This window comes from Lichenostomus cassidix, chromosome 4, assembly GCF_008360975.1.
Source record: "Lichenostomus cassidix isolate B80296 chromosome 4, HeHo_3.0, whole genome shotgun sequence".
Classification (NCBI taxonomy): Eukaryota; Metazoa; Chordata; class Aves; order Passeriformes; family Meliphagidae; genus Lichenostomus; species Lichenostomus cassidix.
The window spans coordinates 30096337-30384694 of record NC_139484.1 but is presented as its reverse complement, the minus strand read 5'-3'; the positions used below and the strand labels follow the sequence as shown (position 1 = coordinate 30384694).

Genomic DNA, 288358 nt, shown 5'->3' with positions numbered 1-288358 from the left:
TTAAATGAGAAAGAGAAGCTATGATACAGTCTTTCCAAGACATAAAAGGTTCTCAGAAGAAGCATTAGAGGGAGAAAATACCTTCTAGGTGTAAAAAGAAGTAATCCTTAGACATAACTATATATAATGGACCACATATAATAGTGTATCAACTATGTATAATACAGTATACTACTTAGGTTGTGATATAGTCTGAACAAGGTATTTTGTAAATTACTGTTTTTATTTTAAATAACCAGGATAGAAAACTATACAGGATCATCCAGATAGAATTATCTTGCCTTTGAGCAAAGGGAGGGATTATAGGATTTGTATGTTCACTTTCTGCCTGGCACATACGCGGTCCTCAATACAAGCCTGTCACTACCAAATGATTCATAATAATCACAAAAATATCACCAAGACAAATGAACTCATTACATTTCCTTATAGAATACTGCTAACTGCTGTCACTGAAGAACAGAGAATAGCAAACCTGATCAACAATGTCGTTGACTTTATCGCGTTCACAGTCCAAAATCACTCGCCTTTCCTTTTTTACCTCTAGATCTTGAAACAGTGAACGGTAAGTTTCATCTTTTCTCTCATTGTTAATATTTCCTACATTGATAGCAGTCACTTGCCATTTCTTTTCAGCAGCAGAATCCAGCACAGCTTGCAATGTTGACAAGCCTAGTGAAGCACAGGAGAAAACAGAAGATATGACTGACAAAGCCTCCAGCATTAACAAGTTTCTACAATGCGATTTGTGAGATTACTTACTTAAGATGTCCTGTAACTTGTTCTACCTGTCACACGTAGGTCAAAGTCAGAAACTAAGATCTATGTGGGCCCGATCAATTACTATTGCATGAAATTTCCATTTACATCACTGCAAGGCATCAAGGTAAAGCTTTGTAAGCACAACCTTTGTGTTTGGCTCAACCTTATTCAGAACTGGATTTTGCCAGTGTCACTGATCCACTGCTGGAATTCCACAAAATGGAAAAGAGATCTTCTAGGAGAAAAGTGATCCAATTAGAGCAAAAGGATCAGGTGCTTATTAAAAAATGCTATTGAACAGCTTTTGTTCCCAGGGCTTGAGCAGTACTGTATTGAAACCCGGACCTCACTGAAGTCTGTGGCAGAATTCCTATGTTCTGCAGTGATGGTAATGCATTTATTATTTCTATTGCCTACAGTCATATCCCTGATTATGAAAGATGTGCTGAGATATATTTTTCCATACAGATAAGCAGGCTCAATGCCAACACCTACAAGTAGTGTAGAGAAGTTTGCTTCCATCTTACACTTTTGGCATGTTCCTGATAGGAAGCTGTAATGTTTGTACAGATGCAACTGCCTATGATATACTGTAAAATCAGTGATGACTTAACTTGACAGATTTTACTTTTTAGGAATTAAATAATGTAGTATAGAAATATGAAAATTACAGCTGGAAAATAATTCCTGCTATACAAAAAGTACAATTTTAATGATTTCCAGCAGTGCAAGAATGAGACTTGTCATGTTTCAATTCCTACCAGAGAATTCTAAATGATTCTAGAAAGGATACCAGATACTACTAAAGGAAAAAAAAAAAAAAAACCAGACCTTCTTATGCTCAAATTGACATTTTTGCACATTCTTCTCTCCTGAAACCACCAAATATCAGGAGTCATTTCTTTGAGACAAATTCTAACTTGGTATGTAAAGGGAGCTTCAGGTATAACTCTTATGAGAAATAATAGTGGTTATGCCGATAAACATAGAAGGAAAACACTAAGAATTAATTTGTCTCACAGTTTGTATGTATAATATTAAGATTGGTGATTGGTCAGTGTTTAGCAATTCAGCATCATCAGTAAAAACAGTAATGAATTAGAGCACTATACAAGACTAGTCATCAGCAAAGGTAGAAAATGGCAGGCTTCCAAAAGCATAAATTGAATTATTATCTCATATAATTCTGGTTTTCCAAGTCTCTTTAGGGAAGACTGATATTAAGTTTTGTATGTCATGTCATGAATATTTATTTTAAAATCACAGATAACTACAGTCCACCAGTACCTTTAAACTATTTCAAATGCTAAAGATAAATGTGGAGAACTTGTGTTAAAAGGGAAAGATAAGTAATGCAAGCAAACTAAGAGATGGAGGGAACATCTTAAAACTTTAAAAAGCATCAAAGTATGTTTATACCTCAAAATACTGTGTGAAATGATAAATTAAAATTAAAGAAGAAAAATCAGCCAAAGTGAAAAACATTTAATCTGAATCATTGTTTCAAATATCATTTGGCAGATTTCAGGTTGTCCCAACCTGTCTATATTTCCTCTGAGTTAAACAACCTCAACTAGGCACAAATTAATAAGGACTATTAGTGCTAATACTATCCATTGCAAAGGGTTTCTATATTTTACTCTGATCTTCTGTCTTTCCTAGGGTTTCTCTTTTCTTACATCTCTGTAGAGATGTCAAATGGCTGCCTGGATTGCTTCCTTTTTTGTGGGTGGCAGATTTGTAATCCCCATACATCTTAGTTTATTCTGATAGCACATTGCAAAATAACAAAAAAACCCCAAAAAACAACAAAGCCCCCCAAAAAAACAAACCAAAAAACCAACCAACCAAAAACAAACACACAGAAAGCATTCACAGCAATACTTCTGTGAAAGTGAAATTATCTGGAGATTTGTAACAAAAGTGGGAGGCTCTGAAGAGGAGGAAACTCCAGCAACTTCAGTGGCTTTTTTTTTAAGCTGCAGGAACATTTCTGCTTGTAAACCTCATGTGCCTGAACTCCTTTTGGTTATCATGAGACAAGCTATTAAATCAATGAGCTCTGAAAAGGAAGACTGAACAGAGGCTGAATAACTTAGCAATTCTTTTACTGACAGAATCTTACAATAATGTTACTACATTTCCAAAACTCACTGTTAGTAATGGCAGCACAGAGGAGGTAAGGATGGTGAAGGACACGAATCCACATTACATGAGAATAACTACTGCATTAGGACAGTAATAGCTTTGGCACACATACACTGAATGGCCTCACTCCTTATAATCAGGAAATTGCCCTATGCTTCAGCCAGTCAGTCCCTAACCACAGAGGTGCTCTAACACTAGCAATAAATGATTCTTTAGGAATAAGTCATCAAACTAATTCCTATTAGCCTTCATAGTTTCCACAGAGAGTTAAGTCTCTCTGCCTTTTTTATCTCACTCCTGAAGGTGGAAACATCTTCAATTATATATCATTCCTTAAATATACATCACTGTAACTACATTAACAGGCAAAAGTGCTTAAAGGATCTGTGGACTTGTGTATTCAGGGTTTGATGTCAATGCTGCTGGCTACAAACTGCTCAACTCTGCAGGTTAACCTCATGCAATCTGTGGGGAGCACTGAGGAGCAACGATTTACTCCACATAGGGCAGGAGCTTCATGCCTTGGAGCTTGTTATCACTGGGGTGCCTTGCCACAATTAAAAGGAACAGGTAAGAAAAAAAGGAAGAACCAAAGAGTGACTGGAAAGAACAGTCTCATGCTGTTATTCCTGGCCAGATCCATACAGTGCAGCTCACAAGAACTAAGTGTTTTTCAGTATCTCCTAAATATAAATCACATGCAGGTCACATTCTGCCCACTGCTAGGTGATTGACAGAGTACTGGCTAAGAAAGTAGCTTTACATCTGTCCTTTTTAAAAAGACAGTGAATGTTTCTGATTCTAACGTGAATTTGAAAAGGAACTGCCAGAGAAACGAGCTTAGGATTTATTGTTCCATGTGACATTACCTTTGGATGCTACACACCAGGATTAGCTCTTCTACCTTTAGTGCTAACAAAAATGACAGAGAACTCTCTTGAGGAGATCCCTCCAGCTGCTGAACATCATGTATAAAATGGCATCATAATGCAGAGAATTTAATGTCACCCCATTACTCAACAAACCATGGAGTGGTATAATCAAACTTTGTATCTATTAGCATTTTATAATTTAAAATGTACTTAATATTGAACTCTGATCAATGAACATGCAGGCAAGCAAAAAAATAGCGTTTTTAAAGGGAACAAGAGCAGGTAAGAATAGGAGAAATTTAGCAAGGATTACTAGATGAGGAGAACCTGAAAATGGAATGTTAATCATGGAATTCCACAAGAAGCAGTCAAAAAACGAACCCTTTCTGGATAAAGCTGCCTCTTCTCAGAAAACTAACAGATATACCACAGTTTGACACTGATTTTATCAAGTTCATAAACCATTATATGACTACTACTACAGCCATAAAAGGGCATAGGACTTGAGAAGGCTGTATGGTGGAGTTAATTGATCCCAAGCAATGGGTTTGTGTTCATCAACATGAACAAGAAAATCTGAGCTCAACAGAGGAGAGGAACTTGATATCAAAAGCAGTCTCCAAAGAAGCAGGGACTGACTGCATCCAACATTCTTGCTTGCTTGGGGCCCAGCTACTCATTTTGCATGTGTGAAGTGAACCTGTGGTGGCACGTAGTCCTTCATGCTCAGATTTTCTTTCTCCTAATATGTTTCTTTAACAAAAAGGAAAAAACTTTACATAGAAACTGTTTTACAGCATATGACTAATCTTGCATTGCTTAATAGCTGCAATTATTCTAATGCATACTGTAATATTTTCATTCTCATGTAAGCATTCTTGTTTCTGTCCCTAAAGCTCATTTCTAAATTCAACACTTGATTCAATTACACTTACACCTGTTGGAGGTAAATGTTTCTTCCATTATGACTTATCTAATATGAATTCCAGATTTCAATGAGATACATCTGACAAACGGTGCAGGTAGAAATACCACACCTTACCTCTGTCACTGTCATACAAATACGCAAACTTGGTCCACTGATAGTATTCGATCAAGCTAAGAAGAGCTCCCTTGAGGTCAGGTCTCATCTGAATGACAAAGGGATGTGTTCCATCTGTTGGGAAGCTGGGAGTTATGAAGGAGACATGAAGAGTCCCACAGAATGATGTTATGGTATTTACAGACTTCTTGTCATAGAATCCAAAAATAGCAAAGACTCCTCTTGAAAACTGGGAGCAGACTAGGAAGAAGAAAGACAGACAATTAGAAGGAGACTTTATTTTTAAAAATTATTGAAAACTCTATAATGTATATATTTATGAGGAATGTACGTCCCAAAAGTTTCTGATCACATAAATAACAGGCAAAAAAGTAATACTCTGCTATGGAGATAATTAGTTAGCGTTATTAATCAGTAAGAGAAAATTTACACTAGAAAAACAACAAAAAGAAAATATTAGATATGTGGTTCACACTCCCACACAATAAATTCAGAAATAAAATTCACCAACTTATTCTTATATTCAATTTATGTTGTAAAGAACAGTGGTGCAGACATCAATGGCAATTGCAATTCACAAAATGAGACATTATGACCACACACAGCATTATAGAAATAGCTGAAGTTTTGTAATGTTAAAAATAAACTGCCTCCGAGGTCAAGACGCACTGAGCTTTTTGCAAAATACTTAAGTATCTTTCCATTTTTGAAATATAAAGCCAAAAATAAACCCAAATCTATCAAGAGCAGTAAGAAGTCCATTTGCTTTAGAACCCTCCTGTATCAAAGCATTATTTTAATTCCTGCTTTGTAAGGACTCAGCAAAAGCTGGTCCTTCTGGATGACACTTGCGGTCATGTTGCAGGAAGAATAACCTCATAGGTGTAAATAACATGCTGATCATTCACTTTTTATCAGTGGAGACAATGCAAGCCAGCTGATGAATGCGACTGACCACTGCAGCTTGTGCAAAAGAGCTGGTTCTTCTGGGGTATTCTTTTCTTTGAGGTTGCAGGGTATACTCGTGCCTAAGTTCTACACCCAGGGTACAGTAAGGAAATATTCATCTCTGATTAATTCACACTTATCACTTATGCATTCGTTGGTTTGCAGAGTCACCTTGAACTAGACACATCCTTCTAGAGACACCTGACCTGCTTATAGATAGAAATCACAGTGTAATTGATGCTAATTTTGCCCAGCCATTTAGTGCACTAATCCTTGAATATAATTCATGTAAGTGCAAAAATAAGTTGATTTATTATAAGAATTTCTTAGATTTGAGTTAATACAATATTTTTATCTTTCAAAGTTACTGTATCTTTGTTTTCAAAATTATGTTTCTTTTTAAAATGAAAAAATTACCCCTTTATGTCTGTTACTGCTCATTGCTATTTCCTTTTCATGGCTTTGCCTATGTATCTTTGCTACCAGTCATCTCTCATGCCCTAATTATTCCTATACTCCAATTAAAAGCACCTAAACAGTATGAGTGAAATTCTGAGTCTGCCAGTTTTAAGTTTTCACCTATTAACTTTAATTAGGTCAGAATTTCGCCTCAGGTGAGAAAATACAAGTGATTGAAAAACTTGATGAGTAACACCTCTTTATAAAAGGATGCTGCAGGTTTTCCAGGGCTAAGGTACAAGATGGTCAAACCCTTTCCATTCCAACTGCAAATCATTACAGAATCATATAATTGTTTTGAGTGGAAAAGACCTCTAAGATCAGAGTCCAACCACTAACCCAGCACTGCTAAGTTCACCACTAAACCATGTCCTCAAGTGCCACATCTCAACATCTTTTAAAGACATCCAGTGATAGTTACTCAACAGCTTCCCTGGGACAACTGTTCCAATGCCTCCCAACCCCTCCCACGAAGAAATTTTTCCTAATATCCAGTCTAAATGTCCCCTATCCCAACCTGAGACAATTTCCTCTTCTATTGCTTGTTATCTAGGAGCAGAGACCAACTTTCATATTGCTACACCCTCCTTCCAGACAGTTGTAGAGAGCAATAAGTTCTCTCCTGAGCCTCCTTTTCTCCAGGCTAAACATACCCAGCTCTCACGGACGTTCCTCATAGGACTTGTTCTCCAGACTCTTCACCAGCTCCGCTGTCCTTCTTTGGACTCTCTCCAGCACCTCAATGTCATTCTTGTAGTGACGGGCCCAAAACTGGGCACAGGACTCAAGGCGTGGCCTCAGCAGTGCCAAGTACAGTGGGACAATCCCTGCCCTGGTCCTGCTGGCCATATTATTGCTGATAATGGCCAGGATGCCATTGGCCATCTTGGCCACCTGGGCACGCACTGGCTTGTGTTCAGTTGGGTGTTGACCAGCACCCCCAGGACCTTTTCCACTGGGCAGCTTTCCACCTGCTCTTCCTCCAGCCTGCAGCATGTTACATGCAGCATGTAGTTACATGGGGTTGCTGTGACCCAAGTGCAGGCCCAGTATTTGGCCTTGTTGAACTTTACACAGTTGGCCTTGGTCCATTGATCCAGCCTGTCCAGGTCTTTCTGTGGAGTCTTCCAACCCCCCAGCAGATCAACACTCCCACCCAACTTGGTGTCCCTTGCAAACTGACTGATCCCCTTGCCCAAATCCTTGATAAATACATCAAACAGGGCTGACCCCACCACTGAGCCATGGGGAACACCACTTGTGACTGGCTGCCAGCTGGATGGAACTCCATTCATCTCTGCTCTCTGGGCCTGACAATCTAGCCAGTTTTTCCCTCCTCCAAGCCATAAGCAGCCAACTTCTCCAGGAGAGTGCTGGGGAAAATGGCACCAAAGGCTTTAATAAGGTCCAGGTAAACAAGTTTCACAGCATTTCACTCATCCACCAAGCAGGTCATCTTACTATAGAAGATCAGGCTGAACAAGGACCTGCCTTTTACAAATCTGTGCTGGCTGGGACTGATCACCTGTTTGATCTGAATGTGCCCTGTAACAGCACCCAAGATGACCTGCTCCACGACCTTCCCTGGCACTGAGATTTGACTGACAGACCAGGTCATCCTTCTGACCCTTGTAGAAGAATGAATGTCACATTTGCTAATTTCCAGACAACTGGAAGTCCTAGCAGACTTGGTGTCAAATCAACTGACCCATGGAAAAAAAAAAAAAAAAAAAAATTCTACTGATGACACCAGGCTCAGAGCCAGGTACTGATCTGCTGGCTTGCTAGTTCTGTTTCTTCCCTGATCTCCTCTGCACCTGGAGGGATAGATAAAACTGCCACTTGTGCCCCTGATCCTTCAACCAATTGTCCCAAGTCGCTGAAGTCTCTTGGTTGCTCTCAGACTTCTTGTTGCAACTTCATTGCTGCCTATATGAAATAAATCAATCAAGGATAATAATCAAAGGCAGTATTCAGGGCGAGAAGCTCTCTCGTCATGTCTTAAACCCAAGCCCCAGGGAGGCAGCACACTTCCCTAAGAAGTGGGTCTGGTTGGCATAAGGTGCCTTCTGTTCCCTTCAGAGGGGAGTCTCCTTTGAAAATGACCCATCTTTTTTTCTTTATGGAAGCAGTTTTGATGCACAGAGTAAGCCAACCTCAGCAACACCTCCATGCTGGATGAATCATCATCCTTGTTATAGCTCAGTTTCACCTGCAGACCCTCATACCTGTTATGGGAGAGCCCTGGGAAGGTGTGACAGTCACAGAGGAGACACACCAGGTATCACACACACCAGGCAGGAACCCATCACCATTGCCCCCTATCCCTTAAGTCTCTGTGTGCACCAGGCAGAGAGAGGAAAAGGAATCCTCTGTATCATGTACCCAGTGTGCCTGTCCAGCCTGTCTCAGAGAAAGGGTACAATACCATCAGTCTCTCCCTCATGCTCTCACTGCCACTCCTGCACCCACTCACCTCTCAGAACTCTGTTCCTGAGCAGAGGAGTTCCCCTACCCAGGCACACCTCCCACAGGAGTGCTCACTGCTGCTGGTCAGCACTGGTAAGGGCAGGCTCCACCCTAGAAACCTGACACCTGTGTGTCACCATGTTCCCATCGGAGCCCTGCCCGGGCAGCTGTGCCATGTTGAGCAAAGATTTCTGCAAAAGGCTGTGAATTTTCTGAATAGCTTTACTGTTTAAGTTACTGGAACTCCTTGTTCTATTCCACATCATTATGCTCTCACTGAGGCAAGACCAACTCACTACCTCCCCACACACTCATGAATAATTGTTTCCCATGTGCAGTGAAGGCTAAATACTGTCTGAATTTGCTACAGCGAAGTCATTAATGCCTCATAACTCACCTTCAAAAATACACATTAAAATAAACCATCAGTTTACTTCTGGATTCCTGGATAAGAATCTTGCAGAAGACTGTTACTACATTACTGTGACCTTCTGTATTAAACCATTTTAATGTTGTGTATAAGGTGAGAGGCAATAGCAGCCTCATCAAAGGACCATTGAAAAAGAAAAATGTTTTATGTCACTACTGCCAACAGCTAGGATGCTACCACATCTCTTGTCACACCTACTGCTTTTCTTCCATCACCAGTCAGTGATCTTAGGCATAGATGGAATGTTCTCTACAGCAGCCAACAACCAGAAAATTTGAAAACCACAGGTGATGCTTTTTCAGAATCACCACCCATCCTTTCCTCACCTTCCTGACACTGGAGACCTTTACCTTGACCCGTGAGTTTTCTCACCTTTGATTTTCCTATTTTCTCCCCTGTATACTGGGGACAGAGGGGAGAGTGAGTGGCTCTGTGAGTGCTTTGCAGCCAGTAGAGTTAACCCAGGACAGGGTAAAAGCTGTTATTCCACCTTCTATCCAAAGGACAGATCTAGCTGTCTTATTCAGCTTATTTTAAGCTGAACATCCTCCCTGACAAGGCACAAGCTCATAGCACCTCTCAACACAACTTACTTAAATACAGCACTCTTGGATTAACACAGTGAACAACTCTCCATTTATTAATCTTTACACCTGATAAATCACCAGTCCTTACACACCTGTGTCTTCTTCTGGGAAAGCCTGGTAAAACTGGTATTTTGATCTCATGTCCTGCACAAAGTGAAAGACAAGTGAAAAGCACCATCTCTAGCTGGAAAAGTCAAGTCACTGCATTTCTAAGTACCTACAGGAGCTAGCTTCAGATTAAAAGCTGAATTACACACACGTGCAAACAAATAATATGGTAAAAGCAAAAAAAAAAAAAAATTAAAATTATTATGAAACCTGCAAAACAGATATAATATCCTATTTAATTCAACCAGGGCTCCCTTAATGTGAAACAAAAATCTCTCTAACACAAATCTTTAAGCAAGGACATAACTCACATCTGGGTCAGCCAGAAAAATCAGGATCAACTATAATCCAGGTAAAAATAAATTTTCATCACCAGTGATCAGTGACACAGTTGCACAATGAAGAACCTCACTGTTATGCTTTTCTGCATGAAATTGCACCAAAGGTAAGTGGGCAGGCACCTATGCCATGTAATAAAAAGTGCTACAATTAAGCATTTAGAGTTTGTCTAAGACAAATTCTTGCAATTTTTCTGGGTTTTTTTTTGTCTTCTAGAAGCAGAAGGGGAAAGAAGGGACACTATTTCAAAATATAATGGTGATCCAGTGGATAATGCAGAAACTGCAATTGTTTTTGGCAGGATTCCCACCTAAGACTACAGCCATGTTGCTATTGCTGGAAGACATTAGTTTTATAACGGTGAATCACAAGCTGCTCACAATTATTAGAGTAAAAAAAAAGTCATGATGATTAGGACTCATAAGCCATTGAAACATGAAAGATCTATTCCATTAATGACATTAGAACAAACTGCCAGGATTAATTTCTTTCAAGCTCTCCTATATGAATTGGGGTTTTTTGGTTTATGGGGTACTTTCTAGAAATAGTCTGTAGCTTATTTAGCAACAAGAGGGGAAGAATACAGTAAGCTCATTTTGTGATCACTTTTCTAGAGAGATTCTCCTAGAATGACAAAAAACTGTGAATTCCAAGAAACAGGGTAAATAAAAATTCCTGAGAAAGAGCAATCACCAGAAGGTTTTGTTATAGTTAAGATTTAAGTATTTTATGTTTGACTTCTTGTTCTTCCACAAACATAGCCAGGGACAAACCCAGTTTGTCTTTGTTTTCCAGAGCACTGAAAATGTGCCCTAGACTTTTATTCCAAAAGCTAGGGGCCAGATTTGTTCAACAACAAAATTAAGCTAAGCCTGCAATAAGAAATAGGTGCCCTGTCAGAGGGCAGCCAAAACTGCTTTCTCCATTATTAACTCTTCCACTGTTAACTATATCTGCTTTTTCTTAGAACTCCTTTTAACCACAACACGTTCATACTTTCTTGCTTTCCCACTTTCTCTCCATTTCACTATTCTGTTCTGTCAATTAACTCTATAAGCAGGATAACCTGATATTTTCCACTGTTGTCATAACTGGTTCTTCAGAAACAAATACAGCAATACATACTCTTTGCCTCTCATCATATACAGCATATTTCTGTGATGCATTTCATCCTAAAACCAAAGCTCAGGAAGTGCCAACTGAAGAGTACCCATGCAAATTCCAAATACAAAAATATTACAAACACACTAAGCTTTACACAATGAAGTGACACCAGTTAAGGAATGATAGTTTGTTTGCATGATTGACGAACTGAATCATTAAATCACATAGAAATAGTTGGATCTGAATACATATGCTTAGAACCTCTTCCTGATTAAATCTTCCTAAGCCAAGATTTTCTTCCTTCAGTACTCTCCAAAGGGAAACTAATGTACCTAATAATTGTTTACATTCAGGGACAATTAAATGGAAAAAAGAAAATTAGCAAAATGCTAATTACTTACTGAAACAAATGTCTACTAGTACCAGCTTACAGGTAAATTTCCCAACACTGGTATCATAACTCTTGACATACTTCTGAATTTTTGAGAATTTTGATACCTGGTTTCTGTCCAAAGATGAAAATTTAAAATGAAAAAGTATTTGCCATTCAGTGCTTAGATTTCAAATGCTGTCCAGTATTCATGTGACTTTATATGTTATTTTATTATAATACCTTGGTTTACTATAGTACTAACAAAACTGTTTTAGCATTAGCATAAGGAAGTAAGCATTTAGTGCAATTATTTAATCACACACAATGGAATAATCATTCTCTTTCTTCTATGAGAAGGAAATTATAGCATAAACGTAAAGAAAATCTCAAGCACTGTCTCTCAAAAAGAGACCAAAACACAAAGGAAACACTCATTGGTTTGAAAGTTGATAGATGAGTCGGAAGGAGCCAGGAACAAGATGTGGAAACTGAATGCCCAACTTACACAATCATTTCAGCTTCTGAAAGACGACATTATGAATAAGCAGACAGTGGAAAGGAACAATAGAGGGAGCAAAAAATAAGCAGGAACCACAGAGAAAAGAAAGAATTCACATGTGATTGAAACTGTATCAGAAAATCGCTGTGAAAACATAAAACATTGTGGATTGCTTCCAAGGCCATTACAAAACCTGCAGCACAGCAGACAGCACATTTCATACACATTCCTAGACTAAATAGGTTTTTTTCAGCTAATATTATACATATAGTCTGCATGGTCTATTTTACCCATTCAGATTATACTATTACATCCCAGACATAAGCTTCCCCTCAGGAAGATTGAAAAAGGCAAAAGGAATCACCAAAGTCCATCCAGAGTGAACCACAAAAAAGTATGTTTTAAGCAGAACAACCTGAGATGGAAATACTTCTTTTTAAAGCCCACAGTAGGCTAACTGAAATTGGGAAAAGAACAGTTCCCCAAGGCTCAAAAAAGAGCATAATAACTGAAAGATAAGAGACCAAAGCTTCATGGTAGTATTCAATAAAACATGGACAGAGAAACCAAATAAAAGCTGGCATTTTTAAATTCCAAGATACACTTTACCAAAGCTGAGAGGCAATCAATGCCAATTAAAAAATCAATGGCAATCAGAATTAAAAATATGCTACACTTCTGGATAATAGCACACCGAATTACAATTAAAAAACCTTCCCTTTTATCTCTGCAAATTATAATTCCAGCACCGATAAATGTGGAGTCCTATCTTATTTTAAGCATTTAAGAAAATCTGGCCAAAATTATAGCCATTCAATACTGATCTAAACTATGTATTTTCCTCTTTGCAGATTGTGCATACACATATCTTATGGCTAAAACCCCCCCAGAACAAACCAGACCTCATTGGGAAAGGTAATCACTGAATATTGAGCTCACACACAAAGACCAATGTGGAGCTCCTAAGTACCTCAGCAATGAGCTCCTCACCTGTACACGCAGCATCAATGCACAAAACGTGACTTACAGCAACAGACAGAGCTCATGAGCCATCAGTCTGTATCAGAAAGGGGGGGCTCAGCTTTGCACAGACTAGGGAAATTCTCACAGCCTCAGAGACTGAAAAATGAAGAATTTAAATCTTGAGGCTTGAATGTCTGTACAGGACAATTATGGTGGAGCAGATACATAGGATTTTTTATTTTCACCTTTTCTGGCAGAAATGCCATCTTCAGTTATTGCTACAATCCGAAATGTTTGCTCAGAGATTATGCAACTGAATGGAACTTTCCACACCTTGTTATTAGCAAAAGCAGCTTTGATCATTTTGTAAAATTAGACTCAAAACCTGGTTTGCTGCAGTACAAAACAAGCTCAAAAGCCAGAGGAGAGGCAGATTAATCTATTGCAACCGGTCAATCATACTTCACACTGAGGAAAGAAACTTTGTGCCAATATGGGATATTTTAAGCAAGCACAAAAAGCCTTCAAGAAGTTAGTAGCCATCTGTTAGGAAAATACATGATGATAGGCACAGCTTCTCTATATGCTAATGCTGCAATAATGAAGGTGGTAAATAAACATCATGTTCACAATGAAACAACAGGTCAGAAAAACAGTCTGTTTCAATGACAGTTGCATTCAATTACATATTGTTTGGCTGTGCACTGTAAAGCATTTGAAAATCTTTTTCATTGCTAGAACAATTACCATGATGCAAAAAAATCATTGCAAACACCATTGGAAAGAATCATTTTAAAACCATTATGCTTTTTATGAATCAAATAAGATTCCTCTAATAAAATTAAAATGCAAGTCTCCTCATGAAAGAAAAAAAAAATGCACATTCCACAAAATTCTTACACAGTTCTTCACTGTTAGGATCCTAATGTATTTGTCTAAATCTCCATTTTCTCCAGCTGAAGGAAATACAATGTTTCCTGAACCCCATATATAGTCACCTGGGAACTCTATTAAATAACAGAAATATAAATTTATCTTGTCTCCAAAATCCAATATTCTTCAGGAAGCTTCTCTCCCCTGCCTCACTTCTTTCTCTCCTTCCACATCCCAAATAAAAACCATGCTGTTTCCATTTGACTACACAAACTTTAACTCATCAATTTCCTTCAAATCTAAGAACTCACCTTGCAAATATGCCTGGCTGGCTTTCTGACTGTGTTTCTACCTTTCCCAACGACTACAACCTTGCCGTAACACAAAATTTTGAGTGTCCAACAAAGTATTACTCCTTGATGTAGAGGCATGTAATCAAACCTAAGAAGAGGCTACTGGCTTTTTGGAGCTACACTGAAAGTCATGGAGAAGTCATCTGTTTCAGGGCCAGGCTTGCTTTGTTCAATCAGCATAACTCTACTGAATTTAACAGAGCCAATATAATTTATCCAAACTAAAAATGTAATTCTCCATTTTTAGCATAACCATTTTTACACATATTTTCAAACCAGAAATATTATATACGACAGAAAACTCATCATCTCCTCTTCCCTTTAATCAGCATTGCTGGAAGCATCCCATTTCTACATTTCATTAAGCTAATCATATTCCAGTTCCCAAGAAAATGTCATTGTGTAAAACTTTGAAAATCTGTAAAAGGATTTGGAAAGAGATAAAATAAACTTGGTAGGTAAAACTACTTGTTGTTAAAATGGTGACAGATTGGGATTCAGTTTATGAACTTGTTTTACTTTAATTGAGCTACAAGGACGAATCATCACTCCTGAACAGACTGTCTAACACCATCTAAAAGGAAACGTGGTTTCAGCACAGAATTTCCCTGTTAGAAGGATGAGAATAGCTACTACAAAAGACTCTGAGGTTACCTCATAAAAATAAAAAAGTAGTAAATCTGGAACAAATCTTAAGGAAACTGCTGTAAGGAATAAAGATGATTTAATGAGGCAGAGAAAGTACAGCAGAAGATACGAAAGTGATCTGTTACTTTTGAAGAAGGCTTCAAACGACATTTTTAAAGGAACAAGCCGTGATTTTCCAACTGGTCACTGGTGAGCTCCCATACATCTGAGAAAGTCAGATGCTTAGTCCTATTTATTGCTTACATATCTCTGTCCGAAATGCTGCAGCTGGGAGTGTACTTCATACACCCTGCACAGGCCAGCCTTGTCACTCCAGCACGGCCAGCACTGCAGCACCCAGCTGTGCTACAAACCTGTCCTACCCAGCCGAAGGTCCTCTCCCTCCACACAGCTGAACCTCATTTTCAACTACGTTTCCTAACAAAAAATTTTTGGCATAAACATAACTCTGCTGTGAGGAATATCTCAGACAAATTCATGATTAAATGTTAACAATAAGAAAGACAAAATACCTCAATTTCCTATGCTGTAACAGGTCCAACAGCTTCTACTCCTCATAGGAATAATGATGGATCTCTTCCACCTGTAACAATTTCCACCCAGCACTGCTCAAGCCTATACCACTGGCCTACAGAAAAGGATGGTTTCATGTGGTTCTTTTGGAGAATTTTTTGCAGTACTTCCAGCCACCATCTAACTTCCTGCAACATCTTTCAGATTTATGACATTCATTGGGATAATGAGATGTTAACCTAATTGTCAGGCTTTATTTGGATTTACAAATGGTCCAGTATTCGCATCACACACCTTCCTATCTGCATGCTCAATTTTTCCTATGTCTGTAGAAGTTAGAGAAACATAATTTATTTGGGAAGTATTCAAATACCATTCAATAAACATTATTAGTAATACAAATCAGAAAAGCAGTAAGATCCCCTTAATTAGGTCACTCTAGTGAACAGCTGTTTGTCCTGATTATATGACTTATTTAATTAAGAGATGAACATATTCAAAAATAAAACAGCACGGAGAGCTTTAAAATGGTAAAATAAAATGAGCACGCATTGTAAACATAGTAAGAAAATTTATATTCCTTGCCTCTCCTTTTTCAATTGCTTTAATCTTCAATAACTTGATACACTTCAAAATGCATTGAAAGTTTCAAACGTTTTTGGTTTTATTTAGGAAAATTCAGTATAGGGTTAGCTGATTAACTCGTTAATGAAACTTGCAAAGATGTGATACAGCACATCATTACCAGTTACTTTAACAAAGCAATGATTCACCCTTTTGCTTCACTGTGACTAAAATTACACTTCCAGATTTTTCCTCCTGTGTTGAGATCTCACAGAAGTGGAGCTAATTGGTTTAATGAAGTTTTACACTGTTTAACCTCTATGTTTTGCCTACATTACCTGAGTTAATTTGAGCACCTACGTTGTACTGCATGCTATGTATAGAGGTGCACATACACTACATCAAACTAAAAAGAAAATCATTTACAGAGGAAACTTATGCAACATCTAAAACAGCATGAAAAAACATTTCCACTCAGCACTGAAATAGTGTCAGAGTCACATTTTCTGGGCCTTTAAATTCTCTATAGCAAATCTCCTGCTATATTATGCATGTTCTCTGTATCTTTATGTATTGATTATGTATGTTTTAAATATATGTTTTGCAGAAGCTTACAGGATTACTAGATTTGGCTTTATAAAAACATCCCGTTCACCCACCCTCATTGCTGTTTGAGGGGTGAGCCTGTCACCACAATAAAAAACCCCCAAAACACCAACAACAAAACCCCCAAACAAAAACTTACAAACAAACAATCTCCCCCCCAAAGCAAAAGACATTTGGTGGCCTTACAGTTTCAAACCATACCTCCTTTAGCAGAGCAAAGCAGATCTTAATGTCAGGGAATGGTCTGATGTGCATATAAATAAGATCAGCAACTTATTTTTGGAAAATGAGCTTTTCACCACATGTTCTTATGCTTTAAAACTTTACTGTAATTTGCCTGAGACAAATAATAATTGAAATATTTACCAACCCTATCTGTATTTCCTCTAGCAAAGGAAACAAACTTTTCACTTTTCCTTGCACATAGTTACTTCAAATTGACCTTGTTTATTAAGAGCTTCTAAGCACATATTAAGTCAAAATAATGATCTTTGCCAGGCACATTGACATCACAGAAATTAAAATCCACTTCTCCTCAGATCAAATATTAGAAAAAAGTATTCAGTAGAGAGTTCTTCTAGAAAATGTTGGTTCAAGGAGACACATCAAGTTTAAGCAGCTGACAATAAGCCCTCTAGTAGCAGATTACTGACACTAGAAAAAAGATATTACCACCAGCACAGCACATCAAAAGGCCAGACTAAAGATCTAGGCTGAATGCTCCACCTACTTGAAGACCTACTCGCAGCATATACTGCACCCAGTTCATTCATACTGGCCTTTAACTATGAGTTCAGTAGCAATCAGTGCACTGTCCTCAGAGCACATGTGCAGAATGGCAAGTTGCTATTGAAGATGGAATATATTGGCTTCAGGGGTTTTACCTTGGGCTGACTTTAGGTTATTCCTGTGGACTAAATGCCCACTAGCAATTTGATTGCATTGGTGGAATTCCAGAAGCACATCCTCCAGTTCAGTTAATTCAAAAAGAATGTGTTCCTCATGCACCTAAACCACTCCAGAATAAGAAACAAGCAGCAGAGTCATGGCTGAAAAATTCTTGAAATAATCTACCCTTAAATCAAACTGAATTATGCAGGTGGAGACACCCATGTATTCCCAGCAGGTATAAAAAACATACTTCCATTTGAACATAAGTAAAATTTGATATGATGGGATAGCACTAGAACTGGTTACACTGGGCTGCATCAATTTAGTTTCCTTTGAGTACGTCAGGTTTTCACTGACAATTTGCTAAAAAGGAGCTTACACCAAGAACAAAAGTATCAAGCTTCAAGTCTTAACTTCCTGATCTTAACAGGTGCTTGATTCTTCACAATCACGTATGTTCAGGCTGCATCATCTCTCACCAAAACAAAAAAAGAAATTAAAAAAACCAAAACTCATTTACCCATGTTGATGTCTTGCACAGCCCTATCATTAGCGTCTGGCTTGGTGTTTTGTTTGATGTCCTAATTCATTGAGATAATGTTAAATGTGTCCCTTGCCAAAGAAATATTACTTCCCTTCTCTCCTGTTATTTTTAAAAATGCATGAATTTCAAACAAGTGTCATGATTTGGATGTCTGTTTCATGAAGTAAACACCAGGCATCGGCAAAATACCGTAAATCATGCTGTAGATCTTGCAGACTGATTTGTTATACTTTTAAGTGGCTACTTAAAATTTCTAGCACTAGCCAGCTGGAGTGGTTGCTGTGCACTGCACAGAGAGTAGTCCAGTCCTGAATAATTAGACTTCAGAAGTTATAAAACACAATTGAGCTCCTACAGTAAAAAAAAAAAATCTGTGGCAGCTCTAACACCCTCCATTACTTGTGGAAAATCAGACCACAATTTTCGTAGCTAAGAAACAACAGCTGGATCAGTTGCTGAAGTTCAAGTGAAACAGCTAAGATTTTTTGCTCTATCCTAATACTGAAGCAAAGAATATGCTTTTTAGTGTTTCCCCTACTTGACAATCAGTAGGTATTTTGAATTTTGGATAATCTGGTCGGGAGGCTGTATGCTTGGTTGGTTTAGCATTTTTCCATAGTTTGACCAAGAAATAACGTTTAGGTTGCTCTAAATTTATGGGTTTTAAAAATGTTATTTATCTTTCTAAGTCACACTTCCTGCATTTAACTGAAATATTACCTCTATTATGGTAACTTTGTCCAGGGTAATCTAGTACCTCACACTGTTTTGCCTGGAATAATTAGTTTTTGCACATATAGCATTCTAATGCTTCATGCTTTTAAAATAGCTTCTATAAATATACCTGATCAGCATTGTAATGCAACAAAATACAGCATTTTGCAGCATATGGCATGCGAAGCAGTGAAGGGCAAGCCTAGATCTCAGCTGTGGCATGCCACCTAGTTTGTTCCATAACACTTATTTAACCATATGGCTCGTCCTAGGTGGCAAGCCACCACTAAAACACAGGTGTGTATCCTTTCACTTGAATTCATGACCCATACAACAAAGCTGAACTCAGCTCTTCTAATCCCATATTCAGTGCCACTTCTGCTGTATAAATTTACATAGGGTTTACTACAAGAAACAAACAGAAGTTGTGCATGACACCTGCGCATGACAAAATACTTAATTACATGGACAACTGTTTAAAAACATTTCCCTCTGGAGAACAAAGCCTAATCTAATGTTCATTGAGAGTTATATAAACCACAGAAAAAGGATGCATTTAAAAGAAAAAATGTATAGTGTCTGACCAACTGCAAATGGGTTCCCCGACTTCCTCTGAAACAAAGCCATCAGCATGGAATCAAAATCTCATTTATTCTGGATCAATTGCCAGTGAGGCAAATCTGAAAATTTTAGCATGCTGGTTCTTCCAAGTCTTGGCTCTTCCAAGGTTCTTATTTCAGAACTGCTCTGCCTCTGATCCTCACCATTAATGTAGTCTTTTTCCCTTGCTTTCCACCTGACTATAAGAAATCTCTTTCAAGAAGTCCTCTGAGCATATTAGGGTTCATCCCCTAAAGGACCACAAATTGACAGAAAGGCTTCTGCATTCAAACACTGCCAGTGTGGTACCCTTTAATACTTCAAAAATCAGAAAAGGCTGAAACCTATAAAGACTTTTTTGCTGCTCTCTACATTAAGTCACACTGAAAACATTGTTGATCATCTGGCTGAATGTATTACATAAACCAGCCCTGGGATTTTTCCCCTTTCACCCCAGTCTTTTCACCATTTCATTGAGCATCCTTTTTTGGGGATACTGTGAAATGCCTCGCCTGGAAAACTAGAAGTGCCTCAGTTCACCCTCTAAGAAACATGGAAAACAGCTCAAGTCAATTCTAGAATTTCCCTGAGCAGAGCTGGTGCTTCAGTACCTGAAATTACCATTGAAAATATTTGCAAGAACCACCATTTTATTATGCAAACATGTGAAATACAGTAGCAGCTTAATCTTATTCTCATTGGGGTCATTGGAAGTTTTGCTATTTACTGAAAAAGGAAACAGATCAAACACAAGAAGCTTAATAATCCGAGCTCACTCACCATTGTGCAAATAGCACTTGATTAATTCAAGGTACCATCGGAACATACAGAATGGCTCTGCGCAGGGAAAGGTGAAGTCTCACTCTTCGCAACGGGAGAAAACCACTATACCACAGAAACTCTGGGAGTAATCCAGCATGCCTCAGGGTGCCACTGGTGGCCAAAGAGCTACACGATGGCTCTGTGTGTCCATAATACTCTCAGGGCTCAAGGCCCCCCATAACTCCCCACCTTACAGACACACAAGTAAATCCCATTGAAAATGCAGTTCTCCAGACAGCTCACTGAAACCAGCTATGAGTTCACAGCATCAGGCAGGGCAATTCTGTCCACAGATATATTTGGTTTTAATGAATCCAGAACAAAGTTGCATTTTTATAGTCTTTGGCTCTACTAACATATTTTATGTAACAGCAAGAAGAAATTTGTTTAGACAGTGATAAATACAGAGGGGATAATGTATATGTTGCTGCTATCTTCTGTCAAATAAATGCTAGTCAGACATATCAACTCTTACTGTGAAGACAGACTGCCTGACTGGTAGAGAAGTTTTGAACCTTTACAAGACACTTAAACCATGTGTCTTGATCAATTCATATGCAGATCCTTTTCTTCAGCAGAACTTTTTTGCATTGTTAGCCCACGTTGCTGAACTTAACCTACTATAAAAGTAGTGAATATAGGAACTGCTCTGTTCCCTTTTAATTTGAATGGTGATAAAAATGCAAATCAAACAAAAACATTTTATAACAGCATAAAGATTTTATATGTAGCTAGCAAATCATAAAAAGATGCATATTTACAGAGGTTTTAAAAATTTTACAAGAATTCCAGACAAAAAAAACAGTTAAGTAAACTGCAAATATAAATCACACAGTATCTTGAAAGGTTACATGAGAAAGAACAAGAGGAAGTAAAAAAAGAAAGGAAAACCAAAGGAAGTCAGAAATAAGGCACAACCTCTCCTCCTTTTCCGCTTAATACAGTATCTTAAAAGTACCTTATAGTGTCTTAAAAGTCATGTAAGTAGAAAACTATGCCAAGAAAAATTGTGGAAAACTATGGAAAACTGTGCTATCTGAACACAAAAATCGTATTTGTTTTCATGACTATTAGATCTGCATGCAATGCATAAGATAAAGTATGTTCTCCATATTCAAAAAACAATTTAAAAATATGTTCAGATTGAAGGGACTATTTTTGTTTTCAATTACTTGGCTAAATATGGAGTACATTAAAATACTGCAGACATATCATTCATTATATAGTTGCCAATTGCAAAAGCATTTTGTGTGCTTAAAATGTAAAATATCTTGGAGTGCTTTACTAACCAGTTTAAAAGGTTAGAATATGCGTAAAATATGCTAGCTAGGGACTTAAAATTAATGAATTACTTGCTGTAAGTAGGCCAAATTACATGAGCTTTCAAAAAGAAAAAGTATTTTATTCTACATGACAATTCTGAAGTAGATTAATGACTTAAGCACAATATGGAACAGGGATACAACATAAAAGGTTAAGCAGCACTGTTGATGGCAAAAGGCTTAACCTGCTTCACACAAATATGGGAGATCAATTACTATTTTTATATAAACATAGGTATTCAGAGCTTTCCTTGAAAAGTCCAAATGAAAATCATGAAAGTAAAATTCTGAGCAAGCATGCACTAAGTACCGTAAGCAAAGGGTATCTCAAGCATTACTTATATTTTATGTAAAAAATGTGACTTGGCCTGTGTTTATCACACCTACTCCATTAAAAAGCTTACTCTGTCTCAGATTCCTTTTCAGGGATACCAACTCAGGCTGTGAAACTGCATTAAAATATTAATTTAAAGAATGATCTATTTGAAGAATGGTATAATGGTTAATTTTCCTTTACTTTCAACTTCTTTGTTTGCCCTTTTAAATTTTTTGAGTCCTTTCTATTATTACCATGTAACACTCTAGCAAGTGTTGAGCTCCAAGCTGTCCATATTGCCAACTTCTTGAAGACATTCAAAAAAGTTCCCACCAGTTTCATACAAAAATCACAAGCAGAAGAGATGACTAAGACTGCAAAAATATTCCCATCTAAGTCACTCTCCTTCTAGAGCAGGACCATGTCTTTGACCCACTCCTAACTAGACAACTTTCATCAATCATGAGGGATATTCACGAGCTAAGCCACGACTGCTGTAAATGACAAAAAGTACACTGAAATTCTCTTTGGACTCTAGCATACAGAAATGAAGGATGTTTAATTCACCTTGTTGGGAGGTTTTAAAATGCACATTAACTTTATGACTTTAGCTAGGCCATCCTAACCTTTGTTGGGTATGTCTGTGTAGACAGTGTCACAGTTTCCATCACTTCAGAAGGAATGTCATTTAACCCACGTTATCTTCGCTGGATGCTAAGCTGCACTTACTGCACAGTATCAGCAACACACTTTACAGGGTGGGCTTTTGTGTTTAAACCCTCAGTAACATTTCAGAGAGAGGTATTCTGTGGGGGAAGAAACCCAGCTCTTAAATATTTTAAATAATGGTTATATTTAAAATTAAAAAAAAATCTAAAAACTTTTATTTCTAAACATATTACAAGCACAAACTGTACACGGAAAAATGACACTTGATTATGACAGCATAACTCTGCCATGGATGCTCCTGTTCTGGAATATTCCTTAAGAAATGAAGCCTGCACTAAAAATTAAAAAAAAAAAAAAAAAGCTGAAATAGTATACTTGATTTCAAAGACTATGTACTAAAGGCCAAACAGTTATAATATTAATTAGTGGACTAAAAGTTAAATCAATGCAGCACAACACAGATCAAAGACGATTTGTGCCCTAACGTTCTCACAGCAGACTGTACAAAACTCTATTTTTAGGGGGTTTTTTTCTACAGCCTTAGATGTACCTTATACTTATCTCATCCCCACAGCATGAGAATGTTTATGAGAAAATAGAATGACCTCACACAACTTTCTATAAGTAAAGAAGGAGAAGCTAGAAAAGAAAGGTAAAATTCTTAATTGTAGATGGAAAGTTGGAGGCAGATGAAACAAAAAAATAATTATGAAAAACCCATTATTTTCTGTGAAAAGTAAAGGCAAAGAGAAGAAAGAACAACTGCAAAATCATCACTGGAAAAGTGTGATTTATCCAGCTAAAGTATTTTATAGTACATTCCTTGCTGTTTGCTCATGCCAAACAGCTTAACCATTGAAGGTGTCCCTTTTCTCTTTCTGTACTACAGCTAGAAAGAATGCTGTGTCATTGCTGACAAACTGCTATTCTCAGAGGTGCCTAACTGAAAGTCCCACATAAACTGATTTTCTGTCTCACTTTAATATGGCATGACCTCAACCACTCTCAGTTTCAGCACCTGAAGTTGCCCAGCCACAAAACCCTTTGGCCTTTGAATGGTTACGCTCCTTGGCAACTGGCGTTTGTAAGTACCTGAAACTGTGCACTATTAGATGATAGCAAGTGAGTCACAGTGGCAGATTAATTAGGGCTCCCAAACCAGAGAGGGGGCAATGAGAGGACAAGAAGAGTCTGCCATTTTAGGTGCTTAAGCAGCAGTGAAATCAGCAACAGGGCTAATGCCTTAGAAACCATTACAATTAAGAGAAGTCCTCCTAGGGGTAATTCTTGCAAATGACAAAGACTTTCTTTTGTGTTCAAAGGCCTGGAATATTTATCTTTGGAAAATCAACTCATTTACAAATGTAACTGCAGTAGTGAGCCACCATTATTATAATTAACCTTTAGTGGGGATCCATCCTCATGATGCACATTTCAGTCTCATTTTATAAGAATGGAGGCATTGTTGAGTGGCTTTAGTGAAAAAACATCCTAAACATACTCGGAATAGAATCAGGATCCAAAAGAGCAAGTACTTTAGGAAAGCCTGAGATACTGTCTGTGATGAAATCCCTTCTAGCAGGTTCACTCAAGGTACTAAATGCTCAATCCAAACACTGGCAGATCAGTCAGAGGAGAAAAGCAATCTTTTTTAATGGTCCTTTGGGAAGACAGGGCTTGCAGTGAATTTAGTACTTTCTGGTGTATTGTCTACATTCCAAGAAAGAGTATTAAATACTGAAAGGACCTATGGAAGATGAAGTCATTGTGAATTATAGTCTAGTGCATGGCACTCTAAGAGAGGAACCCATCAAAGCCTTTTAAATTCCAACACACAAATTGTGAGTTGGCAGTGTATGCCAGTTTTTACCAAATCACAGCAAAATGCAGATCATAAAAAAAGAGGCCATTAGGTCAGATACAAGCATTATGAAAAAGCAAAGCAGCTAAGAGCATCAACCATGTTAAGTGGTGTAAGAAATGTCAATATTCTTATTTACATTAGCAGAAATTTGCAATGAGTCTATGAAAATTACAAAGTAGGCAAAAGAAAAGGGGAGTGATGGCTACTCTGGAATAGTGTTTTCTAACTGGGATTTTCAAAGTATAAAGATTGTATCATCCTTTAATGCAAAGAAAAGTATTAAAATGACAGTAAGGAAACAGCATCAAATGATAGAAAGACTTAGGGCAGCATACTTATAGACAGAAATGCCATTGATACATGGAGAAAACTGACACCAATGCAGCAACATTATACTAAAACCCAGAAATATCCACTGCTTCACTGTCTGGCATTCCATTAATATGCATATAACAGCACTGCAACACTTCTACTGATCATCTTCTTGGCAAACCACTAGCTTCTTCAGTGCCAAGATTTTAGGTCGATGATCTCAGAGATACAAATATATGCCCTTAAAGTGAAATATATTCTGGAGAGAAATTCCTGTCTGAGACGTTCAGTCATTCCATTTGCAAGACAGACGAAATAAAAAGAAAAGCAAGCTATAGAGATGTATGCATGCTATTACAAAATACCTGCTGGCATCTGAAAATAAACTGGCAGAAAATCAGGATAAATGAGATTTGAAGCAAACAACCCTTTGAAGATAATAATGATGCGATAAATAAAAACAACACATTTCCAGGCTATCGAGGTACTTCAAATGTAAGAAAAGGACTGAGAGCAGAGGCTGAACTAATGGGGGAAGATTAAAAGAATCCCAAGGAAAACATGACCAAGTACTTTGAAAGACATGGGCAACTAACCTTTTTAAACCTAGAGGAAATCAATGACCAGTGATTTTGATAGATGATTAAAGTGATTTACAGGTGCACCTTCTGCTCCTTTTTCACATGTCAACATCACAGGGTGAATTGTGACCACTGAGTCAAGATTATTTGGATTATATTTTTAGCTTTAGGAGAGAAGTACAGCAGCTGAAGTACCTATTACTGATGTGATACCCAGGAACACAGATTTGACACATTTAATTCAAGCCCCATTACAAATACTAATACTAAGAAGACAGGACTGTCTTTTTCATTACACCCTCCTTGTTTTACAGCCTGCTCTGATACTTGTGAAACTTTTTAATTAGCTTCTTTCCAAAAAGGAGGAAGCAAAATTAAATTTCCCTAAAATTGTTATTGGTGGAGGTATAACATCTGGTTTGTCAAGTCTAAAAATGGAACTTGAACTAACAGGATTTACTGTATTTTAAGTTTCTGGTCCTTTAAGGCCATCTCAGTTTGATAAAAGTCTACATGCTACAGACTAAAGAATATTCTGTTTCCCCCAAGACCAGATGCATGCAATTTAATCAAACTTTAATAAACACCAGTAACACAAAATAGTAATAAATAGCAGGAAGAATTATTTTGCCATTTAGGGAACTAACCTTCTCACCCTCCGCTGGAGTGAGCATAATCTGGTAGCTGAAGTAATAAACTTGAGAACATAAATCTACTACTCAGAAGTTGCTGACACAGGAATCAGCTAAGCTCTGTGACTTTCTCCTTTACATTCATTACACAAGGTTAGTAGCATAAAATTTACTCGGTCAATCAAAGACTAATGCTAACCTAGTCAGAGGTCCATGGAAGAAGACTATGAAAATTCCAAAAACAATCTGAGCTCTTCTTAGGCAATAAGAAATAGAACCAGAACTACCAATCTGGTTACTTGCAACATATCCCTAAAACTTATTCCTTTATATTCACAATTGATGTATAACCACCAGTACAACCTGGAAAACATGAAAGTTACTGATGTCAGCAAGAGAAGAACTATAAAGAACTACTCCCATTAATCCAAAATAGGCAGTTATTCTATCATTGAAATGTAAGCCCTTTTAGTATCATCACCTGGAAATTTAGAATTAAATGGCAATTACAAATATTCTTAGAATACATATATATATGAATTTACACCTGCTTTAAAACATATATGCCTGAAAAAAAAGTTTTCCATTTTGTGTGCGTCTTAGTGAGACTCCTCTCCAACAGTGAGAACACATAAGTGTTTCATTTTCATTCTGCACTTATGCACCTTCTGGAATATAATTATTCTTGTCTGAAAGCAGTGTAATGCAGTAATGAACAGAACTAAGATGACCTAAGATTCTAGAGTGGAGATAGTCAGAAACATTTTGGGAAAATATCCGTTTTCTGTCATCTGAAACTTTTTGTCGAAATCTATCTCTTCCCCATTTCTCTTTCCCTCTCATGAAAAAAAAATTAAAAGATATCTAAGTTCTAAAATAGAGTTCTGGGTCACAAGCATAAAGAAAAGACAAGTGTTCTCTAATTGGAACTTATTTAAAACAATACATCAGTTCAAGGACCTAAATCATGCAGAGAAAAAATTACTTTGATCTTTCCCCCTTTCATAAAAATGCTCTGACATGCTTCTCTCTCTTTTTCCTGCCTATTTTATCTTCTTATGTTTCTCCCAATGTTCAACTTTGCCTTTTTTCCTTACCCATAAGAAATTTCTGATCAATTGTTTTCCCTCACTCATTATGAAAGAAACGAATGTCAAAACAATGAATTTTTCTGTCAAGCAGAATCCTTACTTTCTCACCAGCCCTTAGGAAATCTGGACTCATTTCCAGCTCTGCTGTAGACATCACTGTGACCTTGAGTAAACAATTTAATCTCTCTCCAACCCTCTTTCACACTGCTTATGAAAAGAGCAAGAAAGTTCTTCAGTCTCCCTTGTATATCTCAGTTCTAGGCTTTCTGGGCCAAGAATTGGCACTTACTACAAAGCTGTGCAATGCCTAATACAATAAACCTGCAATACATTCAGGGACATGCAGACACCAAGGTAATGCAAATAAATGCAGATGATGCTCTGCAGTACAAGCTAGTTTTTAGTTAGCTGCTGAGGGGCTCTATCACAGCAGTTACCAAATGTACAGCAATCACTTTCAATAACTGCTTGCAGGCTTTCGGAGCACTCAACAAAGTAACCAAAGATTAGCAATCTCATATGATAGCATCTGATGCAAAAAATAATCGATAAAAAGGTTATTCAGTTCAAATCCCCCAAAACTACTGACAGATACACATCAGCCTAAATGCAGTATTACTAGTACTGTTCCTCTCTATCACCATCTTCAACACTCCCCTTGTCACAAGTGTATGATACCCTTGAGGAAAATTAAATAATCTGAAATGAATAGCAGGACTTGAGAAAAAGCACTGATTCACAATAAGATTGCAATTCTTCTGTACACTGACTTACAATGGTACGAGTTATAATGGTGGGATTTATATGAGATGATTATACACAACTTATATCTGATGATAATAGCTTGTATTCGAAGTCAGGCTCTTCACCTTTGTAATTGACTGTTTCATGCTATGCTACAAATTAACTGGCAGAGGCATTTCCTTTTCCATTGTCTTCCGTAAGGAGTAATATTTAAACCATTTATTCCAGAGCATATGTACTCTGTTCAATTTGAGCATAATGTGAACTAAATATTTCAGAAAATAACTTAAAAGGAACAATTTAATGAAAAAAAAATCCCCAAAAACACACAAACAAAACAAAACCACAAAATAATCCATCCAGAATCACTGAGACCTGAAGACAAGTCCATTTCAAATATCAGTTCGCTTTTAAAGCCTAGTGGAACACTTGCCTACAGTCTGAAAATAGGGTCAGTCTTCAAAGAATTGCAAGGCCTTTTGAAACCTACCAAATGCTATTGTAAATGAAGGTCTGATACTAGAAAGCCCTCAAACTGTAGCTTGGTAGCAAAAAGCCACTCTTCAGTCCAATTTATGTTCCTTCTTGAGGGAAATATCAAATCCCAGACTAGAATTACACACCATTGTGACAGTTAAAACAGAAGTCCAGAATAATGCAAACATTGCTGTTCACATTCAGGACTAAATTAGACCCAGTAAAACAATCAATTTCTTATATCAAACATTTCACTTCTGTTAATGCTTCATGAGGTAAAAAACACAGTGAAGCAAACAAGAGTGCTCTTAAAATAGCAATGTATTTTTCTCCCAGAAAAACTATCATGTCTATAACTTACACATGGATTGAACTTGGCAGCATGAGCATCTGAAATAGGCTCTGGGGTTTGTAATGCCACTCTAATGCATTGCCAGAAGTTAATATTAATAAGAATTCCAGAAAAGCATAGGAAAAACTGCACCCAGTTTCCCTGAAGGATAAATCACAAGGCATTTGGAATCTTTTGTCAGAGAAGTGCATGGAATTTTCTTGATAGCACAGCAACTGGATTTTTTTTTTCTTCTTCATTTTAGTCAATTTTTTAAAAAAATTTTTAGCAAATCTGAGAATTAATGTAACATGAAACCACAGATCACTGCAAACAGAAAAAGAAAATAGTATTTTACTAGGAAAGCAATGTTACACTTTTCTCTGGAGATTTCCTTTTATTAAGCTAAATGTAAACCAAGTCAGTAGCATTTTGCTTTGTGTTTTGTATATTCTTTTGCATAAGAGTAATCTTTTTCATTACCAAAAACATGCATGTAGAAGCATATTGGGTCCTATTATCAAATATTCCAGTGCAAAGGCTAAGTTATACAAGGAGAATGGTAAAAAAGACAGTTCTGACAGCTCAGAAAGTTTATTTAAAGCTGAAATAACTCATGCTAAGCAGATAATCCTACATTATTATTCACTAAAACTTTATACCATATCAAGTAATATTTTAATCTCCATGACATATTCTTTAGTAACAAATATTCTTTTATATGCCATTGAAAAATGGCTTCACAAAGTCTCAAGTTGAATTGTTTGTTTATTCTTACACTTTTTAAAGCAACTTTTATTTTGAAAGACTCCAAAAACACAACATCAATAGTTACAATAAATATCCTCAACCCCCCACAATATACATCACATTTATTCATTTTTTTAAACTGACACATCTCCCTACTTTTACCTCAACTGTTTGCAACTTCTGCCTACAAGAAGCAAGTCTAAGGTCATGATAGCAAGAAAAAGAGCTCTCTTCTCCAATGCCACAATCTAGTTTTCAGTCACAAAATGACTATAGGTCAAGCTTCTGCTAAATTACTATCTTCCCAAGTTTCAAAACATGAAATTAGAAATTAAAGAAAAAACAAACCACTACATTATGAGCTTCAATTGTCATTAAAAATAGAAAAAAATCCTTCTTGTGTACTTTTTTCTAGACCGTGCACAAAAGGTGAACAAAAAAGCCACTGTTCTCTATGTGCTTCATGAATCTTAAAATGTGGTAGACTAGCACCACCCCAGGATGGTATACATCAGCATATTTTCTGGAGAGAGACATTTTGCCTTGATTTGTTTCACTCACTGTTAAACAGTTTGTGAATATTATTTAACAGATTGAAAGAAATACCATCAAGGTTTTATTTTAGAGGAATTGCTAACTGCTACCTGCCATTTTATCAGAAAACTCAGCCACAATGCTGATGATTTAATTGAAATTATTACTTTTAAAAATTTAATTACATCTTACTATGAATTAGAACTAGATGTGATTAAAATTAACCATTTCTCAAAAAAAGAGAAATTCCATGACATTCACTGTGAGGGAAGATATATGGCTGAAGATTCAAAGATAATGAACCTCAGAAGGAATAATTTTAGGGACAGGGAGGGGTGCATACGCAGACCTTCACTCTATAGACTGTTCTGTTCAACAAGATTTCTCTTATACCATGTTTTCAAATAACCTGCAGAAGAATACTTACGTTGAAGAACAAGCAGTGGTTCAAGAGAATTTCCATTTTGAAAATTGTCAGAATTCCTAGATTTTTTTACTATTTATAGTTTCTCAAGGCCTAACATTTGATGCATTCCAAATTAATCGTTGAGAGCTGCTAGCACTGCTACCTGTTTTTGGATACCTATGTTCAGTAGACCCAGGAACCCTGGAGAGCTCCTCCAGTCTGGACAAGAGTTCTTGTTGACATTTGGGAGGGTGACAGAGCACTGACTGTCCATTCAAAAACAGCATTCTGTGTGGAAAGGAAATCCAGACACACAGAAGACAAAATGGTTGCGTGCACTGGCATCCAGTTGAGATCACCACAGATTTAGAACTACAGCCTCTATCGGATATCAGCTGTAGTTATTTAGTAACAGAACAGTTATTTAGTAACTATTTAATTCAGCCATGTGTGAACTCTGTATAATGTTTATTCTTAATTTAAAATACCAAATATTTTCCATGTGTTTTGTTTTTCATACTTACTTGGGTGAGCTACAAATGAGATCAACTATAGTCAGATGCACGGGGAAGGCCAGCACAAGTCCTGTGAATTGCAGTGCTGCTGACCTTTTGCAATTCTAGATAACTACTGCTGGCAGGTTCAGGTACACTGGACCTTTCAGGATTCAGCTCTATAGTAGCTGTCAGAGAAAATTACAACAGTGAAACAGAGATTTTGAAGAAAAATCTAGTAAACTTCTTCCTGAGGGCTACATAATATTTTGTGATCCCTGTTATTTCATTGCCTGTAAAAAGGTACAGGAGAACAAGGCTGTTCTGTTCATTTATCTTTTGATGCCCTCATTTGCTATTCAACAGCATATCAGTACAGTTATTCATGCTATTATTCGGACTTGCAGGTTTAAATCACTCACTTTTCATCCTATGTATGAATAATCCAGATCTTGACAAGACTGTTTTATTTGTTTGTAAGCATATTTTACTTGAAATGTTCCTTCCTGTTTCTACAGGAAATGAAAAATCAGCATAATATAGAACACATATTATGTGCCTCTAAGGGGTGATAGGAACATATTTGTCTTACGCACTTTACCCTAAACTGAACTTCCATTATTTGTGCTCAGTAATCCAGAAAAGGGGAGGAAAAAAAAATCTGAATGCTTCATTGCTATCTTCTATTTTCTCTATCAAAATGGACTGTGATATGAATTAATCATTCCCTGCTTGAAGATGACACAGAAAAAAGGCAAGGTAATCTTATTTCACCTGATGACTGAAAGGAAAATAAAATTCCTAAAAATAATTCCTTTTCTCATTTTCCAGCAAGCTCCATCAGCAAATACTTGGATGAAACAGACTGACTGACAGATCATGGAAAGCATATCGAAAGTTCAGCAAACATCATAGAAAATATCCTGTCAACAGGTTTCTAGTCTTTAAATCTAGTGCCTGTTAGCTTAAGTGTCCATAAATGTAGCTGTCCTAAAGCTAAACAAGAAGAAATCCTTATCCACATAGCCAGAACTAAACATGCAGACCTGTAGAGATTAAACTCCCTACCCTGAATGTAATCTAGAAACAATGGAGTGACTAGATCCACAGGAATAGCAAGAACCATGTTGAACATAGCCAGTGCAACTTAAAACCCAAACAGCCTTAACAACTACCCAAAATATCCCTCAGATCTTACCAACTGTATTGCAATTCCTCCTAAAAGAGGAAAAAAACCATATTTTCTGCTAAAATATCAGGTTCAAAACCACATGTCTACTAGTATAAATTAAGATTAAGCACTTCAACCAAATGAAAAACCCTAAGGTTAGTACACCCCAGAGAAAAGGAGACCTGACTGTGTAACTGCTCCTCTTTTCATGAGTTAAAAAAAAACCCTTTTCACCCTGGCCCAAACTTGCTCCAAAGGCAAAAAGCCAACTCCTCCTCTCTCCCATGCTCTGAGTTCCCAGACTCTCTCACTTGTTTCTATACCACTGGACTTCAACTGAAAGGTGGCAGATCAGCACAGCATCCAAAGCACCATTATAACCAGACTGCTCTAACTCATTATAGCTCAGAAAGTAGCTTCTGGCCAGTAATCCCACTTCCTTTGCCTCAGAGCTGTGGTTGGTCACCCAAGAAGGGAGAGCAGCAGTTTTAGTTTGACTGTTTCAGTTGGAAGCTTCTAAATAGCAGCTTTCTGTCACTTAGGCTAACTTGACGGCTGTTCCATTAGGTGCTGTTGCCAATTTCATTGTGAGGCACCTCATTCTCCCCCCTGACTCTGGGTAATGCAGGTGCTTCCATCTTTGACCCATACCCGGTCTCTTGAATGTTCCCAGTTTGACATGTGTAACATGGCAGTGTGACACACCACAGTTTCCAAACCGTGGGGAACTGGTCAGTACTGTATGGAAGAGAACTGGAAATTCTCCACAGCTAGTAAGGACTCATAAAAAGTACGTAAAGCCACCAAGGACTACAGAATGAGAAATTCCCAGAAACACCAGAACCAACATAAATTGAAATGTGCACATCTGGACCATCTTAAAAGTTTGGAAGGATGTGTAGGACAAATCTCAACTGTATGAGATTTTTTTCGTCAAAACTCTCATCCAGCACATCAACAGTGAGGAACACCTCTTCCTGGCTTCTCAAGTTACAGTCTCTTCTTTGGTCTGTCATACAATTAGGAAACTGCTTTGTAACAAGATGAGATGTCTCCAGTTCCAGTACTTGAAGCATTCAGAAAACCAACCAAACAAGCAAACAAAACTCCCACTTTACATCTATTACCCGAATAGATTTGTATCCTAAGTAGGATCAGTCACTGTGCAAGGAGTTCTTAAAATCAAATCTCAAAATCAGAAGACAAACCTAATGAGATGTACTAGGGTTCCTGAAACAGCTACTTTTGGTACATTTAGCTGTCTGGCAAAAATGAAAAGAGGGGGAAAAAAGCCCTACAGAAAAATACCAGAATTTTTCTTGAAGAGGAAAAAAATTTAGATCAAAAGCAAACACAATTCAATTGCAGTGCAAAAAAGTTGCTAAGCAATCTGTAGTGATATGACTAGATTAACCATGTGAACATTGCTAGCTTCCTCAGGAGGTTTCAAAGGATGATTAGTAAGTAAGACAATTTTAAAGGCAAAAATTTCTTGCTATGAAACCAGCAATGCGTCACAGTTAAATAATTAGCACAATTATTTTCATAGGCTTTTTAATAATCCAGTAGAAGCAACATTAGTTTTGGAGAATTGTTTTAAACACTATGAGGACAGAAGAAGGAAAAAGCCCACCAAGCCAACCACAGAAGAAATAAAGAAACTTCAGAATTAAATCTACATTGTTGAATTCATCACCAATATGAAGAGAGGAACAAGCCAAGTGAACATTTCTCCCAACAGGTTTGGTTTTTAAGGCATTTGATATTTAGTTTATAAAATGGCTTCTATGTATCACAACAAATACATCTCAAGATGTCATGTAACAAGGAAATTGTTACATGCAAAAATTGAACATTGCAAGTTCCTGGAATGCAAGACAAACACACACACTGGTACAGGAAATCAGCGTTCTGCGTCCCAGAAAATGGAAAGTAATGCTAGGAGACACAACACTGACAGAACCATTGTATTCATGGGTTCAAAAGGAAGCCAGAAACACTTCCATACAGAAAGGCAAACAAAAGTCTTGGAGTAACTTTTTTCATCCCCAGAAGAACAAAATGTAGATGTAATAATGCTGGAGGTTCTTCAATGTGTTGGAACAGGCATATACTAGCCTTGAACCTGTATTTATTCGGCGTGTCTAAGTCATGACTTAATATGATGCATGTTTTCCACTACAAAAACCGACTGCAACAGTACTTACAAAAATGTCAGAATTGCTGAAAGTCATTTGAGTGTTTATAGGCTTACTCTTTTTTCATTAAACTCAGGAAATTATTGAAGTTACAAAGTACATGTTCCAAGCACCATTTCAGAAAACCTGAAGGACCTTCACAGGCTGCCAGATGTGACACAGAACTTAAAGGACACTCACATTTTCTGGAGCTGCCCCTGCAGGGGACAAAAAGTAGGGTGAATATCCCAAACTGTGTCTTTGCAGACCTTGAAGAATATACTCTGGCTTTATCACATTGAATTAGAAGAAATAAGCTCAAAGAAACATTCAGTGCTCCACTTGCTAATAAAATCAGTATTTGCAGCCCACAGATCCTTGCTCACTTCTATAGTGGAAGTATGCTACTCAGTTTTATAAAATTAAGCTAAAACACATTTTACTACAAGTAAAAAAAAAAAAAAGAGTTATGAGAAAACTAAAATTTCAAGTTTCTGCAAAGATTTCATCAAATAATGACATCCAAGATCAAATGCAAAGAAAGGAGAGGAGTAAGCATTACATTTTTTCCCTTCACCTACACAAGCATAAGCCAGACTCTTCCATTCTTAGCTAGCAGTTATATTTCCATGTTTATACTGAGTTGAAATGGTGTAGTAATTTTTCTAGAACTTCCATACTGAAATCTGACAAAGAACTTAAGAAAAGTGAAAAATACGTAAGAAACCCCAAACAAACATGGGATCATACTTGAGCATGTACCAGAAAGTTTGGAAATATAACATTGGTCAGACAGGTGCTCAAACATCACTGCCCTTTTTAGGAATTGCATGATCCCTGCCTCTGTCCATATACCAAAAAAACCCCAAACCCATTTTCCACATTTATACAAAAAAAGTAACTAATATAATTTTTGGATCTGGTTGTGCTCCTACTACTATCAACAGCAGCTTGACCACTTATTTGGTTGAGTGAAAACCTCCTGGTCTTATTGGTCTGGACTCCACAACAGAGGATCAGGCTACTGAGTATATCAACAAATCTGATTAGTTGGTAAAAGGACTGAATGACTTTTCATTCACAACTTTTAAGAATTTCAGCATGTTCCACTCTCACCAAATGAAAGCACCTTCAGATGGAGCAGATATAAGGCTGTGAGTAAAATTAAAACCACATTTATAATGCAATAGATAATATATAGTGACTCATATTTTCATCTTCCTAATTTCTCAAATCCATCTAGTCTTTCAATACAATAAAATTTTGTATTTTCAACTGTTCAGTTAAAATGGCTTCAAAAGTTCAAAGCTGTGTATAAATCTGGCCCATTACTATTAGTTGGTTGAGCAATTCATTACTATTAGTTGGTTGAGCAATTGGTTAAAGTCAGAGAACTGAATTTTCCTATCAGGTTTTTTTTTTTTCTCTATGCTTTACCTTAACAACAAAGGGCAAGAAATTGTCTTCCTGCTTCCAAAATCTCAAAGTTACTTTCCTCCTTCATCATCAGAAAAAATGGAGGAGTACTGAGGTTTTTTAACCAAAAATTAATTGAGGCAGGAGAAATGAAGAAGAGTAATAGATAGAGAGGTATTCTGTCATCAGAAGAAAAGCGGCTCAGCACTAAGGGCATTTAAATTGAAAATGAAAGACAAAGGGTTAAAATTCATGTCTTCTGCCTGAAATGGACAAGACAAATCAAAAAACTAAGTTACATCCTATATGATTCTCCTAACCACTCACTGTGATTCCAGTGTGGATCAATTCTGCTTTTGCTGAAAGTAGGATTGGTGTAGTTATTTAAGTATATGCCTGGTATGCACTAGCCATGCAAATTATTTACCCTGCTTTACAAATATTACACCTGGAATAAACTCTCAAGTACCAGTAGGCCTCTGTCCAAGGTACAGTCATGCAGGAACATTTTGCTGCTTGCCAGAATTCACATTTGTACAAAGAACCCCCTCTGAGACTGTAATAGTACAGTGTAATGGAATTTGCTACATTCATAGGGAGGGAAAAATATAAATCAGCATTTCGGCTTGGACGACATTTTGTCAAAAACAACTCATAACTAGCAACAGGAAGAAACATTTTAGCAAGCTAACCCTCAACAACCTCAATTTCAAAGATTTATAAGATTATTGAACAAATTAATCTGACTTGTTCAGAGCTGTACAGTCTATTTCGTCAGCATACACTTGCAGACATTCTGAGATAGTTTACTCATATACAAGGAAATAAAACACATTCAAATAATTTAGATCCACATTACATGGGATAGCAACCCATATTAGCATTTTAATTTTATGGATCTAAACCAGAGTCCTACAACTTCCAAATACATTCATAAAAGGCAGAAAACCAAAGAAAATAAATCCTTTCTCCATGTTGCAAAGCAGTTGCAAAGCTGTTCTGCTGAGCTCTCTCACCCTGTTGCTAACACGAGCCCTGAAAGCAGTCTTCCCCATACAGATGATGAGAAAAATCTCTGCATTACCTAGCAGATTGCTATTTAAATTTTCTATCATACCATGTGCTTAGAAACAACCTGTTGTTTTTAATCTTTAAAGTGTGTGAAAGAAAATCAGTTCACACCATTTGTAATAAACAGAAGCATCTTTTCCAGCCCAAGTCGTGTTTGTAAACTTCTAAACACATTTATACTAAGAAATTAGAATAGTATGACAGCCTTAACCACAGCAGCCTGAAAAATTGAGGCATCAAGTCAATTACATTCTTTTCCCAATATTAACTACCTGAAATTGACATTAAGCTGAATAGGTGATATAGCATAGTAAGCCCATGTTCATACACCTATTTTGAACATTTTATAGAATTAGTCCCTGTTCCTTATTGAGCTATGAAACTCTTCTAGCCATTGTATGACTACGCATTTATGAGTCAGGGCATTCAAACATATTACAGAATTTTGTACTACTCTTGTTCATTGGAAGAATCCTTGGGGAAAACATGCCCATTTTAAAACACAAATGGCAAACTACTCTTCTTTTTTGTTAACAGGGAAATGCAAACACACTTATCTTCTGTAGTTAAGTAATGAAGATGCCATTTCCACATGCAATAAAGCCCAGTAAGTCATTCATGGACTAGCTGAAGTGACTGGCAATTCAATTACAGAGCCAGCATCCTAAATATACAACACCACCACACTGATTTAAGATAATGAATATAGACCTGAATATTTTTCCTCTGATATGAAATAAAACAGTAGGATGTTCTATTTTTCTCTGATATGAAATAAAACAATAAATTTAAACAATAAATTAGAGTTGAAATAAGACATTTCTTCAGCTTGAGTCTGTCACCTTTAGGTGAACTGCATGTAACATTTCAAGCCTCTAAAAATCCCATTAATTTCTCTGAGTCAGGTTTGGGAGCAGATGGTGGGAGATAGTAATAGCTGGAGCTGAACCACACCTTGCTTTAGAATCACCGTGAATATCTCTGTCTTGCAAAGTCCTTTTTACACTTTCATAAAGTGATTAGACATCAGAAAATGCATTAGATATCTGCACATTAAATCAGATTCAGGAGAGGCATGTTAACTCTCCATATTCATTTCCAAAATGGGGACTTTGGGGGGAGGTGGGGAAAGGCAAACTCCCCATAAGCTGAGTGATTTGAAAACCTTTCTTAAAGCAATAAAAAAAAGGAAAAAAAAAAATCAAAGATTTGTGGTGAAGTAATTGTTTAACAAGGGGGCGCAGCACTGCTGCATTAGAAAGTAAAAATTGTTCTGTGGTGGTCCTATATACAGATGGACAAAGAAAATAAAACCGTATTTCAAATGACATCTATACCACCCTGTCAGTGCACTCAAAAAAATACAATAGCTGTATTTTAAGGACAGTTGTCGATTTTAGAAGGTTCAGTATGAATTTGTTCAACATGCAGTTAGTTATTTAAAACCTGCTTGCACCCCTTACTGTTGAGCTCGTTCATAGTATGCCTGCACTATGTTTTTCTGATGATTTTACTCACTCCTTATTGCTTATCCATACAGAATTCATTATTGAAATTATTTACTAATTTAAATAAAAAGCTCTTTCTCAGTTTTAAAAAGGTTACACTAAATGCACACTTGTAGTCAATGCAAATACTTTTTATGAACTTACCAAAGGAAAACATTAAGGTTTCAAGACAAAACAATAATGACACTCCACAAACCGATATATTTTGTGTAAAAACATCCAGACTTCTGCCTTATACCTTTTCAGAAACCTATTTGGCAAAAGGAAGTAACCCCTTGTCCACAGTCTTCTAACAGCAGATGCCACTGTATTCATGTTCTGAGAAACGTAATGATCAGTTAAAAAATAATGGGAATATTCTTGTTCATTTCAGAAATAAAAGTTCTAGTTACCGTCAGATAAAAAGCCCATTCACATATACATATAGAGAGTTTGATCCATACAACTAAATTTTTTGCCTACTCGAGTATCTGTCAGTGTTATTTTCAGTCTGACCTGACATTCTTTGGCTTGAATTGCTGTGATGTTGTTTCCAGAATATGGGCATGAGCCTTCAATATAAAAAATTAGTAATTTATGCACCTTGTTCACAGGCATGAGAACACGACTGAGGGAGATAAATTACCTTACTAGTAAGTGCTCTGAGACAATCCTCTTCAGAAAATGGATTGCAGAGTTTAACCAATGACTTGCTTTTTATTTATCTGACATTCAAAATAAACTACAGTTCACTCTATTAAGTACATATGTGTGTACATTTATATATACATGTGTGTATACACATATACATATCTATCTATGTACATATACATATTTATGTTTACTGTGGGTTATCTTCTCTTTTTAGTTTCCTAAAAATTAGTCCTATCTGCATACAGAACTTTAATTTGATTTTAATTAATTGATTTAAAATTATACTTTCCTTATGAAGACGGTTTTTAACTATTTAATCATGTTTTCACAGAAGATGCCTGACAAATTATGCTATCTGAATTTTCAAAGTGATGGTAACAGAACACTCTTTACCTATTTAATATATTTTCAAGCTAATATGTTACCAGCTATTATATACTTTTCTAGTAATTACTGACTGTTCAAAAGGAAATATTTATCTGTTAAATATGCCTTAATCTCATAATTTCTTTAATCTCTTAATTTATCTGTAAAATATGCCTTAATTCTCAAAAATATTTTAATCATAAGAAGCTCTAAAAAAAGAAGAACTAATGAAATCAGCAGTAACAGAATCACTTAGTGCAGTGATGCTTGTTTTGGGTGCATAACACACACTGAATATATAGTAAAGGAAGTCTTATGTGCACAAGGAGTTAAGCGCATCCCCAACTATGTGCAGTCAATCACACCTATCGAAGTCAGTGCAAATTAAACTTTCATTAGCACAAACAAGAAAAAAATTACTGTATTTCCATATATTATATATGAATAAAATCACATATAAACAAATTAACTTATTGAAGAGAATGACTGATAATATTGGTTTATTTACAAGCTTTACTGGTATATTTAAGGCTTGAGTACCATACAACTCACTAGCTACTATTAAACATAACTCACTTTCAGATTTCTAAGAGTAAAATATTCGCACTGTATTCAAAACTGCATGGTAAATTATTTCAGGTATTATGGACAAAATTAATGCAATAATCACATAATAAGAATTTGAAAAGTCAAGTAGGCAAGAGAAAACTGTTGTTTCTGTGTCTGCCCACGTTCTGGATCACGGCTGTGTGAAAATGGTCTGTGAGCCAGGCTCAAAGATGCACAGCAGGGACAGCGCTGTCACACAATAAATTCCCTAGGTTGCTTTATGAATAACTCTCAGGAATAGAAGAATGTGTAAAGTTTGCAACAGAGAAAAATTTTGAGAGAAGAAAAATCACAGGAGTTCCTCTTGTAGGCTACATTCTGGTTTTATTGTATCATTTTACTGCAGAAACCCGTCTGATCCTGACCATTTTAATTACAAGGAGGCACAGAACCTATTTCACATCTGCTCACTGAGCCTGAGAAATGTTTTATAGTGAAAAGGAAATGAGAATGACCAGGAATACAAATGAACTGAAACACAAGCAGCTAATAAATTCCTCCTTTCCTTAAAATCAGTTCCAATAATTTATTGTGAAATACATTTAGGTTTGGTCCACAGTAATTTTAATTCAAATAAACGCATCTAAATCTTTGCCATCCTTCCTCTTAAAGGATTTTTTTTTTGCTTATTCTTTAAGCCTTTTGCCAGCAATTAGGCTCAATGCTATTTCTTTAAGAATGAAAACTATAGCATGATATTCCAAAATGGTTGGGGAAACCTTTGCCATGACTCTCAAGTTGCAACATGCAAGATATTCATAGGTTTTCAAAGCTGCTGGTTGAAGATATAATGAAAGGATCTAAGGTTTATGCATGAATCAGCATCCCCTTGTCACAATGTCATGGTGCAGTGATCCCTGCAGAGCTGTAAGACTTGATTTAAAACAGAAAAGCTCAACACAGGCTCTTGAGCCAGCAGGATTAAACATCCAAGATTGTACATATTTTACCTCTGTGCTGAAACTACGGTACAAAAATCTTGTTACCATTATGGCAGTTTTATAGTACTCCATAGGAAACCTCTCTTTAAGTGACTCCAATATCCTTTCAGGGCTGAAATATGTGAGTACACAATACAACTACCCCTGAAGTTGTTGGGTAGGCAGATTTAAGAGGAAAGGATATGATCTTCATCAGTTTCCTTCTTTTTTGTTTTGACAGAATTAAGAACTTTTTAAAAATCTGTTATCACTGATGGTCAGCACTCCTCCAATTAGACTACATTCAATTACATTGTGCTGAAGGACAATGAAGTCCAGTGGTTTGGATATGTTCCCATTCTGCCCTATGAATTGCCTCCAAAGCTGTACCTTGGCTCCAGCTGTTAAACCAAACAGAACCAAGGAGGTTCTGTTAGAATGAACCAAGAATTCTCACACAGTGCCAAGCCTAGCCCATTTCTCTTGAAGGCTACAACAGCAGTCATGGCAGTGAACACTGTTCTTAATTGTGCCATTACTCTGAAAAAACGTGCACCACCTCTCAATCAAAACCATTAAGCTTCCTAGTGATGCCGACTTACGAAGTGTCAAACTGCAATTAGACTCCAAGAGCTACTCTTGATGACCTGTCAACACAGCTTTGCAGAGTTGCAACAGTCCAACAAACTAAAGGGACTATTTTTTATGGCTACTTTTTGAAAGTAATTTACTATTGTCCCTTTCCCAGGATATGTGAAAGTGGCTCATCCACCTTGGTCAAAATCAGTAGAATATTGGCCCAATTTGCTGTCCTGCAATACATCACGACACAATCTCTTGGTTCAACACCATGTGAAATTCCCACTGAACTGCAAGTCATCACATGAGTTAAGGCCACCTACTCACAGAGTGTGCACTCCACTGCTACAACTATTTTCTGGCCATCTTTAAATGACTGAGTAGTCTTACTGCTGGGAACATTCTTCAGGGGTACATGACCACCATCTCCTCCTTTCTGAAGTTTAGGAACCTTATTTAAAAGTAGTACCAGCAATACTGGTTCATCTAAAAACCATTGGTTCCATCAACAAACTCCGAGCAAGCGCTGATAATTAGTTTGAAGATGCTTACATATTTTTACAGCAGGCTTTTTGTTTGCCTGTTTGTTTTTAAAGCGGGTGGAGTAGTGTGCTGTTTCCCTGAAGCTACCAGGGGTGGGAATGAGGTGGGCTGAGCCCCATGGGCACTGCTGGTTGCCACCTGTGGGTGCCAGGTCGGCACCAGCGGGCAGGGCTGCACCCTGCCTCTGCCACACCAGCTGCAGCTTCTGCAGCCTGAAACACGGCTGGCTCAGGGGTTTAAACCAAGAGCCAAAATATTTTGGTGGTCGATTTGGGGCAGAGAAAGGTCATCACTTCTATTATGGTATAAGCATGCCACTACATTTCTGTGAAGGATAATCACCTTTCTGGAATGAAACACCTGGGTAAACACTGAAGTGTTTTCAGATTCATATTATCCTACATTTCTCTGACCTTTTACACCTGCATCATTTCATAGTGCTGTCTTTGGGCAAAAATTCTTTGTACACTATTCTGGAAATAAAAAACCCCACATGTCGTCATCCCGCTATCCCCCTAAAAAAACCAAAATGAAACAAAAAACAAAACCAAAAACAAACAAACAAAACCATAAACAAACGCCACCAACCAAAAAACCTGACAAAACCAACCTGCAAAATGGTCAGTATTTCAAATGAGAACAAGCATAAAGGGCACAAAAAAAGATGGATCCTTCTTAACAATTTGTGCATGCAGTGCTTTGCAATCAGCTCCTAAATTCTACTTCTTGTACACCAAATATTTGTCTTCAGAACTCCTTGTTCTCTAATCAAATTCTCCTGGGAAGGTAATCAAGGGGATACTGCATATATTTTTAGCATATGCTTTACTAGTTAATTAAATCCAATGCACAAGATAACTTGACTAAACCATCAGTGGTAAATGGGGATGATGAGAAAACAAGTGCATGTTCATGTCATAATTTGGAGCTCTTCAAACTGCTTGAAAATTGAAGCCTTGGACAAGGTTCAGACAAAGGAAAATCCAAAATGTGGACAGTATCTCCCTTTTGCTGGAAGCCTCAAAGTCCACCACTGCAGTCTACAGCCTACATATATCATCTAAGTATTGTAAAAGTTCTCCAAGGAAGACAACAAGGCTAATATGTGCACACAAAACCTGATCAAAAGCACTTGATGGTCTCGGGAGAAAAATACATAACCTTTGCTTTCTCAAAGACAATGTGATTATGCTCATCTCAAGTACTAGTAGGAAAAAAATCTGGTGTTTTGCAAAACCTATTTTCAGGGTTTTGTTAACAGAATTGAAGAACACATTTTTGCAGAATGCCATTTAAACTGCTACACTTACTTCACCAACAGTCCAAGTAACATCATCTGCAAATAATGACTGCCCCATCACATCAGAAAGGAAGAACTATCGAAGCAGTTTGCAAAGATTAACAACGTAGCTTTACTGTGGCTAATAACGTGCTCTGACCTTTTTTGCCTTCAGCTATGTATGCTGTACCCTCCTACCCTCACACATGGCACTGAAAGCTTCTTGCGTTGAGCTCTTGCACCACCTATCCCAGCGTCTGCGCCAAGCCGCCCCTCTTCAGCACCACCGCGCCTACCACAAGTAGCTGAATCGGGGTGGAAAAAAGAGGTCGCCAATGGAGGGGAATTGCTCCCGCCGACAGCTAACCTCCAGATTCAGTGTCCCTGGCGTCTTTTTCCCAGGAAGCACGGGAAAACGCGCGGGGGGAGCGCGGCGCTGGGGAGAGCAGCCGGCAGCCGGGTTCGCCTGAACCGGGCACGTGCGGCGGGGAGGGCAGCGGGGCAAAGACGGCCACCCCCATGGCCCTGGGAACGCCGGCCCGGCCCCCCTCTCTCACCACCGGCACGGGCAGTGCCAGCAGCCCCTCGCTGCGGCCGCACGCCCGGCCGGCCCCGCCGCTGCGGGGGTCGCACGGCACCTGCCGGGCCGCTGGCGGGGGCGGCCGCGGAGCGACGGGAGTCAGAAGCGCACAGCGCTGCGGGACTCGCCGCCCCGCCCGGGGGCTCCGCTCTTCGCGCCGCCACGACCGCGCTGCCCCGCCCCGCCTTCCCCGTCGCCTGCCGCGCAACGCATGTGCTCCGCGCCCCGCGGCACGCGTGCGGCCGGGCCCTGCCGAGCGGCGGGCGGAGCCGGGGCACGGCCCCGCCGGGAGAGCCGCGGGGGCGGTAGGCTGCCGGCGAGGCTAAGGGGGCGGCGAGCGCGGCCGCCCGTGAGCGTGCCAGGCGGGGGGCGAGCGGGCTCCCGGCGAGATGGAGAGATGGAGCCCGCATCACCGCGCGGCGTAAAATGGCTGATCGCCCCCAGCCTGCTCCGCACCCCCTCGGCTGCTGGCGAGAGGAGCCCCGGCCCTGCCCGCGCCAGTAGCGAGGTGGCTCCGCAGCCCGCGGGCAGCCCCGGGGCGGCGGGGGAGCTCTGCGGGCAGCCCCGGGGCCGCGCAGCCTTACGTAACTTGCGGGGGGAGCCGCCGGGAACCATTTTACCCCTCCCGGAGGGGTGGGGGGCGCACGGAGACCTCGCGCCCCGTTCCCTCGGGGCCGGGCGCTCGCACACCTGCTCGGCGGCGGGGCGGCTCCCCCGCACACACGCGTACCCCGCACACAGGCGTACCCCGCACGCACACACCCCGCACTGCTCCGCGCACAACACACACGAACCCCGCACACCCCCGCACACACACACACACACACCCCCGCCGCACCGCTCCAGCCGCCCCGCCCCCGCCGCCACGGCAGGCTGGCAGCGCCCGCTACTCACAGGCGTTGGTGACGGCGAAGCTGTTGGCCACCTCCAGGTTGTCGATGTGGGGAGTCAGCCTGAACTCCGAGGTGGAAAACTGAACCATCCCTACCCGAAACGCGCTGTACTCCTGATCGGCGCCCCTCGGGAACAGCCCCCCTGCAGGGAAACACACACGCGTCAGGCGGGCGGGGGCACCGGCGGAGCGGCGCCGGGCCAGCTCTGTGCCCGCCGCGGGGCCGGGCTGGGCACGGGGGTCGGTGGGCGCCGCTGCCGGAGCGCTCCCGGCCGCGGCTCCGTCCCGCGTCGGGGGCCACGGGAGCCGGGCGGTGTGGCCGGGGAAAAGGCGAGGGGACCTCGCTGGCGCCTGGCGGGCACCGCGGTGGGACCGGGCGCGCGGCGACATGACAGGAATGCCCGAGTGACACCGGCGGGGATGAGGGATCGGGAGATCCGCCAGGAGGAGAGCGGGGTCGCCCCAAATGCGGGCACCTACCGATCTGTATGCTGTTAGAATTGACCCCCCAGATCAGTCCCCACAACACAGGAGCCAGGAAGACAGAAATATGCATAATCTTTTGCATTTCCAGGAAAAGTAGAGCATCCACAAAGCCACGGAAACAGCCCTTTCTTCTTCCTCCTCCTCTTCTCCTCCGCGGAGCGCGCTAGTCAGCAAATTAGATCCCGTGCGCTCCGGGCGAGCGGCCGGCGGGAGCAAGCGAGCCACGGGAGGGAAGGAACGAAAAGAGCCCCGCGGCGGGCGCGGGAGAAGCCGCTGTCCGAGCCGCTGCCGCTGCCGCTGCGGTGCTGCTGGCGGCTCCGGCGCCGAGCGGGATGGGTGCTGGGGGTGCCGGCGGTGCCCGCTGCGCTCCCGCCGCCCGGGCCGGCCCTGCCTTCGCACGCGCTCGCCCGCGCTCCTCGCACTCAACGGGCGGGCGGCGCTCCCGGCGAGGCGGCGGCGGCAGCGCCTGCGCGGAACCGGCCCTGGCGGGAGCGCGCCCGCCGCGCCCCCTGCGCGCCGCGCCCCGCCCCTCCGCGCGCCCGCCAGCCGGCAGCACCGCGGACAGCGGCACCGCTCCGCCGAGATAATTTATTTATTTATTTATTCATTTGCTCGTTTCGCCGGCCTTCCCCGGGATGGAGCCACCTCACAAATGCACCTGAAAAGCAATTTTTTAATTTTTCTGTTGTAGGTGCTGTACCAAACCGTAGAAGGCAATATGCAGGAAGGGTTAAGGCTATTCCGATATTTCATTTTCATGCATAACGGGTATTCCAAGATGGGTTCCAGCTGTATTAGCTAGACATGCTATTTACTGCAAGCTAAATTTAACATTTCTCAGTTTGGCACGAAGTCTGTTGCTGTGCATCACACACACACACACACACACATTTTATGGAAGAAAAGGCAGTGTAGCATTCCTGTGACCGTGAAAACCGTGAAAATGAATTTGCTATTAAGTGATCATTTTCTGAAATATTTTTTATTAATTTATATTTATATAACCATAATATCCACGTAGGAAAGGATACTGATCTTGCATTGCATTTCCTTTTCCCTTTTCCCCCTGCCTTTTATTATTATTATTAAATTGTTTTAATTCTCCTTTCCAGGAGGAGGGTGTCAAAGCTTCAGATATTCAAATGTCAATATGAGTACATATCCTGAACACATAGGAAGTAGGCAATTTGAGGCCCTTTGCTCATCACTAATTCATGATGAGTTTTGTTTCATTTGAGTCATTTCACCAGGAAATTCTGTACTAGCTTCTGTCTGTACTTGTCTCATCTTCTTTCTCTCACCCACAAAATGAGATGAGCCTGAAAAAGAGAGCAAGCTGTAACATCCTGAGCATACAGCCCCTATGGGCTTATCTGGATGGAATGGCAGGGTTGCTACAGCTCTTCTTGCTCTCCCCCTCAGCCTGGTCTCTCCCAGAAGTCACGGTTTGCACTTCATGGTAAAACCTACTGCTGAATGCTGTGAAAGGGGCAGGCAGCGTCACTGTGACAATCAACAGATTAAGCTGTCAGAGGAAAGCTTGTATTCAGGTAGTCCCCAAGGCATCCTGGACAATGAGATGTACAGACATTTAATAAATACTTCCGTGTAATACTGCCAATCTTTAACAGAAGCATAGACAAATTGTATGCTTTTTTTTCACCAAGATCTAAAGCATACCCTTATGTATTATAAAAGAGGTTAAAATGAAGCAAAGATCTCAGTTTGAAGATTGTATTTTAATATGTTATAATAAAACAAAAATCATATTTGGCAATGTACATTATAGCTTCATAATGAACTAAAATATAAAAAGGATTTGGGTGATGTAAGGCATAAAAATGAAATCTAGAAGAATCTGAGTGTTTAAATTAGCTGCATTTACATCTATGGAAAGGATTTAAATCTTAAACTGTTATTTGAGGCTTTGGGGTTTTTATTTGTTGTTTTTGGGCGTTTGGTTTCTTTTGTGTTATAGAGAATAGTGCTAGTCCACATAAGCATCAAGATCTTTGTCAGACACAGTAAAAATAATTCATGGTGATGCACATTTCAGCTGCTTAGACAGCAAAATGGTGTTTTACTGTTTATACTAAAGCATGAATAAATGCTACACTAAGTGTGGATCCCACTGTAGTGGGTGCTACAAAATGAGCAACCTTACCTGAGTCAAACAGTTCATAGATGAAGGTCTGGAGCCCAGTCTCTGTCATGACAGTGCCCTTGCTACGTCTTCCCAGTTAAAGACATGCAGAATATAGCATAGCAGGTAGCTAAAATAAAAGTGATCTAAGAAGTGAATTACCAATTACAGCTGGGGGTTTTGTACAGGTTGTTTGTGGTGAGTTAGTAACAGCTGCCATGGCAATCCCAGCTGAAATCGCCCTGACTGTTGATTTTCTAACGCATATTTTTCCATTTCAGAATTGTGAGCATGCATAGGTATGCATCATGTGCAATGTGTGTATGTGTATGTGCATGTATTACTCCAAATTTGTATCATCAGGTCAGAACATGTAGAAAAAAAAGGTCAAACTATGTAGCTGTATTCCACTCTTGGTGTAGCAGGGAAAAATAAAAGATTTCAACTGATGTGAGTAAATACAAAAGGACAGGCTAGTCAATCAGCAAGGAAACAGTTTAATCAGAATTTAGTAACAGTGAAAAATGTCAATAATTTTAAAAAAGGCCTTCTTCAACTCTATTTTTTATAACAATCCTATGCTAATCGAAAAGATGCAAGCGAGCAAAGGAGAAAAAAGAAATTTATAGGTGATAGTAATTTATGACCATGTACTAAGAATAGACATACTCATTAACACTGTGCATTAGAAAATCAGACTACATTACTGGGAATCACATTCAATACTTTTTGCTCAAGGGAAGAGAGTCTAGCAAGAGGTAAGTAAGGATTGTATTCTTAAAAACAGAAGATTATATTCTTATATGCATTCCTCTAAATCCATGAAAGGAGATCATATAAAAATTCATTAGTTCAGAATGTGAATAAAGCATCAACAGGGAGACTGTTAATAATAAGCATCAATCACTTGTTGAAAGGAACATAGCAGTGCAATAATAATGAAAACAATGGCAGATGACAGAAGACCAGATATCAAATAATAAGATGTCAGACCCCTGAAAAAAGCCTAAGTGCTTAATCCTGATTCCATAGAACTCCAGGAGAGGTTTGCTACTTATCGCAAAAAATCCTGGCTATACTTGATTTGACAAATTAATATTGTCTAATGGACGTTCTGAATGTAAGGTAGAAGTTGGTGAGGAAGTTAAAAGAGCAGATATATGTGCTAATCAGAAGTAAAATTTATCAGGCATACATTTCCTCTGCAATTCATCCTGGCACAATCCTGATTGAGACAGTGGCTGCAGTTCAACTAAATGTTCATGTGTTTCAGCAGTTGAATATGAGATGCAGAAAGAAACTTGGAAAAGACTGAAAAACTGGAAATTTTTGCCTTGTGCTCAGAAATACTTAGCAATCACTCCATATACTTACCAAAAAGATAGTTCAGGAATGGCTTGATGGCATGGAGTACATGCTGCAGGAAAGTAACTTTGACAATATAAAACATTTGAGGAGATGGATGGAGTAAAAAACTCAATTGTTGAATGCTGATATTCATTACATTCACATTAGAAATAAAGTTTATCTTTTGTTTTGCTGTTTTAGTAAAGTGTCATTGACCATGCAGTCAAAGGCTGAGCAGTGTAATGAATTCTTCAGCCTCGCAAAATGCTCTGTTAAAACCAGACTCTTTTCTAAAAATCCTAGTTGAAAAAAGTTAAATTCTGAGAAGGCCCTTGGCAAGAGCTCAGACTAAATGGTTGTAGTGGGCCTTCTGGCCTTTTACCCTATAAGTCTTTGGGTTTTATATTCAGAATTATTTTCATTATCTTCTTCATTATAAAAAAATCTCAAAATGTGCAGATTTAATATGATGCAAAAATGCTGTACCAACGCACAAATCCTTTGATTCCATGGCTGGTCAATAAATACTTCCCTTAAAAAAGATTATTGTCTTTGGATTTTTGAAATCTGCAGAACCTTTTCAAATACCACTAGATGTAAATAAAGAGGAAATACAAACGAAGGTTCCAAGTTCCTCTTCTTCTCTGAAGTGTGTAGTCCCATATGTTCACCCTGGATCTCAAGAGTCTTTTTAAAAATAAAAAGTACGTCCTGATCTTCCATGCTCATTCTGCTTCCTGCTCTGATTAGCAAACACGCACTGTTCCCATTAACAGCACCCAGGGAGGACATGCTCTAAGGAATAACTTAGTTTACCTTCTATTATGTGATTTTGGTGATGGAAAAAGCAACATCATTACCCTTCTGGTATAACTAATGTAAAATAATTAGTAATAATCATACAGCTTTCACTTCCCTTTGCTGTGTAGTAGCTGTGACAGTGCAGTTTGTTATTAGCCTAGATAACTATTTGTGAGAAATTTATAGCAATTTGGGATTTACTATATTTATTTGAGCTACTTGTGTTCTTTCTGTTTGCAAGAAATTTTATTTTTATTTTGCCAATAAAATCACTTAAGTATATGCTGAATTAACTGTGTGTGTGGAAAATCTACTATAGATTACTTCAATTTTTTTCTACTGAGATTATAACAAATTTCATTATTAAGCCTCTGGAAAAATATAAAAGGAACACTTTCAAATTAGACTATGCATGCTAAATCCCTGATTCTTGTCTGGCAATATCTTTCTTTTTTTTCCAGTCACATAAAAAACTTCCATTGCTTTGTCTCAGACCCAAGGGATATATTTCTTATTCCTGTCCTAATTTTTCCCCTGCCTACCTGCTACTTCTCTTCTTCTTTGCTGTCTCCTTTTTTGGCTGATTTCCATCTAGTTTTCCAATGCATTTCCATCAGAATCTCCTTTTTTTCTATGGTTATTTTGATTTTACCCTCATAGTTTACTCCCCAATCCTTCTGTGGAGCACAGCTAATTCAAATGTGTTGGATTGTTGCTGTAGACTATAATAGCCAGCCTGGATCCTCTCTTTTTTCATCTACCACTTCTTCCATCTGTTCCATGAGCAATGCCAGCCTTGACTCCAGAGTTGTTTTTTATTCTCATCATGTTCTCACTCCTTTTTTCATGCCAGCGTCTGTATTTGAAGTAACAACCCTACACCCATTTTTCAGGTCAGTTCTTAATCATTGAGATTTCTCTTTAGGCTTGCACCTTTTCTGTCACCTGTGAGAAATGTATTACTCGTTATGCAGAACAAAAAGCCCTTTGGAGATGATAAAGACATCAGATTTCTCATACTGGTGGACTGTTCCCTGCTGAGGTATGGTACTTGTCAAATCCCCAGTTCTTGTCAAATCACCTCTCCACCTCACTTACCTACATTCATGAACAGCACACTGGAATGGTAAAAGGCAAATAAGAGCTGACAAGAATGTTACAGACTGCTCTCTATTGACATATCTGGGGTACACTTTTAATGTTATTCTCTAATTTCTACTCACTTGTGACTTGGACCTTTTTTCTGTTAAAAGTAGGTGTTTTTTCCCTCAGCAATCACAGCACCATGTGGTACTACCACATCTTCAGAATCCCAGGCAATAATACTGAGAAGCAGCACTGGATCTACAGATTACAGACAGATTGAAACCCAAGGCTAATATGTGCCAGTGATAGTAAAACATCTGTATATGCTTGGTCACATATTTCCCTGCACTTAAATTTATGAGTATTGTAGGAAGTTGATTCTATCATTGTAGTGAGTATGCAGAAGTAGTATTTCAAACAAGAACACTGGACAAATATCAGCCCATGGGAAATGGACTGTGTAATGATCCTTCCCACCATGGAGAAAACACGTTCTCAATTTAATGTTTCATTCATACATAAAAACTATTCATAAAATATAAGCCTACTCCATTTACCTTAGAAACCTGGAGAAATCAGCCGATCTTTTTAATATTTGAACCTGTAGCAAAGCTGATGAGCATCAGAGACTTGACTTCTTTTTGTATCCCAACAGGTAAAATCTCTTATAGAAAATGGAAGTTCTCACAGTGGTTTTCCATGCTAATCAAGACTATAATTTGCTTTATGACTTTGCACAGGATTCGGGACAGTGTTCACATAAGCTTTGCTAAGGTTCTTTCCACTACAGCAGAACTAACAGCTAAACTCCTTAATCTAAGGAACACAGCTTCTCATAACTTTCCACACTGCAGGAGTGAATCTCTCCTTGGCTGGAATACTTTCCGCATGATCTTGTTCACATCCTTTGCACAAGGCTTCAGGGCCAAGAGCTTTGTGAGCAAGCAGGAAAGCTGCAAGGACAACCCCGGTGCTAATCCTGCTTTTGGGCTGGAGACCAAAGCGGCCAGGGCCGGAGCAGGGGGCGAGGGCAGTGTGTCACCTGCTGCCACCGCTTGGAGCTGGGGAGCCCCGTGCCAGGCTGCTGGGGGAGCACAGGCAATTCGGGCAGCTGTCAGTGTGGGGAGATGTGTGAGGGTAACAGGCTGCTCTGCTGCTCCCTCCACAGTGAAGGAGAGCAAAATTCTCTGCAGTCACCAAGGGAATAAAGGAGAGGTGCATTTTCCCTCCGTAGGGGTGTTTCCCTTTTGAATGTTACAGCAGTATCAGAAGGCACGCAGGCATCAAGTTCCATTTCTTGCAGTGCCACTGGTCTCAGACATAGCTGCTTTACACTGAGCTGGCAGTGTCACAGGTTTTAATGTGTCCACGTGTAACTGAGAGGTAGAGTGTTTTTTGGTATTTTTTTTTGTTTGTTTTGTTTGGTTTGGCTTTTTTTTTAGTTTTGCTTTTAATAGTAAAAAAATGCCACAAACCTTATTTTAAAAAGAAAGATGTTCATGATAGGGATTTAGTTTTAAAAATGGTTCTGTTATTGCAGTGCATTTTATTTAGATCATTTTAATAGTTCTATAATTTTGTCAGGGTTTCTGTCATTGGGAAAATAAAGTGAAATTTAAGTTATAGCGAGTAAGAGTTTAAACACCAATCAGTCAAATGGTCGCTATTATGTTTTTTCATAAAAAAATACATCAATTACATAAAAGGCATCGAGCAAATGTTAAAATAATTTATTTTCTGACACAAATAAGTAAGAGACAAATTGTTTCATAAATTGTACTATGGATTTCAAGCACTTAGGAACATTAAAAATAAATTAAGTTGGAGGAATAGATAGTATTGCATGAGATAAGATAATAATTCCCTTCTTCAGGAAATATCCAAAAGATAGAAAGTTTTTATTTTGTCCAATTACCCATTGCAAAAATTTTACACTATACTTTTAAAAAATACATTAAAAATAGCACATAATATTAAAAGGCCTTTCGTGACTTGAAACATCAGCTCTCCTCTCCTTATCATTTTGACCTTTCCACAACAGAAATTTCTTTTGGGTTCACCTTTTACCTGTTTGACATCAATAATTTTTATTTTAAATTCTTTTCCATCAGGAAACAGCTTGCTCAAGTTAGCATGGAAATGTACAGAGTTGTGCTCAACAGAAGTTTATTTTTAGTTCTAAAAAACCGCTTCAGTTGTTCAGTGCCAGAACTAGTTCACAGCACAGATATTTTTACTTTCACCTCTGCATTGGCATATCTTCCCAGAGATTAGTTGTGATAATGCAGTGTTAATTGCAAGCTTTTACAATAGGGAAAAAACCCCAAACAAATCAGAAACGTAAGAAAAAACAAAAAAAACTCTTATGACGCACTTAATTTCATACTTTGGACTGGAAATACATCTACTTCTTTGTCGCTGTTGAGCAGCTAGCAGAGTAATGAATGCATTGGTTCTCAGTGGCAAGAAGGAATGACCTTTATTGTTTTGATTTCATCACATTTATAGAGTTCTCAAAAGTCACCCAGATTGGTCAGTCAGAAGCCTTCCCCCAGGCCTGATTGGCCAGGCCTGCACTGCCCAAGTTCTGGGACACTGTTCCAAAACATCCAAACTTTATCTTTATTTACAAAACACAAGAAAACCTCTCATGGGAAAAACTGTGCTAGCCACACTTCTTAGTAAATATGCAGAAAATAGCATTTTTCTAACTGCACAATTGCTTTAAATATAGGGTTTAATAGATAAGCTTATGGTAGAAAAGTCTCTGCTTGTAGAATTTGTGGCGTTAAAGATGACTTAAATGATGCTTGCTTGCCTTTACTGAAACTTGCAGTGGAAAATTATCTGATACATACTAAGTGCTAGTCATTATTGTGGTCTCTGGAGTTGCCATTTAACCTGAGACTGACATTGCTCCTTGCTAACTGCATTGCTCTTAATAAGGCGTACACATGGAGAGGATGTGCACACGTAGCTGGGCTCTGAACAATCCCAGCTCTCTGGTTTCCTTTCACTATGGGGACACATAAGCAGCACAATGAATGAAGAAAATGAATGAAGGGCTCCAAAAGAGAGACATGAGCTGGTGGGGTCTCAGGGGCAGTTAAAAAATGGTAGTTAACAACAAAAACCTAACCTTGCACTTGGAAATGTTACTGTCATAAGTCTAAACAAGCTACAAAGGAAAACATGGGCAGAGAGATGATTTATGCCACAACTAGGAATATGTGGGCCAATGACAGGGATACATCCTCTCTCCCAAATCCTGGTTGTACCCAACCTGTCAGTACCAGCTGTAGCTACTGTGAAAATACTGTTAATGTCTTGGTGTTAAATTAGGCAGATTTTCTGATATAATGAATTCACTTTCTATAACTAAAACTATAAAAATGCTTTTGCTGATGGCATCTGATGTAAATAAGAGTACTGAAAGGCATTTTCTGCAGGAGAACCCTTACCAATATTTGCCTTTATTCTGCTGGGCTCCCTGTGGTTTTAGTGGTACTAACAAAATTGGACCTTAATTTTAGAGGTTGGTCAGCTGTAGCAAATAAACGTCAAAGGCAATGAAATGCGCTTACACAAAACACACAAGACCTTCTTTAGAAAAAGCTGGGGAAACAAAGAGATCAGAAATTTCTGTCTTCAAACATGTATCCAGAATCATCCAGCTCTTACTGATGTTTTCATACTAGAATAGTAGCAATAGTTCAGATTTTCTTCACAGCAAGAAATGCTCAGTTATTTGAGGCAGTTAAGAAAAATTGCAGATCACACCAGCACTCCAAGCACTACTGCTGAACAAGATAGCAGATTGTAATATTGCTTCTTTGCGTGCTTCTTGCAGCACTGCACATTAAAAAGTCTGTAGAATAAATGTTATGCTTCAGAATGGAATTTTCTCCATTCATCATCTGATTATTTTATAATTTTATTAATTATAGCTCATCTCGATTCAGTGCCTCATTAGATGAACAGAAAATTTGGTGTTATTGACAAACGATTGTGTGATACATATGAACAATCAATTACAGTAATATCCCATGAAATGACAGTGAAGTTAAATGGATTGAAAATACCACCCTTCATGGGCTCCCACAGTCTTCTCCTTTTGAATGTCAACCATGAAAGACAACCCAGCAGTAAGCAATCCATGAGCCAGACAGATGTGTGGCACACATGTTTAACTTCCTGTGTATGAACTAGTTCCCAGGTGATACTATCTACACTGCTTTTGGATTACATCCTTTAAACGACAGAGAGTACTGCCTGACAAGAGCTTCCCATCTCAAGGATTTAGCTAACAAACCCCAAGAAACATATCCATATTTTACTGTATCTCTTCTATTCATGCAATTGCTAGTAATCCACTTAATATACCTATAAATTACTATAGATAATTACTAGCATTCGTGACTTAATAAAATACTGAATACCAACCAATTACCCTTTTTCTTTAAAGAAAAGTATTGTACATTCTAAGTGACAACACTTGTTTTGGATTTGTAATTGAAGGAGCTACTTCACTATGTGACTTCCAGTAAAATCCTGGAAAAGATTATTTTGGGAAGTATTGAAAAACATCTGTAGGACAAGGCAGTCATCGGTCACAGCCAGAACAGCTTCATGATGGGGAAGTCTTGCCTGTCAAACCTGATTTCCTTCTACAACAGGGTAACCCACCTATTTGATGAAAAGAAGCCAGTTGACATAATGTTTTTGGACTTCAACAAAGCTTCCAATGCTGTCTGTCACAGGATCCTTCTGGACAGAATATCCAGTGCACAGCTGGATAAACACATCATGTGTTGTGTGAACAACTGGCTCACAGGTCAGGCACAAAGAGTTACAGTGAATGGGGTGACATCAGGCTGGCAGCCTGTCATTAGTGGGGTTCTGAAGTGCACCACCCTCAGCTCAGTTCTCTGGAACATCCTAATTAACAACTTGAATGCAGGACTCAAAGAAGTGCTAAATAAGTTTGTTGAGGACACTAAACTTGGAGGAGCTGTTTACTCCCTTGTGGACAGAAAGGCCCTGCAAAGAGAACTCAAAAAATTAGAGAGATGGGCAATCACCAACTGTATGAAGATTAACAAAGGCAAGTGCCAGATTCTGCATCTGGGATGGGGCAACCTTGGTTGTGTGTAGACAGTGAAAGATAGAACGAGATGCTGGAAAGCAGCACTGCAGAAAGGGACCTGGGACCTTGGTAGATGGCATGCTGAACATGAGTCAGCAGTGCCCTGGCAGCCAGGAGGAACAATTGTGTCCTGGGGGCATCAGGTACAGCACCACCAGCTGGGCAAGGGAGGGGATTGTCCTGCTTTGCACTGGGGCAGCCTCACCTCGAGTCCTGAGGGGCAGTTTTGGGTGCCGCAATATAAAAAAGACATTATTAGAGAGCGTTCAAAAGAGGGCCATGAGGATGGTGAAGGCTCTGGAGGGGAAGTTGTATGAGGAATGGCTGAGGTCACTCAGTTTGCTGAGCCCGGAAAAGACTGAGGGGAGACCTCATTTCAGTCTCCAACTTCCTTGTGAGGGGAAGAGGAGGGGCAGGCACTGATCTCTTCTCTGTGGCACCCAGTAACAGGAACAGAGGGAATGGTCTGAAGTTGTGTTGGGGGGGTTAAGGTTGGATGCCAAGACAAGTTTTTTCACCCAGAAAGTTGTTGAGCCTGGAGCTGGACTCAATGATCCTGATGGATCCCTTACAACTCAGAATATTCTATGATTCTGTCATTATTTAATGTCCCATAGCCCACATAGCTCACTCTCTGCCATGGGAGGGGATGATTTATTTTACAGAGAACTGGAAAAATACATGGTTTGATATGGATGCACTTTGAAAATACTTGCCAAACAAAATAATATTAATGATGGAAATGGCAAATACAGGTAATATTAAATTCTGACACACCATTTTCAAGAAGGCTTAATCCTAGGAATGCCATTATATTAAACACAGATATTGATGCTTATGCATATTAAATTATAAATGGATAAATATATAATTTTAAAAGCTACAACTTCTTCCTTTGTTTCTCTACAGAGTCCTCTGTGGAATTTGGATCCAAGTAAGGAACTGTGAGGTTATTTTAAGTATCTTTTAGATATCAGAAAGAAGTAATATTAAAAGAAAGAATGCATGCATGCATGCAATGGATTTGATTCTCCTCTGACAATAAATCAGAAAGAACTACAGTGGAAAGCCTATGTAGATGAGGGGGAAGATCAGGCACTTGAAATCAGTCAGAAGACTTCCAGAAGTGTTAAGACTAGGAGAAGACAAATAGAGATATCACTATTTTGTGCCACTGAATCTATGATTAATAATGACTGAAATATTTTTTATTACTACTTGTGTGCATTCCAGCAGTGCCATAAGGCATTGCACAACATATAGTAAGATAATATTTTTTGCCCCAGCCACATTCAATCTAAACAAAAGGCCCTTGGCAGAGCAGAAAGCCACCTTATTGTCCTCTGTAACTTGGTGCAGAGGAATGTAGGAAAATAGAGGAAACAATCTGCCAAGCTTGCACTGGAGACCTGGGGAAGGGACACCTGCCTCTACTTACTGGGTACTGGTTCAGCTACAGAGTGTCACTTACACACAATGTTCAAACTTGGGCTGTGCACAGAGCTGTGTCCCCAGCCAGGCCCTGTGTGCACTCAGCCAACAGTGATCCTCCTACTGCTTGGTTAGAGAAGAAATAACTCCATCGATTGAATTCTTGCTGCATGAACTGGCAGAAAGACCAGATTAAAGAACAGCACAATGGCCCTGTGCAGGTATAAGGTCAATATGGACAAGACTACCTGGTCTTCTTTATAAAGCTTTGGTTTTTATTTTCATCTGAGAAAATGTTGAAAGATTCAATGTTGTCCTGTCTTTTAAGGCTGGAATCTCCTTTCAGACAAAATAATTTATTCCAATTGTCAAAGCTCATCAGACTCTCAGCATGAGTCTTGCATAAATGGGTTTATTCCTGCCTGTTTCATTTGCACACTCCATGAAATTTTTTTCCACCTATTTAATTTCATCAAAACTTTCTTCACAGACACTAGCTAACTTGCTGCAAGAGCACTGTAATGAAAAATACACTATTTCTTCCTTACGTTCCTGTGGGACAAAATAGGGTAAACCACAATATATTTTAATAATTAGAATGCTTAGAAAAGTCCATTTTAAAATGCTGTTCCTGAAATAGGAAGAAAATGGAAGCGTATGACAAATAAAGCAATAAAGCCATGCTTATGGGTAACAGATAATAAAGTGTTGCCAGCTTGGATACACACTTGCTGTTTAAGATCTCCCATGGCAGAATTTGTAACATTCAGCATTCTACAATAGTGATGTAAAATACTCCCATGAATTTGCAGCATCTGGGAATATAACTATGGCATCATTGTTATTTTTCTAAAGAAAATGCCTCTCTGTTGCAAGAAAACTCATCAAATTATGAATGTGATGAACAGGCTAGTGCATTGAATGCAGCTGTACAGGGCAGGTCCTATGCAGGCGGTGGGTCTTGTCCCTGTCCAGCCTTCTGTAGGGCAATCAGCATTACTCCAGCTGCAGCACATCCTCTGAAACCTCCTTGACTTAAAGACCACAGCAGGGTAAGAGCTTTCAGTCCAGAGACAATAAATAAGGCTACTGTGATCCTGTCCTGCCATTACACACATTTGGTTTTGTTCGTGTAAGAATTATGTAGTTAAGAAGTTTTCACCTTGGGGAAACAACCAACTAGAAAATATGAAGAATTACTAAATAAAGAATGAAGTTTAATTCCATGAAGCAGATGATATCTCATGGTGGATGCTGTATATCATTTGTAATTGCTTGAAAAAAGATTGCTTCTGTAATAGCGTGTTCCTGAAGCACATCCAGAAGGGGAATGCAAGCAGGGCTGCCTCAGAGGCTGACACAATCAGACAAATATTTTAAACAGCCTACAAAGATTTTGCGCCCTCCAGTAGGCTGAGGCTAAAAAAGATTTGTCAGAAGTGGGAGCAGGTATCAAGACAGACTTTGCCAAAAGCAGAGGCTGATGCTGGAGTGGTATTGGTCAGAACCATTACTCTTTGCAGTCAGTTCCTGTCAGTATCATTCCTTTGAAATAGCCAGTCTCAAAATTAATGTTTTCCAGCGAGCTGGCCTTTGAGAGTAAAAGAAACAAACAAATTAATCTGGAAGAATGAGCTTGCCTGAGACACTGATAAATCTGTTATGACAATGTAAGGCTTATTAAACACTGAGAAACATTATTTCCCTAGCCTCTGAGTCAAATGCAAGTTTTAAGGTTAGTAGAGAAAAGCAACATTTTAAAAATAGTACATGGACTACTTCTTTTTTTGTATTCTGCTTTTCACAGGAAATTCATATACTTAACTCAAAAATACAATGCGTATAGTGAAATCTTGTCCCAGTATCAGAATACTCTGAATTATTGGGACACAGGTGAAATGGCATAACACACACAATGTTAAAATTAGAGAAACAGGTAGGTCCCAGGTCTTCTCATATATTACCATTCATGTGTTCTTGATCATCAGCACTGGCTTGCCTTCATGAACTCTGGTAGTCACACACACATTCTTTGCTCTGACTGGACGGAGATGAAAGGTAGGATATCTAAAGTGTATTGCCAAGGAAATAACTCAGGCTTGATAAAAGGAGTGCTTTGCAGAGCAGAAACGCTAAACAGTACTATTGATTATCATGATGTATGCTGCAGCAAAAGAAGGTGGAAGCACAGGGGCTGCCTACACACAGACTTTCCTCTCAGAGGCAGCCACAGTTTCAGCAGAGGGTTTTTTTTTTTCAGTTTATACTGCTATAGAAGGTTTCCCTTGAGCTGAAAGGTTTTTGCAGGGGGCAGTGGTACAACAGCTTGACCTGCTATACTCAGGAGGGTTCCTTGGCCCAAAAACCTCTTGAATTCACTTCTTCAAGTATAAAATGACTCCCACTGTGAATATTCATAGAAAGAAAGAGACTGACACAGATATATATGAAAAACCCCACAGTTCCCACTGCCACAGACCAAAGAACTCATCAGGTGGAAAACAGTTATATAATATCTTATTCTTTGTAGTCCACAATCCTCATATTTCTTCCTTTCAAAGCACATTATGTGGCCTAAGTAAATGCCTGATGGGACAGAAATCCTTAGTAACCCACATTGTCTTATTGGTTGATCTCCGTCACAGTAATCCATATTTTCATGCAATAAGAGGAAAAGCCATTAATTTTCTTGTACTAGAAGACATGTGCTTAATGTACCTGCTGCCTCTGTGTGACAGCTAATGGTGCCAGGCAGCTTTAGATTTATCTCAATACTCAAAAGATGAGTTGACTAACAAACTTGAAGGCCTTTCAAATACATCCCCTGCTAGGAGGGAGTTAGTGGATGGTGTCCTCCAGAATCTGACAGGCACTGACGTTGAAAAATCCCATGCTAAAAAGCAGTCAGTGCCCCTCAAAATTGGGGCTGACCTCCACAGACAACCTGGAAGCCAGAAAGACTTTTAGTCTCATTCTTGTTGGTCTCACTAGTTTCTTTAGTATCATTATTCATTCAAAATATTGTGACCTAATATCCACTATTAGAGGCAGGGACTTTAAACAGAATGGCTGATAAGGATAGTCTTATGACCTAGACTCAGGAGGAAGCTTCATTCATGCTCAGGTGGGTGAATCCAGCTCAGTCATTCACATGTGCATTGGCTCAGGAAAACTAACTGGCTTTTTTTTTGTCACTGCCACTGAACGCTCTTGTCAGTGCACAAAATTAAATATGTCAGAAATCCCGTCCGTGATGAAGAGCTGTGGAGAGGATATTTTTCAGTGCCATCTTCCACATCCCCCGTAGGAAGGATCGCTCCGTGCTAGCACACAGTGCGTCACCCAGCACACACCTACAGTTCACAGGCACGGGCTGACGAACGCCCACACCAGCTAACTTTAAACCAACCACTTCAGAGCAACAGCCAAGCCAGCACAAAGCTTTGTGGGGGTGAACACCAAGGATATTTTTTCCTGCCCTAGCCAGCAGGTAGGCTTCCCAGGCACAGCTCACCGTTACCATGGTGATGTTTCCAGCCCTCCCCAAAACAGCGAGTTTAAGGCTAATTTGGATCAGCGCTAGCTGCAGACATTTTAGTGACTGCAGCATAGGCATGCTCATAGCAATGAAGGGCTTTCAGAAAGATTTCAAAATAGCCAGGTAATCTTTATTTTAAATGCCTGCTGACACCATTCCCACAGATGGAAGGAGGACAGGTGCAGGGGGAGTACAGGGGTGGGCAACTTTCTTCAGTAAGACAAAATGCAAGGGAGTGCTGCAAGCAGCCCAGGTTGCTTGTGACTGATTTGATAAAATGGCATAGACAAAACCACAATGAGAAATTTATGTCCTCAAATTTTTCTTTATATTCCACTGTTTACTTGGGTGTAGAGCTTCATATGAAAAAAATTGGTTTCTGTATATTTCGGGCACCACAGATGAGCTTAATTTTCCTGGTTTTTTTTATTAACTTCTTATAGTAATATAAAAAGAAGGTAACTCATTTATATACAGAACAATTAAATTTCTAAACACAAACAAAACCATTATTCAATTTATCTGTATCTGAATTTCTTTTCACATTATCTTCCCTAATCCTGGAATTAGTGTGTGAAAGCATCAAGTAACTGTCATGTCATTCCCTCAGCTGCTACATACCTCATTTGTACTCATTGCAGCACTACGGTATCTCAATAGCCTGAAAAATCACTTGACACTGCATATATTCAGGTTGCACTCCCTTGGAAATAAATAATTCAATGATACCTATTCTATAAATATCCCTATTGCAATCCCCCAGTAACCACAAGGATAAGATGCTTTAATTGAAGCAGAGACTATGGTCTGTATTGTAACTGTATTATAATACATAATATAATAATAAAATACATCTCTTAAGAGATTCCCTTAACAGCTATAAGCGACTGCTTAAGTAAGGTATTGTCTCTCTTCAGAGTAAAATATTTTTAAATAAAGATGACTTGTAAGTGCATTTCCTTTAAATGGTTATACAGCCAGATCAATCACTATGGTCATGCCCACTGACACGAACCCAGAAGGCAGTGTTGCTACTCTCTCTTTAATGGGTAATAGGGTGCTAAAGACATCTTCCTTCACCTTATTATCAAGTCCAAATTAATCTGAAGACTCTGAAGAATGAAAGCTGCTTGGCAGTGTTTCCAAGCGGTCAATCTTCTGTATACTGCACTTACAAAAATAAACTCCTTTCCTCACTCAAAAGACCAATTGCTCACATACACCATCTCAGACAGAATTAAGTGAAGAAAAGAGGAGGTGCCATTACATGCTAAAGAGCTGCTCCTAAAAGTGGCTGTCAAACATGAGCTGTGGACTACAGGGAATTAACACATAGCAGCTGATATACTTTTCAATTTGCATCCTTACTTATTGACTCCCTTAAATTTGTAGATGCAATTGAGTAATGAATTAATCTCCATGGAAATTTCTGATGCAGTGTTTGAATGTGTTCTAAAATCCCGAAAAAATGTAGAAAGATATCTACAGGGTGATGATACTATAAAATAACAGAATTAACTTTTTGAATACTACCCCTTGATGCTTAAGAATCAAGAAAGTACCAAGGCTTATCTTAAGGGTAGAACAAAAATTTGTAACTCCCCAACCAGTTAACAACAGAGCTTAAAGTAAATGTCAGCTGAAACACAGATGGGCTTTCCCTCAAAACCAGATTTTGCTGTCATGTGGTTTGTTCAGACATCATGACTAGTTAATCGAGTTACTAATCTGCACTTCATGAACCTCACCTTTGCTACTACTTCAGTGTCTTCATTTCTATACTTTTAAATTCTAGCAGCATGGCAAATTTCTATATATGTACATTGATTTTTATGCCCCTTTATTTTTAATTTAATAATTTTTTTTCCTTTCATATTATGATCAATTAAGATCCTATATTTCCTATAGAGTTTTATATCTGCACCTTATTCTGGAAGTCAGTCAACAGGATGAATTTTACAACTAGAGGGTGCTGGTGGACCATAATGTGAGATGGTATGCAAAACTCTTGATGACCTTTAGTGGAAAGAAGAAAAATAAAATAAATCAATTATTACTGCTCAGTAGGACAAGCTAATATATTCCAAGGTAATACAAATATGGCAATATTATCTAGTGTAAGTAAAAAGAAAATTAATACTTTATAGCTGATACTGGTTCATTTTAAATTTGGTTTCAAATTTGCTGTTAAACTTTGCTTCTGGCCTTAGTTTTTGTGCTGTAATGAACGAAAAGCCTTTATCTGAACAATATGCATTCCTTTTGCTTCCCTTTGTGTGAGTTGGAAAGCAATTACAGTGTATTATTGATTAAATGTTTTATGATAAAACACAAAAGCCGTCAAGTAAGCAGGAAAGCAAGAAGGAACAAAGATTAATTTAACAATAAAATCTATAATTGAGATTTTACAGATAGAATGTGGACATTAATTACAGATAAATCATTTAATAAGAGTTCTAACAAGAAAATTATCTTCCAAAATTCATATAATTTCCAACACAAGGTAATTATTTTTTTGCCTTCTAGTACTGTAAGAAAAAATACAAGTATGAGAATAAATAATGTCTATAAATATATCATTCTGTATGTATAAAAGTTCCCCCTCCCTTCTTTCCTCTCTTTCACTTATCCTTATTGCTTCTTAGTCTCTGATAATTCTGCAATTACCTCCAACTAACAGAAATATTAAAACTTTGAACTACACCTTAAAGATATCATTTCCCTAAGCCCCCATTCAACACAGCTCAACACCATCTGGGATTTGCCTTCCATTTCTTTGGATCAGAAAGAAATCCAAAGGACACACTGTGGCTGCCTGGAAGAGCAGCTGCCTGAAACCTCCGTGAGAGAGTGGCCAGGAAGCTGGTGGAGTGCAGTGACCATCCTGTGAAGAGCAGATCTCCTCAACCCCAACAGGAATCATCGCAGCCAGACCGTTGATCACAAAGTGGCAGTGGCTCAACAAAGCCCTGGGCATGCAGGTACACCAGAGGTCCAGTGAAGCCAATGTGGCACACCATTTCTCTTCTTATATTCCCATTTTTGAGCAGGATAGCTGTATGTGGGCAACATTCTCGTGGTGGACAACTTCCAAGTGATCCAACAATCCACTTGTGGCCTGCATTGACTTAACACACCCTGGGCATACCAGAAACACAGCACAACAGGGGGACTGTTTGCTTCCACACTATGGAAGGCTTCATGTATTTAAACCTGTCCCTTCCTAGCCTCTGAGGGGCCAATAGTCTAGATTTCCTTTTATGAATTGCAAAGTTAGTGAGAACTGCCTTATTTTTGTATTGAAACTAGCTGTGGTGCCCCAGCTTTACAAGCAGAGCTGTGTTTGTGTATGGCATGTTCTCATGGGCTGAGGCCAAGTCCCTGTTCTCAGGAAACACACTCTATTCAGATGCCAACCTACACGCAGCTCTCTTTTGGCTGCATTTCTTCTCATGACTTGCCCTCATGAAGAGATGTACCCTAGTGTCCACAGGAGACCACAGCTCCTGCCCTATGCACACCAAGGAGCTCATGTTTAGGTAGTCTCCATGCCATAGTGTTTCCTCTGGAAAACGGAAAGAGTCTCCTATCAGAACTGTTTCATGCATAGGACCTTATTCTCCAAAACATAGCAGCCAAATCAATGAGTTGGTGAGGGCAGCCATTAATTAACACATAGGCACACCAGGGCTCATGAGAGTCTCAGCCCCTTGGACCTTCGGACACATTTTCATTCCTACTGGTGGCTACGTGCTAGCTAGCACGCAAACAGAAAAGGTATAATTAGTAGGGAAAATGGGATTTCATCTTGACAACTGGATGGCTTAAAATGAAAGCTTTCAAGAGGATAAACAAAACAAATCAAATAAGAAGTGTCCAATGCAACAACAAAAAAATTGTGACTTACATACTGCAGGCGTGCCAGATGCTATACAAGTTGAGCCAGAGGACAAAGTAATGTAAAAAGGTATAACAAACCTGTTACTGAGCTGCATCTTGTGATGCCTCTTCAAAACTCCTGATAATCTAGAAAGTGGCCGGTTTGTTTTTTATGTACTGTATCTAGTTTGTGTCCAAGAAAACAGAAGTTAAAATTGGGCTCAATGTTTTACTGTCAGCATATTCTAACACACTTAAATATGCCTGATTCATGGACACAATTGTTGGGGCTTTTTTCCTAAATGAGCTGATTTTACAAAATTCGTAGTTCTCTGATCTTTATTTTTCCACATAGACAAGATCTGCTTATTTGATGCTGCCTTCACTCACAAAGTCTAAATAATAATGATTACACCTTAGATTTTCTTCAACAGTGCCAGCTGAAATTATACAAGGACAAGATGTTTGGTGGGTGGTTTTTTTTCCTCTGGAATTCAGCAGAAAAGCTGTTAGATACTACATATACTAGAATACTGATTTTAATAATACTCAACGTGCACATCAGTTTCATTGTCAGAAACACTTTAAATTTCTGTATGTTACTAATAACTGAGGAGCGTTATTCAGCTTTACAATGTAGTAGGCATTGTCCTTCATATATATTCCTAAAGCAGGATGTAAGCTGTACATTTATATACAAAGTTGGTCAGAGCACAGACATTGCAGTGTCATGCTTTCATTCAAATTTCAGATGCCATATGTTCAGTACAATTGCACGGCATCAAGATGCAACATATTGCTTTGCAAATGCAAATAATTTCATACAGTGGCCTTCATGACTGGGAAGGGATAATGAAATGGGCTATATTTTACACATATGAAAAAAATAAATAAAAGATTTATCATAAATATATGGACCAGTATATGACATTGAAGAACAAGAAGCAAAAAGGAAACAGTGCTCTTGCATAAAGATCGATTCTCTTTGCTGCTGACGGAATGACAGGCTTGGGAGGAGGAGGCTTCTTGTTGTTCTTGGCTTGAGATTTCCCGAGCCCATTGTTCACTTCAATGGGCTTCCCATAACAGTCATAGTTTGATAATTCAAAATCTCTTGGCAAGCTTCCAACGATGCTGAAATCATTGGATCTCAGATCAGATTTCGAAGTGCAAACTTTTTTGCATCTGGTCTCACCAACCTATGAAATAAAGAGTGAGGGGAATCATGATCTACTCACCATAACTCATTAGCAAACTTCATGCAGCTGCTAAAGAACACCGCAAACAAACATATAGGAAATTACTTGTTGATAGGGATACATTACATCAGACTAATTTGTGGAATGGTTATGTTATAAAGTACTTAAGGATGATCAGTCAATCACATAAACTAATCCAAACATTCATAATTGTGTAATTTTTCATGCACAAGGTGCCTCATGCTCTGCAATCTGCTATAGTTAGACTCCTTCATTTTAAGATGATAGTAGGGGAGAGAATATTTCTGTAGGGAGTATTTTTGGATATTGGTTCTGTGCTGATGAACCTGCAGGCCACATACTATTTAATACCTGCATTTTTCTGAGCTCTGAAAGCCATATTAAGAATTGACACTAAAATTCAATGTTTGATGCAATTAATTTCAGTCTGTTCTGGTTCTAAAGAGCTGCCAGGTCAGGATCCTATACCTCATCCTAGGGTGACCACCTTGCATTGGGAGCAGCATTTCGTTTGTACCTGCAGAGCTTGGTGCCTCTCTAAATATAAGTAACACAGATGTAACACTGTTCTCAGCACTAGAGAAGTATTTCACTGGGAAATCTAAATCCAACAACAGAATTCCTGTGTTTCCTACAGCTCCTTTAGCGATCTTGGGGAACAAGCAATAGTTTTTTGTGGGGAAAAAGATTCCTATATTTCCTTCCTTGGATTTTATGAAGTTTTTATTTCAGATTCAACAAATCTCTAGGACAACCAACCCCACACTGTTCAGGGAGCTTGGAGTGACTTAGAAACTACTTGCCAGGCACTGTACTTTGTGACTTGGGAGGGTAAACCTCTCCCAAACTTCCACTTCAATTGGACTACTCAGGAAAGCAGGGAAAAAAAAAAGAAAAAAAAAGAACACATACTATGAATTTGTTCACATATATAACCAGAGTGTTAGTTGAAAAAATGCTTGTTCACAAACCAAGCTTTACACATGAGCAACTGATTTAAATGGAAGTTTCACTGAGGCTTCCTGGAGCCACTGGTCCACTAGAACTTGGTTATTCCAAAAGCTGCCTGTCCCTTCTTCCCTTTAGTCTGTCTCTTCTCCACAACGTCTTCAAGTATTTTACCCTCATCTCTTTCCACCTCTGATTTCCTGCAGTCTTGGGGTGATAATTTGGGATATTTGTATGGTCATATTTTGTAACTACTAAAATAATAATAGTTTAAGACAGTACCAGGTTTATGCATGAATTAAAAACATTCTGAAAAATATTATTAGCTTCTCTGTGACAATTGACAAGTTATTGTGCATGGAAAGAACTGAGGCAGTCAGTAAGACACCTCAACTTTGACTGGGGCTTTTACTCCTGTTATTGACAATGTTGATTCTAGTGCAAGGTGGAAGAGAAGAATGTGGCACTATTCCTTCTGCAAACAGTGGATACACCTCCCCAAATCTGCAAGACTTATGTTTCTCATGAAAGCAGTAAATTTTGAAACCAATACACTTAAAAGGAGGTGCAGGTTTGTCCTGGTTCCAGCCAGAACAGGGTTAATTTTTGCAGCAGCTGGGAGGAGGCATGGCCAGGGCACAGAGGTTATTCTATACCACCTCATGCCATTGCCAGGGCTGGGGAAAGGGATTCTCTTCTGGAGCAAAGAGGTTCCTTCTGGTTGACAAAACATGACAGTGGGAGCCATCTGGTGTTATCTACTGTCAGGGAACTTTTCCGTGTGAAACATTTATTCTCTTACACCTTTCATTATTAATATTGTTGGTGTTATCTGTTTATTTTCTTATCTCATTGCTGTTTCCAGTAAATTTTTCTTATCTCAATCCATGGTCTTTTGTTCCTCCACTTGGAGTGAAGAGGTGGAGCAGTGCATGGTTTTACTGGGAGTACTAAACTGAAGAATATCATTCCTCAACCATGACAAAATGAAGGTTCCAGGTCATAAAAAGGAAAAACAAGGTAGCTATTTCCTAATGGTAGGAAAAACTATATATACAAATTTCTTGTAGCAGTCTTCAAAGACCTGACAGATTAGGACAGTGTTCATTAATGGAGAAGCAGGGGCAAACTGTCTGGTAAGGTGGTGACTAAGACACAGATAAACATGATTATGTGTCCCTGGGTGACATGATGCTCTTATTCACTGATCCAAGACATTCCTTCCAATCAGATCATACCCAGTGGCATAGGTAATAAAGATACAAAGCAGACCCTTGTGCAATGAAAAGGGAACTTGCAGGACAGGGGTGCATGTTAGCTGAAGAGTCACAGGAATATTACTTTTTTTCACGATCAAACCTAGTTCAGATTTAGTAAGGCTACTACAAGAAATAGAAACATGTATGAAATTATAAGCCTCCTTTTGGATTTGAAAACTTGTAGTCCATTCCTCATACTACCAGCAATACATTGTAAAATCCAGTGACACTAATTGTAGCCTAAGTTCTCTCATTTACAGCACAGAATATTCCTGCTCCAACTGCAGTATCTAGAGTGCTCCCCCAAAGGCTGTTATAAGTCAGTTCTCATTCCCATTCCCATTCAGGACTGAGAGTGGATTCTAGGTCACCTCTGCCTTATGAGCAGAGAACTGTTCACAGCATATTCACACAGAGCTCTGCTTAGTTTAGTGTCAGCTGGAGTACTGATTTATCAGGGTGACACAATTTTCCTTGTACGAGCAACCTGGCCCAAATTTTTCTTTAATAAGTATATGTTAACTTTGAAAATAATTGCATCCATTCCCTTGGCTCTGACATTCTTCTATTTACTACAGTCAGCTGCTGCCTAAATCTAATTTTAAATTTCATCTCATACAGCTCTTCAACTCTCCAGTGTTTCTGTAGTTTTAATCTAAATTCACTCCAGTTGACCTACACCTTTCCCTAAACAATGTGAGCTAATATAAAGTATGCATAATATGCATAATTATGTGCTTTTTATTAATTTCATTTTGTTTTGTGCTAGAAGTCTAACAATAATCCTAACAATGCCTCTGCTCTTCCTCATTTACCACATTTAGTGCACAAAACACTTACCAAAGGCTACAGGAACCTTTCCTGTAAAAAAGGATTCTGCAGGACTTGATTTTAGAGTACTACACTGAAGATGTGCCAAGAAAAGCAAAATGTTGTTAAACGCTACATCCCTTTGACTTCATCCAGACACAGAAAATATTTGATATCATTTGCCTTATCCTGCCCCAGCATCATGACCTGTGGGCCAGACCCAACCTGCAGGATGCTCCACCTGATTTATGGTTTTTCCTCAGCACAGAGTGGGCAGCAGCTGTTTAGGAAGGGAAGGCTTCTGGGATAGTGTAGGGCCACCCTAGATTCTCAAGGGATCTGGGCAGCCACTCCTTGTCCCTCTGGTACAGAGGTGGGGGGGCCAAGGAGAGCACAGGAGGGTGACTGCTCTTGGGGCTTGGCCCAAAACACAGATGTAGTTCCCTGTTTCTTCCAGGACTGGACCACCTTGTCTAGGTTTGGTATGATGGACAGGACACCTGTCTTTTGATGGACAGCTCAGAAGTACCTAAAAATGACTCCTAGACTCCAGAAGGCCCCTTGTGGTGATTCATTCTCACCTTTTACAAAATTCAGGCTGACTGGTGCTCACTGTCAAGCTCAGCACTTGCTGCTGCTCCAGAGCTGCAGCGTGTGTGCCTCTGCAGGAAGCCTTTGGTTGCAGAGTTAGGGGAATAATGTGAGCAGAAAATGGGGAATGAGAAAAAAGAATAAGTGCTGCCTGTGCATGCAGACTGGCAGGGAGGAGTGATTAACTCCCCATCTCGGCCTCCACTGCTTCTGGTGCTCCTCCTCACTTTCCACATTTACTGCCCAAACTGGTTACACTATATTTTCCTTTAAAAACATCCAGGATGGAGACTATTTTCCATGATCTTGTTCCCCACAAACATATGTACCTTATTTCTAACCTGAATTTATTTGGCTTGAATATTCAGACATGAGGCATGACTGTAGTTAGTCTGATTAACTGCTGGTACTTAGAGATGGTAACAAATCTAACCTTGATTTTGCATCATTCAGATGATGTAACCAGGCTGACATACGAAGCCAAGAAAAATGTTTTTCAGAGTTTCTTACCTTCGCACCACTACCTCTGTCAGCCTAATTGATAATACTTAAAAAAGTTATATTCAGTTTGATTAAATCAATTAACAGACAGATCAACTTTTATTTCACTGACCCATTTATTAGCTAACATGGGGGTGAATTATGAATAATATTAAAGATAATTAATACTTAAAACCAATAATTATTAGTCAGTGCCCTGTAAGCTATGCAATATTCTCCACTGATTGATGTCAGGCTTATAATTATTCATGTTATGCCACTCAGCTTTTAAAAGTACTGGCACGAAGTTAGCTTCTTGCTGCATTTTGGAACCCTCCCAGTTTCAAAGGATTTATTAAAAAATCAACATTAATGTTCTACAGCACTCACGGACCAGCTCTGTGAAAAATCCTAAATGCAACTTCAGCTGAAATCTTGACTTTAAAATGTCTAACTTCAATACATACTGTTTAACATTCTCGTTAGCTACTGTGAATGAGAGCTATTTCATCCTCAGATTGAATATATCTGGCTTTTTCCCAAACACAGAGCAGAATTTTTGTTCAATACTTCCCTTTTCAGCTAATTCTTGATACTTACAGCATCTCTACCTAGTATAGTACCATTACTCTTACTGGGTTTTGTATTCTTGTTGTATATGCAAAGTAACTTCCTATTGCCCACAGTTATGTTAAGTATATATCTCTTTTCTTACCTACACCAATTATCTATGCTATTTTCTTGAAATCAGCTTGTATCAATTGCTCTTGCCTCCCATTTGCCAGTGAGAAGAAAAGAGAAATGCTTGAAGCTGAATTAGTTTTAAATCTTTGGGGTGTTTGTTTTCAATTGTACTGTTTGTTAGGTTTTGGGGTTTTTCTTAAATTAGTATAGCTTCAGTTCTGCTCTGTGGCTGTTTGAATGTTATTAGCTCACCTGCTCCATTCACATTTTTTGTTTAAATTCTTCCATCCAGATTAGACAGTTCTCAAATCTGTGAAATCTGACCTTTCACAGCACCAAAAAATACCAGGACTTGACTCAATTTGTTTTGTGCAAATAGAATAAAGATCCTTCTCAATTGACTGTTCATCCTGTGATCAAGTCCTCTTTATCCATCAGGATGAAGTGTAATATAAAAGCCATCACTTTTGAGAGGAGAAATATATTGTCCATAACGCCTAGCAAGGCTTCAAGCCTGCTATAGCACTGGCAGCCTCTCAAGCTCAGCACGTGTCCCTCAGGCTGGAGAGCTTCCCCACTGTAATGCTGCATTCCCTGCCCTACACAGCGCATCTTCCTTGCCAGAAAACCTTCTCTGCTGTTGTGCACCCAACCTCCTTTTGGCAAGCAGATCTGTCATCAATGCTGCCACTTCTGTAAGGGGCTTCCATACAAGACGAAGGAGGAGTTTTCTAACAAGCTCTGTTATTAATCTTTCTTGAACTTGTTTTGTGCTCTTCTCTTGCTCTTGCCATAATGACAGATGTACATCATCAATTAAGTAATGATTGTTTAGCATTAATCTGTATTCAGACTGAGTATATTTTCTGGTGCAGCTCAGCAGGAATATGCTACCACATTCCAAATACTCCTTGCAAAGTCCAGGACAAAAAATATTAATACATAAAATATCACAGTATCACGGCACAGCTGAGGTTGGCAGAGACCTCTGGAGATCATCTAGTCCAACCCCCTGCTCAAAGCAGACTGCTCAGGGCCTTTTTACAATCGTGCTTTGAATTATCTCCAAGGATGAATATGGGAGTCACTGGAGCAGAAAGTACCTACTCTGTACCTGAAATGCTGTCAGGAACTATTAAAATAGGCTGCAGCCTGTGGTTTTGTGTACAAGGTAAAATGTAAGCTGGGTTTTTGGTGCTTCTACAATAAAAATTGCAGTCTGGAGTGCCACTTGAGGGAAAAAAAACCTAGGAAGACCAGGTAACCACAGGTCACCACCAGTGGTCAAGTATATTACAGCTCATTAGAGATGACCATAACCCCTCTCAGGCTTCAGAGCCTTCAGAGCCTAGGCTCTGAGAAGATAAAGTGAGCAATAGCACCACTTCTTTTTAAAAATAACTGGCATTAGAGCTATTACCACCACTTGCATAGTGCTATTCATCATCTGCCAGAACCATTCTTTTAGCAAATGTTCTCTCCAGTCATTAGCACATTATCTGTGGGGGACAGCTTCTATAAATGGGCTTGATGAAAATGTGACTTTTCAAATTGAGGGGTGTTGTTATAGTTAAAAGTGCAATCTCTCACTGTAATCACGTCAGCAACAAAAGCATAAAGAAACTGATTCATCTTCAAAACATTTCCCTTTTTGCTTGTTTTTCTCACTGTATGATGTTTCATTGCTAGGAAACACATGCAAACTCCTACTGAGGATTCCCAATAAAAAGCCAGTGCAGGCAGTTATCACCAGGTTGCATAATTTTCTCCTCTGCCTGGAACAGCATCTACTTGCAGCCACTACGAGCTAAGGGAGCCAAGCTGTATTTTCTCATGGCTTTATTCCTGTAAGTGCATAACCATTGCTTCTCCTAGAAAAACACATCAGAAGTGCTTATTTTCCTTTTTTCCCTACAGATTCAGGGTGATCTTGACAGACCACTTGACTTTAATCAGACAGTCATATTGATAAACCTCTGGGTTTAAAATGGCAGTGACATTTCAAGGGTTTTTGTTGGAGGGAGCGTGACTCATAAAACATGGACTTGAGGGGTTGGCGTATGCTAGCAACATGCAGCTTTTACATCAGCCAGTTCCCAGGATCTGGTGGAGAAGTAGCTATACATCCATGGAAGCCTTTCTCCATCTTTGGGTGACTGGCAAATTTTGAGTACTCTTTTCACCCTGCCATTTTCACTGTCACTGTTGGTGACTATCAGTCATGATCACTGACTATTGACACAGTGCCAAAAGTGCTTTCTGCTGAAAACTTTCAGTGGACCCTTGCAGGTTTGGTTACAGGGAATCTCTTCTCCTAGCCTGCAATTGTGAATTACATTAAGCTTTTAATGTTTAGGATACACTGAAAAGCTTATCCCTTTACTCCATAAAAATGGAACAATAGCTTCTTGTACTTTTAGGGTTTATCATGTGGTTTTGTAGTGGTAGTTTTTTACTAATATCAAATATGCCAAGTCTCCAAACCAGATGCCATTTTAACTTTCACAAATGGAGCAAACACATGAAAACAAGTTGTTCCATGAAGACTGGAACCAGGGATGCCTGATTGCCTCACTTGCTTCCCTCTGATCCTCCCCACACCAAGGACCTAATCAACCCTACAACTCCCCTGTACCTCACATGCAGGCCCTTTCCCCAAATCTCCTGCAGAGAAATCACTGCTGCAACACTGCAAAAGCAGAAAGAGTGCAACTTGCTGCTCGGGGAACTCAAACTGCCATGGCATCAGGATCAGGCACATTTTAAAGCGACATAAAATAACTTCTCTTTTTTAATTTGATTCCCCTTTTATAGCTTACAGATATGTATCAGCACCATTCAGTTAATGTTTCATAATATGTAAGAGCTTAATTTAAACAGGAGAAACACTTATAAATGGAATTATTCATGCTCTGGTTTTCCCCACTTGGAGTTTTCTGCTTCCATGTCTTTTGGCTTTATCTTTAAGTCCCATCTGGTCTATCCACTCTTTCAAGCCTAGCTATGCTGACATTTCCAGCTACACCCTCAGTCACTTTTGCCTAAGGATCACCTCCTATGTAGAAAAAGAACATCCTTAAACATTTCTACAGGATGTGTACTTATTTCAGAGGTACAGTTATAAGTCGTCCTTTTCTCTTTAAGTTATACACTGGGTCACTTAAGTCTTTCCAGACATTTAGTAAAGTACTGCTCTTGCCTCCTACGCAATCCTACATGACCCTGATGAGAAACAGCTCCTGAAGTTCTGGGACAGCATTCTGGCCTCTTTTTGTTTCGTATTCTTTATGCCTTTCAACATCCAGTTTTTTTCCATTACCTGCTTCTTTAATGTTTCCCTCCCTCGCATATTTTCCATATGACAAACGCATTCTCTACTTGGTCATTACTAGGTCTGCATGGGAGCAATCCAAATTTTGTGGGGCAGGCAAGTTTTGGATTAGGAGTCAGAGCTACCAAAAGATTTACACCTGTTATTATTTAGGACATTAATACAGGCTTTTCCAGGGCTGAGAACTTTCAAAGTGCTCCTACATGGTAGCGGGTTCAGCTAGGCAGATTTATAGCTTTCAAATATATATAATCTAATATCACTGTCCCACCATATCCTGATGTCAAATGATTCATTGGTCTGGGAACTTTTTCTATCTCAGTCTGGTCATCTTCCCAGACAGTACCAGCCCAAGATAGCTTTCCCCTGGCAGGTTGTGCTTCCAAGCAGGTGGATTAATTCAAACTGCATCATTAGCCATGAACCACTCAGCCACATGACCAACTTTTACAGTAATGAATACCTATTTCCACTGTGTCTTGGTAAATAATTTAAAAAAAAATTAAAAAATCTCTGTATAAAGATCATCAGAAGCTACTGGAATATTAAGTCACTCATAACAAACTGGGAAGACCCCGAAAAGTGCAGGTCAAACATGAGAAGCTGAGGCTGACATTTCAAGATTGTGGAGGGTAGACACTATGAGAGGAGGGCAGATTCAAGCCTGATTTCTAAAAACCTTAAGCCTACTGCTAGACACCATTCATGGGGAACCTTGCTGAACTTCTGTGGATAATGATTCCCCTTCTTCTAAGTCTTAAAGCACATTGTATACCAGTGCCTTCCTGAAAAAAAATTAAAGGATGAAAGCACAACATAGGTGATAAAAAATATAATTTTGTTTTCCACGTGGATATGACAATGCCACATACCTTAAAAAGTGTACATACCAAGGAGACTCAGTAATTTAGCAATTGGTTTTGTTCACACCACTGAGAAACTGTAGTTTTTTGTTAAACTTGTCATTGATCAAAATGAACACTTAATACTTTTTAAATATTGGAAATAGGAAAAACGTATTTTATGCTGCTCTGCTGGATTTTTGCAACCATTTTGTCAGAAGAAACAGCTGAATTTGGGACCTGCATATTGCTGAACACAAAATTATCACATTGAATTCAGGGAAAACAACACTGTAGCCAAGCCATTTTCTTTCTACTCAGTTCTCAAGTTGCCTGGGCTTGGGGACTTATTTGTGACACAAGTCAAAGCAGTCAAGGGGCTACTGTAAGCTGAGACTAGTTGCCTGCCAAAACAGTTCCCAAAGATTCTCCTACCAGATGAGAATTATGGTAGTTAAGTGCACAGCTCTGCAATACCTGCAGCTCTCCTGGACTGGGGACAGTCAGTTATAGGACAATCCCAGCTTGATACTAAGACAGGGTTTCAGCTATTCTGGTATAAACTACTCCTTCCTTATAGAAATATTGAAGTCACAGTGTACAAATATCACCACTTAGATCTTGCCTAATAGCTTTACTCTATACAACGGAATTCCTGAGTCATTGAAAAGGACAAGCCAAATTCATATTAGACATGTTGCAGAATAATGTATTTTCTTCTGCAGAATAAATGTCAAATAAATATCACTTAGGACTGAAGGCAGTTGGGCTGGTATGTCGGATAACTCTTAGAGCACAAACGACTTCTAAAATATCAGGATTTCAGCAACAAGATAGAAAACTTCGGCCTGAGTGAGTATGTACATGTCATCTTTATCCATATAAAGAAATCTGACTGATTTACACATAAACTTTATCTGGCAACACAAGAAATGCAGGAGCTGTTTGACACAAGCAGACCTGTCTTTTGTTTACAAATGCCAAGACTTCTGGATTCCTGGCTTCATAGGCATGCAATGCAGTGCAGCTGTGGCCATTCTGGGGAAAGCAATGAGCTGGGTGTTATTTGAGTATGCTCTCAGCAAATACTGTCTGAGAGTTCTGTCCCCTGAATAGTTACAGTTTGACAGCTGCTATTTATTATGAGAAAAATAGCAACTGTAAAGCTGCTTGCTACTTTATTTACCTGAAGCTAAGCAGCAACCATGGTGCTACAACATTAAAAGATAAATTTTTCACTTAGTACTTCTGACCCCAAATCACTAGGGACCAATTGGTCAGATTGCTAGCCATTAGTTACAAGCATGTTTTTAACGTCTTGGCCACTTCCAAGATTAAGCACTATTTAAAAGTACATTCCTGGAACTGGGTTAATAGAGAAGAATGCTGATTTTGCATACAAAGCTTTGCAACTCCTACCTGTAAAGTGCTGATGTGAACAGGAGTCCCTGTGCCATTCACAGTGTTCTTCTTGGCAGCATTTCCACCCTTTCCTTCTGCTTGCTCTGCCTTGGCAATCTTTGCTTTTTCGGCTTCAATTCTCTTTGGATTGTTTAGCATTACCTGAACCACAGCATACTCCACCAGGGATGCAAACCCAAAGAGAAGGCAAACAATCAGCCAGACATCTAAGGCCTTCACATAAGACACTTTGGGAAGTTCAGCGGCAAGAGTGGTACATTCAGATGCCAAGCTGAGCACTGAGAAAATACCTACAAAAAGAAAACAAACAATATCTTGTATAAGAAAACTTCCCTTTAATGACACTGACTATTCTCTTCCTCTGAAACAGACAATAGTGAATGATGTTTTGTAACAGTGAATGGAACTTCAAAATGTGGTCGGTGCAGCAGGTATACAAAGTGCACATGCCTTCAACTAATGAACAAGTTAAACTGTTAAACTGAACATTTAGATAGGATAGTGCAGTCAGTGATGAATTATTAATGAGTACCTTCATTTCATAAACAGAGAAACAAAAAAGTAAGGCTAAACTGGTTGTCATGGTCTTCCTGTCCCATCACTCATCACACAGTGGGGAAAAAGGTTTTTCAAAGACTTATCTTACAATGTGCATCTAATTCTGGGAAGGTGAAAGAGAAATATATTACACTTAAACCAAAAGACTCCAAGTCCTTTAAATTAGTCTGTGATTGCCCCAGAAGTCTAAACTGTGCTATAGCAGGAGCAATTCTCTGAATGAACTGTTCACAAGTATGATATTCAAACCTTAGGTGAAAGGGAAGTTTTTGCTGAAGAGCAAAGCTGTATGAGCAAATCAAAAAGCCTGTGCTCCCAATTTACTGAGAATATGAAAACGTGGAGGTGACTGAGGGACTACAACCATTCCCTATTTGAGCTTCCAGGATCTAGAGGAAGCTTTCTAGATAAAGGGCATTTCATGAAGCCCTTTACAGGAAAAAAACCCACATGTGCAAAGGCTGTTGAAAGGTAATACTCTTTATGGATTTCAACAAGCATTTCTCCTAATAAGGCTTCCAAATGTCACCATCAACACAGGATTCATATCACAGGAGAAAAAATACTAGCCTGACCTCAAAGAAAGATTTCTCACAGGCTCCTGTGAAAACAGTAGCATGAACAGTTATATTTGGAAAAAGCTAATTTCAGAAATGGCTGTCGTGCAGAAAACTTAGTTCAAACTCCAAGTTCAGAATGTCCCACTTTGGTTTGTGAACGTTAATGATGAAAATCTTTGCTTATGAGTGGGCAGCTTAATGAAATAGAATTTATGTCTATAGAAAACATTGCCCAAAAGGAGATATTCAGTTAGTCTCAACTATGTTTCTTATATAGCATGAAAGATTTTGTCATTCATAGAGAGATGATTTCCTTCAGATCAATTTTAAGCAACTGAGGATGAGAAAATGTAAATTAAAATGAAAATATCTGTCTTGGCCTATGAAAATATTCATTTCTATTTGATCATAAATGACACATTCTTTCGCTACTATTCTCACTTGGATTTCAGTAAGATTGATACAATACTTTATTTGGCATTAATCTCAAATGGACAATTTACTAGCTTCTAAAAAACTGAAGCACAAAGAAATGTTTACAGTCATGCAATTATAAAACACAAAATTTTATGATTCTTTTTTAGAAATGAGTCATATTGATGTATCACTGTAAAGATGGATTTTTTTTTTTGTCCATGGGGATAATAAAGAATGACCAGATGTGTTATTTCAGAACAGAATGATATGACAAATACTGAACAGAATCCTCAGTGTAGACTCTGGCTTAGTTTCCATCTACTGTACCTGAAGCATTCACATACAAATACTCCCATAAGGACAAAAAGTGAGCACAGAATGCTTGTCTTTTAAAAAGAAACATTTTCACTTACCAACACCTGCAGACTGAGTATGAACCCTAATTATGGGTCACAAGGAACTGCATTAACAAGTATGAAAAAGGCTGCACTGCCTCTTCACATATACAGGACAACTCTGTCTGTGCCCAGCATGCTGTTCACTCTCCAGCAGCTCATTGCAGCAAGTACCATGCATGGCTATGCTTGACATCTGAAGGGCAGCCTCTTTCCTCCTTCTGAATAACCAAATCAGCCAATGACATGAACTGGCTCAACATCTTGGGTATAATAATTTTTTTCCTACTGACTTTAAGAGTGTTTTCTGTCTTAATATATGATAATTAATACCATGTCTAGTGCCAAAAACATTTGTGCACCCACTTTTTAGACCTTAAAATACTGTACCTTACAATCTTAGATTGAATTCTACAGAACTAACTTACATATTCTACTACCTGAAAACACTGTGGAGCTTTCATTAACATGTTCAGTAGAGCAACTGAGGTCATGATTACCAGCAGCTAATTTCCATTTTGCTGGATTCCTACAATGAAAGGTTCACTCTCAGAGCCTAAGAAACTTCTAGGTTTTCAAGGTAGCAATAAAGAGACACAGAAGCACAGAAGTATTCTGTTCAGCAGCCATTCGCTGCCTCATGAACATTGGCATGGCCTTGGAGACCCTAATACCAGAATTTTAAGTTGCACCTCTGGCAGCAGCTGCACTAGGTGCCTACCTATCACAGTCCAAAGCTTCAGGCTCAAATGGGAGTGAGGAGCACAAACAAAGTAAACAGAAAGATTTGAAGCAGATGCTCATCTAATGAGCTCTGTAACTAGCCACTGGTACACTTTCTTGGGGCTAGGTATCACTTGCTTGACACACAAATGCTAATCTTGTTATATTTCAAGGTCAACAGTCTCAAGGATGTAGCTAGAAGAGTTAGTTTGTTGCTCCCCTGAAACTGGAGAAACATAAATCTTATCCCAGTGACAGTGTTAATAACTGTCATATTAAACACTGACTCAACTAAAGGATGGTCAGATTTAGTTTGATTTTTTTCTTTTCTGGGGATTAAGGAAAAGTCACATAGCCAGGCCAATAGCTAGTATCGTTGAAAATGCACTGTTTCAGAAATGCTAACACATAAAAGAAGCCAATAAACACTTTCAGTGAACAAAATAAATAAAAAATAAGTAAACATGCATATTTATTTGCAAAGAGATCCATGCTACTCAAATCCATGCTAAGACTTATAAATCTAATATATAATTAATAAGTCTGTCTGGTTCACTATTTGAAGCATGGGATTATAAAATTGGCAGTACAGCTTGGTTTTGATTCTATTTGAGTTTACTATGTGAAAAAATTTTACAGTTCCTCTTTCACTCTTTTAAATGTAATGCATGTCACATTTTCCCCACCTTTTTTTGTCTCAAAATGTTCTCTTAATGTTTTGTATTATGTAAAGCAACCTTGTAACTTTTCAAGGTAAAAGATTGTATTTGTTACTTGCCAGGAAACTAATACAGACTGAGACTACTTCCCAAGTAACTGTTTTTAAAGGTAAAAAAAAAAAAAAAGAAAAAAAGGCTGCACAGGAGTCGAATTGTGAGGGTGTGGAGGTTCCAGTGTGGGTAAGAAGTTTCTAAGGCAGGCAGCTGGAGGGATTCTGCAACTGCACCACTGGTATATTGAAAACAGGTGCACTAAACCTCCTGGGACATGGCAAAGATTTGGAAAGTATGGAACTGGAGAGGAGGGAGTGCAAGGGATAATGGGAGCTTTGGGAGGCCAGAACATGGGAAACTGAATCCAAACAGGAGAAGTGTCAGGATGCAAGAGCCTGGCTCTGCATGTCACTGAGCTCTTGGGGTCAGCAGGTTTGGCCACCCCAGAGCTGTGGTCCCATGTACAATTCCATTAGTCAGGATAATATTGTTTCTACTAAGTCTGTGTCCTGGTATTTCACAATAAGTGAAGGGCCTGCCTACTGTGTTGTGCTGAGCAGCATAACTGCATGAGCTTGAAGAATTCTCATGAACTAAGACTCTAATGAAATAAAGCCAGTCAGGTAACAGGAACACTAGTTGTTTTCCAAACATCATTGTCTCTACCAATCTTCAGAAAGACTGCTCCAAGAGATAGCTATTTAGAGCCTTACTTATCATCCTGCTTTCTTACTGATTATTCAGATGTTGAAATTTCTGTAAACTGCACATTGCGACAGTGTTTGCAGCATCACCCGTGCATAGATAGATCGGATTTGTCCAGGTTGAGAGGAGCAGAGACAGTGTGTTTGACACACAAATGCTGGAACTACTATCAAGTGAAGTCTTAATGTCAAGGCGGAGTTTACAGGACTAGGAATGAGCAGATTTCAGTGCAAATGATGAGTGGATAATGGAAGTGAAGTTGCTTTCAGGGTCCAGTGTGATGTAGCCAAAGCAACTGAGAATGGCTCAATGGTGTTACAGCAGATTGTGACAGTACGTGAAAACATGGGTTACCCAGTGGGACTCTTGCAGCACTTGCATCAGGATTGATCCAAAATGACAGCCAGGATAGAACAACAATTAGCAGTGTAGGAGCATAAACACCCATCATGTAAAATCCAACTTGTCTTCTTAAAGTGAAGATTACTTCTACACAAGTGTAATAACCTTTAAAGAAATAAATGCATTAACATTTAATGTGCTTTGCAGATGAACTTCTGATCCATATCTTCCACATCTTTTTCTGTTTAAGAGCAAAAGTTCAATGCTTTGATTTTCTTCATAAAGGTAAAGAGTTTAATTTGAAAGAAAAAATCATCAAAACACAAATCTACTTAAGCACAAAGTGTGATGAGGTGTGGTACTCTGTGCTCTGTAAGGAAACCTACATCTTTTCAAAGCACATCAGTAGTGGGAGGCTGAAGTGACTCCCACCTTGACACTGGCTTCAAGGTGTAGTCCAGATTAAAAAAAATGGAGTCTAGCAGTCCTGCTAGCTTAAGCTCATCTGAAAATCCTACTTAGCATTAATTTGTGCAAAAGATGAATTAAGAAATATTAGTCTAGAAAGTTTAGAATGGAAAGAGGTGATGTGAATGTGACTCTAACCAGAGATTCCCCCAGTACTGAAAGCCGGTACAGGTAACTTCTAAATTTTAAAAAAGACTCTAGAAAAGCTGTACATTTTCCAAACAAGGAATAATGTATGAAATCTTTTAAAATTAAGTATACATACATTTCAGAAGACCTCTATTTAAGATGAATTCAATAAAAATGTTCCAATTACTAGACCTTTTGCTGGAGATAACAAAGGCATCAAGAAGTCAGATAACTAGAAAATAACTTCTGTCCATATTGTCACTCAATTAGCAGAACTGGAATTTTTTATGTTAATAGTAACACAACGGTGTTGTAAAAAGCCTGAAAACTTCAGAAACTATTCTACCACCAAGCAAAGGCATTCCTCTGTTATATTACAATAACTTCAAAATTCAAATCAGACTATATTTATCAATCCAGTAGGTGCAAAACTGATTTAGAAGACAGAATGTATCAAAAAGTTTTCTATTTATCATCCATATTTTATCAGTTAAGTGCTGTACAATGATAAGGCATCGTAAAAGTGCTGTTTGGACATACAAAAACCAAAACAACAAAACAATAAACCATTTAGAAAAAAAAATCCTTGTGTAGAAGACACTAAACTGTATTTTATAGTTCATTCTATCATCTTCAGTGATCTGTTGGCTGAAAAATTTCCCCTCTATAATTTCTGAATGGTTTCCAGATACTTTTAGGTTTTATTTTCACATGAGGGATGACCTTCAAAATCCTTACTTGTTTGTGTTAGGTAGGAAATGCATTCTTTATGCCTTCGTTTGAATAACATTTCATCAGACAGAGTATAGTATCTATTGCCCTCACCATTCAGCTCGCAAGGACCTATTTGATCTGTCATAAAATTGATGAATAATAGGAAATTTGAAAATATAAATATTCAATGTATTGCCACAAAAGCAGCCCAGATTTGCTGAACCTCTTTCAACTTAGGTAGGTATGATAAAACATCAGTTGACAAAAAGAGACAGTAAAGATTAAGTTTCTCTGCAGTTGACAGGAATCTCCTACATAAGCCTTAATTTTGAAAATCTGCTCCTTGATGCAAAACTTCTCTTGATTATGTGACAAAGTCCTTAGCTGAATTAATTTTAGTTTTGTGTTTGAAATCTGCTTTTAAAAAATACCTTCAACGTAAGAATTTTCAAGTAAATTTAAAAACTGGATTATTGAAAACAGCATTTAAAAATACTTCAGAGTACTAAATATTCTACTCACACTACTGAAGTATTAATTCTGGGTTTGATTATGAGATTAAATGGATGTTCTTAACATAAAGGATTTGCAATAAAAGAATTGTGAAAAATTTTAGAAATGGTTCTCTCATTTTCTTTCTTTAATGTTCAAAGTGCACACACACAGATTGTGAACATTTTACCGAGCATTTTGCAGTGTCATTTGTGGTCACAAATTGCTGAAACTTTAGAGAACACCACTGATTTTCTTTGTGTATATTTCTTAGATCTTTTTCTTAAAGGTCCCTAAAAATATCTGAAATATCTAAAGTTTTTTCAGACATTTAATTTCAGATTTAGGGTACACCTCAAAATGATCACAAATACAATAGAAGTTTTACAATTTTCCCATTTTTACAAATTTCATTTGGGAAAATGCAAGATCCATTCCTTTAGTTTTTCACTACTTTATAGACTATTTCTTTTTCAGTAAATTCATTGTTTAATTAAGAACAAAATAGTTTTCTCACTGCTTAGTAGGGTTTATCATATCCTGAATGCAATCACTGCTAGCTGATGGGTATGTTTTCAAAAATCAGAATTTTTCTAAGAGAGCTAATTTCTTATTATTTACAAATTATAAATCACCTGAGATGCTGAATTATGCTCTTAGGTTAAGAACTCACTCACTTTGCACTTAAAAAACAAATCCCACTTTTATTTTCATTATCTTTTCAAATCAAACTCTTAAGTCTGAGATTTGCTAAGGTTCCTTAAGATCTCTCCAGGCTTGGAATCTACCACAGGAGCAACTCAAGTAACAGACCCTCTACTTCAGCTGAAGAGGCAACAAGAAACTTGCAGAGGGTCCTCAGAAGCTGCAGCACCACAGCCTTCCTAGTTGAGTTTTAATAGATTTATTCACATGATGCAAAAGTACTGACTAAAATACACCTATACTTGTAGAAAGTCTTGCAGTTGCCACAGCATGAGTAGTTTGGATATAATCATAGGCAGGAATCAATCAAAGTAAAAAAGATAAATCATTAAAAACCAGAGTACAGAAACCATTGGAAAAAATTGTGCCCACATTAAAAAAACAATCATAGGAATAAATAAATGCAGGGCTGAGATTGCAAGCAGCTTTCAAAAATGACTGAATTTCCAGAACACTTAGAGAAAGGAAGAACCTGCAAGGTGAAGCATTTGGAATTACATTCTAGTACTATCCACTTATGGAACAGAAGATCTAACCAGAAAATCAAAATTTACTCACTTTGCTCCAACTGGCATGATTTTGCATGAACATTCTTTCAATAAAGTTAGACATTTACAAGCAAAAACAGGTATTAGGACTGTAGAAATAAATGGTGATGGTAAGATCACGAGATATGTAAGCAAAACCAAGGCAAACATTTATTCTCTTCTACAATTTGGATGTTTCCATATTTGAATTAGTTTGTAGTGATCACATATTAAACTCACCATTATATGAACCACTCATTAGTTAAAAGTAATCTATTTTATCCTATGAAATGTAAGACATGGGCTGGAATATTAACCGTTAACTATAAACAGTAATCAAAGAAAGCTTACAGTTTTTTACCAAGGAAATAATTTATATTACCTACCTGTGCCTTTGTAATACTTGGTACAGTTACCATATTCAATATCCTCCTTTTTAATATCAAATTGAGGCAGAGCAATTTTCTCCAGCTGTACAGGATCTCCAGACTGCCAGATAAACCGTAAGTCATCAGTTGTGTAACCAACTACAAGAACAAAATAATAATAATAATTGTTCAAAGAACCACCTCAATCACAGTAAACTGCAAGAAAACCTAGCATATACATATTATATATCTTTCAGTAATTTTATTTTTATTTCCTGTTCAAATAAATAAATACAAAAATTAAATAATACACAGATGCGTTTTTATGTAGGCCTAAGTTAGGACTGAGTGGGTGAAACATTACATTATCAGCACTATTAGGATGACTAAGAAGTATTTGTTACAGTGTGTACTTTTCAAACAAAGAAAGCAAAGATCTATTTTCCACAGCTTTCAAGCCTCCATATTCATTCATACTCTACTTCAGCAAAATATGAAAAAGCTGAATTTTAACAGCACTTATGAGTCTGAGTAACTTCAAAAGAATTTAAGAACTCAATTATTGTGATGAATCTTGGGTTTTGTGTAAAACAACTGCTCTGCTTATTTGATCAGACTAAAAGCCCTGATTCATGAAAGCATTGCCATTCAGGAAATACTTGACCAGGAATTAGAGCAGATGTACAGTCCTACAGAAATCAGCTCAGTGCTTTCATGACTTCCTGAGTATGGACAGACCTCAGCAAACCTCTGAGTGCCTAAACCATAATATATACACCACCAAGTGAGAGGCAGTGAAAGTTAGACTCACAATATTCAAGAACAAAGCAATGTTGATTAAATATGCATAATTAGAATCATGATTTCACATGCCATTTTTTCTACCTTCTGTTCATTAAAGATTAACTTAATTCAAACAGAGATAATATGTGTTAGATGGGAACAGAGATGAGGAAACATAAAAAAGATGGAGCTGGAATGCATTGTTTTGCAGTTCAAAGCCTTGAAAAAATGTTTAAAGAGCCATTCTTTTTCTGGAGGCATTAGATTATTTCTTTTAATTTTTGAAAAACAGCTGTAATTAAGTGAAACTGCTCATAAATGATGTCTTTACAATTCACAACAATTTAACAAGAATCACAATGTTTCAAAGCTCCATAATATAATATTAAAAAAATAGTTGTTTTAATGTGTCATTCATAAGATCATTTTCACTCCATTCCAACACAAAGCATACCACAAAACTGCCAAGATCCTTTATGACAACGATTACTAGACAGTGAAAATTGTGTCTATAGAGAATATGTAGAACTGGTAATTATAACTGTGGATATGAGAACATCATAATAACAACTGGGGGCCTTTCTTGATTTTAAAGTCTAGCAAGCAAAAACAAACTATTGATTTTAAAATAACCTAAGAAGAATAAAAAGGCCAGTTGCTAACAGGGAAGGAACTAGAAGGACAGACAGGAAGTCATGGGTACCTTTCTTACTTTTGATAACTAAATTAAAAGGTAGAAGAAAGTTTAGTGCACAGTCTTTCCAAAGAAGTGAATTCATCCTGAATTTGAACAGATCATCTTAGCATGATTTTTTAATGAGTAGCTCATCCTTGTATAACTATACCTTGCAATGCTTGTGAAGCAACCTGGACTGAAAAATCTTGAGCAAACTTCAATTAATATTACTACCTAATTCCAGTTTAACCCCAAATTGATTTGGGTTTACCATAAGAATTTACTTCAGCTAATATACATACATAGTAGTGATGAGCAAAACTACCATGGACATATCAAAATTCTAAAGATAAATTCTGGCAATCAAAAACCAAATTGTTAAACTCTATTATTACTATTACGATTATCATCATCATCATCATCACTTGTCCCCACTGTGATACCCTCCCCAGCTTTCATTAACCTTGCTCTTTCTTCATTTGTGACTTCCTTTCCCTAACCTCACCTTTCCCACCAGACCTGCTGGAGTAAGAGCTGAATGAGCTTTTCTGTTACAGCAGGAGCAGATCGGAACAAGTCCCTTTCCTTCTCTCTGCTTCACACTCATCCTCATTTAGGAAAACAGAAGTACCATGCAAGTGGGATCACCAGGAATCAAAGTGTTGGAAAAAGCTGTAGTTGAGCAGGTACCTGTGTACCTGGGGCACAGGAAGGAAGATGGATTTCAGGAGCATTTTTTCTGCAACTTCCAGTATGGTGTGAAGCCATTCAGGGATGTGACCTGTCTGCCCTGTTGTAAGATTAAATCACCTAGAGACCAGGAATAGATGCCTGACTACATCCACAACACATCCTGAAACCACTTTCAAAAGGTTTCACACGACATGATCTCACTGCTTTTCCTTTAGTACTGTATCAAAGGAGTTCCAAACAATACCAATGCATCATCAGTGCAAGGGGATAAATTGAGGTTGTGGAAGTTAAAACTACCTGGTAAAATAATTCTTTTTTTCAAATTATATGTGTTTCCATTTGTCTAAGTTTATTGTAAATGCTTTTATAAAAGTCCTCAGTTGTCATTTTGGTTGATAGCAAAAGCTAAAACTAAGAGTGCACAGTGCCATAACTGAAAGAAATATCTTTGACAGGGAAATTTTCATTGGTAGGAGCCACTGAGTATCAACTTCATGATTCATTAAAAATGTTAAGATGAAGTGTACAGAATTAATAATTTTTGTTTGATTCTCATGCATGCCTAGAAGAGAATTGTTTTTATGCACAAAGTGATTTACATACAGCTTTCCAATTGCATCTTGCAGCGCTGTGTATCCATGGGAAACAAGGTCAAGTCCAAAGGGCATGACAGCGTAATAGACAATCTGAAAATACAGAAACGGTATTTAAAAACAATGTGAGCTGCCAGGTAAGCAGTAGATGGCCATGAGAAAAAGTCACAGGTATTCAATTTTCATCTTCTAAAAGAGCAGAAAAAGAATTTAAAAGTTGTAACTAGCAGTTTGAAATGGAGATATCTCTAGTATAAAATAAGAGAATAAAATTTTATAGATGGTTTTAAACATGTATTAGTTCACAAAATAGAGAACTACTAATATGAAACAAGATACATATAGGTCATAAGAATAACCAAACCAAATGTCCATAGAGAACACAGTCCTGTCTCCAGCATTGGCCAGTGGCAGACTTCTAAAGATGAATATGACACTACAGCAATATGGAAATGTTATTTTGCCAGATGTCCAGCAGCATCCCAAAAGTTGCACCTCAAGGACTCCCTAAGCCATAAGCGATTCTTCACTATTTAAGTGACCTCAACAGATTTTTTTGGTCTCCAAGAAGTTGTTTTGCTTCCAGCTGCTTTCTAGAATCTAGGTGCCCTGGTTTCAGCTGGGACAGAGTTAATTCTTTTCCTAGTAGGTGGCACAGTGCTGTGTTTTGGATTCAGAATGAGAATAACGTGCATAACACACTGGTTGCTGGTTGTTGTTCAGTAGTGCTTATCCTAAACCAAGGAATTTTCAGTTTCCCATACTCTGCCAGTGAGCAGATGCACAAGGAGATGGGAGGCAGCAGGGAAGGGATGGGCATCGGTCAGCAGGTAGTGAGCAATTTTATTTTGCATCACTTGTTTCTCTAGGGTTTTATGTCTCTCTCCCCCTGTCCTTTTTATTACAATTAGTATTAGCATTATTACTTTTATTTTGTTTTACTTTGATTCAATTGTTAAGCTGCTCTCGACCCACAACTTTTTTGGGCTTTATTTTCCTTCTTCTCCTCCTCATCCCATCAGGGACAGGCGGAAGTGGTGTTTAGCTGCCAGCTGGGTTTAAACCACAACACCATACAAACTTTAACATGCACAGCATCCTGCAGCAAAGAATGCCACAGCTAAGATGCACACACTGTAACCACACCTTTGTATTTATCCTCAGTCTTTCTCATAGTTCTTTTACTGCAAGAGAAGGCAGAAAAATCAATGTCCATCCATTCTTTCTGTGCCATTTGTGATTTAGAGACCTCTATGCCACCACCTCAATTATTTTGTTTTTTCCAGTGTGAAAAGTTCAGCCTTGCTCAGCTGTTCCATACCTTTGATTATCCCTGCCTCCCCTTCTACAGCTGGAAGACCAGAATTGCACTCAAGATGCAAGTATAGCATACATTTATGCAGTGGCATAACATTCTCTTTAATCCCTAATACTTCCAAGAATTCAATTCACTTTCTGAAACTGTACTGAGGTATTAGCTGACATTTTCAGAGAACTAACCATTACTACTTATAGCTAATTTTCTTAGCTAGTAAAAAACCACCTCAAAATCAACCAGGTTTTATGTGAAATTAAAATAATTTTTCCTTCATGCATAATTTCCAGTTGTTTACACTGAATTTCATCCCATACTTTGCTGCCTCATCATTAAATTAATTTGTGGTTCTCACTGTTGTCTTATTTTTACCGTTCTGCATATTTTGGTGTCATCAAAGGCACTTGCAAATTCACAGGTTTTCAGATGATTTATATGGAAAAGCACAGAACACAGAAGAGATTCTATTTGTGGGAGCCTACTATTTACTTCCCCTGAAGTGAGCAGTAGCTGTTTATTCTTGCATTCAGTTTCCTAATTCTTAAATATTTGTGCAGGAGCTTTCTCTCATACACATTTTGTCATTTTGTCTTTCATTTATACTTCATAATATCTTATAAACTAAAACCACAAGACATAGATACTATAAATTTTGAAAATGTCACCAAACCACAGTCTCTCAAAAGATCGTCTTATCTCCATATATATAATGTAAGAACATAGTGTGCTATTAAAATAAATAGAATATTTTTAGAGTATGACAACAATTTCTAACTTCATTGAACCTGGTTTTCTTATTTGCAAGTTTTCAGAGAATAATTTTTCCGCCAGAAACACTTCTATTCGGACTCACTCAAGATTCACTAATCATTAACCTTACCTATTGAGTTCATTTACAAATAGCTGCAATCCAGAAAAAAAATTGAAAAATATTTCAATGTTTCATTTAACATTTGCTCTTTCAAATGGGAAACTCCTTTCATAGCTGAAAGTTATTTTCTATTTTGAAATATTAATTTCTACACACTTCAAAACCTGATACAGAAGCAGCCAAAAGCAAAGCCAAGATCTTCAGAGCAAGCCAAATTAAATGCTTTGATTGCCCAACGTATTTTCTTTTCTGACCACTGCCAGCTGTTGTCTTGAGACTGACTTTTCTCATCCTGTTTTAAAATGGGCAAAAAAAAGAACTCCAATTCCTTCATATTGTTTCTCCTTGTTCTATCCATTTCTACTCCAGGAAGAAATAGTTCATGTGACCCTAGCTTCTGAAGTGGTTGCCTCTTATAGGTAATGTTGCAGAATATTCTGATAATAACTTTTCCATATATCAGGGCTATATGTTACAGCTCATACCAGAAGAAAATTCACTTGCTGTTAGGAAATTGAGCCTAATCTCTACAAACTATAAAATATAAACTCTCCAGATCTGTAGTTCACTATGATCTCCTTTTTAATCAACTAATTTGCTGTTTTCAGTAGATGACTATTTTTGTGGCATCACGCACACTTTTGATAAACCAAGTCAAACCACCAAAAAAGGATATGCCAATTTTAATGAAATTGAACAGCAATTTGAGGTCTTCTGAAAAAAAAATATATCCAGTAAGGCATAGAACTTAATCAGGATTATTTCACAGTACTTTTACAAAACATACACATTCGCTAATCTTGTAATTTCTGCCTTTACATACACTGTTTTACTGAAGGTTTTATTTCAGATGTATTATCTACTCCATTATGCTTCTAGGAACCCAAGCAATTAGCAAAAGGGATTAAATTTAGTTTCCAATAATACTAGTTCAGTTTGTTAGCTTAACATGATATACAAATGTACAAACAGTTCATGCTTCTTGTACCTGCAGTGCTATCAAATGACATGCTTTAAAACACCTTCATCTGATTTCTTTACACATACTTAATTTATTGTAGCCTTGCTTACAAACTGTCATATAAATTTAAATATTAGTTAAAAATTGTATTACATTACTTAGGCTAATACAGCGTATTTTATCATATAAAGTCACTTTAAAAAATAGTGGAAATATATAAATAAAATACCTCATGCTGACTAGGACATCTCCATCTCGAAATATAAAAAGCAGGATATTTTCTTGTGTGACATCATGGAAGTTAGCATTTTTTTCATTTGCAAAGAATAAGTCTGGCTTCCAAAGACACTTAAACATAGTTGGGTCCACTGTCAGTGTATCTGAACCTCTCCAGTCATTGGGCAGTTTGAGTCTGGGGTCATTCCACTTCTGTCTTAGAAAGATGTTGACTCTATAATCCTGATGGGAAGAATAAACAAATATTAAACTAGCCAAAAAGTGTAGCAAAAACCCCACATAGAAATAAAAATATTCTATAAGACTCAGAAGAGAGAAACAGTTTATGCTCTGATTTTTCTATCACAAAGATAGTAACCAGTATTCAAATTACATTACAAAGTGTTACGTTTAACAGACATTACTACAAACAGTTAGATTACATGTCACTCATGTTTTGAATAGAATAACATTCTTTAAACAGAGGACCAAATTGCCACCCCAGAATCATTTTTGCATCCCCTCAGTAGTAGCCCTGTTACCCAGGCATAGAGAAAAGCATGCAGCAGGGCAGGGAGAGGCCATAGCTGGACTACACTAAATGGCTGCAGGCAGCAGGCATGATATCACTTCCATCAGGATATCCTGTGAGTGCCAATTCCAGTTTATTCTCTATTTGGTTAAGTGACACACTGATGGCAAAATATCACACTATAAAGCAACAGACCAGGTAGATAATAGATTTTATAGTACACACCCAGAATACAGCCTCAGACCTTCTAACAGTGATCCAGGACTATTTTGGTAACAGGAAAACTGATGCCAGCTTGCAAGGTAATTACTGAGGTAGCAGGTATGAAAGGAGAAACAGAATCAGTCTTAAAGAGACAAAATCAAGGCTATATAGAGGAAATCTCCTTCTGGATTCCGTAGGACTCTGGCTGAAGGACAGACAGTAGTAGAGCCATGCTCAATGAGAACCTAATTTTGCTTTGGGAACTGGAGTAGCATGTGTCTCAGGGGCAAAATGATACCCTGCACATGTTCTGTCCTTAGTGAAAGCTGTGTGCATCCGAAGGAAAAATCTGACCTAGAATGTCAGCTATGATTTCTCAGTCTCATCTCTTAAGTCTTTCTGTTTTTCACATTTACATTTAAGCCAGTGCCTCTTTTTGATGTATATGTAAACTAGGCAGATCATAGAGAAAAATAATAAAGTTACTGCTAAAATAAAGTTACACAAATCCAAACAAATGAACCAAAATTCTGTACGCAAGATAACTTCCATCTCCAGTCTTCATAGTTGCCTTCTACAGCGTGCTTAGCTTTTCCATTATTGTCTATTAAGTACAAAGCCTCCTGAGATACAGGCTGTGTCTTTCACAGCAGTGAAAACACTGCTACTGCTCTACAATTATAGCAAAATGCTAGAAATCTGGGAGTGAAGGTTCTTGATGTATTTTTGGTTTGTCAATAAATTCTGCATACAAACTAATTTTATGCAGTTTTTTATTCTACGTGTCAATGACTCTTAGATATTTTTGTTGATACAGTGGGAATTACCTTCTGTTGTACTTACTACATTTACAGTCCAAGGCAGGTGCCATGTTGAGACACTCATGCTAACTTCAACCAGAAGGAGTCAACTTGGCTAAGACCTCATGCAGAATAATTTATTCTGTTGATTTGCTCTGTAAATTTAAATACAGTGCCCACTTTCCCATGTCCAGTCCACCTTGTAAGGAAAGGCAAAGCATCAAAACTAAGTACTTGTTACTTGTTGGTAGTCAGAAAAATTTTTGGAAAAAATATACATAATCTGACTCTTATTTATAAAAATACCTATATTGACTTGCCAAAGTAAAGAAGAAGCAAAAAAAAAAAATAGTCACTATGAAGTGAATTTGTATTAGAAGGCTCTCATAGAGAAGCTTCATAACTGGAGGGAATTCAGGTCATTATCTCAGAAAGCATTTTTTCAATTATATGTATATAATTGAAAATTTCCTTTACTTGCTTCTTGCTGAAGTTCCCATTCCATATGCACTTCTTGTCTCAGTGAAAAAAAATTACTGTAAACCATATGAGAGAAATACTGCATACCATTCATGCTCTCAAGCATTACACTATTCATTACACTGAATTCAGTTTCCCCAGAAACAAGTGCATTACCCTAATTTTAAACGAAATAAGATGCCTTCTCAAAGCCACAGGCAAATGATAAGCACTATCCAACACTTGCCTTCAGCTTACCCATTCAGTAGAAGAAGTTGCTTACATCACTGAAAAGCAGAATGCAATGGCAAAATAAGAATTGTAAGTAAGATCAGGTGGATGCTATTTTATTTCCTTCCTTGCTCTATTACAAATGAACTTTAACACCATACAATTGTATGTTTTGCATTTTAAGAACTTGAGTCTGTCCCCATTTAACTCAAAGGAAGAAAAATCCCATTTATCTAAAATGGGGAGGTTGAGGCCTCAACTAGAGACCTTGACAGGGTACTTGGAGAGGAAGGCCACCAAATACTTGAGGCAATATGGAAAATGTAGAAGGAAGCAAAGAGCTGTCACAATAAAAAACTGTGGCTAGCTAGACAACAATGTGCAAAAGGGCTGCTTCTTAGAAGAATAAGCATTATTACAGCATCTGGCAGCAGTAGAGACTATGGTCTGGTATAAATCTATCTAAAAATAAGTCTGTAACCATTCCTTTCAAATTTGCACAATGAATTTTAAGATGCAGTAAATGCACTACAGTTAGGCTGAACAGGGGCTGAGGAAGCAGTCTGCATGGAGTATATGGTCTTCCTACCATACATTTAAGAATATTTTTTGAATATTGCAAAGTGACTGGCATTTTATAGTAAAGAAGAGTCAAAAAGCAACTAAAAAGCCTGAAACTAGGGGAAGAGCTTGGAAGAGATATTCATCAGCATTACAGCTAGGAGGACCTGTCAGGTAAAAGAAACAAAAGTATTCTACAGGGCTTTGATTTCCCAAGGAACTCCAACAGAAGGCAAGCTGTTTTCAGGGAGGCTGGGAGGCATTCTAGGAAATATTTCAAAAGTCTACTAAATAGTAGGCATGTGGCCAGAAAACCACCTCAGGCCAGAAAGCAAGCGTAGCCTATACATCTCTCTGCAAAATGGAGCACATAGAAGATCATGAAACACTTACCACATAAACTGCACTCATACAAAGAAAGGCAACATAATAGTGCTTCCTTTTAATAAAGTAGAAAATGTCATCTTTAAGATTAAAATAAGGAAACTGAATTTTTATTTATATTCATGGATATTAAAAAGACCTTTCTGAAAGGTTTTAAAGGAGAAGGAGGAAGTGGTGTTTTGTCGTTTGAGTCAGTGAAGAAAGGTCACACTGCAAGCAAAACCCTTGATATAGATTCTGTAGACAGAGAGTTAGATCATCATCACAGAAAAAAATATTATAGCCCCATGGGTATTTACACAGGAATCCTTGACTGGTCATCCAGTTTAAAACAGTTTCTAAATGTGACATAATCACCATATTACACCACAAATCTGCAGTCTGAAAAAACGTGCACAAACTCAGAAGCAGAGTTAACATGGGATCCTAGACAAGTGGTCTAACAATTTAGAAGAAAACAAGATACAGGATTCAAGATAAACTGGAAGGTAGCAGCTCTGGCATAAGCTCTTCTTTTTATTTGTACAAATTCTGATTCTCTCTGTAGTTAACTCGTTCTTTTGCTTAGTTTTTTCCAGTAACTTGCTTGATAAGTGTGTGGAAACATTGCAAATCTCTTCAATATTAAACAACACAACATGAACACTATCCTTTCCAGACACAGAGCAAACATTTGCCCTTCTGATCCTTCACAAGGGCTTGATTAAAGAAATACAGGCTTCTGGGCATAGTACCCACAAAATGGGTACTATCTTGCTTTAAAACACTGTAACTTCAAACATGTCAATGCTTTTCTATAAAGCAATTCCTTTCTCTCTTAAATCTTAGTGGACTCTTAACTCAGAGGGAGGTAATCTCTACTCTTTGTTGAAGATGAGCCAACTACATAGCTAAGAATATAAGTATCACAGGACCAGCAGGACAGCAAGCAGGGCCTTTTCTCACTGGCACTCTACACATTTGTTTGCTGGGCCTTCTACCACAACCTCACTCCAAAACATCTGGTACGCATTATTATTTTTCCCCACACTTCCATTACACAAAAGAAGGAATCATTGCTTTAGCATGGCTATAGCAGGATGCTTTTACCCCCCCATAGATTTTGCAAAAGTTTATGAGTTCAACTATTGCAGCCAGAAGTGGGTAGAGAGCAAAGTATCATCACAATAATTCATTGACTGAAATACTTAAAATCATATTATCTCACAAAGTTTGCTATCAGTAATGATATCACTTCAACCAGTTTAGAAGCTCCTGGTAATTTTAGAGACAGTCTATAAATCAATATTCCTCGTGATTCTCACCAGCACTGGAGACAGTAGAGATGTAGCCAACCATGCTCTTCTCCAACACCAAGAAGCCTTTTCAGTAGCTCTGGGACTCCTGCAAACGTCTCCCTTTCTGAACATAAGAGGCCCCTCTAAACCTTTACAGACTTGGTTTCTCATCTCCAGGAACTATTTTTCCTGTGATTCTGGAGGTGCAAGTCTTGTCCTACTAAGGGACCCATTTCTACTGTCTGGTGTATTACGCAGACCATTTGAAGACAAGTACCAACCTAGCCCCAAGAGAGCTGTGGTTCTAGAATGTCCAATGCCCACTGCAGCAGGAAGAGTTTTCCAAGCAATACGTGGGAGAACAGACCGACTGTTTATTTTGTCAGTGCTTCCTGTGCTACATTAAAGCAATCAAGAAGTAATCCAAATTTCATGTAAACATGCATAGCTATTGTGGTGATCAGTTAGACATAGGAATCTAAATAAAAGCATAAAATGAAGTAAGGATGGTGTCTGAAGTTCTGAATTATGGAGGAGAGCATGACTCATCTTACAGCCCATCCCAGCAAATTTGTGAGTGACCGTATGAGGAAGGCACATACAGGCATACATACATGGCTGTAGAAAGCAAACTTTTTTTTTTGAGGGAGTGGTGGGGAAGCACATCCCTCACATTCACATTTTGTTACTATTTGAATCTGGGTGAATTGTAAAAAAGCCTCTTTAAAAGTCACTTTTTAAAGCATGCAGTTAATTTCAGAAACTTGAAAGGGCCATCTGCCTAATATGATTGACATCTTAGGACACTCATCTCACTCCTACTTTCCTGCTCTTCCTCCCTGCCCCTCTTTAAACTTGACTCCTCTTTTTGTTTTCAGAAATAGATCTCCTGGCCATTTGGGCAAACTTACATTTTCTTTTGTTTTGGTATTACTTCCCACTAATGCCATTAGTTGACTTACTATCATTTGCAATCAAACATAAATCTTTATTTACTGCTAGCTAAAGAAACAGAAATTTCTGGCCAAGCTATCCAAAAACTGTTCCAGCCACTGTGTATGTTCAACTTGGAGTGGCTCTGCAGTCCTATTGAAATGTCATTAGGGTAACATGTCAGCTGATTCTGAATTTTAAGTGGTCACTTCCAACAACAAAATGTGTTTTATTGCTTATTAGTGGCATTGTCGTTTATTGCTTCTCTGCCGTTATGAGTCAGAATGCTGCCTTAGTCACAGCATTAAAAAAAGCAGCTTGATTTTGGGAACTGCCTCAATGCTTTAGATGCAGCAGGTCACCAAAGCGATCAGGGAATGCCTCAGAACTCCCACTCAGTGCATGTCGAGGCTGTCGCTTTCCATGTACTGGCACAACACGGTGCACTCCCCTCTTTTTTACACAAAAGGAAAACCTGATCAGGTCAGAACATCTTCAATAACTAAATGAATTTTTAGGCAATATTTTTGATAGTATCTATTGGAAACACCATTGCAAAAAAAGATCTACAAGTCCCAAAATATCAGAAATGGCTTTGCTGAAGCAACTCATATTTTGAAATTGGTTTTATTTCCCAAAGAAACAAAAGAATTCAAAATTGCAATGAGGATTATTTAGTCCTGTTATTGACATACTGAAATCCTCTGGCTGGACTGGAAATCCATTTTCAGAAACTTCACTCCCCAGTTTATCTTTCTCATGAAGTAAAGAAACAGGAGTAAGGCTATGGTCATTGATAGTCTATTCCTTTATTACTCTCCCTGCCTTCCTCTGTGATTTACTTCCATCCTCAGATCCACATAAAACAAAGAACCTATAGGTCTCGTCCTCATGCATGTCCGTTCTTTTTCTCTCATACACAGTCCTAGTACTTCAGGGTTTTTTGAATAACACACCAAGCAACCTACACAATGGCTCGGGAAGATTCTTTAATTCATATGACCAAGTGGGTTCTTCCTATGAATTTAACAATTTATGGAAATTAGTCTATCTCTTGCATCTTGGAAATCAAGGATTTCTTTTCACATAAATCAGATTCTAAAAGCTACAATAGCCTGTGGACACATACAGAATGAAGTAGATTAACAGGTTTAGGTTTATGGCATAAAGCATAGTCAGTCAATCCCTAACCCCATTAACTTAATTCTCAGTGTCTGTAACCCCAACAATTATTTCTATTTTATAGTTCATAATCCTCAGTCTGAAATTTTATTTAATGAGAAAATCTCCATGTGTACTACATGAACTTAATGTCACTCTTACCATAGTTGTCTCTTGAATTGACCCAAAGCTGTTAATGAAGATGTTAACCGCAACGTCGACTGGAATTCCTTTAAAAAAATAATTCTAGTGAGCTGCACAATCCAGTAAAGATGCATTATCCTTCGTTTAATGTTCCTTTATACTAGTATCACAATGTCACAATGTAAAATGCTTTTTTATAGGGTCATACAAGTTTATCTTTTTAAGTTAGTACACACACAGTTTTCAAAGTCAATAGAAATCACTAAATGTTTTTTCAACCTAGTGATAAGAAAACAGAAAAATAAAAATCCTTAGTCCAGAGAGATAATCTTAAAGAAGTCCACTGACCATTTATCTAAATTAATAACTTTTGAATTCCATTATTTTCTGTTATCACAGAATGCACAAGCCAGTATTTCTTTTGCACCCAGTGTAAGAGATAGAGGCAATTGACGTTTCTAGAAGCAGACACTTTTAACTGTCAAGGTCATAATGACAATCTATCATCCCAAATTACCTATTTATGATTTATGATGAGAGATATTTCCTTACATTTTGAGAGGATACCTCTTTGTGCAAGTCAAGCACATAACTGTAAAGTACAAATACAGGCATGTAACAACTATTGCATGCATCTTTCACAGCTATCTAGCCTTGGTATAAAAGAGTTGGAAAGCTGGTCCATTTTAAAATGGTTACCAATTTGCCAAGAAAAATTTCTAGAAGTCAGCAGCTGTGAAGATATTAAGATGGCCTGGAATTTTTTCTCTTTTCCACAGCCAGGATTCCTGTAGTTGAAGAGGGATGGTATGACAGCTGCTACATCTGCCCTCTGTCACCCTGCGGGAATTGATTGGCAGTCATTTAATCTGGTGTTAACAGAGAGTTATCACAGAGCAAGGAGAAGTGGCCTGATAGTTGAGAGAACTAATTATGGACCACTAGTTTTATTTAGTATCTCTATGGTGTGAGTGTCAGTATGCCCACTAGATGCAGGTATCTGATCTCATTTACAGTCTTACAAATACTCAGGGGGATTCTTCCTACTTTCAGCAACAAAAGAGATATAAAAATATTCCAACAGTGTTTTGACAGACTAAGCAAATATAATACAAAGTAATATATGCCTCCTTTAATAGCATGTTTGGCTGCACAAAGTATTTTTATGTACATTTAGTACATAACTTCAAACTAATTTCTCTCACCAGAAATTTAAGAAGATAAAATTTCACTTTTTTTAGTTAAACCAATTTGTTTGGTTTGGTTTTGTTTGGTTTTTTTTTTTTTTTTTTTTTTTTAATGTTGCTGTTGGTTATGCAATAAAAATAATATTTCTCTTAATGCCTGATGCATGTGACAGAGCACCCATCACATCACTATTAGCCAAGAGTGTACTTTCTCTTCCAGATTTGAATAGGAAGTGCCATCCAAGAAAATCACTCATGTGTGAGGAACATTTTAACATGGGCAAACCACTTGTCAGAAAATGTTCTTTATCTTCCACCGCCTCTGAGTTAACATTATATGTCCTCCCTTTCCCTTCCATCTTGATTCTTACCAGACTGCCAGAAGGGTTATCAAAAATATAAAGAAATCTGCAATGTGCTTTGTGATTACAAGTTGATTACGCTGAAGAACAGGTAGAGAAGAGGCTGGACATTTATTCTTTGTGACAAGGCTCAGTGCTGAAAACATATAAATATGGTTCTACAGAGAAAAAGAAGCAGTACACTTGCTGAGAACTGAGTTTAACATGTTTATAAAACAGTTAAATAGAACATCTGAAAATAGCCTCTTCAAAAGCACAATAAAAATTAGATTTCCAAATTTTTCATACTAATGATATTCATGTTAAAATATCTCTTAATGTACATATAATTATATGGGGAGTTTTAAAATGAAACAACTATTTTATGTAAACTCCATTGCCCACATGTATGTAAAACTGTCTATGTCTTTTTTCAGAAGGTAAATAATCTAATTCCTGGAAAGCCTCATTTACAGCTGTGTGAGTTATTAGACATTTTGCACAGAGTATGCATTACAACCTCCTTTGCACATGTAAGGATTCACACTTGCCTACATGGAAGAATCCTGCAACATATGACTACCAGCAGGATGTTGTAAAGGTAGCAAATGTGATTAAATGCATTATCTATTTGAATTCCCAAAGTATGTAATCTTTTTAACTAATTAAGGATTTAATAACTGTAGAGTATCCTAACAGTGATACTGCTGATTCCAACTTTTTATAGTCATCTTAAAGGATGTCTATAGAGAAATTTGGTGTTTTAAAATACTGTAAAGCAGTCTAACTAAAACATAGGGATAAAAAGGTATTTTAAAAACTTATTATATAAACTCTATTTTTACTTTTAAAAGTCTTTTATAAAATAAGCCAAATAGTAATAAGGCATCACATACTATTATGATAATGAAATCCTAACAAAGTATCTCTCAGCTCAAAAGGATAAGTATCTTCTGCAGTTTTACACTACCTAGGAAAGTTTTCATTTTAAAAAACTCTCAACAGAAATATAGCTTGTGACTATTATCTCTACATAAATTTTCTCTGAGTGAAAAGAGCAAAATTTAAAATCTAAAGGCAAAAAAAAAAAAGGCTGAAATATGTGACAAACCTTTGAAATTAGGCCTTATCCTGGGATCATAGCTGAGCAATAGCCTATTCAAGATGTTGCTGGTAGAATTAGCAGGTACTCTTGCAAGGTCTTCAGCTGATTGCTGCCTGAAAAAAAAATCATTACTTACTATCAAGAAATAAACAACTGTGTGCTTAAACTGAATTAATTTTAAAATAATGCCACAAATACCATTTCACAAGCAAAATATGTTCATTATTTTCAGGTGCCATGCTGTATAGTCTTCCTTTCCTTGAGATGTTTCAATATTTTACAAGAACCTGTTTGTGTTATAAACACAAATGCTCTTACATACCCTTAACTGTAAATTTGGAAGCAAATAAATGGCAATTCACTAATTGTTCCCTTCCCTCCTAACACAAATATCCAGAGGGACATGATTTCTTCATGAGTAGAAAGCAGCCACCTGTACTATTTTTAGTGACTGTCAGATTAGGAACCTTAGTAAATTGACAGCCACTTTGTAGGTGCCAAACCATGCAGAGGCTTTTGGCAGTCTCCTGCTCTCGCATGCCAGCGCCAGCTATTCCACCCAGAGCTGGAGGATTGCATAATCTCATTGTCAAGTGCTAATAAAAGCTTTGCTACAGAAAACAAGGCCTTGGACTCTCCTCTGGTTTTGCAGGGGGAATTTAAACATCTTCATTACCTTGTCATTACTGTGCTGGGTGTTAAATGAAAACCACTGCTACAATCAAAAAGAACCTGTGACAGGTAAATGTAACTGCAAGAGTACATGAAATTGAGTGTAATAAAAAGCACTATGGGTGAGTCAGTCCCCTCCCCAGGTACTTTAAACACCAAACAGGCTGATAATGTTATGTAAATGAATTAGTGTGTTGTTTCCATAACCTGTTCAGTGACTGTTTCCTGTTTGAATTCTGTCTCATAACCACTTTTCCATCCCTTTTATGACTACTCTGCTTTGTGTCATTATAATTTATTAACCAGGATGCCATGTAAATAAGTCAAACACCCTACAGAGGTGTAAGTCATAGGCATCAACACTATCACGTCCTACAAAAAATGTATGAATATATTTTCAAACATAATCAAGTTTATTTCCTAAATGTTTTCCATAATCATCATCAGCTGCTGTTGCTTTCTTTGCTCTGTAATTTCTTTTTTTCATTATTCTTTCCCATACCAATGTCAGTTTGATAGACCTACAGATTCTTTGTAATATCTCAGTTCATTGCTTTTTCCTTCTCATCCTTCAGTTTCCTTCATATCCTCTGGGATTTCTACCTTATTCAAACATTTGTTGAAGAACACAGTAACTCTACAGAAGGCTTCTGACCAGTTTAAAAATAAAGAAACAAAAACATTAGACCTCCTGATTTTAAAATGTCTAATTACAGTAGCTCTGGTTCATCATTTTCATTTTTCTTATTGACTACTGGGAAAATAATTAATTAATAACTGTCAGCATTGCATGACATCACTATTTGATTGAAAACTGGAGATGAGCTCATATCCTAGCCCTTGAAGAGCTTTTATGAATAACCTCACCTTTAAAAACAACTGGTTTAACTCAAACCATAAGGCAAACAGGAGGAATCAGATCTGCTGATTTAGTAGAACTCACTATGCCTTCCCAATGAGATTTAATCTCTTCAATTAACATTTAACAGCTAAAATATTTATAAATACAACTATAAAGAAATTTCCTATTATTAAAAACATGTCAACCATTTATGATAACATAACTGCATTTTATTATATCATAGTCTCCTTGATACCCTTTGAGCATTGGATCATTCAGGAAAAAAATAATCAGATTTATGTTTTCTCTGTTATATTCAGGATATTTCTGAAACCTAAAGCTGTGTATCTGCTTAGCTATTTCCTTGTATTTCCTTGTATTTCCTTGATATTATAAATGAGAAAAAATTATGGCAATAATACAGCACTCAATCCTCTTTGAAATTTCGGACTACTCAACAGTAATTAGCAGGATAAGCATGCATTCCAAAGACTACACAGGTATGTACCTACCAAGAAGTATGTACCCAAGAGGATAGCTTAAACTACAGCACACAGGAAATAAAAAATATTGTGGCATAGCATTAAGTGGCTGCTGTATATAATTCCCCATCCATCTCTTGCACTAAACACACTAAAACCTCTGTGATCTGTAATAACCACATAGGTGAAGTAATTGCTCCAGCAGAACTTATCCAGAGATTATTGGTCTTCTAATAAAACAAGGAAGTGTTTACTTTTAGCAACATATGTTAACTTCCTGTTATGTATACAGAACTGCATGTTCTGTATACAATAAGCCTCTGCTAATTTAATATTAGAGAAATAAAAAAGCAATATGTGTTCTAACTCCTTTGAATAATTGAAAAATTCACTTTCAAACAATCCCCCCAGGGCTGACTTTATACATTTTTATATTTGACTTAGAATTGTATTATGATGCAAAAAAATAAACTTATTTCCTCGTCTGGTCAGGCAGATGGACTAGATGTTCATTGTAGGTCCCTTACAGCTGGAATGTTCTATTCTATTCTATTCTATTCTATTCTATTCTATTCCATTTCATCCCATTCCAATTCTGTAATTTTGAGATGTGTTCAGTGATGACCTTTACCAACGAAGAGGTTGCTACAGAAATATCATGAACCAGCTTTGTATGCTTTCTTTGCAGTTACCACTAGTTGGACAAAAGGAAAACATAAGGTTAAGATTATTTTCCATTTTCTAGAAAGAGCAATTCAGAAAAGAATGTTCATGTAGCTATTAAAAGGCAGGCAAACACTCTGTATGCTGCATTTTATCTGATACAGAAAGATTCATGGCACTGCTTCCTTGCAAGTCACACATATTATCACCGAAAACATCTAAATCAGATGACTACAAAAACTACATTTATAAAAGAATCTCCTTAACACCAACAATATTATTTGTTTCTAAATTATGTATGTCCAGTTTAATGGAATATGGAAAAAAAACCCCAAGCAACAACTAATGAACAAACTTAAATACTTTTTTTTTTTAAATTTATTTTTGTCATGGGTTTTACAAAGAAGTTCATTAAATAGTGAAAACAGTAATCTGAACCACACAGGATAACATGGACACATAAATGAAATACAGATGCTCATAAAAAGCAATGAGGAAAAGAGGAAAAACTTAGAGAAATTAAATGAGTGAGCAACAAACAGCAAAAGAAAGCCGATTACAGCTGAAAGGTTTATTCACCTCTTCAGGTAAGAGGAATATATTGGTAGTTCTGTGAGATCTGAGCTGCACTGCAGAAGTATATTAGTACAAATATCTGTTCAGGCTGTTTGATCAAAAGCCATCCAACGATTAGGCAAAGGAGATTTATTGCACTGGGAGGACAGTGATGGGAAGAACAATGTACAGCATAGCCTGCTGGTAAAGAACACCACAATCACATCTTCCACAAGTTGTTGGGTTGTTTTGAACTTATACAAGTGTATAAGTGCATTTGTCCTTGTTTATTTGGGAACTAAGTAAAATATATTGTCATTGACTGTTCTGAGTTGGGAGGAGAAGCACTGAGACACAATAATTGCTACTTTTAAAGGTCACTTTGAATGAAGTGGTTGAAATAGCTACTGAAATAAAAAAAGCTCTGCTGAGTATCAGTCATATTTTCAGTATGGTTCTTTTGCAGCATGCTGTCATTAACTACCATCATTTAATACCACGCAACAAACTTTAATCACGACTGGATTTCCTTCTAAGAGCCTTGCTTACTGAAATGTCTAAATTTCACCTGCAAACCAATACATCAGATGTGTTCCTTCACGTGAGTTAACAACATTTTTAGAGTGACAGATGAGCCAAATGACTTAACGAGACAGTGAGTGGGATGTGTTAGGTGCTTGGATAAAGGGGCTGGGACTATTAAGGTAAGATATTTACCTAGAGTCACAACTACCCCTGCTTAATCGGCCACTATGGAATAAATTAATGAGAGGCATATTTGTATATTACAATAGAGATAAAGGGTTTTAGCTGAGATCTGCCTTCCTAGGAGAATCATTACTTCAATGTGCTGAAGGCTGAGTCCCATATAACAGTAGTCACACCAACTGAGAAGTTACTCACCACTTTTTCTAATTCAACCTACAATTTCCCCACTTGAAAAAGCTGGTAACTTAGATTTCCACCAGTTACAGCACGCATTTCAGTTTTAACGCATTTATTTCAACCTGTGTTGAATGCATGCGGAGCTGATGGAAAGCATTAATAAATGGGAATGCAGCAACAACAGTAGTTGATGAGTTCTAAGCAAGATATGGTGACTACTAAAGGATAAGGCAACAGAAGCCTCACAGTTGCTATAAAGAAAATTTAAAAGCAAGTAATTATAAAGCTAGAACTTACCCTAGCAAAAATTTTACCTAAGTATCAGTTTAAAAAACCCCACACAATCAACATACAAAATACCCAAACCCAAAGTATGATTTTTCTTTCTCTGATAAAATAAAAGGAAAAGCAACCAGTATTCTTGTATACACAAAAGTATTCTCACTTCTACAGACAGCGTCCTCAAAATCCAGACAGAAAACGAAGTACAGTTAGTCTTTTGGTATAATATCTCTGTGTGAAATGTCTGGTCTTTCGGAGGTTACGTCTGGTATCACTGAGGATTCAAAAAATTACTTTACATACTGTATTTCACAGGATATGCAGTACCGTGTCCATCTCCTCTTCCACTGCAGCTCTACACATTTTATCACTGCCCTTGAAGATCATGATCAACATTTTCTATTGATGGCAACAGATAACTAGTTTCATAATTCACTAATCAAAATACAGAAGTTTAGATAAGCAGATGTGCATGACAAAAGGAAGCATGTATTACACTTGGTTTGAAATTTATAGAGCTTCTTCCATTTGTGTTAGGCAAATGTGTCAGAAGACATTATATCTCTATAGGTCATCATGACATTTATTCTCTCAGAGCTCACTGAAGTTACAAGGAGTCCTTACCACATGTAGTGTTACAGGAAGAAAGAATATAAACAATATACTACACAAGCAGGAAGGAAAACTCCTTCATAGTTCTAGATTACTGACAGGTAAAAATATCCATTCTAACTCACACTGTTTAGTTATCTCCAGCAAAATTTCCTATATGGTGCTAAAACAACATATTTCAGGGCAGTTTATTAAATCTACATGATGGAAACTGACATTTTAGTCATATAACATGGCTGTGTTTATCTGAGAAAGGTAAAAATAAGGTTTGGGAAACACAATATCTATTATCTCATCATATATTTAAAGTACAATTTTCATGATATAAACTATCAGTATTCTGATTTGCAGGTATTTGATTTTCTGAATGCAATAACTCTCAGCATAAAAACAGGTTAATACATATCAATGACATTCTATATAACTCTTCTCAGTGATCTCTCTGATCTCTAGTATGTTTAATAGCTGCATTTTCAAACTGTGCAAGGTGATGTCTATTCCTGGGAAGATTAATTACAATTACTCCAATGAAAAGTGGTATCACTTATTACATTAAAGCTGTGGAACTCTGAGTCACCATTTACACGTCTTCATGAAGGCAGTTGACAGCTAAACACCTAAAATTAGATATGTAGCTTCAGTACCTAAATTTGGAGGTAATACAGTGTGGTGAACAAAGACAAAGGTTCCTTCATAGCAAACTTTGAAACAGAAACCCAGATTAGGCACCCTGAATTGTGAACTGTGAGTTGAGGATGTGAAACAGCTTGTCTTTCATCTCATGCTGTAGACAGACCAAAGAGAATAGTCTCCCAATGTGGACACGTAGACAACCTTCCTGCAGTTGGGTAGTGTCAACAGCTGTTAGTGTCACTACTTCAGTCCTTGTCTAGCAGAAACCTCTTAAATCCAGCTTTAGTTTCACATTCAACATTGCCAGGGTTAGACACCTCAAGGAGTGTTTACATGGTAATCTGAAGCGCCTTATAATTCACTAAACCTGAGAAAAGCAAGCTGGTTATCTGCCTGTCACAGAGCCGACAGCCCCCAAACCACCAGAACCAGATTAGCTTGGTATTTCACCCAGCCTGAACTAGTACTGCTCACAGCAACTTTTCTGCTTCTTAAACTTAGCTTGCTTGCTCCTAGCTTAGGCATCTCTGCATCCAACCAAAGTTAGCACCTGTCACCCTTGTCCATAATGGGTGTCCTGTTGTGTTCTGATATAGCACACAGATGTAAAACATGATCAGCAACCAAATGTTTGAGCAAAAGTAGACATTTTAAAAGTAATGCACATCAGTTTCTTGTCCCAGTGGTTTTTTTTTCCAAATGCTGTAAGTATGGAGACAACAGAAGTATCTTGGTAAAATCTAACCACTCGCATGGTGGTATAAGCGGCGATAGAAGAGGAAAATATAAGATGACATACATTCTATATAATTTGTCTTGACAACAGAATTTAGACCTATGGTTTTCCTTCAGTTTAGGTAAAGGTGGTGCAATTTAATCACAAATCCAATTTTTTCCCCAGTCTGGAGGTGGTATATGAAATACAAAGTCTGTAACTTTTCCACACAATTATAGTGTCTCATCACTCCAGTGTTGAGAATGGAGCAAACTCTGCTCACTGAGAGGAAAAGTTACTGAACGAGAACCAGTCTATCACGCTTAATTACTGTTTTACAGGACAGCTTAGGTTTTGCTTATATAGGTTTATCTTTCACTGCCCACCACATTTGACCACCTGAAAAACAAATGCACAAATCTTCTGAAATGTGGCCCTATCTGTCTGGGATCATGGCTTTCCATGAGAGTTATGTGATACAGAATAATAAAAGCATTGATCAACTGCTGTTATTAGAGGGAAGAAGAATTTTTATAGGAACAAGACCTGGGCTCTGCAAAGCACTTATCATTCAAATGACTGTCAGATGTATCTTCCTCCACAACCAAACTCAGGCTTTCCTTTCAACTTCATTCCACTTCCTCCCACAAAGTGTATCAACCCTTCAACCACACCTACAACTGAAAATGTCCACAGACTTTCAGCAGTGTCTTCTAGATGACGGGAATGAAGACAGATGTGATTCTCTTTTCCACCATTTACATTTTGGAGTTGACCACATACTACATATAGAGAAGCAATGTATACCAAAACACTTGTTAAAAAAAGTTCTAGACATGGAGAAGTACAGAGGACCCAAGGTACAAAACGTATTTTGATCTTCTACTTTAGTCTTAATAGGAAGAGCATGTCAGAAGCTTGAAGTTAACCAAGAGACATTTTAGGACAGGCTTTCATACAACTCTACACTTTAAACATATCAAAGGCTTTTTTCCCCAGTTCCACTGTCTTTTGTTGTTGTTTTTTAAAAGAAGCTGTTTATTGAACCTTCGCATCTGTGACCTTTCTAAGCTTCTGCCCTGGCAGATGGCACAAACCATGTTTTCTGGAGGGCTTAGAGGGCCATTTCACAGTTTCTGAAGTAGCTGATACGCTTTATTGAATACAAGCCAAATATTATTTGTACTTCAGCTGCGTGGGTAAAAAAGGTCTCTATAGATATTAAACAGTATTCCGTTAATCATCTATATGGACATAAATCTCCACGTGGACAAATGAATAAAGGTGAAGAGGGATGGTGTAGTAAAAGCACAGTCTTGATACCCAGACAAAATGATGAGATTTAGTGACTGAGGTTATGCTTTTAGCTTTGCTGTGGTATTAGGGACACTGAAAGATCTTCGGAAGTGAACACTGTGCAAGTGAACAGCTGAGTCATCCTAAAAGTATAATTAACAGGGATAGCTGTTATTATGACCACAGTCATAATGTTAGAAGCTATGTGACACTCTTACTTCTCTGTGCCTTCTCTTACACGGTAATAACCAAATTTCCCTTTCTTTATCATTTCATTTGTCTAGCGATCTTGCAAGCAGTTTTGAGTAGAGACCTTCTAGGCTACTAAGGACAGTGGGGATAACAGCAGCAGCTCAAACATCATAAAATAACTGAATTATTTATTATGGTGTAACAAAAAGAAAAACATTTTTCAGCAGGGCTCTAAGTCACTGCTAACTGTCCCACATGTTTAAGAGAAGCAGGTATTATGAGGAATTATGAAGACATTAATAAGAACTAAGCAACAAAGGTCATGCAAATATGGGCAGTCTGTGAGCAGGAAAGAGATCAAGTGACTAAATCCATCTGTAGCTGTATCAAAATCCTTTATATTAAAGTATATGAAATTTCAAAATAAGCTTTGTAAACAGAAGAATGTATAACATAATTTTTTTTTTCTCGAAGGGGTGGGCCCAATTGGTTTTTTAAATGATTTTCCATGGAAACAAAAGGCAAAAGTTTTGTTAGTAAAGTTTTGTATTTCATTGCACTAGGCATCTGTGGAAGCCAGTTTCTCAGATTTATGGTGCAAAACTCTCTATTACAGCATTTTAGGCTCAATATGTCAATTTCTTTGTTAATCAACGAAGATTCAGGAATCAGACGGAAGTATAATTACTCTGTGTGTCATTTGGAAAGCCTGAGGTAAGAAGGAAAATGATCTAAACGTAAGATGTGAAATCTTACATCTGTTCTGAGCAAGCATTAAATCAAAGTAAGAACCAAATGATTAAACATCAGCTTCAAGAAAGCCTTCAATAAAAAAGATGGGGAAAACAGTTTCAGGAATAAATGAAAATAGGATGGCAAATAAGCCACTACCACACAATGAGAAGTACAGCATCATGAATAATCAGAAGCAAAAAGGTTTGCTCTAAGATACAAAATAGAATTTTCCTAATTTAAGGAAGCAAATATCTGTTTATGAGACAATAATGAACTTTTTATGGGGTTTCTAATCAGCTTGTTTTCATCTTATCCTAATAGTATTTAATTTCATGCCAGAGGGGCACATTTGGCAAAAGGCTTGTATTCTGGAGAGCCATAAAAGGAAAAGTTCAAGTACATTTCATTTTTATACAAACAAATTCATGCTGAAGTCCCATACTAGTCTTATAGCCATCCATTTCTTAACATCAAATTAAGGACCTCAGGCAGTAATATCAGATTCAGTATAAATCCTTCCTGGATAATTATTTGCACAGATTTGAATTTCATTATAAAGTTTGCAAGAGAAGACTGTCCTGTACACAACAACTAATGCAGTTGTTTTCTCTTGAAGAGGTAAAATTTAGCTTTTCACATGCTGCAAGGAAATAAGAGGCAATTATTTGCTGCAATTAAGATTTAAATTTTATTGCACGAGAAATCGATGGAAATTAAAGGTTGATTAAGAGTTTAACTTATAAATGTATCTTTTCATTAGGAATTTGTACCACTGAATTTTATAAATTATGCAAAATCCTACTTCTTTTGGTTAAAAAAAATGTATTCTTCTAAAACATTTCTCTTATGCTTTACTTTCATTTAGACACTTGAGCAGTTTTAGTCAGCCCTTATAGTGTCACTTAATTCCCACTCCACTGCATTGTGTTCTGGTTGGTTTCTGAGGAAAGATTTTTTTCTTATTTCACAAAGGAAAAATTATCACTAGCAGGCAGCCTTTTTTATGACACAGAGTGTCACCAAAGCAAGAAGTTTTGTCAAAGATCATTTAAAAAATGCTGATGATTGAAAGTTTGCCAACAGCAGCCTGAGTGAAGAGAGCATTAGGTAATTCCTCTGCCAAACAGACCTGACTTTCACGCTCATTCACATGAGAAGTCGTCTAGACGTCAGCCACAAAACCAGCAACCCCACTATTACAAGTGGTTGTCTCTCAAGATGCGAACTTCAGCCAAGTAAGATAGAGTCATTGTTCAGGAAATCAAACAGGACTCATTGCGATGGCAACTCTAGCTGGCAACTCTGCAAGTGACAATGCTGGATTACACCAGTATTTCTGCAGACAGGTTCAACTGGAAAAGTACCACTTTGAAAATGCTAGCATGTATTCAATGTTTTTTCAAGCATATTGGCGACAAATGACATCATATTTGATGGTACCAAGAAATACAGGGCTTAAAATAAAAACAAACAAGAAAAATCCACTCACTTACTAAGATAAAATGATTTTGCTGGTTTGAATTCTACTAAGACTTAGTCAAAAGCAGGGGGAAATACTGGCTGTTTAAATGAGACCATGGAAGATCTGGATTCAGTTTCCAGCTCCCTTTCCAAGGGCTACTGTTCCCCAGCTGCCTAACTGACTTTTCAAGGGCTTCTGTTCTGCTGCCTGTCCTAGGAACCCTGACATTTCTCTCCTTGCTATAAACCCTCATCATAGCTCAGACAAAAAGCCTCATTCAGAACTCAACTTAACTTTTAAAAGGGAAGGGATAGGTAGGGGTCTTTTCAGATGGGTCATGATCACATTTGACACATATCTTAATGTATCCAATTCTAAGGAAAGACACAATTTTTAAAGTTTGATATTAAAAAAAAGAAGGAAAACATGCATCATTTGTAGAAACATCCTAAAAATTTGGGGTTACAAATGAACATCACTTTCAATATTTGAAAACAGTGGAAACTTTAAAAAGTATTACTTGAACAATGCTTCTCTCTGATTATTCCACTTTTTGTTTTGCTTTGTTTTTTCTTTGGAAAAAGTTGCTTAATGTTAACTAGCCAGTCTAACATTCTGTACCTCTTCTTTTATGGTCAATGAAGAAATATGTTTTAAATTTGTCAAGACAATTTTAGTATTTTAGGCATAGTGCTTTTCTACACTTCTGGCAACTTATCATAGCCCATCAATCTTTTCCTCAGATATTTACAACATAACATTAAAACTTAGTAGGGCTGGCCAAGAAAATGCTAAAAACAGCACTCACAAATAAAACTTTTGAATTGTGCTATGGATCACAACCTAAAGTGTGGTAGGCATTGGAAAGAGAGAACATTTAACATCAAGTAAGTATAGGTGTCCAGAACACATTCTCTACTCAACTGGGCAATCACAGATTTTAATTTCTGTATTTTTACGGGGAGATTATTGCATAAGGGCATACTTTATGTCAACAATCAATCAATCCACTTCCATAAAAGTTGGAGAACTGTAAATAATAGATGAAAGGTGCTGAAGACCCTAGTTCTAGTCAATATGCAGTAAGAATATGCACAGGACAAGCCTTCTCTTACAGAACTAGCTCACCAAAAGCTGAATTTCAGCATGACAATTCTGTATCCTCCTTGCTTTCTTCAATACACCTGCAACATAATGCTAGATATAAAGCAAAGCACTCTTGGACCATGCAACTGTGTCCCCATAAATAGCAAGGCACTGGGCTGAATTCCACCACAAGGAAAGGAATGATTTACTATGGCTTAGATTTTCCCTTTCACTAAAACAGGGCACTTGCTGCAGAAGGAACACATTGATGGAACTTAGCTATGACGCTGGTCAAACCCATTCCCACCACAGACCCCATTCTTTCAAGAGAAAGCATCACCTTCTACTTCAATTGCCACATAATTTCCACTCTTAAAAACAGGGCAGGATCACCATCATACAAAAGCATAAAAGAAAGCAGGAACATACGATGGACATAGATATTGCTTCTTTTTCCCCTTTCCTTTCTTTGAAGACTTCTCTTTGGAATAGACTTCTTCAACCCATAAGGAGAATGAGATGAAAAATAAAATTGCTAGTAAGAACTTCATCTTGAAGATCACGCTTCAGAGAAATCTTCTGTCTGTGGCAAAACAAAAGAAAGATTTATGTTAGTAGGGCTACACATGGCAGAAGGAAACACATACCTACAAAAAGTAAAGAAATGTTTTAGCAGGGTTGGGTTTTTTATTGTTCCTAGTTGCCTTGGGAAACCGAGTCTCTTCAGGTGTATCCCTGACATGGAACTGATTTAGTCAATTTCCAGAGAGTCTAGTAGCTTCCCAAAGTTGAGACTGACAGTGAGGAGCAGATTTAAATGCAAGTCTGCTCCAGAGTGTTTAAGAGATATGATGTCCTTCAAAGAATGCCTAACACAAAATACTCAGAAGCTTGGAAACAGGGTTCTTCACCAAAAATGTCATATATCAACTGTATTAAATACAATGTCAACCAGTCATGAAGCAAGGCAAAGAACTGCAATCCCTCTATGACCTTGCACAGATAAAATAGCAATAATTTCAATGCTGGTTATGAGAAGAGGTTAAAAAATACAATTTTGTGCACAGAATTTAAACACAACTATTTCGCATGAAGCATTTCCACTGCAGAGCCAGCACTGAAATGGCCTTGCAAAGATGACTAAACACAAGCTGCAATACAGTTCTTTATTGCATTGTGCTCAGTTTGATATTTTAACTTCTCTGGGGCAAAAGCACATACCCCACAGGCCAGGAGCTGAGTTCCTGTTTGGGCAGAGCCAGCCCCACCTGCCCCTGGCCACAGCACTGCGGCACCCCAGGCATTTTCCGTTTGTTTGCCATCCCACAGATAATTCCCAAGCATTTCCTTGGGCCAACAGAAATCTCGCGGATGCCTCAGAACCTGCTGCATTTTCCACTTTTATTAATTTGCATTTTCCCCGCTGTTTTTAAGGAGCCGTGCCTCTCTCTCTCTCTCTCTCTCTCCCCCCACCTCCGGAGGCACCGGGATGCTCAGCTCCCCCTCCCCGGGAGCCGCAGCACCGCCACCTCCCGCGGCGCGGCCGGCAAAGGTCGCGGATCTGCCCTGCCGCCGCTCGCCCCTCGCCCGGCCTGCCGGCCCGAGGCCTCCCACCGGGCCAGCACCGGGCAGGAGCGGCCTCCACGCCGCCAGCGCTGCCGGAGCACCGCAGGTAGCGGGAGGACGAGCCGAGCGGGGCTCCCCCGGCAGCACCCCGGGCCGCGCCCCACCGCCGCCCGCCGCGGCCCCGCCGGCGCTGGCCGAGGTGCTGACGCGGCTCGGCGGTGCCGCCCGGCAGAACGGGGCCCTCGGGCCGGACCCCGGATCCCCCGCCCGCCCCACCGGCGGTTCGGGCCCCGCCCGCACACAAACCCCGCCGCCGCCACGGCCCCGCGCTCACCGCCGGACGCTGCGATCCCCCCGCGCTCAGCGGCGGCGGCCCGGGAGCGGGCGGGCCATGCCGCGGCCCGGCCGCAGCGACAGCGCGGCTCCTCCGGCGGCGGAGCGAGCCCTACCTCCGGCGGTGCCTCCGCGGCCAGTGAGCATGTGCGGCGCCGCGGCGCTCCCCAGCCGGCACGTCCCGGAGCCCGCCCACACACGGGCACTGCGCGGCGGGAGGGGGCAGCGGGCCGAGCCCCGGACCCTCCCGCCGCTGGACACCGGGCACCGGCAGGGCGCTGGGAGGTGGGCAAGGGGGTGCCGGGACCAAGCACCCGCTGGTCTCTGGCGGGAGGAGAATGCTTTCGATGGTGGTGTTGAGAGATATCCGATAGAGTTGGCAGGAGAAAGAGAATGTTAGCAGAGAGGGGCTGAGTGGGATGAGAGGATCAGGGAGTGCGATCTTGTATAGATTAGTGGAGTGGTGCATCAATGGGCTAAGATCAGTTGGATGAAGTTCAACAAAGCCAAGTGCTGGGTGCTCCCCCTGGGTCACAACAACCCCATGCAGGGCTACAGGGTGGGGGAGAGTGACTGGAAAGCTGCTAGGTGGAAAAGAGCCTGGGGTGCTGGTCGGCAGCAGCTGAACATCAGCCTGTGTGTGCCCAGGTGGCCAAGAAGGCTTTCACTCTTTTACTGTCCCACAAGCAGCCACAGAGACAACCCTAACATTTCTGATGCTCTCCAGTTCAGATATGGCCATAAGGGTGGAAGTGATTCCTGTCCAGCCTGTGGATGCAGGTGACAGAAGGATGTGGCTGAGTTGCCACGCACTCTGGCCTGGTATGTCACAGGAGGAGCCCATGTGAGAACCTTTACACAACACACACTGAAAGCTAGCAAGGAAAGGACAAGAAGTGCTGCCATCAGCATGTAGTGAGTACTACCCAATTTAAGAGTGACTTTAAAAGTTCAGGATGGTTGGACTCTGACATCTGTATGCCCACTTTGTGCCTGCAGAGCATCACTGCCAGCATTTTCCTACTAGAAGCTCACCCTTCCTGCCCACTTGCCCAGACATCCCCAGACACGTTTTACTCTGGGATGTGGCTGTGGTGACTCAGGCCAGTGATGGATGGTATTTGGGGCGGTGGGAGGAAAGGCCAGGAAGTGCATATGCCACAGAGACAGATGAGGAGAGTGCTGTGAGAGCTGGCAGCTGCATCCCCGGGGAACTAGCCCTGGGACCCAACGCCCTGATCCTGCAACCAGGGTTCCCAGGAAAGGCAAAGAATGCTCCTGATGGCAGCAACTTCCTGCTGCTCTTGGAGAGGAAGAAAACCAAGCTGGCTTTGCTGCAGGGCTAACAGACTGTCAAGAAGACACCTCTGTCTTGTCCTCAGCACCCTTGAGCTGAGCCTGGGTGTATGCAGCCAGCCATGCTTCCCCTGGTCTGGCAAACTACCCCTTGTCCCTGTCTTGATGTGCTTCCCTGCTGCCGTCTCCTGCTTGTTCCAAGATGACAGTGAACATTACTTTGCCAAGATGAGGAAAGAATTGTCACTCAGCCATGTTTAACTGCCCGTGAATGCCATAGGACACCATCACCATCACACTCTCCCAAATATCCAGGGCAAGGCATGTGGAGCTCCTGTCCCAGAGGGATGGGGATTCCTGCCTTCAGAGACCCCTGCAGAAAGGCAGGCAGGCAGATCCCATTTGAGGGTTGATTCTTCACCCCTCCCCCAGGATGGTGATGCAGAGCAGGACCATGGCACAGCCCTGCTTGGGGCTGGCTTATGTTAAAGCCAATAGAGCTTTAAAGCAGGTGGTGGGGGAAGAAAGGCATGATTTGGGCAGAAAAGAGTATCCTGTATGACAGAACTCCAGCACTAACACTTGCTGCATTTGTAGTCCCTGTAGCAGCAAAAAGAGACTGTGAGATTTCTTCAGTGTGGGGAACATCCATAGGGCAGCTGAGGCCAGGAGCTCATGATGAAAAGAGAGAAGGTGAAAACTGAGGGATGCTGGGAAGTGCAGCTGAGACTCTGGAAGCCAGATGGATAATGCAGCACCTGACAAAGCCCAGGAGCAGCCTGGGCCTCCCTCTAACACCATGGCTACATCTTCCTCCCACAGATGGGGAGCAGCTATCGCTTCTCTCTTCAGTCCCCTTCTTGCTTCTCTGCTTATTCCCTCTCCCCACATTCCTGAGCTGTCACAGTGAGATGCAAAGAAGTAGCTGGTTTTGAGCTGTTTCCAATGTGCTCCCTGCCCACAGATGTTCAGCTGAGCAGGCAGGTTGGGCTCCAGCTGTGTGGTGCCAAGGACAGCAGTACCAGGAGGACCAGAAGGGGCTCTGTTGAATATGGGAAGGTTAGACTCTGTCCTGGACTCCTAAGATGCTGCTGCACGTGCTGCTCTGTGAAAGAGAGGGCACCCCCAGCCTGGCAGGTCACTGTGTCCACACTAGTGTGCCTGTAAGTCCGAACAGAGCTGAACTCCTAGGCAAGGTGTCTGTTTTCTAGGTACAAACCCACCAAATAAAATAGCAGAGGCCTGAATGTCTCAGCAATTGCTGCAGATCATCCTCTCCTCTGGAAGTGGTTCCTCTCCAAAACAAAAACTTCCTCAAGGGACAGATAAGGCTCTCTGCCACATTTGCCAGTAACCTTTCTTCCATGACCTTTTTTCAAAGACAGGTAAAAGAAACTGCCCATGCAGAACTCTCCATGCAGAGTTGAGACACCACAAGCCCAGCTCCATATCCATCCCTCACCCATACATCTGAAGAGAGGAACATGGCACCAGGAAGCAGATGACAGCAGAGAAGGCTGATGGTTATATTCAGAACTATTTTCTGTTGGGGAAACTCCACTTTTTTTTCTCCAACTACAGCAAGTCTGGCTGGGGCTTTCCCCATGCACTGGGACCCACAGGAGAAGCTGGCATGTCCCAGAAAGTGCAAAATCTCCCCTGCTGGCAGGGAAGATCCTGGGACCTGTTCCATGGATGTTAGTATCCCAAAGTAATTTGGGAGGTAAAATCCCCCTCAGTTCCCAACATTCCATGTGAGCTTTGGCAAAGGAATTACTCCTCCAACAGTCAACCACAGCACATTCTGGGCTGCACACTTGGTTGTTTTCTAATACCAAAAAACCACATTTGGGAAAAAAAAAAAAGTATATATTGCAGCCCAAACCAGAAGAGTTCCTATTTCAACCCAACCTGACCAAGTCACACAGAGGTTGTTCATCCTGAGATAGGCTCTCCCATGACGAAAGGGGAGTAAAGAGAAGGTCATCCCCATCCTCCCATAGGCATGTTTCCTGGTGGGGGAATGCATGGACAAAATAAATTTTAAAAAGAAAAAAGGAGAGAGTTCTTCTATTCCCCTTGAGCAAAAGAGTTTCGTGCAAGTGTTTTCCACTTTGGCAACAAACAAAGTTAGATATTTTGGCTGGATACCCTCCACTTTCCTCAGCAGTGGCACCAGCTCTTTGTCCTGACTTGCTGTGAGCCTGATTTGCCTCTGCCAGCTGCCCTGTCCTGGCTGCCCTTGCCCTGCCATGATCCCCATCCATTGCCAGCCAGACATGGTGGCACCACGGAGCAGGTCCTGGAGCCTCCACCCCACTGCTAAGGGCAATCTCTTCCCCTCCCAGCCCGCAGGATGCTTTTCAGAAGCTTGGAAAGCCTGACCCTCAGGGCGTTCATCCCTCTGCCTTGCCCTGCCAGCTTTCCACTGCCTCCAGGCACATGGATTTTTTCTTAATTGCTGCCTGCATTTCCTTATAATTCCTTTTACTCCCCACAATTCATTGCTGGGGACACAGAACTGCTTCCATTTGTCTCTACAAACATTTAATTTCACTTTTGACTTGCTCCCTCCCTCCTTGCCACTTCTGTTCATTTACCTTTTAAGCAGATCTCTACCCACACCTGCACTACATCCCTTCTCATGACCTAAATGCTTTACTACTATTTCAATTCTTCTAAAGTTAACGTCCTCCCAATGCTGTCATCTATGAGCACTTGATACAGACTCAGGAAAACCAGGACTGAGGCAAATCCAGGGATTTGGGAGCGAGGAAGAAAGCTTGCTTTGGGCATCAGGATCCATCTCAATCCATCAGGTACAGGCATTGGCAAGTGCTTCCTGATACAGAACAATGCAGTGAAGATTCTGTAGGAAAAGGCATCTTCTTCTGCCCCTCACCCTATAAAAGCTGTCCAAGGTCACAGACAGCTACTTTCCTACCTGGCAGCACCTTCTTGGCAGGCCAGCAGGGACAGAATAATTACTCCATTACCTTACTCCACACTTGCAAGAGGAAGCCAGAGCTGTCACGCATGCAAGGCTCTGGAGGACAGACTGCACACTGTTCAGATGTCTTACTGCAGTGCCAACCGAGCTGGCAATGCCCAGATGGGAAGAAATGGAGGAAACAGCCTCATGGGAAAGCCTTATACCACCAAGCCAGTTGATCATGAGTAATAGTCCAGCTTCTGCTGATTGGTTTTGGTTATATTGGTTTGTATTTCAGAGATCTTTTTGAAGAGAAGTACATAAAATACAAGTTTTACTAGTGTGAATGTATAGGGGCAGACCCACGTCTGTCTCAATATTCATGGTACTTCAGAGTGCAGAGGCAGGCTTAACTATCTTTCCTCTGCTTGCAATTGCTGCCTTGTCCAGAGTTGGGAATATTTTAACCATGATAAATTGTCTAATCCAGGAACAATTCCCATAAATTCCTGATCTTAGACAATATTCACCAGAAAATAGTTGTGTAAACCAAATGCAAAATATACCAAGACATTTCCTAGTGAACAGCCCAGGGACATTAATTGTTTCTTTACTTTCCAGTAGTAGAACATGGACATTTGAAGGTCCAGCTCTGCTGTTCAATCACACAAAAGATATTTTGCAGCTGTATAAGATAGAATTTACTTTGGTTTACTGCTCTTTTTAGTCTCATTAAGGTATTTAATTTTGTGTAATAACACTGTATGTGTGCATATTTCAAACAGCTTGTTTCAAACTTTTGATTTTTTCAAGTGATTGATGCCACATTTCAAATAATAACAATAACATTAAAAAAAAAAAAGGGCAGACAACTCAGGGATTAGTCCTGTATGTTCTGTAAAGGCAGCTGGCTGAAAATGCAGGTTAAGCTAATGTTCCTGCAAAAGGAAGAAAAGTAAGAGAGCAAGCAGACTGGCCTGAGTAGTGAGTAGACATCAGAAAACCACCAAAGAAAAAGTGATTACAAGCTCTTTAGCCACAAACACATATAATTCATAAAGCATCTACTTTACTAGTGGAGGAATTATGACTGAAAAACAGAACTTCTGATGTCAAATAGCTTTACCAAGCCTTTTTCAGGAAAGCAAACATGTATCTTAAAATTTCTTTTAAGAAAAGAAGCCATGCCTTGTCTTTCAGATTAATTCAGTTAAAAAGCCAGGCAGACAGAAGATACAAATCAAATCAAAATCATATTTCATTAGTTTCAATGTTCACCAAACTTGTTTTTCTTAAAAATTGAGTTGATTTAATTCACACAGTTAGAAAACAGTTTTAGAAAGGATTTAATGTTCTGTAACCTTTTTATTATAAATGGTATTTTTACAGTCGCCTGTCACATCTTGATAGCTTTGGTGATCATCCTGAAGGTTTAGAAATTTACAGAGCACCAAAGAAAGGCTGATTCCCAGAGAATCATGAAAGCTCTTTCTTCCTATTTCCTTCTCTGCTATTGTAAAGAGGTATACATCCTCAGGTCATTGTAGGAAATATGGACAAAAAGGGTATTTGGTATAAAAGCTTTCTCCCATCTGGCACAAATGACCAGAACTGTGGAAGTAACCTGATTTTGTTTCTTCAAAATGAAGACTAGTGATTTTCCTTTCATTTTGAAATACAGAAATTTGAAGTAGCAAACCCAGCAGCAAACAAAATAGCAAACAGATGAACCATCAGATGAAGAAAATTATAGTCTGTCCTCCTTAATGTTCCAGTTCCCTCATCTCTCTCTCCTTTACAGAAACTGAGTATGACAGATGATCCTTACAGGGTCGATCTGGCAAATCTGACTGGAAAATTCAGAATACTGCGCCTTGATGGAGGCTCTGAAATTAAGACTTTTGAGGGAGCTGCACACACAATGAAGTGTCTCATTTATTAAAATTAAATGAGAAAATTATTAGAAACCTGTTCCCCTTCAAACATGTTAATGCTGGTAAGTACACATACATACATACATACATACATAAATATATCTATATTAGGCTTTATATATCTAATAAAGAGCTTGCAAAACAGCAATGGCATACATTGATCATAATAGACATGACAATATTAATAATGCCTGTACTTCACAGGAAGCAGCTACATGTCTAATTGCTGTCATGAATTTATAGAAAATTGAGATCATACAAGATGATGAAAACATACGTTCCTTGCAGCCTTATGCATTTTATTGCTTACATTTACCATATAGCTTTTTTACTATGTAGCTGCCTTTGCTGACAGATCTGCACGTGCAAACCACTGTCAGGCTGTTTGTATGACCTCAAGATGTTTTGCACCATGCTGTGATGCACACACTATTCCCCCAGCCCTGGTCACACCATGATCTGAGAAACACTCCCCAGGCTTTGGCCTTGAGGAGGTGCACCTGGAGCTTATCAGAAACACTGTCTGCTCCCAGGAACTAGTACTGTCTAATCACCACCTGGATTTTAACAAACAGCCTTGGAAACTCGTTTTCCTTGTCTGAGCAACAACCCAAGTGAAGTAATATTTTAATTATCAAATTTTCAGAGGCAGTTTCTGACCTGAATTGTGGATAGAATGGAAGATTATTATGATTATAGTCATATAATCACCTCTCTTGTGATTGTAAAAACAGCAGTCCAAATTGAGACCCTCTGAGCTCTCCTGGACCACAGCAGCTGAGACCAGCAACCTCCCTGTGCATGGAACATCTCTCAGAGCCAGTGAACTCTCAAGTTTGCTCTACTGGGAGGATTGTTGAACGATGCTGATGGATCCTGTGCTGGTATCCCAACCCCTCGAGGCTCAACCCTGAGCCGGTGGAGAAGATGGAAAGACATCTGAAGTGAGCACTTCATTGAACTGGGGGGTAATTTTTCACAGGTACCTTGTTCAGACTCCTTATGTCTGCACATGCAAGTGTGAATATGCTATAGCAAATCACTAGGAACGTTGCTTTCCTAGATTCTTAAGTACTTTAGATTTGAAAGTAACTTAGGCCTGTGAGTTACCGCTGTGCTACAGCAAATTCTATATGAATCCTTTGCTAAATTGTTAATCCTAAATTATGGATTAAGTGCTGTTAAATTTAAATGCTGTTAAGATTAAGTGCTGTTGAACTTTCAGGCATAAACAGTTGGTCAAGGTCAGGCTCAGTTTAGCACAGGTCTATTCTGAACCTTGTGACTCAACAGGAGGGTCTTCTGTATTCCTTTTTACCCTTACCCTTTCCTATCCTTTTCCTCCCTGACCTCCTCCCCACCACCACACCTTCTACCCTTCAGTCTCCATGTAGATAGTTTTGTGTTTATTTTGATTTGTTTTGATTGATTCTGGATTTTTGGTTTGTTTTTGCTCTGTGTGCTTTAACTATCTAGTAAGTAGTAGAGTGAATTTTGTCAGCAAACGTTGTCATGCTTTCACTTTTATATTGAACCTGTTTTGCCAATACCTTTGCTAATGATTCCTTAAGCAACCTTAAAGCACTCATTCACTCTGCTATTATTTCTAAATAAAAAATTACTGTAGCAACAACCCCAAAGCTGAGGAAAAAACCACATCAACACAACAGAGTAGATATACTGTAATCCTTGAAAGGATTGATCAATATAGAAAGCAGAGGTATCCATATTAGAAAAAAGATAACCAAATGTTCTATGGAAAAACGAAAGAGGCAAGTGTATGTAAATAGCAGTTGATTCTACATTTCTCTAATGTCATTGCCAAAGAGATTGAAGTTTCATCCCAATTCACCGAAGCCGATAACATTTGCATTGCTGATTTTGGTAGGTGAAAATTACTTTAAGAGGTACTTTAAAAGTACTTTAAGAGGTTTCAACCTCAAAAACAGTCTCCGAAGTTATTAAATTAGTGATTCCTATTGTTATGCAAATCAGCCTAGGATCTAGTATTAATATTTTTGCTATGTGAAGTTCTGCGTGTTCCTAAAAGACAAGTAAGTCAGCCTGAGAAATGCATTAACTGTCAAAAAAGTGTTCTTTGATATGGAACACCTCTCCTTGTGTTGGGATATTTTACTAGTGGTATTGAAGTAATTTTAAACTCTTGTTGCACATTATAACACTCACAGTGTTAGTACCTTAAAAAAAACCTTTGAACACAGTGACATACCTAGAATAGTGTTAAAAAAACAACTAAATGCCTCTTGAAAATTACAGAGGCTCATTTTCTTCCTGTAAGATAATATTTTAGAAAGTTGAGAAAGATTGGCACACCAGTTTTGAGAGAAAAAAATTGTAATTAAATCAAAAGATGCCTATTTGTCTGCATCCACATTTAACCCATATGCTCTCATTTAACCCCGATGTCTCAATAAAACTGTCTGATTAATTGGCTGAACACTTTTAGTGCCATTGTGGATTCTTTTGTGGATTATACTGTCATTGAAGAATTGAGATACAAGTCAGTGTTGAAAAGGATTAGCCTGTCAACTTCAAAGTTCTTAAAGGCAGTGTTTGTTCATGCATAAATGGTAGATGTAAATGACTTGTGAAGAGTTAATGCATGATTAGTAATTGTTATCAACATGCTACAGGCATGAACTGCATGCCTCATGAATAACTGTGCCACAACTATATCTATGCAAATCAATAAACAATATAGCTTCACCTTGAAAAGAACCAGGAAGACAGTAATTGTTGAGATGTCATTCAATAACACATTCTATACTTTCTGCCGTATAAACACTTTCTAAAAGCACTTATTGCATGTAAAGTGCTGTACAGAATTAAGTACCTGTCTTTATTGCCTCTACTTACATAATAAAAAGAAGAGACAGATGCCTTGTTAGACAAGTCAAGGCAATTCCATCTAATAAGAGTTTTAAGTATGATTCAGTATTCCTCCTGGCTGGCTATTTTGGAAGGTATCTAGATGTTCCTGAGGACAAAAGTGAGGACAGCCTGCAATATCACATTCAAATTTCCTTTTTGCCCACCACAGCATATGTGTTCTACCTAAATCACACTGCTGATGTGCTTTACTGTAGTAGATGCTCTTTACTTAAATTCTTCTTGATTTGCACTCAGTCTGAACAGCTGTCAGCTACCTGCTGGACATATGGTGCCATAGTCCTGCAGGGCAAATTTCTTACAACCCACAAGATGCTCAGTTGCAGTCTTTGGAGCACTTTTAGCACACTGGCATGGTGCTATAATGAATTGTGCCTCCAACTCCAAACTAATCCTGATCCCCAAAATTGCTACCTAAAGAAAACAGATCCTTTCTGCCTTTAAGAGAACTATTTCATCAGAATCTCATTCTAAGAGCTTAGTTTGGTTCTTAGTATAAAAAATTGATATTCTCTATATTTGTGCTGATATATCTAAGTCTGAACTTTAGCATTTGTCCCCTCATCCAGATTTAGCAATTCAGAAAATGGACACCACCATAATAAATGAGAGAATGTCTGGATTTTCACACCAGTGTGAAGGATCAATGCATGTTAAAGGATCTGCCTTAGGAGATCCTAAAAGGCACTATTAAATATACCCTGAAATTAAAGCTCTGCTACTTTTCCTTCAGAAAACCAGAAGAACTAGCAATGCCTGACTGCTGATTGTTTGGGTAAGGGTGAAATGAGAACTGTGAAATATAGTAGAACCATTACCTATGGTTACCTATTACAGCACTGAAAGTCCTGGAGAATCAAAGAACTCCAAAAGAATAACAGTTGCCTGAGGCACAAACGCAGGTATGTGACACAGTATTTAAGGAGATATTTTTCAAGAATAGGAACGTTGGACAAAATTAGGGGTCGGAGCAATAACTGTTGTATGAACCCTCTTGACTGAGCATACTTCTCAGAGGCTTGAATACAATTAAGCAAGCAAGAAAGCCCATGTCCTTCTAGTTTGAAAAATGCACTTCAGAGTAATCATAATTATATACTTGGTGCCTAGTCATTACACTACATGGTTTCTCAGAAATTATAATAGCAACTAATAATTTCCAAAATAGAAACCAAAATATGCTACCCAGAAATCCCTGTAGAAAGCCCATTTATCCTAAAATGACAGCTTGTTATGGAAACAAGTATTTTACACATTATGCCTGAAATGTACAGAGTAAATTACATACCTTACATCAACACTAAAAATAAATCTAGCACTGAGACTTCAAGAAGCTGTGGTGAACGTTCTTGTGCTGCTAATTTTTTTTTAATGTCTAACTGTAAACAGAGATGCCAGAGGTTTTAGGATGAGTATTCATTTGATATTAAAGAACATACTGACCTCTTAATGCATCCTTAACGCAATTTTCTTTCCTCTAAGACATTATCCTTCCTGTCTTAAACTAGGAGAGGCTCAAACATGCTAATGGATTTGACATCAGTGTTCCTGGAGAGAGCTATTTTTATGCCAGAAAAAATACATCCTCATTTTGAGATTACATCTGATTATTGCTACATTTTTGCCTTTACAGAGGTTCACTATTATATCAACTCAGGCCAGTCAGCCAAGCCATTACCGTTAGTGTAATTATTTACATCCTTAAGTGTGTGTTGAAATACTTTTTTAAATTAATGATCTGTATTTTATGTTAGCACTTATCTTGAACATAGTAGTTAAAATCATAGATCGTGCAGATCTAAATGCCAAACTCAATGGAAATATTCAGTTTGGAAAACCTAAAAGATTAGGACTGGGGTTTTTCCAGACAGATATATTTTGTCAAAGTACTGTTCACATATTCTGTATGCAGTATGAATTCAGTAGTGTTCATACAAAGACCATGCAGTCATTAAATATTTGATTAAGATTATCAAATGACTTCATAAAAGCAGACACACTGCTTCAGACTACTGGACCCCATAAAACAACATTTTGTCTGCACCAGTGGCCAGGACAGGTGCCTTGGAAAGAGTATGAACAGGACCAGCAGATGTTACTTTTTACCCAAATATCTTTCCAAACTCCAACCATTTTCAGCTCAGGGGATTTCTTAATACCATTGTGAAAGTACACAGACCTTAGTATATTAGAACAAGGGGCACAGCTGCCCTGCCTCTCCAAGATTAGAAAAAGAAGAATATGGGGAAGCTTGGATGCACAGAGAAAAGTCAGGCTGCAGAGAAATAGTCTGAGACTGGCTGTTGCAAACTTCCAGTCTAGCATTATGACTTTGCTCCAAGAAATGAATTCCCATAGGGCAGAAAAGCTGGGTAAATAAGAGCCAGAAACCCCAGGGTCTTTATGACATTGTTTTCTTTTGATTTGCAGTACATATGCCTAAGTATTTGCCCCAGTTTTCTATTTTTCCTTATTTTTCTTTTTTTATAAATCAAACCCATCTCAGACTCACAAATAGAAGTGGTTTTTAATCCTTATTTTGATCCTTCCCTGCTTCTTCCATAATCTGACCAACAAGTTTGTGAAGAAAGATCTTCGGTTAGCATGCCAGCATCTGGATCCAAACATATAGACTTCCAGTGAAGACCAGCCAGACAGTAACTATTCTGCTTTCCAGTCAAGTGACCAGGAGAACGTGACTCTGAATCTGCCCTGAGCACGTCTCAGAGAGGAACCTCCAGAAGCTGTTTTCCATCTCGTTAGAGTCCCTTCCTGCTAGAAGTGCAGCTGACCAGCAAAAGGCCATAGATTCTGCTGAAAACACACTTAAAAAGGACCTGGTCAATCTCTTTATTACTAGCATGAGAACCAAAAGCTGAGACTCAGTCATGGTATCATATACCAACATGATGAACCAGTAAAGATGTCAGCAAACTGGACAGTGACTTTAGGGACAGCCACTATCGTCACTGTATATTGCTGGTAGCAGCAAGGATAGCAGAAGTGTATCTCTAATGGGTTTTACAACACTTGTAAGTCCCATCAACATTCTCTAATATCCAGGGAGGCCTCTTTTCTGGAGGCTCATCTCATCTAGCTCCTTACAGTTAGTGAGAATTTGGAGGCTCTTAATTATTGACATTATTTACTGGTTACTTAATGGCTTAAATGCTAAGCGTGATGTTTTCTGATGGAAAAGTGATAGCATAAATAAAATGCGTCTGAGGCAGATGGTCTCAAAATCACACTAGGAATAAATACTATCAGTGCTGCAGTTACACTCCTCAGCTGTGAAACTCAGGAAAAACAGATAACAAGAGACACTTTGCTGCCATTCAGCCTCCTCTTGGATGTTTTGCCATGCTGCAGTGGCATGCTGTGGTATGGTGTGATGCAAACACAGCAGCTTGCTGTCCAGAGCAGTTTCCACCTTTTCCATCTGCAGATCTCAGGCACACATCCCAAGCTGTCTGACCTCAGGTTGCTTGGACCTTGTCTGTCACACAAGCTGTCCTTGCTTTACTCTCTGCTCCAGTCACTATGATCTCACTAATATTCCTCTCTCAGTTCCTGTTATGGAGTTTCCCAGTCCAGCCTCTCAGCACCCACTCTAATCTAATCTTAATGACTACTGTCAGCCTATCCAATCCCACTCTCTGAGTCTTGCCTGAGGGCCTGAACACTAACACAGAGCATGTGGGAGATATCAGGGCTCTCTCACCCATTGCCAGCATGGGGGACTCCGTTCCAAACTGCCTGGGTGGGCTCATCAGTGAAGCCTCGATTGGAATTAAGGACCTCTAGATAAAACAGTTTTAGACAACTGGCGTAAAGGAGATGAGTTACACTGCTTAAGTTAGATGTTTAGGCTGGCAGTCACAAGCTAGGAAGGTCTCCAGTTGAATGGTGACTGAACAGCACTGGGGATTAGAAACACTGCCTTGGGGAGAGTGAACAAATTGTGGTGTTCTGTTGAGGTAGGATGATGATAAGGAGGCTGAGTTAGCACTAATAAGGTTCGCACTAGCCCACGTTTCCTTGTTTGCTTATGCTGAGACAGACAGTACAGCCCAACCTCACTAAAGTCAAAAGATTTCACTCCTGCTTTATTCACCGACAGTGCAGGCTAGTGTGCTGTCAGTGAATGGTTGCCTCCGTGTGTTTTGACAAGCCCATATTGTATGCTTCTTAGCACCTCATCTTTAAGGTGTATACAATTTCCCTTTCTAGAATTTTACATTCCTCTTTTGCTCTCTTTTCATGCTAGTTGAATAGAATTGAACCAGCATCAGGTTCACAGTTCCAGCAATGTCTTGTTTCCTGTCTTTAAATCTGTGGCTAACTTCACAAATACTAATAATCAGATTAATACTAATTCTCTGAATTTTCAGATCAGTAGCTAGGTTAGCCACTCCAAAAATGAAGTGACTTCCTTTTTTTATGGTCTTATTAAATCCACTTCAATTACTGGACCCTTTGCATAAAATGGATTTAAGGCCATTTAACAATGCATAACTATGCTGTTTATTTTATTAAATAAATCAAAATTGAATACACAATTTCCTTTAATAAGTACCTTGTCTTGGAGCTTTGCAGAGATACAGATCACAGCAAAACATTGAAATCTTGAGATGCTCACTGTGATTTACTAAGAAGGAAAAAGCCATATATAAATGATGCAACTGAAGCAACTCTGTTGTCTATACAGCATATTATCATTATCTCTGAAATGCTCCAGTGAACTTTTTGAACAAACCAAACAAAAAAAGAAACCTGGTGACTTGTTCAAAAGCATGGACAGCCCTTGCTCAGCCACAATTAATTTAAAAAATCCCTTTTAGTGCATGTGAACCAGGATTTTGTGCTCTAATTATGGAATACCTTTGTTGGTGTAGATTAAAGGATTTTTTAAATTGTTTTTCTTGTCTTTCAAAACAACTTTGTTGCCGGTCAGCTACTTACAGCACAAGTTCAGAGCAACAGTTTTGTTATTAAAGCAGTGAAAAATAAACAAAATCAAATATTGAAGTGTAAAGAAATGTAACCAAAAACTTTTATAAGCTTAGCCAGAAAAAAGGCCACATAAAAAATCTTCATTTAAAAAACTTATTCTTTCTGTAAAACTAGCCACTGGTGTATACTGATGATTCAGTCCAAATATGAGTTGAATGTGCAATTTGATTGACGAAACACCCAAGCCTGGCCCACGCCTTGGCCTGCTCTGACCTCATGGCAATTGTGTGGAAGGAGATCCAGCCATCCAAAACAGTCCCAACTCTGTCCACTCAGGCATCTCTCATCCAGATCTGCTGGGAGACAGTGCTACTGGCCACTCATGTTTAGCAAGAGATGATTCCTAGCTCTGAAAGCACTGTTTTCTTCCTCTGTCAAAGGGGAAAGCCACACAAAGCTAAACTGTTTGACTTTGCCTTGGGACAGAGTTGCAATCCTCATATATCCCAGCAGAGATTTCAGCTCAGAAATGAGGTCAGGTTTTGTCATTTCCTGAGTGAACTTGAACCCTGCCTGGGATCTGATTTAGACAGCAAAGAAAAAAGGAAAAAGACCAAACCAAAAAAAAAAAAAGCAACTATGAGGGAGAGGAGGGGTGGGAGAGGGGAGCACATAAAGAGAAAAAACCATAGATAAAAGGGAAAATGGAAACAAAGGGGAAAGGGGCAAAATAAAAAAAAATAGTCTGCCAAAACAAGACCCTGGAATATAAACGGAGCCCCCATACATGCCTTTTGTCCCTTGACTTGATAATTGAGGCTATCCACATCAATGGGGAGAGAGGCTCCCCAGTCTCGTTTGTTTGTTTGTTGGTTTTCTGAGATGAACTAGAAGGGAAGTTCCTATTAGCATTTTCTTTACTAAAATCTCCCCAGGACTTCCATGAGACTCACCTTGTTTTTACTGCCTCAGTGAGCATTAAGTCTTCAAAAGCTATTACAATCAGTATGGCATAAGAACATTGTGCTGCTGGAGAAAAAAAGTTAAAATCTTACCTTTCCCATAATACATCTGTCCATAGATTCTTGCTCTCCTTAAGATACTCGGGCATTTCCTTGATTCTGACAAAGTACAGATCTCCTTTCATGGGCATAAACTAGGCTGTGATTTGGGCTTCACTGTTAGGCTGCTGCAAATTGGAGACATTCTTCAGGCATGTTGTTCCTGTCTGATAGCTGAAGTGAAAATCCTATTTTAAGGGACACTAGGGTAGCATTAACATTACTAAGTGGTGCAGATTTGTTGTATTTCTGTATGGTCCTATGACTGTGTATGTGTCTTTACCAAAAATTATATTTGTGCAAACATCTGACTGTAGGCACACACTGCACATGCATGAAGAGGTAATGTTGCAAGTGAGGTGAGCCAAGGGCACTCTGATAAGTGGCTTCAACCTTGGTTCCACCAGGGGAGAAACCATTTCCCAGCATAGCAGTCACACTCTGGCACATCCTGCAAGACTCAAACTGTAAGTGCAAGGCATATTCAACCCCTCTGGTACTCTAAATAACAAATGTGCAGCTATTCTTCCCCCAGAGCAAAACAGTCATTTCGAGTTAACTTCACATTAGCCATTTAGTGTCAGTAAAAGAAAATACCAGCCCTTTATCTGTTTCTCCCAAGACTGTGGAATAGGTGTAATCTATTAGCATCCAGACAGCATGGGCTTGTGAAAGGCAGGTCTTGCTTGACCAGCCTGATCTCCTTCTCTGACAAAGTGACCCATTTGGTGGATGAGAAAAGGGCTCTGAATGTTATCTACCTGGAATTTAGGAATGTCTTTAATGCTGTTTCCCACAGCATTCTCCTGAATAATCTGGCTGCTTACAGCTTGGAGTGGTGGACTGCTCTCTGGGTAAAAAACTGCTGGATGGCCAGGCCCAGAGAGTGGTGGTGAATGGAGTTCCATCCAGCTGGCACTGATTACCAGTGGTGTCCCCTGGGGCTCAGTGCTGGGCCAGCCCTGTTTGATGTATTTATCAATGGTCTGGACAAGGAGATTGAGTGCATCTTCAAGTCATTTCACAGATGACACCAAGTTGGGTGGGAGTGTTGATCTCCTGGAAGGTGAGAAGGCTCTGCAGAGGGGTCTGGACAAGCTGGATCATGGGTCAAGGCTAATTTTATGACATCCAACAAAGGCCAAGTTGTGTGTCCTGCACTTGGGTCGCAACAACCCCATGCAGTGCTACAGACTGGGAGCAGAGTGGCTGGAAAGCTGCCCAGTGGAAAAGGACTAGGGAGTGGTGGTGAACAGCAGCTGCACATGAGCCAGCATGTGCCCAGATGGCCAAGAAGGCCAATGGCATCCTGGCCTGTATCAGGAATAGTGTGGCCAGCAGGACCAGGGCAGTGATTGTCTCCCTGTACTCAGCACTGGTGATGCCACACCTCGAGTCCTGTGTCCAGTTTTGGGCCCCTCACTGCAGAAAGGACATTGAGGTGCTGGAGCATGTCCAGAGAAGGGCAACAAAGCTGGTGGAGGGTCTGGAGCACAGGTCCTATGAGGAGCAACTTAGGGAGCTGTGATTGTTTAACCTGGAGAAAAAGAGGCTCAGGGTATACCTTATTCCTCCCTACAACCACCTGAAAGGAGTATATTAAGGTGAGGGTCAGGTACTTCTCTCAAAGAACAAGCAACTGGTCAAGAAGAAATGGTCTCAGGTTGGGCCAGGGGAAGTTTAGATTGGAAATTAGGAAGTTTTCTTCACAGGAAGGGTTGTGAAGCTGTGCAGGGAATGGTTGAGTCACCAACCCCAGAGGTATTTAAAAGACGGGTGGATGTTCAGTAGTGAACTTGGAATGCTGAGTTAATGGCTGGCTTCAATAATCTCAAAAGTCCTTTCCAACCTAAATGGTTCTATAAAGTCTAGCACAGCTAATGGTTTTCTCTTTAAAGATACTGCAGCCACACTGCAGTATATGTTGGAAAGATAGTCACAGTCTTTATCAATACTTGTCTTCTTGATAAATAAGCAAGAGACACATTGCACTCCTCAAGCAGTGTTTCTCAGTAAGAAAAAACTAGTTGTGCACAGGCATTAGCTTAATTTTGAATTAATTTTCAAAAAGTTTGTTTGGAATTCATATTAAAGTTATGAAAATATGTTCTTTTAGTCTACAAATGATTACATTCTTTCTGTTTTACACAGAAACTGTCACTATCCTGACACCAAACTCATTTTTCTTAATGGACTCAATCCACTGTCAGCAAAATCAATGAAGTGCATTTTTCATCAGTTTTAATGGGATCTGGAAAAGGGCCCATGTTTCTAAATAAAGCCAAATACTGGGCTGATTCTCTATTCAGTTATACCCATGCAAACTGGAAATCAGCCAGTTGGCAACTTCTTTTTCTTTCCTTCTCTTTTGTGTTTTGCAACAGAAAAAAAAGATCCCACTTTATTAGGGTGAAAAAGGTAGAAGCACAAGATTACAAGGATGAAATTGCAATTCCCTTTTCAAGGGATGTAACACTTGATCTGTATGCCATGGCTCAAAAGGAGATTTGTAAATTATCCAAATTTCAGCATCTTGAATAATTTGCATCAGTGTTAGGGTTGATGTGACTTAAATGTAGCTGCCCACACACTAAAAGAGCCTATTGCTGACTATAGGCTGAGTATAACAACACTAAAACAATATTTCTTATGTGGCACCTATGTATGAGGCAGACAACTGTAAAGTAAAGCTATCACATCTGTTCCATTTACCCCTTACCCTTGGAGAATTTCTTCATTTATTTGCTTTGGCAAAGTAACGAGATTTTTGCACAGTCTCTGGCATCTCCATGTATGTAAAGATATTATAACACAATCCCTGAATCTGACATACAGGTGTACTATGACAATGGCTTAAACAGCAGACAGCTTTAAAAGCAAGAATGACAATCTGCTTAGTTTTCCTATAATGGCAGTTTTCTAAACAATTCCTCACACATAAAAATAGCGGAAAACCCTCTGTGGTTAAGAACATGGTTGCCAATGACTTCACTGCAGCTATGTCAAAAAATACTAAAAGACAGTGCAGTACCTGGTAAAATTTCCTTTCTCCTCTATTCTCTGCCAAAATCACTTCTCATATTTAAGAAATGTTTAGCTCTCATGTTTTAGATCTGGAAAGCTTAATAATAACTTTCCCTGCTTTATAAACTTTATGAGATTAAATCATTCACAGCAGACAGATAAAGTGTAGTTTCAATACCTCTCCTTCATTCTCTGAGTCTCTCTTTGAAAAGGATTGCCATAAAAAACTCTAATGCCTCACAAGAAAATAATGGCACTTATGTACTCTGTTTTGTTAAGTCTCTACCATATATGAAGAAAGAGAGATCTTTTTGCCTGTGTCTTGCATACTGTGCAGCTTATACAAAGAGGAATGGTTAAGAGTTTAAAGAAATCACTATCTACAGGAAGATGATAGAAATCACAGCTGAAATGCAAACTGGTGTGGCAGATGAGCAGACAGAGAAGAGCAGGCCTCCAAGACAGGCAGGCACTGATTAATCTTGCAATCCTTTCTCATGGCAAAGAGCACTAGCAAATATTTCCTTCCATCCTTAAGGACATATGACCACCAATAGATTCTACCTGTATTGTTCTGCATTTATCTGTTAAAGTCTTCTCAAAACAAAATATGATAAGGTCCCATTGTTAAGTAGGCATAAAAGAAAAAAAATAAAAATATGCTCTTAATTCTTCTCTCATAATTATGTTCCCTGCTTTTGAGCCAACAATGTTGATGTCCATGGGAGTTGTATTAGTAGAGCAACCAGAAAGTGTATACACAGAGACCTGTTTTTTAATGCCTTTCACAACTTCAGCCATCCTTTTTGAAGAAGAGATTTTGTTAAAGAAATCCATGCCTGCTCACAATGCTGTTCACCTGACTCCACTGGTGACACCTGGCACTGCCTATGTCCAGTGTGCTGTCCCTGTCTTCTTCACAGGTTCAGTTCAAAACTTCCAGGCTCCAATTGTATAAATTCAAAGACAAACACAGCCATGTTTTAGTGGTTTGTGCAAGAGGCTCTGCTGGAATGCTTGGTAGTGACTTATAGAGTCAGAGCATGTTTGACAAAGTTCCTGGCAATTTTTTTTTTAGTTCTGTTTCAAAGGCAATAATAATGTAATAAGCAAACAAACATCAATATGATCAATATGAAATCAGTTATAGGATTATTTTTCCCCCCTTGGGCATTAATCATTAGTTAGATAAACCTTAAGGAGTACAGAATACATATCTTTCCCAGAAAGAAATTTAGAAAAACTTTGACACGTTTTAGGAATACTTTTCAGAATACTTATCTACAGGACTGCAGGCTCAGGGAGACATTCTCAGGCAGTTGTCATGATGGTGACATGTCATTGACCTCCAAAATGGGAGTTTACCAGTTCAAGTTACCAAATTTTCTGACTTCTATCTTGAATGGAATTCAAGAGAAACTAGACCCCAATTAGAGATAAGTCCTACTTAGGCAGAAAGCACTATTGTTTTGGCTGTCATGCTGGCTGATGGATTTTCTCACATAAAAGAGTTGTGTTTCATCAGTTAGTTTAATTCTTCCAGTGACAATTTAATACATTTAATTTAATACACTTTTTAATAGTGTTGGTTTTTTGTTTGCTTGTTTGTTTGGTTGGTTTTTTTGACTCACTAACTGGATTTCTAACCTATTTGTTTTACTCAAAGTTAGAAACATTTTTCTTGCTTCTAGACCTGAGCTTGGCTGCACATGTTTAATACACAGTAAAGATTTTATCAACATATGCTCCACCTCTTTCGTATTTGGGGCATTACACTTATCCTTTCCTCATAATTAACCCTCCTTACCTCTTGTTTTCCACAGAAAAAAAAGAAAGTGGTGAATGATGCAAGGCCCCACCAGTGACAGAACTTTTTCCTTATGGAAATACTAACCCGTTCCAGTGCTTTCTAAGATATGAGGTAACATTTTAAAAGGCACACAAACAATTTGGCTAGATATTTTTTATTTTTTAAAAGATTGCATTGTGATATATACCTTATGATATGGCATTTTTATTTAACGTGACTTGATTCTTTATTCAAAATCTTAAGGATTCTGAAAAACCGCTTCTATTGATATGCAAATTCAGTGTCTTTTTGTATATATCTTCAAGATTATCTTTAGTTTAGATCACACCCACCCAAAAAAAACCCCACCCCAACAAAACGCAACAAACAACAACAAAAATAAATTAAAAAAAAAACACCCCAAAAACCCCAAACCAACCAAAAAAACAACAAAAAGAACCCCCACAGAAACTATTGAATGCTTAAATTCTATTAGAATTAGTTACTTTTTAAACAAAAAACAAGGTCACTTCTCTCACACACGCAATTTAGAGATCATCCTTGGCGTAATATATGAGTTTAAATTATTTGAAACTGGTAAATAAAAGTACAATCTCAAATTTTTGTTATGTTAGAGGCTGGCTGACTTTGTAAGCTTGATAAATAGCGGTGTCTGTAGAGCAGTCCATTCTAGTATTCATTAGTGGTCTTCATCACAGCATCATAGAATATGCTGAGTTGGAAGGGACCCACAATCATCTCTGAAGTCCAACTCCTGCCCCTCCAAAGGACAGCCTCAAGAATCACACCACGAGCCTGAGCGCATTGTCCAAATGCTTCTTGAACTCTGTCAGTGGTCACCTAGATGCTGTAACGACTTCCCTGGGAAGCCTGATCCAGTGCCCACCTTTGGGTGAACAACTTTTCCTAACATGCATCCTCAACGTCCTCTGATACAACTTCAGGCCATTCCCTTGGGTCCTGTCATTGTCATTGTCTCTACCACAGAGAAGAGATCAGCGCCTTCCCCTCTTCCTCCCCGATGAAGAAGTTGTATTTGCAATGAGGTGTCTCCTCAGTCTCCTCTTCGCCAGGCTGAACAAACCAAGTGACCTCAACTGCTCCTCAGAGGGCTTCTCCTCAAGGCCTTTCACCATCCTCATGGCCCTCCTTCAGATATCCTCTAACAGCTTAGTTATTTTTATACTATGTCACCCAAAACTGCCTCCAGCACTCAAGGTGAGGCTGCCCCAGTGCAGAGCAGAGCAGGATAATCCCCTCCCTTGCCCAGCTGGTGATGCTGTGCCTGATCTTCCCCGGGATATACTTGTCCTTCCTGTCTGCAGGGCACTGCTGACTCATGTTCAACTTGCCATCCACCAGGAGCCCCAGGTCCCTTTCCACAGAGCTGCTCTCCAGCCTCTTGCTCCTTTGGTGTCAAGCACAAGTTTTAATCTGAACCAAAATTCAGAGAAAGTCCCTGAGAGGCTTCAGGGAAGTTTTGCCTGAAGTTCTTTATGAACAAGTCCCAAAGGAACATCATGAAAAGAGAAGGATGTGAGAAAAATGAAAAATACTTTCCAAATTCTCATAACTACTTTCTCAAATTGCATATATTCCTGATATCCATGCACATGAGTGCTCTGCACTTCCCTACTTTCAGTAGTAAACTCCTGCATCATTGTGTTTACAAAAGTAATTAATATTTAATTTCCAGTCCTAAAAGAAGAAAGCATCAAAAATAAATCTCTCAGGCAGGTTTTTCCCTTACACAAGAAGCACCAGCCACATAAAGCCTCATGAAAGGTTACCATAAAAGCTAAAAACAAACAAGGATTTCTTGAAAATGTAATTGCTCAATATACCCAGCACTGCCAGCTGCAGTTTCCTCTTTAGGCTATTGACTTCATAACCTTACCCAACTCTTCAGAAATTTCCTGGTCAACAAGATTTTTCGGAAGTTTTATTGAAAAATAAAACAAAAAAACCCCAGAAACCCAATGGTTTAAATTAATTTCCTGAAGACTGAATTACTTCATAAAAAGTCAGACTAAACAATTTTAAAAGTTACTAAAAGTAAACTAAAAGTTTCTAAAAGTAAATAGAGCAATAAAGGCAAATAAGCAGACAAGATAGCTTATTGGAAACTATCTCTTTAGACTACCACCATGAAAGAATATTCAGATGTCCTCTGAATATTTGTTTTTCTGTATTGAAAGAAAATTTATTGCAATGAATTTTGTTTATTTTTTTTATTTTAAGTACAGGCTTCAGAGAAACTCAAGGGTATAACGTAGGAGTATAATTTCAGACTAAAAGGGTTAATTCTTCATGAAAGTTTGGGTCATGGTTATTCCTTCTCTAACTGAATAATATATTTACAATTGTGAATATTTGAACATGTAAAAGTGATTCTCTGTGTCAAAGCATGAAGTGCATTTTTGGCAAATATATTCAAATCAGAGAGGGAAGATAATTTGTGAGAATACCTTTGCTCTGCATTTACTGCTGTTAGCATATTCCTGTCCTCAGCAGTGACATTGGTGGGGCTACTTACATGAACCAGTTTGGATACACATCAGTATTGGGCTGTTCTGTGAGTCCATAGCCAACTCAGCCCCATCTCATTCCTAGTTATAGTTAGTGATTCAGATTTCAAGGAGGGACAGAAATTAACAAAAAGTGTCCAGAAGATTGTTAAGGATTACATGAGAAAATTGGGCTTCCATCTAAATAAGGATGCTGTTACATTTTTGTTCATATAGAAACTTGGACATGTGGTCTGGCTGCAATCTATTTCACGTGCTTTAAGGCATATGATACAAATCATATGCATAATTTCAGACTAGGTCTTTTGAGGTACAGTGTCTATATGGAACAAGACAGAGAAGTTACCTTTAGCACAAAATATGTAAGTTACTTTTAGAAGTTTCCCCATTCTTTAATGAAAACTGGCAAATCACATGTTCTGCTTTCAAGATTTCAAAACTATAAACACAACCAACTGAAATCTGTCTTCAAAAAAAAGTGTATAAAATAAAATTTGTCATTAGAAATTCTTTTACCCAAAATATCTACAAGAGCATGATTGTCTTTCAGCAGAAGTTCACAGACTTTCAGTCATGGAAGAGGCCTTCACAGTGCTGCATAGGAATGGGATAGGAAATGCACCATCCTCCTGTACTGAAAGTCTAATGAGGGCCAGGTATCTTTTGTTTTGTCTTTTTCTGTTTTAGTAGGCTTTTGGAGGGATTGCAGAAGAGCCAGTAACTCTCTAGTGGGCTTCATGGAAAGATGAGAAAGCATGATGCAGAACTTCCTTCTGCTCCAGAGGCTTATCTGTGAGAATGCTGATGTGAAAAAACATCAATCTGCTCTTGGCTCCCTGCTCAAAGCCACATGTGAGCAAGTGCAGAAATACTCACTTTCAACCAAGTGTTCCCAATTGCTGTTGTGTCTGGGTTTTTTTCCCTTTTTGTTTCACAACTCAAGTTTGCTGCCTCTTATTTTGCTTGAGAGAAAAGTTAGGATGTTTCTAAGGACAGAAAAAATTAATTAAAATAAACATGAGGCAAGACCCTACCAGCAACTTTCAAACCAAACTGAAGGCTAATGTGTGCATTTCTATTAAAGTGCCTGTCCTGTTTGACTCCTACTGGGTTTAACAGTTACAAACTGTTAGGTATTCTTAGAAGACCTTAAAGCAGACTACTTAAGAGAGGCAAGTCCTCCACTCACTTTTTATAAATTTTCATTTAAACAAATATTTGACATTGTTGTTTCAGAATACAAAGCAATTTATTCCTGGTATTTCACAACAGACAGAGCTAGTGGCTCTGACTTCTCATTTCTCTCCTGACAGCAGGGATGGCTGCAGAGTCATCAACCCTGACAGTGCTGAGTGAGCTAGAAAAGGTTCTGCTCCTTAAAACAAACTTTGAAAAAAAATTTTTTTCTTGAAACCTCAAGGTGGTTTTATTTTTGATTCTTCTGCTTTGACAGCCTATTGCAACCTTCCTGTCTACCTGCCAAAGGTATTTGTTTATAGCTTTTCCACCCATCCAAAGCATAATGAAATTCCTGTCCTGAAAGCTGGGAGTTGTGAGATGAAGGAAGAGAACATGTTATTGTTTTCCTGGCTGAAAGTGGCTGTAGCCAAGAAGAACACAAATTCCTCTGGTGCCATGTTTGTCACCAGCAGTCATGTTTCTTCCCAGACCATGATAATTGCCTTGTGTGTTTATTTGGAACTGGGGTGCCCGTGAAAGATTAATGAACTGACAAAGTCAGAGGGGCAGCACTGGCTGCAGGAGGTCATGGAGGGATTTCCAGGTGGACCAAACTGGACATGAATGAACAGGAGCAAGCAGATGTTACACAACCACAATTTTTCTAAAGTAATTTTTAGTAATACAGGAGAACCGTGGCAGTCCTAAGGCATTTAGTCAGTAAACATTTCTATAAGCAAATACATAATTTAATTTTAAATGTCATTTCATTCCAGAGGTCAGTTTCAGGTTGCTGTCACATGGGCCTATTCCTTGGGGAGTTTTGTTCAAGAGTGATCTTTGAATACACAAGAAGAAAAGAGGACAAAAAATTCAGTATATTCGTAAAAAGAACAGTCTTGCTTTGAATAGCAAGCAATGAATGAGGGAAAGACCAGGACTTTCTTTTAACAGTGATGGACTGAGTGGCATGCCTTGTTCTATAACGAGGTAAAACATTCCCCACAGAAGTTTTAATTAGTCAGGAAATTCATTTTCTGTAGTTTTACAGTTTTCCGTTGCAGACTCAAGACCCCTTGAGGATTTGAATTACAAAAACAGAGTACAATAAAACACTGCAAAAAGAATAAAATGATCTTCAAATATAGAAGAACAAATGCCAGTATGGAAGCTGAGGAGTCATAATCCTTCTCTCATATAAAACAAACCTGTTCCTGCTTAGAGAATTTCAGCTCAGGCCTAGTATTAGAAATGCAAGGGTTCAAACTGATACACATTCCTGTCCTTTTTTCTTTCAGTTTGAGGGCGTGAAAAAGACTGAACAGCTTCACTTCCCTTAGCCAGGAATTCATACAATGTATGTTAATATCTTCTGAGTCAAAAACATCCTCCTTTTTCCTTTAATTTCTTTTTGGAATAGAATCTCCTTTTGGGGCAACAAGAAACAGGACACTGGAGCTGAGATCTGATACCAAACCCCTTATGGTCAGCAGGGAGTTTTTTTCTGCGCGTGGACCTGGCTGCAACTGTCCCCAGGTGCATTCATTCTGTGTAGCCTGAATTAGTCTATAATGCAAAGTGACTCTTCACCTGGTAAAGTTGGAAAGCAGGAAACAGATTAAAAATAAAACTAGATAAAGAGACAATGAAAGGCATCATCAAGATCACTTATAAATTTATGTTTAAGTTAAGTGAACTATCTGAAGATTGTCGTATCCCAGCAAAGTTTCTCTTTCCCAGCATGATTGGTTTGCAAGCACAAATAAGACACATCCCAAAGAAAAGCAAGTGCATTTTCAAGTAATTTGAACATCTTGATCCAAGAAAGAAAAAATAAATTACTGCCACCTCTGTTTCTTTTAGTGCTTTGTTTTTATGTTTTGATACCATTTTACATTTTATATATGACCATATTCTTTCACCAAGGGGTCAGCACATAATTGTGGCCATATGTAACAGCTCCCAAGACTTAAAGAGTGTTTAATATTGCTTCATAATCAGTTTTTTTGGCAAAATTAGCAGAGATTCAGACAGGGTTTAAGGACGCTATAATCAGGTTCATAGCTGTGGGTGGAAAAAGGAAGGAAGTCTTAAGATATTTTTAACCCACCATGCTAACTTCAAGTTATTGTTGAGTGCAATACTCTCAATGTAGTTATGTTTGATTTGGAGCAAAGCAGATTAAAAGTCATTTCCCTGGATATTGGTCAATGCAAATAATACCATCAAATAGAAGTTCATGGAGTATTAATTTCTGGGATATTTTGTTCTAGACAATTTTCAGGAGGTTCGAAATTTACATTCAATTTGAAGAAGTGGGTTTGTTTGAAATTTACTTGAATTAGTCAAAGGCCATCAAATTGATGAGGGCTAGAAACCTGTTAAAACCTTTCATTATCTGTCCAGCATTTATGCCACATTTTGCTGCCACAATTAGAGTATGTCTTTCCTAAGGCCTTCCAGGGTTAAAAAATATATTTGTAATCTAAGGATGGAAATGAAAGAAGGTATAAAGAATACATAAAAAAATGGATTTGAAACCAATATAGTACCCTTCCATAATTTCAAAGGGTATTTATAGTCATATAAAGTTGGCACTATCTGGTATAAAGATGTATCACCCAGTGAAATCAGAATTAAAACATACATTTCTTCTCTGTCTGTAGGTTCATCTGGTTAGTAGAACAGACCAATTTGAGAGAGTACACTAGATTTTCCTCTGACACATATTACATGCATAGAACTAGTTTAACAGCATAATCATGTTTACTAACACTTTAAACTGGGAGATATTTCTGCTTCATGCTCTAATGATGATGTCTGAACCAAAAATACCACTCTACTTCAGTCCTTGTAGGATCTTATGAGAGGCTGAACTGGGAAATTCCCATATTAGCAAAGAGTTTGAATGTGAAGCCACTGTCATAGCACTTCAGTGACATATTTTGGAGTCCATTTAGGTGTCCAGCTCTAAGAATCAGAAACATGACAGAGCCATTCCCCTTGAGGGTATTGTCCTATAGTGGACATAGTGTAAACTTCCTGAGCTAGGAATACAAGCTCAGTCTGAAAAGATGCTTTGCTGTCAATACAGGAAGGAACATATAGACATTCAGCAGTGCATTGTTAAAAATAACTTATATTTATCTGTCAAATCTACAGCAAATCTAAGGAAGTAATTCATTCTATATGCAAAGAAAATAATGCTTTTTTTGGTTTTTTTTGGTGTAACTGAGCTAGTGTTTTCTGTCCAAAATAAATTCCTAGGAATTTCTCAGGAAACCTCTGATGGAAAAGAACAAGATAGATTTCTTCTACTTTGAGACAACAGCAAGTTTGCTAAAAAATAAAGTATCAGAATGTCAGATTGGGTATGCTTTTGACATCATGACAGAAAGACATCATGTTAAAAACAACAGCAAAAAAATTTACGTATTTTTAAAATCCAATAATACTTGCTTTATTTTCAGTCTTTCTCCTTTTTTGTTTTTTGATTTGTTGCTTTGTTGTTTTTTTTAGTTTTGAATGAGCATCCACATAAATGTTGCAGATCAGTATGCAATTAAAACTAGATGTTTGTTTCATCTCTAAAGACTGAGCAGCAGAATCCCTTTAAATGTGAGAGGGCCCTTTTCCTAGATGAGCTAAGCCAGAGTCAGTTCATATAAGTTATAAATCCGTTCTGGAAAAAAGTTAAACCATTCATTCTGGACTTCTCTTTCTAGTTCAAGTAATAAAGACAGGTCTGGAAATACAATTATTGTCTCTTGTTTGAAATCTTTTAAAGAACTTAGGAAAGGTCTCAATGAGAGAGAGAGAGAGAGACCAAGAAAACATTTAAAAAGACTTTTACTTAAAAAGTATATGCTTCTAGCCTTATTGTTTAGAGTTCAGAGTTTAAGTGATGTGATTGCCAACATATGTTATGACTGTAAAGTCAACTACTGATTTTTTTTTCTGTCTATAACACCAAAGAAACAATGTATAGGCTTTCTGCATTCTGTTTGAAGCTCTGGTACTAACTTGCATCTCAGTTCAAAATGAAATGATAACGTAGTTATGTTTAATGTGGGGAAATAAAAGGCAAAAAAAACTTTTAAGAGCAGAGAGAGATAAGCATTATTAAACAAATTTAGATTTGGATGTATGTATATATGTATCTTTTGCTTTTTGTCTTTCTGAAATGAGAGTGAAGGTGTGTGATAAGAACAGGTGTAGAAATGCAGATAACATCCTCAAACACATTACCTCACAATGTTGTAAAATAAGCTAGGCTATTTAACTTTTATATTATTTATACATTTTAGCATTAAATTACATATTCTGTGAGGTTATGAGTTGTTTCTCATGTTATCCTAACAAGGCCAAACCAAACCAAAACTCTTTTAGTTAAGAGAAATAAGAAACACTGAAAACATCAAGAGGTGTGTCCAGGAAAGAAGGAATATAGACTAGACTGATCTTACATGAGGCAATGCCATTTCTAGGCTGAGCTTGGTCAAAAAGCACCATGCAGATGCCAATGTGAGGCCCTTACTCTCACTGAACTTAAAGCTTCAGGTCTCTGTGAAGCATTTTTTAATTGAAATTCTTGGGGGTGTGGGGTGGAAAGTTATCTTTTCCTAATAAATACTGCAAAAGAGGTTTCTTTCAAGCTGCAGTTAATTCTGGGATCTGCTTTTGACTCATACTGTGAGTAAAACTGGGAAATTCCAATATTTTGTAACTTTATTATCATTCCAGGGACCTGCAACCAGAAATTCCAGGAAAACTTTCTACTGGAAACTGCATTTGCAGTGTTTGAGTGAACACCACGCATTGCAAGCCAGCTGCTCTCCCTCCATTTTTTGTTCCCTGACTCAGCCCACATGTGGGATTGAGCTTCCAGGATGGCTGCTTACAGGCAGAGATAACAGAGTCTCCTTCTAACGAGTCCACCTCAGTCCCACTCCAGGCAGTCAGGCTGAGCCTCAAAGCTGAGCTGCTTCTGAGGTGCTGCAGATGAAAACTGAAAGCGAAGCCAAGCTGGCACTGGTTTGCAATGTAACCTGCCTGCTTTGGTGAGACACAGCTTTCCAGTTGCCTCTTTGAAGCTAAGATATTCATAGATGTGGTCAGATTTTATGGCTCTGCAGCACATAAACACAGCCTGGCCAGATCTGCTTCAGATCTTTGGGTCATGAAAACCCAAAACCCTTGTGAAAACATCAGGAATAGCTATTGCTGCTGCCAATCTGCCTGCCTGGAAAGCCCTGTAGGAGCTCAATTAACTCTACCTACTTGATCAAAGTTCAGTAAAGTGTGCATAATTTCATCATAAACAAGTCAGGAAAATTGATTTGTTTGGGTGAGAAAATATCAACCCATCTTAAATGAAAGTTAAGTACCTAAATCCTGTTTGCTCCTCTCTTCAAAATACTGGATTAAAACAAAAAAAGTGGTCTCTCAGAACCTTGCCCTCAGCTTATTTCAATTTTCCCTGAAACACCTTTTCAGTAGCATAAGCAGTGAGCTGTTAGTTTGGAAGATGAGTTCATCATTGGCTTGGGTTTTTAAGAATGACTGTATCATGCAGTAGTTATGACACTACTTTCCCAGATTTTTGTCTAACCCAGTTTTGCTTCTTGTTAAAATGATGGAACTTTAGGACCAACAATTTTTTCTTCTTCTGTATTTAGTGTTATAAGTGGGATTTTTACATATTAATAATAATCTGGTATATACTGTTGTGTTTGGGTTTGGTTTTTCCCCAAACAAGAAGCATATAGCAGCATGGAGCTTCTGGAATATTAATTATATGTAGCTTATTTCAAGATTCAAAATATGTTTGCAACCATCCTGATGAAATCTATCTCACAAGTGGAATATATTCTGCTGAGAGGCAAAAGGTTAAAGAGATAATTATTTATTCTGCACTGTCTTAAACTAACTTTGGAGGTGTGTTTCATTTAGATTTTTAATTCGTATTTCCCTTAAGTGATGTTTATGTCCTTAATGACTTTGTGTTAGCAAAATTTTCTGACAGTGAAGCTGAGGGGAATTACAAGGAAAGGGGAGAATAGCTTATTACACATGAGGAATGATTGTGAGGCTTACAAAAATAATGGTGAAATGGAAAATAATATGAATTTAAACTCAGAGAGAAAGATACTAGTAAGAATTTCTGCTATAGCAGAAACTATAAGACTTAGGCCTATTAGGATTTGCAATGCAGAAAAGACTGGAATACATTAGTGACATTGAGGGCTAGTGGCTTACAACTGGATTTAGTGTTTCAAGTAGTGATGGAGAAGTATTAATGCAAGTGGAAATCTCATTTGGAATACTGTAGGCAATATTCCAGGAAAACAATTCTAAAACACAGCCATCAGGTAAGCGAGGTGTCAATGGTGCAGGAAGTCTCTTCTAGGTATTCATTTCTATGCCTCTTGGGAAACTTCACTGCATAATTTCATTATTTAATATTCACTAAAATCCTGACCAGAAAAAGCAGGAAAAATACGTTTGGCCTTCTGATTTCAACTAGGAGCAGAAAAAACTTATATTAAAATAGCTCCTTATTTTCCTTATGCATCATCTTCCCCATCTGAGAAACAATGAAGTTACTTACTTCAGTAAGTTTTATAAATATAGTTAAGCTAATTAAATACTCATCAGCCTGAATGATTAATGAAGCATTTTGCTCTGCCTCTGTCCAATACCACAACTTGTGAGTCTACCTGATACTACAACTAAAGAAAACAAAACCATCTAGCTTTTATGTAGACACTAGCAGCAGCTAAACTTGCTGTTTTCTCCTTTTATGAGCCCCTGAATTTCTTCAGATGCCCAATGCACTGTTTCTGTTCAGAACCACTATGGACTGGGCAGATTTCCAGGCTCCCAGGAGAACAGTCAGGAGATTAAGTGTTTCTTAAGCACAACTGGAAAGGGCAGAGTACACAGAACAGTTTCCTAGAATTCCCAGTCTATACACAAAATATGAGTTCTTTCCAATACAAAAGAACAGAAATATCTAAAGCCTTTCCTGTTGAATGTTACTGTGCAAAGGATGGAAGATTGTAAGAGAGAGAAAAACCCCCAAAAAATAAGGAACATGATTCTATCTACTTGTTACACCACTGAAAAGAGAAAACAGAGTTGGACAATCCTAGTTTGGTGTTTGTAGTTTCCACAAAACTCTAAAAAGAGAAATACAAGTAAGGGTTCAGTATTCCCTTGCCCACATTAGCAATATTAGCTAGACTTAGGGAGCCAATGCTTTCTTCCTGTCATCCAGTGAAACAGGTATTTGCTACTGAACACAAACATCATTTTACCAGGTCGTTTAGAGAACATCTCTTTCCTCATAACCTCTCAGAGGAGTAGGTGTGATTAGGCCACCATCAGGTTGAAAAGATAATTAAACCTAGATTTTCTGTTTCCTAAGTACTCAAGCCACAAAGCCAGAAGTGGAGGGGGTTCCCTATGGGGCAGGCAGGTGCATCCTTTATGTGTGATTCATATGGTAGAAGAACACCTCCTGGTGTATCAGGGAAGGATCTAATATATGAAGACATAGAACTCAAAAGTTGAATAATGCAGTGCGTGTTTCCTTCAGGCCTCAGCTAGAAATATGATAGGATAATCTCATGAATGAATGGTCAATTCATGAATCATATATAGGTCTTTATTTTCCAATTTTCCAGACATCCTTTTGGAAATTTTCCAGTGACTGGAGAGTCTTTTTATCCTCAAATACCACAAAAGATTAAGGTGATTGAGAAATCCTCTCTGCAAAGGGAGAAGCTATTTTTAGAAAAGCCTTCAGATGTCAGCTTTAATAAGTACATGATGTCTGATCTCCATGGTCACATTGTGATGTAACTTAAAATGACCTGCTAATCAAAGAAAGCACTATTTTTAGAAGATTCATAACAGAATTGAGCATTGCAGCACCTTATTTAAATGTTCTGTCCTCTGCTGGTCCTTAAAACTCAGTGTCGTGGTTTAATTCCACTCACCCACTAAGTCCCACACATGCTCTTGGCCACTCTCTCACCAATGGGACTGGGGAGAGAATCAGATGGGGAAAAGGGAGAAAACTCAGGGGTTGACATATAGAGACAGTTTAACAGGAAAGCAAAAGTCGTGCACACAAACAGAGCAAAACTAGGAATTAATTCACGGCTTCCCACAGGCAGGTGTTCAGCTATCTCCAGGAGAGCAGGGCCCCATGACATGTGACAGTGACTTGGGAAGATGAATGTCATCACTCCAAATCTCCCCCTCCTTCATCTTCCCCACCTTTATATACAGAGCATGATGCCATTTTCTTCCTTGCCAAAAAAAGGTGCTTTGGATAGTTGGGTTTAAACCTGTATACTGGACTAAAAGGTTCTAGGTATTCTGAAAAAAAGGACTGGGGCACCCATTTTCTTAATTGTCCACTCACTCTTTGAGTCCATACTGGCAAGATTCACAGCACCACAGTCTGTGTATGATTATAGAGGCAAAGTCAGGTCTGAAGGATTTCTAAGGGTGTAGAGTAACAGAAGAGGTTCATCTAAGTAAACTTTCTATTTACTGGTGAGACAGATGGCCCTTTGGGCACTCTTTCCACGAGTAGACCTTTAGTAGGAAGCCTCACTCTGGGGAATTACATAGAACCAATGCCTTTTAATATTATCCTAATTTGGAGAGATAATGTGATTTCAATTAATTGAAATTTGCCAGCTGGTTGGATGTGAGCCCATGTCAGTGCATGTTCGTATTATGTTCTGCATTGTCCTCATTTCACAGCTGTAAATAAATCAATTAAATTTTTTTCATGGGGCTCCTCACCTATGCTTTCAAGGGTCAGATTTTAAATGGCTTCATGTAGCACTGCTTTTCTGAGTTCTTATGTATCTGCTGAATCATGAAGCTAAGAACTTATTCCAAGATACTCTTCTTGCCTTCAGGCCCTAGGGCTCCAAACAGCTCTTCCTTCCATTCCTTGTTGATTTTACATTCCAATCTTTTAATCAAGATGTTATGTTTTACCACATCATACACTCAAATTTCTATGAGGCATTTTATGTCAATGCTATCGACACTATTGCTTTTAGCAACAAAGAGTGTATTCTCACTTAAAAATAAAAAAGGCATCAAATCCTTTCTTCCATAACCAGTGTTGAATGATTTCAATTAATGGATAAAAATATAATCACCCTTAGTTCTTTGTTAATTTATCAAAGTCAAACTAACTTGTCTTTTCTGACTTGGATCATTCTAATCCTCTTTTTTAAGGAACTGGAGATTTTCAGATAACTTCAGATTTAATTTGCCATGATGTAGCAATGATTGTTATATCCCACTCCCATAAAGGTGGAACTATAACCACTTGCTTTTTCCAGTTTTATGAATCTCCTCCATTAGTCCAGGTTTGCCCAAAATTAACACAAATATTGAAATTCCCTTGAGACAAGTTTCTTGGGTTGGGCACAAGTCAGTAAGACTTAGATGGTTATTTTTAGTAGCTGCTGCTTACCAGTCTCCTCAGTTACTTTGGGAATAGCAAGGATATAGTCTTCACTGGAGATGCTGTACTAACACAGATTCTTCCATACCAGCAGAGGCATTTATTTTTCAGCTGGTGTGAATATCAGGAGAATTTAGTAGGCTGAAATATAAGTATTCTGAAGCAAAACTTTGATGGTGGTAAAGTAAACTTACAACGGAAGGGACAAAATGTATGATTCTAAAATCCCGTTGACGGAGCATCATGTAGGAAGGCCTAAACTAGAGCCAAAAAAAGTGAGTTACACAAATTAACAGGTACATCCTATGAGCAGAATGCTCTCAGTGCAGGAATGGTTTCCATCTCAAGCAAAGTGACGAGTTGGCCCAAACCTATTTCCCCCAGAACTGTAGATAATATCTTAGCATAATGCTTCAAAATCGCGTGTGGATGAAGTTTGTTGCAGATAAGCTGCTACCTGCCCACGCTGTGCTGCCACGTACCTGCAGGGCCTGCAGAGTGCCCCACAGTGGTGGGGCTGTCAAACGGAGCAGCCAGACAAACCTGCCATGGGGAGGAACAAGATCAGGCTGGATTTAAGTTGAGCTGGGCCAGATGAAAAAACTCTAGCTATTTGAGAGAACTGATACCTCCTGAAGGCAGAATGCAGCACTGCAAAAATACACAAGCTGACATTCAAAAAGTAGCATGATCATGCTAGCACAACTTTGCATGCAAATCGGTTAGCCGTTGCTTAATCCCCATAGTGATTTCTCTGTACTGAAATTTTCCATTCTGCTTTCATTTTTTGTAGCTGTTTCAGCAGTTCTTAGTGAATAAATGTCAGATGTCACTTGGTGATTCTTATACTTTACTCCCTTTGCTTTCTGTCCCTGATATACCAGAGATGAGTGATGAGTGACTACAGAAAACGGAATGTGTTGCTGGAAGGTTTTTGGTTTTGGGTTTTTTTTTTCCTTTTTTCCTTCTGGATGTTGCAATCTGCTATACATTAAAGTGAACAAGTTCACATCTGCAAAGGGAGGCACGAATGTTTATTTTATACATTGAATACTTGACAGACTTTTAAACTCATTAATTTCCAAGATATTAAATAGTTTATTATATTGCTTACTTTCCTTGTATGGTGTCCTTACAAGTTAGAACCTGATTTAATAACCTTGAGAACCAAAATGGTATTATTTAGCAGTTGTAAACATTGTTCTATGGGCAGATTTACCTAAAATAACTCATAATATTGCCCTAAGCTAACAATGCACTTGGTCCTGCATGAAAAAATTCACTCAGTATAAGATAAAGAACTACAAATCAAAGCTAACAACCTTGGAAAAAGAAATGGAACAAGTTTGCAAAAAGCATTTAGTTTTCCACTGTCTCAACATGTAGCAGCTATTCTTAATACCATAATATACATATAAGAATTAACTGATATGACAAATCTGACTTCCATCTGATAACTGCCTTAGCAGTTTTGAATTAGTCTGTGCAATGAATGACATTCTTCTCATCTATTCCATTAGTATTATTTTCTCTAAGTTACCTAAAGCCATATATTAGTCTTAACTAAAACTGTAGGTGTTAAAATTACATTTAAAATAACTTAATATTTGGGTATTTGACTGCCCATAGTTCATGGGATGAAGGGGCATGGTGACTGAATTATCATCTTTCAGTTGCCAGAGTAGTCCCAGTTTAATTGAATTATCTTCACAAATAGCTTTCCTGGAAATTGCTGGAAGAATAAATATGGTCCATGACTATAAATTTGGTAGAAGAGGTCTCTAATGCCCTTAACTAGTCTCCACTACAAAACCAGCACTGAATTACCTTTCCATAAGCAGAATTCTTCTGCATTACAACAGAATAAAAAAGGACAGTCTACTGGCAATCATCTGCTGTCTTTGCCAAAGTAAAATTCCTTCTGCTTTCATAAGATATACAACAGGCACAAGAAAGCTATTTCTATAATCACTTGTTAAAACTTACTCCACACAAAACTTTTCTGCTCAAAATATACAACCATAAAAACTAATTTTACATGAAAAAATATTTTTATAGGTAGCAATAAGAACACACGCAATTAATAATAAAATGTGTGGAAAAGAATTGAAATGCCAGAGTTCTGAAAACTGAGGAGGGGAAAAAAAACTGGACAACCAAAAAGGTAGTAACTCAGCTTCTGTGGCTTTACCCGCTCTCAGTGATCATTCTGCTTTAGTATGACTTAGCTGGTCATGACCAGGTGTGGCACTGAAAATAGAGCTTTCTTTATTTCCTGCATCAAAAAAAGATCAAAATCCATTCATCAGGCTGTAAACAGGGCAGCTGAATTGAATGCAGAGAACCCACTATTGAACTATCTTTCTCATTAATTTCCAATTACATGAAGGACTGAGCACTCTTTCTTAGCTTTGTTTTTGATTTTTTAATGAATATAATGGAATTAACATTACTCAGTTCAGTGGTTCACAGGATTGAGCAGAAATGTGTTGAACTACAAAGGATCAAGTCATATTTGCTTTATTCAGGCATGAACAGGCTTACTCTCTCTATGTGTGTGATAGGACTCCTCATGCAGAGGAGGTTTTAGGCTCTCATCCAATAATGTAGTGGACAGGACTAGGAACCTGGTCCTACAAATTCATTTAGATCAGGAGCCCTTGTGCAGGTTAAGAACTATCATCTCAAAACTGGTTTACACTTTCAAAATACGTCCTTGTTATAGCATTCATATTTTGCATTAATTAAGAGCTTCTTCAGGTCCACCCCTATTCACACCATTCATTCTGGGCATTGCAGATATGCTTTCTGAATGGAGGCAAAATCCTGTGAGGTACTGAGTTCCAGCCAAAAAGATGCTGACAACCTCAGCATCTTCAGCTCCTCCATCACCCAAATGTTAAATTTTGGGCTATTGACAGTGACCAAAATGCTGAAGGAGCACTAGGGAATGACAATATTACTAATGATTTATGTCTAATGATTTATGTCTAATGATTTATGTCTGATTTAAATAATGATTTATGTCTACAAATCCATTTTAAATACCTAACTAGACATAGATTATAGTCTAAGGACAAAAGAGTATTTTTTATAAATTTGAACATTAATGGAGTGGTATTATTTTCAAAATGGATTGTGACAGGTCACAGCATACAACAGTATTAGAAACATAATATGAAATAAGGAGTTCAAAGGCCCACTGTCAACCTAAACACATATGGGATGATCTGTGGTCCACATGGCTGTGAAGCTGGAGTTCTTATTTTTTTATGGTGCTGTGGGAATGAGAGACTGATGCCAGTGTTTGATCAATAAAGAAAAATGTTGGCAATACTCTGGAATATTGTGCATTCTTAACTGGATGACATGAACTTCAGTAGTTAGTCGTGGGATAGCTTGAAAAATTACTGGAAAAAGCTTTAAATTTTTTTTCCTTTGTAGTGTATTTCCATTCAGTGAATTGGCAAGGAAATAGCAATGAGAATTTATTGGTATGAATAATGCATCATTCTTGTATTCTTCATACTCTTGTCCAGCTGGCAGTCTAGCTGCTGCAGCATTACCTGGATTTCCACATACAAAAGCTAATGTATGATTTGAAATATTAACACTAAAATAGGCTTTACTCTATGTTCTTTTGCAGTTACCTAAGTAAAAATTTAACTTGTCTTCAGTATCTCAGATTATTCTAATATGCTTATAAAATGCAAAAATTCCACCTATATCTATGTAAGAAGGGGTGGAAAAAATTTGATAGAATTAAGCATCTCAGCCCTTAGTTATAACATTTTTCTTATGGAAAGTACCCTGTAGAATGTAGATTCTACATCTGCTTTAAAAACATCTTCATGAATGAAGGAGTTAAATGAGTTCTTTTTTAAAAAAATACCGAAAATAAAACGACTGTTGCTGCTTACTAAGGTGACCTGATAATTTAAACAACTTTTACTATTTCTGACTTTGGAAAACTACATGGGAGGAAAGCCTCCGTGTTCCATTTTGAAACTTATTTCTGCTAAAATAACTTACAGTTCTGTGAATGAAGCAACTCATGAGAAACTCAATGTTTATGATTTTGTATGTCCCTCATGCCAAAGCTTTTGTAAAAAAATTCTGCTGAGTTAATGTTTTAGGAAGTGATATCAACTACTTTGAACATGTGCCTGATGCCTTTTCTTTTTACATAAATTAATCAGTTTTAAGAAACTTGGAAAATTAAACTTTGCATCTGATCTGTACATTCTTAAATATTAGAGATCAGTTCCTTGGAAGCTCTTCATCTCTTCACTGGAAAAGCTCCAGATGGCCTAAATAAAACTGTGGTGTGCTTCTGTAGATGATGCCAAGCCTAGATTCAGGTGGATTGTAGGAACACGTTCTCTCCAGTTGACTCTATGTAATGTGGAACAGGGAAGCTGATCAGAGGCAGAGATACTCTGCCAATAAGATGCATGTACTGTAGGTTAATTTAAGAGAGATCTGGGAAAAGTGTCATAACAGTTGGGACAGGCAAAATAGCAGGTATGTTTACACTGGAATTTAGGTTTGATAAGAAACACACCTTTTGAAACATATTACCACTGCTTATCATCCCATGGCTATCTTGCAGAATTACAACTCTCTTTTGGAAGCATACTGAAAGATCTCCAACATATCCAGTGTGGGTGCTGGGTCTGCAGCACCAGCTGATTCACTCCACTAGCTTGCGTTGAACAAATCAATGCAATGAAGGCCTGAGTAAAGCTGTGGAAAAGTCATTCTGTCAGATGAAAATGGGGGAAAAATGGTTTGCTGTGGTAAAAAAATCTGGCCTGGAAATAGACAGGAAATAAAACAGGGTGAAGTACAAATAGGAAACAAATCTGAGCACTAGGGAGTATCAGTGGACCAGTTATGAAGGCAAGGAGGCGGATTAGGAAAGCTAGTTCTAAAATCAAGTTGCAGAGATAAGATTAGGAGGACAGACTTTAATTAAATAATGAGTGCAGTAGAAGTAGTAACTAATTAATTGAGAAGGATGAAAGGGAGGAGGTGAAAGAGAGGAAGACTAGGGAAGAAACAGGAAAAGAGCAAATGATAGGAAATGTGGAGTGGTGACTCAGGGTTAGGGAGGACAGAGAATCCATATGTTGTAGAAATTTTGCTCCAGTGCCTCATCATTCCTGGGTGGTGGTTCCTGCTCTTCAGTTCACCATTACTCTACTCATGTTAGATTCCTGATGTTCTCTGATTTGTGAACTTTTTTGCCATATCTTCTTAGATGGATCTCATTAAACAATAAAACTTTAATCTCAGTTCAGCCTTTAAGCAATGTGTTTGGAAGCTGATGTTGTCAATACGATTCCTGTTCTCTTCTGCTGAATTTGTACTTAAATGAAGGCTCATAGCTATCTAATTGTCTCAGCATTACTCCTGCTCTGTGTGGACTGAAGTACCAGAAGACTAAAGCTGATGTGCAACAGCTATATTAAAAATTCTGGTTCAATTAAACATGTTCAAAAACCAAAATTCTTAGTATCAATACCATTCTAAATAACATGAACATAAAATGCCTACAACATAAAGTGAATCAAGACGTTATTTTTCTACTTCAAACTCAATAGATATAAATATTCCATTCAAATTAATGTGACAGATCTTAGTATAACTATTTGATAGACCATCTGCATTCAGGCTGTTAAGTTCTAGACAAATTGCAAATATTGGTAGCAAAATTATGCTGCTGTGCCATAAATACTCTCAGCTAAGTTTCATTTCTCTGAAGAGCAGTTTCAAAGCCATATTCATATACAAATAACTTAGAATTATTTCACAATTAAAAAGAATCTTGTAACGCTATAAGTGGGTTTTAGCAGTATTTAAAATAATCTGTTTATATCTATATATGTTTTGAATAATACAGTTTACCCTTAATTTTACTGAGTCAGGATATAGTGATGCAATTTTATAACTACATGACACATACTATTTTTTCAAACAGAAGTGGTTAGTAATGCTTGGAAATACTAACGAGAATTTATATGCTGATTGCATATCCATATCTTGCAATGCTCAGTGGAAGTAAGACAGGCAGGAAGTCCAATAGTTATCCAGAATTCAATAGTTCTTTAGAGCTGACAGAGACATGCCATCTTCAGTTGTGATCATGACAGGATTTCATGCATGTTGATCGAACCAAAGATGTTAGTGATCAATAAGTGATGCCATCTGATTCAAAAGGAGCCAGAAGTCTTACTTCTGACATAAATAACCGAAGTCATCCCACACATAGTCATAAACAGGTAAACATTCATGAGCACCTGAGTAAGCCTGTCATCTGGGCACTTACTCAAGTCCTTATGCACTTGCTCAAGCATGTGCCTGAGAGCACAGCACAGGTATTTGAATACTGAGTTGCGTCTCAATGGGGGCATAAAATGACAGGAGCACTCTACTCTGAAAGCATACAGAAGCAAGTGAATGCTTTGAGAGAGAGACCTTCACATCCAGAACACTCCTAACCCTATCCCATGGGGAAATGCTGACTTTCAGACTGGCAACTGCTGCCCTTTTAGGCCTTAATGTAGTCCATGCTGAAGTTTGGCAAACACATTACAAGGCATAAGTGACTGCCATGTTTCACATTTTGGATGTGAAATGGATGGCTTTGGAAGCCCATCAAGACCCAAATGAGCAAGCAGGTGCTAGAAGTGGGTAGTGTTCTCTTAAACAGTTTGGGAGACCTCTAGTGGGCCTCCTTCCTTGTCTCCTGGCGTAGCTCCCACAGCCCATGTAAAGCAAAGTTGCATTTTAACTTGGACTATGTATGTGTATGTAATTGACTAAATCATTGGAATTCTTATATATGACTGCTCTAAAACAATGCTTATAAGCAGAAACCACACAAAAGTACAATGACTTTGATCTCAAATGTTTGAGTCATTTTGAAAAATGATTAAGCTATGCCCCATTGAGCAGAACAACAGCGATTTGCTTAGAAGTCTTTTCTCAAATGCTTATTTTTAGGTGTATTTTTAAGACCCATTTTAGGATTTGCAAAATAGAAATGGCACCTTTTATTTAGAGGTGTGATTCAAGTGACCAATGTTGGGAGTTCCCTCTCCATGTCTGAGCAGTCCACACCACACAAGCATCACCATAATTGAAGCTTCCTTGGCCTTCACATTTTCTTCATTATATTTTTGAATGTAGCATTGAAATGAGACAAGTCTTCAATTCATTTGCAAATTCAGTAGGAATGGACAATAAGACTGAAACACTGAAAGTTATTGTTAGCTTATTTACAGGCGTACTTTCTAACACAGCAATGATATTCTATTCAATTCCATACACAGCCTTTTCACCTCACGAGTAAGATTACAAGTCATGTTTACTTATACAAATGTCTCTTTTCCAATTGCTTGGTGATCATGAGAGCAGAATATTTTATTACTGCTTTCCCAGAAGGCAATCAGTGTTGGTAATGACATTTCTGTTTTCATATTTATCATTCATCCAAAAGAAAATATAAAACATAATATTCAATAACTAATTTAATAATTAAAAATAATTCCATAATGTGAACATAAGCATTTGAAGCTCAGCCCTTTTATACCAGCAACTAATTCATGTGTAACTATACAGAAATCAGGAGCACTTTGCACAAAAGCGGACACTTGCCTGTGTGTCTGAATGAGCAGGTATTTATTACTTCCAAATTGTATTCTAAGTGTTGCAAAATTATGTTTTGCCCTTAGTATGACCTTACAAAGATTATACAGGTACATTTGGAATATATGGACATATAAAAGTACATATGTATTAATTCTCTTTTTTCCCCCTATTCTTATTAAGAAGTGAAACAAGCTTTGGAGAGAAAAAGGGAATCAACCTACTTTTCCCAACAGTGGATCATAGTCTTGCAAAGGTAAGTAAATGTCTAGCTCTGACTCTCATGAGATATGAATTTGATAGAAGTAACTGCGTTTGCATAGGTACATATCTCCAGAAGCATTTTCCTTTGGTTGTATGTCATGCCTAAAAATGGGTTTATATCTCAGCCCTTTGCTATTTTCCCCCAAACACTGTATTCCTCACCCAAGTCCTTCTCAGGTGAGAAATGTTTATCTCATTGCAAACCTCATGGAGGGGAAAAAGAGTCTTTCTGAAACATCTTATAGGAAAAGGAGATAGGATGCTTCCTCACAGAACTTGCCTGGGATATTTAGAGCTCCCGGAAATCAGTCCATATCTCTTGGCAACAGCTCAAATCATGAAGGGCAGTCTGTGAATACCTATGTACCTTTCCAGTTCCAGACCACTTCCAGAAGTAATGGGAAATATTTCTTGTTGCAAAATGGTGAAGGGACAAGCCATGGGGCATGTGTGACTGTCCACCTCTGTTTGGCACGGTGATCATATTATTTTGACTTTGGTGTGGGGAATTCTATTACCTGATGTAAGTGAAGGTTTTGAATGTTGTGTGATGAATGTGTATTTTAATGGCAACTCAGTTAATAATAATCACAGAGAAAGCCATTTAATTTCAAGGATATTTATAGCTCAGGAGTACAAAGGTTATACAGCATCGCAGTAAGTCTCTGATATATTAACAGGCCAAATTTCCATTGCTTTCTCTGGTGGCTAAGTCTCAATACAATAAATTCCTGTGGCATAATCCAGATAGTTCAAATTTTATTCAAGTAAAAAAATACTCCTTCCAAAAATAGTTCCGAATGAGGATGATAAAAAACAGAGTCATAAAACAATCTGAAAATTTGTCAAATCTGTTTGCCTGTTCTACAAAGCAAAGTCTGCATCTCAGACTATCTGAGTATCTCAATTTACAGAGAAATGGCTGTTAAAATATTTAAATTGAAAAGTACTTGATACACATTTTATAGACTGCATTAAAAAACCTTTGGGAAAAAAAGTCTTTAAAAGACTGCAGTGCAAACTGAATAATTGTAAGATAAGGTGAGGTGACTAATGAAAAAACAGAAACTGAACAGCAATTCTAGTCATGGAGAAAACTTAGGACAATAAAACTCTATGTAGTTAAAAATATTTATTATGTATGTAGAAAAGAATGATATCCAGAGAAATATGTACTGAGCATTGAGTCACCAGAACTCTTAGCTGCATTGGCATCATGGTCCCCAGTGAAATTCAGTATAGGCAATGCAATATGCACTGGCAGGAATTATCTGAACTACACATACAGTAGTTTGTCATAGTTACCTAGCCATTTAGAATACTTTTTTAATGCAAACACTTCTGTCAGTTATTACATGAGCAGACCATGTAAAAAGTTAAAGGCATTAACAAGAAATACTATATACAATAAAACATTCTATCTTCATTCACTATATAATGTTAGATTAGACTTTCCCTTGAAATGTCATGTTCTGTTTGTCCTACTCCAAATAAAACACAACAAAAATGGATGGCACTTGAGAAGCTTTAGAAGTATAGAGGTGTTCATGTGAAAACCACAGTAAAAATGCCTGTCTGGGAAAGGATGTGATATGGCTGTAACTCAGAAGATGAACAGGGTAAAGATGGCAAATAGAAATGATTTATTTTCATAACCCAAACACATACATATACCTGATGAAACTGGAGAGCAGTAACATTTAAAATAAACATAGATAGCTGGTGATAAATGCTTAGCATGAATTTCAGAGAAGACTGGATGTTTTGAAGGATAGAGATTACCACACATGATATTTTGGGTGGAATTTGCAACAAAAGCATTTTTGAAAGAAGTAAAGCCTTAATGATCAAAAATATACCCTGATCTTTAATTACAGGCGATTTAGAAAGAAAACTTCCTCCCTAGGCAGTGTTATTCCATATTCATCCACTATGTGGGTTCTTGCATTTTCCTTTGAAAAGTCTGAGCCAGGACCCAGAATCATTGAATCATTTAGATTGGAAAAGACTGAGATGACCTAGTACAACCACAAAACCAGCACTGCCAAGTCCACCACTAAACCATGCTCCAACGTGACATATCTACATATCTTTTAAACACCTCCAGGAATCATGAATACCACTTCTTCAGACAGCTTGTTCCAAAACTTCGCAACCCTTCCTGCAAAGAGGTTTTCCCTAATATCCCATCTAAACCTCCCCTGACCTGACTTGATGCTGTTTCATCTTGTCCTGTTGCTTGTTACTTGGGAGAAGAGATCGACCCCTACCTTGCTACACCCTCCTTTCAAGGCAGCTGAAGAGAACAATGGGATCTCTGCCCTGAGCCTTCTTTTCTCCAGGCTAAACAACCCTAGATCTTTCAGCCACTCCTCCCAGGACTTGTGCTCCAGACCCTTCACCAGCCCCACTGCCCTTCTCTGGGAATGCTCCAGGACCTCCAGATGAAACCCTGGTCTGATGCAGCCTAGATTTTTCAATGGATGGTTCATTTCTCATGTCCATAGTGTAAGATATTAGGTCTATGTTTCTCAGAGTGAACTTGCCATCGGTTCTCCAAAATACAAAGAATCCCACAAAATCCTCAGGCAAGGAAGGTTAAGCTACAGTGTAATACTTCATTTATTTGATTAAAAAAACCCCAAAACACTGGTTGTAATCATCAGGGCAGGAGACCTGGAAAGCTGTACATGTTATTTTTATTTCCATTTAAAAATATCAGTGAAGCCAAAAAACTTATAAGGATAACAATAATAAAACTAACTACGTAGTCTGCTTTGTGCAGTACATTTCTGTCTTCATGCTCTGTAAGTGAAGGGTTGCTATTTACAGTATGCTCCAAGTCTGCTTTTCAGAAGACAGCCCAACTTGGCTGGACAGCTTTCAGTTGCTACTGGAAATATGTCACTTATTAGGAACAGAGGGGTTGTTTATCACTGTCTCAAGGGTTACTTTGGCTGAGGCAAAGAAACAGCTCAGTTATATAATGGAAAGAGCTGGGTCAAAGGATAAGAAATTTATGTAGCACGTGCTTGAGACTCTGGCAATGCAGATTCAGTTTCTCTCCTGTGTGTCTTGCACATATGGTTATATAAGTCCCCCCAAATATATATGGCTGTATAGGTCCCCCATCCATCCCCAAAACCACCTTAGAACTATGGGGGCTTAAGTCACAAATTCAAGAAACCCTCCCAAAACTTCTCAGTCAAGATGAAAAGATTTGTCTTAATTGCTTCTTTTGCCCTCCTGGTATCCAGTTAGCATTCTGTCTTGTTACCCAGACACTCCACATAGCCATAGCTCATGTCCTCTAGCAAACTACAAATGCCATCTATATGGGTGCTGAACATCATCAGTCCTTTTAGTCCTCACCAGCATTAATAGGGGAATACTCCTTGCCATAATCTCAGTTCTGGTTTCTGGTGAAATGGCAAAAAGGAACCCAATCCTGTCTGCTTTAGGAATACCACCTCACCAAGTCCTGCATGGCATTGCAACAAGCCAGGGACAGAGCTGAACCTGTGTTTCCATCTGCTTATGTGACTGTTGGATGTCTCAGTTCGGGGTAACTAAAACAACTTCTAGTACAAAAAAACCAAAACAAACAAATCCATACAAGAAAAGAGAAAAAGTATTCAGAGACTTTTTAAAACCCCCTCTCAGTATTTGAGTTCCCACTACCAAGGGCATCCTCCAGTCGCAATATTTAACCAAGCATTAAGTATTCAAGCTCAAACCCAGCTACCATAAAAACAAGCCAGTAAACAAACACTTGTAAGTCAGCACCTCGCCCTAATCACCAACCCACAAACTGACTCCGGACCGCGGTGCCCTGGGTTCCTCCTCGGGGGAAGGGGGACAGTGCACGGAGCCCCTTGGTGCGGCACTCGGGGCTGCAGGAGACACCCCGCTTCGCTTCGCTTCCCTCCCCAGCACCTGTTGCGCCGCCGCTCGGCCGCAGGAGAGGGGGCAGCTAGCGGGGGCCGCTCCGCTCGCCTCCTGCTTCCCACCGACAACTTCCCGGGGCGTAAACGGCCGCGCCAGGTGCCGCCCTCGCCGTGATGGGACGGCGGCCGCGGGAGGGAGGGGGGAGCCGGCAGACAGGCCCCGGGCTGGCAGCGCTGCCGCCGAGTCGCGGGCGAGGGAAGCGCTGAGTGTGAGCGCGGGCTGCCCGCCCCCGCCCGCCCCTGCCGGCTGACAGGTGCGCGCTGCTCCGCGCCGCCACAGCGCCCCGCACCAGCCCGGCTCCTCCGACCCCCGCCCGCCGCGGCCACGGATTGTTTAGTCCTTGAGAAGCTGGTCTGGGTCCAGATTTTCCTTTGATCCTTTTTTTTTTTTTTTTTCCTTTTTTTTTTTTCTTTTTTTCTTTTTAAGAGAGAGAGAGAGGGAAAAAAAATAGCCAAAGGAAAACAAAACCTGGAGACACAGAAAAGGGCTCTAGGAAAAAGTTTTGGATGGGATTATGTGGAAACTACCCTGCAAGTCTCCGCTGCCAGAGCAGGCTCAGTGCTGCCTTCTCCCCAGCGGCGCAGCCCGCGCCGGGCGCTGCTGAGAGACGCCCGGGCCTCGGTGCCGCGCCGCCAGTGCCTGCTGTGCCGGAGCCCCTCGCCCCGCCGGCCCAATGCTCCTCCTCGGGCTGCTCCTGCTGACATCTGCCCTGGCCGGCCGGAGGCACGGGGCCGCCGCCGAGTCGGATCTCAGCAGCAAGTTCGCCTTGTCCGGCGCCAAGGAGCAGAACGGTAAGCAGCCGCAGCGCCCGCCGCTGCGCAAACCGGGGCAGGGCGGGGGCGGGCGCCCGGCCGGCGCGGAGCAGAGCAGAGCTCCTTTTCGTCTCCCTTCGTCTCGTCTCCTCTCGGCTCGTCTGGTCTGGTCTCCTCTCCTCCCGCCCGCGGGGCACCCCGCGCCGCCCCGGGAGCGCTCCGCGGGTGGGGGCAGCGGGTCCGCCGGCGGCTCCGGGCAGCGCTGCGGGGAGAGGGCAGCGGCTCGGCGGCCGGGGGCGGGGGGAGCCCGGCGGCTCCCTGTTCTGCGGTACTTGAGCTGCAGAATGTGTCCCCTTCCCCTCCACCGCCTCGCCCTGCTAAAAAAAAAGAAACAGACAAAAAAACCAACAACCCAAACGCAACAACGACACGCGCACCTTTGTACCCTAAATGCTTCGCTCTCGGGGGGTGGGTTTTTGTGTCTGTGCTTGAATGAGTGGTATTTTGTACGGGCTGGAAACGAGCTAATCCTGCATAGGAAATGAGAATTACTTTCAACTTTCAAGTGTACCTGAAATGTTTAGAAAACTCTCAAATGCAAGTTCCCCTGGGCTGGGGCTGCGCAGAGCTGGAGAAAGACTCCTTTCATACAGCAAGGGCAGCTTCGGGGTGTGTAATTTGCTTAGCCTCTGAACTCCATATGATTTACATTATTCAGATTTTTAAGCGCCTTTGCTCTTGATCTGCTATTATGAAGTCATTTTAAAGAATATTTTACAAACTGTAACGTTATATACTGCATGAAACCACACTTAGTGTAGAATATCTAAAATTAAGACTGTTAGCATACATTCATGGAAACCCTGGTGTTTAATGTACGGGGTGGAGGAGGGGGGTGTGTTTGAAAAATTTAGTACTTAGCATGTCAGCTAGAACAAGCTTTCTCCCTGGGCACAAACCAACACAAAAGGCCAAGCTGGGAGCTCTCTGAACTGTAATGAAATAAAGCAGAAACACAGATTCGAGGCTAATTCAATTCCCTCAACTTTGAACTTGGGACTCCCCAGATAAAAGTATTCTACGTTGTATCTTACAATAGAAAGCAAGTTTCACAGACCTCTGCAAGTGCTCTGTGAATAGGTAGAATATGCAGTGCACTAACAAATTTAAAAGGGGAAGATTAATACTGCTCTGGCCTGTTAATGTGATGATATATGGCACCTGCAGACTGCCGGAGCTGCTGATCAAAGAGCAGCATGGGGATCAATCTCTAATCAGAGCAACTGTGAAGGGCCAGAGGAAAGTGATCAAAAGACTCAGAGACCTGGCTATTCTGACAGGAAACCAATCAGACTTTGTGCACCATACAGGAAATTATCTGCTCTGTGTGAGAAATCACTCACTTTCTACCCCTTCCCATCCTACCTGGTGTTTACAGGCTTTAGGGCACCAGATTGTGACAAAACGGCCTTGCAAATTACATACTAAAGTCTCGTGCTGTTATGCTGCCTTCTCTTAAATTTGCATGGTGTGCATATGGAGCTTATCAACACACAGAGTATTGTCATTGCTTTGCTTTAACTTTGTCAGGACTGGAAAGAAACCTGCTATGCTGTCAGTTTCCTCTGAAAGGTTTGTTCCAGGGTAACGCAGCTGGGCCCTGAAAGGCCTCCAGGGTGCAACAATGGGAGTACAACAGTGTAAAAGGTAGATCATGCAGCACAGAAGCAAAACTAGTGTGAATAGGTGTAAGTATACGTGACAGTACCAACTAGATTCTGTTCACATATATCAGAAATGCAGCTGCCTTAGGTCAGGCTTCAACTGGTTTGCAATGAAATTTGGCATGCTCTAAGACACAGTCACTACATCTTAGAACAAATGCAAAGCTAGGAGAACTTTTATTTGTAAAAAAAAAAAAAAAAAGTGCCCTGAAACTATATTCTATGATAATTTATACTTAGAACAGTCCAGGTTCCTCTTGTAGCTTACTTTAAGTTTGCCTTGTAGCTGCTCAATTGCAAAACTTACTTCAAAAATTAGCACTAGTTTAAGTATAGCTAAGTACCAACCCCTGACTTTTCTTAACTGATTTTAATTATTTGGGGGATCAGTAACACAAGTCAAACCAGTTCTTACTTGATTTAATTAGAGTGATTTTTACACTCTGCTGCAATCTAAAGATTGTATAGCTTTTAGCTAGAGGCAGGTTAAAACTCCCTGGAGTATGAGAATGAGATATTGCTGTTCATGTGCCAAATAATCTCTGGTCAGGAGAGAGGGAGATTTTTTACTCACGCAGTCTACAAATAAAAATTCTGTCCTCAACTTGTAAAACAGCTAAGTGGCCAAGAAGTTTTGCAGTAGAATGGATTACAGTGTTGCTCAGCTGCACACATGGGTGTTGTAGCTGTTGATTCAAGGTGATGCTGAAGATGCCTATGACTAGTTATTAATTCAGTGGGACTACTTATGTTTCAAAGGGTAAGCATGTGCTTAAGGATTAATTTGTTCATAACTGATATTTACTTATTTAATAACTAAATTATTTTTAACCTCAAAGTTACAGTTTGACTCACTTTATTTGCTAATTGTGGGCATAAGAAGCTCTCTTGTTTTTGGTGCATTGTGAATATCATTTTAGGTGGCAGTTTCCTGGTGTAAATATTCTCTGTAATTGTAATTTAAATATTTTGGAACACAGTGTTTTGCTGTTACCTCCTAGAAAGTCAGTGTGTTGGTTGTTGTGGGGCCAATGTAGCTCCATTTGAAATGACTTAAAACTACCTCCATGTTTTTATTTGCCTGCCCTCTGTTATAGTGAGATTTTTCTCTAAGAACAGGTTTTATTTGTATTTCTGCTTGACAGTAAGGGGTTTTATGGATTTCTTTGAAAAAGATTCTATTTATCTTTAATGTTTTTATTTTATTCCACTGAGTAAATAATCATCTGGAGGATCAAAGAAGTTTATGCAACAGTTTTTTGGAAAGTAAAGTGGCAGTAAATGGTGCATGTAGTGATGGCTACCATTAATCTGGGTGGATTTCATTTCTAAAATTCTTTGTCATGTTGAAAAACAGATTATGCTTCGAAGGGTTTTTCATACTTAGGTGGCTTTATCATTTCTCTTATGGCTTTCTGATGTATTTATTGCCATTTTTCCATGTTGAAGCAAAGAGTCAAGAAAAATTGCTCAGTTTCTTTTAAAGAGCAAAACAGAATCTCTTGTATATTGAATTTGATGGCTTGGATGGTTTACTTATTTCTTCTTTCTGTTACAGTTCTTGCTTCATTTCTATGTAGTTTTGGCTGCTGGTTTTGACATATTATCTTCACGCTGTTTCCGTAGTTTCAGAAATGTCTGAGGGAGCTGTTGGTAGGTTGAGTACTGTGAATGACTTAATTCTAGTGGACTTAACCCTGGTGGTCTGAGTGCACCTGCTTACGCGATATTATTAGTTTAATCTGGATTTGATTACAACATGAGATGGCAGGAGAATCTAAGATCTGTTTTCTTGGCTGCCTTAGAACAAAATGCAATAAATGTTTAAAGCGGTTTTGCTAAGTTATCAGCTGTTACGTTTTCTATGAGAAACATGAGAATGTCTCTATAGAATATAAAGTAAAAACTACTATTGGGTGCCATAAGCAATGATGTGTCCAGCTGATGTGGCGTGTACATTTCAAGTGTAGTACTGAATGACTTCAGGAGGCTGAGAACTGGAGGTCAGTTAGAAACTCACCAGGACCAACTAGAAAAACTGATTTTCCTGCAGTCAGTTTCAAGTATGAATGAACTGCAGTAAACTGAGTTGCTGAAGTAAATCTTAGGAAACTGAAGCACTAACGTGATTTCTGTCAATCCTGCAGCACAGGTAATGTGTCAGTCATGACCTGTCTTTTCACAGCTCTCAAAAGGAATTGAGTTGGGTTTTTTCCTTCCTTGACATGAATGTAAACCCCTAATAATAAGTTTCACCAACTGACGACTTCATAATCTATTTATTAAATTTTCTGAAATGGGCAAGCTTTATGTAGCTCAAGAAAATGAAACCCAAATGTGTGCCCTCGAGACTGAGTTGGAAATGTGTACATTTCAGGCCATCCTTGAGAAAAGTTGGTGGATACAACTGGAACTGAGTGAGTAGCTGAAGTGCCAGAGAAGATTCTCTCATCACCTCTATGTCTGTGTGGCCTGACACGCCTACTCTGAACCACACAGACTATTCCCTGATTTGTGTATCTCCAAAGAGAACTTCCAGCTTATTCAGGGAGGGGGACAGCATCAAAGCAAAGAGTTTCTGTTTAAGTTCCTTTAACTTGGGGTGAACATCAGAAAAAGGTGTGACTGTCCGAGCAATGCAGCACATTGAATATTTACAGATGGGAATGTCAGTGGTTTTTTTTGAAGGCAGTCACTTGATTGCAAAATTATCTCTTGTAATTGGACATTCTTTATAGTGGTGTGATGCCAGTCCCACTGGCTCACGTGGAATTGAAGAGTGACAGCTCAGCCTGTTGACTACTGCTGGGTAGCAGAAATTGTCTTAGTTTTGAGAAGATAAGGAAGTATAATACATAAACATGTGCCATCTAAAGGGAAGCTTGATAGTGATGCAATTTTTCTCAAATTAAATCTATTTCTGCTTAGTCCAAGGCTTGTTTTGAAATATTTTAAAGCCATTTTCCTGGAAAGTAATGAATTACAGCACATCCTCTTTTGACTTTAAGCAAAAGATTGTGGCAAATTAGAGAAGCTGTTCAACATTACAATAGATTGCAGAGGAAGAAAGTTTTTAAATCTGGGTCTTTTTGTGTTTGTAGTTGACTTCTGGCATATTGTTTGCCATTTGGCAGATGCTGCTTGGGACTTCTCAGTCCTGTTGCTTCTCTCAATTTCTTCTGTTAGATAAAAACAAGGGTTTTAAAAGCACAGGCCCTTTACTCCTTGTCCCGAATATGTAGTCACTCCAACCTCCCCATTTATTTTTTAAATGTCTTGAATAGAATTTAGTGTAAAGTCTTATTTTTGCATTAACTAGTTCTTACTAGGTTTGCAGATTGGGTTTCAAAGCTTTAGGTCATGTTTGGGGACTTTTAGTTTGTCTGTTAGTTAGATAGAGTTTTATAATGGAGAATAAACAGGAGGTATACCTTGAGACAGTGACAGCTATATTGCCAAAGAGCTTATGTTGAACTTTGTTTTCGCATAAACACAATGTCTTTTATATCTTATAACTTTATCCAAACCCTTTGAGTCTTAATCATTACATAGCCAACATGTAATAGCAAAGTACTGGTTTACATCACACAGCAGTGGTTGTGCATTGTAGCAGAGTGGCTTTCAGGGTTTCTGTCTCTCTTGGGCACCTGCTGCTTTTGGGTTTTGCTATGTCTGGCAGTTCCTGATTACTAGAAAGAGGATGTGCTGAGCAAGCCCGCTTCCCTTACTGGGAAATGAGCCTCTTCAATTGATTTATAGATAGTTCTTGGCTTTACCAGAAAGCCTTGCCTTTACTTTTTAGTCGCAAAGTGCGTGCCATGGAAAATACCCTTTTTGGCATGTAAGCATCTTAAGAATTGGCCTGTATAGATGAGCCCTTTTCGCAGAAAACACTGTGACTTAGAAAAAGTTACTGAACACAGAGTAGAGCCAGCACATAGAAACATAGTTATTTTAGTAGCACTTAAGTATCTCTATGAATGCTTTGTTGTTTTGGAGTTTCTGAGAAATTAATTGCATGTTAAAACTTACTCAGCCCTGTCATTCCCTGTTGGGGAGAACTTTTACAGCTTGAGTTTGAATGAGAAATGCTTTTATTAAAGTAGATAAGTGAAAATTCATCATGTGTTCTTATGAAGCTAAAATATAAATTGGTGTTTTGAAGAGGCTTTCTTAGATTGTAGGATGTTATTTTAAGGTGACAATGCCTGGAAAATTTGTTCCTGGCTCCATCCATAGACATCCTAGCCTTGGGGTTCATCTGTCCTCTGGTCACCTCTTCTTGACATCATTCTACTGGGATTTTGTAAACATATCTCCAGCTTTACATTGGGCTATTTGGGTTTAATTTCATGATCCTACAGCATACTAAGCAGTCTTCTTATGCGTGAAGGTACCTCATCTTTAAAAAGTGTGTGTGCAATAACAACTGTGTGCATTTTCATAACTTGATCAGTTTCCATATCGGCTGGTCAGCTGGGTGACAAAAGGCAGGACTCTGGATGCTCTGGGAGAAAGTCTTACACACAGAGAGCATAAGAACTATTACAAAACTAATGTAAACAAAAGTAGAAAACCCAGCTAATTCCTCAATCTCCTGCAGGCCTTCTGCATTAGGGTTTTCAAGGGCTGTCACTTTTGTTGACTAGACCACCACATGAGCTGGCTGCACCTGAAGTTAAAGGAGCTCCTTGGATGTTTAGCTAAGTCTCTTTGAGCCACTGGATTGTTATTTCACTGTGTGGCTATTCTCATTCTCATGGGCTAATGTAAGACTGTGCAGGTTAACTCTGCAGTGAGGATCTTCACAGTGATTGTTGCTGCTTTTGTTTTTTGAACTTTATTTTCTGACTGCCATTTTCACATGCAGGTGTTTGGAGGTGGGGAGAGAGGATATGAATTAACATTCCTGCAATCCAATTCAATACAGGCAGGAAAAAAATGAAGTAAGAAAAAGTTCAAAGGTTATTTCCTATGAAGTGGCATCCTTTTATATTACTGAGAATGAGAGAGTTGCAAGGGACTAACCAATAACCTTTTTTCCATGGAAATGTGATATCTTTTAGTGAATTAATCTTCATCAATTAATCTTGCAATTTTATGGTAAATTAATTCAAGGTATCATTATAAACATGGATGTTCTAAGGAGATTCTTCTAGGCGGAAGGCTCTGTTCCTATACTCCCTGAAAGCCCAAAACACCGAAATTTCTCCTTGAATTAGTTAAAACTGACTATTAACAGCATTAAAAAAGTATCCAGGCATGGCTCAGTTTGATCACTGTTGTGCTGATTTCTCCACATAGAGTAGAGGGTACCACTGGTCCTGAATAAAGCTTGGTAAAGGCAGGGAGGTCGGGACTTTCCTTTGGTCGTGCACCTTGCCAGCAATGTGGCTGGAATTAAAAATCTTTGGTTTTAATTTTTTAGTGCTTGGTTTTCTCGATGAACAGTGCTGTTGTTTGGGTACCCATCCTGTTATGTTCCCTATAATACTACAGTTCTAATATAGGAAAGCAGGGGAGGTCTTCCTAGTTTTCAACAAATATCTAGCACAGTCAGTGATAATTTTGAGTGCTGGATTTAAACTCTTTTATCACTCTTATGTTGCTTTTCTTGAAATCTTAAGTGTGTCTATCTCAGAAAAAGCAAAGAATGTATTGGGGAAAGGAAACAATGCTGCTTGTGTTTCCTGTACATTTAATTACTTTTTGCATTGCTGCTGCTGTAGTATACTTACTCTGAATTGGCCATAAATCATGCAAGAAGGTGGGGGTGCCAGGGGGTTGGACACTGCAGTTAATTGGGGAATTTGTCCTGTAATCTGATAAATGGGCTTCAAACTAGGTTCAGGCAGTAAAAGGTAAAGGAGTGGTGCCCTTTTTGTAGTTTTGATATTCTACATCTTTAAACCATTATTCAGTTTGGCACGTATCAGCAAAGTTGTAAGTTTCTGTGAACAAAAGGCTGGTGTGTAAAATACCAGTGAGTGTCATGTTTGGAGAGTAGTTTACAGTGGAAAAACAGTTTTGGAGATGCTCTTAGCACATCTTCCTGTCAATCCATATTCTTTATTTCTCAGTGCCTCTTTTAAAGCATCATTTATTTAAAAACACATGAAGTGGGAAAGTGACTTTGCTGGAAGAGGTACTTATTTCTGAACTAATGCATAATATCACTTATTTCAATTTTTATCTTTACTTAGAGTCTTTTCCATAAAATTTAGTTGTCCAGTCTTTTCTTAAACTATTGGATGAGCTGTTGTATGATAGCAGCTAGAATATCTAAGTGTGATTATTATTATTTTCTATTTTATTACTTTTTCTCCCCCTGCATACTTCTCTGTGCAGCCACCCAACTTCATTCACCCTTGTTCCAAACAATCTGAGGCATGAGTCCCAGGGGCTCCAGGTTCCTCCTTGGATTGACAGGAAGCCAGTACTCATTTTATGCAACAGTTAAACATAAAAAAAGACATATAGCACAGGAAATTCTTTTTCTGTGTGTGAAGGTATGGCATTTCCCAACTGAAAGTGTTGTTCTGACCATTTCACCGGTAGTGAGAAGTTATATGAGGCCACTTCCATCTGCAGAGGATCTGTTTCACTTGCTTGTGGTTCTGAGGCTCATTCAAATGCTCTAAAACAAAATAAAAGGAATGGATGTAATAACTTCTTTATGGAAAAGTCATAAAAAGCTACAGGGCCATGTAAACAAATTGGGTCATTTACAAGATATTTAAGTGATGGATATTCAGTCCAAATTCAAAGGTGTAGATTAGGTTTTTACAGTCATCTTGACTGAATTTTGCCCTCAATAAGATATTTTTTTCCCTGCCAGGAATGCCTTTGACACTATAGATGACAAATTTTCAGAAACAGTGTTTTGAAACATTTCAGTGCATTCAGAGTAAAGCCAAGATGCAGGAGAACACTTCAGTACTATGATTTGTTATTTTTCTAGGTGAATGAGGGGCCTTTCTTGATCTGCATGGTTACACTGTGAAGCCATAGTGGAACTTTGTAGTATTCCCAGGGAAAATCAAATAAAAGAGTTTCCCTTCTGGATTCTAACATGCCTGAACTAATTACCAAACAACCGTTTTGGCTCCCTGCTCTGTTAGTATAAATAGGTTTGCACAGAACAGCAGTGACTGTGATCCAGGCTAAACTGTGCTAGTGACAGAAACTTGTGTTGTATCTCATTGAAGTCCTGAGCATTACATCTACAGCGTGTCAACTCACAAGGCCCTCCTGACTCCACCATTTGTCAGAGAGGAGTGAAAAAGTGGAGTGAAAAATACAATAACTTAGACTTCTGCATGTTAAGATGCATTCTGTGGGTCATTCATTTGCTTTGATGTAAATGTAAGCTTAAGCATGAAAATTTTCTCATGTTTGGGGGAGGGACATTGGTGTTAGCTAGTGCAGGGTGCTTCCCTTCTCATGAGATGCGATTGCTCAGCTGTTACTACCAAAACAACTTCAGCTGCCTCTCATAACTCTTCATGTGCTAAAATCTGTGGGTTTTTTCAGAATGAAAATAAGTTTACTAAGCGCAAGTTTGGAGTTAGTTGTAATTACTGGTACATGGCTGAAGCTCCTTATTTGTATGTGCAGTGCTAAATAATGAACTGCTGATGTATGTTTTAGATGCTTGATAATGTGAAACTTATAGTTGTTACCTGGCAAGTGTGTACGTGTGATTATACAGCATTTGAGGAAGTCCTTCAGAAAGGGATGTGAATGAATCATACAGTGTCAGGTGTAAAAGGTTTGTGTGCATATTATTGGTAATTTGTGTTTCAAAAATAAATGTTGGGGAAGTGGTCTATCTTAATAGTTCAAGGCTTCCATGTCTTAGTACTTAGTTGGTCTGTTGTTACACAGGGAGTTTCATACCTACCAAATTTTCTGTTCCTTGTGAAACTAAAGTAGATCTGAAAGGCAGGTAAAACCTCTTAATGGGCAGCTAACAAGTAATGGCTCTAAAACAAATGTTATTTCTATGAAAGGAGATGAAACTGTTGTATATGACCTTGCCTACTGTTTCAAAATCTGGCTAAAGACTCTTCATGGCCTTGCTTTCTTTTCTTTGTGTCATTCAAAAATCCCAGTCCCACTCTATAGGCAGGCTAGAGTCTGAAACTTAAAAAATTTCTACTAAGCACTTCCTGTATTTCTCACGGTACTTGCTGTTATGAGAAGTCACAACGTACTTGCCTGTGATGCTAATGCAGCCTTATAGTTATTCCTTTGGAAATGGAGATTGAATTTGTGACAGTTGAGTCTTTCAGCAATCCTTACCTACCTGCCTAAAATCCTTTATAAAGATTGGCATAAGATGCTGACAACAGCACTTTTTTTTTGGTTTCTTCATTGGGAATCTTTATTTTATACCTGTTCTCAGTACCTGTAAGAACAAGTATATGTGTGTGAGGAAGTGGGTGTCCTAGGCTGAGTCCAAATGGGACTGGCACAGAGTTTGAGTTCAATAATTTTTCATCTGAAGAGAGACCATTGAGATTGTCTTTGATCTTACCTAATACCTCAGAAATGCCACACCTCGGCAGAGTATGCCAGTAAAGAGAGGTCTCTTTCTTAAATATCTACCTGATGTGCAAAATTATATAGCTTGTGGGGAAAAAGATGGTTTCTCGTAGTTGTCAAGTAGAAAGATAAACATGTTTCTAAAGCATGTGCTTGCCTTATCAGCAAGAGTCTTACAAAACTCTGATTGGCCTCATTAGTCAAGATGCATGTGGAGGTAGGGTGTAGTGATAATACCCAGTGAAGTAGCTGTGAAATGTTTCCATATTGTCATTGTTTTTAACATAGTTATATTACCAAAATTTGGACCCAGTTAATCCTTCACATTGGGGAAAGTAAACGATGATGTGCTGGTAGTATATCTGACACTGACCGTTGGTTTTGTGGGATTTCAGCTTCTTTTTTGGTTTAAGTTTGAGGGTCTATCTATTATTAAAAATATGGTTTCCAGATTGGCTTGATGCCCTTGCATAAAGCTGATTTCTCTTGCTCATTATAGAAAATACCCTCAGAACTTGTTAAGGGCTCTGACTCATCTGAAAGAGTTTAAAAGATTTCAGTATAGAAGGGAGGCTTAGTTTTCTCAGGGACAATTTTAACAGCCCAACATTTCTTTCTAGCAGGAGTTGCCCAGTAGATGTTTGTTAATTATTCAAGTTTGTAGTTACATGCACTGGTGTGTGGTTTATTCTGACATTTTTATGTGTGTGGATGCTTAATATATGTTTGTTCTTATTCTGTTTCTTGAGGTTTGTTCTTGTGGTAGATTGACCTGTTCAGATTTTTTCAGTTTTGGGAAGTGCTTGGTAACTTTACATTCAGTATATGCATTTCAGATGAGAATGTGTTCTCTGTAGTTTTTCACAAAGTGGGAATCTCTTGCTTTAAGTTGACTTGGGCAAGCAATGGTGAATATTGAAGCTAAAACTATTTTGACTGAATTCAAAGTGTGCTATCAGTGTGTTAAACAGGTCCAAAAACATTCAATAAATTGTGTAGAGTGTAAATAGTAGTCTCGTATGTATAGGAGGAGATCAACTAATGCCAGGTAATATGACAATATTTACATTTTATTTTCATTTTCTTGAGCTTGGGAAGAATGGAATCTTCCCTGCTCTTTTACATGTCAACTGTTCTTAAAATCATTTAATTCCAGGCAATAGTGGCTGTTGAACATGTGTTTCATCAGCCACATCCAAGCTGCATGTTAAGCTATATGCTCCACACAGGGATAATGTCTCATCTGTGTGGCTGCACAGTGTTCACACCATCTGGATTTGGAATTTGCATGTGCACCCAGATGTAACTACTGAATACAGAATACAGGAGCTATTGGTGTCTGTGTCCCAATACCCCAGCCCTTCTTCAGGACCATCAGTAAGAACTCTGGAATATGTAGGAATTTTTTTGTTTGGCTTCTTTAATTTTCTTTTTTTCCTTTTTTTGTTTTAATTTTTCTTTTAATTTTTTGTGTGAATGGTTTTATAAATAAATATTTACTTATTAATAACTAATTTATTAAAAACAATTTATTATTGTTGCCTCTGCTGCATTCCTTTGGCTGACTTCAGAGACAACTAAAACATAATAATATTGTATGAGGAATTCCACTGAAGTTGAGAAGTGATTTGATCTAGTTAGAATGAAAAAATTACATGATGCACATTTGCAAGATCAAGACATTGTGATTAATTAAAAGCTTGGAAAAGGGAAACATATTGATGACTTCTTTTTTGGATTTTGATTATGTCGATTAAATGTGAGCTAAAGCTCAGCAATTGTGTTCATGTTTCCTGTGGAGGCTGTGCCTGTCCAGCTATAAAAATCACTTACTGCAAGTGAATTATTTCTTATCTGAAAAAAACCCCAACTAATAATGGTTAAAATGTAATAAAGTTTATTTATGTAAAATAGTATTTGAAAGCTAAAAGCTATTAATGCTTTCATATTTTGAGTTTTGTTTCTTTTATAGCTCTCTTCTACTCAGTTAGCTAAGGAATCCAATCTGTATGATGAACAACAGGATTTCTACTCCATTTAAAATACTTTAATGGACACATATCAATATCTCTGCTCTTGATAAAAACTGTAACAAAACCCCCCATACTTCTGCCTCTATGGCAAGGGAGAAATTATTTTTTTTACAGTTTGCAGAATTGTTGAGCAACGTTGAATGCATTTGAGCATAAGGATGTGGTTTATGTTGAGAGGTAAAGACACAAATCTGAAAGAAGTCTGAGTTGAAAGCCAACAATGGGAAAAACCAAGATGCTGTGACAATACTGCATAGAAACTGATTCTCTGTATCTTTTTTCTTTCTGTAGGAGAGGAATGAATAAAGGGGCTCCAACACAGTAACTCTTTGATGATTACCAAATGGAGTCAATTATTTTTTTCATCCTGTTGTGCATGAGAAACTTATTTTGTGCTACTGGTTTGATGTCACCTGATTTTTCTATCATGTGAAGGTATTTAAAAAGGGAATTTGGAAGATTTTTCACTGTACCAGGGCATGAAGCTGTAAACAGCAGACAGTGATCAATTCATAAACACTGCAATACAGGGGCTTTAATTGTTCTCTGTCCTCAGCATTACTGACAGCTCTTTTTGAAGTGCTGCTCCTCAAAACCTAGGGTGTATGTGATGTTGGTGGTGGTTTGAACAGGTAGCTCTTTATTGTCATTTGGATAAACTTGTGCTAGGCAAGGTTCTAAGGTTCTAATGCTTCATTCACTGTGTCCCAAGCCTTGCTTTCAACTAGGCAGTATTGGTAAGTCATTGGCTTTGTATTTATGTTTTTAGCCTGTGATGATCAAAGTGAGTGGAATTTTACTTTTTCAGAGAAAGACATGGATGCTGTGCCATTTTCTCTCTCACTTAATCAGGATTTATATCCTAGGAGTGAAGAGAGAAACGTTCTTTCAGTTGTGATAGTTTTTTTCATGCTAAAACATTCTTCAGTGTCATGTAAGCATTTGTACATCTGATGTACAGATAAAATAGCAGATTCCTAGGCTTTTTATCAATTTTGGAATCATAACATAAGCAATCTCTATTTTTTGTGGGATTTTTTCTGGTGCACCAAAATTAAAATATCGTACATGGCCTTTTAAATTGCTTGTCTTTTGTGTGACCAGTAAATGTGGCTTTAAGGGACAGCTTTGTACCAATAACTGACATTACTTTAAACAAGAAGAAATTATAATACTTCTAAAAATCAAGGCCGATGTATTTAAAAAATGAAACCTAATGGCAATTGGAAAATCATATGTCTCTTTGAAAATGATCAATATGCTTTTATGGCACATGCTATGCTGCCACTAGGATCTTGATCCTTAAAGCCAGAGGAGAGAATGTAATAAACTGCTCAGTGGCACCTTGGTGCCAAGATAAATTCAGTGCAACCATTAAATTTTTTTTGGTTGTTTCTTGTTTTGTTTTTTTTTTAATTTTTGTTTTTTTGTAATTCCAAGCAGTTTTTTTCTTGTGGGTTTTTTTTTTTTTTTTTTTTTTTTTGCTTCCCCTGGTGTGTATGTGTGTAGTTTGGAATCTTTTTTTAAAATTAACTGAGCCCTAAGGAAAAAGTGTGTGATCCAGACAGTGGTTAAAGGGTTGATTTTTGAGTAGAAAGGTCAGAATCTTGCACCTGCCAAAAAGATTTTGATCAGAAATGGTTAGATGTGTATTTATATAAGGATGGGGGAAACAGGAGGAAGAGGAGCTTTGGTAATTTCTCTGCCTGTGAACAGCCCTGGAGCCTCTGGAACCACCTTTTGCAGAAATAGCAGTTATAGTGGTCACTGTCAGGCTTTGAATGCTCAGCTAGCATCTGCTTTCTGTCACAGTTAGAGGGAATGATCTCACATCTAACTGGAGTTGTCTGGGGTGCAGCTCTTCAAGATTGAACAAAACAAGACGAAAGTCAAATCAGTCCTTCTGTTCAAGATGATTTGATAACAAGGAGCACCCCATAAACATGATGGGATCATTTGCTCAAAGGACAAAGATGTTTTATGTTACTGCTACCTTTGGCAGCAAACAGTGGAGAAGAAAGTTGGTTTAAAAAAAAAGGCATCTAATCAAATGCCATGTTTGGTGAATAATTTTTCTCTAGATCTTTTCCATGAAAGATATTGATGGCTTTTAGCCACATAATGTGAATAAATGCTTTCTCTGCAGTAGAAGAAGGGATGTTGCTAAAATGCTGTCTTCTGCAGTTCCATAAATTTGGTATTTAAACAGCAGGGACAGTATCAAGGCAAAAAGTAACAATATTATACAGATTTTAAGAGTGTCATTAAGCAAACAAGATCTAATTCACAGAAACTACATTCATTCTCTGACAATTATGTTTGGGTTTTATTTTTAAGGTGGGTATACTTGTTCTTAAAATTCTTCCTGCTCTGGAATTTCCTTCCACTCCACAACTGAAGCCTTCTGTATGTAATTCAGCTTTTCTGAATTTTATTCCTCTATAAATAGAGTATCTGGTACATTGCTTCTACGTAAAATATTTTCCCTATTTCATAAAATCTCTACAAATACCAGTTCAAATAAACAATATTGCATTCAAAGAGATTGTATCCTGAAAATAACTCTAAATAGCTTCAGGTAGCTAATTGTCTTTTTTAAGGTGAAAAAAATATCTATGGTGTTAATTTCTGAGGTTAAATATAATTCTGTTTTCTTTTCATAGCTTTCTCATAAGTCACTTTCAAATTTTACCATCTTGATCTATCTGCAGAGGATTATCTAATGATGAAGATGCCACCTCCAACAATTGTATTTATGTGCAATCTGAATATACACTTTTCAAGCTGTAGCTGTATATTAGGCTTTAGGTAGTGCCAACAACTTTCTTGGAGCACCTGCAGAAGTCTTCCAGGATCATGAAAACCTGTTTATTACTGCCTTGATGCAAAGATGTTGCCAGGGACTTCATTTAATGGCAGTCTCCCAGTGTAACACTTCAGTTATATTTATTAGTATTATGGCATCTTTCAGGTAGTAATAAAGCATGAGCAGTTGAAAACACAAGGTTGAGGTTCTGTTCTTGTATTTTAGTTGAAATAAGGTTTGGATACTACTTGAGTAGGCTTTCAAAGAAATACAGAGTGTTAGATAGGAGGGTTTGAATATAGATAGAAGGCTACCACACTGTACTGGTACTGAATGGGACATGAGGGCTCTTCTGTAATGGTTTGTGGGAAGTTTAGCTGCTTGTTTGTTATGTTTTTGCCTTTCTGTCCCCCTATTCATGCTTGGGTTGAGATGGTGACTGAGGTCACCTATTGCTTGTTGCAGGATAACACACAGTTTTGACCAAATTCAAATTGGAGAATTGCTTTTGGTCCCTATAAATTCCTTTCTAAACACTTAATTTTCTTGCTCTACAATAATGCCTGCAATTACAGCAACCTTTTATTAACTACTTTCAGGTCCTTATCTACCATTTGGATCTGTAAGAATGTAGTTGCTCTTCTGTTGCCCAGCTTTGGATCTCTGTTAGTATTTTTTGAGATATTTACATGGAAAATGTGACTAAATGTCCATTTGTTAAATTTAATTTTTAACTTGGGGAAACTGTAGAAACTAGGGCTTGAAAACAGAACTAAAATCTTTGAGAAAGAGACGGGCAAAAAATTACAAATAAAAAGGGCAAAAAAATTACAAAGCTCACTCAGACATGACTTCTATTTACCAAGAAAAAGTTAGTTAAGAATTTTCAATTTATCTTGTTAATATGGAAATTTTTAAAGAAGTAAAACTTAGTGTTACGTGGCTTATACAATTAATATTAAGCTGAAGAGAATTCAAGAAAAAATACTGTTGATTGTACTCAAAAAGAAGTGCTTTGTATTTGAGATGAAACAATTTTATTAAAGGTAGGCAAAGCAAGTTAATTAAAGATATGGAATAATATGTGAATTTTGAATATCATCAAATGTTAATGAGGCCAAAAGGAAGAGATAAGGTTAAGTATAATGCTGTGATCTCAAGACTGTAGATTAAAAGAATGCTTTACTAATGGAACCTGTGTGCCAAGGCAAGTCCCTGAGAAAGTTCTAGAAGGTAATAGCAGCCATTCCAGGCCAAATTAAAGGTCTAGTTGGCTCAACGTGTCATATTTGACTATAACCAGTTAGGAACGTTAACTTTTGCTATTTACAGTTTCTAGTGAGAAAGTTTAACCACATAACTGATAAAATATCTTCTTTTGGTTATTTCATGCACACTGTTGTATCATTTTATTCAGTATCATCTCGTTCTTTGGTTTTGCCTATAATTTTGAGATTTGACCAGACATTGTGAATCATCAGCTGCACAGCTGCTAGCAGCTAGTAGCTGCTCCAAGCTTTTGCCCATGGGCAAAAATGCACATCAAGTATGTATCTTCTGGTATTTCAAGTATCAAAAAATAGACAAGCAGCATTCAAGATATGAGTACCCCCTGGATTTACACCAGGGGATAATAATGTTTTCTCTAGTTCTCCCTGCTTTTGCCTTGGGTTCTTAATATTCACATTTTCCTCTCAGCAGTGTAGTCCTGCCCCAGTAGGACAGACAACAGCTCTGCACATAGGAAAGATGCTCAGAAATTGCTTGTGTTTTGCTGAGATCTGGAAGTGATAGAAACTGCAGTGAGTCAAAGCCATAAATTTCAAAGGATCATGACATTTCAATGTTCAAGTATGTAACTGTTAATATGGGTAAAAGATGCTTTAAATCAGGTGGTGACTGTAAAAATTGGAAAGTAAACTTTCTCAAGTGTCCTCTCCTTAGTATTAGGCTGTGGTGTCAAGTGGTATTCTGTTTGTTTTGGCCTTGGTTTTCTTCCCATAGCCATTTTTTTTTGTTTCTAAACCTTCATGATCAAAATATATTCCTCCATTGTTCCTCTGACTAAAAAGACCAGAGATTTAGGTGGGATTTTTTTGTTTGGTTGGTTTGGTTTTGGTTTGTGTGGTTTTGGTTTTGTTTGTTTGTTTGTTTTGTTGTTGTTGTTCTTGTTTGGTGTGTGGTGGTGGTGTTGTTTGGGTATTTTTGTCCTTGCTGATTGTTTTAGATCCCAGTTTGAAGGAGAACCTGTCCCTGGGGGTGAGCAGATTCATCAGTGTGGCCAATGATACAAAGATACTGCAAAGGAGTTGCTGTTCTCCCATCCTGTTCCTTGCCCTATTTCAGACTGGAATTTTATTTGTTTGCTATTGAGTTTCACTCATGAGGTAACCCCCATCTTTGTCTTCCTTGTGAATAGTGATTGATTTCCACTCCCTACTCCTCTTTAAGCAAAATATTTTCTAGGTTTTCTTAAATGAAGAAAAACATATTTCAGACCAGTAGATACTTCACCTAACTACCTTTCAAGTTTCTCGAGTCAGCATTTGGATGCCATTCTGGATCTAGGAATGTGGTTTTTGACTGCAACCAAAATCAAAAATATTTCTTCTTAGAGAAGTAAATCAATGAGAGAACTTGTGTATCTCTGCTTTCTTCTGTGCTCTGAAGTTCTGGTTCTTATGCATGCAATAAATAACAGCTACTCAGCTGATAATCCTCACTAACCTCTTCAGGTACAGATGACTAGATAAGAGCTAGGTAGCAGCAGGTATTTATTTTCTAGTGGTATTTTTAAATTCTGCAGTTCTAGAAAATGTTTATGGCAAGGTACTATTATGTTTAAATTGTCAAATTGAAAGTCACCTTTAAATTTACCCTGGGAAGTTATTTGAAATTTATTTTGAGATAATTTAGAGAAGTAATTTTCAAGATTGCCTTTTATGTTTAGGGATAGCCCAGCAGTTGAACTACTGTTTGTCCTTTGGGTTTTTTTCTCTAATGGATTTTGGGAGAGTGAATGAATTCTGCAGTCATGAGCAGCCTCATGCACGCTCTGCTGGAATTTGGATGACCCTGTTAAGTCAAGCCTGTAGGGAAAAAAGCCTTGTTCTTTGTAGGCAGTGCTAGCAGCAGGGACTGGTGTCCCTGAGGATGGTGCCAGTGGCTCTTGTCTGCTGGAAACCTTTCCAAGGGAGAAGGTGCTTGCTGTGAGATAGGTTTCTTGGTTGCTGTTGGATCCAGTACTGATCTGCTGAGCCTTTTCCTTAGAAGTGTGTAAAGGTATTGGGGGAGGAATGAAGAGAAATGGATGTTTGGTGCACAGACTGAAAAACGCAATTTGTACTTGGACAATACTGTCTGGCCTTATTCACTACCAGAATTAGACATTTATGAAAATAGAGGCCAAGAGGTACCATGCCAGACGAAATGTAATAGAAATCTCAGATCAAGTTGCTAGTACTTCCTTTTCTGGCTCCCTTTCAGCTGTGCCTGTGAGCGCAAAGGAATGGCATGTATTTATACGTTTGTAAATAAGATCCCACACATTTTCCGCTTGAGAACATGCACTCGGACCTTTTATGGTCTGCAAGGGGTGTTTCCCTCTGCCTGTGAGCTGCCCAGAGAGCTACACGTTTCCAAGTATACAGTTCAGAAACTTACAGCTAATGCTTTGTAAACTTCAGTTCAAATAAAGAAGTTTCGTGGATTAAAGGCAAAAAAAGGAATTTTTTTCTTTTTCCAGTAGTAAAATACTTTATGATAAAGAAGTAGGTTTTGAAGTTGATGTTTTTGTTAACCTAAGTTGCCTCATTGAGGTTTACTTACAAAAATAACACTTAGATCAAGCTCTCATGACTCTGTGTCTTCTTTTGAAAATGTCTGTTTATCAGGAGAGATTCAGTTGATAATGACTTTTTAAAATATGTAAAACTCTTTGGATACTCAGTGTCAGTTGATCATAATAGATCAATAGTCTCTAGCAATAATATTCTTAGGAAAAAACCTCAGAAACCAACAAAAACTCACCTAGATGAAATGGAAATACTTCAAAAATAGTAGTTTCTTTCAGGCCAATTTCACTTATCAAAGGAATTTTTATTCAAAGTGAGTGATCTCCAGCCCTGTAAGTTGAATGCAGAACACTTAAATGTCACTGTCAAAAAGCATCATTGCATCGAGAAAGCAAAAATTATATAATTAACTTTTGTAGCAATTTAGCTGCAGAGAACATAATAAATGTGTTCATTTATGTGAAATGGTGAACTGTTTTAGGGAAACTGTAATGTGCAGTAAAAAACGTATCCAGGTGGAGTTTAATTTTCCATCAACTGTTTGAAAACTGCAAATAGTCCCAAGCTGGACAGTTGGAAACACTTGAAATATGCTACAAGAGCTATAGTTTTTTTAGCTATTAAAACTGGTTTTACTTCTGCCATGATGCACACAGTATTCCACTCTAGCTTTTATACCAAGGTGTTTTAAAAGTGAGCACTTTTAGGAAAAGTGCTTTCTTGCTGTCCTCAGAATAAGCAGAAAAACCCCCTTTAATACTTTCTGGAAAAGAAGAATGCTTACAGGAGGAAGAATAATCACTTGTTGAATACTAAAAGGGAGAAGTTTAAAAATTTCTGCTTAGTTTCCCAAAGATGCATTGCACCACATGCATCTTTGTGCAGTGAAATGTGAAAATTTTCATAAAAGTGTTGTTTGATTTCCGAATTGTTTAATTAGGTTGAAATAAAATGAAAAGCTGAATGTTGTAATAATAGTATGTGTCATATGTGATGAGAATATATTTTCTATTATAGTGCTTTTAGGCATTTTAATTATTCAGTTTCAATTCAAGATAGTCTTTGGGAAGCCTGGGTTTTTTTCTACTCCAAAAAGATGAATTGCATGTACTAGACACCTTCCCTTTCACTTAGGCTGCCTTTGGTCATACCATTCTGCAAAGGCCGAATTTGTGCAGTTAAGTTCACAGAGGTCTAAATTTGCAGTCAATGGAGACATCCATAAAGGAGTTGGCTTAAAAATTTGCGAGGGGAATGTGTGTAGATTCTCAGAATCAGTCCATACAAGCAGGAATTCAGACAATTAAGATTACCTTGCAGATGCTTTTATAATATAGGGAGCTTTCTGTCCAAGGTCATGTTCTTGCATTAACCAGTGTTATGTAATCTTCGAAAATATGTAGCCCTACCACAGATGAACCAGGAATGTAATTTGTGTTCCAAAGAAGTAAAAATCAGTGGCATAGTAGAGTTTCTAGGGCACTTTTTCAACTTAAGTCTTCATTGCTTTGTGTAGGCCTAGCAATCCCAGTGCCACTAGTTAATTAGTGGTGTAATCCTGAACTTTGCTCAGCCAGAGGCAAGCAAAGCTATTACTTAAGTGGAAATAAGTGAGCAGGATTTAGACAGAGAAAATTGGGCCTCAAGGGGATCAAGTGTATTCTTAGAATTCAATTGTTGTCACTTAATGTGTTTAATTATCTCTCGATTCACAGGGCATGCCATGTGCAATTAGCTGGAGTTACAAATAACTAATCTGCAAATTTTTGAGTTAAAGCTGCCTTTTGATGTTAAGACTGAACTATGTCTTCTATGAAGTCTTACTCTAGAAACAAGGACACCATTTTGTTATTTTCCTTCGTTAGTTTTTGTTTCTCCTGCCTCCTTATATCAGTTTAATTACCTTTTGTGCTGCTTTCCCATTTCTTTTCTCATTGCTCATGCTTGCTATTGGTAGCATGATATGGGTTATTTTCTCTTCTGAGTGGTTTTGTAGTTGATGTTGGTCAATGATGTCATTGCTGAAGGCAGGGGAATGACCTAGGAGACTTCTCAAAGGTCTTATTGACCTCTCTTTCCTGTGACTGTACATTAAACTTGCTCCTCAGTTAGCCATACACAGTACTGTGGAGCTGATACATGTTTCAGGAGCAAATCACATGCATGACTTGCTAGACAGGAAGTGATTCTCTTTTGTTAGATATAATATGAGTACTTTGATCCTGATCAGGAAACTCTTCATAGGGACTCTGTGCAGAAAGCTCAGCTGCTGCTTAGGCGCATTACTAGGTTGGGGTCAAAGTGTGGAGTGTCTTGTAGGTTCAGTTCTATTACTTCTGTCCCAGTGACTAGTGATAGTTAAACTGTAAAGGTACTACAAAATAAGGTATTTTGAGATAACAACCTGTGCATTATAGTTTCATACTCAAATATGGCTACAAAATAGTAATTTGAACCTGACTGCCTGTGTGAAGTACCAGATTTCATATTAAACTGAAGAGCCCTGTTGCTTTTGCATCTTTTTTGTGCTTTTTTTAATGGGCTCTGTGCATGTAACATCAGTTTTTGCTCTGAACTACATAAAAATTTGTTTGGTTACTTAAAGGCTACCACTTGCTTTGAATGATAATGAAGCAGATGGCATCATCTATTACCACTGAAGCTGAAAACATGGTATGGAGGGAATAAAGGAACAAAACTCTGCAGTTGTGGAATCATCAATGAAAAGTTCCAAAGACAAAACTTTTCTGTGATTCAAAGCCTTATTAAAAATTGTGGTGGCTCTTTCCAGACTGAGCTGATAGGAAGGCTGTATTTGTAAGCCTGGGATATTTGAGGGAGCTGTGGTTGTGATGGCACCAAAGGGTTAAAGTTCAGTCTTTATTTTCAGATCTCTTTAACTTTAAAGCAGCAGGTCATTAGTTTTTATGTTGCATGCTTGTTGGTTTTATATCTGAAATTAGGAGAGGAATAATTCCTAGCTGTCAGAACCCTGAAATTATTTCCACCATCAAAAAAGCTTAATGCAATTTTTGTGATGGCCATGTAGGCAGTGTTATTGTTCTTCCCAAGAGCAACGTGATCTGCTTTTAAGTACAGCTTCAGGTCTGTCTTAACAGTCTTTTTCTTGTCATTGTGGTTAGTTATCAGAAGCCTTGTATTTGAGTGAGGAGAAGGTAATCCAAAACCTTCCTTAATAACAGGAAATATTTGCCATTTCACCTCCAATACAAAGGAATTAATGTTTGCTGAAAAGCTGGGTCCTCCTAAAGGTCAGAACTGTGGAGCTGTTGCATCCTTTGCTTTCACAACTCCTTTCAGTTTTGTCTGTTTAGAGTCAACCTCTTTTGCATTCCCACCAGACAGTGATTGGTTTGGGTTTTTGTGGTGTGGGTGGGCTTTTTCTTACTACATGTGGGGTTTTAAATGGGATGCAGCAAAATGGTATGAAAATAGGATTTGAAAGCTTTTGGACAGGAAAATTGAAGTACTGTTTTTAAACTGATGAGGTGGGGAACGTGACACTGAGTTTGGTATTACTAAGTTAGACTTAGCTGAAGTTGATTTTTATTGCCAATTTTATATTTGTAATAGTATCCTCAGTTACTGCTCAAGTTCAGGGCTAAGGTTATTAATTTATTAAAATTATAGTGAAACAGAAGAATATTTTGGAGATGACATAATTCAAAGTTGAAGTAATTGATAGAGGCATTTTCTTTGTCCTCTTTTGTTAAAGTGCATGCAGTTCCCAGAATAGGCATGAGGAAAGGTGAGGTTTTATTGTATTTCAAGGCATTTGACCATGGCTGGAAAGTTTACTTTATTCTCAAGGTTTTCCAGGGTTTTTATTCTGCAATTCTGGCCTATTGTCATTTGTGCATATCATCTTCACCATCCCAAAATGACTGTCCTATCTTTCCTGCTGAGGTAGGAGAGCAGAAAAGAGCTAAGATGTTTTGATACTCTTCTTATTAGTAATTGCTGACTCCCCAAAAACTTGGCTGACGTGTATATCCAGAAATACTCTGCTCCTGGCAAGCCAGGTGATGCTTTTTCATATATGATCTGTCTCCAAATGCAGTGATGTTTTTTGCTGAACTTCCCAGATGGCTTTTAATTGAATATTAGTCTGTGCTTTATTCACATTTACGTACATATGCTCTTAGAAAACCACACTGGCAGTGCCTCTGGCTTGCAGTAAAGAAATCTGCTGTTCTTTCCTCAAGCTTACCTCATGTTGGGACAGACACAGGATTTTTCCTTTTACAGAAGGATTTCAAACCTTGTGTCTGATATTCTTGGAGAAAAGCTGTAGCATGGCATTTCAGGATCTCTCCAGGAATATATAGTTTTATAAATTTGAACACATCTGTGACTGAGTAGAATTAAAATACGACTTAAATAGTCCTGATGTTTAAATACCTTAGGACCTTCAGAAGGAGATTTTTGACTTGCAGATCTCAGTAGATCAGCTTTGAGTGAAGCACTGAGGTCTTGGAAAGAAGAGGGGCTTCTTTCAAAGCAAAGTTCCCAAAAAGCACAACTTCCTCCACCATAGTATTTTCTTGAGTCTGTTTTAAGTCTTTTCATGGTACACATACTGATTTGAACTGGGATGAGTGTGGGGTTTGTTGCTTCTTATAAAATGTTTCTTACCAGGAGCCTAATACAAGTTTTCAGATTTGTTTGGAAACAAAACCATGTGCCAAACATTTAGTAATGACAGTGTCCACTTGTAACTTTCCTTTCATATTTTCATACTTTGAATATTTGATTTTTGTATGGTTCTTCTAAAAAATGATAGTAGTCTCTTTTTAAAAAAAACAAACAAACAAGCCAACCAGCAAACAAAACCAATGAACACACCCCACCATCCCAAAAAACAAAGCACATGTATTTGTCTGGCACTATTTTTGGTAAAAGTAAAATTTACACTTTTGGTTTAGATTGTTCTATAAATAAATGCTAATCTGTTGAAAAAATAGTCTATAGTGAAAAAAAGCCCACATCTGCAAAACATGGCTTTAAGATCTCAGTTTTCAAGGAGCTTAATAAAATGCACAGTTATGTTTATAGTATTTAAAATATTAGTCTTTGATAATTCATATTTCAATATCAGTAGATAGGAATTACTGTTGGTGGGACACATTTATTATTATTTTATTCCATTTGCTAAATACAAACTTAAGACAGTAGCTGTACTCTGTTCAGAGATGGTCAGTCATTTCAGCTTCTAGACCTCATTTCACCATTATTCTCTTCCCCCCAGCCTCTTTTTTTCCCCTCTTGTTTGCATAAAGCCTACAGTGAGGTATTAACTTGAGCCCCATTGACTGAGATTTTCAGAAATCTGTTATGCAGCTGACCCTTTGTCCTTTATTAAGAGCAAAGCTAAAGTACAAAACAGAGAATTTTGCCTGTGCAACAGGTAATAAATATAATCACTGCTTAATGCTTGAAGTATTTTACTGTCTTCAGAGACTCTGGTACTTATTTCAAGAAATCATCCAATTTTCTAGAGAATTTTATATAACTTTGGTTTCTAGAAACAAGCAAGCAAAACAAATCTATGAAATAGAGTATTTATCAGAGTTTTGATGGTACTGTGAGAGTATGCAATAATAGTTCTGTACTTACTAGTATGTATTGATACCTTTTTTTCAGAGGTATTATAAATTTGGATGTACAATAGTGAAGTCCTCTAGAGATCTAGTGGGGATAAAGCAACAAATATAGTCTTATTTTCTGTTGTATGAACATATTGTAATATCAAGTGTGTCTTGTAAACTCACAAATTTAAATGTGGGTAAACAGTATTATACCTTATGATCTTCATTATTCAGAGTAACTGGTGGACAGACCTATAAAGAGGATATTCTGAAAGCAGTGACTTGGTGGTTTTCCTGGTGTCCCCTTTTGATTCTGGGAAAAAAAACTTTTTTGGCCTGATCTAAGTGGGAGGAAAGTCAGCTGAGTCAGTTCTGAATTGAGGCTTTTGAGATTCTAATTTTGCAGTTAATGTGGTGTTAGAAATACACCCAATTCAACTGGACTCAGGGCTGGGGCTGACTTTGTAATGCTTTCCCAACTTAAAATAGTTGAACAACTGAAATTAGTTGTAAGAAATTTTGAAAGCTCAGTGCACATACAGAAAAGAGAGTTGCAACTTCTCATGAAGGTGATGGGTAGCTCTAATTTCCAGTTGTTGCTTTCATGTTGTTGAGTTTCCTTTGATGTAAATTTCACTGACTTCTGAGATATTTTACATGGGCCTTTTTCTTCTCCTTTTTTTCTTGTCTTGTTTGGTCTGCTTTGTAAATAGAAAAGTGGACTGTTACTATGGTGGTCCTATTAAGAACTGGAGCATGGATAAGTATGTAGATTTTCAGTGCCCACAAAATTCCAATTGCTTGACCAAGTATATGAAAAAGTTAGATTCTTATGTAATCAACTTGATGAAGGCCATTATATCTGAATTCTCATGGAAGCCATCTATTAGAGAAACCAATTGTATCCTACCATAAAAGGAGAGTTCTTTTGCTGTAAATTGAGAGATAAAGAAGTGTAAAATTGGAAAGCCTTTTAATTTATCATCAAAGACATGCTGTCAGCATTAAAATATTGCATTGACGTGAGAGAAAGGTGGATGTTGTCCCCTGCATGTGAAGCAGTGGAGCACTGTTCCATTCAGCCTTTGTTCTCCTCTATAATAAAAGGGGAATAAGACCCTGTTGGGCATGCATATTTTGGCAGAACTAGCCTCTGATCTTTTGAAGACAGCTTTACACAAGTAGTGGGATCATTCAAAGCCTGTGGAGTCAATCCCAATGAAATGTCTGGCTAAGAGCTTATAGGATCAGTTTTCACATGTAATTGCCAAGCATCACATGACATTGTGATCATGTTCTAGATCTGTGAATCTAGAAGATACCTCACCTGCTTGCTCTGTAAGGTCACACGTACCCTACAAGGTTAGGTGGTAAGTGAAGAAATAGTTCAGAAAACCCACATATCTTATAAGCTGAGATGTTATGTATGAGATGAGTTTCTTTGTCTCTGCAGGAAGGTGAATACAGCTGAACTGTTATATTTGGTACCTCTTGTTGACATGATTATTACTTTCTCTAAGTTGATCAGCTTTGCAATGTGACTGAAGTCCTGAAACTATCCCTTGCTTTGGTGAGAAACCATTGAATAAGTAGAGCTGATTACAAATTGCACAATGTTTTTGCACCTACAAAATGAATCTTGCGACTGTCATCTTCTCTCCAGTGTCTGTCCTGTCACCTCTTCATATTTCCTATTTTTCTTTCTCTCTTTTTTAATGCTATTTTTATTACTTAAATTTAAGCTCACACAGGTGGTCCTGTCAGGCTGTAAAACTAGTTGCTTGACCAATATAAAGAGTCTGCCTGGATAATGCTGGTTTTTACATTTAGGATTGATCTTGCTTAGAAACCTTTACATAGGATTTATGCAAGAGAGCAATAAATTATATGTAACTTGTAAAACATTCTGGGATACACATGGGATACAAGATCAGTCAGCAGCAAAAATTTTCCCATGAGTGCTATGTTTCTAAGGTGTCTGGCAAATTGGTTCATCAATCTTTCCTGTTTACCCTTTAATAACGGTGATAGTTTACTTTACATATTATTTTTTGGGTTAAGGTTTGTTGAACAGTCCTCAGGATCATGTAACCAGTGGCTGCACTAGCTGATGGAGTTCTGTTTCCAGCCCATAGCTTTTCTGGCTTAAAAGACGAAAAAAAAAAAAAAAAAAGCAAACTTGTGGAGATATGTTAAGCATGTAAATTCTATTGCCTATAAGCTTGTGTTAAAAACAGATATTTTCCTTTGTTTCTACTTCTTAGTGTAATTGAAATTTTTATTTTTTTAAAATGGACAAGTTCCGTAAACTCTTCTACGTGAGTGCTGAAAATAATGGGAGATTAAGAAACTGTGCTGATGGAGCAGTCTTGCCACGTAGAATAGGTTGGATGAACGAAAAATCAGAAATAGTCTCCAGACACTGAAAGGCCATGAAGCTGGCAACAGTAGCAGACCTTGTTACTTTGTTTTGTGCACCATGTCTTATTTTGGTTGTGGGTCCATCAAGAAGCACCGTGGCAGTTGCCTGACTCTGGCAGGCCTTGAGAAGTATAGATTAGTTTTGAAACTGACATCCAACACAAAATAAAGTCAAACATTCTGAAGTATAACTGTTCTAAAAAAAAAAAAATCCACTTGTAGTTTGTTACTATGAATAAGACTTGGGTTTTGGGCTAAAAAGTAATAACACAAGGCCTGGATTTTTTTCCTTGAGAGTCGGGTATGTGTGTATATACGTATGTGTTTATATATATATGTATATATTTAAAAAGCATATATATTTGTATGTGTATAAAATATTTTAAGGTGAAATGCTGTAACAGCAAAACTTGGGGTTTAGATGATGGTTTTGAAGGAAAACCTTTGAATTTGTCTAGATCAGGCAAGGTTTTTAGAAATAACAAACGTGGTGAAGTTACAGGTTACATACAATGTGCTACAAATTTTAGGATATATAAATTTATGCATATGGATGAATCTCTGGTCCTATAAGTATGTAAACACACAAAGTTAGCAATGCTTTTGAAATTAAATGTCATAAACCATTCCATTCCAGATTGGTTACAAAATTCTAATCTCTATCCCTATAAAAGCAGGAATTTACTGAAGGAACATGGGCAAATCTTTAGCACTAGAAATCTGAGAAGTGTCCGTGTAATATTGTGCATGCTATTTAAATAATCCATGAATTAGTCACACATTTATCAGCTTAACGTTGTGCTATTCAAAACTTCACACTGGACAGCAAACATTGAATCCCATAAACATTTTTTCCCAAAATTTAATATATGACAAGGCTTACTGCTGCTTTTTTTTTTTTTTTAAAGGAAAAAAGGAAACAAAACCCACAAAATCCAGCAGAATAGTGAAAGGTTTGTTAAGAATATTTTGAACTGGTTTTAAATTTTTATGTCTGTATTAATCTCAGCTTTCACTAAAGTGCTGTTGTCGCATTATGTACTCCATTACTTTGGATTTACATCCCATACTGATTTGATGTGGAAAACACAGAGAGGACTTTTTCCCAGGAAATAAAAGGGTAGGGTTTTTTCATTGTCCTCTACTATGCTTGTGTAAGATTGCTGAAGTCACAAAGCAGCATTTTCAGCATTTAACTAGATGAATCCTGTAGCTCTGTGGCTGTCTCTGACCTGAAATAAGACGTCTCATGAGCCATGGCAAGCCAAAAAGACTTAGAGGTCTGTGCCAGGTATTAAATATAAAGCTAATTTTCTTTCCAATGGCTGCAATGATCAGTTCTTCCACTCTGTGTAGTGGCTGTGGTTGCATTACATGTGGGTTCTTTGAGGATCCCTTAATTGCATGAAAATCATCCTAATAACTTCAGAATACCTGCTTCATTGTCGGATAATCAGCATAATGGACTTGTTAATTTTCAGGCTTAATGAGATGCCCTGAAAAGTATTGGTCTCCCAGTTAGTGTCTGTGACATAACATCTGCAAAGGACTACAGGTATAATAATAAGTATTTATCTTATACTTTTGTAGCCTGCTCTAGCTCCTCAGCAGCCCTTTCCTAAGGCTTTCCATGACAAAGGCCAGCAGCAGTGTCTAGGACACGTGGTTTATCCTTGCACTCCTAGTAACTTCAGTGAACACACAGCATCCTTTTCACCTTTGCAAAATAAAATATGGCATGAGTGCCCTGCTTTAAATTTTTTATTTTATTTTTGTCATATTAGAGTTAAACCTGGTGACATAGATTCAGATTTGTTGCAAGGACATAGTTGCAGTACTTTGGTTTTTTTTTTAATGATTTTGCTTTCCCCTGAAAGTAACAAATATGATAATTTCAGTCCCACTCCCTGTAACACTGCCTGTGCTATAACTCCTGCTAATGCTTCAAATTGTGTGTGCTTGACTATTGTATGAATGACAAACTTTTGACTACTGAAACATACCTCTCTTGATTTTAGCCTGCATTTCACATATTAGTTCACTTGTTCATGTGAGATTGGAGTTCATGTGAGATTGGAGTTAGTTCTCTTAGTAGAAAATGTGGTAACTCATGAATGTGTTAGCCTAAAAACTACATTTTGCTTCACTGGGTCATGTGTCTTTTCTTTCCTACCTTACACCTATGGAAGACCATGGTTTTTGATTAGTTGTGATTTTTTTTGTTTGTTTGGGATTTTTTTAAGATATGAATAACCTCAGACAAGTAGTTTAAAAACCAAATTAAAGAAAAAAAGAAAAGCTGTCAGCTTTTTACAATGGTTGTGGACATAGACAATACACCTTGGTGCCTGCTGAAGCCACTGGGAATTTTCTCCTTGACTCCAGTGAACCAGTGATCCTCATTATACTTCTTTGGACCTCAGAACATGGCTCTGACCGAGGAGTCCCTGCTTGTGTACACCTCAGGAAACAGAGACAAAGAATAAGTTTCTTGAAAACATTTTTCCCTTAAAAATCCTGAGGGGTCTTTTTTATTGAACAAAACTGGAAGGATAAAGTTGGCATTTAATCTCTACATTTATTGAGTAGCCTGAGGTAGGTAGTGGTGCTCAGCTCCCTTGTTTAGTGTGTTGGAGGTGACTTCTTTGACCTGAGCATTGCAATCAGCTGTTTCCACAGCAGAGACCCACCACCTACATCTGAATAACAGCCTCCCATGGAGAAGCAGTGCTTGAGTGCTCTGAAGTAATGGATTTAATCTCTGCATAAATCTGAAGTTCTGTAGATAAACATTTCAGCTAAAGAGTGTGCTAAGCTCCAGCTCTGTGCTCTCCTCCTGCAAACAGAGGATTCCCTTACTCTGCTTCAGTGAGGTGTGTCTGTGCTGTGCCTCATTAGCCTGGTCACAAGTCCTGTGTTAAGCTGCAAAATAATGCGTTCTGTTTCTTCATAACCCTGCATTTTCATCCATCCTTGTTCCAGCTGCTCATTACTCTTTTCCAGGATTTGAAGGATAGCTTTGTCTCTTTGCTCTGCTAGATGAAAGTTTAAAAAACAAAAAACCAAAAAAAACCCAAAAAAACAAACCAAAAAATATTCACCCCAAAAATTACTTCTCTCTGATAATATACTGGGAAGTTTTGTTGTACAGTAGCATAGTCACTTGAAGAATTTTATGAGGTTGATTACTAGGTATTTGGTTCCAAATCCCATAGTGCTTGAAATGAACTAGGCAGAACTCACAGCCGGAAAAGTTCCTAGATAAAAGTGTGTAGCAAGTGGTACAGTGGTGGTTGAGTGCTGTCCCTGTGCCTTCGTGTATGGAAGGATATAGACAGATAGGGGATGTGTGAGAAACTGAGATGGAAAGGAATGTAAGAACTAATCAGAGAGCATGAGAAAAGGGAAGATTTCCGTTCCCTTTCTGTGGAGGAATGGCAAAATGAAAGAAATGAGAGATAAAGAAGCGCAGATGCAGCAGATGATAAATACATCTTCCTGGGAAAGGAAAATACTGGATAAACTGGGATAACTAGGATAAAAGTGCAATTGATTGAAATAATTTGGTGTCATTCAACTTAACCTGTGGTTACTCTGAGTCAAAACATGTAATCTGGAAAAAGCAGATATGCTGCTGCACTGTGAAGCAGCCCATTTTCATGGCTCATTTTGAGAAGATGAAATAGACTGCTGTGCTAAAAAGACATTTTACACATTGTTTAGCCCTTCAGTGTCTTCATATTTACAAATACAATTAAGCCTTTTTTTTTTGTTTAGACCCTTTTATTCAGAAATGAAATACCTACCAAAAACCATGACTAATTTGACAAGTACTTCAGTTACTATACTATTATTATTATTGTTATTCACGACTTTTAAATTATGTTATTTACTCTGTGTTGTGGTACATACACAGAAATTTTCTGTATAACACAGATTTTTAAAATGGAATACAGTTTATAGTTCCCTCAGAATGTCAAATACAAATCAGTTATTCTCAGCAGTAAGAACATGTGGCTTTTTGGCACTGAAGCATGTCTTAGTTTCCTGAATTCAGACTACCTGCTATTCTGATGTGTCTCTATTTTTGCTAGATACACCAGGTGTGTGGGGGAAATGAGCTTGTGTAGCATTGTGTGACATTGCAAACTTGATCTTCCTTTCTTTCATAGCTGCTGTTTGAGGCACAGTTTTTGACAATATTTGAATTAGCCTGCATTTTCTTTTTTTGTATCATCTGGAACATGAGATGCTGGGAAACACACCTGAAGTAGCAGCGATATTTCTTGTGGGGTTAGCTGTTCTTGTCCAGTGCTTGCATTATTTTAGAAACAATTATTTTTTTCATTTGGGAACCCAATTATTATGACTACACTGTGAGCGGTTTGTATGATTTAGCTTTTCTCTACTATGTTGATAATTATTTTTCTTTCTGTGGGTTAGGTCCATAGTTTAGAGATCACAAAAGTAACTGTAGGACAGTTGATAATGAAGGCTGCATTAAAGTAGGAATGTGGAGACTTGAACAAATTTCTGAGATATTAAAGATTGTATCTTCCAAGTCCCAGTCTTGGGTTATGGCAAATGTTACCTCAGATTTACCTTCGTGGGTGTTTTTACTCTTGAAAGGCTCCAAAGTTAATCTAATGTAAACCAGTCATCTGTACTAGGGCAAAACTTTTTTCTGAAGCATTAAATAGAAAAGAAGGATTTGTATCATTATTAGATATATATTTATATCTAAAGTGTGCCTTAAATAAATTATTCTTCTGTAGGGTGACTTCTCTTTCAAATCAGTAATTTCTGTTAAGGGTGTCATGTTCTTGTAATATGTTCACACAATATGTATAACAAGAAATTCTGTATATGCTTCTCATGTGTAAGAAGCAATTGCAGAGTCACAGAATCATATAGGTTGGGAAAAGCCTCTAAGATCAAGTCCCACCTCTGACTGATCACCACCTTGTCAACTAGACCGTAGCACTAAGTGCCACATCCAGTTGTTTTAAATGCAGCTTTCAAACTGTGAGCACTGAAGTGTTGCTCAGTGCTAATGCCATGCTGTGTGCATGTTCACTTTATTTTGCAGTGGGTCTCTAATGGGAGAACAAGTCAAACAGCCCCGCAAATCTGTATTCCTTAAAAGTTTCAATTAATTTTAGATAGTGGACTAGAAGAGAGACTACAATTAGGGTAAAGGGGGAAAATATGTTGGGTATTTGTGTGTGCTGTGCATTCTTGAGTGTTAAATGTGCAGTGTCCACATCAATTCTCAGAGTCTCTGCCTTAAATTAAAGCTTATTTGAGGCAGGGATTATCCCTGATGACTTTTGGGATGGATCCTTAACTCTCACTGTAGTATAGAGCAGTAGGAAAAATACTTTTAGTCAGACAGCCCCTCGCTGTCTCTGTGGCTGGGTGTTCTGTGTCTCAATGTTGAATCTTCTACCGTTGTAAGTTTTAGTGGTTAAAACGTAGCCTATTTTTACAGAGGTAAGGAATTTGATGCCTCAGATTGTTCTTTTTATGTGACACAATCTTTTTGATAACTCAATCAAAGGCAGTAGGCAGTACTGCCTCTTATCTTTAAAGGCAGTAGAATTTTTTTGTTTATTTTGGGGCTTTTTTTTTGGTCTCTGAAATTCCTTTAGAAGACCAGAGAGATATAAAAAGTATAGAGGAGGTGAGTAGGCACATAATGAATAACATAGAAGTTTGCTGCTGAGCTGACTTCACTTTCTGCATTATTGAATTAGGAGGCAATTCCAGTTCAGCAGTGCTGACTTCAGTTCACTTAGATCTGAGAAGGGTAAGGCTGAAGCACAGTGGTGAGGTCGTTTTATGGTTTCCTGGTATTGTTATCAGAAAAAGAGGTGGAAAATGTGTGCTTTAGACTATGAAGACCACAAAAACAATATGTACAGTAGAACCAAAAGTGAAGAATTTCTCAGAATATATATTCATAGACAGATAAAGAAAAATGGGTACCTGAAAGCCAAGAACCAAGAAATAAAGATAGAAGATGAAAACATCACTTTGATAGCACTGGAACATGGAAATTCAATCCAAGGAAGAACCAGTGAAAATAGTGGTGTCAGAGAAGACTGTGACGCCATATGGTAGCAAAAAAAGACTTTTTCAACTTCCAGGGATGCTGGACAGCTGTAACTTCCCTCATCGAAAGTATGGGACTCCAGTGAGCTTGTTTTGGAGCTAGACACTGTTATGACTTGGATAAAGCTCAAAGAAAAGTTGCAGAGTTATTTATAGCGAATTATGAGCTGAATATGTGTATTTTAGCTAAGCAATACCTAAGGCAAATGTAATAAACTTGAAAACAATTGAAGCTGCCTCAGTTCTAGGGAAAAAGGAAATTTATTTAGGTGGGTGTGAGAAGAAATGATAGCTAGACAGACAGGAATAAAGAAAAAAAGAGACATTATTATGTGGAATAAATTGCAGTTTGAAAAAATACATGAAATTATGTAGTACTTTTCTGAGTGAAGTGGAAAATCTGTTTACTGGAGAAATTTGCAAACGCACATGTTTTTCATCTCCTTCTTTTTCTCCATGTTTCCATTTTCCCTGAAAAGAAATGCGAGGGCAACTGCTGCTCTGTCCTCTGAGCTTGCAGAGGGACAAGTTCAGTTGTCTTTATCTCAAAATGTAATGATGTATTAATGCTTGGCACTTCACCTTCTAAGTTTGCAGAATAACCCTCAGCCTAAAAAAGCCTAGAAAACTTGAGGGTTCTAAAATAAATGCAGCTCATGCTGTCAGTGTACAGCAGCTTGAAAAGTGACAAATTGTCCTGCTAGTTTGCTGAGTGCACCTGGGAAGAGCTGAGGGTGTCGAGTGATAGGTTGAAGATGCATGATCCACTTCACTCAGAAAACTGCCACAGAATTTCATGTATTTTTTCAAATTGCAGAGCAGTAGCTATGTGAAAGCTTTAAGCATCCCTGCTTCCATGTTTGTTTCCATAATGCTGTTTTCTCCTCCCATGGGTACTGTTCAGAATTGGTCCTGAGGCAGCTAGAGGTCTAACAGACAATTCTTAGTTCAGTTTTCCAATGTGGCTTTGGTTTAACCCCTTTGATTAGTGTTGCAAGGTTTGACTGCTGAAAAGTTCCTGGAGGGTTGTAGTAGAAGGAGAAAGACAATTAAGGGAGTTGCAAACAACAAGAAAACTTACACAAATGCATATTTAAAAAGGGAAAATTATCCAGTTTCTCAAGATTGCCTATTACTCTTTGGAAGTTTAGGAATCCCTCCATTATTAAAAATCCTTTAAAAATAATTTTAAAGAATATTAAGCTGATGATGAAAGTCGTGAATGCCATTCTTTTCAAGAGTGGTTTAAAATGAAGATTGTAATGTGACTTAAAAGAGAGTATTTATTCCCCTTATAAATACCAAGACTTTACATCAGCCTTCCCTTTTTATCAACTGTTGCTTTCAGTGAAGCTGCTGATAATTATTTGAGTATCCCATAGTAGGATGGGGACATGTCATCTGAAATATTACTGGTTTATGTGATTCCCTTGAGATTCCCATCAGCAGTTGAAATTACCTAGCTTTCTACATTGGTTTAAATTTTTAAAATGCAGAGTGTGAGATGGTCTTCATGAAAGCAAACCTATACAGAATCACTGAGTCCTCTGAACAGAAATATTGCAGAATCTGTTCTGAGATGGATGTTTTAAACATTACCTTCCTAGAGTGAGGAAAATCTGAAATATATTACGTTTATTAAACACAGTTCAGAATGGTCTTTGCATGTACACTGTAGGCAGTACTGGAAACTGAGCATCTATTTAAGCATCCCTTTTAGAGTCTAGTAGAAGATGCCAGACTGTAAGATGGCCAAATATTTAAAAAACAGAAGAAAGTCAGCAGCAACAAGCATAATATATGATGAACCAACAGCTTTCCTAGTAGTAAAAATCATGCCTATTGAGGCCTTGCTCCCTAGGGCACTATGAAAGAATTACAAGTTGGTTTTTTTTTTTTTGCTTTAAGCTTATGTCACTCTTAAAACACACTTAGAAAATGCTTAAGATGGTTCTGCAGCTTTTGGTATTCATCCTTTTTTTATGGTAAGTCATCAAATTTTCACTAAAGGTCAGTCAGACTTACCTATTGCAGTGGTTGCTGCAATTTCAGAAGTCATCAGCTGATAGTGCTGGGACTAGATATGATCTGAGCAAGCAGGACATTGTCTTTTCTTGGCAGCAAGGAGAATGTATTGATGTACATCCAGCCTTTCTCCATGTGCACTGATCCAAATGTGAGGTGCCTTTAAACTGCTTACTGTATGTAATAATGCTAAAATTCGCATCATGAGGAGCCTTCCCCTAGAGAAAGTGACTACTGACAATCCCATTATCTAACCTGTAAGATTATTTCAGTAATGTTTGAAATCTCAATATATGTTTATCTTGTGAAAGTTTAGCAGTAACTTAGCTGATTTGCACAAACACACTTTCAAAAGTCATAGGATAAATTACTGCACATTTAAAGTCCTATTAAAAAGGGCTTAGCCATTTTTCCTACAGCAAAATTATTTTAAAATTATGAATATATAACTTATTGCCTGTAGAACATTATATACATCTATTAAAACCATAATCCTTTAAAAAAGAGTGAATTAAGTAATAGAGTTAGCATAAAAAGCTAATGTAGGTAGGTATGCATTAGAATTTAGAGTGCGTTATCTGAAGTATAAGATGATAGTGTCTGCTAAGTAAGCTAAAGCTTTCAGTAAAGGGATTTTTGTCATAATCCTAGTGAAGACTCCCTGTGTAGGAAACTTCATTGCAAGGCCAATGCCTATAATAAAAATCATCAATATTTAGATTGTCTTATTTTTTTTTTTCTTCTTTTCTCTTTTTTCTTTTCAAGAATAGTTAAATTTCTGGTCCTTTAGAATATATTCTGATGTGCTTATTGTTTCAGCACCCAAATATGCACAGGGAATAATTGTATTTTCCTCTTTTGAGCAATGCTTTTATTTTAGAAGCCTTTAGTTGCCTCTCCAAGCACATTAAAACAAGAGTTTCTTGGATGCTATCATGTAATATTTAAGTAGTAAAACACATATGTTGGATTAGTTTAGCTGTATGCTTTTCGGTCTCATGAGCTGTTAGCTGGTGGAGAAAAGGCATTTATTTTTTGCCTTTAAAGCTGTGTTTAGCTTATTGGTTTTGCTACATATACAAGCACATATGTGGATTGAAATCTATCTATAAATTAATGGTTTTCTATTTTTGAAGTGTGAAAATTTCTAGACAAGCTGGTTAATAATTACTGACAAGATAGTTTGTGACTAGAACTACGAGGGTTTGGTGCCTATTTGAAATAGCAGTCAGCAAAATCAGCAAAAGTATTCCAAAGGTTTTCAATCCAAAAACATTTTTAATACTTAAACCAGATGCTGGTAATACTAATTAATAATTATGAAGATGTTGTTGCAGGGGAAATTTTTGTGAAATAGTTATTTAAATCATGTATGTAAACCATACTGTTTAATTTTCATTACATAATTTATTGTGTTTTATACCAGCTTTAAGCAGGTTTATTCACTCCAGTTTTTCCTGGTTTCACATTGGATATGCTCACTCTCTTGTTCTGAATCTCTTTGAGACTTAAGAAGCTTCTCAGGCTTATTTGAAGATAGTCTTTTCAACAGCCTTTTGGAATTACATCCACAATCTCAAAAAGGAAGGGATTAGACGTCATTAAGGGTTCAGTGGACCATTCAAATTTAATTTGAACGATTTCAGGTTGTCCTACCTTTTATCAGTAAAATGCTTGGATACGCTAAGACTGACTTGTAAGAAATATGACTTCTAATTGCAAAGCAGGAGTTATTGAAGTCAACGTTGAAATGATATCTGCCTTCCTAAAACTTCAAAGAACAACCTTTGTCCTCCTCTCAAGCTTTCATAACTATAAATCAATCTGTCTTTCCAATACTTTTCTCACAACTGCTTACCATGTTTAATTACAATGCAGCTCAGTTTAAGAAATTTACCTTCTTACCTTTTCCATTTAGAAATGTGTTACGGTTAGGTGCAGTTTTGGCAAAACCTGGGTTATTGTGAATGGCTCCATCTATTTTAGAATATGTAGAATTTAAAAAAGAAATTTGAAAAATAAGGGTAGTACTTTTGAACACAAAAACCCCCCAGAATTTTTGCTCTCAACATATTTGTGAATCTAAGGAAGAATTTTGTACTCTTGCTGATTTTTGCTTTTAATACAAATTATTAGGGGGTTGAGCTGATACTTTTAAGTGAAAACAGAAACACTGTCTTCTTGACAATGAATTCTCCTGGTAATGCTCCTCATTGATAGTTCTGCAGAAGAATTGCTTTTTTCTTTTTGTTCTTGAAACTGGCACTCATTTTTAAACTGTGCCTCAAGTTATTTGGGGGAGAGGGAGTGATTAGTGTTTTCAGTTTCCCAAAAGCCTGTTTGGTTTTAGAAAGTACTTCCTATAAATTTTTGGGGTTCATGATTTTCATGTGGGTTTTACAGCTACTTCCTGGATATATTTATAGATGTGCTAAGCACAGGAGGTATCAGACTTCAGATAGCGCTTAAGATCCTGTGCTTTGGGTAATATTGGGAGTGACACCAGTTTGAACAGTAAGACCAGAAGATTGGTGGCCTTGGGGAACTTGAGGTGCATTGCCAGGTTGAGGGTGTAGGGAACACCTTTCCCTTGCAAAATTGCATATTTTGATGAGCACTTCTTCAAATGTAGATGAAATAATATTAATAAACCATGTGACTGATGACAAAATGAGTCTGGGCTATAGGCAGATCAAGAACTCAGTGTGGAAACAAGTTTAAAAGGCAGCGAATTGAGGACTTTGTGATGCTGTATAGTTCAACATGGATAATCAAACTCTAAATCTTCTGGTGAGACTGTGTTTCTGTTCTTTGATTTGTCTGTAACAGCCATGTTTCAAGTACCCTGCCAGACTCAAGCAGTGTTTCCCAACCATATATTGGTTTTGTTCAGAACTAAATGTTTTGCAGATTTGCTTTTTATTTCTTATTTTGGAAAGTTCTGTGATAGAAATTCTATTTTTTTTTTACATAATACCTCGTCTGATATGTGGTGAGTGATGCAGTGGCAGTTTGGCCAGTGTTCTTAAGAGTTGTGTATTACAAATCATGCTGATGGGGTATAAGTGTATTATTTTAACATATACCCACTAACAAATGTTTCTGAGAAATTTGAAAACTGCCTTTCAAGTAGGTAGAAAATCATCTAAAATAGGATGCAGAAATTGCCATGAATTGCTTTTATTTTGGTTACTATTTTTTTTTAAGTTCCACCCATGTTTTGCTGTAGCTGAGGATAAAGGGGTGGGGATGGGAACAGAATACTTGACATTCAATGTTTTCTGAATTACACATGTATGTGTTGGGTAGAACAAATCACACTTCTTGAGAATTCCTTCTGCAGGGATTCTCTCAGGAATTTACAGATTATTGGGGATAATGAGTAAAATTGCAGATAAGTGACTTGGCTTTCTGTTGCTTGTCTTAGAGCTAATGAGAACAGTTTTTGTGCAGAATGGTGCCTGGCAGACAGAAGAGACACAGCTTTCTAAAACTGTGTTACTGACTTAGCTGGAGGATGTGAGAGTTGTGGGCTCTGGCTAGAGGCAGTGGACATGACAGGAATGCCCTTGAGACCAGAATTATGATCCCCAACTCTGGCCTTCCCTGTTAAATTTAGACAGCAGCTTAGTTGTGTCCTCTAATTAAAAATATCTGAGATGGGCAAGTAACTGTTCGAAGAGAGTGTGGTAAGGTAGTCATTGCTACGTTGGAAAGGAGGACTTCAGTAGTTTAGGCTAAGAATGGCTGTTTGTGGTCAGTGTGTACAGGCCTGATACACTTGAAAATGACATGGCAATCTTTACTGGACATAAGGAAGATGTTTATGTCAAATGGCATTCAATGTGTGTAAACTAAATCTGAACTTGGTGCTTCTTAGAACCGTTTAAATTAGAAAGCAAAATAATAGATTAACATCCAAAATAACAGTTTGGTCTGGTTTCTGTGACTTCTTGGGGACATGGAGATAATGTTCTTTGAGACAAAATCTCCTTTTAAGGAGAAAATTAAAACTGAGAAAGCACTACTCCCCATGCATGCTGGCAGAGTTAAGTGTAGTTGGATGGCAGAAAAGTTTTGGGGGGTGTTTGTTTTGTTTTAAGGTGATGTGAATCTATGGTGCACTTCAGTAGGGTTACAAGGGCTTTATTTGCACCCTGTGCAGTGTTCTCCAGGAATCTCTACACCAGGATTTCTCTGCATGGGCTGGTTTGCCCTTCTGAGAAGTGAATACAGGGCTCTGTATGCTCAACTGCAGAGCAGACCTAGTCTGTCCTTTATAAAAGGAGGTCGTGTATTCCTGAGAATACTTTGAACCCAGGCCCAAATATTGTTTGCACAGGAGACCACTACCCCTTCTAGTCAAACACTTGTTGAAAAAGAAGAGTTCAGATTGTTTGTTGTCCCCCTTCCCCCATTTCGGGGAGAACTGAAATACTCTTATCTTCAAAGCTTGAAACGGATTTGAGGCAAACTCTCTGGAGGGCTGTATTTTCATCTGCACTCTTCTTCAACACCTGCATTCCTCACACTGCTATCAATGCTCGGTGCTGCAGTAATAAAACTGCTGAGATTGCAAGCCTGTGGGATTTTTTTTTAATAGATTTTGGATAAAATAATTTATTTTAAACAACTCTTGGTTAAAAATACTATAAATATTGATCGAAGGACATTTGCCTAAAATTAATAGTCTATAAATAAAGTGGTTCTTTAAACAGATGTTTCTTAGCCTATAGTTTCTCTAGTTGGTTTTTAGGCCCTTTTCATATATGGCAGCTAAATGTCAGTGAAGAAAGCCAGTCATGTGTATTGCATTTTATTTGTAAATTGTATCTCAATTTCTTGTCAACACCGAATGTATTTTTGTGGTTAATTAATTTGTTTTCTTCATCCTAGAAAGCAGGAAATATGTAGTTAGTTATCTTCATCAAGCTGAAAAGGAACAGGCACAATGTCTGGACTGCCCGGGTAAAAATAGGACCAAATAATTATTTCTTTTGTGTTGTTGATCTCCTTTCTCACCAGGCAAAAAAATCTGGTTCCTTGACCTTCCAGGAATGGTATCCTTTATCAAATATAGCAATGGTTGAATGCCTGCTTTGGCAGTTTTGTATGCAAGGTATCTTAGTTCTTCCTGAAAGAGAGAAGTCTGGAAGAAGTTGTGGTCCAAACTCTCATTTTTTACCATGGTTGCCTACTGTTAGGAGTATTCATCCAAGTACGAGAGATGAGCCCTCCTTAGCTGTTAAAACATCCAATGTTTGTGTTAGAAAGTTTCTATTGAAAGATACTTCTTTCAAAGTACTCTTTTGGAGTGTTGTGGAGTGTTGTAGAGTGTCTGGTAATACAAGCTGGGTAGGCTAAGCTGCAGCCTGTGTCAGAGTACAAAAATGCAAATTCTTGGTTTATTATTGATAGCAACATAGTATTTTGTTGTGTTTTAAATATTTAAATTACTTCACTGCATTTACTGTTCACTTATCAGCTGGAGTAGTGTGTCCAGCTCTGGAGCCCTCAGCACAGGGAGGACATGGATCTGTTGGAGTGAGCCCAGAGAGACACTGAGATGATCAGAGGACTGAAGCACCTCTCCTATGAAGATAGACTGAGAGAGCAGGGGCTGTTCAGCCTGGAGAAGAGAAGGCCCCAGGGTGACCTCTTTGCAGCCTTTCAGTGCCTGGAGGGAGCCTACAAGAAAGCTGGAGAGGGACTTTTCTCAAGGGCATGTAGTGATAGGGCGAGGGGGAATGGCTTCAAACTGAAAGTAGGTTTAGATTAGATATAAAGAAGAAATTCTTTACTGTAAGAGTGGTGAGGCACTGGAACAGGTTGTCCAGGGCAGTTGTGGCTGCCCCATCCGTGGAATTGTCGAAATCCAGGCGGGATGGGGCTCTGAGCCCCTGGTCTAGTGGCAAGTGTCTCTGCCCATGGCAGAAGGGTTGATGATTTTGGAAGTCCCTTCCAACTCAAACTAATCTATGATTTTAAGGTTGTTGAAAAAAAGTAGTGCACAGGTTGGGCAGATAAGATGTTTTGGTAATTCTAGACCAGATTGATTTGTGTGCCTTGGAGGAACTGCAACATGATCAGTTTGCTTTTTCTAACAGTGATGCAGTTTAGAAGACCTTGTTTACTAACCCACTTTTTTTTATTTTTCTGAATCATCCCATGTTATTGTGCCAAATTTTACTGAATAAGGACAAGATACTCTAAATACAATTAGATCTGAAGTAATTAACAGTGTAAAAATCAATACCATTCTTATCCATTACGTTAGTCTGTCACACAGTTTGTTTTTTTTTGAATGATGGAAATAAGAAACATTGGAAGAAATTAAAAGAAAAATCTGCAAATACATGCATAGCTTCCTTTTCTGTAAAACATGAACGCAAACATGTTTAGAAGCCTGTACATGCCCTGTCTAAGAGGTCAAATGTAAATAGATTGGTAAATATGAAAGAGAATAAGCATATACTATCTATGAATTCTTTCATCTAGCTCATGAATCAGATGCAGTTTCTGTACATAGTCAACTTTCATTCTGGTAACATGTCCAGCTTTCACTTCACTCTGTATATTTTCAGCAGCCACAGTACTCTGTTGCAAAGATGTTTACAGGATAGCCATGCATTTTTTTTTTAAGAATTTGTATTTTTGATACTACTATCTGCTGGTTACACTTGCAGTTCCTCAGCAACTGGAGCTCCCCACACCCATCTTTTTCTGTGAACCCTGTGCTATGCCTGTCCATTTTCCATGCCAGACTGATCTGAAACAAATGGAAATCCTTGAAGGACACAAACGTTGCCATCCTCTTAGCTGCCAATATAGTGTTCCTGTGGGTGTTTCTGTGAGTGGCCCTGCTCTGCAGAATTTGGGTCACTTCCAGTTACAAGTGACTGACCTACTGTGGCCCTTGAGAGGAGAAAAGAGGCTTTCTTTGCATTTGTTTTGTTGTGGTGTTTGTTTTTTCCCTCTCTGTGTGCTTTTTTTCCCCTCCAGTCTTATTTGTCAGTGTGGTTGCACATGAAGATACAAGTGAATGTTTTTTGTGGCTCATTGAGAAAGAATTTGAGGCTAGTGAAAATATATACTAATGTAAGAAATCTGATGTGTGGAATAGCAAATGGACGTGCTGTAAACAGTGAGTGCAGGAGCAAATGTCCTTGAAAACCTCATGTTCACCTTGTGTGAGAATGGCCGAAGCACTGTAGCAGTAATTTTGCAAATATGCAATACATATGCATTAAAAAGTGGAGATTGTAAGCTTTTTTGTAGGCTGCTGTATGGATATGTTGGCTGGTCCATTTCTCCAGTCATTCATAGCATAAAATTTGTTGTAATTTTTTTTTTCCTCTTCTGATGATCAAAGCATGGGTTTTGGGGAAGCATGCTCAAAATTAGAATCATTAGCCTCCTTTGACCATTGCACTGAAGGCCAGCTTGAAGAGCTCTATAGCTTGTAGTGCTCCGAAATTGGCATTTCCACCACTTTTCTCAGACCTTTCATTAATACAGTATGAGTGCACTGAATGTCTGTGGGACAACAGATGCCTTCCTGCTATAATCCTTTAAAGTTATCTCGCTTTTCCTTTTTTATGACCACTTTAATTTCAAGGAAGCAGAAATTTGACAAAAGCTTATTGAACAGAATTAAAGTCTTCATGTGTTTAATGAAGTGTGGTTTACTATTGCTGCCTCCCTAGGCCAGCTTGTTTTGTCTACTCTTTGGAGTGCTACCCTGTAAAGAAATCTAACACTTTGCAGTTGCCTGTTCATTTCATGTAACTTTGGCTATAAATTACCTTTGGCTCTATTACAAAGCTTTCAGAAGATAATCAGAAGAAAACAAGAGTCAGGAAGGAATAATAGCAATTTGTTTTTATTCTATAAATCTGCTTTACTGCCAGCTAGCTGGGCATAGTGTAGGAAAAGAGGTGAGTCCAAAATGTGGTAGCATTTCTGGTTGGGATTGCACAGGATTTAATTTAGTATGGGCAATCTCAAGGCCTTCCCCCACCACCATCAACATTAAGTCCTCTTGATGTTAGTAAAGAGAATTAGCAAAGAGAATCTTTGTTACACAATATTTTTATAGCCATTTTCATCTTTCTTCAACCCAGTTTTATGTCTTTCCAGTGCCTTTAATAATTCTCATGATCACTCATTTATTGATCTTTCCTAACATTGCCTAGAGAGTCATAAAGTTTGTGGCACTGAACAATTACTTTACAATTTATCATGTTGCAACAATTGCTGGCAATAAATGTTTGTGGTGGTAGGTGTTAAATTAGATACTGTATCAGTGATTGGAGGAAATGAGATAAATGGAATGAGACAAAAAGGTAAGTTTAGTGAACTGATGGAGCAGTTGAGTTTTGTAGGGGTTTCTCATAGAATCCGTTAAATTGCACAGACACTTTGGTCATTGCTAGAGGCCATATGAAATAAGAAGTTAGTATCTGCCTGTAATGTCACTTTCCAATTTCTCGACAAAAATTTGAGCATAGAATGATGACAGCTTATGCTCGTGCCTCGTTTCAGCTCAAGAAGTGGCATGCCTAGTGAGGAAACAGAGAGAAATAAAGCTATTTTGTCTCCTCTTATAAGCTTATGGAGGCAGACAAATGATCCCTTTTTGTACTCAGGACCAGTTAAATGCAAAAGTCATGTATTGAGTGAGTACAAAAATATGATAGCTTAAAAGTAAAGAAAAAAGATAATAAAATCACATTACATTACAAAAAAAATCACATATTTTTATTTTGTGTGGAGTTGAAGTGGTGGCAGGTAAGGCTAAGTGAGGGATATTTGTCTCTTCTGAAGCCTTACTGTATCCCCATTTGGACAATCAGTATTTAGGGAATTTTTAGTATTGTTGTGTAGGTACAAGTCTTTTGGCTGGTGGAACCGATACAGTCACCTCTTTATTTCATTGAAACATTTTTAAAGCACATACATTTATGAATGCCATACAATGTGGAGCTTTCCCTCTTTGTCCTAGCTGTAGATGTTTCATAAATGTGCCTTTTTCATTTTTAAGCAGCATGCTCTAGCACATTGCTGGTGCAAGGAACGCTTATTTCTTGCAACTTGCAGTAAAGTAACTTTCAGAGAAAGTTGTATTCTGAAGGAGTGTCTTTTTGGCACGCTCTCAAAGTAACTGACACTGATGAGTGTGTTGGTTGGCAGAACTGGTCACAATTCTGAATCACAGAATGTTGTTTATTTAAAAATTCTGTGAGGTTTAATTGTGAGGCTTCTGTTCGCTTTTACATTTAATGTGCATAGCAAAGCCTGTGTGTGAAATTCCAGAAAAGTATTCTAGAGCTTTCAGAGGAGAAATTCCGTGGGAAACATTTTCTTACTTTTCTTTTACTTCTCTGTATTTAAATTTTTTTATACTAAGTTCAGTTTCTGGAGCAGAGTTGAAAGCTGTTGCTTTTCAATAATTGTTTTGGCCATTTTGTTTACTATTCTGGAGAACTTTACAGATTATCTTGCAGGACATTACTGCATGTTGCTGCATGAAATATCTTCTTAAATGGGAAGGACTGTCTTGTACTAGCAGTTTTCAAAGTTTTCTTTCTATGACCTCTTTTTCCATCTTTCTCAATATTTGGTCCTATTGTAAATCCCATTTGTGCAAAATTAAAGACACCAACAATTAAGCAAAATGCTATTAATGCAGGAAATCCCATTCCACTGCCTTTCACATAGCATAAGCAGTACATGCTTTTCTAATTAGAAGGACAGGTATATTTACTATATATATGCCACCTCTTTTGAATTATTGACTGCTAGATTTTGAGCCTCATGGTCCAAGCAGTTTTTTACCCACCTTGTCTACCTAACCAGTCCATAGTGTGCCTTGGTGCTTGCTGCAGATGCAGCTTTGTCAGTTGCTATTGTGAACTCTTCTCTCAGCTACTCATGTGATTTTTTTTTTTCTTGAGAGGACCGTTCTAATTAACTTTTTTGAGGCTTCACTTTTCTGATACTTTAAAAAAAAAAATCTCTAATATGCCAGCAACAGTAGTTTCAGCACTGTTTCTTGAGGGAGTACATGGTTGTCTCTTAATTAAAATACAAACAAGCAAGAAACCCCAAACAAATAGCAAAATATCCCCTCAAAAACCCCCAATATACCCGCCCTTCATTTTCTGTATTATGCTAGTTATTAGCCTTTAGGGAAACCACTTCTGACCTAAGGCACTCTTATAAATGTCATCTAAAAATAATAAAAAATAAAGGTTTCTACATAAATTCTATCAAAACAAAGATTTCCATTAAAACCACTTCATTTATATGCCTGCATTTTGTGAAGATCTAAATTTACTGGTATGGTTTCACTGACCTTTGTGGTACTAACTGCAGCCTTTAACATTAAGCACATGAATAAGTGTTTTCAAAATTGAGGCTGTAAATAGTAAGCTGTTTCACAGGGAGAAATGTGTCTCATTGATGTGGTTTTTTGTTTGTTTGTTTTGAAAGATTTTGTAAATTTACAGTTCACATAAATACCTTATTAAGGTCGCCATTAACATACCAAGGCATTGCAACAGTGTTTTCTTATTTCAGAATAATCAAAATTAAGAGCACAGAATAATCTTCAAAGAACAAAAACTTACACTACTTTTTGCTTATGCTGCCTTCAGAGAAATAAGACCTGCAAAACGAGGATCTTTTACTAAATACCAGACTTCCCCAGCTGCTGCATGCCTTCAATATTAATTTATTTCAGTACCTCTCGAAGTCATTGTTGGATATTTCATATAAATAAGTGTAATATTTCTAGGAATATTTTTGGTCAGACTGCTCTCTGCCAGTGTTTTTGTCTTCTCTTCATCATTATCTTGTGCTGGAGTAGTTACATGGCTGATTTGATGCTGGGCTGCCGATGCAAGTGCAATCTGCCTCGTGTCCCACTGGCCCCTCTGGGAAATGGCAGTTGTGCTCACATGCAGCCTCCTGGAGACCATATGTAAGAAGATATTTTCATGTTGTTCAGCTAGCTGGCTAATTCTCATCTTTACTCTTGATGTGTGCTGTTTCACAAGTGGCCACTTGAGAACTGAGCAAAGAAGAGTTAGGAATGTTGAAATGAGATCAGCAGATTTTGTAGCAATGAGTGTAGAATTGCTGTTAGGTCCAACTAAAATGTTCACTCAAGTTGAAGGGGGAAGAGAAAGAGGAGTAGGGGGCGAACCATCTTACAGCCAGAGTATTGTCATTACCCTTTCTTTTTGTGTAACAGGTTAGCTTAAAAATAACTGTTAATTCATGACTTTTGTAAATCAGATGCACTTGCATTCTTATTCTGTATATTTAGGTATTGATTCTCAAAGATAATATCCAGAAGGACATTAGTACTTGGAGTGGAGTAGTAGTAGCCAGCAGCATTACTAGCTCATAGTCTTTAACTTTTTTCCTAAGTAATTGACCAGGCTTCCCAAGAAAACAACATAAGATCAAGTGCTGCAGCTCTCTTACCTGGCATTCATTCTGCCAAGCCAGTTTCAGTTCCAGTAAAGTGAATTATACTGTTATTTCATTTGGTATTGAGAAGAGAGAAGGAAGACTTTGAAAGTGCCTCCTTTTCACAGGACATTAATATCAGTTCAGTTATGTCCTGATCTGTTGAAAATTGAGACCTGTGCTGCTTTTAATGCCAATTTCTACAGTACTTGGATTCTGACTTTAGACTGACATTCAGGTCCTCTCCAGACTGCACTTCTGATAACCTTTGGAAAATCCTTTGTAGCAGTATAATAAAGTGTTTTTATATAAAACTAGAAGCAATGCTGGCATTAACCTGAATCATTGGAGAGGTTGAATTTTGCAGTGTTGGAACTGACAAGACAAAGTTGGAATGAACATAATCTGCAGCATCTGATTTTCAATTGTGTACTTGTTTAGAATTTTAATATAGATTCATTATTAATTTTAATACTAACTAAAAATGCCATCTAATGACATATTAATTTTATTTGAAGGTTGGAAACATATTAGACAAAGTCCAATCTGCCTTATGTCATCTCTAAGCATGTATGCTTTCTGTTGTGGAAATATTACTGTGGTCAGAAGTAGGATTTCATATGGAAAATAAGAGTTTTTTAATGCTGTTGAGCCAGCCGGTAGGACCAGGACTATAAGAACTTCTGAATAATGCCATCTGGAGCTCCTGAAGTCTGCTTCAGAAGTATTTGGCAGTTGACTTCACCAGGTCATTATGTCATTTTCAGATCAGTAGAGTGGAAGAAAACTGGAACTCTTCCAGAATTCTGTCTTTAGATTTGGAAACAGTATTTCTGTGTGTTGTTTTTTTTTCTTCCAAAAGTAGTAAAGTAGGATAAAACTGTCAGATGTGCCTGCCACTCTGGTAGAAGCTTGGCAAATATTAAAAAATGGATTTTTAAATTCCCCCCTCCCTTAAACACGGTGACATACGCAATAAATTATGGCCTTTGAAAGTGGAACATCATCTGAACATACTGTCAAAAAAATTTTGGTGTAAATCTGTCACTGGCTTTGGTAATTTAGAAACAGGATTACAAGAAGTGATGGTGGTTGTTCCCTTCCCTTTCCCTTAAGGAACTTGCATGGGATTTAGGAAACGGATCAGTTCCTAGCCCAAAGAGATTTTCCCAGGATTTTCAAACATCTCCAGTTTCCCATGAGGAAGGTGGCCTTTGATGCTGCTGAAAGTGTGTAATGCTGACCTTCAGTTGAAGCAGGAGCCCAAAGTTGGCTGCGTAGTGGTGCAATCTGTGCCTCACTTAGCAACATTAGGCAGTGCCCTCCCCGTGGGGAAGAACTCTTCAAAATAATCTGCTTTTCTCTCCAGTCTGGTGCTTAGCATGAGTGTACTGGGGACTGTGGGCACTGCAATGCTTAAACCTACTTGAGTCAAGTGGACTGTTCAAGAGTGCTTGTTGCAGCTTTGCACCAAGGTGTTTGCTCTTTTTACCCTATTTCCAATGTGCCTGGAGTCCCTGTGGGCAGGAGCCACTCTGCCCAGCTCACCAGGGAGCTGAGGCACACTCAGGAATTGCAGAATGAGTTGGATCCAGAGCAGAACAATACTATAGGGCTTGGAGCTAGAGCTTGTTTATAATCCATGGTCCAAGGAACAAGTCTGCATTTTTTTCTTTTTTTTTTCTTCTTCCCTTATATATTTAGAGTACTTTTGAACTTGTGCTTTTTGTGACTTGAAAGCTCAAAAAAAGATGAATTACTACAGTATGCTTACCCTTGGAAGCTTCAGCTGCTGCGGAGTGAATGCCAGCCTGCCTGCTGATGGGCACATCTGTTATATTTTATCTGTTTTGTAATCCAAATCTTTCCGAGGCCGTTTCTGTCCATATACAGTCAATCCAGTTGCGCCATTAGCGTTTGAGTACAGATGGCAAGTGTGCTCATAATAATGTTCCTGACTGTAACTTGGATTCTGTGAGACAAAGGCTGGCTCTTGCCATTTGTGAGCCTTGCAAGCACAGAACTGTTTTATTTTGTTAGACTTACGCTGGGCTTTGGGTAGATGTACTCTGAAAAAGTAGTTTTACTCTGAAGACCTTTTTTCTTTGAAGATGCTGCTAATTCAGACTGTCTCATATTCCTGAGGAGTGCATGCCACTGGGTTTAATCATTATGAAGAATGTGTTATTCTGAGAGTAGTCCCCAGTGAGATTGCAGAAGCAGATTCTGTGCATCAATGATACCTTGGTGAAAGCTGTAAATTGTGAGAGTCACTACAGAAACTGGAGACCTCAAAAGCAGTAGTGAGAATAAATATTTAGACTGGAACAGCTCTCAAATATTTTATACAGACTTTTTTTAAAACATGTATTTATATAACTCAGCTATCAAAAATGCTGAATTCTTACCTATAGTCTGATGGAGAAAATGAGGTAACAGCAGAATGTTACAATCCTGCCAGATTGCCCTTTTTAGAACATAGGAACAGTACCAAAGCAATACAGGATGTAAGAATCCTATAATAAATCCTGAAATTTTGGGAGATTTTCTTCTGGGAGTTATTTAAATAACAAACAAAAAAAAAAACCAAAAAGCACAAGCAATCCCATTATCTGATAGTAATGCGGCCAAAAGAGAAATGACATTTGCTGTCTAAAGTATCTACTGAGAATCATTTGTCACTAGCAGCAGACATTAATTAACACTGTAAGCACCACAATGATTCTGACTCAATAGCACTTGTTTAAATACTGTAGCAGTAATTATACTAATGTATATTACAAGCTTCAGCATAAAAGCGACTGATTATATGTCTTTTCTAGAGGAGATGAAAAGTGGAAGCATAGTAGTTAATTATGACATAGACTGTTCATGGCTTGCACAGCTGTATTAAGAGAATGGAGACAGCTGCAAGAATAAGCTTTAAAAATAGTTTGCTTAGCTTGCCTGTTTCCTAACTACACACATGTCCTTCTGGATGGAGGCACCTGGTATGAAAATGTTTCATCTTTGTAGCTCTTCAGGAAGCACTCCCAGCACCTTCTTGGTGGCTGCAGAAGCACCCAGATAGTGCTAATTTAAATTAAAAAATAGGAAACACCTGTACAGTTATATGTGTGTAGTAATTCTACATCCTGGTATTTCCAAGTCCCAGAAATAGTTTGGTTTCACTGCATTTTTAGATTTACTAGTAACAGGGACAGTTCTGTAGGAGGAAGGAAGGTGAACTTGTAGGAAAAATTTCTAAAAACACCTTTCTGAAACAAAGACATGGTGAATAAACTTGGAGTGTTATTGTTTTATGAGCCATAAGTTGAAGTTGTTTGCCTTTGCAGGCAAAGGCTTTTTGATCTGTATTCTGCTGTTGAGTAGATTTTTATCTTCCAAGAGAGATGAAAGTAGTTAAAATGAATCTGCTAAAACAATGGAAATCTACTTGAGGGGGGTCTTATTTCAGAAAATAGAGTTAATCTGCAAAAAGTAGGATAGTAGAACTCTCCTTTTGTCTTTATAAATTTGGTTAAATCAAAAAAGAGCTTTAGCCTCTGTTCTTAACTGAGAATATCTGTGATTTCCATCATTTCTTTCCATGTATAAAACTTAATTTGCACATGTAAGTGGAAAACAGAAAATGAGTTTTAAGCCTAAATTTTAAAGCTGTGGTCTTACAAGCCAGAAATGTTTCAACTTGTAAAAATTTTTAATTACTGATTAAAATATTTATACTTATTTTCTTATTCATTCATTGGGAAAAGAAGAATAAAAAGTGTTTGGTGAAAACATTTTCTAAATTACTTTTTTTTAATCCAGAAAAGAAAGCATGAGAAAGCACGGACTTCTTTTTTCCAAACTGACTTTTTTTTTTCCTTCCATTCACTTCAAGATTTTTCAAAATTGAAAGGAGTGGTAAATCATAAACAATAAAATAAGGAGAAAGAGTAAAGCTTCATCTTTGTTAAGTAAGCAATTTAAACTCCTGCTTTTGGAAGTGGAAGTGGAAAGCATGAGTAATGGAATAAGAAAGAGTATAATTCAGGGAGAAAAAAGGCCTTTTATTTTAAATGCATGTATTGAAAAGTTTCACCACTGTAAGTGACTTACTGCATCTGATATTGAATTATGTCATGTAAAAATGGTATTTTATTCTAAAAAATCAAGATTCATGTCATGCTGGCTGGGTCTTATTCCCTGGTTGTCCTGTGCATGTTTGCATGGATGCACTCAGGAGGACCTGCTCCATGACTTTCCCTGGGGCTGAGGTTAGGTTGACAGGGCTGTAGTTCCCTGAATCCTCCTTTTGTCCCTTCCTGTAGATGATCATCACTTGGGCTAAGTTTCTGTCAGCCTGGAGAACCCTGACTAGCCAGGGCTGCTGGTAAATGATGGAATATAGCTCGATGATATCTTCTGCCAGCTCGCTCAGGACCCTTGGATGGATCCCATCTCATCCCATAGACTTGTGCATACCTCAGTGGCACAGCAGGTCTGTGACCATTCCCTCCTGGATTATGGGGACATCATTCTGCTCTCTGTTTTCCAGCTCAGGGCCTGGGTTCTGATCTTGCTGTTGAAGTCTGAGGCAAAGAAGGCATTAATTACCTCAGACTTTTCTTTATCCTTTGTCATTATATTTCTCTGTGCATCCATAAAAAATGGAGATTCTCCATTGCCCTTCTTTTGTTGCTAATATATTTGTAAGTATACAAACACTGATATCTGATAACTTTATACTGAAGTTTACAAATATGATATTTACATGAGACTAAAACAAAATTCATCAATGTCCTCTTCTTTCCATTTTTTTTTCTCTAAACTGTTCTTAATGCAGTGTTATCCTATGCATTTATTAGTATTGGAATTTTATTGGTTTTTATTTTATTAAATTTTTCTGCTGTGATTAATAAATTTCCTTACTTCCTCACACAATTTACCTAAAAATTGTGTTATGAATAGAAAAGATATGATTCTGTGTTAAAGCAACCAAATGGGAGACAAATTAGAGCTTTCATTTGCCTTAATGAACTAGGACTGCAGATTTAGATAAAACTTTGCCAAACCTTAGAAGAGAATAGATAATCAGCTTTTATATAGTGCTGTTATGTATGCATGGATCAAAATATAAAAGTTAAATGCAATGAATAGTGAATTTATAGGGGGAAAAGAAGCCACAAAACTGCTACAGTATATTTTGTCATTGAATGAATAACTTGATAAGGCAGCTGGTATTCAGCTTTAAGAGTCAAGAAGTGAGTTTGACTGAGGGCTCTTTTTGACTTTAGTTAACAAGGCATAGCAGCTGACTTAATTTTTTTTCCAGTGAACTGATCTCACAGACATTGATAGTATAAGCATTTTCTGTGTATAAGTAAAAGGAGGCTTAAATAGAATCACATATTTGCAGCTGTTTTACATAACATCTGGATTTCATCCACATTACCAGCTGTAATGTACATGGAATAAAAGAGGGAAAGAGAAGAGAAGGATTCCAGTTGGTTGTGTCATAAAATGACTATGACTAACTTAAACATTTAGGTACTACTAATAATACAGTACTCTAGATTTAAAGAAAAAAGCAAACATCTACCTGCTCTCTCCCCCAGTAGTGATAATAATAGATCACAATGATAAAGGGGGATGAAATGAATTTCTGGTGTTCCCATGTTAAGGTAGTGGTAAAATCTAGACTTTAATGGTGAACTGTTTAGTGCATTTAAAAAAGCTGTTAAATGGGTTTGCTTTAGCTTTGGAGGTTAAATGTTTTCAGGGTTTTGAGTTTTTTTTATTTTGTTTTGTTTTGTTTTGTTTTGTTGTTTTTTTTTTTCTTTGACTTAAGATAAATTCCATTGTACTAAAGGTGTAAGATTTTATTATGTTAACAATATAAAACTGGTCTTCCAGCCCGGACTGGTTGGTAATATGAGCCTTGTGAAAAGATAATTACATGCTCTGCTGGAAAAGGGGATGGGGTTCTCATCATCTTTCAGGATTTATCTCTGTGGGTAGACAGGCACAGTACGTATTTATCATTAGTTGATTTTTTTTACTTATAAGTGTTATTTTAACTCCTACCTTTTAATATTGATACACAATTATTTTGGCTTGTAACCAGAATTTGAATAAATATTATTAAAATGAAGTTTAAAACACAAATGAGGAAGTGGCTTTTGCTTTCCTCTTCATACAGTAACTGTAAAAGGTTTAGGGGATGGATAAAACAAGTCTTTGGGACATTTAATTGGGAATGGCCAATAAGTACTGATGTTGCTCAATATTTATGGGGCACTATTTTCTAGTAGTACTAACAAAAAACTTGTTCTGTGAAGGGATTTCTTAGAATTGAAAACAAAAAGAGCTATAACTAAATGCCTTCAGTGAGACCCAGAACATTTTCTTTGTGAATGACTTTGGGCTAAGCTGTGAGTAGATACCCAGATTTGCCCACTTGTGGTCCCTAGTAATCCCATCCTGCACCAGGTGTTAGCACCCCAGGGATATGTGCTTGGGAATGCTGTGTGTCTCCTTGAGCAGGAGGGTGGTTTTGTTATCAGCTTGAATTTTAACAGCAGTCACAAGGAAAGCAAGTGATTTTGCAAATGGATAAAGTGGGTTTACTGTCGTCTGCAGGATGTACCAGGAAATGGAATGAAAACCCAGTCTTCCAGCTGTTGGGGGTGGGAGGGAGCTGTATATGAAGAATTGCCAAAATAAAGATAGAAACTGCTTCTAGCCCTTTTATTAATCTGTACTATTTTTACTTTACAAAGGTTACTTTGTTTCAATTGGGCTTTTGCCTAACATTTTCCTAGATCAGTCTCTAGAAGTAGTGTGAGTAATAAGCAGCACTGGACAAAGTGCAAATGCAGACCCTTGTGGAAACTTCCAGTGCTTGTGGGAAGCCTCCTAAAGGAAATCTTATCAGTACAGCAAGTGTCTGAAATGCCTTAATACACCTTCATTCTTCTATTTGCTCTCTCACAGTTAAGTACCACTCTTTTAGTGCATTAGATGATCATGGTGTGGAAAACTGCACCCAGAACAGCTGAAATACTCTGAGCCTGAGAGAATGAATACCTGTGTCAAGGAGGGGCTGATATACTCTGAGCTTGAGGGAATGAATACCTTGTCAAGGAGGAGTTCTGTTAACACCAGCCAGCAAACTTAAAGGAATTGCTTTCTACCAGTGTGTGAAAAGGAAGATATTGATGAGATTATTAGTGGCTCTCTGACGGTGTGCATAGATGATGTCGCTAAGGGATGGGAGCTACCTTAAAGCCAGAATTCCCCTGGGGTGCAGCTGTGCCAGACTTGGCTCCAGTGAGGGTGGCAGAGAAAGCAGCAGGAGCAGTGCTGTCCCAGGGCTGGCCTCGCTTCCCGCACCCCACGGAATCCCTGCTGTGGGGATTCTCACAGCTGCAGTAAGCTGTGGTGGAATGATGGAGCAAATGGGAAATCCAGCCTTTGGGAGGAGAAGGGGGCACTTTGTGTTCTCCCCATGCATGGAATCACTCGGGCTGCTGGAGGTGAGATTTTTTTTCCCATTCTTTTTGTTTCTCCTAAAGTCTGTTTAACATCTCTCAAAGTCCCTGCTGAACTGGAGCATATTTTTGACATTTCCATACCAAGACTGGTTAGTCTTGATCTGAGGACATCCTTGTAATTTGGAAAACCCCTGGAAATGCGCTAGTCTGAATCTGGCACAATTTTAATTTCTATGGTTAATTGCTTTTTCTGCTAGTAATGATTCTAATGGTATGGACTCATTTTAATACAGCTGTTAGTACTGTTGATATCATGTATACCTCTGATATTTGATATATTTCACGTTCATCCCTTCTGAAGTGGGCACAAAGACTTTCATCTTTATTACTTTTAGGCCTGCAGCTTCAAAGATAGCAGAAACAGTTTGTGCTTTCCTCTTCCAATTTGGTAGAACAAGAATCTTCCAGAGGCAAATGTGCATTCCCATGAGCTGAGAGTATGTGATCACTTTAGCCTTCATCAGATTTGGCCAATTTCAAAATGAGATGATGAGTTATTTTGTTGTTGTGCCTTTTAATTATTCTCTCATTTTGCCTTGTGCTATGAACTCCCTGGGTCTTATAAGTAGATTTGATGTTACTTCCAGAAGTGCACTTAGCAGTAATTAGACATACCATAAAAAATGAAAATATTAGGATGAGATCCCCATCCAAGAAAACTTTTTTTTTGGGTAAACAACAGCGTGAGATCTGAAAAGACTTCACAGAGCTACTTCTGCTGAACTGTGAAGTAACAAATATTGTTAAGTGATAGAAGAATTTATATTTTTTCACCAGTTCTTCAATAAATACCTGTATATGGATGCATGTGGTTTGTCTTTACAGCAATGCAACTCATAATGCCTCCTGCTCTTTATGTAAGAATGTTTAAATAGTTTAGGTGAAAGTTCTGTACATAAGTATTTTTTAAAAATTGTAATGAAAGCCATCATTTCTTTGCATCATGTGTATCTTGCTGATAGTCTAAAAAGAGTTAGTCTAATTACTTTTAACAGAGTGAGCTTTAATTATCTCTAAAATATGTAAAATAATGAATTTGCAACCAGAATAAAGATAGTACCCTATGAAGGATAGCATATCTGTTAAGTCTGTGTTTGTTAGCTTTAAAAGAGAAAATGTTTTAAAGTGGGTTTTAAATGTTCTAAATGTTTCGTGCTCATTTCCAGGGCTGTTCTTTGAACAGTAACACCTCAACTTAAAGGTTATTTTGAAAACTTTTCTCAATGCAGAGAATCTTCTAAACTTGCAATGAAATCAACTGGTTCAGTAGCATTCAGTTCTATGCAAGTAGGTGATACTGTGAAATATCAATACTCCTTTTCCTGCTTCTTCTGAAGACCTAAACCTAAGTGAGGAGAATTTAAGATATCTATGGATTTAAAAATTCCTCACCCTTGCTTTTTTGAGCATACTAAAAAAATTGCACATGATGCCCCTGTTTTAAAATAATCTGAGAGAATAATGTTCTCAGAAGCTAACTCCTTCACTCTGAGACTACAAATCCAAATTGTGTTAATTTAAATTGCAACCAATGAGACGTAAATCAGTTACTTCCCTCAAATCCAGTGAGTGAGGAAGGAGTCCTGAAAGGGTAAAATCAACAGTCATCCAGAGAGATTTAGCAGTCTGATAATGTAACTTGTCTGCTTTTACAGAAGACCAAGACTGTTCCATGCACTTAGTTCCTGGAATATTTTAAACATGTTAATATGCTGTTAAAGGAAAAATAAAACAACCAGGAACTGAAACAAGACCACCCCCACCCCCCTAAAGCCTAAACATATTCTCACTTGATTTTTATTCAGCCATGTTTGATTCTTATTCAGCTTCACAGTGGAGGTAGTCAACACTTGGCATCTGGTGCTTCATATTTCTTTATAGTAGTGATGCTTTGATGTGCAGATAATACTTTACCTGTGCCATATTATAATCTTAACTTCCAGCTTTCAATTTCAAACAGAACAGCTGCCATAGCACTTTCGACCTTTCTACTCATTATTTTCGTTAATTGTGCAAAATTTCAATGAAACAGACTTCTGCTAAGGTGCCTAGAAATAAGAAAATATTATCATGGCTAAAAATTTCAGTAAGCATTTAATTAACAAACATCAGATTAGTTTTAAGCATTCTATGTGTCTAGAATTCTTTTTCATGCAATGCTATGGGAGACTGAGTAAACAAAATTATGGACCATAATTTGTATTCTAAGTTTGTAGACACCGATATTGCTAAAATTCTGCAGAGGGAAACTGATTAGATAGGAAAAATATTTACTTTCTTCTTCAACCATCATCTATAAGATATATATGTTTAGTTATTGCAGAGCATTTATCACCAAGTGATTCAGACATCACACTAATTGCAGTGCTGGATTAGATTATGCATGTATTAATTGTTTTGTTCCTTCTAATTTGCATGAAGGCATAAGCTTGAGGGCTTGATACTCCTATCTTGTTTGTTTTGCAATTGAATTACTAGCTTCACCTACTAGTGTTGAAGCTGTTGATAAATGCCTTCTGTTGGGGATGCATTGGAATTCTTAGGCATAAAATTATAAACAAAGTGTGCATCTTTCACATCAAGATGTGCATCTTTATAAAAGTTGTTTTCTTTCATATAGTAACTCACTGCTATGCCCTGGAGAAATGCAGTGCCTTAATATGAGGCACAATTTCATTTAATTGAAATTGCTATACTTTTATTCTATTTTGAAATACATATAACTTACAGCATGAGAATTAACACTTGAGTCATTCTGTAGTGACTCCATATGTAACTAGGGGAAAATGCTTTCTATTTAACTTGTTCTAGTAATAGAGTTCTGGGATTTAATTTCCTTCTTATCTTAAGACTCATGTGATGTGATGTGGACTTTGAATTCAACTTGTCCAAACTGCACTTAAGAAATGCAATTCTGTGCCTGTGAAATTAATAGTTCTACATTTCTCCCCAGGGAGTTCAAATAACAATACAAACTCAGCCAAAACTGGCATCCAAAACCCCTTCCAAAAAGTAAGTGAAGAGACTGGAAAGTGGTTTTCATCAAGTATCCTAAACTAGTTTGTTGTTCACCTAGGATGAATTATCAGGAAAGCAGGTATTATTTATTGGTGGAGAGATGAATTTCCATCACATGTCAGTATCTGTTCTACCAGTGACTCTTAAGGCAAAGCCTTTTTGTCCAGACTGAAGCCAACCCACCTGGGCAGTACTCAAACTTCCCTGCTAAGGCTCTGCTTTCCTTTTATAGTTTGCATGTTCTCCAGAACTGCAGGACCATTGTAACCAAAATGCATTTTAACCATTGATTTACCCCAACCCTCCCATATGCCTATCTGTGTTTCCCAATGAATTTGAAGAATACTGAAGGGTGGTGTGGACAGCTTGGAAAGGGTTAATGTTTTTAGAAAGGTAAAGTGACAGATCTGGCTGCATACTGATCCTGAGTGACAGTGAGGATAAGACTGTTGTGGAAAGCAGCATAGCTCTCATGCTGGATTTCAAAATGAGCAGTAGCTTTTGATGCAATGCTGATTGGGCAAATTATGTGAAAGGAATATATCTCTGTACAGCATTGCCAAGACCCTTGGGGAGATCACAGACAGTTTTAAAAGTTTAAAAGTTTTAAAGCTTGTATAGTTTTAAAAAGGTTGACAAATGGGAAGCTTATCTAAAACTGGAGCTATTGGAGTGACTTAAGAGTTTCAAATGTCACTTTTCATATTATAATTGTGAAGCTTTTTTCAGATGAACCTGTATAGGGCTTCTTGATTTGGGGTTAAACATATCTCTGTGAGAAGATTTTTATGTTAAAGATAGCAGAAAAAACATATTAAATGGTGTAGTGATAAAAGCTTGAGCTTTATGTGTGAAAAAATAATAAATTATATGTGAACAAATAAAATCATAAGTTATTATGTGAAATAAGGTGACCATTGGCAGGTCTGGGGAATGAAGCCTAAATCAGTATATCAATAGGTTTCTGAAGACTGCAGCACTGCATATAATCTTTTCTGCAGCATAAATCATGACTATGATAGTGCAGGGGCCCTGCTGTTAGTCCTCCTCAAAGACACCTGCTATACTAGATTAGCAAAAGGGTCTTTTGGAAGTCTTTTTACATAAATTAGCTTGTGTAATACACTAGCCTGTGGGATACAAATCTCTTATGGATGTCTTGTTACGCCTTTATCGTCTTTGGAAAAAGTCAAAGGTCACAGGAAAATAAGGATGAATTGTTTGCAAATGTGATGTTATTGTTCATCTGACTTCCCTAGAGAGTGAAGGCTGAATGATCAGTTAGGCTTGTACCACTTGCAATTACATGAAAATGGCAAGTGTTTTACTTATTTAGAGAGAATGGCAAGAGTTCTCTCTCTGAAGCTAGAAAATGTCTGTGTCCTAAGAAAATTCTCATCAGTTTGTCTAAATATCAGATGCTTATCATTGAGGCCTGTCTGTAAAGCAGATCCTTGGTTTTCACATATGCATGAGTTCAATAGCCAGCAGGATTAGAAATGCATGGTAACAGAGTTGTAAAAAGTATTATTCCTCCATATGGTGATTTTATACTGTATGAAACTTGCTCATTTTGTCCTTGCAGAAAGACAGACTGTCTGCTGTAGCTGGACTTGTGCTTCCTTTCTGAGTTTCTTCTAGACGTGCAAATCCTGTTATGGAAGAGTACTTTCCTAGTGTTGAATGATTTAGCTTTCCATGCAAAGATACTAGAAATGAGTTTCAAGCTTGATTTTGTACTGAGTTCTGTCTGCCTGAAGGATTTCCAGTTCCATAACAGTTGCATTGCTTTCATCTCTGCAGATCTGTATTGATAGTGCATGACCACCTTCTGCTAAATCATCCTCTAGAAATCAAATTTTAATAAGATGAAGACATCATATTATTACAAAAGCTTTGTTTTAACAGGCTAACACTAGTTAAATTTTTTTTTTTGCTAAAATGGACATTAAAGACGTAATGTTTTTTGTCTCCAAATATGGAAGTATAGTGTAGTCCAGTGCAGAAAATACATAAAGAGATGCTAAATGATTTCTTTATAATACCTTCTTTGTTTCTCTTACCTTTTAAACACAAAGATATAGTAGAGGTGCATGTTGGGTATATATGAGATAAACCTTGAAAAACTTTCAGCTGGCTCTTGGAGTTTCCAGTAGCAATATCACTTCTGTACTAAGAGTTTTGCTAAAGGACCCTCTGCATTTTTGACAGTGCACTGAATGCCACAGGTATGAATTGTTCTGCAGGTAAAACTACCCCTACATGTGCTGCAATCAATTGTAGTGCACAAAGCCTTAAAATCTCTGGATTTCTTTTATGTCCCGTCTTACATGACTTCTTCACTGTAATTTTCTGACTGAAAGTCTTAGCAGTAATGCTTTTCAAAATGGTCTTGGGCAGCACAGTCTTTTAAGAACTTAGAATATGACTGATGACCTTCATAAATGTTTGAATTGCTATATTTATAACATACTCTGCTGTGTGAGGAATTAAAAAAATAAAGTCTGTACAAATAGCAAAACAATGCAAACAGCAAATTAAAGCATTTCAGGGTAGGTATTTCTAAAGATTAGTGTAGTAGTTTTATCTTCTTTCCACCTCTTGAAAAATGATCAGGCTGGGGATATTTTTTTCATTCTGAATAATACCTAAAATGAGCGAGAGCTGTTTAACACATACTGTATCCATAGAGTCTATTTATTCAGACTGAATTCCACATGGACCATGGATAATCTTTTTCCCAAATGTTTACTAGTATCTGCTCTTAAAATGTGCTGCGCAATATAAACTGAAGGAACCATAAAGAAAAGGGGCATAATAAAATTAAGCCTTGCTTTACAGCAAAGTCTAACTTAAGATCAAGAAGTGAAAGTTTCAAATGGTTTGGATTTTAAAGAATTTTTCCTATTGAGGACATGTATCCCATGCATTTAAAAGCATATGAAGAGCCGTGGCTACTATTAGAAAATGAGCTTCAAGTAGGTTTAATACATAGCATTGAAACTAATGCTTTTAATGGAGATGAAAGGGAATCCAGGTTCATTTCACTGTTTTGTTGAAGTTATCTTCTTGCACTTGTAACCACTCTGTGCCATGCACAGTCTGGAAAATCAGGGTAATACTGCTCTGTTTCCCTGTCCCTTCCTATCTCAGCTGGTATGTACAGCTTTTCAAGACAGACTGACTGATACTGTGTGGGCATGTGTGTGGTCTCCAGCACTAACAAAGCTAATTTTGGATGTAGCTTGTTGTAAGTGCTGTTGTAATAAAATTGAAAACAAATTGGAAGTGCTGGGTTTGAGCATTTATATGTGATGAGTTTTTACATTCACTTGAGTTTCTGTTGTTGCTGTAGATCCTATTTATAGTTACACTTCCTGTTGATGTTTGCTTGCATTTAAGAATTATGTTTTTCAAAACTTTTCTAAATCAGTTCCCATAGGAAAAAGGAGACAACTATTTTTAGTGGCAGAATTGGAAAGATTACAGATTAGAAAATACTAATATTTCTTCTCCCAAACCTCCCAAACATGTAATATTTTAAAAATACTTTTTTTAATTTATAAAGTAAATAAATAACTTTTTTATCTCTTGGTAGATATAAATATCTCCAGCTGGGCAAACCTTTTCCTGGTCTCCTGGTTTGCTGTGTGTGCTTGCTTCCTGGTCTCTCTCAGCATTCAGTCTTACTGCATGTCTTTTCTACTGACATTTTTCATGCATAGCAAGTTGTACTTTTCCAAGGAGACTTGAAATTCCTTCTATCCCCCACCATTTAATCATGTGTTTGTTAAAACCTGGGAGAGTGGCTTTCAAAGGCCTTTCCCTTCCTGAGTTTTGTTATCATTCAGGAATGCCCATTTTGCTGGTTCATTATGAAAGAAGAGTGAACCTGATGCTGTGGCCTTCCACAAGCTGTACCTGGAAAATGGATCCATCACTGTATACCATTAGGCTTTGTTTCTACTTCAAAAATTTTCAATATCTATCTACAGCATTTTGCACAGAGGGACTTGTGAGTGGAGGTTGTGAAAACCACTTCCCCGTTAAATGAGGGAAGAGAAAAATGTAAATTAATTGTAAATCATTCAAAGTGAAAAAAAATGGGAATGAAATTAACTATAGGCTAGAGTATTTAAAACTTCTAAAGCACCTTCTGCTGGAAATTTGATATCCTTTCCTCTTTACATCTTTGCACCTCCAGAAAAAAATCCTAATTCTGGATTAATATGTTAAATATATTAATAATATTGGTTATGGGAAGAGACTAGAATTTTCTTTCCTTAAGTGATGTTTTTTCTGTCTGAGGTGACTCCAGTCACTCAAGCTTGAGAACAGAGACAGAGAGCAATCCTTGACTAGAGTCTGTATGTTGTGCGATATTTACTTCCTGTATAATAATTTTATTAGGAAAAAAACACAAATGTGAAAAAAATATCAATAGGACGAGCTTGGTATGTATTTTATCCATAAGAGAAAAGAAGGATGTTGCTGTAATAACTTAAACTGCTAATTGTCATAATGCAGAGCTCTTTGTTAATTTTTGAATGACTGGAATATGTATTTGTCTCATGAATATGCAATGTCCTAATGATCCTATTTATTTCAGGAGAAAGAAAGCAGATCATATTATTAACAGTCCATTATAAAATAATTCTAACAGGTTTATGTATTTAGTATAGATGGAATTCCTTTCATATTCAGGTCAGCAGGGGCTTTAATATAAATTGCAGTGTAGCCAAGACTTTACCTGTGGACATTGGAATAAATGCTTATTGAAGCACTCTAGAATAATTAGATCTTTGAGCATGTGCTAACAGCAAAAAGTTACCTCATCTAACATTTAGCAAAAGGAATTCTTTGTCTTGGCTAAAATGTAGTATTTATCTAGTTTTAAAAGATATTGAGAAGTTCAGGACCAAGACTGCCTTCCAAAAGAATTTTGTCTGAAAACAGATCTCAATAGAGGTTACTTTTAATGCAAGAAGATTTACTGTGCAGGAAAAAAACAACCAAACAACCAGCCAACCAACCAAACAAAAAACCCACCAATAAACCCCACCAAAAAAACACCCCTGTTTCACTGCCATTCTCTTCTTTGAACGGAAGCCAGAGCACTAGGCAAAGGGCTGGCAGAATACTTGAAGGTTATAAAATATAAGCTTGTAAAGTAAAAGTAGAAATTAATTTTTCTTTCTCGATGCAATTTGGAATCAAAAAAGGTTTGTAACTTTCTGATTAGTCATTATTATCTTCTGCAAGACATGAAGTCACATAGCTGTTTGGAAACTTTATTAAATCTGTTACTGCAGTTCCATGCTCTGTCCCCCATCGATGTCTTCCCCCCTCATACCCCTCTGTCCTCCATTTCTTTTTCTTCCTTTTGTCCTTCCCTGTTGGGACAGCTGCCAAAACTGGGGCTTCCTGAAGATCAATTAGAAAGCTTTTTCTTCTCTGCTCACTTCATCTCTGCTCAGTCCTTAACATACTGTGAAAGGCAGAAAGACCTTTAGCCAGCAGTCAAACAGTGTATGATATTCAGTGCCTAAGGTAACAGTACAAGTTTGAACTCAAAATAGTAACTGAATAAAAAAGGAACAGGTTAAATTGTAGGATTTAAAACAAATAAATACAGTTCTATACATTCATCTTGAGTTGTGTGAACTAGAACTTTTTCACATGCCTTTCCAAGTGTGTGTGTAAGTATGTGTCAGAGGGAGGAGTAATGTAAACATCTAATATTTCTCTTACATGTTTCTACTTCATTACTTTATATCCATATAATACTTTATAAATTGTATTTGTTACATTTTCTAACTTTGGTTAACATGTAGCTGCAAATTAGCAGATTTCTAGTTAGAAGTTGAATTTATGCTGTGATAGTTGACAGATCACATGTGTATATTGTGTGGGTGTGTGCACTATGGGTAGTGCTCATCTCTTACTAAAACCTGAAGATCTTACTTTTCTTACTAAAACCTGAAGATCATGTCAAGACTTAAAATAGATAGCTGTATCAAAGGAGCAACTGAAAATGGAAAAATCCACAGAAGATCTGTCTCAGGAAATGTATCCCAGAAAAGCCACAGACCATGCTGCTTAGGAAAGCTCTCTTAGGAGATACAGCTAGTCAGTATTGTTTTCCTTAGTACTGGAAAATTTGATGATGAAAGCAAACCCTGTGTGCTTCAAAAACATTTCTTGTGCTACTTGGGGGACAGTATTTGGGAAGAATAGACTGCTTGCTTAGGTAGGTTGAAAATTGGCTGGATGGCCAGGCTTGGAGGCTCAGCTAGCTGGTGGCAGGTGGTGATGGGCAGTGAGGAGTCTGGGCTTGTTTTGTCTGAGGAAGAGAAGGCTGGGAGGCAGCCATAGCAGGGCCACAGTTGTCTGAAGAGCACTTGCAAGGGATGGCCAAGTTAAACTCTTCCTGGTAGAAGGAACAGGGTATAACACCAGAACAAATCCTGAAAAAAAAAGCCACCACCAGAAAGAAAAAAAAACCAAATCCAACACCAAACCCAGCAAAACCACCCCCTCCCCCCAAAATAGCCAAACAAAAAAACCTTCACAAAAGCAACAAAAAAATCATGGCTAAAAACTTGCAGCTTGAGACAATCAAACTGGACATTAGGAAAAGTATCTTATATAGAGTGGTAATGCAGCACTGGAACAAGTTATCCCAAGGCACTGTGGAATTTCCATCTGTGAGGGGCTTTGAGCATTGTCTAGAAAATGCCAACTCTCCAGTGAATGTGCTGCTCTGGTGTGAGTGGGAACTGTAGCCTAAGCAGAGCTGGGACTGGAGGTCTCCAGCAGTCTCTGCATAGCAGCATTTGTATGATTTTGAGTGGCTTTGCTCTGATAGCCATTTTATGTGCAAACAATATAGAACAGAGGTATTTGTCTTCAATTTTCTGCCAATAACAGATGATTTTCCAGTTTTCCTTTTGTGCCTGGCAAAAGAGTTAAATTTCTTTTGACTGTTGTATTCAGATAATAGCTAAGAAGTGCCTGGAGGCAACTGAATCAGACAGGAGAGAAAGGTACCCCTGTATGCCTTGAGTTACTACTTTTGAAAGCAGGCTTACTGCTTCTTAAAAGTCTGGTGAAAGAGGAAGAAAAAACATGTTACGTTACATTTCAAAGAATTTCTTCTACAAAGTCTCAGTTTCTGTACAGATGGGTGTGTTGTAAAAATTATATGGGAATGCTGTCAGGATATCCTTTCAATTAATTATAAAACCCTGCTTCCCTCTGAAGTTCTGTGGTAATGATCAATTAGTTACTGTCATCTTTTGTTTCTGTTTTAAAACAGAAAATTCATAAACTGAAACATTGCTGTTGATCTGAAAAATCTCTGTTTATTGGTAAATAATTGAATTTGGCTTTATTTTTTTAAGCAGTGATAGTGACACATGAGCTAATGTTGTTTCTGAAGTCCTAAAAGTTGTTTTTCATAATTTAGAACTATTTGGTTAATTTCAATTAATTTCATAATTGAAATTAACCAAATAATATATATATTGAGATTGTGTGATTAGCAGTAATGTTGTGAAATAAGTGTAGTTTTAGGAAAAGGATTTAAAAATTAATTTTACCAGTACTGTGTGACCTTTTAAGTGACTTAGTGCTGAGGTCATTATTCCACCTAGGGTGCTCCTCTCTTCTTTTGCAGTTCCTTGTCTGTCTCCTGAACTGCATGCAATTTGTCTGAGTTTTAACCATGACCCTTGCTAAAATGTAGAGATTACAATGTACTAAGAAAGAGGTATTTGCTATATTTAAAAAGTGTCAGTGCTGATCTTTGTGAAATGTGTTGTGCCCATGGGGGAAGAGACTTACTTTGAAGTAGGCAGGAATGAGCTTGTCTAGTCGGTGGGTTTAATTTCAGTTTACAGTGGCATCTGCTGATCTGTTTGGTGATACTGTGGTTTTTCATCTGCATTGCTACGTTGGTGGAAGGGTTAGGCACTGCTGTGCTTCCAGAATGCCTGGAATCTTGTAATTTTCCGGGGCAGACCTTCTGCATTGATGGATATATAAATCTGGTGATAGCATCTTGTACCACATCAAAGACGACTGTGGCGACTCATTCTTCAACTTCAGGCTATGTTAATGTGTGCTGTCCTTCCCTAATAAGAGTAACCATGTCACATCTCTGGGTCAGCTCAGGGATTTTTCCTGTCTAGTTTGACTCATTCCCAGGGCTTTCTCCTGAAGGGGATCTCAGTTGCTCATCATCTGCTGAAGCTTTTTACTGAAGATGCAAATACATTGTTTTGGTCCTTGTCTGTCCCCATTTTCCTAGTGTGGTATTGTTGTCTCCTGGCTGGGATGGTGCCTTGTCTACCTCAGTCCTTGCCTAAACTGATGCTTCAGAGTTATTCAATGCTGTTTGTACAGTAATACTTTTTTTTTTTTTTTTTTTTTTTGACAATGGAGGGGCATGAAGGTGAGGGTGAGGAGGATGGTTGTTCATAGAAAGGCAGACAGACCACAAAAGATATGTGTGTAGCTTTGGAGTTCTACAGCTGACTGCTCTAAATCTGAGTGAGCTTGTTGCTGTCTTTTAAGTGTAACTTGGACTTATTTATACCTAAAATAAAGTCAGGAATTGCCAAGTGATTCCACAAAGAAGAGAGACGGTAGTCTCAGCCAGGTACAGGTAGCTGTGCTTTTCACAGAGTCTGCTCAAAAGAAATTTTCAGAACATGCACGAACTCCATAGGAAAAGGCTACCTTTTCAAGGTACACTGGTACAATTTGTGTAGAACAGATAAAAAGGAATATTGCAGCTTATCTGAAGAGAAATAACAAGCTTCATTCTCCAGTGATAGCAATTACTTGCCTTTGTAGTCATACAAAATAATTCTTTTGTAAGAGAAGAAATTCCACTGTGTGAAAGCAAATATTTGAAATGGAGTAAGTGGTGTGTGTGAGAATTTGATACATTCTTGTAACACTGTTATGTCTAAAGCAAATAGATATTTTTCCATTACAAATTGAGGAGCTTGAAGGTACTGGAGATGCAGTTTGCTAAATTAGTAGATATCATCTCATCCCTTTCCTCCTTTTTATTGATTTCTCATTTGATATGCCTGGACCCTTTACAGTCCTTACTTGCAGTGCTGTTGTTATCAGTGCCCTGATGATGCAAAAGAAAACATTTTTTAATATGTTGTGAAATATATAATGGTTTGTAATCCTGTTTTGGTTTTTGAAGAGAAAACGTACCACTAAGTATAGTGTCATCAGATACCACACTTTGACATGTTTATCTGAAATGGTGGTCCTTTGAATGTTTTGGAAATAGCACTCTGGTGTACTAATCTCTGGGAAAGTAATTTTTATTATTGTTGGCTCCTGTGTTTAGCATGCAGCTCTCAGCTGACAGACTGTACATTATAGAAAAATGCTTGTGACTCAGCTAACAAAAACCCAATGAAGTATCTAAATTAGGAACACTGGTTTTGTGCCTTTTTTTCCTTGTTACTGCATGCTGTCCTCTCTTACTGCAGTCAGTCCTTTGCAAGCGTGTGTGGATACTGGCAAGAACAAACTCCATTAGTTTTATATAAGCAACTGTTCTGCTTAAAAGAAAATTTATCATTTTTATACCACAAGTAGAAGGCAAAAGTCCAGAAGAAGAGAAGGCAAAAGTTCATCAGACTTTAAATTTATATTTAAGTATAGATTAATTCTTTTAAAATAGCAATGCAGTCTCTCTGGCCTTCTTTTCTGACTCTACATTCATTGACCTTTATTTGTGGCTATAATGAGGTACAATTTCAATGTGTATTTTCATACTAGACTGAAGTATGTATGTCTTTTATAACTTCAAATGAATGTTCATCATAATGCTTGCTATAAAAAAAGTCAGAAAAATAAGGTAAAATATGTAACTGTGAAAAACAATGAATAGCTGAAAAGAAAGTAAGGGTAACTCTCCAGTACAAAACTACAACTTTATTTTGTTACAAAAGTTATGAATAGGTACCTCACAGAATTCCTCTAATTTGCTGAGTGAAATATTAATCTCACCATACACAGGTTTTAGAAAAAGATGAAAATAATAAAAGTCATGTGCTATAGCTAAAAGAGATGTTTTTCATTTGATATGCTTATGGCAATAAATTTTGTAGTTTGGAGATCTCGTCATGGTATGTCACTATGTTAATATGTATGCAGATTAGGTAAACACTGGGTTTTTTTTTTTCAGCTAAATACCCAATATGGGCTGATTCCAGCAGCTGAATATGCATTCTTGTGCATATTGGACACTTGAGAATGCGGTTTCTTGAGTTACTGTGAAGATAATTCTTGAGTCTCTAAAAGTCATGGCTGCTGCTCGCCAAATGAGTCCTTTTCTTTTGGTTAACTCCTCATAGTTATGAATCCGTAACCTGAAGAGATTATTTCAGTAGCTTCATTGTTACTGTGGGCTTTAAAAATCAAGCACAGTTGCCTTATTTCTTTTGAATTAATGTCCTGACATATTGTGGAACATTCATTTAGTTGTACATGTATTAAATCTAACAATGGTGTGAGCAATTTTGAGCAATGCCCTTGGTTGAGGTTCTGCTGTAAATGCCCAATTTGTCACGCTTGGTGTCTTTCCCAGTTTTCCCAAGCATGTCCCCCTTTCACTCTGTAGGGACAACTTTGCTCTGACACAGCCCTCAAGGAGGCAGTCATCAAAAGCCCTGTCACTGCACCCAATGAATGTAGGACAATCTCCATGAACAAGTGACAAATTTGAACCATCCTTTTTGTGGAAGGTGTGAGCAGAGCTCTCCCTGTAGCTTTGTGAGATCTCTGCAATCTCCAGTAATCAAGAACTGAAACCATCAGCAGGCTGCAGGATGCTATAGGATGTGGCCCTAGGGCTGGTGAACTTCAGAAGTCCAGTCTTGTAGTCAGGAATTTGCAGTCACATTTCTCTTACCTTTACCTGCTTTCCAAACACCAGTTGAAACTTGGGTTTGAATAACTTTGTGCCACCAAAGTAATAGTTAAGACTCTTGTGTTGTTGTTACTTTGGACTTTCCAAGCAGGAATTCTTGCAAGATGGAGAAAAGCAATCAAGACAAAAGTGTCTCTACTGTGCATACAGTACAAACACTTCTGGAAAAGGAGAAGGATTGAATATTGATGACTCTCTTTTCTGTCCTTGTTATAGGTGTGCAGGATCCTCACCATGAGAAGATAATTACTGTGACTACTAATGGAAGTATTCACAGCCCCAAGTTTCCACACACGTATCCACGCAACACTGTGCTAGTGTGGAGATTAGTAGCACTTGATGAAAACGTATGGATACAGCTTACTTTTGATGAAAGATTTGGGCTTGAGGACCCAGAAGATGACATTTGCAAGTAAGTTGCTTTCCCTTTCACTCAAGAAATTCTGAAAGGAAGTGTTTAGGGATGAAAAATATGTGTTGCTTGAGTTTTGCAAAAATTGACACTTGCAGGTTAATTTATTTATAAAATGCATTTTAAAAAGATTTGGTTAATGGTTTTCTTTTATAGGGCTAGAGGAGGTTTTCATGTCTGAAAGCTCTGGGGTGCTCTCATTTTTACTTCTGTATTCAGTATCTAGGCCATAGATATCCTACAACTCAAAAATGTGATCTATTTAATCTCCCTCTCAAGTAAAAGCTTTGACATCTGGGAAAATATTCTTGACAGAATGTTAGAATTATGAATGTAATTTTTACAGAGAAAATTTTGGTAAGTTACCTGAAGCAGAATTCAGGGCATGACACAAAGCACTACATCCCTGTTCAAGACACCCCCACACACTGCTCCACAATATTTTAATGGTCCTAAATTGTCAAGTTATCTATGAAAAACAGCACTTAAAATACTGTGCTAATTGACACTCTTCAGCATTCTTGGTACTGTTTTTCCCCCTAATTTTAGTAAATATCTGCTTGCTCAGTCACTGGCAAAGGTTTCTATAGGACTTGAGGAATCTGTTTCCTTCCATGATTCTCAGCTGAAGGCTTTGTGATTTGGGAGAGAAGCAATTGTGATATAACATCAGCATGGATGTAGTTCTGAACCAAGCCACGTGGTTGATAATGTTTGGATATATTGTGAGGCAGTGGGACTGACATATATATTTCCTGTGGGAGGGTGAAAGAGGAGAGATCCTAAACTCTTGTATCCTGTATCTATCTGTCATTGTAGCAACACATCATAAAAAATCCTGATGTGTGAATGGTGGTACATTGTGTGGACTCTTTGTTAAATTAAATAGCAGATAAAAGATGTCATTTGAATGGCATATTCTCCTTTGATGCCTTCCTGGAGAGGAACTTCACACAAAATTTTTCTTTCAAAGTAGTTTTTTATTTGTTTTGTTTTCTGTTTTGAGTTTTATTTTTGTGTACCTCATATACACACTTGACTTCATTCTTGCTTTTGGTTTCGCTAATTAACTGATAATCCATTGGTTTTACATCTTGTACCAACTTTTGATAATAAATTTGAATTTTTAGAGGTTATTTTTGCACTTGTCCTTAATTTAGGAGGTGTTTATAACAGAGGGATAAAGATATTTTTTCATAATTCTAAAGGGATTAATTACCAAGGCCATGTCAGTACTATACTAAGTACCATAAATGTTTACTTGAATGAGTGCATTCCCTTTGCACAATCATTCTTTTCCTTAAGTGAAAACTTAGCTTGCTTTTTCTTTTCTTTGCATGTGGCAGAGTGAAGTGGCAAGTGAAAGAAAATCCAGGTAGGGTGACTCATTCATCCACTTGCAAAAAGAGAAGTAAGATAAGTTAAAACATTTCATAATATTATAACTAGAATAGAATTTTAATTGGAGTACATTTGTTTTAAGTAAACAGTGTGGTAAATACAAAAGTACTGACAAATTAAAAAGCAGTAATAAGTCACTCATAATCTTCACTCGGTTGTAATCTTATCATGCTTGTATTTGTGCAGGTATACCAGGAAGTTGTATGAATGCAATTCCTGATATGTGTCCTACTGAGAAAACACGGGGTTTTTTGCTTGGAAGATAAAAAAGAGAGTTGTATTTCTCTCTGAAAAAAGATTTATATTTTTGATTTTAACCAAAAGGAAAAAACATAGCAAGGATTCCTCTGAAATTTAATTTCAGTAACAAGTTCAGAAAAGAAAGAGAAATTGCACCTTGTTTGATGTGAAAGGACTATAAATAACTAACAAGTTGAGGAAATAACTAAAACACAGAAAGATTAAATATGTAAAATAATTCTGCACAGGCCAAATAAGTTACCAGTTGCCAGAGTAATCTCTTGTAATAAGTTATGTGTTGCATTTCTTACCTATTAAAGTTCCTAATGAAATTATTTATACTTCTTCCAATACTTTCTGTAGAAAAATTAAGGGTTTTTTATTGACTACATCTCAGAGTATTTATTACTATGCTGTGTTTCTGCCACCTTGAAACACACAAATCAGTATTGTTGATGTAGAGTGCTCAACGATTTCCCCAAAGGCAAGTTTGTATGACAAGGGACAGAATGAAATATCACATGAAGTTTAATCTATTGCAACTCTATGCCTTTAGTTCTGACATACAACTGAAACTAAGTAAAAACTGCAGCCAAGGAAACATTAGACTTTCTGTGCAACAGTGTACAGTGTGTACCAGGATATCTTCTCCCTTCTCTAGTGTGTGAGATGACCTCACGAGTTACCTGCCGTGGTCATTGTCACGGTTTTCTGTTCCTCTACTTGTTCCTTAAGCTGCTCATTCTGGGTAATGCCAGAGCTTTCTCCATCATTGCTGTAGACTCTGGCGCCCTGCAGTGTAAGCTCACAGGGCCAGTGAGAGAATATGCTGGGCTACATCAGCTTAAGATAATTTAGCAGTTTTTCAGTCTCATAGTAATATTACTCATTCAAATATTGCTTATACTTTGGAGAAAAATCTAACTCAAACATACCCAGTTGTACAAGTGTTTTTTGCTTAACTTAGTTCTGTAACAGGAATACAATGGTAGTGGTGAATAAAAAATGTCATAGATGTATCCTGAAGCCATGGCAAGTTTTTTCCTGTGTCTGGCTGACCTCCACATTCGGATTTCTTCAAAGTCAGTTCTGACTTTTCAAGCTATTCAGTGAAGTCTTTTCATCTAGAGCAAATATCACATTGTACAGGTTTATTGCAGGTCCCAGTCTAGCCTCTACTTCAAATATTTTCCCAAATGCAAATCAAAATCACCCTGCATGGCTTTTTTTTTTCCTCTGTTTTTACTTGCCATTCATTTTACTGTATTTACTAATGTAATGAATTTGCATTACAACAAATTCAGTGCTTAAGGCCAGCCCTCCTGACTAAGCCTCTCCTGTAATGGCATTAATGTGCATGTTGTGCTAATTCCCAGCAGTCTTAAGCATGGTTGCTATGTATATTTTAGAAACAAAGTTTAAACTGTGGGTTTTTTAGAATGAAATTCTCGTACTTTGCCTGTATTTTATCAGGTGGTTTGTTTCCAGGTTTTACTGTTGTGATGTACTTTAAATTCATAAATTCATGCAGGTCATGTTTGCATTCCATAAAAGACAGTCTAGGTTTTTTTGGTTTTGTTTTTGTTTTTTTGGATTTTGGGTGGTTTTTTGGGGTTTTTTTGGTTTTTGGTTTTTTGTTTGTTTGGTTTTGTTTTTTGTTTTGTTTTGGGTTTTTTGTTTTACGATAGTTCTACTTCATCTGCACTTGATCCTTCCTATGGACAGAATGTTAAGAATCCCACTGTGTCCTTTCTGAAGTGAACACAATCTCCACTTTATTTGGCAACTAGATCTGTGCATACATCTAGAAGAGATTTAGGTTTTTCGTTGACAGTAGTCAACCAAAAGTCTACAATATTGTAGTAATTTTAGATTCATACACTTTGTTTGATTTCAGTTGTGACTTGCAAAAGAAAAAAGTTATGGGCAAAAAAAAAATCCCCCTGCAAACTAACCAAACAGAAAGGAGAAGTATGTAACTCCTGGGTGTTTTGTGCAGTACTGTTTATGTGGTAGAAGTGTCACTGAATTTCTAGCAAACACAGGCATTGTGGATTTGGATTGCATATGCCTGTCCTTTCTGGTGAAACAAAAATGCAGTTTTTCTGCTGTTGATAAGGTAGCTGATATGCCAGGTCATTATTTTCATGATGCTGGCCCCTCAATGCTGTTTTAATCATGAAACCACTACATTTCTGTGCCAGACAGCTCCTATCATGAGGGAGCTGCCATAATTCTTCTTGACCAGAAACTGATTTTTGTTCAGCTGTTGCTTGTTGTTCAAATTTGTTACTTTCTGTCGATAAGAACATGAAGTGATAACAGCTTTATGATGAACTCTTCTGTGACAGGAAGGCACAGATTTAGCTTTCTTGCAGGAAGAACATGGATGCTACAGTTGCCCTTAAAGGGAGTCTGATGATGTGAGTTGGTTGTGCATTGAAGCATTGAAGCACAAGGCTGCAACAGGGAAGGAAAAGGCAAGAGTTTTTCTTCCAGTGGTAGCATGTGTCAGAGTTGCTCTCTCCCTGTGCATGGAGTGGCTCTGTTCATCCTAGTAGTGGCTGCAGCTGTTCTTTCTAATCATCAGATGATTACAGTCTGACTTTTATTATATATAATAAAACACAGAAATGTGTCACAAATCCAAAGTGCAATCATTGTAGATAAGGTGATAAGGATAAAATACACGAGTAAAAGGCTGTGGAACTAACTGATAGTAGAATAGTAAATACCATTTCACCAACATCTTCATATTAGGATGGTTACACTAATCTCCAACACTCTTTAGTTCTCTAAAAATTTAAATTATCAACTATGGTTTGTCTTCTTGTTTGTTTTGGTGGGGAGTGAGGCTTTTAGCAGCTGCAGATGTGAATGTGTTCATTTACGTGGATAAGTAAAGCAATAATCCATACTGTCTTGAAAAAATTTAAAAGCTTGTCCACTTGATATGTGGAATATGTAGAACTTTTTCCTGCAGAAAATTAGTTAAGCTGAAGGCAGCTGTCAGTGCTGACTTAGAGTAAAATCTATATGACTTGTTTTTCCTCTTCATGTCAAATTCAATAGTTAATTTTTAATGCTGGGAATGTTCATCCTCTGAGGATTCCTAGGATGATGCTTTATTATTCAGTGCTACATGTATTAAATTCACTACCTCCCCTTTCCCTAAGTGTTAGGCTACTTGCCTTCACTTCAGATCTGTTGTGACTGAGCTATTGCCTTCCATTCATGGAACATCAAGATTCTGCGGTAGAAACTGTAATCCAGACTGCTTTAACAGTCATATATGTTCCTAATGAATGCATTGTTAGGAATCTGTTGATAGGAATTAAAAAATTAGAAGGTTTGCCTTAGTCTGACAGCACTGAAACAAGTGTATTAAAGAGGAAGCACACAAGAGACTGTCTTTTGTCTGGGGCTATGAAGAGGGAAAATATTTGCTTAGTAGTATTTTTTTTTGCATAATTTGTTTCAAATGGATGCTAGACAGTGATAATTTATAGTAAATACAATAAAAAGACTAAACATTTTGTTAAGTAATTTTCCAAAGAGATCTTTCTGTGTAATATAAGACACAATGAGTTACTTGTACCATGTGGAGCTTCCTTGCTTGTTATTACTACAAATCTGTACATCTAGTAGGTGGAGTAAAATATGGATGCATAACTGTGACTCTCTAATGCCTTAATAAAAAAGACAACAGAAATTTTCCTTCTGTTTGGCTCCTTTTTATGGAAGCACCTGGCAACATCGAGGGAGTGCATGCATGAAAGGATAATATCAGCATCATTTTCTTCTAGACAGAAGAAATTCCACATCACACCCTCCTCCTGGGGGAAAAAAAAAGTTTATTATTCTTGTTTTACCTTGAGTGCTTTGTAGAGTCAATATTGGTGTATGTGTGAAGACCACACTAATATCAAGCACAGATTCATGAAAGAAATATAACTCTTCACATAGAGTGAGTATTAGTTCTGGGGCTTTTGAGGGCAACAAGTTCCTTATCTAGTTCCCAAGAAAATTGTTTTATGGACACAACTGATGGGCTGTCTTTATTATCAGACAGTGTTAAATGCATCTCATGGACTGTGATTGCAGAGGATGAAGGTATCTCCTGAGTAAGTACAAAGTTCAAGTTGGCTTTGAATAACTGGATAAAGACCTTTGAGTGAGCTCTGTATTTCAAGTGGAGGTGGTGCAGACAATGTTCATGGTGACTCATGTTGCTAAGTAGCTGGGCTGCTGGGATTTTTACTTCTTCCACACATACTTCTGAAGATGAAGGGGTTGCTGCTGCCACCTTTATTTGAAAATTCAGAAAAGAGAGAGTCCTCAAAAACTTTAAAGCTTCAACCTGGATAAAATCCCGAAATATTCAGTACCAAAACCCATAGAATCTTGAAAGTGGAAATGAAAGTTATAGTGAAGACTAATACTTAAAACTTTTCTTACAGCTATTGCTTTTGAATTTCAGTGTGTTCAGTTTTAGCCACCTGTTTTTTTATGAGATGAAGTTGAACAAGGGCAAGTGCTGATTCTGCAGCTGAGATGGGGCAGCTCTGGGGTACAGACAGACTGGGGAATGAGAGGCTGGAGAGCAGCACTGCAGAAAGGGACCTGGGACTCCTGGTCGATGGCAAGTTGAATCTGAGTCATTGTGCCCTGGCAGCCAGGAGGGACAAGTGTGTCCTGGGGGCATCAGGCACAGCATTGCCAGCCGGGCAAGGGAGGGAATTGTCCTGCTCTGCTCTGCTCTGCTCTGCTCTGCTCTGCTCTGCTCTGGGGCAGCCTCACCTCGAGTGCTGGGGGCAGTTTTGGGTGCCGCAATATAAAAATAATTAAGCTGTTAGAGGGTGTCCAGAGGAGGGCAGTGAGGATGGTGAAGGACCTTGAGCAGAAGCCCTTTGAGGAGCAGTTGAGGTCACTTGGTTTGTTCAGCCTGGAGAAGACGAGACTGAGGGGAAACCTCATTGCAGTCTGCAACTTCGTCGTGAGGGGAAGAAGAGGGGCAGGCACTGATTTCTTTTCTGTGGTGACAGTGACAGGACCTGAGGGAATGGCCTGAAGTTGTGTCAGGAGAGGTTTAGGTTGGATATTAGGAAAAAGTTCTTTACCCACAGGGTGGTTGGTGACTGGCACAGGCTCCCCAGGGCAGAACAGCACCAGCCTGACAGAGTTCAAGAAGCATTTGGACAATGGAGTCAGGCACATGGTGTGACTCTTGGGAATGGTGATGTGCAGGGCCAGGATTTGGACTCGATGGTTTTTGTGGGTCCCTTCCAACTCAGAATATTCTGTGAGATTCAACACATATGAGTGGGCTGGGCTCTGTTTAGGTGGCTCTACATATCAGTGATACTAAAGTGCCTCATAATTGGCTGTAACTTCTTCTGCAAAAGTGAAACCATAAGTAAGTTAAAATTTATTATAGCTCTATTCTATGACTCAGATCCATTTGGAAAGGAATGATTCATTAATATACAGTATTATAAAAAGCATATGAACTTTCATTCCTCAATGGAAAATATTTCATTTTTTTCCCAACACATAAATTACTTTGTAATCATTTTTATTCAAAGTCTGAAAGGGGGATATATAATTTAAATGGCTGGGATGAGTGCTAGCATTCAAGTGCCTTAGTTTAATTGAAATACTGATGGCAGAGAATTAGTGTGAAGTAGCTAATTTAATCTGAAGTTCTTTGTAGCAGCATTGATGTTTTATCAGTGGCAGTAATGTGGTGTATTAGGAACAGTGTGTAGAAGAAGACATAAAACTTGTGTAACACAGGCTGGTGGCATGTTTGTGGAATGCTTTTTTATGGTTTTGGTTTTTAATTGTTCAATCTATTTGCAAGACAACTGAAAAGTAGTACCAGTACAAATGGTTTTTGTATGTTTGAATGCTGAATGGATATAAATGGAGGATGAGAGTTGGGGATGGGGATCAAGATTTGTAAGAAGTTTGATTGTTCTTTTATATGTAAAGAAATAAGTTTTATGCTACAAAGGTTATTTCTCTCTCGTGAGTTGAAATGTAACAATATTATTTCAATTTGAATGAATACAGAAGAAGCCAGTAGACTTATGCTTCCTGCTTTCTTAGTGTTTTGAAGAAGCAAAGAGTGGGTTTTTTGCATTAAAACAAATATCTGGATCTGTTTCTTCTCTATTCAGATTTCATTAAACAAAACTGTAGTGGGGCTTTTTTGTTTTGTTGTTGGATTTTGGTGGTTTGGTTTTCTGGGTTTTTTTGGCTTTTTTAAAGAAGTATCTTTATTTTGGATATTGCATAATTCCAGAAAAAAACATTATTCTTTGACTGCCACGTAATTCAAACATTAACTCATCTTTCAGCTGCTCCCATCCTATTGGTTTAGCTACTGTCCACTGTTCACACTGTGGCAGATGTGTGTCCAGAAGTATAACCTTTCTTTTGGCTTCTCTACTGCTTATTAAAAGTTGCTTAATACCATTCTCATGATAAGAGATTTGTAAGTGTGACAAAGCAGATATCCCAGGCAATAAATGAAGATAAAAAACATATCAGAAAAGTAAAGTGTGGTATGATTATAATGGAGGCTACTCTGTAACGCACATTTCCTAAGCTTCAAGAAGAGTAAACTCTTCTGTTCTTCAGGAAGAGCTTATAGCCACAACATTTTATTCTTTTAAGCAAATCAGAATGCAACATAAGAAGGGAAAAGGGAAGGAGATGCTTCTCTGAGGGGAGTGGGAGGACAGCAGAGCACAGGTGATGTGATCAGGACATGCTGCACAAACTTAAGAGACTGCATTTTTGCCCACCCACTTTTCCCTCAATTTCAGTAAATGCAGCATTCCTTTTTACTATCCACTGTTGCTGGAGGACAATACAGTAGATATTATTTTGGAAGTAATTTGAAACCTATTTTTACAGCCCAGATGAGTGTGTAGGAGAGTGATTGCTGATGAGTGGACAGTTGACATAATCCCTTACTACTTTTTCGCACCAGAGACTACAGTCATTGACTTGAAAAAAAAATTAGGCTCCTTAAAATTTCTTCCTGGTCCTCTCAGTCTCAAGCAAGCTGTTTGAATAAAGTAAACTGTTTCCCCAGTATCAAAATATTTTTGTAAATGGTCCTAATCCTAATTTATTGCTTCTAAAATTGTTTTATATTACCGTAGTTGGCAGAGTTTCTAATGTTGGAGACTGAAGTTATTTTCTTTGAATGTGAGTGTGGAACTGCTGGGTCTTGCTTGTGTCTCGGGTGCTCTGGGAACCCTTGTTATTGATGGAGTTCCTCTGCTCCCACCCCACCACTTATTAAAATGTGGAAGTAGATTTCTGCTTTCAAGGGGCAGAAAAACATACTGTGAGCCATCGCTACCTGAGCTCAGGGATACAGACAGGCCCTGTAGCCACCTACATTGTGGCCTAATTTAGGTCTTGATGTCAAGACAAATGCAAGCTGCAGTCTGGCCCAGCAACATAATTTAAAATTATCCCACACAATGTCTCAGTAGGCCAGTTTAAACACAACACACACTCCCTACCTGATGTTTTCTGATTACCCAAAGTCTAAGTACGGTTATGACAATAGATGCAATATTAGTCATATTGAGTCTATATTAGACTCAACAATAGAAAACAGACAATATTCCTGTTTAATAGTTTAAACAGGAATAGCAGGCATTCCAACTGTCCTATTCCTAGATGGACAGTGTGTTTCTTCACATGTTATGCAGCTTTTCTTTTTTAACTTTCTTTTTTAACTTTCTCCCCTTGTCCTCTTCCTTTCTTCTCTCCCTCTCACTAAATGCTGAGGTTGCTTCTTTAAGTGAATCATCAACATTTTAACGGAGCATGTTGCTCACGTGCAACTGTAGTTAGCATTACCAGCAAATATTGTCAGTCAAACAAGTTAGTAACAAGCCAGTCTTCCACTTGATGCTGCTCTGTTAGGGTAAAGTAGAAGTAAAACGTAATGCAATTTACATTAATCTGTTCTCAGCTGATCATTGGGACATCTGAGAAGATGCCTGTGCATCAGAAACTGTGAAAAGAAAGATGCATTATTATCAAAAATATTAGATGGTCATGTGGGAACACTATAGGAGTTTTATAAGGTAAAATTAATAGATCATCTCATTTTCTGACAGTAGCATGGGAAGAGGGAGACCAGCATTGTAGCACCAATTATTAAGATGTATCTCTTCAGACTAGCCTTTGATTCATACACTCTGTCTGGACTAAAAGTAGATTTGCATAAGTTCATGACTATCAATTTACAACTAGTAAAACTGAAGTGAGAGGAGACTTCTTAAACTACTTAAGTGAAAAATGTTCTCCTGCTAGGAGTGGGAATACACTTCTTTTCTGGCTCATGCAGACTGCTCAGTTACATTTTAGGGTTTTTTCAATTTCTGTTTGAGTAGCAATTACTAGACTGTCCTGAAGCAGAATATCAGACTTAGTGACTGCTGATGTCTCCTGGATTGGTAAATCCTGTGTGCAGATGTAGCTGCCAGGAGGCCACATGTTACTGTATTGCTGAGCTAAAAATTTATGGTGTTTTCATTTAAATAAACATAGAGCCCCAGCCTCCATTGAAGTAGGGAGGGAAAGGGAAGATGGAAAACTTACCCAGGCATGGAATGGTGTTCTAATATCAAAGGCTGCTTGAGGGGAAGAGAAGCTGCCTGAGCAGCCCTGGGTGAATCTTCACATTGCTAAAAATGCCCCTTATGCTCTTTATGTTTTTTTTTCCCCAAAACTAGACTTTTTAATATTGTTAGGAAATTGCTTAGCCAGTAGTTCGCACATCATTGGCTGGAGCCATTGCTGCATTCCAGGATTTATATCCTGGAATGTCTTGGGGTATGCATAAAGAAGAAATTACTCTTTGGGATGCTAGAGTAAATATTTCAAATGCTGCTTGAAAAACAATGTAAAAAGTGTGATTATGGATTCACAGAAACTGGAAAAGATACACTGACCACTGTGAACAGTGTGAGTAGAGGAAGAAATTTTATAGTGGGTTGGAGAAAGAGTTTCTCATTTACAGCCAAGGCTGTAAAGCACTAAGGTCTGTTAGTGTTTTTGGTTTTCTACAAAACATTGATCTGTACAGTAGGAACATGTGATTTATTATGGTCCCTGTAATTCCCAAGATAAAATATACCAGACTTTATAGAGGAGTCCTGGGAAAAAGTTGGTAAGGCATTTAGTTCTCCAAAATCTGGAATGTGTAGTACTGTACAGTGCAAGATACTTACTAAGCTGATTTGCTCTCTGAGGAGAGACAGTGGCTGCATTTTTATGAAGGCAAAAGTGTTTTGGAGAGTATAGTGTCCAGTGCAGCAGGACCCTGAACTCTGGTGGTCATTTCCACGTGATGTTTTATTGTAAGATGATAATAATAAAAATAATAGTAATGCAGGTAATCCTTTGCATGGCAGGAGACAAGGACAGATTATAGTCATATTACTGCACAAAAAAGTAAGAATCCTTTTACTGTTTTTGTTACATGCGTTATTATTTTAATTCATAACTTGTGCAGAATACTAAAGAGATCTGTGGTCCACATATGCAGTGAAAAGCACAAAGTAGACAACTGGAGGTGAAACTTTACAAGAAAAGGTTTTACATAGTTGTTACCTATTTTTTAGTCCTTGTAAAATAATCTTTCCAAATAACTTCTAATTTTGTGGAAAATCATTTTATTTACTGTAATTTATATAACTACAGAACAATCAGAAGTCAGAAAGGAAAAAGATAAGTGTAGCATATTAACTGTGAGTGTCGGAAATCTGTGGAACGTTCATCTCAACAAAACTTCATTCTTTGAATTTTAAGATGAAGGCCAGATGAAATCCATGGAGTGGGGCATCATTTGCAGGCTGGTTTGTATGTGTACTTTTTTTCCAAGCTCACCAATTTTCTCAAATTCATCTTTGATATATAGTAATGGTAGTGATGGTATGACATGTCATGCACTTTTTTGATTTATACTTCTGTCATAACATGCCATTTTTGGACCATAATCCATATTTTTAAAAAGCTAAATACAGTTGTTATCCTGACTGGCATTAGGAATACTGTCATTCTGTAATACAATGGAGATAAGTACAGGGAGCTCCTAAGAAATTTGACAATCGGTCTTTTAAAATGAAGAGCTTGGGAAACCATCTTCTTTCCTTACCTCCAGGTCTGATCTGCAGGATTATACTGTCTCTTTCTATAAGATTCTTATTCAAATGCTTGAAATGCTGTATCAATATAAGCTGTACAGCTATAAATTAGTTTGTAGCAGAGTCTGAATTCTGTGGTTCTGTATTGCTGAAAATACTTGCTTACATGCTTAATGAGTATCTATTACTTGTCAGCAGTTTAATATATGCTAAAATACTTGCAAGCTTGCTGTCTGAGCCTAGAATAGTTTTTGTTTTAGAGGCTGAAGTACGTTTACCAATATATCTAATTTGCAATTTCTCATTCCTGTGGAAAATTAATGTCCCTTCGTCCCCACAAAGCAGATGTCACTTTCAGAGGCTACTGGATATTTGTGTACTTATGGTGGAGATACGTAAGTTCTTACAAGTTCACCTCGGTACCACTCATGATGATTTATTTCCTAGAGTTGCTTGTGTGCCAGCTTCCTAATCATCAGGGAAATGAGATGTTTTTAGCAATAAGCAATTTCTTAACTGGCACTGAAGTAAACTTGACACAAAGGGGAGTTCTGGGGAGAAAAGACACATTTTCTTGAGTTTCTTATTTTTGCATGCAGTGTCGAAATGCATTCACCAAGGGACAAAAGCTGCTTTGCAAAATGTATGTTTCTCAGCTTCACATGATACCTCCACTTTTCATCAGATCCATAGAAAATAGAAATATATTTTCTGGTAGACTGAAGTGTGGTAATGCAAATTTAATTTCTCTGTATCAACCAACCAGTGCATCCTTTCCATGAAAAGAGTTTGAATGTTTGAAGAGTAGAATTTGGGGGTTTGAACTCTGTCTGTTTTTTCCTTTTCACTTGTAATGTGGTAAGTGTATATTTGTGATCAAAGTGGCTTACAGTGAATGAAAAGGAAGAGAATTGAAATCTAAGGATTAAACTTTTTTTCCATGTATCCTAAATAACAAGGTAGAAATACAGAGAGAGTTGTGCAGTTGTGTTAGAAGCCTCAGGCTGTTACTAATCACTGTGAGAAAAGATTAAACAGGGAGAACCATGGCAACCATCTAACATTTGTGAATGAATCTGTGTTTCCATAAGGCAGTTCCTAATGCACAGTACTGCATATTCTAAAATAGATGTATTCAAAGTAGGTTGGCACAGAAACCACAATCCATATTTGGTGAATGGCAGTTAGAAATGTTCTCTGTTTATACCTTGAGTATCTCTATTTCATGGAAAATGTAGACATGGCAGGATACTTGGGGGTTTTAGGCTCATTCGTTGGCTGGAAGTGATGTCTACTGCTAGAAGTGATGTTTGTATATAATTAAACATAATTTTCTGAGTACAAAAACTGACCTCATCAGTTATTTATTTGGATTATATCTGGGTTTGCTGTTTCTTTCCAGTGACTGTTATGACACAGTGTGTATAAGATCAGCAAATACAGAAACTACTATGGAAATTTATTTCACATCAAATCACTGCTGTTCCATCATCTTTTCTCTGTTTATATGTTAAAACCTCAAACATGGTGATTTCATGACAGAAATCATAGAATGTAACTCTTTTCTGAGTTGTTGTATGACCTGTAATGATATCCAAAGGAGTTTCCTCTTACTTAAGAGTGGAAGGCACTGCCAATTCCTCCTAAAAAGGGTGAGTCCTAGGGTAAATTACCCATTTTGTGAGCCTCAGGAACTGCAGTCAAATGACTCTGGGTAACTTTATTCAGAAATTCATATTGGAAAGACAAAATCCAGAGGCACTATTTTGCATAGTTAAAATTTTTCATTGGCTAGTTTTTGAAAAATGTTTTCTTCTAGTATCCTGACTTTACTTTCACTTGAAGTAGCCCCAGGTAAACATTTCTGATAATGTTGAGGAGAATAATTTTTATTCAACTTTTACCCTGTATGGAGTATTTGCTGGTGCTGTCACAGAGCTTTCATTTCAGTCAAGGTGCCATGTCCCTTCTGTAGCTCTAGGAAATTTGCTTTCTGAGTTCTTTTCCCTGCCACCTGTCTGGCAAGTGTCTGAGTAGGTAACTTTTACTGGTGTGCAGTGCCAGTGGTTTGCAGTTTCAGGAGCCTTGTACCTGCTGGGCTGAATGGGAGATGGGACTGAATGGGCCAGTCTTTCCCAGTCTGAGATATTTCTGTCTGGCAACAAACACAAAACAGAATGGTGTAAATGAATGCATTTGAAAGGCAATTGAATTAATTAAACAGCTTTTGAAGCTTGCAGACCTGGGCAAAAGTGGTTATACTGCCTGACCTAGTCACATTGCAAAGAAAAAAAATAATACCAGAAGTAAAATTTCCTCTTACATAAACTGAAAAGTAGTGCACAAGTACATGCAGTTTCATTATTACTGATGACTTAAATTTTGTGTCATTTTGATTTGTATCTCACATGTTTGATTTTCATCCACCTGTTGAATGAATGATGCAGTATGCTTTTCTTTTTAAAACTGTATTGCTATATCTGTGTGCTTGTTGCTTGCCTGAAATACATTTTTTTTCTCTAATTCGCATGCCACTCTGACTTCTTCTTCCTTCTTGGAGTCCTCCCATTTTGCCTCTGTCCTTTGTCATAAACTCTGCATTCCTCTTGTCCTATCACACTTTTTTGCTGCATATTGGCATGCAGGGAATAACAAAGCTGCTGTGAGATACCATGGATTTGAGTGCCTCTGTCATGCTCCAGTGTTCCCTTTTCCACTCAGATAAACATGAATCTGCCAAGCTTTGAAAAAAAATGTCTTCAAGTTAGATGTTTGGCCTTACTTTCCTCTATAAGCAAATATGTTTACTTTACAGAGGGCAATATTATTACTTACGGATGTGATTTAAAAATTATCTAAGAAGTGAAGACTATGTAAGGTATCACCAGTACCTCACACTTTTGTCTATACAAATGCACAGTTACGTCAAATGATGGAAACCAAGAATTTAGTTCCATAGGAAATATAAATATTTCAATAGCAGAAATAAAAAATATTTCAAATAGAGGTGGAAGAGGGAAGTAAAGTTTCCTTTAGAATGATGGTGTTAAAATTCTGATTAATAAAATATCAAAATTATATTTTCATGATGACAGTTTTTAATAATTTCCAACGTTTCCAAATTTGAAGCTCTCCAAACAAGATCTCAGTACTATTTTGCAACAGTTTGTCTGGTGAACTGCCAGACGACCTTGGATGTTTTGGTTCTGCAGGTGGGTGTGCTATGCCAACAGCAGGAAAACCTCAGAATTCTATGTGCTTTAAATAACAAGTTAGAACAGAAATATTACATTGCCCCACAAAATCCTGTAAAAAAATTTGATAGGGATTGTTAACAACTTCTTATTTCTTAATTAAAAAAAAATACATGTTCTTATAAAAAGGGGAAGGAAAAATAAATTTCACCTATCACACTGTTTTAATGGTCTCCCCAGATTTTTGTTTAGCACATATCTGTACACAGATGGAAAGATCCAACAAAACCAGTGATATGATGAAGTGTTTTACCTGGTGGATATTTGCTTCTTACATTTTTTGACATATTTGTGGAATTCTGAATGCAGAGGGAAGCCATAGAAAGGTCACAAAACTGCAAGCCAAGGTAAACAGCCTGTCAGAATATGTTTAGGAAATGACAGTATAAACCACAGAAAAACATATAACGAGGATAGGAAAACACATACCCTTGGAAAATACATTTCCTGGTTGGAAAGCTGTTGAAGCTTTGAGCTGCTTATGTTGCTTCCTTGCTCCTTTCAGTAAATTGTCTTTGTTCAGGTTGTTAATTCAATCCATGTTCCCAGGCACCTGGGCCTTACAGGGGAGGGGAGTACATGTTCTGCAACAGGTATAAGGCAAGGAATTGTGGGCATCATGCCTAAAGGCACAAGCGTCTTTTGTCCCAGGAAAGGAGTTTGGGCTGCCTCTTTGGCATAAATTTTACTTAATAATATTTAAAAAATGTTACGGGTACTGCACCAGAGCATTTCTTTAGTCATTGTCTAAGAGGAATTGTGCTTGCTCCTCTGCATACTGCAAAGAAAAGAAGGCTTCTGTGTTGTTAAGTTCCAAATGCATTTTAACATTTTTTTACTCCACTGCAGTTGGAAAATAGCTTCTCAATTCTTGGCTATTTATCCTAGTTCTCTTGTGTTTCGAGCACACTCTTCTCTTGATGGGGAAATAAATTTCCATGGCTGTGCTATTGTCCCTGCTGCTCCTTAGCCCTGTGACATCAGCTGTAAAATTACATAACACAATCACGTAAATGATAAAGCATCTCAACCACTTTGTTTTGTTACTTTTACAGAAAGTTCAGACATCAGTCCAGATGTGTGATGCGAGGAGTTTTAGTTGCACAGAAGGTTCTTTTGGCAGGCTCTTATAGCACATTTAGCCTAGATAACTAACAGGAATAAAGTTACTGGCTAAAAATGTCATTATCCAAGCTGAATTTTATTTGGTTTTTCAGAACACTTATTTCCCTCAAGTTTACCTCTCTACTAATGGAGTTAATTAGCCTTTATTTGAAGGGTCTGTGATTTAAACTGTGGAATTTGACTTTCTTTTTTACTTCAGGTGTACCAGAAGACCAAAGGGTGCAATAAAAAGTACTGCAAGTTAGGTAAAAGCACTAAGCCTTCTGACTCCCCTCAACATCTTAAACCTAAGTCAATAAATGTAAATATTAGCTTATTTCACTCTTTAAAAATCAGAAAGGTAGGTAATTATTCCATATTCTTAACTAGAAAAATAAAAAAGGTTGCCTTTGGAAACTTCATAAGCTGATCTTGAAAAGAAAAAAACCTCAGTGCTCAAAATAAATTTGATAAATGTGTTGAGCCCTGAGGCCTAAGTACAATTAATGTAAACATTGCCTTTTGTAATAAGTTGTATACCTGATCATAAAGTAAAAACACTGGTGGATCTGTGAAAGGAATTAGTTCACATTTGGGGAGAAAAAAGATAATGATGAAGTGATTAGTATCATAAGTTCAACAAAGATTTAAAACTGTGGTACATGGCAGTAATGGATTTTGAACACAGTTAATGAGCATATTCATTGCATTCATTTTTAATTAAGTGGAAAAATAGTGGTCCTTTAAATGGAGATAATAAATGTGCAAGTCAGTCTTGCACAAACATGCAACACAAGAATTTATTGCCTGCTGTCTAACTAGGGAACTGGGAATCATTATAAAGATTAGATTTACTGAAAAAAAAAATCCAGAAAAGCTTTAGTAGAGAATGTTTATGAGGTAATAATTTTCACATTAAATATAGTTTGGCATATTTGGTGGAGTGTGTGTGTGCATGTTTTTTAAAATATGAGTCTTTGCTATCATCAGAGGTAGGACTGTTTGTACCCTTGAAAAGGACTCTGCTATTTACGAATTTAGATTTATGTGAGATGTATTTAATATATGACTGCACGTGAAGGAAAACATAAAAATATCAGAAACCTCAAAACTTTCTCAGAGGTTTGTTATGCCCGTGCTTAGAATACAAATTGTGGTTTAAAAGTGAAAACTTGGCTCAGGAAGCTGCAGCTGAGAACATCCAAGTGCTTGCCCTGCTTTAACCAGCACACACCTTCCCAAACCACCGAGCTGTGCTGCCACTGGGGCTCTGGGGGTTTCAAGCAGGAGCAGGGAAAATGCAGCTGAAATGGTCAGTGTTTATTCTGTCAGTGGGCAGCTGGGGAGCTGACATGAAGCAGGTTAAAGCACTGAAACCAGACATACCTTCTAGAGCAGTGGCTTGCAGTGTTTTTATGACTTGGGAACACACTAAACCCTTGCAGTGAAAACGAGGACCTTTGTATGCTATACTGAAACTTATTGATGATTGATTGACTGGCATGTCGTAGTTACCTTTCATGGATCTGGTTGAAGTTGTTCACAGATCCCCAGGGTTACCCAGACCACATGTTAAAAACAATGAAACTAAATCAAACTTAATATGTTTCATTCCCTAAAAGTTCCCAAGCCATATGTCTCTTGTCAATATTTCCAAAATACCAGGTTCTTTCTGTCACGCAGAGAGGTCTAGGTCTTTGCTCAACAAATGTCTCATTGGGATATGCATAAACTCCATCCAAGTTTCCCACCTTAACCTTTAGGAAGTTATTCACCACTGGCACTACAGGAGAGCAAGTTTCCCATCCCAAAGAGGCACTGAACTTTCGCTGGTGGCATGCAGGGTACTGCTAGTGACATTGCAGTGTGAGCTCCTGTGCCACTCAGGCAATTAGAGTCTTTTTTCCTCTGACTTTATCCTGCCCTATCACACATGTAGTAATTACTTTCTGAACAAGAAGCAAAACCATACACTTGGGTCTCTTCAAAATGCTAAGTCTGCTTTTATTTTTATAACCTCACTGCACGATTTTATTATGTATGTAAGTCAGTAGCAACTTGGGAGCTAAGTTTAAAATAGCTGGTTTTGGCAGCATGCTTTTAGCATTTAAAAAAATGAAAAATTGCAGAGTCAGTTTATTGGTTAAATTAGGAAGTTTATAGAATTTTTGTCAGTAAATAAACATTTTATTTTCTTTTCTGTTCAGGTATGACTTTGTAGAAGTTGAAGAGCCTACTGATGGCACTGTTCTAGGGCGCTGGTGTGGTTCCAGTACTGTGCCAAGCAGACAGATCTCCAAAGGAAACCAGATCAGAATAAGATTTGTGTCTGATGAATATTTTCCTTCTGAACCTGGATTCTGCATCCATTATACACTTCTTATGCCAGTAAGTAACATGTTTCAGATTGAAACATTTCAGGATACAAAACCTTTGAAGTGGTAGCTCAAAAGAATCTTTTAATAGGTTAAGATTAATTACTGTTTATGTCTTAATAATAATAATAATAGTGTGCAATCTGTCTTCCTGAACTGTACATTTTGTTTCTGTTTTTTAACTGAGTGTTCCTGTGGTTGTTTTTGGATGGCTTTGGACTGGGAACTTGTGGGCTCAGTTGTTTGTGTGGAAGCTTCAGTAAAATATTTGCATTCCTAATTCCGTACTGTGGAAAAAAAGAGAATTCCAACTTTGAGGAAAAGACAAATCAGTTCATGATTCAGCATTGTGATGTGGAAAGAAGATTAGGAAAAATCCCAATCTTTCAATCTTTTTTTCTTTCAAAAAAGAAACTGAAGAAATTATTGTTTTTATCAGTCAGCTGCTATTAGACATACTTAACCAAATAATAATATCTAGCTCCCAAACATAAGAGTTCTTATGCTTCTGGATACTTTTATTATAGCCACAAAGCAGACAATCCTTAAAACTCATTTTCCACTGCATTTTCCATGTGAACTGTACTTTAGGCTTCTCTTGAATGTTGCTTAAAGCTTGTAAATCACGAGTATTAAAACAGTCATTGTCTAAAATGTGCCTAATTTCCCTGTCAACGGTTTTCTGTTACCTTTATTTCACCAAGTGAAAGATCTGTGATAGCAAAAAAAAAAATAAATTCTAGAATATTAAGGATGAGAGGATGTCCTGAAACATTAGAATGGAGGAAAACAGGAGCTGACTTGTGTGAGAATGATTATGCCATATTTAAACAGTATGGAGTATTTTTTGTTAAATTCCTCATAATTCACCTTGAATCTCCTAAGTAGTCTCTTGGTCTGCAGTGTTTGGTAGGTGGAAAATATCTCCAAGCTCAATAAAAAATAGATCAAAGGAATCCATGTTGTAACCCCACTGACATGTACTTCACCCAGAATGCACTTGGCTGACTTTGTTTTTTTGCCATTTTTACTCCTCTCCATTGGCAAAATTTCAGTTATTGAGAAGAATATATTTAGTATGCTAATGATTGTGTCAGGGTAGTGTAGTGGGGGTGGGATGTTTGTATATATATTTTTATGTATGTTGTTTTCCTGTAAATATTTTTTAATACTTATGCCTAAGGAGGAACTATTCCTAAAGTGACTAAAGGTTTGATCTGCATATTTTACTCTTTTATGAGTTAGAATAACCTTTGTTAGTAGAATATTTTAACCCGATAATGGTAAATTTAAAAATTAAATAAAGTGTCAGTCTCCAAACTTGAATAAGGCCAGGTTTAAAGTTTGGCACACCCGAGGGCAGAAGGTAATAAGTATGTTTACTTTTAGAATGTGGTAAAAGAAAATCACTAAATACATGTATTTGTGGGGCTGGTGCCAAATTTCGTTGTCACAGCTCTAGTATTACACCCTACCTGCTATGGATCTATCTAACTTATGTATGATCCCATCTCTGTGGAATTGATTAAACAAAGGCACCTTAAAATGGTATATGTATAATTATTTTTATGTCATGCTTTACAAATGGACTGAGTTTATTCCTTAATATTTGATGGGGAAAACTAGTTAAAATATTTAAATTACCAGCATTCACAAAACAATGGTTTAATGTTCAAAATACTTACATTTGACATATGCAACAGACAAATGCAGGCAACTTGCTGGCATAAGAATTTGGAATGAGCCCCAAAATGTGTAGCATAGCAACTGCTTATTGGTTAATTTCTAAATCTCTCTTTAAAAGAGTTGTGATCTTTTTCAACAAACAATATGTCCCAATAAGTCATGCAGAATACAATTGCACATTTCAGACAGCAGATTGTAAATTAAATATATATTGTTCAGTTCCAGGATTAAACCTGCTTCTTGTACCTAAAGCAATTGAAAACGGATGCAAAAAAAAGCAGTTTTCTTTACAACTATAAAGCTATCTTATCCAGCTTTTGAAGAGAAAATAAAATTTACAGCCCCCCTCCCACATCACCACAAAAAAACGTCAGCTATCGGAATGAGCTTGTGTTTTAAATAATTCTTGCAAAATCATAACTGATTCACTAAGAGATTCACTTCAATGAATTGGTCCTAAACAGTTAATTTTTTTTTCTCCTCATTTTTTTCTGACAAGTGGTGGGGAGGGGGAGATGCCTGGTAGACTAGCAGTGAGAGATTGTTTGGGAAGAAATGAAGCAAAACTGAAATAAAACAGTGCAAGCTTGTTTCTGTATTTGGAGGCCACACACAGAGAGGGGCATTGGACACATTTTCAGGTCTTTTAAAGAGCAAGACAAATGGCTTTGTTTAGATCTGCTGTAATTTATCGTGTATATGTATTTTTTTCTTTGGCCATTTTTTTTTTTCTTTTACTTTGTATATTATATTTCAGACCAACTTTTCACATCACAAGTAGTAGGAGAATGGCTATTGATCTCATTACTTTACTTCAAGGATCTAGTCACTCTAAAGGACTCACAGCCATTCCAGTCTTAGTGGATGCAACATCATTCTCTAGAAAGGTTTATTGTGGGATTGGGAGGTAGTGAATAAAAGCAGTGCACATACTGTATACAAGCAGAGTGCTCGCTGACAAAAACATGAAGCTTTTCTTCAGATTCTAACTAATTAGAGCTTAATAATTTGAATTTCTTCTGTTTTGAGTACCCTGGCTGCACCTGGAACTTTCTACACTTCTGCTCTTGCTCCCACTTTCTTTTCTCTGTTTTGTAGCTGCAAGTTAATTTTCTCTCCAATACTGTTAAGTGGAAGCAAGTGTTGAAAAAGCTTATTCCAACTAAGCAAACGTAGTTTGTGTTATTCCAAAATTGTTATGCTCCTTTCAGCACAGCTGTTATCTGCAGTCACTCTTTCATGCCCTGCCCTGTCACTTATTCTGTGCTTACTGGTGAGCTGCTTTATTCACTAAGGGCTGCCTGGTGATGGTTCTCAATTTTGACCAGCTATCCATTTATTAAAAGTCATGATTTTGGCAGCACTATGCTACCTAAACCCTCCTAGAACTTTATTGGAAAAACAATCCACATTTCATTTCTTTTCCCCTTCTTCTCACTTGCCCCGTATAGTAGCCACATGAAATTGTGGGAAATCTTATAAACTCATAATATACATTTGGGCTTCAGGCTTCCTACTGACTTGTTTAGTTTAAACTATGTCAGTTACAAGTTTGGCAGAAAAAAACTTGATGTAATAAAGTCCATTGTTAGTTGGGGAGCGGGTGAATGGGATACTTGATGCCTGAGGTGCCATTAAGGAATGCATGACTGATTGCCAAAGTAGTTATTAATTATTCAGGGCACTCAGAACAAAGCAGCTCCAGTTAAAGTTGAAGCTGGGGGTGACTGTATTCCCCTTCTTTTTTGGCATATGGTAGCATGTCATTTGTCATCAAAGATCATGCCAAAGATCTTTGCAAAGAACAGACTTAACCCTCTTTTATGCAAGCAAAGATGAAACTCCAAGAAGCTGCTTAAAGACTGACATAGTTTAAAAGTGACTTAGCAGGTGGTTTGGGATTTTGGTGTAGTACCTGTTTGGCTACCTGGATTTCAATCCAAGAGAGTGGTTTGGGTTTTTTTGGTTTTTTTTTGGTTTTGCCTTTTTTCCCCTTTTGATGCAGAGACTTTGTTAGTATCACTCTTGCTTTTAACAGTAATGAAAATTAAATAGATATTCTTTTTAGGACTATCTAGTAATTCGTCCTTTATTTCATCCAAACTGGCCAAGCTTTGCTCTTTAAGGATTGAGCATATTACTATTTTTTTGTGGAACCTTTTTAATTGAGGTTGTTGATTGAAACAGGCAAATAAAATTTAAATACTTGTAGAAAAAGTGCATAAAAGTAGAACAGAGGGAGGAAAGCTCATACCCTCCTTTCCCTTCCTTTCACAAGTCTACAGATTTCACAGTTATCAGGTGTGCTTCTCACATGTTTGTACTAAAGCTCAAGAGATGCTTAACTATATCTGCAATGACTGGAAATCCATCCAGAAACATCATAAAGGACATTAGTGATCTAAACAAGGGGTTTTCTGTACTCTCTTTAGAAGTGGTCAAAAGGTTTTAGAAATCAAACCATTTCAGGGTTGTTTAAGCCAAGGTGGTGTGAAGAATCAGGAGAGTGTATGAATGGTATGTAGCACTTTGCAATGCTACATGAAGTGAAGAAGTGTGAACAACCTTCCTGTGGTGGGAAGGACTCTAAAACAAAACCTCTGTGTTCAGAGTTTCCACTGATTAGGTACAATGAAACCTTATTCTACATAATTGAACAGGCTACTAAAGATGCTCCAGTGTGCAAATTCAATCTATTAATTTTCTTTTGTCTGGCAAAAAGTCATTGTAAATCAAAGATGTTTTTGAACTAATTCTTTCCTTGGAGATTTAATTTGGCATTAAACTTATGCTTAAGATTTTAGATGAGATAATTTCTTAGAGGAGACATTAACTATTACCCCAAAATACATAGATAGGAATGAAATTCTTCAGGCAATCCAAAAAAATACAAAAAAACCAAACTGAGGGTGGCTATTATCCATGGGACTGAAATGAGTGGCTGGAAAAAACAAACCTTTGAGTTGAAAGAACTTCTGAAGTAAAATTTCTTATTAAATCATACTGTCTTTTTTTCCTCTGACCCTATCTCATTCTGTCCCATGGACATCATAAAAAGTTTATCATCATAAAGATCTGTGTGTGGAGCAGACTCACAGAGAGACAAAGTTAGACAGGACTCTAGCAAAATTGTGGGGCTGCACAGAAGTCCATGGAAGTGAATCCTTAACCTCCCCAACGTGAGGTGTCAGTGTGGATTTTCTGAGACTCTAAAAGGAAGAACGACATTTTGAACAATTTTGGTGCTGTCATTTAGTTCTTAAAAGGAATGAGTATACTTATCTGATAGCAAGTTTTGTACTCTGAAGGACAAGGTTCCTTTCCCTTTGGCCAAAATCTGAGTGCAGCTTCTCATTTAGTATAAACCATTTCTTTTGTATTTTTCTTTGGTTAAAGTGTCTCAGGCTGAAAAGAATCACAAATTGTTTCATTGACTGTTTGTAGAAAAAAGTAATATTGTTTCCTTGAATGGAATTTTTTTACAAATTTATCATAAATTTGACTAAGATTTAAATTCACTGATTTGGGAAATTTATTGAATATCACATCCTGTATCAGTGAGGCAAGATATAAAAGAAATCAGCTAATTTTCTTATTTCTAAATAAGTAGCAGTAATTTCAAAATTAAATGCAATTATGTTACCTCAAATGTCACGCTTTGGTGTTTTTTTCTATTCAAAAAGTTCTGTACATCTTTTCTTCTTGCAAAAATCAGGAGTGTTCAACATGTATCAGGGTGGTTTTGTTTATGGAACATTCATAAAAGCCTTAAAACTCTTTTAGTTTTGGGTTTGGGTTTCTGTTTTTGGTTTTGTTGGTTTTGTTGCTTTTTTTTTTTTGAAAGAAAGTATTGAGGGGCAATCACAACAAATGCCATGGACAAGAGCTTGTGAAAACTACTCTTCTTTTAGTTGTCCAGGGCACTATGTCCAATTTAGACCACTCTATGTCAACTTGTTTGAAGCAGAAATTATTACCATAAACAAGAGATGGGAAAATGCAACTGTCAAGAAAAAGCAGAAAATTTTTATTGCTCTTTGTCCCAAATTATGTCTTTAATCACATTTAACCCTCATCTCCCACATGAATGCAGAACATAGATGATTCAGTGGAAACAATGTTTAAATCCTTTAAATGCCCTTAAAAATGATAAAGTTTAGAAAGAGTATTAGAAACGAATTTCAAATACAAGAGACAATCTCCTTTCTTTATTTTCTGTAACTTTCCCAAAGGCTTTTCTAGATTTCCATTTAGTAATGAATATTTCTATTGTCAGGGACACTTTTTTAGTATTTGGAAACTTTATTAGTGAGTCTCATAGCATTTCAGCATAGAAGTTGATGTATTCTTATTTAACTTGGAAATTAGTTCTATTTTTATGTGGTCTATCATTTACTTGATTGTAGTGTTCTAGTGTCAATTTTAATGTTTATGCTCTGCTGTTTTTGAAAATCTAAAGGTTTTCTATGAGGCACCTCGAACAAAAAAACACCTTCAAGCAAGTCTGTAACTTAAGAGTGATCCATATGTAAATAAAAATGTCACTCTTCAACTGTAAACCCAATGGTGTCATGTGATTGGAGCTTTGGATGCTACTTCTACAAAAATAAATATTTCACAATGATGATCAAATGTTCCTCTAGTCTTTCAAAGTTATTCTCTAGTCATGCTTTAAATTTATTTGTTCAATCTAATTGATCATATCTATCCTAAACAGTGCAGTGTCTCAATTATTTGTGCATAATTCTTTACTTAATCCTTTACTAAATATTTTCTAAGCGACTTTTCTTTTGATATGTTTGGTGTAAAAATTCCAAACCGCCACCCTCCCCCAAAAATCCCAACCAAATAAAAAAACGCAACAGAAAGTCCCCACACAAAAATCATATTAAAAAACGCAGACAAAAAACCCAAAGAACTCCCAACACCACCTTTTTCTTCTCCAAAATTTTTTTAGCAACCTTTATTTTTTATGCTTTAAGTCCTGCACAATTGTCTAGTTGACTATCCCTTTTCCAATTTTCAGGATCAGCGTTTTTGAGAAAGCATGCTGATGGCTTCTCTACAAATTCCAAGGAAAATTCTGTCCCATTCTCAAAGTAATCCCTGTGCAACTGGCACAGTCCTAGAATTTTATTTTTCTTTCAAATACTGACATGTTGTGTCTGACACGGTTGCTAGTTGAAAAAAAGGTAAGCAAATGTGCATTTCCTATTAGGTTTCAGGCACCACCATAGTTTTCAGTTATGACATTTAGGTGCATTCATATTCTGTCCCAATTCATTATTAGTGTTGTAGTCACTCCACAGTCCTATCCATTTCCTCACCCAGCAAAAGAAGCAGTAACTAATTAGAGTGTACTGTGCTAAATTTTCCTACTGTGATTCTGATAGGAAAAGGCAAAAGCAGAAATGAAATGAAAGAAATTGAGATAGAAAAGTGCAACTTCTCAATTTATTTTTTTTACCTTTATTTTTAACACAGTCGAGCTCTGATGGGTGCAGCTCTAGACATTTGAGATGAGCTCAGCTGTGGAGCAGCTTCTGTAGGTGACTTACAGCACAATCTAGCTCCCCAGGTTGGTAGAAGCACCTCTTTAAATTCAGGAGAAAAATTCTTGACAGAGTAATAACACTGTATAGTAGCTTCAGGGTAAGAGTTTTCTTGTGGGAAGATTAATGTGGGATATTGGTAGTGGTGTTAAGACAAATCCTTTTGTTTCTAAAAGGGGGTAGATAATAAGCACTATGGGAATACCAAAATTTGCACCTGTCTAGCTTTGCAATACCTGGCCTCTGGTGTTACAGATGGGGATTATGGGCTGTCATTTGTTAGCTTTTATAAGTGCTCAAAACCTTTTTAATGATGATGATGAAAGGTTTGGCTGAAGAAGCCAGGATTGTTGTTGAAAAGCTCTCTGTTTTGTTTTCATGGGAAAGTCTAGAAAATCACAAAGCTGTCACATCTGTTCATGCAATTATCTCAGCCTAGGGTAGTAGACAAGGAATTCAGGAAAGCTGCTTCCATGTTTGCTCCTAGCTGACTAATGTTGTTGAAGAACTGTAATTGTTTAAAAACAAAATGAAATTAAAAAAAACTTGCATGTGGAAATGGAGTGCAGTTTGTTTGGCAAAAGACTTTTCCAGAGGCTTGACTATGCATTTCACTCTGCTTTTGAGCTGAGCAATAAATTACAGGAAGAAAAAGAATAAAGATCATACATGAGGAGAAGTAGAATGCTGGTCTTCTTATTGAAGGGCATGTTTTAATGCATGAATGACCAGGTTTAAAGGTGTTTGAAAGGTGGAGGTGAAAAAGCAGATGATACATCCTTCCCAAGAAATTTTGCATATAATCCTACAGGCAGTGTGGAGGTTGGTGCATCCCAATAGAATTTCCCTTTTGGCTGCAAAAGGGTGCCTTGGGGCACCTCTATAATAACTCTAACCTGACATCACTTACAGCAGCTCTTAGGTCTCATCTGAGCGAGTCTGTCAGGAGGATAGGGGATTTTCAGTGTAGTGGTGTAGATAATTCAGTCAAAAGGTGATTTATTGGTCAGTATCTAGCTCAGGTATCTTTTGGCAGCACTTAGCTTCAGAGTTTCTCGGTAGAAATCTCTTATTCTAAATATTTGTCTAATAGTGTAACAAGCACCCTTTAAAAAATCATTACCATCTTTCAAAAACAGATGCTGTGCTGAGGTAATTTTATTAGAAATCAGTATATTCATGGTTTACTGAATGGTTGGCATAGTAAATGCAGTTCCTCAATTCAAATTTTCAAATGTTTTATTTTCACTATTTTTCTTACTGTGCCTGCATGTGAGTGTTAAAAGGCCACTGTTTTTGAAACTTGAACCCACCTAAAATTTAAAATTTATTTGCCAATAAATTTTTGTTAACTGTGCAACCACCCCTGAACTTTCCTGCTCACTGACAGAACCAAAATGACCAGGGAGCCAAGGAGAGTAAGATAATTGAGTTGTGCCAAATTATCAAACCTGCTCAATCATCATCAATATTTGTTGAGGGGAAAGGATCAAATGCCAAATAACTTTTAACTTTCTAACTGGAAGTATAGTTCACCACATATATGTAAGCTTTTAATACGTAAGCTATTAATAGGGTTGCCCTTGCTTATCATCTGAAAATCATTCTGATCTGCTGAGCTCTTCTGATTTGAGTGTGCATATTTGTCTTTGGGCTTTTCAGTGGGTGGTGTTCTGGGTAATCAAAAGTTAATAATAAAATACTTCCTGTTCTTAAGTCATCTGTTTAATGCCTTTTTGGCTTGGAATTCTTGTCTTTTCCTTAAAGTAAATTCTATCATTGATCTCCTCTTGCTTGCACTCTGTCAATATATATAACTTTAAATACTGTATTTACTTTATTTAATTGCCTTTCTGCCTAAGAAATTCATAGGAACCTTTCATATAGGAAGAAAACCCTTTGGGATTAGGTGCCTAAAACACCAGTTTATCTTTGATGCAACATTAATGTAGAATTAAGGTTCATAAGAGTGTTTTGAAACTGTTGTCTAGTAAAAAACACTTCAGAGTATAGCTCAGCTTTTCACCAAAAATCAAAAATAAATGGTCAAGTCAACAGTACAAACATAACTAAAAATTTTCAGAGTTTTTCAATTGTGTTCCCAATTGTCATTAAGAATAAGAAATTTAGGTACTTTTAAGGCTAGGTATTTGCATGGATGAGAGAAAACACAAATTTGGAAGTAATTTACTACTTTGCTAATGAAACATATCTGAAGATGTTAGAACTTAAGGAACACAGCTAGACATCTTCGATGTGAAAGAGGTGGTTGGAATGAATGCCCAATATTTGCAAATGTGAGAGAGGGTGAGCCTGACCCTTGTGCAAAGGCCACTTCACAGAGGGGATGCACAGGTGTGACCTCACAGCAACATCCTGCTCTGCCACGGTAAGCCAAACTGTCCTGGTTATGTGCAGCAGAGATTTGCTATATTCCCACTTAAAGTCCAAGAGCACCTTTGAGGTGATGTCGTGATAGAAGAAAAGCAAAGTAAAATCAGCTGTGATATTTGTGAGCTATCAGCGTGTATCTGTACGGAGTTAAGGATTTATTGAAACATTTTCTCAGAACTAAGACTAAACAGGAAATTGTCACCTAATATTCATAGGTAACAGTGATAGTAAATAGGTTTACAGATTTTCATTTAGACAATGGGTGCTTAAAGGAACCTTTTTGACTATTTCCTGAGACTGCTGTCTGTTCATCTTTTAAAGTAGGCAACTTTTATATTATGTTATTTATTGGCTCCTTTTCTATGAATTATGTTTTTTAGTAGTAATTCTAATATTTTTAAGAAGACCTTTCTTTAAACTGGAAAAGAGACTTGCTGTTAAAGAGGAAAAGAATCTTAAAATTTCTGTTAGAAAGTTTGATGTTGCATTGAAACTGTTTACAAATTACAAGGGAATTTGGAAAATCAATACATTAAAAGCTATCAAAGTGTGAACAGGACCAACCTTTCTCTGCAGGCCATTTCAGAAAAATTGATGATATTTTAAAACACTTATGTTCATCTAAGGAGCATCAGTAAACAAATCATACAAAGCCACAATTTACAAAACCAATGCTATACAACAATGTTAATGGATACTTTATAGATGGAACTGGCTTAAATTTTGTGTTTAATTTTTAAAAAGTGGCATAATATTAGGGCGTAATCATCATAAAAATCTGAAACCAGAGAAAATTAATTTTAATAACACCATTATTTTCTTAATATTTCTCTAAATCTGATTCCCTAATAAATTGTGAGAGTACAATTACTTTTTAAAGACTTCTCCACTGTCCTCTCCTTTGTTAAACACTAACAAAAGGTAATCTCCTAATTGAGCAATTAGAGAATTAGTAATCAAGCAATTAGAGAATCCCCAAAGAGAACTAGAAAGCCACACATCTTGTATGGGGCACAGCATGTGGACTTTTCAGTTTAAATCTTTTATACCTGGCTCTGACTTTGTCATGTGCAGTGTTCTGTCCCCAGTTACAGTCTGCCACAGGCCATGGCTTCTTGCAGTGTGGCAATTTCCACTATTTTTCTTCCTGCAGGTAAAGGATGGCAGCTCTTTTCTGCCAAGTATTGAGGTTCAGAGGAGAAAGAGAAAATAATAGTCAAGTTATCCAGGGAGTCATAACTGGCAATTGCCAAACAGGCATGGTTAGATAATTTCATTTATAAATGGTGTTCCTATGGGATTTTTCAGGTGAATAACTATTTTAAAGTTTTTTTTTAAAAATGCACCAACTCGAACTTCTTATTGCATGCAATTTTAATCTTCATTATTTTGATTCATATACCACACTATTGAAATTGCAATAATAATAATTTACTTTCCAATTTATAGTCTTGAAACGTTTTGAAGTTTTGATTCTAGTGTTTTTGCCATGTACAGTGTGACTAGTAAGAGATTTTTAAACAAGCAGTTCCCATTGCCTTCAAAAGAAAACATTAGGTATTGTGAGTCTGAAAAATAATGACCACATCATCAGAATAATGGTCACATTATTCAACCTTAAATAGATTTTTGTGGGCTTTTGGTTTTGTTTTTTTTTAAATATATTATTAAGTTAATTGACAAATAATTGTTTCCCTATATGTATGTATTACACTGCGATTAATGTTCTGCCCAGCTGCTACCTATTCCTCTAATCTCCTAATTAAGTGAATTATACATCATGGACCAGATTCAGTAATGAAGGAAAGATTGCTTGGAAGAATTAAACTTTGGCGCTAATCAGGTTAAAAACGGTATTGATGCTCTCATTCTGAGATTGCAATCAGGGTTTATCGCAAAAACTTGGTTTGATTTTCTGTGGGAGAAGTTGAATTGTAGGAGAACAAAAATACAAAAGAGTTTTCAATGGTTTAGTTGCTTACTAAAACATCCTTGTTTTTCAGAATTCTCTTTGGAAACATAATAGTTGCTAAGGTAACCCATATCTAATATTGTTTGAGAAGAGAATATAACCTTAATTGTTACATAGCAAAATGTCCTCTTCTGAATTCTTAACTGAAATATAACCTTACAAAAGGAATTTATACTCATCTAAATTCAGGCAATTTACATTGAGTTTATGGTGACGTACTTGAAATGGCAATTTGTCTTCCCTCCCATTCCCCAAGTGGTTAGTGCTCATGCATGCTAATTTGTTCATTCAAATCCTTGTTTGTCCACTGGGACTACACAGATAATCTGAAAGATGCAAAGTAGCTTCCAATTAAATAGTAAATAATGAAAGAAGCCTAAGAATATGATAATACTATCTTCTTGGCAGTTAGGTATCTCAAATGTATAAACAATTACAAAAACAGAAAATATTTTCTCCAAATACCAGACTGAGTCTTCCTTCAGCAAAGCATGGCAGTCACCACAGTCACTTTACCCAACTTGTTTAACATTGTTTCATAAGTGTAATTCATGCAGAACATCTCAATTATGTCTCATTTCTGGTATTGAGAATATTCAGAATGTGTTTCTATACTTATTTAAGCAAATAGATCACCTCATTGTGCTTCACTGTGTAGGGCAGGTGGAAGAAATCTCACCAGAATTAGCCATGCAGATCTATTCAATGAGTGTTCTTGACCAATGTTTCCTTGCAAAGTCGCTTCCCTCTTCCCTCCCCCTGCCCCCCACTCTCTTTTAGCCCTCTTCTTGGTGTGTCTGTCCATCATGCCCTGGAAAAACCATACCAAGATATATATTCAGTGATAAATGCTTGTAAATAATGCCTTTTTAATATCATCCTACTTTACCTTCTTATTTGGCTTATTTCTGAGATGGTGCTTTGTCAGGGATGCGAATGAGCATTTTCAATGCTGTGGCTGTGAAGTACACTTCCTGTCTTGTTCAAAGGATAAACTTCTGGTTGGCCAGTACCTTTCAGTCTAGCAGGCTAAGGCAGCAAATCACTTTGTTTTCTTTCTGTTGAATCCCATGTTACACAATGTCTGCAGTTCACAGAAAGTCATATTTCTTACGGGCTGGAAAATTCAGGTGCAACCAATGCCTCACACTTTGGCTTTTTACTTAAACTGATAATAAACCTGACATCTAACCACTTCCTAGATTGCAGTGAATAGCAGCCTGTGAAACCACAATTAATTAAAGTTTAGAAAACCACAGTTTTTGATGTCTTGTGTTCGGTAATTAGCTCCATGTATTCTATATTAAATCATCAGAAACTGACAGTATTGCTGAATCAGTGAATGGGAAAATCAGAGACAGGGGTATTTTAAGTACATATAGAAGCAGAAAAGTATGTTTCAGCATGTAAATATTAATTTTTCAAATGGGTGTTAAAAAGGGTACATGTGGGGAATAGAATGAGTGTTGCCTCTTTAAAAGGTTTTAAAACTCTTTTAAAAATATGCTTTTGAAATACAAAATTAAAGAAAACCCTCACATCTTCTAAAAGTAATAGTGATGTATAGCTGTAGTTTGTAAATGGATTATGATTAGTGCAGGGTCAGTGTGCAGCACTCACTTTCCTTGTGCAGGTGTTTTGACTTTGTAGCTTTATAGCAGAGTAAATGTGCAAAACCAGAGAAGTAATGTGAAAGGAGATGGTCTGTGCACGTGGGGGACATCCCTTCAAGTCATTGTGACTGCTGGCAGGATTGGGGCCATAACTGATGCCTGAATAGACTTGTTTAAAATGCTACAAGGAAGATTAATGGCATGAGAACATAAGTCTGCATCATTTTCCATAATTTCTGTTAAAAAGAGTACCCATACTTTGTTAGCAAGCCCAAATGAATATAATTATATATCTATATCTATCTATCTATCTAGATATCAAAATACCTGATCTAGTTGACCATCAGATTATTCAGAGGTAATTTGTTCACATCTGTGGACAATGACATTGTTATAATCAAAGATTTCGGGATTAATGGAATACAACTGATTAACTAGCAGTCCCCAGGAGAATGGTATTTGCTCTAAAACATATTGGATGTGTTAATACTTTGGGTTTACTACTTGGCAGATACTATCTTTCCTCCTTTTCTTCTTTTTCTTTTTCTATGTGTCGAGGAAAGGGCTGAGAAGGAATTGCATGTACAAAGGAAAATGTATATTTTTTGATTGCAGTAGAAGTAATTAGACTGCGTCAAAGATTTATTTCATTTTTAATAACACCAAGAGTCAGGCTGAGGCAGTTGTTTATAGTGGTGCCTTAAAATTCAACCTGTTCTATTTTAATAGATTTCTTCATGCTGTAAGCAGCACCAAATTTCATGGGAGACTATTAGAAATAGAACAAAGCAGTCTGCTTTCAAATCATCCTTGAAGGATCGGTTTTAAATAGCTTTGAAAAAGTAGAGCATGGCAGAAATGCATCTACTTTTATTTTATGGCTGATGCTTAAACTGTCTTCTCAAATGTGTTACATTACATACTTTTTTGAGGTTTCAAAGAAGTTGTAAATGATATTGCCAAAGGAACCTCTGCTACTCCCAAGGAACTAACTTTTAATAAAAAAAACTGTGACTCCCTAATTTTCTTCAAGAGAAAGTAGCTTAATTAAAATCCAAAACTGGAGTAGTCTCATTCATTTTCCTAGTCTCATTTTAGTTAAGGACTTGTGGTTTGACATGCAGCTGAAAAACCCAAACATATTTTTCTATCAGATATTCTATATTTAGTTATACTGGCATGCAGTTATTGAGTTTTGTTACACCATTAGTTTACTAAACCCAAAGAGTAAAAATGTACAAATGGACAAGGAGTTACTAAGGCAAAAAAGTATTTGGTTATGTATCCAGGAGAGCTTCTGGCATAGTTAGTCAACACAGATTTTTAATTTATTTAGAATTAATTTGTTTCTAAAATTCAGCATTTCCCTCAACATAATTGGAGAGACCTTCTAGAAACATTAGGGTTACCAGGTGGATGCTTTGTAATGCAATCACAGAGATGCAAGGTTGGGAGGGAACTCAGTGGGAGCATTTCTGAGCCATTGTCCTGCTCTAAGCATGGAGTATTTACACTAAGCTCATTCTTGCTAGATTCTAGCACTGTTCCTAAAACCCAGGGATGAAGATTTCACAGATTTCCCTGGTCATCTGCACCTTTTACATTGTGTGAGCTTTTTTTCAAGCGCCTAACATAAATAATTCTTGTCATTGATGGACTAGGGAACAGCTGATCATCTGATGCTCTTTTACGTGTTTGTTATCTCCTGTCAGCCTGGTCTTGTCAGGATGAAAGAAAGTTGTATCACTCAATCTTTTATCATGGTTCATTCTTTGTTTTCATCTTGCTCTTTCATGTGAATATCCTGTTTCTATCTGCCTTTATCTCCCAAGTGCTGGAGATAAATCTGAACACTGTATTTCAGCTGAGACCTCTCTGACAGCTCAATAGTCTCATTTTATGATGTAGTTCTGAAAATATCTGAATGATATTTGTTTTTTTTTTGATCATGATCTCATTGTCCTTTATTCAGGTTTTGGTCCCCTGTAACACTGTTTATTCTGCTTCAGACTCTGTACCTATGATTTTGTATTTATGCTTTTAATATTTTAATCCTAAATGCAAGGGATTTCAAAATATTTTTTCTTAAGTGTCGCTTATTATGCATACTTTTCCAATTCATTTTGCCTTTTACTTGTTGTATAACTGCATTACTATACCTGTGTGCATAATATATATCAAAGTATAATGAGGTAAAATGAAATGAGATTTAAGAGGTATAGATAGTGAAAAATATACAGGTAGAAGTGATAGAGCTGAACACTAAGTGTATGTCAGAACATTATAGTTAGCAGTACAGGACAATGAAAGCAAGCTCACAAGTTGTAAGTCTAGGATGTTTAAACAGTTGAGAATCTTTACGTGGGCAACGTAACCATAGTCTGCCATGCTTTTTGGCTTCTGATGTGTGTGTCATATCTAAAACAAATTTAAATATGACAACTACACAATGCAAAATATTTTCCTTCACAAATCTTAAAATATTTTACATTTCTAATGTGTTTGATGACATTAAGACATGAGGACAGAAATTAGGTTCCTTCCCTGTAAAGTAATGTTTTGTTCAAGGACTTTTTACCTTCAAGGCAGGACAAGCTCTGATTTGCAATGTGTGCTGTACAGGAATGTTGGGTGTGTTCTTTTTATTGTGATATGAAATGAACAGAAACCTGTTGTGGAATGCAATTTAACATGTATACTGAAGGATCAAATTAAAGCTATGTTCACTGTCAAAGTAATTTTCATTGTCCTCCACAAAGACAGTTGCTAGTTGTAATAAACAATCATTCCTAGTGTTTAATGTTTGATGAACCTCCTATGAACATACTGGGATAAGTAAACATTTTCTTAAGAGCAACTACCCATTTCCAGCAGGGAGGTTCCTAGAGGGATCTTAAAGAGCAGTTCATTCCCTGACTACAAACACTTACTCTTGTTTAATTTGATTATGCTTTTATATGTATTTTGAGTAAAATGAGTAATTTTTAAAAAGGTCTGAAGACATGATACCTTTTAACTATGGCTGGCCATATCTCCTGTCATAGAAGAATGTACAAAAACTTTTTTCTATTCAGAACAGCTGCACTTATGTTGACTGTTTATGCCTTGTCAGCTACTGTCAATCAAGCAAGAACTAGAGCTTTGTGTACAGAAAATGGAAAAATAAAGTCTTCTGTAAATCATAAATGTAACAGATGCAAGTGTTCCCTGCTTGAATTTTGGGTGAGCCTATAAATGTTGTGATTAATAATCACAGTAACCCTGTTTGCAATAAGATCTGAGCAAACTTTCGTAAGACTAAGACTATATCTACATGCACACTGCAATCTGATTGCAGGAATCTCTTTTTGCATTGATTCTTTTGTGCACTGATGCTTTTAATTTACTGTCAGTTCAAATACAAAGTTATTCTTCCTTTTAGACGATAATTTCACATTTTAAGCAAAATTCAGGTTGTCCTGACTGAAGTAAAAGTTGTTCCATGTTTCAGCCTGCAACAGGTATGTGTATTGGACTTGCATAGCATCGAAGTTTCAGGGAAAGAAGCTAAACTCTGGTGGAATCCTATTTTGCTAAAGTTCAGCTAAATCTTGGAGCCAGGGTCTCTGTACACTAAATATGAACTGTAAAAAAAAGTATTAGTATATCATTATAAATATTGAGATGAGCGATTCTCTTTCTCTGAATATTTGATGTATAAATCTTTATAAAGTTTCCCTTCTAGAAGGGAATTGCAGATATAGTACAACATTCATGTAAATAGGACAACCTAGAAAATTGCATTTAGGTTTATATTCACAAAATGAAGGTAAAGGGTTTATTTATATCAGCATTTGAAAAAAAACTTCTTATTTTGCTGTGAATTCATCTATGCATTTGAATGTCCATGAAAGAATATTTTAATGCAAAGTGATGTCACTGGTACTTTAAACAGTCATTAAATACCGTACTGCTTTAATCACAAGGACAGTTCAAGCACAAAACAAAAATGAAGCTACCTTAAGTGCTTATGGTTGAAACATAAAAATGTAATAGTGGGTATATTCAGAAAGTCATAAAGCAATGAAATATTGAAGTAGTTTTCATAGGGTCTCTGTAGAGTTCTACTTTAACTCCTCAGTGAAAGCAGTATGAGGAGAAAATACCACATTTACTGGAAAATACAGCAAGTAATCAATAGAATGCTGCCCTACAAATGGCTACAAGACTGAAATGACCTTTTAACAATGACCTGGATTAAGCAGGGAATAAACTTTAAATGTTCTTAAATACTGTGATGAGTAGTCAATAAGGAAGAGTTGAAAGGAGAGTTGAAAGGCACTAAGACAGGGAGGACAGAGTTACTACTTAGGAAGATGTTTGTGTTTCCTAAACTTAACCTGCAGGAATCAGGAGCAGTCCCACAAGATATGAATATTAACCAGCTGTCCTGCAGAGGTTTGTCAAGGCAGGAGATTGCAGCCATCTGCTGCAGGTCACTCAACCAAACTTGTAGCAAGCACTTACAGGAGATGCACCTTCCCTCCCACATTCCACACTGTCAAGATTCACTGCAGCTGATAATTTGTTTAGGACAGTCCTGTGAATGTAAAAAAGAAAATGCCATCAGACATAAAGGTTATGATTTCTTAGACATTGGGGGATTTGCCTGCTTTAGCACCTTGCTGCAAGCACGAGACAAAATCTTGCTCCAAAGGAAGATTTTATGAGATTGTGATGAAAGAAACTGTACTTCAGTAAATTATTTTGGTACTTCATTTTGCCTACACACAGGCTACTTTCAGTCACTTTTAGCAGGTACTTTGTCTGTATAAACATACAAACACACTTTGTACACTTTAAAAAGTGTATATACATGCAAGTATTGCCCGTGGTCTGAATTAGACTAAATGTTTTTGTTAAGCGTTTAAATTGTACAAGACATAATATTATCTACTGGGTTTTAGTTTTTTTAAAGTAGCAATTATAGTCCTCCCATGTGCTCATGGAAGAGACAGGAATGGCCAGGTTGTTTTAAATGTATTTCATAAATTTGGTTTGAAAACGTTATAATGCAAGTTTCTCTGAAGTTCAGAAATCAAAACATTTTGCAGTTGTTACTAGGATACAAAAGGTAGACTTTTTCTTATGGCATATATATATATAGTTATATGTATTGGGGAGAGCTCACTCTAAATTTTGTTTAAAGTCTCATTTAGAAGAGAGAAATGTATAAAAAGGGAGTGCTCACTAAAAATTAAGATTTTGGAAGTAGATAAGGTTTAAATGTTACTCTGCTGCTAGTATACTTAATAGGAACCCAGACTGTGGGATAATAAACCTAAAATTAGTTTGTATATCTACGGTAATTTGAAAATGATAAAAAAGACAAATTATTTCAGGAAGTAACTCAAGATTAAAACTGACATACTGATTTGACTTTGAAGCTTCTTGTCTTGTAGATAGTCTATGCCATAACTTGTTCTATACTATTATCACAGGCTAAGTATTTGCTTTTAAATGCTTCCTGTTCAACACAGTGAAGTTCAACGTCATCAGGTCCTGCTTTCAGAATAGTAAGGCTTTTGTTTTGCTTACTGAGTCAAAATGTGTCCAAGCCCTGAGATGTCTTGCATTTCTTTGCGTCTTCTATCTAGAATCACTAGTATTCACTACTATGTCCACAAATTCCTAATGCAAGCAAATATAATAAAAACCCATTACAAAGGTAGAAAAGAAGCATCAGAATTTGACTTCCTTTGCAAGTATCTGGATGAATCTGCAAGCTTTCTGGATTCTGGAGGTTGCAGGAGTTATATGTTTCATGGCTTGGGATCTGTGTGGTTGCCAAAGATGCTGGTAAAACAACTTTCAAGCCAAGTTATTTATACAATTCTTCACTCCTTAATTAGCTGAAAGAATAAATCAGTGAATGAACGTTCTTACCCAAAAGAATACAAGAATCCCTGGGTAATGTTTTAGAATAATGCTTCCAGTAAAGGAGAGGCAGGTAATTTTGTAGTGCTTGTGAAATACTCACAAAGGAGCACATGCTGCTTCAGTGAGACATAACCAGATGCACTGAAAAAATCCATAACATGCAACTGCATCCAAGAAAGATAGTTGTTTCTGTGTATATATTTCCTAGGAGGAGAAACCTCTGAAACTATCATGGTGAAGTGTATTGGCAGTAAGATGTCCCGTGCAATGCAGTACTGAACATTAGTTTTCTTCTTTTTGCCTTTAAAGTGAATTAGTGTGGATTTATTATTGATACATGTGATCACAGGAAAAATCAAAATGTATTTTAATACATGTATAATCACAACTATCTATGTACACATGCATGATTATAGATATTTATGATAACTAACCAATCACTAAAGTTTTTTTTTTAAATGGCTTCCAGAGATTATTGCTATAGATGGCATCATCTGAGAGTTAATGAACTGGCTCTAGATGTGTCATCTCTGCCTTCACAGAGTGTCTCTCACACCTATACTGTCTATTTCAAAAGGTGTCAGTATGCATTGACTTCAGGCAAAAAGCTGCAATTTGCCAGAAGAACACTGATGATTAGTGACATCCTGTGCTATTTCCATCCTGCTAGCTTCCTTGGGAGCATCTTGCAGTTGTTTTCAGCACAATTAGAATTCCAGGCCTTCTCTGTGAACTGCACAGAAACTCTATTTGGGGGGAACATTTAAACATTTTCAAAAAACATTTTATCTCAAAAGTTTAGTCTGATGATATGTTAGGCTGTCAGTTAAGCTATAAAACTGCTAACCAACACTATTTTTACATGTCTTTATTCTATTATACACACCTCTGACAGGCAAAACCAGAAATACGAATGTGTTCATTTTCCCTTGTGATCTCTGTGATCTTTCTCCTCTTGGTGGTTATGAGGAGTATAAATTATGCACGATTTGGAGAGCAATCCTTAAATTGGAGTAACAAATATATGGACATAGAGTTTGGAAAGCTATCTCTGGCTTTAAGATGTAAATTGGTGCAAGGGCATGCATGGATACTCAGCAAATGAGGTCCTCAGTGAGATGAAAGGAAAACCTTGCACGCACATGAAGAGAGCCTGAACAAGCTTTTGATAAGAGGTTATAGCACACTGCATAAACAGAAAATTTAGGGAACCCATGAAAGACAAAGAGCTGGAGGCCCAGCAAAGAGGGGTGCTGTCATCCTGCAGTCTGCTTCTGATTTGCAGAAGCTGATTAAATTGAGGAGGGTTGGTACCCCTCTCCCTGCGTGCCATTTGACTGGCAGAAGCTGCATCCCTGAAGCGAGGCCAGCTGAAGGAGAGGGATGTTTCATTCAGGGCCACTGGAGCTTATTTCACCAGACCTACCTACTCAGCAGACCCAGACTGATGGGTCTCTCATGCAGCCATCCTTGCTGCTGTGACAGTAACTTCAGGTAAAGCACTCAAAAGTGCTCCAGTGGATGGGAGCTGTGATGGTCCTCCTGACTTCCATCTCTGCCATGTGCAGTAAACATCCTTCCCTTATTCCTGATTTTGGCAGCCGAAAAGAAATGCTTGTCTGTCTCTGTGTCTTTTTTTTTTTTTTTTTTGGTCTTTTGGTTGTTTGCACACAGGTCCAGCTACAGATCATCTCACTTCCTTCTGCCTTGCAGCTTGAACAGCACTGACATTTTCATAGCAGTGGTGCAGGTTAATGTTGCACAGAGAAGATGTCTTTATAAATGAAAGATTTTCAGAAATGCTTTTTTTTTTTTTGTTTGTTTTTTTTACTGCAGAGATGCAAGCAAGTAAAAGTGTGTGCTTGTTCAGGTAGGTCAGGATTTCTAGAGACTTTTCACACCTAATTAGGGCATGTACTATGGGAGAAAACAAAGAGCTATTGTTATGAGGAGAAATTTGTGTCCTAAGGGCAAACTCGAAAGAGTTGGATATCTGCTTTCTCTCATAGCTTGTAATGATGCTAGTAGGAGGGTTACCTGTGATTATAAGGGAAGAAAACAGACTCTTTATTGTGCATGTTACAAGAATGTGCATGCACTATATGTTTCAAAAGCATATCTTTAAATCTAAGCAGGACTTGGAGTGTTCGTGTATAATAATTAAAAAGAAAATAAGTAAGGATATTTCATTAAAAGAAATATGTTATTTCTTTCCAGTTTCTGATCCTAGCTGTGCTTCAGAGGAGAGTAGGTTCCTTTTAGTTTTTCTATAGAATCCCTTCTAGTTTGATTAAACTACGTTGATGTTTATTAGTTTCTCTGAACTGTGCCAACTGATGAAAGGGTCATCACTCAGAAACTGCTTGACAATGTTTTCTTCAGACAAGAAATAAATAAAAAAGTGTGCGTTTCTTTTGTGGGGAGGTAATTATTTTAGACGTATTATTCAGTGTCCTGTCATGCCAAGTATTTGACTCACTTGTTTTTGTTTTTCCAGTCTTAACTTAGTGCTTGTGTTATTAAACATGAAATTCCTTACCCCTGGTGGCAGCAACCTAACAATACTTTTTCTTGCCTCTCCCTTAACTGGAAGAGAATAGTACCTTGACAGTCCTATCCTAAGAAGCAGGAGCAGAATAAAGGCTTTTCTTAGTTCATGATAGTGTTTAAGAGCTGATCTTGTGAAGATTGTCGTTCAGGGCAGTTATGGTCTAAATTGTTTATCCTTGGAGCAGGTTCAGTGCAAGGAAAGAACAGATGGATAGTGGCAAACAAGCAAGGTTATATCATCCAGTCTCATATCCAAATTTATACCTGCTATCTGTCTATCACAATTCTGGGCACTTCAGGTAAATCAATAATGAATATCTAATAAAAACTGGCTGTATTCATTCTCTCACAGAACTTGTGAGATCAATTGCCTTTATGCTCATTTTCCAGTTTTGATAAGGCTGTGTTACAAACCTGTATGCTGTGAAATTCCTAGTGCCATAGTGAATCTAAAACTGTATTTGTGTTGGCAGCTGCTGTGCTTTTGGTTGTGATGGCTTAGCTGTTGCAGGTCTATGTTGTGAAGAAGCTTGTGGTTCTTTTTCAGAAAGTTTACCTCTTGTTTATTATGCAGCCACATATACAGTCATGCTTGAATAGCAAGGACATACTGCTTGCAGGTGCTTTACATTATGAAGGTTTGACCTAAGTACTGTGTTCAGGATAACACTAGAAATATGTGTCAAAATAAGAAATTAATCATAAGTCTTCAAGTTAGGCTACATACTAAATAATGCTTTAGGCTTGAACTTCAGCTACATATTTTTAAATTTGTTTGTTGAAGTTTTTGTTCAGATCTACTGCTTCAGTGAGGGTTGACTTCTTATTCTACTTACAATAGTGTCCTACCCTTTTCCTTTCAAGAAAGAGGCTAGATGGAGTGATTATGGTTCCTTTAATAGGGCACAACTAACATTGTAAGCACCATAAAATGTATTTTAGGTCCTAAACTTTTTATGGAGTACTGTTGTTATGTGTGATATTCGGGGCTGGATAGTCTTGTGATACTAGTCTATATTGTTTCTGTCCTTTTCTCCAACCCCATATCTTAAACTGTTGCCTAAATTTTGTCTATTTGCCTGTCTTCTATGTTTGTAAACAACTTAGGGGATTTCTGTATGGTATTTGTTTTGATAGACCAAAGTGCATGTACAGAAATACAACACAAACAAACCTGATGAAAATTCTGTTTGATCCAACACTAATTGTCATTCTTGGCAGTTCTACAGGCCAGGAGAAGCCTGATGTTTTCTGCTCTGGTTTTCATCCCAAATCATTTTAACTAACAGTGAAGATGCAACTGTTTGTCTATATCTTGGTTTAAAGCATATTCTTTCTTGTTAAAGTAATTTGAAATTGTTTCCTGGGCAGAAAAACAGAAACAAACTGTAATATTTTTTAACTAGAGGAATCACATAGAGAACTCGATGTATTTGTCAAATTTATCTTGACAAAAAAGATTCATGCTCAGAAGAAAAAGAATAAGAAAGGTGATCTCAAACCTAAAACATTGGCATTAGTTGAGAATGTGTTGCTATGACAGAAAAGTCATATTAGTATTTATTGTAACAGAGTTTGGAGAACATCACTTCCCAGAATATGGTTTGCACCAGTAAAGATATTTTGGATAGGTGCTATATTTTGACAGCAGAAGTGTCTGCTGTCTTGGGTTATGTCTCCCCTGTCAGATAAAGAAATATCTGTTAAATCAAAGGCTGATTATTTTCTATCTGACCTGTTAGGGGGAGGCATGACAAAGTTCTGTGGAGTAAATCAGGTGATGCCATCTATAGAATAGACATGCCATTGACAGACGGCTGCTTCGTTATAAGATCATCATTATCTCCACCAGCATTGTACAGCAAAACAGCTAGAGATTGTCAGTGATCCTCCTGGGAGGCTTTCCCACTGCCATTCTGCAGTGAAACGGCATTTCTCTCTGACAACTATTGAGTCCTGATGTCGTAGCACAGCACAGGGAGTGCCTTGAAAACACCAGTGTGTGTCAGGCAAGCAGGTGGAGTGAGGGATCCAAGTAGGACTATCTAGAAAGATCTAGATTAAATTACATCAGGAGTGATGATCTTACTATAAAGTGAATGAAAGCTCCATTTAAGAAGCTTTCATTTCAGTATTTTTAAGTTGCAGCTATGATGTTACATTTCAGAGTTATGCTGAAGTTCGGTATTGCTTCTTCTAAAAGGTGTGTACCATCAATGAAGTCAAGTTTTAATTTCTTGCATCAAGTAATTTCTGCATTCCATTTTGTAAGTAAAATCTTACTGCATGTGTAAACACTGCCTGTAGATGACAAACAAACTTTGAGAAAGTAAAGTGAAATTATAAATTGTATAGAATTCAAATGTATAATTTTACATTTGAAATAAGTGGAAGGAGTACTACTTATGCTGCCCCTGATGTTCTGTCCAAAACATTTAAATTATAAAATAAGTACTACCTACTAGCAAGTAAAAACAATGTAAAGTATAATTAGAAGTTCAATTTATATTAAACAGTTTGCTAAATTGAGATTTCATAAAGGTTATTATGTTACAAATATAACATAGAGCATTTATAGCGTTATGATATCTATTATCTTTAATCTTTGGTACATTTTATCTGTCATATAAATTGACTAACCTTAAAGATTATTAGGAAAAACATCCTTAATCTTGAGATTCTCATGACTTTATTCTATGAACATTCATCTTCAAAGTTGTATAATTTTGCTGTTTCAATTACTTTTCCTTTCTGTTTTGGGCATCTGTGAGAATGACTAGAAAGTTATGGCAGCTTTAATTGTGTTACCATTAAGTGCAATGATTCACCGTATCCTCATAACATTTTAACTCAGGCAAATGCCTATTGAATCCAGAATACCATAAATTGATGGATTACTTGGTGCATATGTATTGTGTAGGGTGCATGTTATAAGTTGTAAATATGGAAATAAATTCTAGACCAATTCATTTTCCTCTAGAATCCACCTGTTTCTCTGGCAACAAAAATCCCAGCACATGTAAGATACTGAGGTAAATTCTTCAGCTGGAAACAAAATAGACAGTTCTTTTTTTTTTTTTTTATTTTATTCAGTTATTAGTTCTACCATTGACCTTGTTTTCCATGTTAGTAAAATCCTACACCTTCAAACCAGGAAATGTGACTGTTACATCATTGTGGAGAAAAACAAGAAGAAAAATTTTGGAATGTTTACTTTTTTGACCACCTGAATTACAGTGTCACAGCACTGTTGTGAAGCTTGCTGAGTAGCATATTTTGCTAAGAGCAACTATTTAAATCATAGACCAGAATCTGTTGCTTTATTATCATAATGTAGTAGATGGATCAACATGTTATTATTTGTAATGTGGGCAATGGAGCAAAGAGAAAAAGAAATAGTTTAATATTTTGAAAACCACATTCATCTAGAATGGGAAGCAACTGTTTCACCAACTCTATTGGAAATTATTAGGAAAATGAAAATAGGGTAAAGTTAATAATAGCAGCACATTTAATCTATATTTTGTATTATTTTTGCAAGACTCCCAGTTAAAAAGCAGCACAAATCATTCTAGTGATTGCATTTCTTGAAGTTGAAGAGAGAAAAAGCCTTGAAGCAAAAAATAGGAACGCCATGGTGGTTACTTCCATTTTCTGCTCTTTCAACCAGAGTTTAGCTGAAACCGAAAATGCATATTTAATAGAATTTAGAGGACAGAAAATAAAAAATTATTATTGGTATGGAATACATCTGTTGCAGGCATATATATTTTATAAAAGTGCTGTTGAGTGTGTAGTGTTGCAAGAATTATTTTACTAAATCTTTTTTTCAGCATAACTGTTACATTTCCCATAAATTTCCCTGATCATTTTGAAAAGGTAAATGGCCACGTACCATTGACCTGACATTATAGATGGAAAAAATTACAGTGTATAAACACTTCACATTACAGTACTGAGAGTGCTATTTTGACACTAACTGGTATGAGGATTTTTAAATATAGATATCTATATAAACACATATTCTTGTGCTTCCCATCCCTTAAATCAGCAGTATGTTGAAATTGTTCTTCATCTTGCTAACATGATCCAGATGAATTGATCTAGTGCAGTACTGTGGACATAATGTCTGCAGTGGTGTCTGCATACAGAAAAGCCTGAAAAAACTTAAGGTGCTGCAGAAGCAGCTTCCTGCTTAGGCTTCTCTTCCTGCCTTTTTTATTGTTTTGAAAATAAAATCAATGCATAATCTTAAAACAGATTGTAGAGTGAACAAAAACAGACGCCTCACTTTGCTTGAATTGTCTGTGACTAAGTACTCCTGTCTAGTGAGTTTCTCAGCGAGATTTGTGCTGTGGGAAAGTACTTTTTCAGGACTCAATTTCAACATTTAAATACTTTTGATTTCATTTGGAACATTTTTTTCTCTTCGTAAGGGAGAAATAATTTTAACTATGCCAGATGTTGTTATTACTCTGTTCATTATTGTTTAACCAGAAACATAATTCATAGTACTGCATGAAACACAACTGGTGGTTTGTTTTTTTTAATCTAGAGATGAGAGCTAGAATATTTGCTATCTTTGTACTGGGGTATGTTAATATTTTGCATTTAGAGACCAGAAGAAAAGATTGTGGCTAATTTTCTGAGTAAAGGTTGAATGTGAAAGGTTTCAGATTTCTAGAGGGATATGGGAAATGACCTAAATGGGGCTGTATTTTTAAATCACTCTTTGTTCTATTTCTAAAGTTTTATTCATCACTCAGTGAACATCTCCAAAGGACAGGTGTACTGGCATGCTAGCTGCAAGGCTGGAAATGTAAGAAGTAGGAAAACTGTGCAATGGAAGTTTGTTTACAATTATTGCCAAAGAATAATTAGGTACTTTTTGGCTCTTGTCATTTGTCTTATTAGATAAACTGTACTTTGGAAACAAGCTATCCGCTTATAAACTTTCCCAGCTCTGTAACTTGGTAAAGTACAGCACTTTGTCAAAGCAGATCCATTAACCCTCTGACTGGCGCTCTTCTCTTGGCTTTGATTGCAGCACCACACAGAAGCACCCAGCCCATCCTTGCTACCCCCATCAGCTTTGCCCTTGGATGTATTAAACAATGCTGTTGCTGGATTTAGCACTGTGGAAGACCTCATCCGCTATCTTGAACCAGATCGGTGGCAACTGGATTTGGAAGATTTGTACAGGCCAACGTGGCAGCTTCTTGGGAAAGCATACATTCATGGCAGGAAATCAAGAGGTAATTTACTCTTCTGTCTGGCCTTGCAGCTTTCTACCGGTATGATTTCTTGACAAAGATGGAAGAGCATTCTTCACCTTGAGTTTTGGTTCCCAGAAAGGAATGTGTTAGAAAGACAGCAGATATCATAGAAGAAGCAAACACCATAGTTTCCTGTAGAGAACCTGGAAGGTCTTTATTTCCATAAAGTAGCAGAACCTCTTGATGGGTAACATATTTGAATTTTTTGGGTTTCTTTTTTCATGGAGGGCAAAAACTTTATTTTTGTTTGAGTCATGTCATACACTTACTGTATTGTGTGAATGACTGTTGATTTCCTTAGATATTTTCCAGTATCTGCATGAAATGAATTGAGACCAATTGCCTAAATGTTTCTCTTTGATGAATCTTAGGAAATACCATGTCAGGTTTAATCATGAAGTTGTCAACTTAATCAGAAGTAAAGTAGATTGTGTTTTCAAAATTTGTAGATCTATTGATCAGCAAGTAATTTTCTTCCATCTGCATTTGACACTCATGAATTTCTGACCTCATCCCATCCAGATGCTGTCCACTGTTTCATGTCTGTGGATTCCATGTGTATGGATAGTGTGAATGCAATGCCACCTTCCTTGCCCACCATACAGCATGAAAAGGAAAACATATGAGACTTCTCTGTTGGTGGATGTAAACTAGATTGTCATCTGATCAGCAAGAAAAGGAAGGAAGTAAAACTTTTCATAACTCAAATTTATGGGTTTGGCAGTTAATTATTAGATCAGAGCCTAGAAATCAACCTTTGTACCCTATCTCTACTGCTATAGCTGGGCATAGAGCAGCTAAATTATGAGCCAGTGAGGAGAAAATATCTTTAAAAGCTCTCAGATAATCATTTAACACTTCCTTAATTAAATATTCAGTATTTGCCAAATGCATGCCATAAGTACACCGTAAGTGGGAGAAAAACAAAATGCAGGTGCTGGATAACATCTATACAGACAAAAGCAACTCCCTGCAAGGCACATCTTAGAAAGAAACTATTAGAGTAAATCTTTTAAAGACTTCTAATTAGATGCTGAAATAGATTTTTCCACTGAATAAACATATCATGGTATTGCCACATTTGTCTTAAAGAGACCACCCTCAGACTGCATTACCAAGTCTGTAATATAATAGCCTGAGGTGGAAAATATGTCCAGTTGAAATGACATAGTATTAACTGTTAGGACTATTCAATAGATAGGAAAAGCAAAACCTTTTTCTTATTTTTTCTTGGTTTTTTTTCCCATGTTATTCTCTCAAGCAGTGTGTTTGCTGTATTTCAAAACCTTTTAAAGAAGTATTTGTGAGACGTGCATGTCCTAAAATTTTTGGTTTTATTCAAACTCTTTGATTCTATGATTAGATCAGTTTCATTTTTACAGAGTTTCTGTGTAAAAGCTAAATTACTGTCCTGCTTTCATAAACATGTAATTAAAAGTGTATCTTACTTTTTGTAGGGAAACATCCTCTACTCCTACTTAATAACTTGTACGGAAAAGACTATATTTAGACAACCTAAATTCCAGAGAACTTCTGTCTCTGATGTTTTCTCTGGATAAAATGCTTCCAAAAACTTCTAGTTAGGAAAGAAGGAACATCAGAGGCTTTGATGTCTAAATATAGTCCTAAATTCTTTTATACTATTAAACATGCTTAAAAATAAAATATATTTTGCTGTGCAAAAAAAAAAAAAATCCCATCATTTCCCACTAAAATCTGTGTATAATCATTTGATCACATTCTGAAATCTCCTTAAAGAGGAAAAAAATAGCCACAGTCAAAGCATAGTCCTTAGCAGTTGTGTTTTTCTTACAGTTCTATGACTTTTTTTACCCCACTTCTTGCTTGAGATTTTGTAACAGCTCCTATTGTAGAAGCCAGTAAGAAACTTACATTCCCAGGAACATCTCCAAAGTGCTTAGGAATGAAAACCATCTTGCTGCTATCTGTGCTCACACACAAGTGCCCCAACCGGAATTTAATTTGTTTCATTGACTTTGAGAGCAGTATCCAGCTGGAAAAATGCTTTGGAAAAGAAGTTTCCCTGTGGTACTCGATCCACATCCCAGAAGATGCCAGAAAATTGCATTGCCAGTTGCATAACACAATTAATTTCAGGGTGATGTGAACATGGATTAGTTCAGTTGTATGTGCCAGTGAAGGCACACTCTTGAAATATGCTTTACTGTAGGCCTACCTGCATCTACATTTTTTCTCCCTTTTTCTCCTTATTTTTATTTTAGTGTTTCCTATTTCTGTGCTACTGCACAGCCTTTCACTCCTCCTGAGCTAGTGCTAGACAAAAGAACCCTGACTGTTGTGTCAAACATGATACATGAGTGGAAGCCAAGTTGAAGGGGTGTTTAAATGTTCACATTATAACAGGTACTGTAACTCAGTGCACTTGGGAAATCCACATAACCTTTTATTGTGGTTAAGTAAACACTTTTAAGGGAATATATACATTCTCTCATCTAGCTTCATGCCCACAGTGTGTGAAAATAAATTTTGAGCAGACAGCTACTCTTTGAAAAAATAACAGCTTCATTCACACACTTCAAAGAAGTGATTATATAAGCACTAGATAAATTTGCCACAGACCTTTTAATGAAATTGAATTACATAAGGTAGGGCAAGGGTTCATTGTGAGGTATCATAGCAATATGCCGTGGTACATTTTAAAGCATGAAGTCAAACATGACATTTGTTCATCTCTCCTGAAGCCTGTTTTAACTGTGCAGCACACTGAAAGGTATCTTCTAAGAGCTGACTGTGTGTTCTTCCACAGAGCCCTCTTAAAATTAATGTCTGCAGGTCTGAGGGGTTCAGTTCAAATTCATTACTTATTTGTGACAAAATGTGTAGCACAATGCTTATTTTAGTGCATTGCCCTTTTCTCTATAATTACAGCTAGTTGTAGGTATGGAAATTGATATATTCCTCTGCTGCTGCCAGAAGGCAGGAGGCAGTGGAGGAGGACATCACCACAAAGGCATCTCTCTCCCACTGCTCCGTGGGCTTGCTGGAAGAGGTGTCAGTGCCCAGCTTCCACTTTCAATATCTCATGGTGAAGGGCTGAGCAGCACAGAAGCTTAGCTTCTTCAGATCCATTGCACCGAGCATATCAGTCTCTGCAGAAACAACCTTCCAGTAGAAAGTATTAGCAGATCTAGCACTTCTCACAGTGTGCTGCAGGCATGTTATCCCCATTCAGACAGATAACTTATTGTATGTTTGAAAAACTAACAGGAGAAGGAAGTACTCCATTCCTGTCCTCAGTCCTTGATTAATGGAGGTAGACATGTCCACCTTCTGAGTGACTCAGCCAGGAGCTATTAGCTGATCAGAAGAGCTTAAATAATTTCTGATTTCTCACAGTGAATCTCTCCCCTGGAAGTTTTGTTTCTCTTATCCTCTTCTCCCTTCTCAACTTTCTCCAAGGAATGCTCTTGCAGTGTGGGAGGCAGGCTGGTGTCCTATCAGTAACTTTATTGGAGTTATTGCACACTCCTCCCTCTTAAAAATAAGTTTGTTTATTTAGGAGCCTGTGTTAACCTGATAGTGATGGAATGAAGTGCCGCAGCTTGGCATTCCCTGTGAGTGTGAGCAAAGAAAAGGCTTCAGTGTGTTTAACTGACCTTTCACAACAATAAATCCTTACCTATAGATGCCAGCATATGGATATGGCCTACAAAAGAAACGTTTGAAGGAACATGGATTGAAATTCCTTCCCAAAGACCTGCTTCTGGGAGAGTCCCAGTGAGCATTTCTGCTAAAGAAATGCAGGTTCTAAATTTTTTTAATTTCTTCTGTGTTTAAATAGAATGAAGAGGTATTATCTTGCCTTGATAGGCTGAAGTTATCCTTGATGACCTCTTGAAGCTCTTTACATAGGAGAGAGGAAAAAGTATTTTTCTAGAGGGTGGTTCAGATCAGAAACTTATTTTAGCTTTATTGTATATCTTTTTATTTACAAATTAATACCAAAAAAATAGAAAGTATTTTTTAAGCAATATTAATGCACTGGGATATTTTTCCCCTAATTTCTTCTTGATTTAGCTCAAAACCAGTTGGTTAAAGAACTTTGCCACTTTGTTCGGGGCCTCTATTCCAGTCATCTCAATAGCCATGTAATCATAGGGTTTTCTTCTTCTTTTACTGTTTCTCTTTCTTCCTTTTTTTACTAGAGTAGTATCCCTGTCAGTTAGATATCACTTCTGTTCCTCAATGGTGGGTGTGGAGAAAAACAATTCAGGCAAAATATCACAGACCACAATCATTACAGTCTGTCTTTTCTGAAATAAATTCAATCTACATTGCTTTTCACTGTTTTCCCAGTCTTTTTTGGTTTTTTTTCTGGTTTTAACTGCTTCTTTCAAGGCTTATTATTTCTTGACTATGCAGCTAAGATGAACCTGAAGAAGCTTGTCCTCTTTCAGATCTTTTCATGAACTTGCTGGTCAACCATTGGCATAGTGAAACTTGACTGTGATTCAGTGGAACAAGTTTATAGTGAAACTCATAAAAATATTAAGATCTTTAACTTGCACTTCAAGTTAGATGATTACATGCAGAAACCTTTATTTAAGACACATCAGAAGAAAATGAAACCTAGATAAATAATAGAAATTCATATATATGCTGCTGTGGAGAGAAGGGGAAAAATTGAGCCTACTAATAATCAGAAAGATATATAACCTTGTGAACGTGCTCATTCTGTGCAAAATTCACTGATAGTGACAACTTGAGGTTCTTAGTCCATAAAAGTGTTTTCTGCTTAGATATGAATAATCTGATTCTTTCTTATCCTTACAATGCCCTAGTGAAGAAGCAATAATTGAAATTTTAGTAAGGAAGAAGTTTCAATGCTTTAGGCAAATTATTTAAAAATATCTTAGAAATTTTGCAGGATTCTTAAATACTCTGTGTTTCTCCAATCCAAAATGACTATGGAATAGCAACAGTGGAGCTCAGAGTATTCATATGAACAAAGTGAATTCTATTAGGGTTGATTTGATAAAACGTCTATTGGAATACAGTAGCCAAATCTTGCTTTAATTTGAACCAACTTTGCCAGAGATATAAAATAATTGGTGAATATTACTCTGCAACGATTATTCCATTTAAGTTTCATGGTGCTCATGCAACTGCAGTATTATACATTTGTGCTGCACCTGTACCACCCACACAAAAATGAACCTTCCCCATGGATCCTGCACTGCTGAAGTGGATTTACCATGAATGAACTTGGATTGCAAATCAGGAAAGCACAGTTCTCTCTGTCCCTTTGCAGTGGTGGACCTGAACCTGCTGAAGGAGGAGGTGAGGCTGTACAGCTGCACTCCTCGCAACTTCTCCGTGTCGCTGAGGGAGGAGCTGAAGAGAACTGACACCATCTTCTGGCCGCTGTGCCTGCTGGTGAAACGCTGTGGGGGCAACTGTGCCTGTTGTCAACAGAGCTGCAATGACTGCCAATGTGTGCCAACAAAAGTCACCAAAAAATACCATGAGGTACGCACCTCTTTTTTATATTTGCGTGTTTGGAAATACTGAAGCAAATTAAGGAGTTTATTTTTAATAAACGGAATGCACCAATATGAATATTTTAATATTTTATGGCTCGCACTTGTAGTAAATATTTTTTAGCATTTTAATTAGGTATTGCATGGAAAAAAGTAAAACCTTCCTTGTTAAAATACTTTTCTGTGCAACTACTAAATTAATTTCTGAACTATTTATTGGTGCAGTTCAGACACATCCCAACCATAATTTTTTCTGCTTTCTGTAGTGGGAGATGTTAACTTTATGAAGAAACAAATATTTGTTCATTTCCATAGCAATAAATCAATAGCAAAAATTATTTGTTATAGAATTATCTAATTGGGTTAACTCTACTGTTTACTCTAAAATAAAATTAAGTGGAAATCAGAAAGTGCAAGACTCTGGTAAAGCAACATGATTTAATCATGTTCAACATGATTTAATCAATTTTGTAAATGACTTGAGGTAAAAGCAAAAATAGTAACGAGTGGGTGGAATTAATGAAGAAATTTAGTTTTGATATGCTTCCTGTCATCCAGTGTGTTTCCACTGCAATCTAGCTCATAGTCTAGGTGTGTGATGAAGCACTTGCTGTTTTCTTGATGCTTGGCTTCTTCTCCTTCAGGTTCTTCAGCTGAAGCCAAGGATTGGTGTCCGGGGATTGCATAAATCATTGACAGATGTACCCTTGGAACACCACGAGGAGTGTGACTGTGTGTGCAAAGGGAATACTGAAGGATAAACATGATTTAATTGTGCTGTTTTCTTTCAAAGCACATTCAATCAATGGCTGATTCTATTATGGGGCTTGTGCATTATCTCCTTCTGTAATCTCAGTTGTTTGCTTTGGGGATCTTCCATCTTGAAGATTTACAGTGAGCTCTAAAAAGAGGAGAAGCGAAACTGGGATTATATGTTGTGTGACAGCTCTGTTTGGAGGCCCAGTGAAAGGATGGGAGAAAGGCATCAATGAGGGATTTAAAATATATGTATTGTTGTTGTCCCCAACAATTTTCTTGGCAATACATGGATTTATAATTTAGGAGTAAAAATAGAGATAGAAGGCTGACATCATGGAGACTTGATCCTGCTGGCTGTCTCATTTCTACAGCTCAAGTACATCTGGCCTCTGGTTGAAAACACCTGAAATCTTTCTGTGTTCAGCTACTCCTACGTACTCCAAATCAAAGCATTCTCTGTTGTATAAACTTGGGTTAAAACGGACTGTCTTTTTCTGAATTAAATTTAATTTGTCTAATGCTGGTAGGAAGGACTGGATTTTTCCATATGCTCTAGTAAAGCTCCTGCCTTTTAGAAGGAAGACTGGACAATAACATGAGCTAAGGAAGCAAACATTGAAAAGAACAGCGCCTTTATTCTTACTACTACGGCTGATGATTTTTTGTGTGTTTGTTATTTTTTATTGTGTACATTTTTATACTCTCCTTTTGACAATATAACTATTTGCTTTTCTAAACTTGTTAAATATATCTATTTTTACCAAAGGTATTTAATATTCTTTTTTTTATTACAACCTAGATCAACTATTTTTTAGTTTTGTGAGACTTTAAAGCCAGATTTATACAGGTGAGGAACAGAGATGTGGTTACAGTGGGAAAGAAGCGTGATCTCTTTGCAGTTTGTTTCTGCATAGTGAAAAGTACAGTTTTTTACCTGAATGCACAGTAGTAGTAGACAGAGGTGTGTGGGTGAAGCTCTAAGCTCCATGAGACTAAAAATATGAGAGACAGAGGTTATTATAACCAGTTTCAGAAGCTGACTTTAAAAATTCCTCTCTCAATACTGGCCTTTGTTCAGGTAGAAAGAAATGAGCATAGATAGATGCATTCTGGCTTGTTTAACTCTTTAATTTCTTTAAAGTAGAATGACCTACAATGTAAGAAAAGAAACCAGTGGCTTGCAGCCATCATGATGCATCATGATCATGGGAAGGCAGCTTTGTCAATGTTGAAGTGTATGGTTTTCCATTGACAGAAATAGCTGTTAAAGTACTGTTCACTCACAGGAATGTAACACTCTGCAGTGCAGTTTGATGAACTATGGTATTGTTCTTCTGTATGTTATATTCTTTAACCAATACACTTATCCCACCCTATGCAAATTGAAACGGAAACAGTAAAGTATTTTGCTTGTAAAATGCTTTAACATTATGCCTAGTTTATTTTTTTGAATATTGGATTTTCAGATTGTAATGAATCACAAAATAAAGTAATAATGCTAATTTTGGGAGAATAAATGTTTCAGTGTGGTTGCATATTTCTATCTGTCGATATACAGTTTAACAGGAACATTTAGGATGGTGGTTTTCTCCTTACCATTTTGAAAACAAGTCTTCTGTTGCCAAGACTTCCACTTGCTTTACTAATTCTGCACTACTGTAAATCCACAAGAAGAAAAAGGGAAGAAATGAATGTGATGCTATTTGTGTAAACTTTCAAAATGTTCAAAATTGTGTGGATGTAAAGTCATCAAATTGAAATAACATCTTCTGTTATTGTTTCCATAGTGAAAATTAATTCTGATGAATTCTGCAAGTTGGTATGAATTTCTGATAGCAGTTCTGGAAAATACTCAGGTGGCTTCTGATTTTGTCCCCACCCTCAAACTCCTACTCAATAAGAAAAATATCTGGTGTAATTGTGACGTATAATTATCCAGTTTGAATATTAACCCTATATCAGAATGCAGAATTATGGTCACACAAGAAACCTGATTTACTTGAATTTTGAGTCTTTGACCAGAGGTGTTCTGCAGGGATGTTGGGGATGTTTTTGCAGTAATGTTGTCCTTTTTTTTTTTTTTTAATTTTTATTTTTATTTAAAGAGTTTTTGAACAGAAAATCAAGGTAAAGTCAGAAATCATAGCCTCTAGCATCACAATTCAGCAGAAGAATCAAAAAGTGTAATTCCATTGCAGAAATTTCTGATGTATGAAATACAGGTGGTCTCATCCTCTCTGTAGACTTGCCAGAAGAAGGCTGCCCATGAATTCTGGGGTCGGTATCTGGTGAAAGCAGAGTAATGAGGAGTTTCTGGAAGCATGTGGGATATGGAGAGTAATGAATGCCAATTTCCATATGTGTGGAACAATGTTAACAAAAATGGGTAATAAGCCTGTGATTTTCTAATGTGGAATAGAAGTTGCAAGTTCTGATCTTACGTCTTTGTGGAGATTTTTTTTTAAATTGTTGCTGTCTATTTTAAGCCATAAATTCCTGAATTGTGTTAATGTAAGCATCAGTGTTTGGGAATAATGGCTGTTTTTAATGGGTCTAAACTGTGGAAACAACTGAGTAGAATCAAGTAGCTTCTGTAAACAGACAAGATCCAAATAGCATAGTCTGGATTTTGTAGGTTTTATCCTATGCCCAATAAATGTCTTCAGTTAAAAGTAATTGTTCCCCCCAGAGGAATAGGTGGGGGAGCTGATGACTGATGTTGAGCCTTGTTTTTATGGATTCTGTATATACTCACATTCCTGGAACCCTCCTGTCAGCTGTGGCCAGAATGGGAGTCATGTGGAGGAGCACCAAATCTTTACTCACCAAGGGCGTTAACTGCAGATCTCTTGGCTCTTAAACTCATTTAAGTGTTTTTGCTCTGCCTCTGCCTGGTTGTACAGGCTTACAGCTCCATTTCAGCAGAAGAGGAGAAAAAAAATTTGGATGATACAACAGAGTGTGTGGAGAAAAAAGATAGACAGAAGCCCAAAGATTTGTTTTTTATTAGCTGGTTCATTAGCTAACGCAAGCTGTTACCTGATTTCCTTTCTAACAAAGCACTGTGTTGAAAAACTTAAAAATTTGCAATTCAAATGCTAGCTGCTTAAACAGTCTCATTTTGATTACTTCAAACTCTGAAAGCAAAAATTGTAAACATTTACTTTCTGTTTGGCTTCTGAAGATACAATAATAGTGCTGCTGTTCAAAGCTCTCTCATGAAACGTCATGCAGAAATGTTAAATTATGGTTGCAAGATGCTTGTTCAAACCAGGTGCTGAAGCTAAGTAGACAAAGTTTTCCAATTCTGTTTGTGATATTATATTTAAATTAATTTCAGAAAGATTGCTATTTATGTCACTTTTTGCATGGGATGCCTTATTAATTTGCCTTTGAAAGTCCTTTCATGCACCTTTTAAACCCAGGAACAGTGGCTTTGTTTGTCTGCCAAAATCACAGCGTAAAAATATGACTGTGTATTTCAGCATAAATTGGACAAACTTTCCGGAGAAAGCAGTTTGCCTATTGCCTCACTGGAATTCTTCTAGACTGTTGAAAGAAAAATAAGTTTACAGCTCAGTCATGGGAGAAAGAGGACAGCTATTTTTTGCAATTGATATAGTACATAAGCTATACTCCTGCTCTGACTCTTGCTCTGTGTCAGTCTTCATTGAGCTGGTCTCTCTTCACCAAGTGTAGAGGCAAAGTCTGGCCCTCCCAGCTGAGGCAGCTCTGTCAGGTGCATAAGATTCATCAACAGGAATACTCCACACACAGGCCTGTTTTCTGAACAAAACACTGCTTTCTCAGAGAGTCTTAAGGAGTTCTGGGGTCTGGAATGGCTTTCCATATAGCTGGTTTGCCCAGCTTTTTTTTGCCTGATGAAGTAAATACAGAAGTGCCAGTTTGACTCAAGCCCTTGTTGCCTTCTTCAGATTCTGCTTCACTGAAGACAGGTCCAAGCCAGCTTGGGTCTGGTGTCGCTCCTGTTTAGGGTAAGTGATAAACCACATCTTGGTGGACTTGCTTTCCTCTCAAGAATACTTGTTTATCTGTCTTTGTCCTGCTTCCCTCATATCTGTGGGATGGGTCTTGTCTCAGACAGCACCTGAGTGAAACTTATGTAAGAGGGAAGGCCAGTGAAGGCCATAATGTTCAGAGTTCTTTTTTGAAATAAAGAAGCATCACACAATGATCAGAACAATTAGCCACTTTGAGAATCAAAAGATAGTAAAATCTACTTCACTACTTTGTTCAAAAGGCTTCATTTAGAGACTGAGAAGAAGAAAATGTTTAAACTTTGATTTCACTCGTTTAGAGGTTTTCCACAATTCCAGAAGAGAGGCTGCTTTTCACCCTCATTAATAGTTTTTTATTCTGTATCCTTTTGTCATAAATTGAGTGATTACCCTCAAAACCAGCAAACACGTAAGTCTCTATTTCCTCAGGTTTTAAAAGCCTGGATCCCCTGATTCTTTCAGCCTTCAGGGTGGCCTCTCTTTTATTGTGACTAATATATTTTTCAGTAAGAAGAAATTAGTGACCTGTGTACCATATAGCATCATTATGCTTGCAGGCTGAGCAGACTTTTGGTATACTTTCAGAGAGGAGGTGCCAGGCAGGAATTGGCTTTTTTGGTGCCTTTACATATTTGCGACATCATAGCAGATGAGCTGAAAGGTGAATGGAATTCAGATTAACAAAATTCAACCACTGTTCTCCAGACAGGATGTGCTCCACATGCAAAGCCTCAAAAATAAGTCTGTTTACCTGTGACTCATTTTAGTTACTTTTCATATTTTGTGTTGAAGGTAAGTGTTGAAAGACAAAGCGTATCTGAGCTCTAAAAAGCTTTTTCATCCAGAGCCTTAAGCAACTAGAGGTCTGATTCCTTCAGTAAACTATAACAGCCATCTTACTCTGTTTTATGTTGTGTAGTTAAATCTTAGAGTTTAAGCACAAATTTCTGATATAGTCATAAAGAATCTCCTCTTGGTTGGGGGGCAGGGTGAGAGGGCATCCTTTCCCGACAATTTTATGGCATGTGGCTCTTTGGGAAGCAGTCTGTACATTTATGTGAGATATGGTTTGCGTGTGGTCCTTATTGACAGGCTGGCTTCCACTTACAAAACTGGTTATTGGTTCTGAAGAATTAAGAGTCTGTTTGTGAATAAGAAAATAAGTGAAAGGCCTGTGTTGCCTTAGACCAAGTGCTCATCTAGTTTGGTGTTTTTCTCTCTAGTCATGGTGATCATTGATGAAAGCACACAAGTATGCTATGCTTTCCAAATTCCATAAATCAGCAGTTTGGGACTCCTTTAGCCAGAGTTTGGATATAGCCAGTAATATCCTCAGCAGCAGCAGCAGCTGTAAAATACAGCCCATTGACATAAATGAATGTGTCTTCTGCATGATGTGGTCACAGCAGAGGTTGTGCCTCACAGAAAGATGGTTATCATAAGTGCCTTAAACCTGATGTCTTTTGCCACACCTGAGCTGAATGGGTTCAAAAGGAGAAGGTCAGCTGTTTCACTACCAAAATGGCAGTGGGGTCATGGAGTAACTCTTTTACACGGGGAAGCAATTCACTTCTTGCATGCATATGAAGTGTTCAATACAAGCAATTTCAGGAACAATGGAAAAAAAGTTACTAAATTGTTCTTTTACAAAGCACGCTTAGCATATGTATTTCCTACTGCAGATTTCATTAGGTCCAAGACATTAGTCAAATTGAACAATCTTTTCTCATATAGTTGGCATATGCCTTTTTTTCCATTACTTTCAGATAAATTAAAATATTAGCATTTTTGGTGCTGAAATTTTGACTATTGCTCACAATAGTTCAAGAAGTATTAAAGCCAAACTTCAAAGCATAGCCATTGCTAAACAGAGATGATGTGTTAACATCTCAAATAAAAGAGAAAAAATTATGGCCTAAACCATGATGGAAGTCTGTGACTGTGAGGAATTCCTGAAAAAAGGCAAAGACAGATGTGAATGTGCAGCCTGAAAAAGAAGAGGCTCAAGGGGATCTCATCAATTTGTACTGATACCTGAAAGGAAAGTGCAAAGAGGATGGATGGAGCCAGGTTGTCTTCCAGTGACTGACAGGACCAGAGGCAATGGATGCAAACAGAAAAGGAGTTTCCCTCTGAACATCAGGAAAGGCTTTCTCACTGTGAGGGTGACAAAGCTCTGGGAGAGTTTTCACAAAGATATTTTGTAGTCTCCCTGCTTGTAGATATTCAAAAGCCATCTGGACAGGTATGTGGCCAACTGGCTGTAGGTGGCCCAGTTAGAGCAAAGGACTTGAACCAGATGATTTCCTGGGGCCTCTTTGAACCTCAGCCTTTCTGTGAGTAGCACATTTATAATTTCCACAAAGATTAAATCTTCATCTTAACACTGAGATATTCAAATCAACATAGAACAAAGAATTAATAAGCACAGAGTCAAGTATTTTCTTATGCTATAAAGGATATACCTAGGCATCGAATTGCCTCATAATGTTTATGATCTGATAAATTCTTCAGTTTCTTCCAGAAAAAGCTTCTAAGGGTTTATATCTGCTTTGGTAATCATTGCTTTCAAGATAAAAACTGAAGATAAGGATGTGAAATAATAGTATGTTATGCGATAGGAAATGGCCTATATCTAGGCCAATATCCTGTGTGAAATCACACCTTTATTTTTCAAGTAAGATCCAGTTTCTTGTATAAGCGATAGCCTTTGAACGCTTACAAAATATCTTCTTTCACAGTCTCTCTGTGTTTTAGCTTTGCTTTATGTAGTACATAAGAACAGACATTTTCCTCTTGTATTTGCTCTTAGTACTTTGCCATGACAAAAGGTACCTCATAAGAGCAAACAGAGACTGAGTGTTTCTAGTCATTTGGGAAATGACATCAGAGCAATTTTATAGCATGTTGTCCAGTGGCAGCAATGCCAGGAATGGTGCCACACAGGATGGTGATAACCATCAACTCACAGGTAGGCCACTGTGTAAATACCCACAGGATGCACAGCTAGGGACCAGCATCCGTGGGAGTCAACTGTGGAAAGGATGCACTTCTTCAAATGTGACTTGTCCTTGATTTTCTTTAAGGGAATATGTAAAGGCAAATGATATCATCCTAGTTATCTTGAAAAAAGAAAAAAAAAAAAAAGGGTTAAACTGTCTTAATCCTTATTAATTCTTTTTGGCCCCATGGGACAGTGAAAAAACAACATTTAAAAAATGCTGCAGTTCCCCTCGCCCATGCTCAAGGTGGCATTTAGATCAGTAAAGGCAGCATTCTTTCCAGTGTGAAAGCAGTGAATATGGTTCTCTATATAAATAATTTACTCAATCAAAGTACATGCATTAACATGTCACTGCTATACTAACCACAATCAACCATGCCAAAACACTTTGTGTGGTGGGTTAAAACTGTTGCCTTAAATGTGGTAGCAAAGTTCATGACTATTTAAGCAATCTTAGTGGGTTTTAGAATTTTGGCTGCCCTTGCAGAATCCTTGGAGGTCAGTCTGAGTGATGGCTGCCCATTCCCAGTTGGCAGAAAGGGGACTCCAATTCCTGTGCAAGGATCGTTTTGTCTCTTAAAATTTAAATTTCCTTCCCTTTCATAGGAAAATGTAAAAATATTAAAATAAATATCCTTTAATATTTAACTTTATTTGCTTTCATATATTCTTTTTGTACACATTCTTCTGCATTACAAGCAGTGCATCATGACTGCCTGAGCCTGTGCATATTCTTCCTGCCTTCAAGCTGTGCTAATGGGCCTCAGAAAGTAAAAACTGTCTTTTTGGGGATGTTTTAGATCAGCGTCAGTGTAGTTAAGCAATAGAATTAGTAAGTGGCGAAGAGCAGCTAGTCCATGCCAAAAAAAACCCCAAATGCTCAGTATCTCTACAGATGAAAAATGTGAGAGCCAGAGGAACCCTTTACAGACACAAATACAAGGTAAGCACCACTTGAGAGCCAGTGGGCTGCAGGTTTTGACTTTATTACTGCCTTTGAAAATTTTCCCTTTGAGCAAAAGAAAAATGGTATCAGAATCTTTGAAAAGGGACTGGGGTATAGGAAGACCGAAGGAACTGTGCACAAGGCAAAGGGTGGTGTTTACAAAGGAATCTGGTGGTGTTTGGGAACTGGTGGTGTTTGTTGTTTGAGGAGCTCTGAAGGGGTAGGGTGTGCATCTCAATTGCAGGAGGATGAATTGTAGTTTACACTGCTCTGAGTCTGCTTGGCAGTGCAGGAGGCTAAGAACAAGCATGACAGAGACCTGCCAGTTAATGGGCACCTTGATTCTGGCAGGCTGAAGGGATCTCACTGGTGCCTGTGTAAAAGTCTGCTCAAAGCAGCAATGATGCTTCTTTGGATGTGTTGGGAGGTGGCTGTTGATGGCTTCTCTCAGGATGTAGAAGGAAACTCGTCTCCCAGGGTTCTGTCTTGTTGTCATTACTTTGTCAAATCATAAAAGATAATGGTTTTGTCAGAATATTTTCCTGTCCTTTTCCTCTTTTCATTGAATGTTTTGCTCTCTTTTCCATTCTTACGGCAGTAAGAGCTCATCATTGGTTTGAGCTGCTGTTCCCAATGGTGAGAGCCTCAGCTGGGGTTGAGCCTTGCGCCAGTGCTTTTCAGGATCCATTCTAATTCAGTTGATTGCTACTATTTTGTCCTTCAGTAATTTGATCAGCTGTCAAAACCTGATTGTTTTCAAAGGCAGTGTAAAGAGAGAGCAGGAGGAAGAGCAGGCACAGCAGAGAGTGCTGGCAATTGCAGCCTGGGATACAGAGGGACTGAGCAGTGAAATGAAGTGGGGAGGCTGATGAGACTAAGCTGTGGTGTGCTTCTTGTGGTGGGGGAATGTTCAGAGAGCTATCAGGAAGGCATTGTTTTTGGAGCTAAATGGCAAAGTTGTAGCTCAGAGACATCAGTGAGCAAGGTTGGACTGTGGAAAGGGCATGCAGGGGAAGACTACAGCTTGGGAGAGCCACCCCATCCATGAAACAGTGGATGGTTACTTCCATCTTAAAGAAACGCAGTAGTGGGATTTATTGCCCCCCAAATACCTTAAATTACTTAATTTTGTCATGTAACGCAAACTTCCAGCTCTCAGTTTATATAGTAGAATTATACACTAAATTTATTATTTGATATTTGGTTGCTGCACCTTGCTTTTGACCAAGTAAATTAAAAATTTAAATTTTCTATAGTTACAGCAATGTTGTTTTATCCACGGATCTTATCACTGATAAGTGTTATGGATGGGGAGGTAGAGAAGTTCAGGGTATCTAGAAGCATAAAGCTTTCACAGCCTCTGAACAAAAACATTTTGTCCTGTGCAAGCAGATTTGCTTTGGAGAGGGCAGGCTGTACTTCTTGAAGGCCTGGCCAACATATTGACTGCGGAATGTGCATTTAATAGGTTAAAAGCAGACATTCATTGTGTTTAAATTCAATGAGCCAAATACTCAGCTGCTCGTATTTCATGTTGTGTTTTGCCTACTATCTGCAAAGCACAGAGGGAAACATTGCAAGGAGGAGCTGGGATTTGGAGAGGTTTTCTGCTATTTGCTGAAAAGCCATTCAAGATTGTAATGGCAAGAGCTGGGTTGTGGTTGCACATGGCTGAGGAAGACTTAAAGAGACTGAACATTTGATTAAAACATACAATATGCATAAAAACTTAGGATCAGGCCTATCATTTAAATTTACTGTGACTGAGCAGCTTTCCAATATTTAGTTCTAAACAGAAAAAAGAATGTTTAAATATATTGGCTATTTCCTAATTCTTGGGCCATGTCATCTTCAGCTTCAGTCTATTACCATTTAATTCAGCAAATCCTAAACCTTTGCAGCTCGAATGAGTTGCTGCAATTTCCGTTGATATGACATGACTATTTTGAGACTCAAGTCTAGCAAGTGGGAAACTAATTTTTAAAAAAATAGCTTGGATTTATCTCTAAGAAATTTTCTCCCACTGTGCAATCAAGAATATCTTTACTTTGAATGTTCAGTCTTCTGTTTGCTGTGTTAAGTTCCTTGGTGTTCCATCAGCCTTTTGTGCTTGATTTCATTTTTACTGTAGGTGTAGTATTTTCAGTAATCAGAGGTATTATGTT

At 37.8% G+C, this 288358-nt stretch overlaps 3 protein-coding genes across 10 annotated transcripts in view; 1 reads left to right on the top strand and 2 right to left on the bottom strand.

The window, feature by feature from the left end:
- The window catches only part of GRIA2 (glutamate ionotropic receptor AMPA type subunit 2), an 87702-nt gene extending 42261 nt beyond the window's left edge, over positions 1–45441 (bottom strand). For 3 of the 5 annotated variants that reach the window (XR_014851692.1, XM_085058581.1, XM_085058580.1), the window contains exons 1-4: positions 44979–45441; positions 44501–44641; positions 4825–5064; positions 476–672 (exon numbers count right to left, since the gene is read on the bottom strand). Coding sequence is in view for 4 of the 5 variants with exons in the window: in XM_085058581.1 (XP_084914707.1) it covers positions 476–672; positions 4825–5064; positions 44501–44641; positions 44979–45066 (666 nt within the window). In the remaining variant the exon portion in view is untranslated. The remainder of the gene's footprint in view (positions 1–475; positions 673–4824; positions 5065–44500; positions 44642–44978) is intronic. The other 2 variants (XM_085058579.1, XM_085058578.1) reach the window with 1 other exon arrangement.
- Positions 45442–62849: 17408 nt separating this feature from the next.
- On the bottom strand, positions 62850–112442 carry GLRB (glycine receptor beta). Of its 4 annotated transcripts, none has more exons than XM_085058575.1 (10): positions 112312–112442; positions 110726–110879; positions 99192–99298; positions 96571–96638; positions 89880–90109; positions 86514–86596; positions 83777–83917; positions 80368–80520; positions 75940–76232; positions 62850–65554 (listed from the first exon to the last, which is right to left on the bottom strand). In XM_085058575.1, exons 2-10 carry the CDS (start codon positions 110845–110847, stop codon positions 65258–65260), a joined length of 1494 nt encoding a protein of 497 aa, XP_084914701.1. In that variant the 5' UTR covers positions 110848–110879; positions 112312–112442; the 3' UTR covers positions 62850–65257. The 4 variants fall into 4 exon arrangements, with proteins under 4 accessions (XP_084914701.1, XP_084914700.1, XP_084914702.1 ...); XM_085058574.1 differs by having other exon boundaries at positions 112197–112345; XM_085058576.1 differs by lacking the exon at positions 80368–80520 and having other exon boundaries at positions 112197–112346.
- A 44861-nt stretch (positions 112443–157303) lies between these two features.
- PDGFC (platelet derived growth factor C) lies at positions 157304–279741 on the top strand. The gene is made up of 6 exons (XM_085058573.1): positions 157304–157980; positions 226231–226426; positions 244814–244994; positions 271715–271922; positions 277237–277454; positions 278110–279741. The coding sequence occupies exons 1-6, from the start codon at positions 157863–157865 to the stop codon at positions 278224–278226; spliced, it is 1038 nt and encodes a 345-aa protein (XP_084914699.1). The 5' UTR covers positions 157304–157862; the 3' UTR covers positions 278227–279741.
- Positions 279742–288358: the final 8617 nt, after the last annotated feature.

What these genes read in the sequence shown, in the direction of transcription:
- GLRB (XM_085058575.1), bottom strand. Translation starts at nt 110,847, where the DNA reads ATGAAGTTCTTACTAGCAATTTTATTTTTCATCTCATTCTCCTTATGG. An exon ending in CAAGATGCAATTGGAAAGCT is followed by an intron (nt 83,918 to 86,513) that starts GTATGTAAATCA and finishes TTGTTCTTGTAG; the next exon opens with TTGGTTACACAACTGATGAC. An exon ending in TTCACATCAGCACTTTACAG is followed by an intron (nt 65,555 to 75,939) that starts GTAGGAGTTGCA and finishes TTTATTTCATAG; the next exon opens with GTTGGTGAGACCAGATGCAA.
- PDGFC (XM_085058573.1), top strand. Translation starts at nt 157,863, where the DNA reads ATGCTCCTCCTCGGGCTGCTCCTGCTGACATCTGCCCTGGCCGGCCGG. An exon ending in CCAGAAGATGACATTTGCAA is followed by an intron (nt 226,427 to 244,813) that starts GTAAGTTGCTTT and finishes TTTTCTGTTCAG; the next exon opens with GTATGACTTTGTAGAAGTTG. An exon ending in ATTATACACTTCTTATGCCA is followed by an intron (nt 244,995 to 271,714) that starts GTAAGTAACATG and finishes CTTTGATTGCAG; the next exon opens with CACCACACAGAAGCACCCAG.